General features: G+C 37.8%; 12 protein-coding genes across 20 annotated transcripts in view; 5 read left to right on the top strand and 7 right to left on the bottom strand.

The window, feature by feature from the left end:
• The window catches only part of LOC127411900 (A disintegrin and metalloproteinase with thrombospondin motifs 7-like), a 112,405-nt gene extending 40,563 nt beyond the window's left edge, over positions 1-71,842 (bottom strand). For all 3 annotated transcript variants that reach the window (XM_051647776.1, XM_051647785.1, XM_051647795.1), the window contains exons 1-16: positions 71,465-71,842; positions 68,675-69,042; positions 67,475-67,652; positions 66,115-66,308; positions 61,360-61,443; positions 60,563-60,687; positions 60,150-60,299; positions 51,942-52,085; positions 46,477-46,621; positions 38,192-38,284; positions 37,900-38,045; positions 30,006-30,175; positions 26,903-27,033; positions 26,286-26,406; positions 23,179-23,423; positions 17,899-18,046 (exon numbers count right to left, since the gene is read on the bottom strand). In XM_051647776.1, the coding sequence (XP_051503736.1) occupies positions 17,899-18,046; positions 23,179-23,423; positions 26,286-26,406; positions 26,903-27,033; positions 30,006-30,175; positions 37,900-38,045; positions 38,192-38,284; positions 46,477-46,621; positions 51,942-52,085; positions 60,150-60,299; positions 60,563-60,687; positions 61,360-61,443; positions 66,115-66,308; positions 67,475-67,652; positions 68,675-69,042; positions 71,465-71,582 (2,560 nt within the window). In that variant the 5' untranslated portion in view covers positions 71,583-71,842. The remainder of the gene's footprint in view (positions 1-17,898; positions 18,047-23,178; positions 23,424-26,285; positions 26,407-26,902; positions 27,034-30,005; positions 30,176-37,899; positions 38,046-38,191; positions 38,285-46,476; positions 46,622-51,941; positions 52,086-60,149; positions 60,300-60,562; positions 60,688-61,359; positions 61,444-66,114; positions 66,309-67,474; positions 67,653-68,674; positions 69,043-71,464) is intronic.
• Positions 71,843-76,719: 4,877 nt separating this feature from the next.
• Positions 76,720-78,264, top strand: LOC127412314 (relaxin-3 receptor 1-like). The gene has a single exon (XM_051648567.1). It carries the CDS (start codon positions 76,802-76,804, stop codon positions 78,197-78,199), a length of 1,398 nt encoding a protein of 465 aa, XP_051504527.1. The 5' UTR covers positions 76,720-76,801; the 3' UTR covers positions 78,200-78,264.
• A 1,354-nt stretch (positions 78,265-79,618) lies between these two features.
• On the bottom strand, positions 79,619-90,699 carry cdhr5a (cadherin-related family member 5a). 3 transcript variants are annotated; one of them, XM_051648549.1, is made up of 14 exons: positions 90,504-90,699; positions 88,884-89,059; positions 88,450-88,512; positions 87,135-87,224; positions 86,936-87,022; positions 85,983-86,081; positions 85,706-85,891; positions 85,511-85,601; positions 85,323-85,420; positions 84,996-85,202; positions 83,812-83,925; positions 82,492-82,558; positions 82,206-82,385; positions 79,619-82,083 (listed from the first exon to the last, which is right to left on the bottom strand). In XM_051648549.1, the coding sequence occupies exons 1-14, from the start codon at positions 90,592-90,594 to the stop codon at positions 81,503-81,505; spliced, it is 2,130 nt and encodes a 709-aa protein (XP_051504509.1). In that variant the 5' UTR covers positions 90,595-90,699; the 3' UTR covers positions 79,619-81,502. The 3 variants fall into 3 exon arrangements, with proteins under 3 accessions (XP_051504509.1, XP_051504500.1, XP_051504515.1); XM_051648540.1 differs by having other exon boundaries at positions 79,622-82,083; positions 82,206-82,388; XM_051648555.1 differs by having other exon boundaries at positions 79,623-82,090; positions 82,231-82,388.
• Positions 90,700-110,749: 20,050 nt separating this feature from the next.
• drd4b (dopamine receptor D4b) lies at positions 110,750-126,944 on the top strand. The gene is made up of 4 exons (XM_051645449.1): positions 110,750-111,322; positions 113,327-113,439; positions 115,671-116,266; positions 126,300-126,944. The coding sequence occupies exons 1-4, from the start codon at positions 111,077-111,079 to the stop codon at positions 126,500-126,502; spliced, it is 1,158 nt and encodes a 385-aa protein (XP_051501409.1). The 5' UTR covers positions 110,750-111,076; the 3' UTR covers positions 126,503-126,944.
• A 9,194-nt stretch (positions 126,945-136,138) lies between these two features.
• sirt3 (sirtuin 3) lies at positions 136,139-146,051 on the bottom strand. Its single transcript, XM_051647675.1, has 8 exons — positions 145,907-146,051; positions 145,426-145,519; positions 145,149-145,322; positions 144,831-145,063; positions 141,988-142,088; positions 141,642-141,803; positions 141,224-141,436; positions 136,139-137,051 (listed from the first exon to the last, which is right to left on the bottom strand). Exons 1-8 carry the CDS (start codon positions 145,995-145,997, stop codon positions 137,028-137,030), a joined length of 1,092 nt encoding a protein of 363 aa, XP_051503635.1. The 5' UTR covers positions 145,998-146,051; the 3' UTR covers positions 136,139-137,027.
• Positions 146,052-155,674: 9,623 nt separating this feature from the next.
• Positions 155,675-181,248, top strand: jph3a (junctophilin 3a). Of its 2 annotated transcripts, XM_051647655.1 has the most exons (5): positions 155,675-156,875; positions 168,850-169,612; positions 170,295-170,419; positions 176,645-177,957; positions 179,690-181,248. In XM_051647655.1, the coding sequence occupies exons 1-5, from the start codon at positions 156,494-156,496 to the stop codon at positions 179,768-179,770; spliced, it is 2,664 nt and encodes an 887-aa protein (XP_051503615.1). In that variant the 5' UTR covers positions 155,675-156,493; the 3' UTR covers positions 179,771-181,248. The 2 variants fall into 2 exon arrangements, with proteins under 2 accessions (XP_051503615.1, XP_051503624.1); XM_051647664.1 differs by lacking the exons at positions 170,295-170,419; positions 176,645-177,957; positions 179,690-181,248 and adding an exon at positions 161,471-161,569 and having other exon boundaries at positions 168,850-168,941.
• Positions 181,249-183,627: 2,379 nt separating this feature from the next.
• LOC127415222 (zinc finger protein 319) lies at positions 183,628-189,692 on the top strand. 2 transcript variants are annotated; one of them, XM_051653878.1, is made up of 2 exons: positions 183,628-184,049; positions 185,511-189,692. In XM_051653878.1, exon 2 carries the CDS (start codon positions 185,732-185,734, stop codon positions 187,502-187,504), a length of 1,773 nt encoding a protein of 590 aa, XP_051509838.1. In that variant the 5' UTR covers positions 183,628-184,049; positions 185,511-185,731; the 3' UTR covers positions 187,505-189,692. The 2 variants fall into 2 exon arrangements, with proteins under 2 accessions (XP_051509838.1, XP_051509847.1); XM_051653887.1 differs by having other exon boundaries at positions 183,628-184,304.
• Positions 189,693-195,896: 6,204 nt separating this feature from the next.
• On the top strand, positions 195,897-215,184 carry LOC127454799 (casein kinase II subunit alpha'-like). Of its 2 annotated transcripts, XM_051722221.1 has the most exons (12): positions 195,897-196,867; positions 200,321-200,432; positions 201,347-201,448; positions 202,318-202,368; positions 202,489-202,548; positions 202,633-202,716; positions 202,833-202,943; positions 204,325-204,426; positions 204,515-204,615; positions 205,027-205,175; positions 214,470-214,557; positions 214,649-215,184. In XM_051722221.1, the coding sequence occupies exons 1-11, from the start codon at positions 196,767-196,769 to the stop codon at positions 214,541-214,543; spliced, it is 1,047 nt and encodes a 348-aa protein (XP_051578181.1). In that variant the 5' UTR covers positions 195,897-196,766; the 3' UTR covers positions 214,544-214,557; positions 214,649-215,184. The 2 variants fall into 2 exon arrangements, with proteins under 2 accessions (XP_051578181.1, XP_051578187.1); XM_051722227.1 differs by lacking the exons at positions 214,470-214,557; positions 214,649-215,184 and adding an exon at positions 207,451-208,148.
• A 2,815-nt stretch (positions 215,185-217,999) lies between these two features.
• Positions 218,000-231,178, bottom strand: kiaa0895l. Of its 2 annotated transcripts, XM_051722201.1 has the most exons (7): positions 230,990-231,178; positions 228,075-228,843; positions 226,574-226,717; positions 225,474-225,606; positions 223,751-224,056; positions 223,579-223,676; positions 218,000-221,515 (listed from the first exon to the last, which is right to left on the bottom strand). In XM_051722201.1, the coding sequence occupies exons 2-7, from the start codon at positions 228,804-228,806 to the stop codon at positions 221,354-221,356; spliced, it is 1,575 nt and encodes a 524-aa protein (XP_051578161.1). In that variant the 5' UTR covers positions 228,807-228,843; positions 230,990-231,178; the 3' UTR covers positions 218,000-221,353. The 2 variants fall into 2 exon arrangements, with proteins under 2 accessions (XP_051578161.1, XP_051578170.1); XM_051722210.1 differs by lacking the exon at positions 230,990-231,178 and having other exon boundaries at positions 218,002-221,515; positions 226,574-226,713; positions 228,075-228,196.
• Positions 231,179-234,993: 3,815 nt separating this feature from the next.
• LOC127454808 (NAD(P)H dehydrogenase [quinone] 1-like) lies at positions 234,994-249,076 on the bottom strand. The gene is given in 8 exon segments (XM_051722241.1): positions 234,994-235,591; positions 238,092-238,193; positions 238,332-238,358; positions 238,360-238,446; positions 238,549-238,679; positions 241,008-241,175; positions 244,418-244,536; positions 247,319-249,076. Coding segments are annotated over 7 exon segments (837 nt in total). The 5' UTR covers positions 244,428-244,536; positions 247,319-249,076; the 3' UTR covers positions 234,994-235,279.
• An 8,103-nt stretch (positions 249,077-257,179) lies between these two features.
• On the bottom strand, positions 257,180-274,883 carry LOC127410301 (beta-1,3-galactosyltransferase 2). The gene is made up of 2 exons (XM_051645497.1): positions 274,843-274,883; positions 257,180-261,280 (listed from the first exon to the last, which is right to left on the bottom strand). The coding sequence occupies exons 1-2, from the start codon at positions 274,875-274,877 to the stop codon at positions 260,257-260,259; spliced, it is 1,059 nt and encodes a 352-aa protein (XP_051501457.1). The 5' UTR covers positions 274,878-274,883; the 3' UTR covers positions 257,180-260,256.
• A 7,033-nt stretch (positions 274,884-281,916) lies between these two features.
• Positions 281,917-286,159, bottom strand: kcng4b (potassium voltage-gated channel, subfamily G, member 4b). The gene is made up of 2 exons (XM_051649761.1): positions 285,413-286,159; positions 281,917-282,744 (listed from the first exon to the last, which is right to left on the bottom strand). Exons 1-2 carry the CDS (start codon positions 286,157-286,159, stop codon positions 281,917-281,919), a joined length of 1,575 nt encoding a protein of 524 aa, XP_051505721.1.
• Positions 286,160-288,358: the final 2,199 nt, after the last annotated feature.

Raw genomic sequence — 288,358 nt, 5'->3', positions numbered from 1 at the left:
GACCACTCTTCCATTCTGCTTCTGCCCGCTTACAGGCAGAAACTGAAACAGGAAGCACCCACCCTCAGAACGATCCAGTGCTGGTTGGACCAATCAGACTCTACGCTACAAGACTGTTTTGATCACACGGACTGGGAGATGTTCCGGTCTGCCTCTGATGACGACATCGAGGTTTACGCTGATAGTGTAATGTGTTTCATCAAAAGGTGCGTGGAGGACGTCGTTCCAACCAGAACAACACGGATCTATCCGAACCAGAAGCCATGGATAAATAGCGATGTTCGCATGGCACTTAATGTGCGGACCTCCACTTTTAATTCCGGGAACGCAGAGGAGCATAAATAAGCCAGTTATGCATTCCGAAAATCAGAACAGCAAAACGTCAGTATAGGAACAAGATTGAAGGACAGTTTAACATCACCAACTCTAGAAGCATGTGGCAGGGAATTAACATCATCACGGACTTTAAAAGGAATAAAAACGCCGCCATGAACACTGCTGCCTCTCTCCCGGATGCGCTAAATACTTTTTATGCTCGCTTTGAGGGAAATAACACCGCCCTCGCGGAGAGAGCTCTTGCGGCCGAAGCTACAGAGGTTAGTTCACTCTCCGTCTCTGTAGCGGATGTAACCCGATTCTTCCGACGGGTGAATATCCGCAAAGCCGCGGGCCCAGACGGCATTCCGGGTCACGTCATTAGAGCGTATGCGAACCAGCTGGCTGGTGTTTTTACAGACATTTTCAACCTTTCCCTCTCTTTGTCTGTAGTCCCCACATGCTTTAAAACATCCACCATTGTGCCTGTTCCAAAGCAATCAAAAATAACTTGCTTAAATGACCAGCGTCCTGTTGCTCTGACCCCCATCATCAGCAAATGCTTTGAGAGACTAATCAGAGATTACATCTGCTCTGTGCTGCCTCTCTCTCTTGACCCATTGCAGTTTGCTTACCGCAACAACCGCTCCACTGATGATGCCATTGCATCTACACTACACACTGCTCTCTCCCACCAGGAAAAAAAGAACACTTATGTGAGAATGCTGTTTGTAGACTACAGCTCAGCATTCAACACCATAGTGCCCTCCAAGCTAGATGAGAAACTCCAGGCTCTGGGCTTAAACAGCTTGCTGTGCAGCTGGATCCTGGACTTCCTGTCAAGCAGACGCCAGGTGGTTAGAATAGGCAGCAACATCTCCTCATCACTGACCCTCAACACTGGAGCCCCACAGGGCTGTGTTCTCAGCCCACTCCTGTATTCCCTGTACACACATGACTGTGTGGCAACACATAGCTCCAATGCCATCATTAAGTTTGCTGATGACATGACGGTGGTAGGTCTGATCACTGACAATGATGAAACAGCCTACAGAGAGGAGGTGCACACTCTGACACATTGGTGTCGGGAGCACAACCTCTCCCTCAATGTCAGTAAGACAAAGGAGCTTGTGGTGGACTTCAGAAGAAAAGACAGAGAACACAGTCCCATCACCATCAATGGAGCACCGGTGGAGAGAGTCAGCAACTTCAAGTTCCTCGGTGTCCACATCACTGAGGAACTCACATGGTCCATCCACACTGAAGTCGTTGTGAAGAAGGCTCATCAGCGCCTCTTCTTCTTGAGACGGCTGAGGAAGTTTGGAATGAACCGCCACATCCTCACACGGTTCTACACCTGCACTGTAGAGAGCATCCTGTCTGGCTGCATCTCTGCCTGGTACGGCAATAGCACAGCTCACAACCGCAAAGCACTGTAAAGGGTGGTGCGAACTGCCAGACACATCATCGGAGGTGAGCTTCCCTCCCTCCAGGAAATATATACGAGGTGGTGTGTGAAAAAAGCTCGGAGGATCATCAGAGACTCCAGCCACCCGAGCCATGGGCTGTTCTCACTGCAACCATCAGGCAGGCGATATCACAGCATCAGGACCAGCACCAGCCGACACCATGATAGCTTCCTCCCCCAAGCAATCAACTTTTGAACTCTTGATCTCCCACGATCAAAATACATCAGCACTGCACTTTATTACTCTTACTCTTATATCTCACACTGGACTGTCATAAATTATATTATTATTATATTATATTCTCTCTTAACAACTTACTATCAACCGACAGCCTGAATGTCAATACAGTACAATACAGCCTACTGTACATTCTATTTATACTACTATATATACTTTTTTATTTTTATTGAATAATGTGTATCTATATAGTGCGTATTGTATACTGTACAGTGTTATTATTTGTATATTGTTGTGTGTAATTATGTGTATATTAGACTTTAAATTGTGTTGTGTTAATTTGATGTTACTGTAAATTGGTATATGTCTCATCACTGTCACGACTGCTATATTGATCGGAACTGCACCCAAGAATTTCACACACCATTGCACTTGTGTATGTGGCTGTGTGACAATAAATGTGATTTGATTTTGATTTGATTTGACATCCCTCTAGTCTATTTTTAATTGTTGGTCTATGTACTTGTGTGGCAGAAGAATGCTTTTGGAGCTTCTCACTTTGGTGACTAGAGGCCGTTCTTTTTTAAAGGATGTTAATGGAGGAGATGCTTCAGTATGTGAACTATGTGTAGAGTTTACTACAGTAAAACTGCTGTTTTATAAGAGGACAATTTTTGCGACATGTAGATGTCAGTTCACAGCTTTCCCCATTCATTTGTAAGGTATCCGCAAACAGTGATTTACTTTTGTAACATGCTAGTTGACCATTACACTCTCCTATGGTAGAGCCACGGAGGTTGATATCTCAGTATAGAAGAATCTCGTTGGTTTGTCGAGGCATGCTGCCTGTACAGATTGAGCGCTGACGGCCCCCTGCTTCATCAAGGTGGTACATCAAACTTGAATTGCTCCAACAGTAGGAATATTCCTTATGATTAAATGTACAGATTCGGGGGCATAATTAATTGCGTTAAAATTTTTAATGCGTTATTTTTCATATAATTACATTAATCCCATGAAATTAATGTGTTTAATCAACAGCCCTCATATATATATATTTTCATACAGTGGTGTGTTTGCCCCCTTCCTGATTTCTTATTTTTTTGCATGTTTGTCACACTTAAATGTTTCAGATCATCAAACAAGTTTAAATATTAGTCAAAGATAACACAAGTAAACACAAAATGCAGTTTTTAAATGAAGGTTGTTATTATTAAGGGAAAACAAAATCCAAACCTACATGGCCCTGTGTGAAAAAGTGATTGCCCCCTAAACCTAATAACTGGTTGGGCCACCCTTAGCAGCAACAATTGCAATCAAGCGTTTGCGATAACTTGCAATGAGTCTTTTACAGCGCTGTGGAGGAATTTTGGCCCACTTGAACATGAATTGTTGTAATTCAGCCACATTGGAGGGTTTTCGAGCATGAACTGCCTTTTTAAGGTCATGCCACAGCATCTCAATAGGATTCAGGTCAGGACTTTGACTAGGCCACTCCAAAGTCTTCATTTTGTTTTTCTTCAGCCATTCAGAGGTGGACTTGCTGATGTGTTTTGGATAATTGTCCTGCTGCAGAACCCAAGTTCGCTTCAGCTTGAGGTCACGAACAGATGGCCGGACATTCTCCTTCAGGATTTTTTGGTAGACAGCAGAATTCATGGTTCCATTTATCACAGCAATTCTTCCAGGTCCTGAAGCAGCAAAACAGCCCCAGACCATCACACTACCACCACCATATTTTACTGTTGGTATGATGTTCTTTTTCTGAAATGCAGTGTTACTTTTACACCAGATGTAATGGGACACACACCTTCCAAAAAGTTCAACTTTTGTCTCGTCAGTCCACAGAGTATTTTCCCAAAAGTCTTGGGGATCATCAAGATATTTTCTGGCAAAAATGAGACGAGCCTTAATGTTCTTTTTGCTCAGCAGTGGTTTTCGTCTTGGAACTCTGCCATGCAGGCCATTTTTGCCCAGTCTCTTTCTTATGGTGGAGTCATGAACACTGACCTTAACTGAGGCAAGTGAGGCCTGCAGTTCTTTGGAAGTTGTTGTGGGGTCTTTTGTGACCTCTTGGATGAGTCGTCGCTGCGCTCTTGGGGTAATTTTGGTCGGCCGGCCACTCCTGGGAAGGTTCACCACTGTTCCATGTTTTCGCCATTTGTGGATAATGGCTATCACTGTGGTTCTCTGGAGTCCCAAAGCTTTATAAATGGCTTTATAACCTTTTCCAGACTGACAGATCTCAATTACTTTCTTTCTTATTTGTTCCTGAATTTCTCTGGATCTCGGCATGATGTCTAGCTTTTGAAGATCTTTTGGTCTACTTCACTTTGTCAGGCAGGTCCTATTTAAGTGATTTCTTGATTGAGAACAGGTGTGGCAGTAATCAGGCCTGGGTGTGGCTAGAGAAATTGAACTCAGGTGTGATAAACCACAGTTAAGTTATGTTTTAACAGATGGGGCAAACACTTTTTCACACAGGGCCATGTAGGTTTGGATTTTGTTTTCCCTTAATAATAACAACCTTCATTTAAAAACTGCACTTTGTGTTTACTTGTGTTATCTTTGACTAATATTTAAACTTGTTTGATGATCTGAAACATTTAAGTGTGACAAACATGCAAAAAAATAAGAAATCAGGAAGGGGGCAAACACTTTTTCACACCACTGTATATAGCTGTCAAAATTAACGCGTTAACACATGCAATTAATTTTAAAAGTTTAAATTGTTAATTTTTCTTAATCGCGATTAACCCATTTACCATTAATAAAGCATAAACCAGCAAAATCACTGGTGGGACTAGGGCAGAACTTTTACAATGTGTCTCTCCAGAGTTATTACATTGATGGACACACCACAAACACACACAAAAGCAAGAAGAAGGGACCTCTTTGATGGGGTTTGTAACAGAAAGTACTTTGCAGCCTCTGTAAGGCAGAATTTAATTACCACAGAAGCAGGTCAATTCTTAACCATCACGCAAAAAACAAAGAATGTGATGTTGTCTGCGCGCTTTTCATGTGAAGTTCAAAGCAACAGTTGATGCTGGCGCTGACGCCCTGGTGCGAATCATGAATGCTGCTGCACGATTGCTGTAACAAAGTGAATAGCCAGTCTTCCGGGTGATTCATATTGTGGCGGATAAGAGTTTAAGAGATTTAAAACCCATTTCATGAATATTTATTTCAATTAGTCAACCTCCCACTTAGACTTTGGGAAATGCTTAATGTTAATTGAATTGGTGCTATTTTAGTGCATTTCTATCTTTATACTGTGAAAGGCTTTGTTTGGAAAATGTAAATTAAGCATTTTATTGTCACATTTTGTTTTGCTTTCTTTCCTAAAAAGGAAATAAATATATTTTGACAGAATTATACTGTATACAGAGTCAAATTTCAGCACTTTAAAAATCAATACTCGTGTTAAAATATGAAAATGTTAAAAAATTGTAAATTGTTTTAATATCAACCAGTTACAACTGTAATAGGCTTCTGTTACATACTGCTGTGGGTCTTAAAGTGAATTAATTGTGCTAGTGTCATTTCCTCATGTCCCCAAAGCTGAATCTTTTTATTTTTATTTTTATTTTTTATCCCATTTTTTCCCCAATTTGGAATGCCCAATTCCCACTACTTAATAGGTCCTCGTGGTGACACGGTTACTCAACTCAATCCGGGTGGCGGAGGATAAGTCTCAGTTGCCTCCGCTTCTGAGACAGTCAATCCGCACATCTTATCATGTGGCTCGTTGTGCAAGACACCACGGAGACTCACAGCATGTGGAGGCTCATGCTACTCTCCGCAATCCACGCACAACTTACCACACGCCCCATTTTGAGCGAGAACCACTAATCACGACCACAAGGAGGTTACCCCATGTGACTCTACCCTCCCTAGCAACCGGGCCAATTTGGTTGCTTAGGAGGCCCAGCTGGAGTCACTCAGCACACCCTGGATTCGAACTTGTGACTCCAGGGGTGGTACCCAGAGCTGAATCTTAAAATGTTTTGACAAAAATAAGGGCTAAATAATACAATTTAATTTTTTTCCCCCATTCAGTTAAATGTTCAGTATTATATTCTCTCACGAACATGTATTCATTTGTGGCAAATGTGTAATTTTAACACTGATAGCAGAGGGTTTTTTTATGTGTGCCTTGATTTAATTTTCCACCCTGTTATGTTATGATACTGTGACCTTTAATTGAAGATCTATGCTATAAAATTATGTCACACTTTGGAGGTAGACAGCAGCTATTTAAAGTGTGAAACACTTTTGTTTTATTTATGTTTCCCTTCATTTTAGGATGTGAGCTATACTGTATGTAGTCAAGCATAACATATCCACCCTGTTATGGAAAGAAATAGGGAGAATGTATGTAATTGCAATAAAAATGTAAATCCATGTTATCCATGTCATTTACACAAATGTTGGATATTTTTCACAGACCATGTAATAATGATGAAACAAAATAATACCTATAAAAGTAACTAGATTAACTCTATGGCTCTGTTCCAAAACCTAGTGAGCTTGAGCTGTCTAGCTGTCTACTGTCTACATAGGCAGCTGCCTTCTAAAGCAGCATCCAGACTGAAATGGAATCCTTATAAGTGACGCTGAATGATTCAACAGGGTCTGCAAATACAGTACTACTAGCAACTAATGTCAGATATTTCTGATTCTCGCCTTCCACTATTTTATTTGCAGAGGGCATCTGTACACTGTAAGAGGACAACTGAGTACAGAGGAAGCTAATCTCTTTTCCCAAAGGCATGAAATTAAATGCAGGCCAAGATAACACTGCAATCTTGCATTTTTTTTCAGTTGCATACTGGATGACTGTGTCCACATACACATGTAATATTCTGAAGACCCTACACATTTGAACATACACACATAGCTGAGCTATGTTTAAAAACAAGATTTAATAGGCTCGGATCCCTGAAGTTGAACCTGAACAAATGAAAAGCTTTAATACTGCTGTCAAGATATTGAATAATTGATTTACCTGCTGTGCCAGAACAATTTGAGCTCTTCAGTCAAATGAAAGATGAGCAGCGGTTAATTACATCTAAAAATAATCATACACAGTCAAACACATCACTATTGAGAGGGGCACAACTGCAGCAGATAAGGACACATGGTCTTAGAAATTTGCTGAACGCAAGACAGATATCATGATGGGAAAAACAAAGCACTAACAATTATTTTAATGAGAAAATGTGTGTTTCACTAGTCGTTCTAAATAAATATTGTATGAGGACAAACCTCTGTAATTAATTAATTTGCTGTGCGGATTAAAGGATATTGGAAAGGGAAAAAAAGAAAAGAACAAGCGTGCATTCCAAAAAGTCTGATAAATAAACCAAACAGCTTTTAAACAGAATCACATCTTTACACAGTTTTTGGAAGTACACAGGGTTGCTTTCTACTTCATTTCCTTAAAGCTGAAGTGTAATCTTAATTAGGGCTGCCAATCGACATTTTTAAAAAATAATTATTTTATATGCCGATTAAACAATTTAAGTAATTGCAATGAATTGCATATATAAATATTTGTTGAGAAAGCCCTCAAATAACAATTTAATATACACTGAGTGCGAATCTCCCAATAATAAGACCATGTGCTCTTATCTACTGCAGTTGTGCCCCTCTCAATAGTGCTGCTGTGTTTGATTGAGGACAAGCACTTGGTCTGTCAGAAGAAAACACCTGCTGTGTAGTTTGTTTGCTGGGCTTTTACTGTGATACTGGACTAGTAACTGTTGTTAGCCATGAGATTTACTGCTCTCGCAAGGCAAGCTTGATTCCCTTGAAAAGTGTAACACTGTGGCACTAAAGCTGTCTGAACTGAAATCGAATCATGAGGGGCCTAAGGACTCAAACCCCTTGAAGCGAGTTTTGAGTGTGGACAGTTTGTTTAAATACATCAGATAGTTTTATTTCAATAGTGAATACGGCATAGCAGAAAATTCTGCTTTTCTTGATATCACCTTTTGCCCAATTTATATTTTCAAAAGCCACTTGAGTGGATGATTAAAAAAATAGTCATTTGATGTTATATGTACGACCTGTTATCAAACTTTTAAAAAAGTAATTTTTCCGGGGTCTGGGTAGCTCAGCAAGGATTGACGCTGACTACCACCCCTGGAGTCGTGAGTTCAAATCCATGGCATGCTGAGTGACTCCAGCCAGGTCTCCTAAGCAACCAAATTGGCCCGGTTGCTAGGGAGAGTAGAGTCACATGGGGTAACCTCCTCGTGGTCGCGATTAGTGGTTCTCGCTCTCAATAGGGTGTATGGTAAGTTGTGCGTGGATCGCGGAGAGTAGCATGAGCCTCCACATGCTGGGAGTCTCCGCGGTGTCATGCACAATGAGCCATGTGATAAGATGCGTGGATTGACTGTCTCAGAAGCGGAGGCAACTGAGACTTGTTCTCCACCACCCGGATTGAGGTGAGTAACCGCGCCACCACAAGGACCAACTAAGTAGTGGGAATTGGGCATTCCAAATTGGGAAGAAAATGGGATAAAAAAAATATATTAAAAAAAAGTTAGTTCTCCTATGTACATTCTTACAGTTAAGACAAGGGAAAAAAAACAATGTATATACTTAAATGACCATCTATCACATTCCGTCTATAATGGGAAAAGAGCGGAGGATCAAAAAATAATATAGTCATGTATGGGATGCGTTACGCACTCTTATCATGTGCATCATCAAGCCACTTCTTTGAATATCCCCTTAAACAAAATTGCTTGTACATTTTAACCACTTCATCTCAAAATCAGATTCTAAAGTGCAGATACACATCAGCCGAAGAAATTGTGTGTATGAGAACCCCTTCTTAAGATAAGTAGAATGCGCATTCAAAGAGTGTAAAACACTATTTCTATCCGTGGGTTTAGAATATAAAGTAGTCCGAAGGATACCAAATTCAAATAGGACTTTTATATCAAGAAACGAAACCAAATGGATGTCAGTTTCTGCATTAAATCTAACTGAGTCAACTATGTTATTCAAAAAAAGGAGAAAATCATAAAAAACATTCCTAGGACCCTTAAAAATGCAAAACACATCATCCACATATCTTTCCACATGATGATATTATGTGAGAATTGGTTATTATTCCAATATATCTCTCCTCTAAGTATCCCATGAATAAAAACACATAATCAGGTGAAAATCTGGAACCATTCGCTGCTCCTTGCTTTTGAAGGAAATATTCGTCCCCAAAAAGGAAGTCGTTTTTTCTAATAGCAGCAAAATCATGTTAATAACAAACTCAGATGGGGAGATTTTTCAACTCTTTGTTCAAGAAAATGCTTAATAGCTTTTAGTCCTTTATTGTGGGGAATGTTAGTAGATAATGAAACATCCACTGTTACCAGAAAGATATTAGATATGTCCCCACCCATATTAATCTCTGATAACTGTGCTAAAAAATTCACCCAAATATGAGGAAAGCTGTTCAAACAGAGGTCTTAATATCTGATCAAAATAATGGGACTATGGTTATGTGGGCGTGGCCAAGCGACATCTGTGGAGAGCGAGGCCAGGAGAGGAAGAGCGGTAAGGATTGACACTTGGGGAAATTATCTCTAACAGCTGTTTTGTGTTACAAGACAATGAATTAAAGATTTATGCACTTTTGGTAAAGCGTACATAACTGGGGTCACAGGAAAATCCTTTATGAGATACTTTAACTCAGATTGGTTGATAAAACCCTTCTCATACGACTCATGCTTTGAATGAAATGGTAGGATTACCCTCCAACTTCCTATAACAAGTTACATCAGATAACTGTGATTTCACTTCTGAAACATAATAAATCTTATCCATCAAAATCATCATATCAATCATAATCATATTTAGGACACTTCAGAATGTTATCAATGTCTCTATCCACCACATTGCAAATCGCTGAATTGTTAAATCACAGGACAAATCTGGCTCTTAGGCCTAAGAGATTGTTTGCTTTCAACAGGTATCTCTGTGTATTGTCCTAATGATAGAAATATTTTAATTTAATTGATCTATAAAACTTGAACATTTCGATTTTAAGTTGAGAAGGATCAATAGGTGTAGGAGGAACATAAGACAGACCTTTATTTAGAAGTTGCTCCTCTGTTGTCGATAAGTTGAATATTAAATTGCACGTCGCTTTTCTTACCGAGTGCGAGGTGCTTCCCCCTCACCTGTCTGCCTCGACGTGTCTTTTCCCTCGAGTGTTGTAGTGTCATTGTTGTGGAGGATAAGTACTCGGTTCGTAGTTTTTCCAAATAAACAAATTGGGATCAGAGTCGGTCTAGTACTCAGAGCTAGAGCCTGAAATGTAGAAAGATCTCTCTCTAAAGTGAACTTGTTTCTTAACTCTACGTGACTCCAAAGATTGCAGATGCCATGGATAGACCTTTCCATCATGATAGTCAATAGTGTCTCTTCGTAATTTGCTCAGATTCTTCTTTTGTACAGATTCTTGAAAATTCTCCGTGGTCTCCTTTAATTCCTTTCAACTGATTGAAATATAGTTGGTTCCACAGATGTATACATGCTCTCCTTAAGCTCTGTGATTTCTTTCTGAGTCTTTAATAGTTCCCGTTGGGTATATTCAATGATAAGCACCATTAGGTCCAAAGAAGCCTTGTTAAGAATTTCACACCACTTCGTGCAGAATCCTTCATCGCTCTGGCCCCAGGTAGGCATCTTCTGAATGCGTAATCCCCTGGGAATTATTTTCGATCTCACGTATTCACTCCGAGTCATACTGTATAGTTGTAGTCAAACTTCCTTTGAGTATTGATACTTCAGTTTCTTTGTAAAATCCTCATTTGTTGGGGCAGGCAATGATATTCGGACCAGAGTCCGGAAAAAGAATCTTATCTATATCCTCATCTGTAAAAGAGTGAGTGTGCTTGAATATCCGTGAGGCCTCTGATTTCAGCAAAAGAGGACATGATGCTCCAACTAAAATAAATAGTTGAGGCTGCAAAAGCTGAATATGGAAACCAGTAATGTGGCAAACAATGTTGCACCAAAACAGTCCAAGTATACCCAGATACAATCCAATTATCCAGGTGCGTAGATCCAAAAAATATGCAAATGGTGGGAATGATGAATGTATTTTTTGTAGATTGAAATTTTGTTTATAGATTGAAATGTTAAGTTATTAAATGATTTTTTTTTTCTTGATATACAGAACTGTACAAGGTTGATTGTTGTGTACATGTGTACATGTGTATGTGTATGTATATATATATATATATATATATATATATATATATATATACACACACCATAGTCTAGACCAACAATTAATGGATGAAAAATATAAACAATGGGGCTGTACAAAATATCCTTTCTATATCAATGTAAAAAAATATGTTTTTTATATCAACTGGAAGCATATTTGATCCTAAAATGCAATATGTTTTTATTTATAGATACAAGCAATGTTTCTTGGAATGTATATAACTACATGTCTTGACTGTTGCCATTTGAACCAGTTACATGCTTAATATAGAATATTTACAGTAAAGGCTTGTACTATAAATGATCACAGGTGTGTGCTCATAGGTATTTAGCACTGATGAAGGGGTAAATCCAAAAATGTTTTGCTGCTGCACTTGGCACTTTTTTCACCCATTTTTGAATGCAGATTCATCATTCCTTCCACAAATTCTAAAAGAAAACGGCCGGATTTGTGTTTCCATGAATTTCCAAAAGATGCTGAACTTTGTACGAGCTCAGTGGGTTCAGGCAATTTAACGCGAAGAAGATAACTTCGTTATTAAACGAGGAAGCACTTTTGTCAGTGGACAGTATTTTCAAGATTTGGAATTGTGAAACTTTTTAAAATCGGAGCTGTATTGTCATGGTTTCATTGGAATGATTACACATCACAACCGATACGAGAGTGTGTGTTTGACAGGGTTAGAAGTCGGATGGAACGGGACATGGTTCTCTCCACTCCTTATCCTGCGTTGTGCCCCATCAGATATTAGTTTCACAAAGTACAACTCACAGATTTGTTAACTGTGCCCTCTTTTTTGCATTTTTGCAATTTATGGTGACAGATTTGTAGACTGTTCCTTTAATACATAAATATGTGCCTGCTGATTTAACCCACAACCTCTCAATGATAAGGTATATTTATTAACTTACCTTCGTATTCGTGCAGATAACCTTCGAAAAACAACTTGTACCACTGATTTGTGGTATCAGTCTAAATGGTACAGAAATGTCTTTTTCAGTCTATAGTCTCTTAAGTCTCTTAGTTAGAATAAAACTGACTATACAGAAGGCTCTATACACAAAAGACTGGTGAAATTATTACAGTTTTCTTATTTGTTGAAAAAGCATGTTTAAATGCTGAAAAAAAAAACCCCCAGCTGTGTCTAATAACTCAAACTGAACGAGTGCTCTGAAGGTATTTGGACGAGAGTGAGTTTGTTCTCAGTACAAAAACGATTTTTTTTCATATTCATGAGTATGAGTAAATGATACATTTTTTAAAATATAATTTTGGTTGAAAAGTTCCTTTAATATTTGCTTTGTCATTGCCCTATCACACTCTCACTGGTCACTGTCCCTCGGGAGCAATGGGGGGTGGGGGGCTGTCCCTCGGGAGCAATTGCCACGGGGACGTCCCTCTGGAGCAATTGCCTTGGGGCCTGGTGCGACCACACCGGTGGCACTGCCCTAAGGACTAGAATGAGCCATTTCAAAAAGGAATGTGGTGTGGCGAGCAGGGAGTGGCCGAGCGATAAGCAGGGGTGTAAAAAGTACTCAGAAATTATACTTAAGTGAAAGTATAATTAAGGAGTAAAGATTTTACTCAATTAATAGTCCAAGTCTAGCCAAAAACATACTTGAGTGAAAATAAAAAAGTATTCACATTAAGTTGTACTTAAGTATTAAAAAAGTAAAAAGTAACTTTTTTCCTAGCTACAATGAAATCATGAGAGGAGATTGTGCGAGAGAGGATGTTGTTAAATTCGACTGGTTTGTTAAGTCATCATATTACTGTCTCTGACGACTGTCATATTTCTCCCCCAGTGGCATTCGCAGCCTGGTAAAAGAATCATGTTACAATAACTACATTTTTGCTAAATAATTTTAATGTGGCCTGTTGTACGTAACACAATAGTTTCCTGGTGGAATGAACACTAGAGGCGCTAAAACAACAATTACTTTTATTGCCTTTAACTCAAATCACGAGTAAAACGGCAGATTATCAGTTCATAAACACTTACTTTTCGCCCGGTTCCTCACACAATGCTATCTTATGACACAAAAAACACTTTTACTATAGCGAATGATTTGCAATTTTGCATAACATAACCAACCACATTTACAAGCTTCTTTAGGTGTGATCAAATTGTGCGGTAGCTCAACTGATCGACTGAGTGTTGCATATGCGATATAAAGGACCGGGGTACGAGTCCTGAAGAGAATGCGAGTTGACACGTGAGCTGAAAGTGTCAGAAGCACCAAACGTGGTTGCTTCAGAAATTGTTTTTCAATTCACATTTGCTTTTTCTGACACTATCGGTTAGCTTTAAGGTTTAAGGTTTAGGGTAGGATGGTTGGTTTTGTTGATTTAAATTTCCATAGAACATCTGTTCAGGAGAACATTTCACTCGCTTTTAGCGCCACACAGTGGACATTTCACTTCAGAACTGCCCTGAGACGTGTAGTGAACCACATAATTTTATTTTGCGAAAATGTTGCCACAGTCATGCAATATTTGTTTCATGGAAGTAGGCACTCATGAATTGTGATGTCAGAGAACGATAAAAAAAAAAATTACAAAATCTGAATAAGCTTTGAAGAAAATTAGTAATGTTGTTGGTTTTGTGAGGTTTACTTTTAAACCTTGCTGTTTAGCAGATGGTTAAATTCAACCAAATTCATAATTAATATTTACTCAGATTCCATTATTTTTATTATCATTATTATCATCATTATCATTGCTGGTTTTATAGTTATTATTATAATTAATAGTTGCCTAACAACAACAACAACAACAACAACAATAATAATTTAGCAAATAGGGAGTAGAAGTTCATAGATATGATTTAAATGTGAAGGCAAGTGTAGAAATAAACGACATGTACACATTTAATTATAAAAGCCCTTTGTTTTTATATATATATTTGCAACGTGAATGATGATTTTTGACTTAATTACTGTCCAATCAGTAAAAGTAGCAGGCGTTTAGAATAAATTTAGTATAAAAAACATCAATGTTTCTCACTTTGTGCTCATAGTTTTGAATGAATACATCACATTCAGTCGGGCGGTCACATACGGTCCAGTTGCACAAATATTTCAGCATATCTGAAGCTCAAATCAGATCCGAAATTCCACCTCTGCAGATGGTCGGTACTCCACACAAATGATCTGCAAAAATTTAGTGAGTACTTCTCAAGTTTAAATAAAATTGTAAGGAGTAAAAAGTACTATTTTTTTCATTGGAAATATAATTAATTAAAAGTACAAGTATTCTGTTTAAGTTGCACTCGAGTAAATTACAAATCCTAAAAAATAATACTTAAGTATAATACTTAAGTATTTTTACTCAGTTACTTTACTCCCCTGAAAATAGACCATTATTGCAATGAATTTTCCAAATAATCACTGAAAGTCCATTAAAAGTACAGTGGCAGATGGTATGAAGCTGCCTTAAATCCGAATGTAAGATCTTTAGCAATCAGACATGAGAATTCATGAAGCAAACCCATTCTTTCGACTCCTTTTGAGGATGAAGGCTTTGGGTCGACAATAATGACTCGAACTCATATTCTTGGCTTTATGGCAATTTCAGACTTTTGGTCACTTCAGGATACACAAGATAATGTGACAATTCATAGTACAATCCAAGTTGTTGTGTATTTGTTCATTTTCAGATTATATTTTTCTGCTAGTGAAAATCAATACATTTAAATACAAAAATAACAAAGTTAGGGTATTATGACTTGTTCAGCTTCATAACTTCTGTCTCATCTGATCTCTACTGAACCCAATCACCAACTTCATATAAATTCTGAATGATTTTAATAAGCCTAATTAATTATGAATAAGCCTTTCTGTCCTTTGAAAGCTCTAAATGAAATGAGATGCACGAGCACCATCAAGCCTTTTCCAATAAAGTCCAGTTCAATCCTAATGACCTTAATGCTTTTGAACAAGGAATGATTTAAATGCTATCTTTACCTTTTGTATGACTTAAAATGATTATAGAGCTGTTTCCCGCAGAGTAGAATTTTATGCAAATGCTTTTCGCTAAAGAATTAGATTTTACTCACCTCATCAGATAAAAAAATGTATTTTCCCAGTTCAGATATTTACTTTCCCCATGGCACGATACAAGCAACGAAGCATTTGGCTGTTTTTTTTTCTTTCAGCTGTCCTTATGTAAGCAGACCTGGCTCAGGTATAAGAAACTGATGAATCTCTACAAAGATTCAAGATGTTTACGATAATTACACTTTGATTAACAAAATGCAATTATAAGTTCATTAGAAATGTTGAAAGCACACTTTGAGAACTCCAGATGTATATTCCTAAACATTTAAGCCAGAGTTTCTTCCTAATTACATCCTTAACAGCACTGTCTGCATCAAACAGTCTTTAACTAATCACTAACTGCAATGCTGTGAGTGAATAAACAGATTAAGACAAAGGCCTCAAAATAAACACATCTGTTCATTCACAGCAACAAAGAAAGGAAGAGAAAGTGTTATAATCAGTATAAATTCATATTTATAACATCATTGTTAGTATGTGCAATAGAGACCTAAATGAGAAACCATTAATTGTGTTTAAAATAGCTGCTTGATCCATCCAGTATATTATGGGGCGTTCATACTGACTGAGATCTGCAGCTTTAAAGTGACCGGAAATTATTCATACCCCGTGAGAATTGCCAGTGACATGAGCGACCATCAGTGTTGCATCAAATTTAAGCAGAGATTAACTTTATGCAAAGTAGCAACAGAGCACAACAGTCTGGCTCCAGATGTAAAAATGTCTTTACGTTTTTCCATTGGCGAATTGATTTTTAGCGATAACTTTTAAATCTTTAAAGACGGATCTACTGTGAGCTGCAAGGTTGTTAATCGATCATGGTATATGCTTCTGTTAAAGCCATTAGTCTGCATTACTTCAACTTCATTGGGTACCAATTTTGAATAGCAGAATTCCTGGGGAAAAACTACAGTACCCATAATCCTGAGAGGGAAAATCCACCAATTAGAGAATCGCAGCAACCACACCACAGCAAAAGAGCTGTGCAGCGACCGCCCACTTCCACAACACTGGGAATGACACAACTGAATCGGTCTCCTTGCAGTCTCAAACTACTTGATTTTGCAAAAATACTGAAAAAAAAAACAAAAACAAAAAAAACTGCAATATTTGCAATAAACTTAAAATATTTTGATTTTGTACTAATAATCAACAACATTAAATTAACAGTAGGGCTGTCATTTAACGCGTTTATTTAATGCGATTAATTATATAAAAAATAGCCCGTTAAAAAAATTAACGCAATTAATCATGCCCCCTGACATGTACATAAATTCAGTAATAAAACTACGGATTTTCTTACCATATAAGCCGCAAATGGGCGGCGAGATCTTCCAATGTTCTTTGCCACTTTTTGTACTGTCTAATCAATCATTTATTAATCTGCCACAATAATGCAATTTATTTCAAACTGAATTTCAATTCGTATTATATATTTATAACAGATATTATACATATTATATTTATAAATATTTGAATGATTATGCATTATTTATGTGAAATATCTTTATTTGGGGCTTTTCTCGGCCAAAAAATTATGTATGCGATTAATTGCGATTAATTTGATTAATTAATCTGCATGTCATGTAATATTTTTTTCATCGCTTTTAATTCGATTATGTCTTTGCTTCATGGGACTGTAGTTCATTTCCTCATTAAAGATGTTAATTACACAGTCTTGTAACTTTGTCATTTTTAAACGAATTTTAAATACATACGAACATACATATGAGAGTCTCTGTTTTCGGTGAAGGAAAACGGTTTTCCAGTGTGGACGGGAGGGGTAAACGTAGCAAAATCAATGCATTTTCAACCGAAGACTTACAAGCGTGGATGTGGCCACAGTTGGATACTGCAGTTAAGAATAAATGCTGGCTAGCAAACAATCAACAAGTCAGTGACTGGGTGACCTCAAGCAATTTAATCACTATCAGTGTGAACACCCCCTTTATATTGTGTCCTAACCAGTTTCCAGTGACAAGTCATTTTTCTGTCCTCAAAAATTAAATGCTATGACAAAATAGCAGCCAATCAGAACATAATTTGAATGCTACAGAAACCAAGCGATCATTAAATACTGAGTCGCAGTTGTGGCTGATTAGGAGAAACACTCAGATCAACATGGACAAAGCATTATGCCTTGTTAACCACTGATTTGGCCATAAAACCATTTGACCATAATTTAGTCTAATATCTCGTTTCCAGTGGCAGATACACTATTATTGAAGTTTTACTTCCAACCATATTCAAACTTGCCTGGGCTGGGAATATTTTGCTGCATTAAATTTGAGTTCATCTACCATTAGCTGGTTTGAAATCTGTTTCCTATCAAGTTTATGTCCTGTTGAATCACGGCCAGTGACACTGTCTGTCTCTCATTTGTGTGAACGCATTTTGTGCCAGATACTTAATTTATAGCGAAACACAAAGAGCTTGACTGTACAAACAGATCAACTTATGGCCCAAGCAAGACATAGTAAAGTGAAACTGTAACAAGAACAGTTGCATTAGTAATGCAATTCCTACCAGCATTGGATTAAATTGGCTTGGCTAAGGCTGAAGGTGAAAGTGGAAGTGTAATATGATAAAATAAAAATAAAAAGTGTGCAAAACGGCTCTTTACCAGTTCCGCATGTAGCACTGCACTCTGTCCAGGCCCCAAAAATCCACTGGAAATAAGAGGCAGGGGTACCGTTGTTGGATTCGAAAAGAGTGTCTCTGCTTATTGTGTACTCATATCGTACCCCTGGATTCGTCTCCTGAAAGAGCAGCTGGAGAACATCGAGGAAAGATTAAAGACCAAGAATATATTTAAAAAATAAATAAATAAATAAAAATAAAATAAAAATGGCATAAACAAGGGTTGGGCAAAATTCTGAATTTAAAGAAACAGTTTCACCCTCATGTTGATCCAAACCTGTAAGTGTCAGTCCCCATTCACTTGCATTGTATGGAAACAAGAGCAGCATCAAAATTCTTCAAAATTCTCCTTTTGTGTGCCACAAAAGAGAGTCATACAGGTTTGGAAAGACATTAGGGTGAGTAAATAATGCCAGGAATTTGCCCTTTAAGAATTGGCTTTCACGGGATGTTAAATTGAAATTGGAATGGCAGGTAGAAACATTTACGGAAATGCAATTAAATACAATTTTAATAAAAAAGAATTCACAATTTCACATCCAACACAAGTTCTGAGATAAAACAATTACATAATTAATTTTGACCAAAAATGAATATTTATCTATTGATATTAAAATTATATAATGTTTTTTCTCAATTGATTAAACATATTTCTGCAAACTAAATTAACCCTTTAAGCTCTGAAGGTGTTTTTAAAGATTTCCTGTTTCAGTGGCATCCCCAAAATTAAAGGCTTATAACTTGACAAAACAAAAACAAGGAGGGTCAAGCGTTTGGTATCATTGTAACGAAAACTTTTCATTTTTTATGATATAGATTATGATATAATCTGAGATTCTCAGCCTAAGAAATTGCTGAAAAATCACACACACACACACACACACACACACACACACACACACACACACACACACACACACACAAAGATTTTCCAAAAATGTTCTTTTTTTTCCCTTATTTTTCTTATTTTACATTATATGTCTCTGAGTGTAAATAAGATGGCTCTGAAAAACTGCTTTTGTTTTGTTCCCAATCATGTCAACTGTATCTGAGAAAAAGTTTGTGTTGATACAACAAAGCAATCAAAAGTTATAGCATTACAAAATAATTTATCATAGTGTCCAAAAACGTCTCCAAGTGTCCAAAAGCCTCTCCAAACAAATAAAACATAATAATTGTACATAAGAACTAATTACACATGCACACAGAGCAATGACTAAAGGTTTGCATAGCATGCAGACATGATTTTAGTAATGAGATTTAACAGAATGAGAGCCATTTGAGTCGTCATTGAGTCTGTGTCGAGTCTGTGTCATTTAATTGGTGCCATCTCCTGATTGCCATCTGTAACATTGTGCTTTGTGTGGATTTTCTAATGATCTATGCATCCGATTACCTTGTTTATGTGGGCTCGTTTGAAAGATAATCTTCTAAGTAATGGTATATAAGCAACACCAACATAACTGTCAAAGACAGCCACACCATTAAAACCACCTTCCTAATATTGTGTATGTCCCCCTCATGCCGCCAAAACAGCGCCTATTCTCACCACAATTGTACAGAGCGGTTATCTGAGTTAACGTAAACTTTGTCAGTTCAAACCAGTCTGGCCTCTCTTATTAACAAGGTGTTTCTTTCCACAGAACTGCCGCTCACTTGATGTTTTTTGTTTTTGATGCCATTCTGAGTAAATTTTAGAGACTGTTGTGTTTGAAAATCCCAGGAGATCAGCAGTTACAGAAATTATGAATTATCTAATCAGCCATTTGTGTGGCAGCAGTGCAATGCATAAAATCATGCAGATACAGGTTAATTAATGTTCACATCAACCATCAGAATGGGGAAAAATGTGATCTCAGTGAATTGGACCGTGGCATGATTGTTTGTGCCAGACGGGCTGGTTTGAGTATTTCTGTAACTGCTGATCTCCTGGGATTTTCACACACAACAGTCTCTAGAGTTTACTCAGAATGATGCCAAAAACAAAAAACATTCAGTGAGCGGCAGTTCTGTGGATGGAAACGCCTTGTTGATGAGAGAAGTCAACAGAGAATGGCCAGACTGGTCTGAACTGATAAAGTCTACGGTAACTCAGATAACCACTCTGTACAATTGTGGTGAGAAGAATAGCGGGTTGGTGCTGTTTTGGTTGTGAGACTCCTGACAATTCCCTGGCTGGCCACTAGGAGGAGCAATGAACTTTTGAACTCTCTCCACTCTGTTTGATTTATAATCTAGTTCGCCTGTGCCTAGTTTTGTCATTTGTATTTAAACCCAGTCTTTTCAGTTGTTATTTGCTCAGTCTTCTCTTGAAGTAAGTCAGTCTCAGTTCTTTCCCCGTGATATATGCCTGTATGTTCTTATGCTTTTTGAGATTTTTTGACTTCTGGAACTTTGGAATTTTTCCCTTATTTTGATGCCTCTCCATGTGGAATATTTACCTTTGATGAAGTTTTGGAATGGCCTTTTCCCCTAAAACTGAATTGTGCCTTTGTATCTCCTGTTGGATTACCTATTGTGTTCAGCAAAGACAGCCCTCTGAACTACACACTGTCTCCAGCCTTGTGTCTGCATTTGGGTCCAAGAAGAAAAGTAGCTCAGGGGATAAAACTGCAGTCCTTTCATGCTAGAGACCCAGGTTCAATACCTGACTTGAGTACCCACTATAACATTGGTGGCATGAGGGGGAACTACACAATATTAGGCAGGTGGTTTTAATGTTGTGGCTGATTGGTGTATACTTAGCTATTACTCACTATATTTTTGTCTGAGTAAAACAAGTAGGCTCGTTGTATTCTACTCTTTGAGAGCTTTCCCACAACACATGGCTATTTGATAAGTTTGATCTTTTTACCGAAATCAATAATATGTAAAGTGCAACATAAAGTGCAACATGAACAAAGCAGTTTTGTTCAGTTTTGGTCATAATGCCAACATGCACTGGAGAAAGCTTCTAAGCTTTCAAACGATACCTATTTTGTGTTGGTCAAGACTGTAGATATTAATATTTTGACCATTTTTATCCCTCATGGGCCCGAGCTTAAAGGGTTAAATACTGTCAAAACAATTAACAGCAAATGTATATGATATCAAAGCATTCTGGAAAATAAGTGTTCTTCCAGAAAGTTAATTAAATAAAATTAAATATATAAATTAAATAAAAAGGTGACATTTCATATATCAATTATAACTATCATCTAATGTATCAGTAAATAACTCTTATGTTGTATATGGGTAATTCATACTAAAAAGTGAAATATCTCAAACTACACTTACAGCAGTTTTTGATTTTTGAATTTCCTAAAATTCAAATTTGAATTACAATTCTGCATCCTGTCAAATTCACATTAAGGAAGTAAAATAGAATTTAAAAGTTTTTTCAGTTCTAAAAGGCAACAACACACAAAAACAAAATATCATCTGCTAAAGCAATGCAAAATAGACTTTTTTGTTGATTACCAGTTGGCCCATTTCCCAAAGAGATTTCCTTTAAAAAAATGTATATGAATTCTAAATGAATTAAAGTGTTACAGTAACAGATGAACCAACATAAAACTAACAACCAATTAAGACACAATTAAGAATTCTGGTTGTGTCTTTGCAGAGACAGGTGATTAAATGGGAAAAATGAGCTACTTTGGGCCATTTGGGATCAAAGAACACAGAGAGGGATAAGAGTGGGACTTTACTATGGGAGCAGATCTCATCTGTCTGTCTCCTGCTGCTACAGACATCGTCTTCCCACCCACACATGGGCTGAGTGCCAGAGGCCTCTGGATCGCTCTGTGGGAGGAAACCCTTAATCTATATGGCCCCTCTCTGCTACCCACACTAACCTTCATCACTAATAACCATGTCTGCACCTTCATGGAGCTAAAAACATGAAAAGCATGACCACTATATTTCCTATAATTAATTAATCTTATTTCTCTAATGATTAAACTTGGAGATATCCATTTTAATGCAACAAATAAACAAAATTAAATCCATTAAATATTTGAAATAGCCTTCTTTCTGGATTTAAACGATACATTCATCTTCTATGTTACTGACAAAGATTAAAAAGCTACTTTTTATGCAAATCCTTGGAAGTTTTAATACATAAAAAGAGATGTTAGGCAGAATGTTAGGACATCACAGCCTCAGTTACCATTCACTTTCATTGCAGGGAAAAATATGCAATGAAAGTGAATGGTGACTGGGGATAACATTGTGTCTAACATCCCCTTTTGTGTTCTGCAGAATAAAGAAAGTCATTAGGATATGGAACAACATGAGAGTGATTAAATGATGACAGAACTATCCCTTTAAGCCTTTACTTTCTCCTACCTCATCAGATAAAAATGGATCAGTTTCTCAGTTTAAATAATGTATTTACTTACCCCTTGATGATAGAGATAAAAGAAACTAAGAATTCACAAAAAAAAAAAAAAGAAGAAGCAGAATTTCATAAAAATACAGGTAGATTTCTTTTCAGTTGTCTGTGTAAGATGAAATTTGTAGATTGAATTATTCATAAAGTATAGGGCTGTTATTCATCATAGTATCTGAAGCTGCAAAGGTTTCCCTGGATAATTCAACCTGCATTTTATCTATACACCACAATGCAGAAAAAAAAGGTATCACATGGCAGTCTCCGCAAACTGTTGTACAGAAATGTTCAAAGAAATTAGTTAAATGTGTGTAGACTTTGTAATCTAATTGCAGTATCTGTCCATCCACAATTATTAGGTATTGATTATTTCACCGCTGGAAAACAAAGCGGAAAATAAAGTTTGGCTTGTGAATAACTAGTTTACTGGCTACTAAGTATTTTATACAAAACTCTGAATGTCTTACAAAGATTTGATGCCACTAACCTGACAAACTTTGTCAAATGCAATAATTATTTTTTTCTTTAAAAGCACTTATAATATCAACATTTCCAGTTTTGTGTGGAATATTCATTGGTCAGTCAGTAAACAGATTGTGGCCGGTCCGTGGGTGTACCATCTGAGGTTGAGACTAGATTCCTTGCAACAATTGGGAGATTCATAATCTATAAACCACATTTCAGGTATCTATTCACTGTGGGCAAGTTAATCTGTTGGAGAAAAAAAAAATAGCATGTGCCAAATGCAGAGTTCTTTATCAGGTGTAACTCTGGACTGATGAATATCGAGGCCATAAACACAAAATGCTACTTTTTGCTTATTTGCTTGAGACTTCAGCTTACATGGTTTAAATCACCAACAACCATGGGGAATTACTCAGGAGTTTGTACCTGAATCCACACTGGTTCCATGGTTGGTCCAGGGGAAGACAGGTTTTCCAGCTGGCCATTCCTCTCGTAAGTGAATATTGTTCCTCCTGCCTTGTATTCCCCATTCCACTGGATCGTCCAGCCACCATTCAGGAAATATTTTTCAGGGTCATTACTGCGTAATGCCAAGAAGTTCCCAGCCTCTGCAACTTCCTCAATACGGATGTCCCGTGCTCCTTCTGGAATTAAGCCTATGTCTACATAGCCTGAGAGACAAAAAAGACCTCCACTTAATCAAACAAACAAACAAACAAGACAAATATATAACATCACATTTGTGAAGTGAGTGCAGCTTTACCCTTTAAGCCAGCAAGAAAAAATAATAAATTATCAAAATATTAATAATTACAATATTGACCAATACAAATAGGTATCGTTTTAAAGCTTAGAAACTCTACTTTACAATGCATACAGGCAAACTGAAAGAGTGCTTTGAAATTTGCAGACAAATCAGAAGTGTTCCTTTTTGTACTGTTTATTGTATTAATTATTGTAATCGGAAAAACATCAAACTCATCAATTAGCCATGTGTCATATGTTGTTGGAAAGCTCTCAAAGAGTAGGATACTACCAGCCAATTTGTTTTACTCATAGACAAAAAAACAACTAGTAATAGCTAAGTACATGTCTTTGACATACATGTTACATGTAAACAGGTGTTGTTCATATGCCGCTTTTTCGCTTATAACTTCACAAAAACAAACAACATACCATTAACAACCATTATGTAGACTCTAAGTCTTAGAGGATTATCTTTCAAACAAGCCCACACATAAAGTAATCGGATGCATAGATCATTACATAACCCACACAAAGCATAATGTGCACACAGCATCTGGCTATCTGGCGTCTTGCTATCTGGCTACAAACACGTTAGCTTTCCTGGTTCAGAGGACATCATCAGAAATTCTGTAGCAATCGGACTGGGTTCAGATTGCTCCAACCAGTGATGATGGTCCTCCATATTTGGGCAGAGAGTCATGTGATCAATCACTCTAATTACAAATGGCCACCAGGAGATGGGGCCAGGAGAAGTACATGACACAGTCTCAATGATGACTCAAATGGCACAGAATGAAACACATTCTGTGAAATCTCATTACTAAAATCATGTCTGCATGCTATGCAAACCTTTAGTCATTGTTATGTTTTATTTGGAGAGGCTTTTGGACACTTGGAGACATTTTTGGACACTAAGATAAATTATTTTTGTAATACCAAAACCCTTGATTGCTTTGTCGTATCGACACAAAATTTTACACAGTTACAGGTGACCTGATTGGAAACAAAATAAAAGCAGTTCTTGGCGCCACCATATTTACACCCAGAGATATATAATGTCAAATCTGAAAAATAGGGAAAAAAAGCAAATTTTTTTAGGGGGATTTTTCAGCAGTTTCTTATCTAAGAGTCTCAGAAATTAGCATTTTATCAATGTTACAAAACACTTGACCCTCCTATTTTATTTTATTTTTTTAGTTATAAGCCTTTAATTTGGGGTGTGCCACTAAAACAGGAAATCATTAAAAACACCCTCAGAGCTTAAAGTGCTAAAAGAAATAGTTCACCCAAAAATTGTAATGATTTAATCATTTACCCACCCTCTTTTGTGATTAGAGAGCTACAGATTTTACAACTTGAATTTCGGTCTATTCCTAACATAAAGCTATTGAATGGGGACAGAATACTGGAATGGAATATTGCACACAACTTGTATGGACTACTTATGATACTTTTATGGTGGTAGGTCTGATCACTGATCACTGACAATGATGAAACAGCCTACAGAGAGGAGGTGCACACTCTGACACTCTGGTGTCAGGAGCACAACCTCTCCCTCAACGTCAGTAAGACAAAGGAGCTTGTGGTGGACTTCAGAAGAAAAGACAGAGAACACAGTCCCATCACCATCAATGGAGCACCAGTGGAGAGAGTCAGCAGCTTCAAGTTCCTCGGTGTCCACATCACTGAGGAACTCACATGGTCCATCCACACTGAAGTCGTTGTGAAGAAGGCTCTTCAGCGCCTCTTCTTCCTGAGATGGCTGAGGAAGTTTGGAATGAGCCGCCACATCCTCACACGGTTCTACACCAGCACTGTAGAGAGCATCCTGACTGGCTGCATCTCCGCCTGGTACGGCATTAGCACAGCCCACAACCGCAAAGCACTGTAAAGGGTGGTGCGAACTGCCAGACACATCATCGGAGGTGAGCTTCCCTCCCTCCAGGAAATATATACGAGGCGGTGTGTGAAAAAAGCTCGGAGGATCATCAGAGACTCCAGCCACCCGAGCCATGGTCTGTTCTCACTGCAACCATCAGGCAGGCGATATCGCAGCATCAGGACCCACACCAGCCGACTCCATGACAGCTTCTTCCCCCAAGCAATCAGACTTTTGAACTCTTGATCTCCCACGATCAAAATACATCAGCACTGCACTTTATTACTCTACTCTTATATCTCACACCAGACTGTCATAAATTATATTATTATTATATATATTCCCTCTTAACAACTTACTATCAACCGACAGCCTGAATGTCAATACAGTACAATACAACCTACTGTATATTCTATATATACTACTATATATACACTTTTTTATTTTTATTGAATAATGTGTATCTATATTGTGTGTATTGTATACTGTACAGTGTATGTTATTATTTGTATATTGTTGTGTGTAATTATGTGTATATTAGACTTTAAATTGTGTTGTGTTAATTTGATGTTACTGTAAATTGGTATATGTCTCATCACTGTCACGACTGCTATATTGATCGGAACTGCACCCAAGAATTTCACACACCATTGCACTTGTGTATATGGCTGTGTGACAATAAATGTGATTTGATTTGATTTGATTTGATCATGTTGATGCTTGTTAGCACCAGTCACTATTCACTTTCATTATGTGAAAAAGAGCAGCCAGGATGTTTATCTAGAAATCTCCTATTTTATTCCATGGCAGAAAGAAAGTCATACAGGTTTGGAATGACATAAGGGGGAGTAAAAATTACAGAATTTTCATAAAAAATAACTGTAAACTGATTGCAAATGTTACATACCAAGCCCTTCACTGTCCTCAAAGGTCTTCCTCACTGTCTTGCACGTGGAACCATTTCCATGGCATACACCACATTGATCCTCAACAGCATTTGAGTCAACCTCATAATCACAGCCAAGGTTCTGCGACATCAGATACAGTAGATAGCATAAATTGAAAACATTTCAGTTTGACAGGTATATCGATTATTAAAACTACCAATGACCATGTGACCATCTTGAGAGAAAGAAAGATATGTGCACATGAAATTATAATTTAATGTTTAGTAATATATATATATATGTATGTAGTATACTAAATATTTAACTCCATTTTTAAGAAAGAGCTCTGTAGAAACAATGACAGAACACACATTACAGCATCCTCCTCTGTTTTAAACAATAACATGTGTGTGAGTTTCCAGCTGAGGTCATGCAAGTACTGGCTTAGAGTGTGGAAGACTGTTTGCGGAGGTGTTTTCAAGTTTTGACACTCTTGCTGTTGTTGTGAGACTCTTGCGTTGCTGTTTTACAGTGGAATCACACTCACGCTGACAGCCTTACAATTAAAATGACACTCAAGCAGAACTTTACAAGGACAGCCTGAGGCTTTGCAAAGAGAGGTAAAGCCATTACCAACCTTGCAGATGCCATTAATGCAAATGTCACGGCTGTGACCTTCGTAACAAGGTGTTCCATCAATGACAGTGTCCAGCATCCTCTCTGAGAAGTGCTCATTCACAGGTCTACAGTGCAGTTCACACGGATTAACTGCAAATGACACAAATATAACATGGCTGTAATACGCTTTGGATACTTATGGGTTGCGACCCATAAATTGAGTTCTGATAGGGTCAAAGACAGCAGACTTATCAACTTATATAAGGGAGGAGAAAATGCTTTGTGTCATACATAGTCAGCAAAACAATAAGGCTTATCAACTTTTAAATAAAAGGACAAAATGCGGCCCTTATCTTTTGTTATTGATGTCAAAGGCTGTATGTATAAACAAACGTTTCTGTAATGTATTTTGGCACAAATTTATTTGTCACTCGGTAATACTGCTAATATTAATACAATATTTGGCCCAGTGCTGGTTCCATGAGATACGCTCATAAATATATTTATGAGATTTTGCTGTTTCGGAAGGAAATTGGTACTTTAATTCACCAAAGTAGCATTCAACTGATCACAAAGTATAGTCAGGACATTACTGATGTAAAAAAACAGCACCATCACTATTTGAAAAATAAATTTTTGATCAAATCTAGACAGGCTCCATTTCCAGCAGCCATCACTCCAACACCTTATCCTTGAGTAATCATGCTAAATTGATCATTTGGTACTAGAAAATCACTTGCAATTATATCAAACACAGTTGAAAGATATTTGGTTCACTAAATGAAGCTTAACATTGTCTTTGTGTTTATTTTTGAATTGCCACAGTATGCAATAGACTGGCATGTCTTAAGGTCAATATTAGGTCAAAAATGGCAAAAAAGAAACAGCTTTCTCTAGAAACTCGTCAGTCAATCATTGTTTTGAGAAATGAAGGCTATACAATGCTTTAAATTGCCAAAAAACTGAAGATTTCATACAAAGGTGTACACTACAGTCTTCAAAGACAAAGGACAACTGTCTCTAACAAGGACAGAAAGAGATGTGGAAGGCCAGATGTACAACTAAACAAGAGGATAAGTACATCAGAGTCTCTAGTTTGAGAAATAGACACCTCACATGTCCTCAGCTGACAGCTTCATTGAATTCTACCCGCTCAACACCAGTTTCATGTACAACAGTAAAGAGAAGACTCAGGGGTGCAGGCTTTATGGGAAGAATTGCAAAGAAAAAGTTTCTTTTGAAACAGAAAAACAAAAAGAAAATGTTAGAGTGGGCAAAGAAACACAGACATTGGACAACAGATAATTGGAAAAGAGTGTTATGGATCTTAACCCCATTGAGCTTTTGTGGGATCAGCTAGACTGTGAGGTGCGTGAGAAGTGCCCAACAAGACAGCCACATCTATGGCAAGTGCTACAGGAAGTGTGGGGTGAAATGTCATCTGAGTATCTGGACAAACTGACAGCTAGAATGCCAAGGATCTGCAAAGCTGTCATTGCTACACGTGGAGGATTTTTTGATGAGAAGTCTTTGAAGTAGTTTAAGAAGTTCTGAAAAAAAATTCAGATTGTAATAGTAATTTTTCACGTTATTAATGTCCCGACTATACATTGTGATCAGTTGAATGCCACTTTGGTGAATAAAAGTACTAATTTCTTTCCATAAGAGCAAAATCTGTACATTATTCCAAACTTTTGGCCGCCAGTGTATATATATATATAACTAACTGCCCCCTTAAACTTAATAGCTGGTTGTGCCACCTTTAGCAGCAACAACTGCAACCAAACGCTTCTGATAACTGGAGATCAGTCTTTCACAACGCTGTGGTGGAATTTTGTCCCACTCTTCTTTGCAGAGCTGATTTAGTTCAGCCACATTGGAGGGTTTTCGAGCATGAACTGCCTGTTTAAGGTCCTGCCACAGCATCTCAATCGGCTTCAAGTGAGGATTTTGACTAGGCCACTCCAAAACTTTCATTTCGCTTCTTTTCAGCCATTCAGAGGTGGACTTACTCCTATGCTTTGGATCATTGTCTTGCTGCATAATCCAGTTATGCTTGAGCTTCAACTCACTGACTGATGGCTGGACGTTCTCCTTTAGGATTTTCTGGTAGAGATCAGAATTCATGTTTCCCTCAATTATTGCAAGTTGCCCTGAAGCAGCAAAGCATCCCCACACCATCACACTACCACCACCATGCTTGAACGTAGGTATGATGTTGTTTTTGTGGAATGCTGTGTTTGATTTACGCCAGATGTAACGGGACCCCTGTCTTCCAAACAGTTCCCCTCTTGACTCATCAGTCCACAGAACATTCTCCCAAAAGGTTTGAGGATCATCAAGGTCAAAAATTCAGACGAGCTTCAATGTTCTTCTGGGTTTGCAGTGGTTTTCGCTTTGTCACTCTTCCACAGATGCCATTTTTGGCCAGAGTCTTTCTGATAGAGGAGTCATGAACAGTGATCTTTATTGGTGCAAGAAAGGCCTGCAGTTCCTTGGATGATGTCTTTGGCTTTTTTTGTGACTTCCTGGATGAGTCGTCGCTGTGCTCTTGGAGGAATTTTGTGGAAAGGTTCACTAGTGTGCCAAGTTTTCTCCATTTGGAGATAATGGCTCTCACTGTGGTTATTTGGAGTCCTAGATCCTTTGAAATAGCTTTGTAACGCTTCCCAGACTGATGTATTTCAAATCACCTTTTTCCTCATCATTTCTGGAATTTCCTTTGACCTTGGCATAGTGTGCTACTGGGTGAGACCTTTTTGCCAACTTCATGCTGCTGAAAAGTTCTATTTAGGTGTTGATTTGATTGAACAGGGCTGGCAGTAATCAGGAGTGGGTGTGTCTAGTACAGCTGAACCCCATTATGAATGCAGTTTCATAGATTTGGGGATATAGTAACTAAGGGGGCAAATACTTTTTTCACACAGTTGGTATTGGATAACTTTTTTTTGCTTCAATAAAGAACATTATCATTTCAAAACTGTATTTTGTGTTTACTCAGACTGCTTTTGTTTTATGTCTAATTTCTGAAACAATTTAGTATAAGATATACACAAAAACAGAACAAATCAGGATATGCAAATACTTTTTCACAGCACTGTACAGTACACATGTATGCTCACCTCTGTTATTCACATGTATCCATTTGTAAAACTTGTTTTTATAAGGGACCGTGTTGAAGCGGCTGCACTGGATGAATCTGAAGCTGGGCTGGTCCAGAGGGCAGGGGTCACGGTTACAGGTTCGATATCTACGCCGATCCCCAAGACAGTATTTACCTCCATATTTAGGTCTAAAAAACAGGGAAAATGCATGAAACTCATTTGAAATCTGTTTGTTCAACTTGTGATTTTTAGACATAACCACAAAAACAAAGGAAAAATATGCAAAGTCAAATCTCTAGCCAAAAGCTTGCAATTTGTCTAAAAAACTAAACGAATGTCTTTGGAATGACAAGATTCCCTTGTCAGAGCAGCTACTAACACTTCAACACTCTGCTTAAGTTTAAGGTGTTCTTTTGGAGTCGGCTTTTTGAAAATTCATCTGAAAAAGTCTTTGAAAACGTTTTGGAGTTATAATCCTCAAATCTAATCTAGAAAATAGTCATTTGGGGATTTGACTTGATTATTTATTTTTTATTCTTTTTAAATGTGCTCCAACAGTTGCAAAATTCAAGTCTAGACTGTAAACACATCTGTTTACAGGTGCGTTTTATTTCTTATTTATTTCTTGTTCTTAAGTGATTTTAAAAATGTACTTTTATGTATCTTTATGTTCCTTCTCTGTATAATTTCTCTATAAAGCACTTTGAATTACAACTGTGTATGAAATGTGCTATAAACTTGCCTAAAAAGAAATATTTAAAATGATAAAATATTACTATGCAAATATATTTTATGCAAATAAATTGCTTTCACACTTGCCAATACATTTTGTCCTAACTAAGTTGTTGTTGTTTTTATTGCAAAGCTTATACAGGGTTTACTGGGTATTCAAATGCCAAGACCCAAGACATATTGCAAGACATTGACAATATAGACAATTGTGCAAAATAAGACACATTATAATTATTTTAATAGTACTTACATTTTCCCTTTGAATTAAAAAATAAACTCTGCATTTTCTCCTTTTAAAAGAGAACAAATTTATGCCAGTAGTACACAGGCGTCATGAACTGCAAAAAAATGTAATGCATTTTGTGTGTGTGTTATTTTCAGGTCAAAAATAGAGGGAGTTGAGACAATGAAGAAGTTTTTTCTCTCTCTTAAATGAAAGGCATTTGTTGTGTTAAGGATCACAGGAAAGTGATAGAGGTTAGTAGCAGAAACTTTTTCACTTTTTGAAATGTTCTTGTGAAATATGATGCAGATGTTGCACATGCATTGCATCAATTACAACATCTTTAGAGATTCATTAACAAATGGGCCACATCGCCATTCTATAAACAGTTCTATGTTTGAAAATGTACTTTGTCTGCAACTCATCTTCCAGAGAATCCCAGAAAATCCCAATCCAAGCCAAATACAGGAAAAAAATGTATACTTAAACTCTGAGCATTAAGATCAGACCCAGTGACTCCTTCACTGGTTTAGCAAGTATTTATGATACAGAATGGTTTAAGAATTTCTCACCATTGAACAGTTTGTGAGAACCGTAGGAACTAATGATAATTAAATGAATGAAAACATTTCCACAAAACAAACGCCCACAAACAAGGGTTGTGCACCGTTAAGATTTGAACTGAGAATGTCTCTTATGGTTTTTCTCAATCGCTTTGGCTCAATTCGCAAATGAGAATTATTTTTTTCAAAACATTAAGTTCAAATCTCTGAACAATTCGTTTCTTGTTCACACAAGATTTGAATTTTATTCATTTAAGCAAATTGCACGTGCATTGGCACATGTGTGCAATAGAGTAAATACAACTGTCTACAATTTGCACAATCACTAAATGCACATGGCTTGCTGATTCAAACTGATGAGTTGATTCTCTGTGAAATTGCCATACTCTTCACAACTTCTAAACATTCTTTCATCGTGTGAGCCATCACATGCAAAATGCTCAATGTGATACACAATATCATTCATTAAGCAGTCAGTGTCAACAAAAAAGTAGAACAAAAATGAAATTTGTATATAACAAACATTTCCAGGGTTGACTGCCATGGTGAAAAAACATCCAAACATTTTGACCAGTACGGTTCTCACGATGACAAAAAAACCCTTTTTGGTGGCATTGGCCAATTTACTGACACAATAACAATAACACAATAATTTGAAGCATGAATTACATTTTTTGGGTGACGTTACTACATTTTGCATACATGCAACAGAATGTGATGTCCCATAAAACAGTTGTGACAATTGCACAGTTTAGAGACTGTTAAGACTGTTTCAAAAAAATGAGCCAAAGCGATTGAGGAAAAACTGTAAATTGCAATTGGAAGTGAATGGGGCAAGTCCATAAACTGTTTCAAAACTATAGCCACAACATGTCCAGTAAACATTATACATGTAAACGTGATTTTAGTGTCATAAAATTGTTAACTAACCTTATCTGTTTAAAGTTATATCCAATATTACAACCTTATGCCATGACGATGTAACACCAATATAGCCTTTAACCTGGTAAATGCCCTAACACCAGTAATTCCCTTTTTGACACTAAAATCATGTTAATCTGTATAATGTTTATATCTTATGGCTATACTTTGAAACAGTGAGTATTTAAATTTTTATGGTCTGGCCCCGTTCACTTATTGTGACTTACTGTAACTGCAATTAAAACAAGTAATAATAATAAATAAAAAAAATGTATAATAATTTTAAACATGATAAATAATAGCATGTGCAATGTTTATAGACATTCCCAATATATGGATGGATGGATGGAACGATAGAACGATAGATAGATAGAATGAAAGAAAAATAAAACTACATGCCGATAGATAGATAAAATGATAGAACGATAAATAGATAGGACAATAGAACGATAGATAAATAGAATGATAGAATGATAGAATGATAGATAGAATGATAGAATGATAGATAAATAGAATGACAGAATGATAGATAGAAGAATAGAATGATAGATAGAATGATAGATAAATAGAATGATACAACAATAGATAGATAGATAGATAGATAGATAGATAGATAGAACAATAAATAGATACAATTATAGAACGATAGAAAAAACGATACAAACAGATGATAGATAGATAGATAGATAGATAGCTTAGAAATAATGACAGAACGATAGATAGATAAATAGATAGAAAGATAGATCGATAGATAGATAAAATGATAGAAAATAGATAAAATTACAGAACGACAGATGGATAAAACGATACAAACATAGATAGATAGATAGATAGATAGATAGAATGATAGAATGATAGATAGAACAATAGAATGACTGAACGATAGATAGATAGATAGATAGATAGATAGATAGAATGATAGATATAAAGACAGATAGAACGATAGAATGATAGATAGATAGATAGATAGATAGATGGATAGATAGATAGATAGATAAAATTATAGAATGATAGATAGATAAAACGATACATAGATAGATAGATAGATAGATAGATAGAATTTGTAAGTTGGGGGTGCTATTTCGCTACTGTTGTGTTTGACAACCGTGGGAACATGCTCCGTGTTGGTTTCAACAGTATTGGTTTTGGAAAGAGGGGATGTGGCTAAATCATCGGCTCAGTCTTGTGGAAGTTAGAATGGCTAATTATGTACATTAAGACAAAACACCAGGTATGTTATAAAATATGTGGTCAGCACATTATATAAATATTCTAAAAATAAAGAATTTGTTTAAAGCTTTTATATGATTTAATTACTGCATACTTGCATTGAATTCAGTGTATTTGTTCGTGAGATGAGTAAAAGAGCAAAGGAATGCACTGCAGTCAGTGTCTTTATAGCACATACAGAATAAATTCACATATTATAAGCGTACACAACAGACCAGGTTTATGATTGTAGTACAAAGGTTCATGAACTGCAACTATTTACATAATTTTCAGAATTTTACATACTGGTCTCATAGAAACATGCTACAATAACTACACTTTTGCTAAATTATTTTTATGTGGCTCTTTATACTTGTTGCAGAAGTTTCCATGTGAAATGAACACTTCAGGTGCTAATACAATGACTTTTATTCCCTTTTTCACAAATCACAAGTAAGACGGCAGAATATCAGTTCATAAACACTTTTCACCCTGTTTCTCACACAATGCTATCTTATGAATATAATATCTAAACACTTTGAATATAGTGCATGGTGATACATTTAAAAATTTGCATTACAACCTAACTACATTTATAAGCTTATTCAAGCGCAACAAATTGCATGGTAGCTCAATTGATAGAGCATTGCACTTAAAGCCCAAAGGATTACGAGTGTAAGCACGCAAGGCAACACGTGAGCCGAAAGTGCCATAGAAGCACCACAAAATTACATAGTTGCTTCAGCAATTGCGTTTCCATATGTCACTCACTCCACGTTGTGTCGGTGTAGTGACACTAGGGGTCACCCTTAGGAGTCCCAAACACCTCTGATCTTTGAGAAAAGGCCAATGGGAATTGGCGAGTGGAATTTGCATGCCACTCCCCCGGACATACGGGTATAAAAGGAGCTGGCTTGCAACCACTCATTCGGATTTTTTCTTCGGAGCCGAGCGGTGGTTTTTCAGTGAGCTGAATTCCTCTGCCAATCCATTCACCTCGAAAGCTGTTGGATTTACGGCACATTACAGCGGTTTCTCCCCTCTTGCACCGGTGGTGTGCAGAGATCACCCCTGGGCGCTTCAGCAGCTAAAAGAGTATATTCTTCCTAATAAAAGAGTATATTTTCCTACTAAAATAGTGTCACAGATGGAGTGTCTTTTTAAAGATGCCTTTCCGTCTGTGTATAATTCCTGGTTGCAGTCGCTATCTCTCCGCTTCTAACGGCCATGATCGCTGTCTCACTCGCTTGGGCATTCGTGGATGGGTCATGTCCTCATTGCGAGAGCATGACCATGGCAACATTGCGGTCGCGGCTTTCCTTCGTCAGAGGGAAAACCACCCCAGCAACTCCCCGCCTTGGTCCTTCTACCTACGGGTATGAGGCCGCAGCGGTTAGCACTGGGGGCGATTTGAGGACCTCAATGGGAGCTTCCCCAGTACGCTCGTGTGCCCCGGTCGAGTTCTGGGATGAGACCGCCAGCTTGTCTCAGGGCGAGTTCGCGATCTCATTCGGGGCTCGCGAAGAGGATGAGCTCTCGATCGCAGCATCGGAGAGCGGGCTCGACCACTCTGACGCCAAGTTGCAGGCTGACGGAAGGACGCGATAGAGCCTGTCCCTCCTGCTGAGATGAAGAAGGGATTTTACAACCCCTACTTCATCATACCAAAGAAAGGTGGTGGGTTGCGGCCAATCTTGGACCTGTGAGTACTGAACCGGGCCTTGCACATACTCCCGTTCAAGATGCTGAAGCAAAACAAAGACCTCTGGAATCTCCATGTCTGGCCCTTGGATGGGATGCGGAAGACCTAAGTGGCCTACCGCCCGTGGTGGTAGACATGATCACTCAGGCTAGGGCTCCCTCTACGATGCGCGTGTATGCCTTGAAGTGGCATCTGTTCGCTAAGTGGTGTTCTTCCTGACGTGAAGACCCCCAGAGATGCGCAGTCGGGTCGGTGCTTTCCTTCCTGCAGGAGAGGCTGGAGGGGCGGCTGTCCCCCTCCACCTTGAAGGTGTACGTGGCCACTATAGTGACACACCAAGATGCAGTCGACGGTAAGTCTCTTGGGAAGCACGACCTGGTCATCAGGTTCCTTAGAGGCGCGAGGAGGCTGAATCCTCCCAGACCACGTCTTGTCTCCTCGTGGGACCTCTCCGTGGTCCTTCAGGGCATACGGGGAGCTCCATTTGAGCCCCTGGAGTCAGTTGAGCTAAAGGCACTCTCCTTGAAGACTGCCCTCCTGACTGCGCTCACTTCTATCAAGAGGGTAGGGGACCTGCAGGCGTTTTCTGTCGGCGACACGTGCCTGGAGTTCGGTCCAGGATACCCCAGGAGGAGGCAGACCCAGCCTTGTCGTTGCTGTGTCCGGTGCGTGCTTTGCACATCTATTTGGATCGCACACAGAGCTTTAGGCGCTCTGAGCAGCTCTTTGTCTGCTTTGGAGGACAGCGGAAAAGGAAGCGCTGTCTCCAAACAGAGGATTGCCCACTGGGTCATTGACGCCATCACTTTGGCATATAACGCCCAGGACGTGCCGCCCCCCTTGGGGCTACGAGCACACTCTACTAGGAGTGTGGCGGGCTCCTGGGCTCTGACCAATGGCGCCTCTTTAGCAGACATTTGCAGAGAATGGCTGGGCAACACCCAATACCTTCATGAGGTTCTACAATCTCCAGGTTGAGCCGGTCTCATCTGTGTGTTGTCAGGTACGAGCAGGTAAGTTGCGGGACAGCTGCCGGGTTTACCTCTTGTGTATAGCGCCTTTCCCCTCCCGGAGGCGAAGACGTGCGCTTTTTACCCCAGTCGTGTTCACAAAGTTGTGGACCCTGGATGTCCTTCCACCTTAGCCCTATGGCAGGCGAGTTTGCGGAGAAACTCGTTGCTGGCCCAGTATGTGTGCTAACTTGGCCCTGTGCTGAGGTAGGTGCTCCACATGCGCTGGTTGCCCATATTTAACCCCGTGTGATGTATCTTCCGTGAGACGGTTCCCCCATTGGTGAACCCGCTCCTTCTTTGGGCAGAGGCCCCTCTGCCCCCAGTCGCCATGTTTGTAGCTCGAGACACTGCCTATAAGACTCGGTAAGACCATGTGATGTATTTCCACACAATTTCCTCCCCCTCGGGCAGGGTGAGGTCTCCGTGGTGTCTTCCCCTTGGGAGTGACACCCATTCCCCCCCCCCCCTTCTTTTGGGGAGAAGAAAGAGAAGAGGCCGGTCCCCATTTTCTGGGTAGTCATCTTGTCCCCGAGGTGCAGGGGACTGTACGACACTCATAAGAGCGTCGGGGGAGGTTACGTGACGGCTGGGTGTGCTGGATACGAGGCACACAATGGTCTGCCCGTCTCGCACCGCCAGTTCACGTAACACAGTTCAGCTAGTTGTGACAATTTGTATAGGGACCCCTAGTGTCACTACATCGACAAAACATTGAGTGAGTGACAGATAGGGAACGTCCTGGTTACTTTTGTAACCTCCGTTCCCTGATGGAGGGAATGAGACGTTGTGTCCCTCCTGCCATAACACTGAACTACCTGCTGAAATGGCCGGGACATTGTCTCGGCTCCTCAGGACAAATCCTGAATGAGTGGTTGCAAGCCAGCTCCTTTTATACCCGTATGTCCAGGGGAGTGGCGTGCAAATTCCACTCGCCAATTCCCATTGGCCTTTTCTCAAAGATCAGAGGTGTTTGGGGCTCCCAAGGGCGACCCCTAGTGTCACTACATCGACACAACGTCTCGTTCCCTCCATCAGGGAATGGAGGTTATGAAAGTAACCAGGACGTTTTCATCTCTCATCTGCTTTTATGACACTATCGGTTAGGTTTAGGTTTAAGGTTTAGGGTAGGGATGTAGGTAGGTTTTGTTTATTTAAAACTCGATAGAGCATTAACCTTAAACACCTTAACTGTTTGGGAGAAAATGTAACTCTCGTGATACGTGTACCATGTAATATAATTTAGCAAAAATTTTGCCAAAGTCACTTATTTTTATGAGATCAGGCAGAAATTTTACTGAACCCTCCCACACACACACAACATTCAAACAGTCTGCTGACAGTTAAAAATGCTGGTGAAAAATGAATGCAATTACTTAATCATCTTAATCAACCATAAACATGCTATCCTTTCCCATTCTGGGAATTATAAAAATAGCTATTCTCATGATTTAGGAGTAAAGTAATATGAGAGCAAGTTTTAAGCCCTCACTTCTGGGTTTTTGAGATTTTTTTCTGGAACTAAAAACCAAAGCCATTAAAGAAAACTCACACAGGGTTGATACAGTCCCTCTGGGCATTCTGAACTCCTACACCGCAAGTCCTAGTGCAGTCAGACCACTCGCTCCATGAAGCCCAGCCTCCATTCACACTCTTAGGCTGGGAGTCCACTGCCACACACTCCCCATCAAAACACCACTGACAACAAGACACAACCAGGACATTTAGTGAGTCAGAGTCCAAGGGATTGGGAAGGAGAACAATATGGTGAACTTCAATGCATGGTGAACTTCCTGCAGGGAAACAGAAGCCTACAATGAGTAAACACAGAAAGCCTGGCTTGCCTTGCCCTCACCACACTTGGTCCCATCCACAGCGCCATCCAGCCTCGAGTGGCAGGTTGAATCCACTGTGCACCACAGGGTGCTACAGACATTCTGAAGGAAAGAATAATAAGGAATCACATTCTCTTAGCACTGAAACACATAAAACGTGCTCAAGACTATACAGTTTAACCCTTTAAGCTTGGATGGGCCAGCCGGCTTATGGGCCACGGTTTTGCTTATAACTTCACGAAAAATAAACAGAACAAAAAATATATACCGTTACTTAGAGGAGGTGATTATCTTTCAAACGAGCCCACATAAACAAGGTAATCGGATACATAGATCATTAGAAAAGCCACACAAAGCACAATGATACATATGGCAATCAGGAGATGGCGCCAATTAAATGACACAAACTCAATGATACAGACTCAATGATACAGACTCAATGACGACTCAAATGGCTCTCGTTCGGTTAAATCTCATTACGAAAATTATGTCTGCATGCTATGCAAACCTTTAGTCATTGCTGTGTGTGCATGTGTAATTAGTTCTTATGTACAATTAATGTTTTATTTGTTTGGAGATGTTTTTGGACACTATGATAAATTATATTTGTAATGCTATAACTTTTGATTGCTTTGTCATATCAACACAGACATTTTCTCAGATACAGTTGACATGATTGGGAACAAAACAAAAGCAGTTTTTCGGAGCCATCTTATTTACACCCAGAGAAATATAATGTCAAATCAGAAAAATATGAAAAAAAAGGTTTTTTTGTTGTTTTTTTTTCCAAGTTTCTTAGGCTAAGAGTCTCAGAATGTATCATAATCTATTTCATAAAAACAACTGAAAAGCTTCTTTGCAGTGATACTAAACACTTGACCCTCCTTGTTTTTTTTGTTTTTTGTTTTTTTGAGTTATAAGCCTTTTAATTTTGGGTATGCCACTGAAACAGGAAATCTTTAAAAACACCTTCAGAGCTTAAAGGGTTAAACATCAAATCTAATTACAGAAATTATGGAATCATCTACTATAATGTTTTACTGTCTATACGTAAGACACCATGCAGCACTACATTGCCTGTTCACTTTTTTTTTTTTGCCGTTTTAGATCTGACAGTATTTTTCCCACTCTTTCTTCAATAGGAATTTCATAAAAACCTTCTTAAAATAGTTCTCAGCCATGAACCAATCCAACCAGCTCCGAGGTATATCACAACTTTACAAACTTGAATTTGAAACAAAAAAGTATTTGAAAATTGGACAAAGAGACGAAGGTACAAGACTGTGTACTTAACATCTTTAAAGAGGGAATGAACTACAATCCCATGAAGCATTGCAAATGAAGTAAACTATTGATTTAAAGTAGTTTTGAAACTATATATTTAGATTTTATTGAAAAATATTCATATATATATATATATATATATATATATATATATATATATATATATATATATATATATATATATATATAAATAAATAAGTAGTTTGAGAGTGTAGGGAGACCGATTCACAGTGCGTCATGAGAGTGGGCGGTCGCTGCAGAGCTCTTTTGGCGTGCTTTGTTCACCGTAATTCTCTGATTGGTGGATATTCTCCTTCAGGATCATGGGTAGTGTAGTTCTTCACCAGAAACTCCACTATTATATATATATATTTTTAAATGAAGATGAAATAATGCAGACTGATGGCTTCAACAGAAGTATATACCATAGATGAACAACCTCAGACCTCAGGTTTCTAAGTTATTGTTAAAAATTAATTCCCCTATGGAAAAAATTAATGGGATTTTTACTTCCGTGATTCACGTGAGGAGGATTGTTTGTGTTGCACATGAAAGAGTTTGTTAAAGGACATTCTGTCTATGTACAGTCCAAATTAGTCACTTATGAGATTCCATGACGGTTAGGATGGTGACTTAAGAGACGTTCACACTGAATGCATCCTTGCACTAAAAAAGCTATATGCAGCACACTGAATAAGCAGAAAACAGCTCTTTTGTAAGCCACTGACAGAAACAGTGAGACATGGCGCAACAGTCAAAGACGTCCAGCCAGCGCATGTTTACATTGGAAAACTATAGAAAAACAGTGCAGACCCATGCAAAAAAGCATCTATGTGAATGGCCCCTTAGAAGGTAGCAGTATTTATTAATGCAGCTCACTAGAATTGGGAACAGAATTGGGAAATCATGTAGAATTCATTCTTTCAGAAATTGGATGAAAATAGTTCTAAGAACATTTTTGATCTCCTAAAACCTTGAAACTAAAAAGTGAACCTTGCATCAAGCAGACAGACTTTCATGTCCCTGCATTTCTCACCATCTGCAATTTCCACTGGCTTCACTTCTTGAACTGTAACAGCCCTGATAAGAAAACTTGAGGCTGGCTTTATCTGTGTCCCCAAGACTGAGCGCCAACTCTTTCGCCTTGTCTGTGACATTTGGCCAGTAATTGAAAGATGCCAAGTATCTGCCAACAGCTGCTGCAGAAAGCGAAGAGCATATCATTGATGTATGTTGACATCTCTAAACAACGATTCAGCAATCTGATGCCCTTTCCCCTATTTTAATTGTACAGGATGCCAAAAATAAAACAGATAAGCTGTTATTTTCTAAGGATGTGCAAAACTACATATTTTCAAAATCGACTAGTTGGTGGGGTGCCTGTAAGATTAGTCTACTGATCAGTCAAAAGGAAGCCCTGTATAATTAGGCTGGTTTCGGGTTCATCTGACCCCAATCAAATGCCGAAACATACACTTCATTGGTAAATGAATGCAGACACTTCTAGCCACGCAAGCCTCTCTTTTGTTACCGCCACAGTAAAGCAAGAGTGCATGTTATGGATTTTCAACCGGACAGCACGTTGGCAATGCGTTGGCCAAGCATTTGATCTGCATCTGTTTCTGGCCGTAGGGGGCGAATACATAAAGTGTGTTCTAGGCCGCATGCAACAGAATACAACAGAGTGCAGGGGTTGCGAGAAGGGTTTTAAAAAATTGGGCTATATTAAGTTGATACGTCATCTCAAGAACGCAGTGTGGCGGCGCACTAAAAAGACCAAAGACTGTCTGAATATGTATGGATGAAGCGGCAGTGCTTTAAAGGGGATGAATTTAACTTTTCTGAGATGCTTTTACCATGCAAACTGTCTAACAGCTAAAGCACAATATGCTGTTGGCACACTTAAAATATAAAAAATATTTAAAAAAATATAAACTAGCCGACCTACCTAATCGACTAATAGCCCAACAAGTTGATCATCATGATCCATCCCTAGTTATAATAGCCCAACAAGTTGATCATCATGATCCATCCCTAGTTATGTTGGCTTGACAAAGCTAACATATTCTTAAGGCTTGGGTATATTTAGTTTTTCCTCGTTCTGGGTTGTCTCTCATACGTCGATCGCTCAGCCTTTCAAAGTATAATTTTTTGACTACGAGTGAATATGAACGTGCACACTATGACTGCTTTGTGATACTGTTATAGAACAGTCAATGGCATTGGTAACTGAAAACTATTGCATTTGATTAATGTTGCATTCATACCCTCTATGTGTCAGTGTAGATCCAAGATGACAAGAAAAAATTACTGAGCGCTTTTTTTAGGGTATATTATATTTACATTCAAAGGGATATTTCACCCAAAAATGAAAATTCTCTCATCATTTTCTCACCCTCATGCCATCTCAGATGTGTATAACTTTCATTTTCCTGCTGAACACAAATGAAGATTTTTAGAAGAATATTTCAGCTCTGTAGGTCCTGCAAGTGAATGGTGACCAGAACTTTAAAGCTACAAAAAGCACAGACAGTCATAGTAAAAGTAAACCATATGACTCCAGTGGTTAAATCAATGTCTACTGAAGTGATGCAATCACTTTGGGTGAGAAATAGAACAATATTTCAATAATTGTTTACTATAAATCTCCACTTTCACTTTCAGAATGTGAAAGTGAAAGTGGAGATTTATATAAAAAAATGACTTACATATTGATCTGTTTCTCACCCAAAGTGATTGCATCACTTCAGAAGACATGAAATAAACCACTGGAGTCATATGGATTACTTTTCTGCTCCCTTTATGTGATTTTTGTTTAGCTTGAAAGGTCTGGTCACCATTCACTTGCATTGTATAGACCCACAGTGCTGAAATATTCTTCTAAAAATCTTCGTTTGTGTTCAGCAGAAGAAAGAAAGTCATACACATCTGGGATAGCACGAGGGTGAATAAATTATGAGAGAATTTAGATTTTTGGGTGAACTTTTCCTTTAACTATTTAGAATAAGCATTCATCCAGAGCAGAAAGTTTATATACCACAACTGTCATAGTGTTAGTTGGAACATAATCCCAGCTTTACTAATGTTCTATATTTCTTCCATGTAAAGATGTCTCCTAAAAAACTCTGCAGGGAATCAGATGGTACAGATGTAAGCAGAAACTAAAACTTCCTCAAGCAGAAGAGATGGTGTGTGGCCTTTGCCCTATTTACTTCCTGCAGAGAGTTGCCAAACTAAAGGGCCCAGATATTTAAACCACTGGATTTTTGTGTTTTGCTGTTCTCACTATAACAGTGAGAAACAGCTTAAAGCAGCCAATGGGCAAGAGTTGCTTCCTGGAATAGTTTCCTAATGAGATCAACTTCAGGCCTCAGTCATAAGACGGGCATCTCAACAGACTTCCATGTTAAAAAGACCATCATGGCTGGTCAATAGCATATGTTCTGTTTTGCTTCCAGGTGTGCTGATGCCCCCTCCAGGCTTTTTAACTCAATTTAGCTTAACAAACAAGACTTATTTGGTAAACCAGCTGCAATAAAATGATCATGCAGATCCACTGGCCAGACCAGCACTAGACCAGTACTAACCAGCAAAACCAACTTGGACCAGTAAAGAAATTCGTGTTGATCTTTTTTAGCGGGTTATTGGGTTGCAACATTTAAATTTGGTTTTAGATGTCATTTGCTGGACTTGTTAGCCAATAGTGGCTTTCAGATTCAGTTTATTCCTACTCAGTAATCTGGTTAAATACTCTAAACATCTAAAAACCCTTGAGTGTATTGTAACTGAGGTCCAAAGTCAACACTCGCCAAGCATCAAATGAGAGTAAACAATTTTTGGTGAGTAACTGACCCTCAATGACATGAGTGCTTCAAATCAAACCGTCTACCTAAGAAAATATATTTTGCAACTTCTAAGGACTTTTACCTCAGTGGAAAATAATTTCCAAGTCAAGGATGCCTAAAGCTTTTTTGTTCTTCTCCAAAACACCATGTGGCGAAACATATGTGAAATATTCCTCAGGTTAAGTCAACATAATGAAAATATGAGGAACATAATAACAATGTTCCTTAATTTTTTATGAAGGTGCAGTTTCACAGAAGAGTGGCTCATCTTGTATGTCACTAATACACAAGCAATGTACAGGTATATTATATATAGAAAGAAAAACAGCTAAATAATTCAAATGACAGAAGGACAAAAACGTACTTTTTTTTATAAAATACACTTTCATGACCATATACCATTGGCACCTCTAATAACAGGTGTGGCAAGAAGTTTGAACTCTGAGTGTAACACTGTAAGTGTTCAAAAGGTGTTTGTCGAGTTACTTCTGCTGTGCGCATATCCATCTTTATTCTACTAGCTTTATCTTTGCAGCAGAAGCAATTGAAACAAATTGCTCCATTAGTTTCAACCACTTACTTGTGTCTCACCAATTAAACTGTCAAATTCCATTTAAGACAAATTCTCAAGGGCTGAAGAGCAATCTTGAACTATCTATCAGTAAATATTGATCAAGCTGTCTTCCTCTCAGCTTGGAATCTCGAGGGAAGCATTTTGGGGCTCCTTACCTGCCAAGAGCAACTAAGAGGAAGTTTCTAAGAGAACTGCCAGTTTAGCAGCTGAGGAACCCCAAATGGTGCCTCGGGTATCTTTTAACTTTTACAGTGTAGTCCAGCTGATCAACCATGTAGGCCAACGTGGACCAGCAATGACCATAACTGACAAGACTGGTTTAGCTGGAACCATTCAAAACTAGCTGCCAGCAGAAGCTGGCTTTAGCTGGATTTTTCAAGCACCACCTGAACTTTGGCTTCACTGTCAGAAGCACTTTTTGCAGTGGTGCTAGTGGTCGACCGATATTTCGCAGAGGCCGACAAACCGACCGATATTTGGTATTTTTAAATTATCGGCATCGGCCGATAAATTTTCCAATTTGGCCGATTCGTTTCTTAAGCCATGACAGCGGCGAGAATCGTGAAGTAGCTGTCTATGCCATGCAAACAACCAATCACAGTTTGTTTAGTTGTATTGTGCCATTGTGCTAAACAGTCCCTCATTTCAGATCCATGAAAGACACATATGAGCTCATGATGTTTAAAGTGCTTGTGAGTTTCATTCTCCCTCTCTCTCTTTAGTTTCCTGTAACTGTTAACTGTCTTGTCTAATGTTAAAATCTCTTACTTATGAATGTTGCGCGACAGTCAGTCTGTTACACTCTAAGCAGGCGATCTGGGCCGAGTAAACTGGAAGCAATCAGTAGATTGCTGCTCTTGCTAGATCCGCACGGGATCCGCATAGAGCAACTTAAACGTAAAAGTGCTTCACTGTTCACTGTATGTACAATACATTTTACTCTGTCTTTTTGAGAGAAAATGCGATTACTAATGCGCACATACTATCCCTGGTTGCTGGACTACTGTGTGCACTGTTGTTATTTCCTTCTTTCTAATGTATTACAATTTCTTTATGTGCAAACAATAAGTCTAATAAGAACCAAAAGAAAATGCTATCCACCATCTAAAATGAAAAAAATTCCCAAATATATATATATTACAGTTAGTTCCAGTCCTCGAATTTGATTGGACGAGAGACATTCCATGGGTACTGATGGTCTCACACCATCAGCACTCCGACACTTCACTGTTTGTATCACTCCGCTTGTGTTCCTGCCAAGTGTAAGAGCAGTGCATATGTGTTAAGAGCTATATGTGTCTCTTTACATTTAATTTTGTGACATTACATATTTTAGCCAGCAGGTGGTGGCAAAAGACCATTTTTGTGTGTAACATGAGACAGGCGATGTGAAGTGTGTCAGCGTCAGTCAGTGTTTTCATTCATCAGCACCCCGTGAACGCTCATATTACTACTACACTATTAAAGCTAGGAAATAGCTTTAAATGACTTTAACATCTTCAGCATTAAGGCTCATCACAGCTGAGAGACACAACAGACTGATTAATTACACAAACTCAATGCGCTTACCTCTTACCGGAGTTCCCACATTGGAGAGGACATACTGTTAAAAATGGCGGAGATGATTGCGGTTTCTATAGTGAATGACTCTTGCGCACCGGCTACCGCGAAATAGGAATACCCCCGCTTGGACGGCTATTTTTCCACTGAGAACACAGGATGAATTTGACCAAAATGGCATTATCTTCAGAAAGCTGACTAACACACTACAGCATCTCTGATTGGGTGAGACAGGTGATCGCACACGCTCCATCTCTGTCTCTCTCTCTCTCTCTCTCTCTCTCTCTCTCTCTCTCTCTCTCTCACACACACACACACACACATCCTTGTTTCTCCAATAACTTGTTAAAAACAGCCCAAGCTGCCAGCTCTGTAGGTCCATACAATGCAAGTGAATGGTGATCAGACCTTTGAAGCTCTAAAAACGAGATAAAGTCAGCTCATAAGTAATCCATCAGACTCCAGGTGTTAAATCAATGTCTTCTGAAACAAACCAGTTGGTTTTGGGTAAGAACATACCAAAATATAACTTCTTTTTCACTCTACATCTTGACAGCAGTTTCCTTGGCGATCATGATTTCAAGCTCAATTACACTTCCTATAGCGCTCTGCGTATGAGTCAAGCACTAGTAGTGTAATTGAGCTTAAAATCATGATTGTGATGTGCAGTGAAAAAGGAGTTAAATTTTGGTCTGTTCTCACCCAAAACAAACTGGATCGCTTCAGAAGACATGGATTAAACCACTGGTGTCTGATGGATTACTTTTATGCTGCCTTTATCTCCTTTTTAGAGCTTCAAAAGGACTGATCAACATTCACTTGCATTGTATGGACCTACAGAGCTGAGATAGTCTTCTAAAAATCTTCTTTGTGTTGAGCAGAAGAAAGAAAGTCATACACATCTGGGATTGCATGAGGGTGAGTAAATGATGAGGATTTTCATTTTTAGGTGAACTATCCAATCGATAATCGCATCTGCCAATTGCATGAATGTAAATGTAAAATGTAAATGCACAGAAACAGTATCTCACGTCCACATCGTCACAGAGCAGTGAACTGGATCCATACTGGAGTTTGCATTGATGAGCAGCACTGTACAACACACCGGGGGGAGCAGACTGCATCTCCAGCTCGTTCCTGACTGGAGGGTCATCCAGACACCAGCCCCAACCTCGACTGTGCAGAAGATGACAACAACACATGTTATACAGGAAATACTCAGGCAAAGGTTTCTTGTTTTTGTGCAATTTAAACTCAGTATGGCTCATTCTCCATTAGTATTTCAGTTGCAATATACTGGCACTAAACGTGCTATAAAGGAGGTCTACAGATACAGGATTAAGGCTAGTCACGTGTAGTCTGATTTTTAACTATTAGCATACAGTCTGGTCCACACTGCAGCTTTTTCTAGCCAAGAACCACCCACTTAGAAAGGCAGAGACTGTTTGATTAACATGTAAAGTGACCAACTAATATTCACCTTTTTGGGATGGTAAATCTGAAATTGGATATAAGCCCTTAGAGAATTAGATATGAACACAGACATTTCTAAAAGTGGGGGTCAGGTGCCCCCTGTTATAGTGGTTGTTACGCCCCTGATTAAATATCTTAAAAAGATTCAAACCTCCATTAACTTTTTTTCAAATCCAGCGATATGTTCTTCCTAGGAAGTGCTCATTGAATCATCCTGGGAACTTTCAAAATATAACTTCATATAGTCTTAGCCTTAGACAGCATGGACCATTCATGCGCCATCAGACTGATACAAGCATGTGAACCTGATAGGGCTATCAAATTAAAATTTCGAATATTCTGCGAATTTAAGAAAAAAATGCACATTCGATTGCTAAAACTACGTATTCGAATTTTGGGTTTGTGCCAAGCACTGACGATGACTACAGATCAGTTTAACAGAAAGCAGTTTAGCAGAAAGCAGGTGTCTCAAATGCTTTTTAAATTTCTTTTGAATTAGACACAATATCTAAAAATAGCGCTTCTGCACGAGATTCTGAGTAAACAAAAACAAAGCAAAACAAAGACGTTCGTCTAGTGTGCGTTTACAAAGAAAAACAAATGGATGGTTGCTAAAGCGTTCGGTGTGAACAGCCCCTTGCATTCGGTGGAGGTCTTTGGCTGTTGCGTCTTGCTCTCTTAATAAGCATTTCTCAGATTAAGCAATGAGTTTTTTAAACGCTTTGTCAGGAAAGATGTTCAACTTGGAAATGTGTGTCTCGAGAGACTTGCGTTTGGTTCCAGTCTGTTGTGTTTCATCAGATTGAACAGCCCCTGGCCTGTGCTCATAGTCTGAGCCGCTTCACCACCGAGTTCAGCCGAATACCACTGATATCTGTGAATATTGCTACCCTACATACAACTGTACTGGATAAAAAACAATGTGGTATTTCGCTGTTATTATGAAGTTTGAGTCTGGGGTAATATACTGTGGCATCAGTTTAAGTGTAAAACCATGTGAACTGTCTATTCAAGTGTCTCCCCCCCTGTATGGTTTATGTATTTAATGCACCCTCTTGTGGACTAAGGAAACAACATCGATTTTAGAAAATCAGCTGAATTTAAAATTCGAATATTATTTGAATTTTGAAAATATTTAAGGTAAAAATTCTAACTTAGTTTCTCTGCCCAGCTGACAGCCCTGGGTCTGACTCACTGAGATTGCATAAAGCCAGCCAATCATATTGGAGCTTGCAGATTTCACACAGCTCTTGCTATTTTTGTCGATGCATAAACAGTCCGTAGGCATGCAGTCTGAAGCTGAGACTATACAGTATAAAGGCTGTCTTGCTTCCATTTAGGCAGAATGGTTGCAGTGCACTGATTTCTAAATATACCACTCACTAAATGTCTTGCCATTTAGATAATGCTTTTCATTTTTGCTAGAGGCCATTCTTGTTCCAACAAATTATAACAAAAATCAGCTGTTACACAGCAAAAATTTCACAGAAAAACTTCTAACCAACTTAGCTGACCCTTGTGGTAGAAGGGTCAGCTAAGGGCATAATGGACTTAAAACCATAAATGACAATTTCAGCAAAGTCAAAGAATGTGGGAAACACACAGCAGCCAGGACTGATACTAAGGCTAATTGGATACATGCTGCAGCAAATATCCTTTTAAAAGGCCACAAATGTTTCGTTACTGTTGAGTTGGCTTGGCTGTTCAGACAAAAATGAGAATTTCTGTTTGGACACAAGCCTTCTGTTGTAAGTCAAACAAACCACATGGTCTTTCTCCCAATGGTCTTCTCTGTAATGCATTCCATATTTAAAAAACCCTAACAACCAGTGTCACATATTTCTAGGTTAAACCGTGAAATTGTCATATGGTGTGAGAGATCATTTATTGATTTTTTAATGGCCAAAAAAATTATATATAACAAAACAAATTCAATCAAAAGAAAAATCAAACCAAGTGGAATTTAAGAAAGATGAAAAGTATTTAAGCGAAAAAGGTTTGCTAAGCTTTAAATGATAAAACAGCAGGGTCATTCCGTGTCAACTCAACCAAAAAAGTTACTGGTGAAAGATAAACAATATGAGGATGAATACCAAAATATGAAATGCCATTTATAATTTTTTCAATATTACAAACATTACATGGATCAATAGCCTACTGAAGAGCCACGTGTGTCACTTATTCTTTATAAATAGTGTATTTTTGGACTTTTAAATCGAGATTTTAACTATTCCTTTTATCTGAACAAATAAAAGTACATGTCTAGTTTCAACTTTATTTGTACATCAGACTTTTGCTTTTTGGGAGAAGAAAAACTAGTATCATACCATGTAACCCACATTTGGTTTTCGACCACTGAAAATGGGTAAAATTAGACAATTTGCGGATGGAGCCACATTGAGAGCCAAGTATATCTGGGCCTTAAAATTTAAGATGCAAAAAGGAACCATAATGTAAAAGGATATTAAGATATTGTTCATATTTTTGGGGAAAATAACGCAAAAAATAAAATAAATAAAACAAAAACGTGTTTTTTTCCCCATTTTTGGACTCCACCATTGGCATACAATGCAACAAGGAGTGCTGCAATAACCCAACATATACTGTATATAGCCTAAGTGGATGGACTTCATACATCCCCAAAAATCAAGTTGGGACAAGTTGGTCATTGTCTCAAGATTAAGAAAGTGAAGTTATTTCTGAGAAAAGCTCTGGCATCATTTGTTTGCTGACTGTTGATAATTTGTAATCTATTGCAATGACATTTAGATTTTTTAAGTGTCCAAATTACTTTCTGGAGCCACTATATCGAATGAAACTACTGATTGATCTTGCATAAATAGCAACGGTCAAAAACCATTAAATTGGCGAAACTCATTCAAAAGGCACTTTTACAGTTGGTGCCACTGTATCTATCCAAACAATGATCTCAGAGTAATTTACAAAAAAAATATCTCATCTGCCCAAGAGTCGATAACACAAATAGACTAATGATACTGGGGTAAGCCCAAGCAATTGTTGCCTCAAAAACACTAAGATAAACCAATTACTCAGTTCCCAACAAATCTGCTTGGCCTAAATATTGTAACATCCCATCTGTTGGCACTGCCTGCTGTGTTAAACATTTCCCCCCATTTCATTCCGAGGCCAAGCTGTAGCAAGCAAACTCTAATATGCTCCATATAATAGGGCAATAAAACTTGTGTGACTGTGAAAGGAGAATCAACACTGCCTTGTTCCTTCTTGGGAAATCTCAGACATTCACACTGCTCTTGGCAACACACACATACAAAGGTCAATGAAGACAGAGGCAGCTTGTTGGGAGGGTAAAATACATGACTGATAAAGCGCCCAATTGCAGATGCAGCCAAGAAATGTTCCACACCAACTCCATTAACTTCCTTAAACTTGAGATTCGAGAAACTACAGCGTTCCAATGATTACGCCAATTTGTGCAACCACACAAAATTGGCCTTTAGTCCATTTTATCTAAATGTTATTTCTCAAATGAGGTAAAATGACTTTAAGTATGAAATTAGGCTTTCATTGAGATGAAAAAATTGGGAATACAAGAGCTTAAAAAGTAAAGCAGTGGCCTAGCAGCAGACTCCCTCTTCTTTACAGCGTTCACACATCTTTTGACCAATAAATTTAATAGATTTTTCCATGACTTTTCCAGTCCTTGATGGTAACTGCATATAGATTTTCAAAGTCTACATGATATGGCTTCACAAGCTCAGTTTTCCTTTCTTTACTGATGTATTTCCAATTGATACAGGGAGTTAGGGTGGGACATATCTAAGACTGTTTAGCTTAAGCCCACTTGTTTTTAAATGAATGGAAGAAATTGGAACGTGTAGAAAAGGAAGAGCTAATCACTTTTTAAATACAGACATCGCCTGTCAATAAACTCGAGAATGTGCATGCGCACTAGCTGGACCAGCCTGAAAAATGTAGGTGTTTGATCTGAGCTAAAGAAGTACAATTTATTGTTGTCAGATTATACCACCAATTTTAAATATGTTCTTTGATCGTAATCTTGACCAACCGTTTTGGAGATTTTGGAAGTGCTCCCAAGACAGCTGCTGAGTGGACTGACTTTCCTCAAAAGGGACTTTGGATGTGTGTATATCTGCTAAAAGTTTATTTTGCAAAATTTGGGGGGGTACATTAGCATATAGATGGCATCAAATCTAACAGACATGGACTACATGCCACAAAAGTAAAAATTATTATTATTATTTTTATTTTACTTTTTCTCCTCAATTTGGAATGCCCAATTCCCAATGCGCACTAAGTCCATGTGGTGGCGTAGTGACTCGCCTCAATCCTGGTGGCGGAGGACAATTCTCAGTTGCCTCCACGTCTGAGACATCAATCCGTGCATCATGTGGAGCGCGTTACCGCGGAGATGTATCGCATGTGGAGGCCCACGCTATTCTCCGCGGCATCCACGCACAACTCACCACGCACCCCACTGAGAGCGAGAACCACACATTATAGCGACCACGAGGAGGTTACCCTATGTGACTCTACCATCCCTAGCAACCGGGCCAATTTGGTTGCTTAGGAGACCTGGCTGGAGTCACTCAGCACACCCTGGATTCGAACTCGTGACTCCAGGCATGGTAGTCAGTGTTAATACTCGCTGAGCTACCCAGGCCCCCCACAAATGTCAAATTTTAATTTTATAGGGACTTTAAAAATAACTTTCTAGAGACTGCATTTAGAAGAGCAATTTTTAGTCAATTAAATATACTACCCTAAACATAAGAAGAAACATGTCTATTTACAGTTGAAATTTCTATTACCTTTTCATTACCTTTCAAATAATATAATTTCCATGACTTTTTCAGGCATGGAAATCCAATTTGAAAATTCCCTTAAAATCCAAGTTTTCCATGACCTTAGGAACCCTGTCATTACATCATTTCATATCATGTCTCTACTGTGCCTATAAATAAAACGTTAAAAGTACATTAAAAGAAAATATAATTGAAGAAACAGAGAGAACTGAACTCACTCGAGGAAACGTGTGATGTACTCGCGGCTGCAGCGAGACCAGTTGGGTGGAGAGGTGCCATACAGGAGCTGCGGTGACATCACGAAGGGTCTTTTCCCAATGGGCTCACAGTCATTCCCATTCCCATCATGCTGAATCCCAAAGCTGTGACAGAAGAGAAAATCTGACACTCAGAGGCTGAAAGGACACTGTTAGACTGGCCTTTGTATATATCAGTAGGTAAATAAATAGAGCATTGGTGGATGCACAGATGAGGAAAAACAGGAATACCTTCACAACAGTATAATCAATGACTATTAAGTAGATCATTACCTCATTAAAGAAATTGAAGTACCCTGTCTTGTACCTTTGTCTTTTTGTCAAAGCTGGTTGGTTTGGTTCAAGGCTAAGAACTCTTTACTGAAGAATTGTAAAATGAACAGGAAAGACACCTTTGAAATCAAGGCCATTGAAAAACTAGGAGATCACTGTTGTGCTCTATTGGAAAAAAGGTAACAATACAAACCAGTTAACGTTCAGTTAATGTACACTGGAGGAACTTCACATTCCCATACAATGAATACCATTTCATAAAGTTTTCATCATTATGTCCTTGTCCAGAGAGGTTGGGTTAAATGTAATTCAGTGTTTTTACTATATGATAACTGTATTGATAAGAATAAGTAATGTATACAAACGAGATAGTGATTATCGTGTATAGCGAAGAACAGGCTTGGAAGCAATAAGGCATTTTATAATTGCATGTAGTTGCTTGGTAACTAAAGCAAAGCTCATAAATACAAGGTTCCCAAGCGCTAGAACGTGTTCCATTGCGGTGAATTCACCGAGTACAAGACTTCAGATACTGTCTGTATTGTACCCCATTCCTTTCTTCAGGAATTCAGCAGTTCCCATAAGCAATAGACACACATAAAAGCATAAACAGCAAACAAATCAGACTTATACAACAAACACCGTACTGAACTTAAGTCAAATTATTTGATATATTTGACTCTGTTTAGTATGATTACAAGGCCAATTTGCAAGTCCACAATGGAGAATTTGTCTTTGTTCCTCACCCTCTGCTGTTATGCTCTGACATTTTAAAAGGTTAAAATAATGGTTTAAACTTTCTGACATAATGTTTAAGGGAGTGACATCGTAATTTATGTTTACTATATGGAGCTAAGTATTCTTACAGTCTTTCAGTATTTGTTGTGTAGTTCAATAGTTCAACTCAGTTATGGAAAAATTATAGAAATTTCTTAACAGAAAAACATTGTACTTGGCACAAAGCACAAGAATATTGACTGTAAATATTACAGTGTGATCCAATTATATTTTTCTTCTAAGGCCGTTATTATCCATTTTTGCACTGATTTTCAACCCTGTATTGTTCAACCCCAAAACATTTTGAATGTTTAAATACACCATTCTATGTCTAATCATTTTTTTCCCCAATTATAATGTGGGATTTATTACAGGCACGCTAAAAGTGTGAAAAAGTTTTAGTTATCTATTTAAATAAAAGTTTCATTCCAAAAATATTGTGACAGGGTTAAAATAATATTGAAGCACTTAGGCTTAGGGTTATTAATTGTGAAGTAAATAAGGTGAAAATCTCCATAACAACAATAATAATAATATTAATGATACATTTTTCACTAGTATTAATTAATTAATTTTTATTATTTAGGATTTCACCATTCTTCTTCTTCTTCTTCTTCTTCTTCTTATTATTATTAATACATTTTTCACTAGTATTTATTACGTTATTTTTATTATTCAGGTTTTCACCATTATTATTATTATTATTATTATTATTATTATTATTAATTAAGGCTGTATGTGATTAACCCTACAATCCATAGAAACACATTTTGAAGTGAAGCTCAAACATCTATCTAGTATGTCATTAATACCTCAGTTTATCTCAGTTTACACAATCCAAAATATTTTTAATTTTATTTTTTTATAAATCTAGCAAAAAATCTCACTGAGTTTTGTCAAGCTGCTTTTTCTAAACCTCTGCTGTCCTTCTCTGTTTATCATGATATCACTGTTTGTATCTCTCTGTGGTTTGATCACAAACATTTATAAAAGGCATGTGCGGCAGAGCAAATGGCACAAGATCAAACAAAGCCCAAATCCAAGCACAAGTCTCTACTACGGCTTCTAACAAACAGGTCATTGTTTAATGCTGAACTCCTGTGAAGAAGAAAATTTCCAACTTTGCGCCTACATCCATTAGTGCATAAAAGCCATTTTCAGGCCGCACTCATTTTCACAATGGACCACTGATGTCTTCCAAACCATATCGCATTATCTTGAAGGAAACTATAAACAATAAATCAAACAGATCTAAATGAAATATAACTGGAGAGATGCCAGCAAAAACATCCATTAACTGTATAGCTGTAATTGGTACCAGAGAGTCGTTCTCTCTCTCTCTCTTTCTGCTATCTTCTCTCAAGTTTTAAAAGAAAAGTTTGTTCAGCTTTCTACTGAAGAATAATGAGATAGAAATATTCAGTGTGTGTGATGGTCTTACACTCCCTCCAGTAAAATATGTGCTAGTGGACTGTTAATGCTGCAGAACTAATGCATGTTTCATCAAAGACACCTTGGATTTTAGTCACAAAAAGTGAGCAATTTACATATGTAAATGGTGACATTCTAGTTTTAGCTGATATGGGAATCTGCATTGCTTCCAAAATCTGATAAAAAAAAAAATATATTAAAAAAAATACAGCAATCAGGTTCCAATTGTTATTGTGTGCAGATCTAAACCAGAGAAATGCTAACACTTTGCTGTTTAAGAAGGTGCTGGTTAAAAGTTGGGCAAAATCTACTGCCATTTTCCAGTGGACTTTTTTTAATAATAGGATCAAATGGGCAGATTCAATTTATATCAAATTTTATTGGCAAGAGAAACTTAAGGGTACATTGCCAATGCATTATAAGACACTATACATACAGATATAAAACAAATTGAATGCTGAAGTTTAATTTGAGGAAGTTTCAAATCTGAAAGCCATTATTTTCTCTGGCTGTCGTTCAGTCTCTATTGCGCACACGCTGGGTCTCTCTTGCATGGTTTCGCTTTTGACACTGATTCAGATGACGGTGAGTGAGCGTTTTTGGGTGATGCGAAGAGATAAGGCAGTTTGTCCATCTCTCTCCCACACCTGGCTCACCACTTGCGGGCAGGTTTGGGGAGTAACATAATACATGTAATGGGATTACATATTTAAAATACAAAATATTAGTAACTGTATTCCACTACTGTTACAATTTAAATAGTCAGTAATCAGAATACAGTTACATTCAAAAAGTATTTTGATTACTGAAGAGATTACTTTGCATTTTATTGTCATTTGTTTAATTTAATATAAATTCTATTCAGGGCCTGGGTAGCTCAGCGAGTATTGATGCTGACTACCACCCCTGGAGTTCTGAGTTTGAATCCAGGGTGTGCTGAGTGACTCCAGCCAGGTCTCCTAAGCAACCAAATTGGCCCGGTTGCTAGGGAGAGTAGAGTCACATGGGGTAACCTCCTCGTGGTCCTGATTAAGTGGTAATCGCTCTCAATGGGGCGTGTGGTAAGTTGTGCATGGATCGCGGAGAGTAGCATAAGCCTCCACATGCGGAGTCTCTGCGGTGTCATGCACAACGAGCCACGTGATAAAATGCGTGGATTGACTGTCTCAGAACTGGAGGCAACTGAGACTTGCCACCATGAGGACCTAGTAAATAGTGGGAATTGGGCATTCCAAAAATTTATAAAAAACATTTTTAATTGTCTATTCAGTTGGAAACATTTATCCATATTATTGATGCAATCTAAGGAGCTTTTGAACAGCAGTGAAACACTTATGTGTTAAATTTATTTGAGCAGACAGAGGGTGCTTTTACATTGTTTAAAAGGTGGATATGATGTCTTTGAAGTAAGTTTGGAGCAGCAGAAATAGTAAACCTTTTGTAAACTGTCATGTGAACATTTAGCTTTATGCTAAGATAAAACGCTATTTCTACCCATTTTACATGCACCTGTTCCCAGCCACGATTACACTTTTTTTTTTAAATCAAGAAAATCAACAGTCGATCATACAATTATTTTATCAGAATACTAGAAAATGTTTTTTTAATGTAAGTGTATTTTGTCTTACTGTACTGGCAGATTTTTTCACTTGTTATTAACTTATTTAAAGTCAAAACAAGTGAAAAAAAATCTGCCAGTGCTGAATAAGTAATCCAAAGTATTTAGATTACGTCACTGACCTTGAATAATCTAATGGAATACATTACAAATTACATTTTAGAGTATGCATACTGTAATCTGTAGTGGAATACATTTTAAAAGTAACCCTCCCAACTCTGCTTGCGGGTGAAGTCTCCATTCTCCGTACAGTAAATCCGCTTCCGTGTTTATTATGCCTGGGACATGCGTCGCGCGTAATGAATAAGCATGCACTGTTCCACACAATCAGTTTGTGTACTAGGATGTACCTCTTGCAGATTTATATATGCCAATTTTCCACACAGGAAGTGTGGAAAAACATTAGTAAACTTTCAGGAAGTAAAAAAAAAAACCGATTACTGCATTAATTGCGTTAATTGTTTTTTAACGTGGTAAACAGTCGACCATTAATTGTGGAAATTAAGGCCCCCAGCCCTAATTTATACAGAATGATAGACCAATATATCAGCCAGGCCAGTTAATTGGCTGATATTTCACAATTTTGTGATTATCACATTGTTCAATACAGTGTCCACTTGGTTGATAAACACAATGTTTACATGCACTTTAAAAGTTTAAAAAATTGGACTGGTACAATTTCGGTCATTGATTAGTCTTTAAATGCCATCTAAATGCTGTAGTCCAACTGAAATTGCACAAGTTAAATTTTTGCGAAGTCGCACTAACAGACCTAGATAATGCAACTGTAGTTGGCTTCATCCAGCATATACAGTACATTCAGAAAGTATTCAGACCCCTTCATTTTTTTCACATTTTGTTATGTTGCAGCCTTCATGCTAAAATGCTTTAAATTATTTATTTTTTCACATCAATCTACACTCCATACCCCATAATGACAAAGCAAAAACCAGATTTTTGATAACTTTGCAAATCTGACATAAGTATTCAGACCCTTTGCTATGACACTTGAAATTTAGTTCAGGTGCATCCCATTTCTCTGGGTCATCTCTGAAATGTTTCTACACTTTGATTGGAGTCCACCGGTGGCAAATTAAATTGACTGGACATGATTTGGAAAGGGACACACCTGTCTATATAAGGTCTCACAGCTGAAAATGCATATCAGAACAAAAACCGAGCCATGAGGTCAAAGGAACTGCCTGCAGAGCTCAGAGACAGGATTGTGTTGAGGCACAGATCTGGGAAAGGCTACAAAAATGTTTGGCTGCATTGAAGGTTCCCAAGAGCACAGTGGCCTCCATAATTCTTAAGTGGAAGAAGTTTGGAACAACCAGGGGCCGGTTGCACCAGCTATACATATGTTACAACTTAGCCTAGTTGTGGTGAAAATGGGCACTAAGTCACAATTTACGCACTACAAAATATTAGAGCATTGCACCATTAAACTTAGGTAGAATGTAATCCTACGTATGAACTAAATATTTACGGAAGACTCCGACCAGGAGTAATGGTTTGAATAAAAAAGCAGACTGATATTTTATGACATCAGTGAGTTCATGTTTTGCATGACAGGCATCAATCATTTCGACATACAGTATGATGTTGACATTTACACTCATTTACATTTACGAGAGGGAGAAAAAACATGCTTTTAAGTGGCTCTTCAGCATGAAACCGTTTAATTGGTGCAGTTTTCAGGGTGCATCTTCCAGTGTCAAGTTTCAACACATTCAAAATACATATAGGATATTAAAATGAATAAACATCCTGTTTTATTAGAATTTATTAATCACCACTTATTTATTTTAAATACAGCTCCTATATATTGTTATTTACACAGGGCAAATATACTATTTATCAAATCTACTTTTATTACATATCCTATTTTAATGGGGATATAATTTATTACAGCTGACAGTTAAGTGAGCAAACAAGGTTTGAACATCAACCGTAACAAGATCAAATTGAATTTCACAGCATTTTAACACTTCTATGTACAAATTTGAAGGCTGTTTATTGGATCAATACAGGTAAATGTCGTATTATGCGACTACGCATTACTTTACGGAGAGCTTACAACCTACTAGTTAAGTCTTGCCTTAAGAACAGGTGGTGCAACCAAATTAAGCACTGACTTAGTTACAAAATAACTAGTAGTTACTAAGCCATTAGTGTGAACTTTACGTCCTAATTTACGTGAGACCTTACGCACAGCTGGTGCAACCCTACCCAAGACTCTTCCTAGAGCTGGCCACCCGGCCAAACTGAGTAATCAAGGGAGAAGAGCCTTGGTAAGAGAGGTGACCAAGAACCCAATGGTCACACTGGTCAAGCTCCAGAGATCATGTGTGAAGATGTTAGAAACTTGCAGAAGGACAACCATCACTGCAACACTCCACCGATCTGGGCTTTATGGCAGAGTGGCCAGACGGAAGCCTCTCCTCAGTGCAAGAAAGCAAAAAAGCACCTAAAGGACTCTCAGACTGTGAGAAACAAGATTCTCTGGTCTGATGAGACGAAGATTTAACTGTTTGGTCTCAATACCAAGTGTCATGTCTGGAGGAAACCAGGCACCACTCATCACCTGCACAATACCATCCCAACGGTGAAGCATGGTGGTGGTAGCATCATGCTGTGGGGGTGTTTTTCAGTGGCAGGGAGTGGGGGACTGGTCAGGGTTGAAGGAAAGCTGAACACAGCAAAATACAGAGATATCCTTAATGAAAACCTGGTCCAGAGCGCTCAGGACCTCAGACTGGGCTGAAGGTTCACCTTCCAATAGGACAATGACCCTAAGCACACAGCTAATACAATGCAAGAGCGGCTTAGGGACAACTCTGTGAATGTCCTTGAGTAGCCCAGCCAGAGCCCAGACTTGAACCCAATCTAACATCTCTGGAGAGACCTGAAAATGGCTGTGCACCGACACTCCCCATCCAACCTGACAGAGCTTGAGAGGATCTGCAGAGAAGAATGGCAGAAAATCCCCAAATCCAGGTGTGCATAGCTTGTTGCATCATATCCAAAAAGACTTGAGGCTGTAATCACTGCCAAACGTGCTTCAACTAAGTACTGAGTTAAGGGTCTGAATACTTATGCCAATGTGATATTTCAGATTTTTATTTTTAATAACTTTGCAAATGATAAAAAATCTGTTTTTTGCTTTGTCAGTATGAGGTATGGAGTGTAGATTGATGTGAAACAAAATAATAAAGCATTTTAGCATAAGGCTGCAACATAACAAAATGTGAAAAAAATGAAGGGGTCTGAATACTTTCTGAATGCACTGTATACACATCAATCTGGCCACAATTGGCCTCGAAATTGTGTGTGTGCTCCGAAAGACCGATGCGATGTGTATTACCAGCACTTCTTTCAAATGTTTAGTTACTCATCGTGTTAAGTATACTTGGATAAACATATAAAGACTGTAGTTTTTATAACTGTGCACGTAAATGCTGACAGAAGTGTTAGTTACCCCTGTCTCAGGCTCAAATGCATCGAAAGCCTTGCCAATGAACAATAAACAATTTCTGTTAAATGTGTAAAATAATTGTGCAAAATAAGTGTCATTTTGTCTACATCTGATTTGCTGTCATTATACTATATACTGTCATGTAAATATCGGCATGAACCCTGCTCTCTAGATATCGGTATTGGCATCATCCACATCCACACTAATCCGTTTTTGTTTAAAACTCTGTTTGCAGTTTCCTAAAGTCATAATTTTTCCAAAGTAAGCAGTAATGAAGAGCGTTTTTGGAACGCTCCATTTTCGTTGGAGGAAAACACCATGGAATGTCATCCATGTGTGGATGAGAGACATAAATATAGCGAAATCATCGCGTTTTCAAACAGAAATGTATTACTGTGGATGTGGCTCTAGACAAAGGGTGGCTACTTCAAAGAAGCTCAAATATAAGACAGGTTTGATTCTCTTTATTCCCTTAATTTTGCAAGCAAAAATACAATATGCAAAATGGTTGATCCAATAATCCTCATTACAGTTGCATTGAACATATTGAAATTATTACAGAAATATCCATTATCTGTGTTATAAGACTTACTTGTGGCCAAGCTCATGCGCTACTGTAAATGCCACAGGGAGACCTGTATCTTCATTGATGCTGCAGCTGCGATGCGGTTGGCACATTCCAGCCACATGAGACAGCCCTAATGTCTCACATGGCTTATTAATAGCTGCACAAATGTCTTTCCTGTGTTAACAAAAAGACATCATTACTGTTCTTTTTGCTTGATAAAGTTTATGAAGAAATTAGTAATTGGTATGATACGGTACATCTCAGTTAACACTAACTACACAGTACAGAAAGACTTGAAGCTGCAAAGCTGCTCAAATCTGAAACCTTAATCAGACACTTAATTAAAAAGGTGCAATCACAGCAATCAAAGGGCAACCACGTGTACTATAATTATATGTAAAGCAATGTAAAATGAATTACAATCAGTTTGTACATACCTAGTGAGCAGGACAGCCACATCATGATGAACAGGATGTTCATCACCCTTCAAGTTAATGCCCTTCTGCCACTTACAGAAGCTATTCAGGCTGTTGTCTGCGTGATGGGTGATTTTCAGATCCTCCTGAAACATAAACACATTAAAAGGGAATAAATGTAACACTGTGTCATGAAACACTAAAAACATTTTTGAACAGCTATTTATGTATTGCACATGATTAAAGGTGATGTAGGCATCCGTTATCTTTACATATAAAAGAAAAACGGTTAGATTATGGTATTTTTGGAGGCTATTTTTATCTTTCGTTTTTTAAATTAACAATTTAAATCAACAAATTTATGTCACAGGATGTGTCAATCAATGAACAACACCATTAAAATGTTTGTGTGCAACATGGATTCATTACATGAGTTTTTATATTTGTGGAGAGGTGGACTGGGGCTCGTTTGAGATGCAATTGAATATTGCTGTTGAAATTGCTTATTGCTTCATAAAAGCCACTTGAGGCTGTGAATTTCAGTGACTTTACCACGGTTAAGGGTATTTAAGACATCAGTCTTTGCAACAACCCTAACCATGGTGAAACCACTGTAACACAAGTCTTCTCGTTGCTTATTGCTTTATTTCATTCTTGGGCCAAAGGTACTAGAAACACATTTATCTTTATGTTACTCCGCATATGCTGCAGTTACATGTAATTTGCCCCAGGACTCTTGGCAGCAAATGTTGATTCAGAATGTCTGGTGTGTATTTTTAGAGCTTGAGTTCTTAAGACTGCACAGTCATCCCACTTACCTCGTCCTTTTCCAGCAGAATGAGACGCACAACAACAATGTTGATAGCATTTCCAATACTGGCATCATGAAACAAGCCTGCCACCTAGAAAACAGCATTCCGAGATTATATAGTACATATATTTATATATATATATATATATATATATATATATATATATATATATATATATATATATATATATATATATACACACTGCTGCACTCAGTTCACATTCTCAGCTGTAAACACACATCAGCAGGGCTTGTTGAAAGAAATACCAAAAAGCATCCCCCTTGTAAAACCACCATCCCCCCTTACCATCCCATTTAGATAAATTGTGTCATGTATTACTTAGAACTAATCATACAAGTAAAATATTTAATATTTAATTTTAATACGTTTGATAAATAACAGACTTTAAATAAGGGCGATTAGCCGGTCAGAATTAGATTTTGACATGTGTGAGGTTGCCAGATTTCTATAGGTGAAATCCCCCAATCAGATCTGGACACTTGTACAGTTTGGATATATGCTGCCAGGGTTGCGCTTTAGTCCCGCAATAATCCCACTGCGAAAAAAGACACCGGTTTTCTGAAAACACTGTAAAACAGATATGTCGGAGTTTGCGATGGGTTGACTTGTCCTTCCTAGTGTTCACATGAAACTTACGCCACAATTTTTCAAATGTTTCATGCACTTTCAAACATGGTCAAGTAGTAGATTGGAGTAGAAAAAATGTGTGTCTGCAGTGGGTGAGAGATCTAGAAAAAAACCTTTTTCATGATCATAACGTGGATACTGTTTACAAGATTCATCATAAAAAAAGATTCACCCAATCACAGAGGGCAACAGGAGCATATTATTGCCATATGTCCTAAGTGTCAATGAAGTGACGCTCATTTTTGTTTAAAAATACATAAAAAATACAATTCACACAAACCATTTACTTGAATACATTTACTTGAATACACCTCTTCTATGATGAATATTTTTCAATTGCTAAGTTTAAAGTCATATGGATATTTTTTCTGGGGCTTAAAGTAAAACAAATGTAATGTGGTGTCCAGAGACAGTAAAAAATAAAAAGAAGTCAAAGTCTCATTAAAACCTGAAATTCCAGAAAAAATCAATGTTGGCATGTGTAGTGCAGAATAATATTTTATTGTTATTTCTTAAAAAAATAAACAGTGGGGGCCTGGGTAGCTCAGCGAGTATTGACGCTGACTACCACCACTGGAGTCACGAGTTCGAATCCAGGGTGTGCTGAGTGACTCCAGCCAGGTCTCCTAAGCAACCAAATTGGCCCAGTTGCTAGGGAGGGTAGAGTCACATGGGGTAACCTCCTCGTGGTCGCGATTAGTGGTTCTCGATCTCAATGGGACGCGTGGTAAGTTATGCATAGATCGCGGAGAGTAGCATGAGCCTCCACACGCTGGGAGTCTCTGCGGTGTCATGCACAACGAGCCATGTGATAAGATGTGTGGATTAACTGTCTCAGAAGCAGAGGCAACTGAGACTTGTCCTCCTCCACCCGGACTGAGGTGAGTAACCGCGCCACCACGAGGACCTACTTAGTAGTGATAATGGGCATTCCAAATTGGGGAGAAAAGGGGATAAAATAATAATAAAATAAAAAAGAATGTCAGTAAAGCTGTTTATATGCAATGTAAAATCATGGTAGTGGTCAAAATAATATCAATTAAAGCTGTTTAACACATTTACTGTACATGACCACACACTTTGTTGGCTTATTAAGCATAATAAGCCATAAAAGAAGAATGTGCATGTAAACGTGCTCTTGGTTTCACAGCTATATTCCCCACTTGGAGAAAGCTAGCCTTCGAATGGAGTGGTGGTGGCGTAGTGGGCTAAAGCACATAACTGGCCTGTTCGATCCCTACAACCACCACCATTGCGTCCTTGAGCAAGGTACTTAACTCCAGGTTGCTCCAGGGGCATTGTCCCTGTAATAAGTACACTGTAAGTCGCTTTGGAAAAAAGTGTCTGCCAAATGCATACAAATTAAAAAAAAGAAAGAATGTTTGCCTGCTCAACAAAAAGTTGTAATAATTACATATTTAAACACTCATGCATTTCATCTAAATCCCTGTCAACGCATGTTGTAAGCGTAAGACTAGCTGCCTGAGAGGAAACTGCGGATAATGGAATGTTTCTCCTTTATAGAATGTCTTCCAATACCAACCAGCTGTCTGGAATGGAAAACTTTTTTTTTCCTACAGGCTTTTCCTTTGCATGTCCCTCAGATACAGAAGCCAGACATAGCACGGTGAGTATATTTTGGAAAATGTAACTAACAGACTGTAACAAGGTCAGCTGACTTGGATCCAGCTCAGGAGAAACTAACAGAATGAGAATTGCCTACAGGCACATTGTAGCCATTTGAGGAGAAGAGAGTCAGTGAGGTGACTGAAACAACACCAGGGTTGAGAATACAAAAGAAAGGTGTGGATTTGGAAACTTGGAATTCTTTCTTGACAAGTTCTGTGGAGAGGGAACACGCCTAGCATTGTTATAGTCTTTCAAAATAAGTTTACTCATAGAGTCTACTGCAATTATTCACAGTTGCATAATTGACAAAAACATCAGGCTGCTAAAAAGTAGGAAATGGGGGTGTAAATATTTGCTACGACAACGATTCGATTAGGATTCTTTATCTAATGATAACGATTCATTGTGAAGTCTGAAATGTTATCACGATTCGATTATTTGGCAATGAGTCATAATTACAGTATTTTCAAAATCATGCAGAAAAAGGATTCAAGGTTTTTACTGAACGATCTTTATTTAGACAGCACAGACATGCACCAGACTTAAGCACTAAAGTCACAGCTACATTTTGGACCAAGGAGGTTTGGCTTATATGTATGGCTGCGTATAAACAGAAAAATAATTCTAATGTTACATGCATTATAGATTAGGTACGAATAAAGGATAACATAATGTTTGATGGAACATAATTACTTGATGCAAACACACACAAACAGACTGCATTGTACACTGTGGAATAAGCGTAATAGATTTGCATATTATGTAACATGCACCAATTATTACAGATCCTTGTTGCGTGTCATTTGTGACTTCAATCAACCAGAATTTAGCTTTTAACTGGTTAGTTCCCTTCAGATCCATATGAAATTGCTCCCTATTCCCTATATAGTGCACTACTGTATGTGGCATTCACTATAAAGAGAATGAGTAAACAAGTAAGTGATTTTGTGCAGAGCAAATGTCTGCCCATCAATCACATTTATTTAGGCTGATTTCTATTTGTGGTTAAAATAATTTAAGGAGAAATAACAAATTTTATGGAGATATAAAGCAATACAAACTCAATATATCGTAAACAGGGAAGATAGCCACAATTTATTTACTTGTGTCAAATGGACCCAAACAGTTATAAATAACGACCCGGACATCATGCATGAACATTCTTGATTTAAAGTGCACTTTTTTTCCCATCAATCTCTAGTGCAACGCATCTGTTACTAGAAGGCTCTGGTAATCTGAAATGGTAACTATGTCACATTGGGTATTAATACAGTAAAGAGTAGGGATGTCACGATACCATTTTTTTGAGAACGAGAACCATTACTTCCTTTTAGGTACTCATTAGTAGTAGTAGTATTACAGTGAATATTACATACAGTAACTATACAGTGGTGATTGTACTTTTCTTCCATTTAAACTGAGCTTTTATTTTGGCAGAGCTTTATTTTGAAGTGTTTCTGTATTTTATGACAGAAGCGTCTCAATCCGGAAAAGCCAGTCGCTACGTGACTCAAAGTGATTATTAAATTGAAAAAGGCTGCCATTTAAAGTCTGTAAGTGCCTCGCGCTACAAACTAATTTAGCACTCTGCCTGCTGTCAACAGAGCGTGTGATGCTCATGATGGTGTTTTCTGTGTATGAGTCAAGGAGCTCTAAAAGGTATGAGCACTTTGTGTCTTTATGTCACCGGCTTCACACATTCACAAGCACACAGCACATGCAAACTATATATTTATCTCATTAAATCGCAGCCTTTGCAGTTTAATAATCACACTGTCATAATGTGATTTTAATTTGTGCGCTGAATGTTTACAGAATGACATTCATATGTCAAATGGTATTGGTTTTTGGTATCAGAGAATTTTTATGAGCACAAGTGCAAGTACATAAGCGCATTATCAGACCAGATTCCGATAACGATATCGGGACATCCCTAGTAATGATATCCACTGATGCATTTTTTTCACCCTTAGTAGGAACAACTTTATTTTTTACATTTTCTGAAGAAAACGTGAGTGGTACTGATCCATAACAAACTTGCAGCCACAGTGCTAGGGTGTTGTGGTGGGGGGTTGCCAGGGCATTCCTATGTGGTTGATAAGGTGTTCTCAGTGGTTTTTAGCACATTGTTATGCATTTGTTTGGGTGTTCTGAGAGGTTGCTAGGATGATATGGGTGATTGCCAAGTGGTTGCTTACTAGGCCAAGTCAAAAGAGCCCCTCTATGATATTTTGCTCCCTCCTACAAAATTTTGTTTGATTTTTTGCCTACTTTATCAACAAGTCTGATGGTTTACAAATGGAGTAACACACCTTTCAACAGGCCACACAAATGTTAAGTTTCATTCATGTCTGTAGCACAAACATGTGGGACGAGCTACACATCGAGGTTTACTACTGAAGGTTAGTGGTTGTCAAATCAGGTATGAACAATAATAGCAAGCACAACTTATTATTATTATTATTAGATAAGTTTGTTACTCACAATATTCATGACAGACAGCACATAGCTCACGACTCCTTTGCTACCATGGTACTCCACCATTTTAGGATCAGCAACGACCAAAGTCTCAACCCACTTCTCAGTGCTTATAGAGCGCTGTCTGATCCGTCTGCGATGTTGCCGTCTCTCCCAGCGCTCTCTATGCCTTTCCACTTGATCTACACCTCCCCAATGATCTGTAGAGCGATGTGGTGATATGGATTATTGTAATGCTTTAAACAGTGGTTCTCAACTGGTGGGTTGCAGTTGTATTCTAAAAGAGTTGTGAAGAGTAAGGGAAAAAAGCCTAATGCAAAAATCAATGCAAATAACCATATGATACTAATAATGCATAGTTAGGATAAAAACTTTTAACAAGGAGGAGAAATTACCTGCCGTATCTTTCACTGTTTATGTCAAAGGCTGTGCATCCAATCAAACTCCACATTATTTTGACACTAATTAATCTAGTCACTTGGTGTTATGGGTAATACTAATACAACATTTAGCCCTATGTCCATTTTCCTATTCAGCCTATGTCATGTTGATTATTTTGCATATTGTGCAATGTATTTTTACCATACCAAATACAACAAACACAGGAAATCTTTGTTTAATTTTGTGCAATATACAATTCTGGTACAGTGTTGGGTCGCCACTTCATGTCCAGTATAAAATCTTATATATAAAGCAAAACCAGTTAAAGGGATATACCAGGATCAATACAAGTTAAGCTTAATCGACAGCATTTGTGGCACAATACTACAAAAAATCATTCTGACTCATCCCTATTTTTCATTAAAAATAAGCAGAAATGTAGGGTACATTGAAGCACTTACAATGGAAGTGAATGGGGCCAATTTCTGGAGGGTTTAATGGCAGAAATAAGAAGTTTATATTTCTATAAAAGCTTACATTAATTCCTCGTTTAAAACTCATGTATTATTTGAGTTGTAAAGTTGTTTAAATCGTCATTTTTACAGTTGTTTTAGGGTTTGTTGACAACGAAGTTGTAAAATTGGCTATAACTTTACACAGAAAAGGTTGGAACACGATTTTATCACACTAAAAATCATGTTAACATACTGTTCACGTTTTGTGGCTATACTTTTGAAACAGTGATTACTGGCCCCATTCACTTTCTTTGTAAGTGCATCACTGTGACCCAGATTTCTGATTTTTTTAAATAAAAGAAGGGGCATGTCAAAATAAATTTCTGTGGTAATCAATATTATGCCACAATGCTGTCGATTGAGCTTAACTTGTGTTGAACCCGGAATATTCCTTTAAGAACCACTGGCTTAAAAGATAACATCTAATCAAACCATTCAGCCCCAGTGAGTCCTGAAACCCAGGGCCTTACCTTTGACCCCACAGGTCGCATTAGCTGTGCGCTTCCCTAACAAAGGCTGCAGCAGCTGCTGTTCTGATTGAACAGCATGTCGCTTGTAGATGGCATGAGCCTGTGGTGCTGACTCTTCTTGTGGCGGCTTCAGCGGACTAATGAAGAATTCCTCTTCTGACAGCTTGAACAGCCCTGTCTACAAAGAATGGAAGGCCAAAGCAAACTGACATCAAATTAAACACCCATGTAATCACTTTTCACTCCTTTCACTTAGGTTGTTTTGTTGGTCATGCAATGCACATACAGTTGAAGTCAGAAGTTTACATACACTTAGGTTGAAGTCATTAAAACAAATTTTTTAACCATTCCACAGATTTCATATTAGCAAACTATAGTTTTGGCAAGTCGTTTAGGACATCTACTTGATGCATGACACGAGTAATTTTTCCAACAATTGTTTACAGACAGACTGCTTCACTTTTAATTGACTATATCACAATTCCAGTGGGTCAGAAGTTTACATACACTAAGTTAACTGTGCCTTTAAGCAGCTTGGAAAATTCCAGAAAATGATGTCAAGCCTTTAGACAGTTAGCCAGTTAGCTTCTTATAGTAGGTGTACTGAATTGGAAGTGTACCTGTGGATGTATTTTAAGGCCTAACTTCAAACTCAGTGCATCTTTGCTTGACATCATGCAAAAATCAAAAGAAATCAGCCAAGACCTCAGAAAAAAATTTTTAGACCTCCACCAGTCTGGTTCATCCTTGGGAGCAATTTCCAAACGCCTGAAGGTACCACGTTCATCAGAACAAACAATAGTACACAAGTATAAATATCATGGCAGAAACTGGTTGTTTATATTTGGACATTCTTCAAAGGTTATTTAAGGTATTGTAATCAGAATGGTAGAACTACAGATCAACAATTTGCTTTGCATTTTGATTAAATATACATCTATCATTTGTAACAGATGTTTTTGAATCAGCCTAGTCTGAAAAGTCTGAGACCACACTGAAAATCTGGATTTTATTTATTTATTTATTTATTTCATTTAAACCTGGAAATTAAGTTTTGGAATTTGTAAAATATAAAACAATGAAAAATTATGGCATAAAACAGATATTTAAGACTCCTTAGTAGGTCGCTAACCATGTGCAAGCAAATCCATTAAACTGACTGAGAAGAAATGATCAAACTGCAAACATATAAGGACTTACCAAGCCATTGCAAGTGCTCACAGCTGCTTGACCCGTCTTCAGTGTACTACTCCACACATCTCCCAGGAAGTAGCAGAGAGAATGGCCATGGCCGTGTAACGTAGACCCTTGCAGGCCACCAAATCTCCGCTCTGTAATGAAGCCAGGTGCCAGAAGATGAGAGTTTAGGGTAAGGTTAAAGTGCAGGTCATGCCCACCATACTGCAGATGGTAGAAAACTTGGGCAAGGTTCTTTGCGTTTTTTCCTGTCTCCCTCCTCTGAATTCGACTCACACGGTGGGATACGTGATTTGACAAGAAATGTCCAGTTGAATCCACTCTGACAGGATGAACAACTTGGTAGTTGGGAAGCCCGTCAAGAGAACCATCTATAAAAACAACAGGGTAACTTATTAAGTACAAAGAAGACACACACCGAAGTACATTCATTCTATGGTTCTATTATACAATATATACAGTAGGCCTACTGTGCAAAAGTCTTCGCCACATAAAATGTTTTACAAAAATGTTTGTCTAAGATGGTTAATTATATCTTCAGCTTTAGTGTCAATAGGAAATATACATTTTAGATTCCCAAATATTTCTTTTGCAAATAAAAAAGATTAAAATAGAAGAACAGGGAGCCCTGCAACAGATGGCATGACTCCCACAGAGCGAGACTGAAGTGGAGACTGAATGAGCAGGGATGAGAATTTATAGTAAAAATGTGACTAAAATATTGATCTGTTTTTCACCCACACCTATCATATCGCCTCTGAAGACATTTATTTAACCGATGGAGTCATATGGATTACTTTAATGCTGACCTATGTGATTTTTGGAGCTTCAAATTTTTGGCACCCATTCACTTGCATTGTATAGTCCTACAGAGCTGAGAAATTCTTCTAAAAATCTTCATTTGTGTTCTGCTGAAGAAAGAAAGTCATACACATCCGAGATGGCATGAGGGTGAGTAAATGATGAGAGAATTTTCATTTTTGGGTGAATTATCCCTTTAATGATGCTCATTTTTTTTTTCCAGATCTAGAAATAAAATGTAAATATATATTAAAAATGCAATTCACTCAAAACATCTAATAGAATACATCTCTTCTAGGATGAACATGCTTTCAGTTACTGAGCTCAGAGAGATTTTTATATTTTTTTTTTAGGTCTTAAATTCAAAAATGTCATGTGGTGTAACCGTCCAAAAATAAAAGTATCATTAAAAGCTGAAATTCCTGAAAAAATTTTTTTGCCATGAGTAGCACAGAAAAATAGTTTATTATTATTTTAAAAAACAATAATAATAATTATTATTATTTGGTTATAAATTATGATTAATATTTGAAAGACTTTTGTCCATTAAATCAAACTCATGTGATGTAACCAACACGTAGCTAGCTATTTTTTTGTCACGTGACAAAAAAAATAACAAAATAAAAAACATAACAGAGAGAACCCCTTTCGACCCTCAAGAGACTGTTTGTGAAGAATAAAAAAATATATTTTGAATTTTTTTTTATAAAAAGGCACATTTTGTTAAGGTCACATGGGGTAACCCTGAGGAAACTTCTTGATATACTTGCCTTAAAATGTCATTATATTTATAAATAAATATTTTTTACCTTGTAAAATATGTTTGAAAACTCTCATGTATTCAATGTGCAAGGAAAGTATTTAATACCTTTTACTTGATGGTTACTTACACCACATGACAATTTGTTTTAAGTTATTAGATCCATTTTTGTAGAAAATGCTATACGACCAACATAGTCTGATTCTAGTCCAATTCTGTTAAAACAAAAGATCAGAATATTTTATTTAAAGCAATTATGGTGAAGTATAAACACTACAAAATAACTTAAATAACAGTCCCAGGACTGCATTCTTCATTTCTTAAGTTATCCTACAGGCACATACTGTAAACAGTCTTTGTTATGCAGCTTCTACCTGTTAATTGAACGCACTGTTGTTTTGATCTGCATAATTCGGCAATAGAGGGGAAAAGCATTGGGGCTTGTGGGATTTCCTCAAAGAAATGGGATATGGAGAGGGGGAGGCATGCTCAGTCAGGGCAAACAGAACTCATAACCACACAAAGGGCTTGAGAGAACAGTGATGTGATAAATATTCAGTAATACTTTACATTATAGCATCAGTTTGACCCATTTTACACTTATTGTTTACAACAGCACCAAAAATGATATTTATTACTACAGGCTGTTCCATAACTTTATTGCATACCAAATATTTACTGTTTATTATTATTTCCCAGACTGGTACTGCATCATAAATACTGTGATGTAAAGTCTGAGCCAAATTTCTCATTTCTAGATGAATTAAAAAAATAACTGATGCAAGCTGAAGATGAAATCATAGTTTCATTGAGTGCCAGTGGAACAATGAGACAATATGTACAAATCATTGCATAAATCGGCTGTTCATGTAAGCACAACAGGTTGGCATTTGGAATGGGCTTTACGTAATAAAAACTGGGTCAAACATATCACTAAAAGTTAAAGCAATACCTGGTGCAATATACAGTGGAATGAATTCATGTCATTAAATGTGATTGCATTAGATAACAGAATATTGAAAAGTGTGCATATGCTATCTGCCTGCAAAAATAAATACAACTTAAATACAACAATACATTTTTATCTGATGCAATGATAATCATACATTATTAATGGTGGCTTGAGTGTGCAAACACTTTTTGGGAGTCACTGCATGTACTAAACTCCATTATGCGCTCACAAAAGAGACAGGACATGCTGAAAATCACAGACACAAGCTCAAGCCACTCACCTGTTTCTTGCTTATATCCGTTCGTTGTTGTACATAAAAGTCCAGCTGTAATCATAAAGCAGAGAGAGAAAGGTGCTGGTCCCAAAACTTTAATGCCGCAGTCTAACTGAACCATCATGTTAAACTGCACAGTGGGGAATATAGATCACTTAGCCCGATCTTTTGACAGAAGAGTATGTGTTGCTTAAGCCTAATGCATTGGTAGTTTTGACCCATCACACAAAAGCACGGTATTAAATAGCATATATTATGCCAAAGCACTGTTACGTTCATCAGTCCGAATCAAATGATACATCATGATAAAACTCTGCAGATCCGGTGCATGGGAGATTTTGGGGTCCGTTACATCTACTACTTGCTGTGTTGACTGCAGTTGCCGATGACGCACAGAGAAGAGCAGCTAAAACTTTTGTTTCAGTAAAACTTTGTACAAGTACCGCCCTTTAAGTAGCCAGTTTGTGGGAGGACCCGTCCTTTGTGTTGAGTGCGTCAGATTTAGGCTATCCTATAGCTTTTTTTATGCTCAAACTGCTTTCTCTCTCATTATTTAACAAAGACCTCAATGTTTCAGTGCATTTTTCAGTGCATAAATATAGTCATAAAACGACGAGGAGTAAGGGAGTAGATATGCAATGTAGGCATGCGTCTTACGGACGTCTTTGCGTCGCGTCTTGTGTGATGAGCGTTGCGTTTACAGTTTTACTAGTGCAACTTTTTAAAAAAACACGCCTGAACGCGTTTTTACGCTGTTTTTCTATGTAAACGCGCAATACGGACGTTCACACCGGACGCGTTTTTGCGCGTTTTTCAATTGTTTTCTATGCAAACATGCGCTTTACGGATCTTTGGCCGTTGCGGAGCGTCTCGCCCAAGGAGCGCCACGTTTTTAGACCCCGTGTTAAAAAGTTCAAACCGCTTATGGAGACACCTGCTCTATTCTTGGCTCTGCGTCCAGCTTTTATAGCGCGTGAACGCGTAGCAGCCGCAGGGGACGTGGGGGACACTACCCCCGCACTCTTTAAAAAGGTGAGTTTTGTCCCCCGAGCTAAACCCATACAGAGTTCAAATGGTCCATTTGTATACAGTAGGGGAGAGCGGGGACGGTTGCAACACTTTTTGCATTTCCTTCAGTTTCTCAGAGACTGTTTGTATTGGAAAACCAAAATTTGTTTACATTAAACCCACATCTCTCAGCTACCCACCCACACTGCTGTAACATGCGTACATATAATAATATACATACAATTTATACTTGAATAGACAAAGTCAAATGTTGCAACTGACCCCATAAGAGGGAACGGTTGCAACAGTCCACAGGGACAATTGCAACATTCATTAAAATGTAATAAAAATAATTCTTTAACATCATTTTGCAATTTCTTTATTTTATTTGTGCACAGACAGGGTCTTCACTAAGTTCAATTAACTGTCTAAAGACAAAGACTAGTAAAAGGAAAAACATTTTTTCAAGTAACAACCGTGTTTTGGTTAATTATTACAATTCAGATACCTGGCTATTGAAAGATGTAATTAGTAGTTAGTAATTAATTACTTTTTTTAGAGTAACTTACACAATACTGATAATGACAAGCTTTTACATCAATGTTGTCATAGGGGACAGTTGCAACAGCACTTGCTATACTAGCTTGACACATGGTAGCTATGCCTTTTAGAAGCTAAGAAAACACTGATTAAAATTATATGACTTTATAATGCTTCACGCAAACAGTTTAGACAGTATGACAAAAACTCTGAGCATGAAAAAAAAAATTTTTTTAACTTAAAAAGTATTTTTTGCAGAAGGAATGGTCACATGTGGCTGCTTTCTTCCAGAAAGGAGGAGAGGCTAACTGAGCATGTGCAGTATGAGTATCATCACTCTAGCTCATTCCTGATTGGAGGAATAAGCCATGTTGCAACTGCCCCATGTTGCAACCATCCCCGCTCTCCCCTGTTCTTTGCATTTTGTTACTTTGGGCTGATTGAGCAACCATCCAGTCAATCACAGGTGAGTTTCATGAGCCGAAACAACCTTTACATAATAGACCGTCAGTCAGACAGTGACGGCTCCGTTCATTTCTACAAAGTTACTTTCAACAATGCTCATTTATCCTTATTTTTTATCAGCATTGACGTTGATCTAAATTAATAATCTAGAGATGAGGAACACACAATGAGAGTTATTTATTGGCGTATCGTTCTTGATTGGCAGCATTACATGTCATGCACTGCAGAAAATAAACAAAGGACAATCCTTCTTTTAAGCACACATTGTAAGTGGAGTTTATATCAGCGCATGAGTCTTCATTAAGTTATGCTTTTAACATTATGTTTGTGAGGTAATAGTTTGATCAGTTGTTTTTGCCAATAGATCTGTGTTAAATATGTAAAGCTATTTTTAATATCAGCTCCTGTTTTTACCTCTATATTGGTGTGCAGTCGACAAACTGTAGGAAAAAAGATAGATCTTCTTTGTTCTTAGAACTCTTAGGCATTTTACTGAAGTGAATTTATATGTAGACACTTTTTTTATACATGAAAATTTACGGATGTTATTGAAACTCATAATTATTATAAGACTATTATTGTTGTCTTTTGATAAAAGTCATGCTCAGCAGCTCAAACTGTAGGGAAATTATAGATTTGCTTTGTTCTTATAATGCTTAAAACCTCTACTTAAGTCTCTTTGTAGGTCTGTAAACATACACATTTTAAAGGATTAACATTTTCTTTTGATTGTTGATTCAATGACTAACTCATTTCACACAAGACACTCATTTGTCACCACCTTCTGGCATCACCAGAAATGGTCACTGAATCATTAAATGGATCTGAACGAATTTTGGTGAACGTAGTCAAAACATTTGAGCCACTTGGATACATTTAAATCCCACAATGCACAAGTACAGAGTAAAAAATAAAATTGTGCACATGCACAATTGTCATTATTGTAATTGATTAAATAATTTATTCAGGACCAGCTTGTGCTCAGTCTTTTATTAGTTCTATCATGTGTGAAACAGAAGCAAGTGCTCCACAAGATGCCCTTTATCTTTGCGGCTAATTTTGCAATTATTTTACAATACTTGAATTTTTAATATACTACAAATATTAAAAGTAAATAATACGTATATATAAAATATAAAACTACTTATATATTAATATATACTGTAATATATTAATACTGCACTGTATGTGTTGGGACTGTGCCAGCCACCTACTGCCATTATTAATTATACAATTATAATTATTAATTATTAATTATACAATTATTATAATTATTATTAATACTGATAGCTGTGTCCCCCCCACTTTTAAAATGACTGCTACACCCCTGGGTGAACGACCCTTTTGAGCGTTGCAGCGCAAGGATGCGTACGGTGTGAACGGCCCCTTGAAAATCCATTTCGTTGCGCTCCGATTAGCTGTTTTTAAACGCAAGAATGCGTTACATGTCCCTGTAGATGTCATTAATAGCCTAATATTAAATTTGTATGTCATGGCATGTTGTAATCATCCCAAAAAGCACACGCACACACACATCTCCAAGATGTCTGTTTTAGATCTTTTCATCTGGAAAGCGTCACGATCAGTCTACTAAACATGTTGAAAAGATCAGATTTACAGACATTCTGAATCATAAACGTCTCAAAGGCATCTGCTGAACGTCTTATTGACATCCGAGACATACTTATTGACATGCGTCTTATAGACATATTGCAGATGAGCAGACAATGTAAACAATTTGTTTTCCAGATGTAAACACACATCAAATAGACGTCTGTGTGATGTACGTGTGCAGTCGGGGATGCCAACGCCTAGTAATATTCTTTACAAGACTTTGAAATAGCACATAAGAATCAGCCCTAAAAAAGTAAGCCAATTTTTAAGATTTACGCATTTCAGTTTCATGATAAAAATGCCATCAAATTTAAATGTGTAATTTTTAACTAAATAAAATGTATAAAACTTCATATTTTAAAATAAACTTGTTTCACTGATTATTTTTTAATAAATAATAGAAGCACAATCAGCACACCTCATGCCAACATTTCTTTTCTTTTTGTTTTTTTTTTTTGTTTTTTTTTCGGTTACACCAAAATGCATTTTTACTTTAAGCTCCAGGAAAAATATTAAAATTACTTTGAACTCAGTAATTGAAAATATATTTAGCACAGAAGTAGGAGGTGCATTCAAGTAATTGTTTTGTGTGAATTGCATTTGTAATGTATTTTTGAATAATTTATTAGATGCAGACAAAAAATAAATGTTGGCATGAGGTGTGCATAGTGAAGATGTCTTCAAAAAATAATAAATAGTTTTCATTTATCACTTAACATCATACAAAGTCCAGTAAACATAAAAAAGCTAAATCAATATTTGGTGTGACCACCTTTGCCTTTAAAACAGCACCAATTCTCCTAGGTACACCTGGACAGATAGGATGTTTCAAGCTTCTTGGAGAATTCACAACAGTTCTTCTATCTATTTAGGCTGTCTCAATTACTTCTGTCTCTTTATGTAATCTCAGACTGACTTGATGTTCAGTGGGGGGCTTTGTGGGGGCCATGACATCTGTTGCAGGGCTCCCTGTTCTTCTATTCTAATCTTTTCTATTTGCAAAAGTAATGTTTGGGAGTCTAACATTTATATTTCCTATTGACACACTAAAGCTGAAGATATAAATAACCATCTTAAGACAAATGTTTTTGTGAAACATCTTAAGTGCCTAAAACTTTTGCATATATATATATATACACACACACACACACACACACACACACACACACACACACATTCGGAGTCAGTCATATCTAACACTAATAAAAAAATAAAGACCACTAATTAAAAAAAAAAAAAAAAAAAAAAACTCTAGTTGATTTGGTAAAACACGGAGCTGTTGATATCTAAGTATTCATCAAGTGCATCCTCTAGTGGACAATGCAGCATGCAAGCAAACATATAATTTCATGCATCTTGTGAAGTAATTCCCATCAAGCGATTGCATAGTGGATTTCGTAAGGCTGAGATGAAATGCGATAAGACTATTGATTACAGGAGGGAAATTCAGTTGTAAATCATCAAGATAACACAAGACAACAGACACAAACAGAGAACAATACGTACAAAGGAAACTGTAACTGACAGTAAAGCAATTTAATTAAAGCATAACAATCATACTGTGCATATTTGGGCTTCCCATAACTGGTACCATGATGTTTGCTCCAAGCACTTATTTTTCTTTTCAACTTGTATTTATCAATCAAACAAGAGATGGCAAATTTTGTGTTGTATGGTCACCCCTCCTTCAAAATGATAACAGTTTGTTGAAATGACATGACGTCAATTGAGTGGCGTTATCCAGTGCGCGCTCTTCTCAGGCGCTCCCCGTTCTCCTCCATAAAGCGCTGCATGTCAGGTGTGTGTTGTTCACTGCGTGATCAAACACGTCGCTTACACGTATGGAAAACACTGATATGCATAACAATTGCAGATATAATACATCAAAACCATTCTCCATCAAACAATGTCAAACTAAGTGATATGCGATCAGTGGACGGACCTGCGCTTGTCCAGGCACCTTTGGAGCGCACCAGAATGGGTGATAATCTGAACAACAGTGGAGCTTGGAACAAAAGTTTAATGGACCAACACAAGTTCAGTAGTCTGGAAGACATCGATGTGACAGCCGATGGCAGCCTGGTCCTGAGGATTATCATCTCCGTGGTTTACTCCGTGGTGTGCGCGGTGGGTCTGGTGGGAAATCTCTTGGTGTTTCTCCTCATGAAGAAAAGACAAGGGCGAAAGAAATCCACCATTAATTTCTTTGTCATCAATTTAGCTGTTACGGACTTCCAATTCGTTCTGACTTTGCCTTTCTGGGCGGTAGATACTGCGCTGGATTTCAGCTGGCCGTTTGGAAACGCCATGTGCAAAATTATTTTATCAGTCACTGTGATGAACATGTATGCCAGCGTGTTTTTCCTTACCGCAATGAGCATAACGCGCTACTGGTCCGTTGCATCTGCCCTAAAAATCCCTTCTAGAAAGAGGTCTGGGTCGGTGAAATGGATCTGTGCTGTATTGTGGGTCCTGGCGACAATAGCAACAGCTCCAACTTCCATTTTTTCCACAGTGACAGTGGTTGCAGATGAAAAACTGTGCCTCCTCAAGTTTCCAGATGGCAACGACTGGCTCGCCTTTTATCACCTTCAGAAAATAGTAATTGCATTTATCTTGCCGATGTTCATTCTCTCTGTATGCTACCTTTTACTTCTGAGGTTTATCCGCCAAAGGGGCGTTCAAAGGAGGCGATCTAAAGTCACCAAGTCTGTAACGGTGGTAGTCCTCTCCTTTTTCATTTGCTGGATGCCAAACCATGCCATCACCCTTTGGGGCGTCCTGGTGAAACTGAACGCGGTGCACTGGGACAAAACATATTACATGGTGCATGCTTACGTTTTCCCATTGACTGTTTGTCTAGCCCATACAAATAGTTGTTTAAACCCAATTTTGTATTGTCTAATGAGAAGAGAGTTTAGGAAAATGCTGCATGGTTTATTATGGCGCATTTCCTCGCCTGCGTACTCTAAAGCTGGAAAATTGCATGGATATAGTGCTGGCATCAATCAAAACCAGGATGATGCACAGACTGGAATTAATTTAAACGTGATTGACAATCAGGGTCAACAATCCATACATCCGACAATTCCAGCACAAGATAACACATGCTGAAATCCTGATATGAAACGAATCACAAGTTTCTTCTATTCTTATTAACCAAATTGCTCATACAAGTTTCCAGGCAAACACAGCACGTTCCCCTAACGTTAGCATATGGTTCCCGTTCGGTTATCTTTTGGGAACCAATTCCAAACGTTCTAGAAACGTTCTCTTAAGGTTTTATTTCTTTATAACCATAAACTAACGTTCCCAGAACTTTCCGGCAACCAAAAATGGTTTGCTTGGTTGACGTTTTGAAGACGTTTTCACTTTATGGTCTGTCGTGAATTTAAGAGTTTTAGTTTATTTCAGAGTTTTGGTCCGTATACATGAATGTCTTCTTAATTTACATGTATGGCCAAAAATAATGCACGCAATGTATGACTGCACATTTATTCTGTAAACTAAAAGGAGACATATTCATTCAAGGCTATGGTATCCTATTTGCCCTATTTTTAATTGACTAATATTTTGTTCTTCATCATTTTTTTATTTATTTATGTATTTTTGCATGGAAATATGTAAATATGTAATAAAAATGCATTGAAATGTAGATATATTCTGAGATTGAAACTGAAGGCACACTTGCAAAAGTGGACAGAAATGTATAGCCTACTGTAGGCTACACGAGTTGTGATATTTTAATAATTGTGCTGAAAGTATTACATTGTTTTGAACAATATTCTTAAATGTATTATTTTTTAAGTAACAGGACTGTGAGGGAGAAAACTGGTAAGGTAACCATGTAAAGTCCACATACGGATAAGCTAGTGTTTCAAATTTCATTCTGAGAGCAGTGTATACTGTCAAAAATGACCACGAAGCTCATAAAATTACTTACGTAAACATAAAAATAAAAATACAGAAAAAAGTCACTTTAAAAGCCAACGAAACCTATAGTTTTATTTAACCTGTTAAACATGGCAACTAAGAGAGCTGAGCCAGCCTGCAACCCTACAAGTAGGTTTTGTATGAATTCAAATGTTCGTCACTAAAATAGGGTTACACTTTATTTTAATGTGTCCTTGTTACAGTGTAATTACACAAGTAATTACTGATTATTACTAATTAACGACATGTACTTACTATAGGTTTAGGGTTTGGTTTAGGGTTAGTTGCTTGTAATTACACATAATTGACTGTTATTACTATAGTAAATACATGTAATATGTGTAACAAGGATACATTAAAATAAAGTGTTACCAAATAAACAGATAATTAAGTTACGACGTTATGCAACGTATTTACTAGCTTTTACTTACTGTTCTAATTCCTTTAAATTTTGAGTACTAGTTACAGCTGTTTCGCCACAGCGTGTCTGAGAAGAGAGACGACAAGCAGAAATTTTAGGGATTCAAGCAAAAACGTATTAATTTCGCCTCCTGCGGCAGTATTTTTAGTGCATAAAATGAGTTTAACAGTACGTCAAAATGGCAAGTACATTCAATTACAGACTTAACTTATGCAGCAGAATGCTTACATTAAAAACATAATAACGATTTCCAAAGGAGGCAAAATAGTTGAACACTTGATGCCTCAGAAAGCAGAATCTTCTATTGAGCTGCATTCAGAAAGTTTGTGGTCTTATTGGAGAAACATGTAAACTAAAACATATAATGATTCAAATATACAGCATGAATATACCAAGGATTTTACCTGAGCTACAAATCTTGCCATCTTTGCTTCCTTTGGGAGAACTGATTTTAAACGCCTAACGCTTAAAGGCTAACTAATCTCTGTCTAAAGTAGACGAACTCCTTGCAGCAAGCAGGGAAAACATCAGTAAGTCACTGGTGAAACATATCACTTTATGAGCAAAGTATGTATTGAAAATGTATTTAGTCAGAAACACGGGTACTTTTCAGTGGAGAAACATTTGGATCCATGCTATTTTGACCGCATAATGGTGTAGCTACGGGATCAGTAGGGGCTAACTGACGAAGCTAAGCAGCAAACAGTAGCATAAAAGTTTCTCAACTTGTAATTTGGGCTCATGGTCTAAGCCTAAAGTCCCTCCTTACAGTTAAAAGAGCTTTTTGATACAAATATCACATGTCTGTTTACTCGAAAAAGTGCATGCGCATTGACTGGATTAGCCTGGATGTGGTGCGTTCAAGTCCGCCTGTGAAGTTCGTATTTACGAGGTCAGAAATCGCAAATACAAAGTGATGTACTACGTTCAAGTGATTTTAGTTGGAAAGAAAAAGACCCGTTTTGCAATTTCATATTTCTTTCTTTTTCGCCTACTAGCGAAGGCAGAAAGCTTTTTTAGGACCAATGCAAGAAAATGAAGAGCAAAGCCACACATAAGGTGTGTAATTAATGCTTTAGTTTATTTTATCATTCTTGTGCGGTCACATATAATGATGGAAAATGTAGTTTTGTTGCAAATGCTTGTGGTTTCATTAACCAGCTAAATTAGTCTTATTTTCTGGCAAGTTTTGTCGTTATTCTTCATTAACAGTACAACAAAAAATGCATACAAACTAAACTACACAGTCAAATCCTCAAGAAAAACGGAATTATTATCAATAACAATTAGCTTCTGCCATGACTCTTAAACCGCCCCCAACTCGGAAAGTCTGAGTTGTAAAAGCATGTTATTTTTATTTCTTATTTTATTATTTATTTATTTATTTTTGCATGATTTGAGCTTAAGATGCACAAGTAATTATACTGTTGTTTTCAGATTGTACTGCTAATTTGAAATGTGTCATGAACATTTGAACCTGGACCAACACTGGAATTTTCGGTCTTGCCCCATTTAAATAAAGATTGTATGACTGAACTGCCCTTGGGTGTTACGAATATATGGCAGCCAAGGTTGGCATATAAACATGCAGTTATATGTTTTCTTGACTTGTTCAAATTTGCTTTATTCTGGATTTTTTCATATCAAATCATTTACATTTTCATAAAAAATATTGTATTCCACAATTTATTATTCATAAACACCACAGACATAAAATAAGAGCAGAAAACCAGCATTAAATACTAAGTACTGTTTTCTTTAATTATTGTGAATGTTGTATTATTCAGTTAAGATGTATTAACTCAAAACATGTTTGTCTGTTAGTTTAGCACACATAATATAAAACAATGGAAAACACAAATCAGAGCTCATAGCCTAAATACTGGTTACCACAACTGTCAATTGTGCCACAAATATATCTTTTAAAAGCACCAAATAGGGGCAAAATGGTGTTTTATTTTTACAACAATATACTGTATTAGTTCAGCCAAAATAACATTCAGTTTCCAAAGAGCAAAGAGCTCTAGTTCATGGCTTTTCTTGAGTGCTACGCTCTCTGGTCCTCACTGGTCTCTTTTATCCGTGTTAAGTCCGTCTCCACTATCAGAAATAGCAGTTTCCCTGCTGCTACTCAAGTCCTGTATATTCAACATAGTCAAGTCCCCCAATTCCATTTCACTGCTTTCCAGTGGAGGGGATGCAAAATCCCCTTCCACTTTCTCCATGTCCTCTTCAGGCTTAAGCCCGATATTATCAGGAATGATCTCCACCTCGATATCTGATGAATCCTCACTTTCCTTGAACCATACGGTCTTCTGTCGGTCATCTCTCTTCCTCTCTTTAGCCAGAATGGATTTGACTCTTTCCTTACTTGCCCTTCCTTTGATTTGGATGGCAGGACTGCTGTGGTGTGCGTGGTTGGCGTGTACCTGAAGACCACAGGAGCTGCAGTGCCTCTGTCTCTCACGAGGTATCACTCGCACCCTTGCTGCTTGAACTGCATCCGGTCTCCTATCTCTCAGTTCGGCACGCCTGGATCTGGATCTCCCCGGGTCCCCTTCATTCAAGAAACCATCATTGGTGAACTGCATGCTATCTCTTGGACTTGGCCTGTTAGGGGGCTGAGTAAACTTCAAGCATGGCCCTAAACACTGAATGAGGGCAGAGGGTTAATCTCACAATTTCATGAGCTGTATATTAGTTTGTATGGAACTTTCTTTTAAGCATCAGTTCTTTTACAAAGTGGACACTCAGAACTGCACTCACTGAGCTTGGATGAGAAGATGCTGACCTCAGACAACATGAGTGTGCCAGGATTCCCCTTCTTTACACGGGATATGAGATAGCCAATCACAATGAGGCAGAGCACTAGCAAAGCAGCCATTACGAAGCCCAGCAAGGCCATGTCTCCTGCGCGGTAGCTTTCATCGGGTGACTGGACACCTACTACTGAGATGGCGGGTGTGCAAAGAGAAACGTTAGAAAAGTAACCATGCAAAAACCGTTAATCCAAAAGTATTAAGATATTTATTTGTCATACAAAATTACTTACATGGTAATACAACCACAGAGAGCGCGGCTGTTCCTGACTCACCAGTGGATACATCAACTGCCCGAAGCTGTTCAGACCAGGTAGAAGACAAAACGTTCAATTCAAAACTTAAATTTACAGTTTTCAGCCTTAAGCCCCATTCACATCGCCAGCGACTTTGTGGCTTGGTGTCGCTAGACTCTCCGATCTGTGTTGCTAGTGGGCGTTCCTCCTGTTGACGCTGTAACGTTATTGGAGGACTGCATGTCTGACCATAGCTTTTGAAAATTTAATCACAGATGAGACCTAATACCGGTAAAATTAAGATATCATTAGAATTTGACAAGGAATCAGTTCTCTTGTCTCTAAAAATGTGCATTCTGCAGTGTAGTGTTTTATCAAATGTGCAGCAGTGTTCAGTGCATTAAATCATTAACAAGACAATCAATCTATCAATATAAATCATTAACAAGACGATCAATCTATCATGAATGAATCAAACTCACTCGGAATGCATACCGTTTCTAACATGCTTTTCCACACATCGTTTTATTATATCCATGCATATGGTTACAGACAAATGATATAGAACAGTAGAAATCACTCACAACGCTGAAACTTCTCCTCCGTCTTACCTGCACTCGTCTGTAGTCTGCCAGGAGACAGATGACGTGAGCTCCGCTGTCTTCACTCTCATTGGTAGTTGCTCGCGAATATCGCTTGTCATTTGCATAAAGTTGAAATTTTCTCAACTTTGTCTTGTCGCTCTCCACTGCGATCTCTGTCACCAACGGCTGTGGCAGCTCGTGTCTTCAGAAGTCACTGTGCTCTCATTGAAAATGAATGGGATCGTGTCGCTTTCTTGCGCTATGTCACTGACAGTGTGAACGGGGCTTTAGAATCATGAGACCATGTACCGATAAACATCACTTGTCTTATATTTCATCTCAACTTTATTGTGGGCAAAATTGTTTGGTGTGGTAGAAATGGCACCCCAACTGTGGGACATTCGTAATTTTGAGAAAAAAATATTGAAATCATTTGCACACAATAAATATTGAAATGGTTTGTGTTTACTTCATCTTACAAAAGATCTAGAGTTCTGAAAACTTGCAACAAACTTGCTGCAAATTTCCCACTCATTATTTTCACAAAAGTATATTTAAAAAAAAAAAAAAATGATGAAGGCCTGGTTAAAAGTTTCCCATTCAAATTGTATGTATCCTTCACAAAAAAAGAAAAAAAAAAAAAGGTTACAAATCTGTTCATTTTAATTAAATCCGACCCCTGGTTGTGTGCGAGTGCAAGTGCCTTAAGTTGAATGAACACCCATATACTTACCTGTAAAGCAAAGGAATCCGTCCGAACTGCTTTCTTCAAAAGTATAAATCCATCTGTTGTTATATTAACATAGCTGCTATATTGCACTTCGTATCGAATGTCAGGATTGATTCCCTATGAAATAAAGAGGGAAACTGATCCTATTTATTCAATATTGTGATTTTTATTGGTGACCATGATTTTGCCAAGTATGTTCCTGGATTAACACCTTATGTTGCTTTTCTGTAAAAAACAAAAACAAAAAAAAACTTCCCCCTCCTAACCATTAACTGCCTATAAAATCAGAGTTAAATAAAATAAACATGTATAGGAATTAGGGATGCACCGATGTATCAGCTGCCGATATATATCGGCCAATTATTGACCAAATTAAAACCACTGGCAAACCGATGGTTATTCATAATTAATTAGTAACACACTTTGTAAAAACTCATTGAATTCAAATGCACAATCCAGAAATAATAATAGCCACACTTTGTAGGAGGGTTGGCACTCCTAAGAACATGAAATATTTCATTTTTATTCTGTCTCGTTCTCACGTTAATCAGGGAAAAAATGCCATAAATGGATGTGACAGTTGTGAAACTCACTTACCTGTAGGCTACCTGATGAGGGAAACCATCTAAAACACTTTGAAACCAGCAGACTTTGACTTCTGAGATATCTGTATGATATCCATTAATGCTGCGTGATTGATTGAATTAAGATTGAAATTGCAATATGGCTTTGTGCAATTACTAAACCTTAAAAGGCTTTGTTTTAAACTGCAAAAACAGAAGTGCAAAAACTGTGCATTTTTGTATTTTTTGATTTTGGAAATTATTTATTGTTAGAACAGTGAAAAATCTTTGTTACCTCTTTTTTAAGCATTCCTAAGTAAAACAATAATCTGATGACAAAATACGGTAAATTGCAAAAAAATTTGTATTATATCAGGCAAACATTTTCATATCAGTGCATCTCTAATAGGAATACGATATATTCTTCAAGCCCCAATCCCAACCCCAGCAACCTAACCCTAAAATATTATTGATTGGTTGATTTTTGGATGTTGATGTTCCAGTAAGATGTTCTACTTGGCAAAGTCTCTGTGAGCAATCTCTACGACATTTGCAAAAAATAGTTTTTAAAGTAGGTAACTAACAACTGATGACATAACATGGTGTTTTTAAAATGCAACTTACACTTGCGAAATCTTCATCCCTTGCTCTCACTCTAAAGGGTCTGTTTGAGATCCTGTCCCTTAGCACCATGTTTTCCGGGCCTGAATTACTGTAAACATACCCTTCATATCGTTCCTTCTCAAACCTTGGAGGATTTCTGCTCTTTTTCATGACATCAATGGTGACTGAAGTGGTGGCAAACTGATCTCTGTTTGTTACCTGGGAAGCCTGGGAAAGACAGATAAAATTAGGGCTGCTTTATTAAAATTAAGAACTGATAAAAAGCATAACAGATTACAGAATGGGCTCTTAAAGACTTTTCACATAACATTTTCACATATAACTCACCAAAACTAAGAGTGATATTGGGCCTGCTATATCTGCTGGTTTCAGCATGGTTATGTTGCCAGAGTTCTCATCAATCTGAAATATACTGTCTTCATTTCCTAGATGCAGCAACACAAATGATAGTCTGTGCATGTTGAACTTTGTGAGTGCAGAGGGAACCATTATTTTCGAAAGAAATGTGTTAATACCTCGAACAATTTTATAGCTTATCTCTTCATTTCTGCTTTTATCCCCATCTTTGGCATACACTGGACCTGGCTGCAATTGCAATGTTCCATCCTTTAAATATAAATTAAATTGTTTATATATAGTATTAAAAAAACAACATTGCATGCAGTAAACATTCTCATACCAACTATTAAAGGTGTAGAAATGACTGGTACCTGTTTCTCCGTTAAATTGACCCTGCCTCTATAGCCCAAGCTCAGGCAGATTTTGGCATTACCAATGGTTACTCTTGTACATGGTTGGAACCAAGGAGGACGATTATCAATGTCTTTTATATTGACTGTGATGGTTGTTGAAGCTGTGAAGGACAGTTCCCCTGGTTGTGATGGAGGTTGAGTGTCCTGTTAAATTCAAGACTTGCTTGTTAAACTTGAGATGGGTGATGAATTTTTAAGCTTTAACATTCAAGTGAAACAATACCATTTCACACACCTGCACATTCAAGGTCAATTTCACCTGTTGGATGACATCATAATCCAAAACCTTGTTCACGAGGATGCTTGGCGTATACATGGTCTCAAGTCTGAAGTACTTGTTCGGTAAAGAAAAGTTTAAAGGGGTCATGACATGAGGAATCAAATTTTCCTTGATCTTTTGACAAGAGTTCAATGTACTATAAAAACATATTGTAAGTTTCAGAACTCAAAACTTTCTCCTCAACACAAAAAGAGCATTTATTTAAACCAAGCTTTTGAATTTTCCCTACTTTGCGATGTCACACAAATGAATATATCAGCAAATGACTGTCTCTACAGCAAGACATCAACGCCTGCTTTTATCTTCGCATTCTTGGACCGCCCACTGGCGCCCAGTCAGAAAGGTGAAGAGGAGAGAACAAGAAAGATAGGCCTAATATTCCTGCACACCAAGGGGGCATACACAGGACACCTTTTTGTGCCCATCTGGACTTATTTTAAATGCTTTTCTACATAAACATGCAATAGACAAACTGCTTTAACCATTATCATGCATCTCGCACCGCTTTTAAAAGATGCATTGTGAAGTTATAACTCTTAAAAGGAGACACCCATTCTGCATCTTGCTGTTTTAAATATAAACGAGTCCTGGTTTTTGATATTTTTAATTGCTGGTCTATGCAAACATGCACTAGATGTCTTTGATAGTTTGGATTAGTGGTCTACCGATATATCGGCGAGGCTTATAAATCAGCCAATATTCTGAATTTTTTAATTATCGCATCGGCCAATACATTTTCCCCTTTGGCTGATTTGTTTATTGAGGGCACCGAAAATCGCCTGCTTGCATGTGAAGTGACGGAGACATGTAAACAACCAGTCGCGGTTCGTTTTGTTGAACTATTCCTTTAATAATTTTTTTTTCTTTTCATTGGAGAAAAGCATGATGTTAATGAATTGAGTACATACCACAGTTGGTTCCATGGAGTAATACAGAACTTCTGAATCATCATCTGTTGCTTCAATCAGGGCAATGCTGGTATTAACTGGTGTGAGCTGAGCCATTTTGACAGAATGCAACATTATGACATAGAATGGACACATCTTTACTTTGACAATGTGTGTTTAGCAATTGTTTTGCAAAAAAAACAAAAAAACTAGTTTTCACCTCATTTATGTCAAAGGTATACTCGCTCTGAGCAAATGATGGAGGGTTGTCATTGATATTCTCCACACGAACAAGCATGGTCAGAATGATCTGTAGATAAAGAGTATGCTTCTAATTGAACATCCAACGCTTTGATGAAAAACCACATATACAGATTGAACAGTTGGCTATATGTATAATAAAAAATTAAGAAAGTATATTGTAGAATCTACAAACAGCAATTACTGGGCCACAGCCTCTAGGAATATACTCATTATGTATTCTAAATCATAACAATTTTTTGCCATTTTTTAAATTCTGGAATGATCTGATGAAAGCTGTAGGACAAGTATGGAAAAAGTCTATCTTTAAAAAAATTATAATGTTTTAGACCACACAGAACAGAAATAGAAACTAGCCTGATCTCATGAAAATGACGAAAATGACGTGGTTCATTACACATATTGCGGCAGTTCTAAGGTGAAATGTCCACTGTGTGGCACTAAATGCGACTTAAATATTCTTAAAAAATTATGTTTTAAAGGTTAATGCTCTATCTTGTTTTAAATCAACAAAACCGACCTCCCTACCCTAAATGTTAAACCTAAACCTAACCGATAGTGTCATAAAAATCTCTGATTAAAAACACAATTGCTGAAGTGCCTGCGTCATTTTGGAGTGCTTCTATGACACTTTCGGCTCACGAATCGACTCAAGTGCCCTGCTGTACTCGTACCGGGGTCTTTTGCATTGCAAGCTGCTGTGCAACTTGATAATTTTTTAATAAGCTTGTAAATGTAGTTGGTTACATAATGCAAAATTCAAAATGTATCACCTTTCAAGTCACACACCATAGTAAAAGTGTTTAGATGTAAGATAACATTGTGTGTGGAACAGATAGAAAAATAAGTGTTTATGAACTGATAATCGTTTTACTCGTGATTTGTGTGAAAGGGAACAAAAGTAATTGTTGTTGTAGCGCCTCTAATGTTCATTTCACCAAGAAACTACTACGTATAAAACGTGTTTGTCACTTAGTCGACGCCAAAATTGCCACCATTTTTCAGATCCTCTCCAATCAGTGAGTCAAAGTTCACTTTTTACCATACTATGGGCTGCCATAGACGATGATGCATAAAATGCAGAATAATAAGAAAACTAACAGATACAATGGTACTTATGCCATCTTTGGTTCTTGGCCACAAACAACTAGATCTACAGCAAAGCTCAAATATAACGGGTGTAGATTTCAAGCCTGATATCGACCTGTACTGATTATTTTACTTTAGATGCATCCACAATATAATTTCACTAGTAATTGGACCTTGTGACTTACACTTCTGAAGCCAGTTTTATTACATCGGACCTGGACTGTTAGTTCTTCAGGGCCTGAAAGAGTCTGGAAAACAGTAAAACATTATAAACAGAGTTACTAGCAAACTTTTGTGGTCTTTCATTGTGAATCTTCATGAGAAGTCCCCCTGCTGAAATCCTAAATCATACCAGCTTAGAATGGTCAAACTGCTGGTTTATAGCTGGTCCAATGGTGGTCTACCAGCTCTAATCAGGTGAAGACAGTTGGTAGTCCAGATGATCGACCATTAACACCAACTTGAGCTAATGACCATAAATGACTATCTTGGACCAAATACCTGTGGAAGCCATGTAAAACCAACTGAGACTGGTTTTAGCTTGATTTTCCAGCAGGGACATAACAGTTTCAATACCTAAATTTGCACAAGACAATGGGAATTCAGGAAATAAACATACTTCAAAGTCCAGTCCTTTCTTTGCTAGCAGGTCTGAACCTCTCAGATCGAAGGCATTCCCAGGATTCTCTGTGAGATTCAGCGTTACATCTTTTGTTGTTGTGTTAATACGGACAACAACTGTGTCAGCTGTGTTGTTCTCTTTTATTGTCACAGGTTCAGAGGGGACTGTACAAACTGCAGAGAGAAGACGCATATCACCATTATTTGATGACGTTGTATGATGGCAGAAACAAACGTGTATTATAGAAATGTTTATGATATATATATCACAAATGGATTTACAAAATGCCCAGATAATTTTCAAAAAATGTTCAAGACAATTAGAAAATAATAGAATATTTTCCAATATTTTGATGTTTTATTTTTCATATATCAAAGAGCTGATGCAACAAATCTAGAACAGGATTCTTTACTTCCACACTGAAATTTCATTAGACGCAACTGGCTTTCAAACACACACTGAGCTACACATAACACATAAGATACACATACTGTATGTATTTTCTCAGGCACTTTTTGAGTCGAAATATATGCACAATTTACATATTTAAAAATAGTTCACCCAAATAACAAAAGCCAAATCATACTGTTTATGTGTTACACTTGCTATAGTTTACTTCCACATTGCTTCTTAGTCAAATAGCAATGTCAAATGTAAATCAAGTCAATCACTGAAACAACAGCGCCACCTTGAGTAAGAAATAGCATGTATAATATATACATTTGTATGTGTACACGCATCTGGAATACTGATAATTGCAACGTGATATAGTTGTTATTTTTATGAATATAGTACTCATTTGTCTTGTAATAAACAAAGAAATAGTTATCCTGTGATAGTAAAAATATATAGATATGAAATAATCATAAAAATAGGATTATGAAAGTGCAAAAAAAAAAAAAACTATTACATATCTAGGGTCTTTAATGACCCTATACACTTTTGGTAGTAAAGCAGTTATACATTTTTTTTTTTTTTTTTTTTTGCAATTAAAAATAAATAAAATATTGTTACTATTCAGAAGAGAATGTTTGAGGAATACTGACAAGGTGTGGTCACAATTACAAAAAATGGATGAGGTACCCACTGTGAGGTCACTAAAGACCCAAGGTATGCATTAAAGTGTTAATACGATCCCTCTATTGTGTGTATATGAATGAAAAAATAAAACATTGTGTTTGTTAATGCTTTGACTTTTCAGCATGTCAATAAAGCTTCCTGAATCTGAATCCAATATATTAGTATTATATTAACAATTTGAACTGATGGCTTTAAGTCACACTATTTCACTCTAATTGTGTATTGACATGTCAATATTTTAACTCCAGTTAAAAGCTTTTTTTGGCATTGTAATATTAACTTTTATAGTGTATTAAAAGTTTTTGCGGGGCACTTTATTCACTTGTTATCAGTGACACAATATTTCATGGAAAACTCTTGGACATGAACACTTGATTCGTATGACATCTATTAAAATAAGGCAGTTGAAAATAAATTGTTCTTGTCATATAAAATAAACATTAAGAGATGTATACATTGTGACGCACTGACACAATGGCCTTGCTGATGCATTCAGCAAATTTTGAAATCTAAAATTATGAAATAAGAGTTACTTACTTTTCTCAGCAAAGCAGATTTTGTGAAGAAATAATGCGAGCAAGCAGCCAAGGATAGTAGTTATGGATTTATGCCTAAATATCCTGCCCATTTCCTAATTTCTGATACAAACAAATACGTAAGTATGGATGACTGTGAGACCGTGGCACCAGCTGGTACTTCTTCACATAAAGCACTGACTGTGTTGCCTGATGAGTGGGAGTTGACTCCAGTTGCAATGTTTGTGACTTCATCTAACGGTCATATATTGCCTGTAGAGCTTGCCAACAGTGGACTGCTCCCTCCCACCAAAATACTTGCATCTGCTTTTCAGGGCTCATTTTGTATTAGTGCAAGTATTCCGGTGCAAAAAAATGGCACTGGACTGTGGCAGCAGCCATGTGAAATGTACACATTTTATGAAGCTAAAAATATTTTGTCAGTCGAGATGACAAGAAAATAAAAAATGAAACAAACTTGGACTATAAATGTCCGGCACAGGCAGTAAATGAAAACTGATTCTTAAAAATTGAACTCTTCAAAAATACTTAGAATAAATATATTTTTTGACAATGCTTGGGAAATCCGTGAGCTATTTAAAGATAATATTTTATCGATGGATTTCCTATAACAACACTTTTAATCCAATGCGCCAAAAACGTATTTGGACAGGTGTAGTTCATCACATTTATTATGGACATGTTCCACTACATGTTCCACTTTTAACAGCAATGTTTAAAGCCTGTTTAAAAACCTGAAATGTTATGCTTGAAACATGTTTAAATGTGTAAAAGTCTAGCTGTAGAGTCTAAGTACTTTTTGGAGTTCTGTATATTTCAAGATCTTGATCTCAGGCTATGATACGATGATATGATATGATATGATATAAAAGTTATGGGCAGACTACATTACTTCTAATGTTACTGATCACCTTTAACCCTTGTGTTGTGTTCGTTTGTGCTAACACCTTTTGTGTTACCAGCCAAAAATGACCGGCCTAATAAGATTGTTTATAAATCTCTCATATTTCATATATTATCACAAAATATTGCATTAGATATTTTTATCAACTTCTTTTTAAGAAATTTGTACTCCTTTATTAAACATATTATAATATATAAGGATTCATTGAACTGAGCTTAAACCGGGCTAGTAGGGAGCACTCCTTGTGGAATATATATATATATACGGTATATATATATATATATATATATATATATATATATATATATATATATAATTACATAATAAATTAAGAACTACTTGCTTGATCTGAACAAAATATGTGTCATTTTAAAGCTTAGAATCTGGACTTTACAATGCATATACTGTAGCTGATCCAACCAATTCTTAAATAATGCATTTTAATTTACTGACAAATAAGAACTGTTTTGTTCTTATCATTTGCAAATTTGTTATCACAGCAATTATATTCAAAGTTGGTAAAACTATAAAAAAGATGACATAGCCATGTGTTATATACTGTTGGAAAGGTCTCAATTTGTAGATTGCAATGCAAACTACAGTGAGTTTTAGTGTATACAATTCCCACAGACACACATAAATATAATAAACAGGAGTGTCTTTTTGTCACATTTTTCCTTATTACTTCCTGAAACATACATATAACATAGACAATGACATATCGTATCTTACTGCAGACGATCCCGATTCAAACAAGCCCAAACACAACATAATATGATACGTAGATTTTGAAATTTTCCTCAAAGAGTGTACATGGAAAGACGATGCACAAAAAGGCTCTTAACATACATGTATGTGTGTGTGAGTGCATGTGTGCGTGTGTGTGTGTTTGTGCACATATCCGAGGACTTTGTGTGTGCAAACACACATCCACATATGTGCTCATCTAAAGGATTGGATTGCTCCTGAACATGTAATATTTCTGAATTTTGAAGTATGATCCATTCATTTCCAATGGCCGGTCATTTTTGACCGGGAACACAAGTGTAACGAAGTGAAATAAAACTCATGTAAAGAAAATGGTCAAATTTTGTATGTGTGTGTGTGTGTTTTCAGATACCATATATGAACAAAGTCAAGGAATATGATTCCAATTGGATTAAGTAAATGCAAGTTCGAGTCTTTCCTCCCTCCTAGCCGATCGCAGCTCTTCTCTTCCATGTGTAACCGTGACACCCACTGGTATTATACATGTTTTTAGAGACAAGCAGAACCCCCTGCACCCCCATCGCTCACTGCCTCTCTGTGTGGGAACAACGGCAACACAGTGCCACATGAAGCAAACACATTGTGCAGCCATGTAGACGTGTGCTACTGTCATGCATTCACTGAAGCAGACCAGAGGACTTCAACAGCTGCGCTGGAGGCTGCATTGTTTTGCACTGTTGTTTAAAGAATTGCAGCATATATAAAACAATTTCACCCCTTTACTTTCTAAATCTAAGAAATCTAAGATATAAAAATGGACATTCTGCCACACTTTTTTGTTTTCGATGAAAGAAAGAAAATGATACAGATTTGGAACAACATGAGGGGAAGTACATGATAACAGGATTTTCATTTTTGGATAAACTATCCATTTAAGTATTACCCTTTAACCCTTAAATGCAGGGGGTGGAAAGAGGTCCCGGGTCACTAAAGACCCGAGGTATGCATTAAAGGGTTAAGCTGTCATCATTCAAAACAGACTAATGAAATTACTTAAAATATGTAGAATTAGGCTACATCTTTAATGGCAAGCATTATTTAAAAAAATTAAATAAAATACATTTCCTATTACATTTCTACATATTTACAAGAACATGTGTGTGGTGTTTACTTGTGCAAAACTCACCACCATGATGCTGGCGTGTTGTGGGTGGTTGCCAAGGCATTGCGATGTGGTTGCTAAGGTGCTCTGGGTTGTTGCTTACTGGCCCAAAGCAAAAGATTTGTTAAAATGCAACTAGATATGAATTATAAAAGGGATGCTTGACCTAGCAGGCACCACCAATGATCTCATTTTAACTGCAAAATGTATTTTCACCAGCAGAGGACAGTGATGTGCAGCTTTAAAGTCATAAGTGGGTTGACTTGTCTGAACAACATGTTCAGTAGAAGACCATTAAGATTCTTAGAAAATTCTTTAAGATATAGATAAATAGTTTGAGGGAAAGAATGCCAGAATGAATGCCAGCAGCATGGACTGGGTTGAGTACAAAAACAACAGAGGATTTTCAAGCCTTACATGGAAGTTTGCAGTCAATGATTTATAATAGCATAATTCTAAAATAAACCAACATAAACATGTAGAGTCAACGTACAAACCGACACTAGTAAATCTGACATATTTAAGAATTGTCAAGAATCTGACAGTGTGAAAATAGCATATTTTAGACAATCCAGACCTCAGGCCAGATCTACGGGAAGGCGAAGAGTGATTAGCTAAAAATACCAACAATGTCTTAATCTTCTCAAAGCAGCATGCTCTATTTAACGTTCTTCTGTAGAAAGTGCACGGTAAATCCTATTTTCCTGCAAACCTTGGCAGCAAGGCTTGGCAACTAGGGCAGTGTTTGACCAAACTGTCTTTAACATTTATACTATAGCCTACCATTAAAAGTTTGGATACACTCATTTTCCACTGTTTGGAATTAAATATATATAACACACATGGAACTTTGAGAATTATGTAGTGACTGAAAATTATTACAAATCAAAGCTAAAACTAAAAAGACCACTAAAAACATTTTTATTTTTAGGTTTTGTAAAAAAGTTACATAGAGTAATATGGAGGCACTATACAGTATTTGTTTACAAAACTCATTTCATGCATTTAAGCATACACCACTAGATCAAGAGACTTTTAAGATGACGAGAAACATAAATTCATTCAAGTGTATCCAAATTTTGACTGGTAGGGTATGTCACCAATTTTGATATTTAAAGGGACAGTTCACCCAAAAATAAAAAATTCTCTCCTTTGTTCTGTTGAACACAAACAAAGATTTTTAGAAGAATATCTCAGCTCTGTAGGTCCAAAACAATGCATGTCAACAGGGTAGAAAACTTTGAAGCTCCAAAAAGCACATAAAGGCAGCATAAAAGTAATCCATATGACTCCAGTGGTTAAATCCATGTCTTCAGAAGAGATATGATAGGTTTGGGTGTGAAACAGATCAATATTTAAGTTCTTTTTTACTATAAATCTCCACTTTCAAACAGCCCTTCTAAGCACTCTTCTCTTCAAAGAGTTTTTCTTCTTTTGTTTTTGGCGATTCGCATTCTTTGTGCATATTGCCACCTACTGGGCAGGGAAGAGAATTTATAGTAAAAAAGGACTTAAATATTGATCTGTTTCTCACCCACACCTATCATATCACTTCTGAAGATATGGATTTAACCACTGGAGTCATATGGATTACTTTTATGCCGCCTTTATGTGCTTTTTCGAGCACACACACACACACACACACATATACTATATATATATATATATATATATATATATATATATATTATTTGTAATTTGTGAAACATGTGAAACTTATATATCATAAGTTGTTTGGCTCGTCAGCTTGAACCGAGAGTGAAACAGGAGCCGTCAAACGTTGTGTATCATATTTGATACACACAGTTTTATAGGGTTAATGAGATTAAATGTAGAGCAAATTGAGAATTTTTTCCCATCTTTTCAGATTTTTCTCCTTAGAAAAAGACCCCAGTAATTTCATGAGTTTCAGAAGAGATCTTAATAATGTCTCAAACTGTACTCAGATAAACCAAGATACCAAAGTCTGCAATTTCAAAGTCAGAGATTTCTGAGTTTTTGTCAAGCAAATGTCCTGGGTTCAATTCTACCCTTTATCCCACTTTGGGGCATTAAAACTTTGGCCATAGTTTTAATGCAATTAACCATGGTGTTACTAAAGTAATATGGTGTTAATATAGCAACCATTTTTATACCGTGGTTACTATAGTAAATTTATAATTTTTGTAAGGGAAGGTTAGATTTAGGTTTAAGGGTAGGGGTTGGTGTAGGGTGTCTGCGTGACTCTAAATAAACACAATAAACACACTGCAGTGATACTATATGCTAGTATTTAATTAGGAGTGCAAATAACATCTAACACTATTTGCACTCAGTGCAAAGAAGATGATTTTTGTTGCTATTTACACAGCCTAGCTTTATAGCTCATTACTCTTGCTGTACTGTATGTCAACAATTGTCACAGAAATTATAGTAAATGTCTGAGACAAAATCAATAGCCTATTTCAATAAAACCTAAAGAAGAATTCCATAAAGTATCTTGAGCTATGAAAGAGCATCTTCTGAGCAAAAAAAAAAAAAAAAAACATCTTCGCCTGGGAAGATTTCCCTTACATACACTATTTCAAGAAGCAAAGGGAATAAGTAGTTTAGCAACATAAATCTCCCCACATATCTCAACAATATGCATTTGTTGTTATTTCTTTGGGGGGCAATTACCCAGCATTTCCTGTACAAATACAAAGCTGTACCCGAAGCATAGGTTCTAAGGCTTGCTTTAGAAAAGAGCTTTGGAAAGCTGCAAGGAAGTATAAGTAACATATGATGTCAATCAGCCACACAACACTATTTACACTAAGCTTTATTTAAACCTGCTTAAAGTTCACTGTGGTTCCACCCAAAAGCCACCTTGCGAAAAGTATTCTTGACCCTGTAAGACAGAGGTCAGAGGTCAAGATAAAGGGCTTGTTTATATTTTAAACATGTTTGACCAACACATTCTAAACCATTACCTTCACTATGACATTTGTGGTCTGCGATGATACAAAAATATAATCCTTCCTGGTTCATAGCTTGTATTGGAGATACTTAGAAGTTACTTATGAAGTATGCAAGAAGTGTAGCCAGTGAAAATGTCCTGTTTTAGGTCTTAAATTCATGTTAAGAGAAAGTCTTGCCTCTCTGAACCAATGGCATTCTTTTTGTCTTTCCTTATTTCAAATGAAAGTGAATGATAAAAAGTGAGCTCAGTTTAAATGTCAACATTGTTTTTTACAAGGCATATACTGTATCTTTGCTAAGGGCTATAAGAAGTATGACTATTTTTAGTTTGTCACAGTGGCCCCAAAAAGTGTTTGGGACATAACAAACTTCTTTTAGTGAAATGTTTAGCTTGAAAAGCATTCTTGTACTGACTTTGGTAACACTTTACAATAAGGTTTCATTCTTTAACATTAGGTAATGCATTCTGCATCTTAAAATCTGGTTTGAACTTCATCTAAGTCCCAATAATGAACAAACACGATCTGTTTTAACTAATAACACACAAATTATTGTATTGTTCTTTTACATATTGAATACATCATTCAAACATTCACAGTGTAGATTGGAAAAAGTATGTGAACCCCTATGTCAGGGGTGTCAAACTCAGTTCCTGGAGGGCCGCAGCCCTGCAGAGTTTAGTTCCAGCCCTGCCCCAAAATGCCACCTTGTAATCTTCAAGCACTCCTGAAGACCTTGATTAGCTGCTTCAGGTGTGTTTAATTAGGGTTGGAGCAAAACTCTGCTGGACTGTGGCCCTCCAGGAACTGAGTTTGACACCCCTGCTCTAGGGTAATGACGTCAACAAAAGATAATTAGAGTCAGGAGTTGTCAAACTTGCCATCCAGTTAATGAAACGAGATTGAAGGTGTAGGTTAGAGCTGCTTTGACTTATAAAATCGATCAGTTATTAAATCCAAGGGTTCACTTACTTTTTCCACAGCTCTGTGAATGTTTAATGGGATGTGTTCATTAAAGGCATGAAAGATTATAATTGTTTGTGTGTTGTTAGCTCAAGCACATTGTGCTTGTCTATACTTGTGACCTTGATGAGATTACACTTTATGACAAATTAATGCAGAAAACCAGATAATTCCAAAGGGTTCACACTTTTTCTTGTCTCTGTCACTGTAAATACTGTAAAAGTATGCATTCATTGTTAGTTCATATTCACTAATGTTATTAAATAATGGTAACAAATGGAACCTTATTGCAAAGTGTTCCCCTGACTTTATTTGAAATAAATGCCCCTTGTTTTGATAGTTTGTTATCTAATGCAATGACATCCACACATTTTTTAGTGTGGTTTAAGTGTCCAGATACGTTTTGGGGCCACTTTAAGCAGAGAACAGTTACATATTTGAAGTAGTTTAAGGGTAAAATCTCAGTCAATATCTGGTTGAAAAGATGTTGAGACTGTTCCTTGTGCATTTACTGTGCAGTAACAACCCCATTCACAGTCTAAATGATTATTAGAGATACATGATGATGAATGAACTATGTGATTGTTCTGCCGGTTCTTTCCACATAAGCTCATCTAGTGTGTGCTCTCCAACTTTAAACCTTTTTAAAAAAAATGCAACCATTACTTTGCTTTATCAGAACAATTATAACTCTATGGACTCACCGGCCGGTCCAAAGGGGCATGCCGGGGCGCTATGTCGCGGAAAAAGATTACGTTTAAAACGTTAAAATCCCCGTATACATAAGTCAGGTATATTAGGTATCAATTGAAAGCTTAGAATCTGAACGTTTCAGAGATAACCATCACTTCTGCATTTATGTTACATAAAATAAAAAAATTAGGCCTCAAAACATTTGCGTCGCGAATTAGCGCCCCCTAGAGGTAATGAGGTAGAAATATTTATATAAATATAAAAGTCCTTCACATTGTACCTAAATATATATAAAGTCATATATCAAATGAAAGCTCTCATTCTTAGGAATTCGACTTTATTTTGTTGCCTTTATACCACAGTTTGAAAGATTTTCAAAAGAATTACAAAGTGAAATATGACTTCTGTAAGTCATCAAATACAAACGTCTCTTTTATGCTCCGATAACTGCTACTGTAAGCCCCAAGTAGCCAAAAACTTTATATCTGCTATTAACTTAGGAAGTTTTTTTTTTTTACTTGTCTGTGAGCATGCTTGGCTGAATAATCCAATGTTACTGTATATCTTAGTTGTCCAGAAAAAAAATGCTTTCCAGCAAGAAAAGCATGCTAATCAAATCATCGCAAAGGTGAGGATCTCAGCTCTCTAATGACACCTATATTGAGCTTCTAGTCCACTCAGAGGCCGAGATATTCAATGAAACAATGAGGGTGGTGCGTGAACTGAAAATTAGCCTGAATGTCTATGGACGAGCACATCTGGTAGGGCTAAAATGCATTACAGCACCACCTACATTTGAGATCTGTATATTGTGATGAAATGTTATTGAGAAAAAAATATTTTTTCTAGTGCTTCCTGCCATCTAGTGGAATGAAATTAGACTTTTCAAAGTGAGGTAGTGTGAACAGAACCAGAATTATGTGTTTATAAAGTTAGGACAACAACAACAAAAAAAGTATATATATATATAGGGTTCTCTGAAAAATTAGAAAAATTTTCTTGCAATTAATCCACCTGTATGTGTGAATGGTGAGCTTTTAAATTTGAGTGTGAAAAATTGCAGGCGGCATCCCAAAAATGCTCCAGAGTATAAGGGGTTAAATAACAAGCTAAGTTTAGTTCATTTTGTAAGGTTATAAATAGCAAAGCGAGTAATACCAGTTTATTTGATTCCTTTAAATGTTTTTGACAAGCGGAATTCTCTCATTGCACTGAACCCATTCATTAGAAGTTGGCTGAACAATGATTGAACCAGCCTTACTGTACAAACACTAATATGTGTTAATGAACAGCACAGAGGAAAATCTTCTCAAATCTCAAGGCGGTGAATCACTGACCAAAGAGTATTTCAATGAAATACCTATCGAGGGAAACAGATCCTTTTAAATGTAGGGGAGAGTTGTCACACTTTTTATTCCAGTGAATATTTTCTGAGTAGGCTTATTTTGGAAAGTCAATTTCTGTATATTTCTGTATAGCGGGGAACCTTGTTACAGTATATGAGGTTGTCACAGTGGCATTAAACAGCCTATTAGAGGCTTTTCAGCTACACTTAAACAGTAAAACAATGAAAAACACAAAACAATGAAACAGCAAAAATGTTAATGTAACAAGGAAGCAAGGAAATCTGACCTTTTGTACAGTTTGTAAATATTATATGTCATAATGTTACTTTTTTTTCTCTCCCCTTTTCTCCCCAATTTGGAATGCTCAATTCCCAATATGCTCTAATTCCATGTGGTGGTGTAGTGAATCGCCTCAGTCCGGGTAGTGGAGGACGAATCTCAGTTCGCATCTGAGACAGTCAATCTGTGCATCTTATCATGTGGCTTGTTGACCGTGTTGGGGATGCTACTTTGAAACTGTAGTTTGACAACCTACAAGCTACTCATAATTTTAAGTAGTTAAGCTACAGTCAAGCTACTCTTTTGAAAAAGTAGTTAGCTACACTACAAGTTACTGTCAAAAAGTAGCTAGCTACATTGATACTATCAAGCCAATAATATTAGCTCTCAGTAGATGGTGGTAATTCACTATTTTTGTTTGTGATCTGCCATTACAAAAGAAGACGACGACGCTGTCTGATTCTGATCAGCAGACAGAAATATGCTGCCAGATCGTCTGACATTTTGCCGGTAAACATTTGGCTTCTACACAGTAAGGAAGGCTATTAGTTATAATCTGACCAACACAATGTAGTGTTTGGTCATGCTACACCGCTACTTGCTGGAAAAAGTAGTTCGCTACTGGAAAAGCTACTCTGTTTTAAAAGCAGCTGAGCTACTGTCAAGCTACTGAAAAATGTAGTTAAGTTAGTAGTGTCGCTATATGTAGTTAGATACTCCCCAACACTGCTTGTTGAGCACGTTACCGCGGAGACCTAGCGCATGTGGAGGCTTCACACTATTCTCTACGATCCACGCACAACTGACCATGCGCCCCACTGAGAACGAGAACCACTAATCGTGACCACGAGGAGGTTACCCCATGTGACTATACCCTCCCTAGCAACCGGGCCAATTTGGTTGCTTAGGAGACCTGGCTGGAGTCACTCAGCACGCCCTGTATTCAAACTCACGACTCCATGCGTGTTAGTCAGCGTCTTTACTCGCTGAGCTACCCAGACCCTCCTATAATGTTACTTTGTTTAACATTTTTCAGAATTCTATAATTTTCTGTTTATTTCCTGGTCTGCATTAGCTTTTAAATCCCAGATTTGCAATGCGAACTTTTGAACCCTACAGCATCAGTATGATATGATTTCTCCAACTTATTCTTATTTAATGCTAGAGTCCTCCTGTATGCTTAAAGATTCAAGATGGTGCCAGTGTGTTTTTCGGCTTGCCGTCTGCCCTGTCTGTTTTTATCTGTTTGACCTGTGTTCTAACTGTTTGCATTATTTGCTTTGTTGCTTCTCCACTGTGTTGCAGAATGCAGCCAAGAAAGCCAGGGCTAAATATTTTTCAGATTTAATCAGCAACCATTGTCAAAGACCTAAAATTTGTTTACAACTATAAATATAATAATTAATCCTCGTCTTTCCCATAATCCTGAAGCATCTACTGACATTTGATAAAACTGAGAATATTCGATCTACATTCACCAGTCCTTCTTCTGATATTTTGTCTGACTGTTCTGTTGTCTCTGCTACTTTTCATAGTTTTCACCAGGTTTCTTTTTCTGAGTTGAGTGACATAGTTAAGCATATGAAATCTACTACCTCTCCACATGATGTTATTCCCTCCGATATTATAAAAGCTACTTTTGATTCAATTGGATCCAGTATTCAAACAGTTATTAATTCTTCCTTAGTTTCCAGTATTGTCCCTGCATGTTTTAAGCATGCTGTTGTTCAGCCTTTGCTTAAAAAACACAACTCGGATGAAAAATGTTTAAATAATTATCAGCTTATATCTAAATTGTCTTTTTTGTCTAAAATATTAGAGAAAGTTATTTGGTCCCAATTGCTTTCATTTTTGAATTCGGCTGGGATACTTTCAATCAGGTTTTACAGCTTATCATAGTACTGAATCAGCTCTGTTGAAATTGACAAATGAACTACTACATGCGGTCGACTCATATTTTAAACATAGGACTTTCTCAGTAGCTATAGGCCAGTTCTCCTCTTGCTCTGCTTCTGTCGTCAGTGGGGTTCCTCAGGGTTCCATTCTGGGGCCAGTTCTTTTTCCGCTTGGTGATATTATTAGGAAACACAACATTTCTTTCATTTCTATGCTGACGACTCACAGCTCTATCTTCCACTGAAATCTGGTGATTCTATACAGCCTCTGCTGGCCTGTTTCGAGGATATTAAAAGCTGGTTGGTAAATAATTTACTTCAGCTTAACAGTGACAAAACTGGGGGGGCCTAGGTAGCTCAGCAAGTAAAGACGCTGACTACCACACCTGGAGTCGCAAATTTGAATCCAGGGTGTGCTGAGTGACTCCAGCCAGGCATCCTAAGCAACCAATTGGCCCGGTTGCTAGGGTGGGTAGAGTCACATTGGGTTAATCTCCTCGTAGTCACTATAATGTGGTTCTCGCTCTCGGTGGGGCACGTGGTAAGTTGCGCGTGGACGCCGTGGAGAATAGCATGAGCCTCCACATGTGCTAAGTCTCTACAGTAACGTGCTCAACAAACCACATGATAAGATGCATGGATTGACGGTCTCAAACGCGGAGGCACCTGAGAATCGTCCTCCACCACTCGGATTGAGGCGAGTCACTACGTCACCACGAGGACGCATTGGGAATTGGGCATTCCAAATTGGGGAGAAAAAAAGGGGAGAGGTTCTCCTAAATCTAGAAGCTATCTTGCCAATACGCTTGGTAACCACTCTCCATATATACGGCATCAGGCAAAAAAATCTTGATTTTGAGCTCTGCTTAGACAAACAAATCAGTTCTGTTGTTAAAAATAGTTTCTATCAATTGTGAATTATTTCCAAACTCAAATCTTATCAGGATTTGGAAAAATTCATGCTTTTATTACACCGCGTTTAGATTATTGTAATTCTCTCTATTTCGGTCTTTCCCAATCTTCATTATTGCGACTACAGATGGTCCAGAATGCAACTGCAAGACTGTTGACATCCACCAAAAACTATGATCACATTATTCCAGTCTTGTCTGCTCTTCACTGGCGTCCTGTTCACTTTAGAATTCAGTTTAAGATTCTGTTGTTTGTCTTTAAAGCCCTCAATGATCAGGCCCCATCATATATTAAAGATCGTATTATTCCATATTCAATTAATTGATCCCTCAGATCTGTGGATAAAGCTCTTTTACATGTCCCTCGGTCACATCTAAAACTTAAAGGTGATAGAGCCTTTGCAGTCGCTGCTTCTCGTTTGTGGAATCAGTTGCCACTTGACATAAGGAACGCTTCTTCTATCTCTGTTTTCAAGTCTAGGCTTAAAACACATTTTTATTCGCTGTTTTTTTTAAATAGTGTTTTATTGAATTATAAAGTTGTCTGTGCTTTTGCTACCCGTCTGTTGTTACATTTGTTTCTTAATTGTTGATTTATTGCATTATACATTTTATAATGTGTTTGTAATTATTCTGTACAGCACTTTGATCAGTGTAAGCTGTGTATAAATGTGCTATATAAATACATTTTACTTACTAAATAAATAAAGCTGCATTGTAAGAGAAAACTCAGTAGAGAGTCAAAAGAAAAGAATGGTCAAAAATAACCTATTCTGAAGGCATCTATGCATATAAACTGGCACACTGTGTACAATAAAAGTGGCTTTGAAATATGCACAATAATTAAAAATGTAAATATGTACACTCACCGATCACCTGCACACCTACTTATTCATGCGATTACCTAATCAGCCAATTGTGTAGCAGCAGTGCAATGCATAAAATCATCCAGATATGGGTCAGGAGCTTCAGTTAATGTTCACATCAACCATCAGAATGGGGAAAAAATGTGATCTTAGTGATTTAGACCGTGGCATGATTGTTGGTGCCAGACGGGCTGGTTTGAGTATTTCTGTAACTGCTGATCTCCTGTGATTTTCATGCACAACAGTCTCTAGTGTTTACTCAGAATGGTGCCAAAAACAAAAAACATCCAGTGAGCGGCAGTTCTGCAGATGGAAACACCTTGTTAATGAGAGAAGTCAACGAAGAATGGCCAGACTGGTTTGAGCTGACAGAAAGGCTACAGTAACTCAGATAACCACTCTGTACAATTGTAGTGAGCAGAATAGTATCTCAGAATGCACAACACGTTGACCCTTGAGGCGGATGGGCTACAAACGCAGAAGACCATGTCGGGCACTTTATTAGGACCATAGTGTTCCTAATAAAGTGCTCGGTGAGTATATATAACTATGGAGGGCCAAATTAAAAATAAAGTAATAATTAAATTACTAAATAAATAAATAAAAGTCCCTTCTATTTCATATTAGCACTAATTTGCGTCCATTTTCATTTTAGCATTATCTTTGTGTAGATTTTTCATTTAAGAATGAGCTTCATATCTTCGTTGTCCATGTTTTGGTTGGCAACTTCATCAAGCTCAGTCATAGTTGTAGTGTGAAAAAAACATGCACAAACTCACTAATCAGAAAGTCTACAACGACCACTGTCATTGAGTTACGTGCCAATAATTGTAACCCTGAAAATGAAATATAAAGAATGATTTTGTAGATATCAATATGCATTTAATGATTCATTTAAATATTTAATTAATGGTTTTATTTTGAATTATTTGTCCCTCCATATATAACTGCCCTGAAGATGTTCTGTAAACTTCGGATACATGCATTTTTATTGTGAATTTTAACTGTAAGAAGCCAAAGAAGCATTTGCAAAATTTACATGTGATATTTAAAGGCCAATTAGGGTTCAAGTATCTTTTTGATTATTAGATTACCAGGAGGCACATAATAACTTGAGTCTTTAAGCCCTTTAGATACAATCCAGTCGTAACATCTGGATGAACTTATATATGTTTGCTAACTTGGAAAACCAGGTGTGTTTATAAGCCTGGGAAAATTAAGACAGCAAGGATTTAATAAACTTTAAGCCAATGGTATCATGAGAGGAACAGAAAACAATAACAAGACATTATATAATGCAACAAACCACAGTTTGCTGTATCAGCAAGATTAGAGGGTCATGAACACATAGCTTATTGAAATTCAGCACACCATTGCATTCATGTTTTTTTCCCGATGTTTACATTGGGGTCCAATATGGCAACAGACTTGCTATATCACATAAACATAACAGTCTAAACACGTAACACTGATATTTCCTATTGGGCATTGAGATGCCATTTAATTCCATTTAATATTCCATTAAATAAAAGAAGTTCAGATATAACTTCACAATAAGGTTGTATTCATTAACATTGGTAAATGCAATAGTTAACAAATAACAAAACTTTTACAACATGTATTAACCCTGGTTAATGTTAATGTCTACATACAGTATACTAATACATTTTTGCATGTTAAAACGTTAGTTAATGCAATCTGAACTAACCTAAAAAACAATTAATGGTAAATTAACATTAATCATGTATCAACATAACTGCTAATATTAACCAAGATTAATAAATGCTGCAAAAAACAACAGACCTTATTCATGACAAATTTGTTTGTAAATTGTAAGTAAAACCATTATTGCGTGATTGTGCCCATTGAATTCAATGGGACAATTTCGATAGAATAAACAATATAAATACAAATTTGTTCTGTGTGTTTCATGAATGAGGCCCATATTGTTCATTGTTAGTTCATTACACATAATGCATTAACCTCTTCAAAGCTGGGGCATTTTTAGACTGCCGCTTGCAATTTTTCACACTCAAATTTAAAAGCTCACCATTTACAAATACTGTGGACTAATTGTCAAAAATTGGTCTCAATTTTACTTGGGGCTTACAGCTGCAGTACTCACGCATAAAAGAGACGTTTGTATTTGATGTCTTACAGATATCATATTTCTCTTTGTGATTCTTTTGCAAATCTTTCAAATCGTGGTATGTCGGTAACAAAATTAGCTGTACAGTCACATTCCTGAGAATGAGAGCATTCCTTCGATATCTGATTTGTCTATTTATGTGCTATCTGAAAGACTTTTATATTCATATTAATATGTTGACCACATAACCTCTAGGTGGCGCTGATTTGCGATGCAAATATTTTAAGGTCTTATTTTGTTATTTTATCGAACATAAATGCAGAAGTGATGGTTATCTCTGAAAAGTTCAGATTCTTTTTTTATTTTATTTTTTATTTTATCCCCTTTTCTCCCAGTTTGGAATGCCCAATTCCCACTACTATGTAGGTCCTCATGGTGGCACGGTTACTCACCACAATCTGGGTGGTGGAGGACAAGTCTCAGTTGCCACTTCTGCTCTCTTATCATCTTATCTTATCATGTGGCTCACTGTGCATGACACCGCGGAGACTCACAGCATTTGGAGGCTCACGCTACTCTCCGCGATCCATGCACAACTTACCACGCGCCCCATTGAGAGCGAGAACTACTAATCGCGACCACAAGGAGGTTACCCCATGTGACTCTACCCTCCCTAGCAACCGGGCCAATTTGGTTGCTTAGTAGACCTGGCTGGAGTCACTCAGCACGCCCTGGATTCGAACTCGTGACTCCAGGGGTGGTAGTCAGCGCCAAAAAAGTTCAGATTATAAGCTCTCAAACCCTACCCCATATGCCTGATTTATGTATTCAGAGACTTTTTCCAGGACATAGCACCCCTATTGGAGCACTATGTTGAAGAGGTAACTTATGTTAACAAATAAAACCTTGTTGTAAAGTGTTACCGAAGTTCATGACAGTAGTCAGTAGAGCATAAGCCCAGTGTGGATATCATGTCCAAGGGAGTTTAATGATAAATGCTAATTTAAAATCAGTATTTATATCAAAATAGTGTAAATATTCATTCAAAAAGCTATGATATGAAATGAAACTTTTCTTTAATAACACAAAGTATTTCAACTCTAATGTTCTGTTGAGAAGGATTTTCTTCCTCTTTGGTGTCACAGAGCACCCAGTGCAGTACATGTAAAAATAATTATAGAAATTGTAAAGTTTTACTTAATAAAATGTTTGCCTGACCTTTTCAAAACCCAGAAGACAGATATAATTGAAGCTTTAACCCTTGTTGTATCACAAATGCAGTTTTCAGAACAGTGATTTTTATCCAGAAAAGTAATGCTGTGTCTATAAATTGCAAATAAAACAAATCCAAATAAATAACTGATAAGAGTGTACTTCTACCATGTGCACACCAATCAGAGAAAATTCATTGAAAAGGCACATAACGCAGTCCATCTGACACCCCAAAAAACATAAAGCAATATTTTACATGGAGGACCTTTGAAGCATTTTACCACAATTGATAGCAAAGGCTTAAATGTTACTTTTGTTTTCTTTTTTCTCTTTTTGTTTGTCTTTTTTTTTTCTTTTTTTTTTTTTAGCTTTTTAGCTTCATACAGGTATGACATAAACATATCTACTTAGTTTGACTTTAAAACAATTTCTATTGGGTATTCTGTGTCAGTCTAGATATTACAAGGTGGAAATTACTTTCTTAGTGAATGTATTGAGGAAGACCTGGTTTCATCTTCAGGTTACCTATGAGTTTTATGAGAAAGGAATGAACTCTGTGCTAAAATTGCCCTCTTCTTTATCTTCCCCCACAGTCTGTCAGATTGCTATTCTCACTTTACACCTTCACCGTCTGTCTGAGCGCATGGAGAAGAAAATATGAGAACAGGGTTTACTGTTCATACAGCCCCTTAGTATTCAGAATAAAGAATGTAAGCTCAGACTATACTTTACCGGAGGGAAATAAAGGTTCAAAAGGGCTCAAATCAATCACTTCAGCTTTATATTTTCAGCTAAAACAAACTGTTACGAGGCTTTGATTGATCCTTAGCTTGCATGTGTTCACAATCATGTTAACTCCAATTATCTTACATGTATTCTCCCCAGCCCCAGCAAACATCATGATCAAAGGAGAACCTTAAATGCTAATGACGGCACATATGTTCAGCCAAAAGGCTGTTCACACTTCGCTTAATCCTGTGTTAACACCAGTTTAAACCCTAGGTTAAGCAACAAATCACACTAGTAATTTTGAAAAGGGGTTACTAGCACCATTTTTAACCCTGGGTTCTGCAGCCTTGATCCAGAGTAGCGTTAGCATCACTTTTTAGCTGCCAAATTGTGATGCCAATGGTACTGTGTGAAACTGGGTTGCCAGCTGTCCTGTATGAGCTGGCCAAAATTTGGCCACTCCATATAAGTCCCTAACCCTCGACCGCTTCGTGGATTAAATACGGGTCTTCCCCACTAATATAGGGCAATTGGCAACCCTAATCATGTCCCGTATTGAATGCTCCAGGAGGAGCCCCAGGCAGACAGCGAAATGACCCGTATTGAAGAACTCAGCATGATGCAACAAACTAGGCTTCAGTTTTGCCTGCAGGCTTGTTACTTTATTTTTATTTTATGTATTTCAAGAAGTTACCCTGTCATAGTCAATGGCAGGCAATTCACAGTGGTGAACCTTTAGAACAAAACAAACTATACTATTCACCTGAACTATCATTGGTGAACTTTAGTTTTTATTCCAAAAACTTGCCATGATACACCAAACAAGCCATCGAGACATTATGATAACTTTTGAGTTTGGACACACATACTGTACTTATTCTTTGTTATTACAATTTCCCACATTTTAGGATAATAATAAACTATTAAATAAAACAAGTAGAAGTATGGTATATACATTACATAGTGACAAAAACATTCTTGTATCTTAGATTCCTCAAAGCAGCCAGCCACGATTACATCTTAGCGCATTCACTCAACCAACTTCACGAGGATGGTTTTTGAACAGTTTAAGGAGTGTCCTTGTATGCTGGACATTTATTGGCTGATTTTCCTTCACTCCCCAGTCCAGCTCATTCATTAAAAAACAAAAACATACATAGACATAATTTAAATTTGTCTACAAAATTATTTTAAAACATTTAAAGGGATATTTCACCCAAAAATTTGAATTCTCTCCTCATTTACTCACCCTCATGCCATCCCAGATGTGTATGACTTTCTTTCTGCTGAACACAAACAAAGATTTTTAGAAGAATATCTCAGCTCTGTAGGTCCATAAAACTCAAGTGAATGGTGGTCAGAACTTTGAAGAACTAAAAAGCACATATAGTAAAGGCAGCATAAAACTAATCCACACGACTTCAGTTGTTAAATCTATATCTTCAGAAGCAATATGATACGTGTGAGTGAGAAACAGATCAATATTTAAGTCCTTTTTACTATAAATTCTCCTCCCTGCCCAGTAGGTGGCGATATGCCTGAAGAATGCAAATTGCCAAAAACAAAAAAAGAAGAATGTAAAAAGTGGATATTTATAGTAAAAAAAAGGACTTAAATATTGATCTGTGTATCACCCACACCTATCATATCGCTTCTGAAGACATGGATTAAACCACTGGAGTCATATGGATTACTTTTATTCTGCCTTTATGTCCTTTTTGGAGCTTCAAAGTTCTGGCCACCATTCACTTGCATTGTATGGACCTACAGAGCTGAGATATTCTTCTAAAAATCTTTGTTTGTGTTCAGCGGAAGAAAGAAAGTCATACGCATCTGGAATGGCATGAGGTTGAGAAAATGATGAGAGCTAAGAAACCATCATTAGTCATGTGTGTCCAAATGTTTGACCAGTATTGAACCAGTGAAAAGTTTGGACACACCAGACTGGATATACGTGTACTGTACGTAAATAACAATTATGGTATTCCAATGCTTTCTAATAAAACCAGTAACTTAATTCAATACCTATTTTTCATAGATCTTGTTTAGATCTCAGTGATGTAAAGACAACTCTTTAACAACATTTCATTGAAAAAATAATTAAATAAAATTGGAAAACAATTGGAGTGTTGATAAATGTAAAATTATATGGGAGTTTCTTCAACTATGGGCAATTTTAGCCCTGTGGATTTCTAGAACGTAAACTGTTAAAACATGTTTCACACTTTCACCAGTTTATCTCATTTGTCTACTAACAACGTATAAAATAAACACAAGCTGAACTGTCTTTTCTTCTCTCTGAAAGTCATAAAAATGACCACCACTGTGTCATTTCCAGCCCATCCTGAATTCAGTATTAGAATTCTGTGATGGAAATCACGGTGATGGACATTACATTTGTAACATTTAAAAAAAAAATTATTAATAAAATGACCGACTTCTTAGTCTAGCTATGGCTAATTTCATATATAGCTGTATCTGTCATGTGTATTTTGTTGATCCATGTTTTTCATGTCTTTTATTTTGAAATTCTAGTTCCTGTTCTCTAGTCATGTGTTTCCCTCTATGTTCATGTGTCTTGTTTTCATTGGTTTATTGTTTAATTATCTTGTTTAGAGTTCTGTTTGTTCACTGGTTTATGTTCTCCCATGTCATATATTTAACCCTCATGTTTCCATAGTCCATTGTCAAGTATTGTTGAATGTGGATGAGTTTTGTGCTTCATAGTCAAGTCGTTTATGTTTTGTTTTATACTCACGTTTGGATACTGCACCTTGTAAATAAACTGCACTTGGGTTCTCTTTACGTCATCATCTTCGTCATTGCCAGCGTACATCGTTACAGTATCGTAAATATACACAATTTATATAATATTTTCACACTTTTTGCATCATTTGGCAAAATGACAGCTTGATTGGAAATGATGCACGATAAAAATACCCTGCTCACAAGTGATATTTACCTTGATTTTTCTTTGTTTTCTCCAAACATCACTTGTCTCATATTTCATCTCAAGCATGCTCTTCTGTTGCATTTTTGCCACTTGGTTAACAAGTACACTAACTAGGGGCAAACCAAGTTTGGTATGGTGGAAATGATGCCACAACTGGGACAGTTGCTATTTATTTATTTATTTAATTGATAGACAGGTTGTTTAGATGATTATAGTAATAAACGTGTAATAATTCATACTTTTATAATGATTGGGTCAAGGGTAAAATATCAAAGGCTATACATAAGAAGCATTTACCATAAATGATAAAGGCATCATAAAGTCAGTTTTAATGTGACCTTTATAAATAAAATATATATTTAATATAGATGATTTTTAATAAGTGGAAGATACACCTTGCCATGCATAAACTACATTTATTTATCAGTTTATGTGTTTTCTTGGACTCGAGCCATCATCTTGAGGTTGCTAGCACCAAGTTCTAGCATTTGAGCCAAAGGAACTCATTTAGTAATCTTCTGGAAAGCAGATCAGACCTCCAATGATGATAGGAGCCCTATTCATTGCTACTGAACAGTGAAAACACTGCATCTAGATTGGTTACACGGTTGGATAGACGACTGCCATCTGTTTTACGTCGAAAAGGTTGCATTTTGACAGCAGCTCCCATCAAATGAAAATGACTCCTTGACTTTCCTAGATTATCGGACTTGGTTATTTAAAGCGCGGGACGAGGGACAGCAGATATGGGACTGACCTTCTCTATAATACCTCTGTCCGGTACCGTGCTGCTGCTTCTGCTGCTGCCGATAGAGATGTCTTGCTTTCGGACATAACACAACACAAGAAGAGGAGAAATGGACCTCGGTGGACTGGACAAATTGAGACATTTATGAAAACTTTTCACTAAGAAGGTCCAGGAACAATGTCGGTGAACATCTCGAGCTTGAACAGCACACTTCTGTCTCCGCCGGTCTCTTCTCACAATGTTCCTGCCCTCATATTTGGACTATTGCTCATTATAGTGATCATATGCGGGAATGTACTCGTGTGCCTCAGTGTTTACAAGGAAAAAGCCCTGAGGACAACGACAAACTACTTCATTGTGAGTTTAGCTGTGGCAGATCTGCTTTTGGCAGTTTTGGTTTTACCCCTTTTTGTTTATGCGGAGGTAAGTAATGTGTTTGATTGCAAAACTGTATTTCTTCATATATTATTGTGTTTTTTCCTTCTTCATATATATATATATATATATATATATATATATATATATATATATATATATATATATATATATATATATATATAACTTAATATAGACCCAGTACAATGGGTTAAAAGGCAAGCTTTTGATTTTATTTTCTCCTAAAACACTACAGAGCAACAAAAACCACCACAGTACTTTTCTTAACACCTATTTGTTACTATACACTGCAAAATATTCCTGATCCATGAGCAGTGTTTGGTAAGTTACTAAAAAAAAAAAAAAAAAAAAAAAAAGTAATTTATTACTAACTACTAATTACATCTTTTACAGTGTAGAATACTCTACTAATTACTCCGTCTGAAAAGTTGTTAAATCTATATCTTCAAAAGCGATATGATAGGTGTGAGTGAGAAACAGATCAATATTTAAGTCCTTTTTTACTATATATTCTCCTCCCTGCCCATTAGGTTAAAGTGGGCTCACACTGACTGATGCAATCACAATGGAGATTAATTTGTTTATAAAATACTTGAGGTGTTATGAAATGCCAAATGTGACTGAATTTTTTTCCCTTTCCTGAAGTGGTTATTTTGAATAAGTATTATCTTAATTTGTTACTCATGCTGTCTCAAAAGTATTTGCCTAAGTTGGCACATTTTCATTATAACAATTGTCCCTATATTTACACAATTTTACTATAACCCCTCTGGGGGCCCTTTACCCCACGTTTGGGGTAAAAGGCTGCCTTACCACTTAGAAAAAATAATAATAACAATAATAATAATTTAAATCAAAACAACCTTCTGTTATAATCTTTTTAATCACACAAATTATGTTTCTCCATCAATTTTCAATAAAAATACTTTTATTTGTTCAATCTTGATAAACTTTGTGATCAGACAAACAACACATTTTCCTTAAGGTGTGCCTTTAGCCCTGTTGTACCCAAACAAAAAAGTATACCATGGTACTACTAATGCTTTTAAAACACAGTACCATGGCAATATTATGTTTTTTAGGACATGTACCATGGTACTTAGTATTCTTTACCTTGCAATACCATGTAGAAAAATGTATATGGTAATCATTCTTGTATTTATCTCACTATGGTATACATCAAAGATGCCATCATTGCACAACAGAACCTTTTTTTTTTTTTTTTTTTTTTTTTTGGGTAAGGGATGTAGGTCTAGATCAATATAGATCAATATATGAATACGATTATTGAGATTAAACATTTCAAATAGTGTTTTAATGACCTAAATTAAGACAATTAATTTATGATGTGATTATAATTATAAATTATATTAAAATACTCATTTAAATGATGCACTAGAATGAGCGTTTATTAGTATATAAGCACACATTATAGCTTTTACCTTTTAAATACACTAAAAATATATTTTAGGCTATTTTTAAGATTTACACATTTCAATTGCGTAACAACATTTCAGCAAATTGAATTGTGTATTCTTTTTTTTTCTTTTTTTTTTTTTTACAAAATTAAAAGTTACATATTTGTTTTTTTTAAAGGTTTATTTTGTTAAAATTACTCAATTCAATTTAATATAATTTTGTTATGAAATTGAAATAAATACATCTTATTTTTTTTGAGTGTATCTTTGAAAATAAATGTTGGTTGCTTCATATAACCTCTTAGTTACATAACTCGTTGAGTACCTCGCTCAATTATTCTTCCTGTTTCAGGCCACTGATCTTGTTAACCTCAAGTTGCCACCCTGACCATGTTCAGTCAGTCAAGTTGTTGCTTCATTAGGCTCATTAGGTTAGTTCGACTTCTGTTGAGAATCAAAGGCAGATGAATGTCAAAAAAGGATGGGTACTACTATACTACACTAGTGTATTGTAGTGATGTAGAATATTTCCTGCATTGTAAATCATTTCTTGATTGAATGTTAAAAACTCATCAATACACTATTTGATGTAATAGATCTGTGAACTTTCCAGTTTCAAGGTGGTGTCTGGTCCTTGGATTTGGCTCTCTGCGATGGACTAATGACTATGGATGTAATGCTCTGTACAGCATCTATATTCAACCTTTGTGCAATCAGTGTTGACAGGTTTGGATTGCTCTCATCTTTTTTTCAATGTTCTTGATGTTTTGCATGTGTAGCACCGCTTTAAAGGAATAATCTGTGTTTAATACAAGTTAAGCTCAATCGAAGGCATTTGTCGCATAATGTTGATTGCCACAAAAAATAACTTTGACTTGTCCCTCCTTTTCTTAAAAAAAGCAAAATTTTTAACAGTAGAATTTATTTAACTTTTATGAAATTCACATTTCTGCCTTTAAACCCACTAAAAATTGGCCCTGTTCACTTCCATTCTAAGTACCTCACTGTAACCTCAATTTTTGCTTTGTTTAAAAAATTATTAAAAAAAATAAGGTGGGATGAGTTGAAATAATTTTTTGTGGTAATCAACATTATGCCACAAATGCTGTCGATAGAGCTCAATTTGTATTGAACCCGGAATATTCTTTTAAGAAGAGTGAAATGTTGCATTGCCAAGTCATTTGTATTTGTAAAGCACTTTTCACAATACACACATGGTTTCAAAGCAGCTTAAGAAAATCAGTTGGAAACTCTGAGGCATTTTCTTAAGAAAGAATGCAAACTGCATAATCAGTTTTTAGCACATTATTTTGACATAAACAGGGTTGCAAAAACAGGGCATGTAGTTCATTCTTATTGTTTGTGAGACTTCTGTTCCATCACATTAGTGTTTCCAGCAGGGGAAATACTCAGTGTTGTGCTTAAAGAGAGCGAAGATCTGTTTTAAAGGACGTTTTTTCTACACCAGTGGTTCTCAACTGCTGGATCGTGACCAGAGGGTTGAGGACAGAAGGGATAAAACATGACTAAATGCTAATAATAAAATGCAACTGGGGCCTGGGTAGCTCAGCAGGTATTGACGCTGACTACCACCCCTGGAGTCACGAGTTCGAATCCAGGGTGTGCTGAGTGACTCCAGCCAGGTCTCCTAAGCAACCAAATTGGCCCAGTTGCTAGGGAGGGTAGAGTCACATGGGGTAACCTCCTCGTGGTCGCGATTAGTGGTTCTCGCTCTCAGTGGGGCGCGTGGTAAGTTGTGCACGGATCGTGGAGTGTAGCATGAGCCTCCACATGCTGTGAATCTCCGCGGTGTCATGCACAACAGACCACGTGATAAGATGCGCGGATTGACGGTCTCAGAAGCGGAGGCGACTGAGACTTGTCCTCCGCCACCCGGATTAAGGTGAGTAACCGCGCCACCAAGAGGACCTGCTAAGTAGTGAGAATTAGGCATTCCAAATGGGGAGAAAAGGGGATAAAAATAAATAAAATAAATAATAATAATAAGATGCAACTAACCATAAAATTGCAATAGTTAGGAACACAAAAATAAATAGGCTTTTCCACATTTAAAAGGGAGGAGAAAATGCTATCCACATGTTTTGTTGTTGATATCAATGGTTGTGTCCATTGAAACTCAACAGGATTTTGGCACAAATATTTCTGTCACTAGGTAGCAAAAAGCTAGCAAAAGAAAGCAGACACCAACATGGACAGGTTGTTGAGCCATGTGCCCTAATCTTTGAACACTATGAACAAAACTATGTAAGGTAAAAGAAAATATGATGCAGGCTAAATTAAATTTGAGGGCAATTGTTAGAAGAATAAACATGGTTTATGCCAACCAACAAGCACCAACACGTTGAATCATTGGCCGAGAGCATGAAACCATCAATATTCAAGAGACATTTAGACACCAAAAACTCCATTTATAGACCATTTAAAACTCAAGTTTTTCATTCATCCAATGTCAATAATTTTGCATATTGTTGGGCCTATGCAGTTCATTGTAACATTGAGCGCATTTACATGCACGTTCTTATGCTTAAGCAGACAACGCGTGTGGTCATGTAAACGCAATAAATGGCGTTCTTTTGATGGTGTAAGGTCATAAACGGCATAAGAATAATCTGGTCGACATGGGTATATTTTTTTGTTCATTCCACCGATTTTGTGTGGTATGTAAACACCTTAACCGGCATTCTTACCGTCTTATCCAATGTGCGCGCATGTCTCTTCATGGTTTGACGTCAAAAGCAGAGAATAGGAGGCCTGGGTAGCTCAACGAGTAAAGACGCTGACTACCACACCTGGAGTCGCAAGTCTGAATCCAGGATGTGCTGAGTGACTCCAGTCAGGCTTCTTAAGCAACCAAATTCGCCTTTTTACTTCCGGAAACAGACTATTGCACTTTTTCCTGCATCCAGTCATACAGTTCTTTATGCATCTGTTTACAGGTTTATTGCTGTGTCCATACCACTAAACTACAACCGAAAGCACGTTGACCATCGGCAGATTCTCTTACTCTCTGCCACTTGGCTCCTGGCGCTGGCTGTGGCATCGCCGGTTATCTTCGGAATCAACAATGTTCCCCAAAGAGACCCCAGAGAGTGCAAACTGGAAGACAATAATTATGTGGTGTATTCCTCAGTCTGTTCTTTCTTCATTCCCTGCCCCATCATGCTCTTACTGTACTTCGGGGTGATCCATGGCTTACGCAAGTGGGAAGAAGCTCGCAAAGCCAAACTGAGAAACAGTATTCAAGCCTGTCGCAGGTTGCAGCATGCTGCGGTGGCCACCGCACTCCCACCCCTGGGGGCTCTGCCTGCATCTCTACCCCGGGTCATTGAGAGGGACCTGGCCCAGTCCAGCCTTGAGGAGCTGCGTGACTTTACACAGCCCATCTGTCCCTTCCCAGCAGAATATAAACACAGCCCTATTCAAACTGTGGACTACTCAAACTTTCAATATGGTCAGCCAACTCAAAGAAAGAAGAGGGAGAAGATCAATGGAAGGGAGAGAAAAGCCATGAGGGTTTTACCTGTCGTTGTGGGTAAGTTTTGAAATAACTTTAGAACTGACTGATTGATTGATTGATCAATGCTTAATAATCACACAAAAGCTACACTGTAAATGGTGGCAATGTGTTATACCTAAAAGGAATAGTTCGCCCAAAAATGAAAATTCTCTCATCATTTACTCACCCTCATGCCATCCCAGATGTGTATGACTTTCTTCACAAATGAAGATTTTTTGGAAGAATATCTCAGCTTTGTTGGTCCATACAATGCAAGTGAATAGAGTCCAAAACTTTATTTAAAAACATTACAAATTCAGGGTTAAAGTGGATGTATGAAGTCAGATGTAATATTCCTTGCCATTCTGTTGCTTGGAGATCATGTGCTGGTGAATATTTGTGTCTTTTTGCGGTTCAAAGTACTTACTGCTGTATATAGTTCATCTGATGTGAAATTAAAAATACATAAAATACAGCTTAATAAATTAGTCTCTGTATTTAGCTTTAAGCATCAAAACCTGGGCATACAAGTGCCACAGTTTTGAATTTTGCTGTTACACCCAGAGAACCGCTAACTAGGTAAACCTCTTAATCCAATTATGATGTAAAGGTTCGCCTGGTGTCTTAACCTAATTTTTGGACAACAATTCTTTAGCACACAGACACACAAAAATGTTTAGAATACCACTGGATAACATAAGCTTATTGTGTTTTACAAATCTTTTTTTTTGTTCATAATTATAATTATAAATTGAATATTATTTTACAGCTTAAAATATTCTGAATATTAAACCTTTTTATGAGCTTATGGATATATATTTCTTTAAATTAATAATGTGAAGCATAATAAGACTTTGGATGGGATAGTGCATTATTAGTATTACTTTTTTATATAAACAACTCATAATTCATGTTAATTTTTGATTTAAATGTAAATTGTTCACATATTTTCCAATTATTCAATTTACCCCTAACATTTGTTTACATTCAGTAGACATCCTGAAATAAATAAATAAACAGGTGCATTAGTTTTATATAATTTCTCCATGCCTAGTAGCTTAAGTAGCACAGCTTGCCCCACTCTCCCCCGGGGCTGGATGTAGGCATGGGCAGGCTCCCTCTTACCAAATATCTCCCTGACTCCCTCTCCCTCCACATCAGCTCCCCCAAATCATGCTGCGGGTGTTCGTGAAATACTGGACCTGAATTATAAAGTAGAGGTCTGCAGGGCCTGGGTAGCTCAGCGTGTAAAGACGGTGACTACCACCCCTGGAGTCGCGAGATTGAATCCAGGGTGTGCTGAGTGACTCCAGCCAGGTCTCCTAAGCAACCAGATTGGCCTGGTTGCTAGGGTGGGTAGAGTCACATGGGGTAACCTCCTCGTGATCGCTATAATGTGGTTCGCTCTTGGTGGGGTGTGTGGTGAGTTGTGCGTGGATGCCGCGGAGAATAGCGGGAAGCCTCCACACGCGTTATGTCTCCGTGGTAACACGCTCAACAAGCCACGTGATAAGTTGTGCAGGTTGACGGTCTCAGACGCGGAGGCAACTGAGATTTGTCCTCCGCCACCCGGATTGAGGCGAGTCGCTACACCACCACGAGGACCTAGAGCGCATTGGGAATTGGGCATTCGAAATTGGGGAGAAAAGTGAAGAAAAAAAAAGTAGAGGTATGCGTGGGATGGAAACTGAAAAGAGAGAGAGAGAAAAAAAAACATGTTTTGTTATCACTCTAACATTGAAACCAACCAAAGGTCAATCAGATATTTGGCAAAGTTTTGTTTGTACATTTCTTTAATAAAGCGTTAATGTCCATAGCACTTTCCACCGCATGGAGCACAATGGATAATTTGTATGAATTAGCCACCAACCCTGCACCTGTAAATAGTTTATTTTTTGTTGGTCTTACGCAATAGGCGAATAACACAAATAACACTCTGTATCTTAAATACATTAAATACATTTGAGGAACATCTATTTTGTTATTTAGATATTTATATTTTGCACGAGTCCCTCATTTCTGCATCCTGCGCCGCACTCTGCTGTGCCGGGTCCCATTGATTCCGCGGCCAGTATTAGCTGATAGTACCATACGTGATCATGATTCATAGCTGGATACAGTGTTTTGCGGGATGTGTGCTTCTGTTTCCCTTGTTGTTAATTCATTGTGGATGAGAGATGCTGTCTGTCTTCTCGTGTCTTACATCTTTTTATACACAAATTTTACAGTGTTTTGATAGTTTGTTGTTTATTGTTTGTCATTGCGCTTTAAACTACTCTGTTTGCTATGAAAATAACCTTTGGTTCTTACATGGCATTAATTTCCATCCATCCATCCATCCAAATTCCCATATTCCCTAAATGACTTTATGCATATAGTTTCACTGGTAAAAATATCAATACCTTTACTACCCTACAAAGGCCATACTCATTAACTAACATTGAAACTGAGAAAAATGGCTTGCATAATTTTGATGTGGATTTTGTAGTTACTGCATTTTCACACAATGGTTACTCCGAATTTCAGCAAATGAAACAAACTCATGTCACCGGACAGATCATAAGAGACCTGTTTCATTCAAAACACTTGCGGTTTGCCTTTGTGGGGCAGGATCATTGCTTATTATATTTCTGTCAAACAGAAAAGTCAAACAGAAAGAAAAGACATTAAATTAATAGTCTGAGTAACCCCCCCATCACAAATCCCAAATGCCCACCTATAATATCCCCCAGCCCACCCTAGCATAGCTGTTTTTATTTTCTGTTATGTCATGAAACAAAATATCACCTATTCATACATGTGAAAGTATGTTTTTTGATCAGGCAGCTATGCTTCATGTAGAGACATCTAAATTAACTGGTTTCTTTACAATCACCATTATTATTTAAAGCTGAAGTGTATAATATTGCACCAAAGGGAATTGCAAAAATAATGGATGTTTTCAAACAGGTATCCTAAAAACTCCCCCATCTATCATTGGTTGGACAAACAGATAGCTCTGCCATTGGTTGCGCCAATGTTGCTGTGTCACGCTGGTCAGGATGCTCAAAATAGGGCAATGTTTTGATAGCGCAACAAAGCCATAGTGTTTACATTTTTGGGGAAAATTAACCTACAAATGGCTTATTTACTGTTTTCTCTGCATATTAAGATGGGATAGCAGAAACTATTTTAACATCGAAAAAAAACAGTTTTAATGTGACTGAATCATCCTGACGATATTAGGTTATCGCAACAAAAGTATAATTTTTAAGGGTCAAATTAGGTAGAAACTGCTCATTATGGTAATAACTGCACCTCTTTATTGTACAAAGTAGAGGAATGTGCACTGACACGGTTTTCACCTCATGGCATTTCATAGGATCTAAAACTGCTGGGGGGGAAAAGAGCTAATGGAGATGAAAACATTTCTGTAAACATCAGAAAAACATCTTATTGCAGTATCTTATATACAGATTATCTAAATCTTCCAACACCATAACTGGATATTTATAGAAATACCATTACTATACGTGAATAATTCAGCACAGCAGAGACCACTGCAAGAGCACATTAATATCTTTAATATACATGAGGTTGATTTATTTCAGTAGCCTTCTCTCAAATGATGTTTGGTCACTTTTGCATCATAATCCTGCTGTATGCCAGCGTTACATAATGTAGAATTATTGGCTGTGATTTTACAGGTTACTGAGTTGTCCAAAGATTTGTGAGCTTTCAGAGCAGTAACATATTTCTCTTTATCAGAAACAGAAGCAGGACTTTGACGACAAATTAAAGGAATGTTTCGGGTTTCAAAAACAACTTAAGTTCGATTGACAGCATCTACTGTCAATGGACACAGGCATTCTGTCCCTCCATTTGAAAAAGCTAACAAAAATGCATAAATGTGAAAATTTGGTTTAAAAGTTTTTTTGTTAAAGCGCATGCAAATGTATGCTATTTGAGCTGTAAAGTTGTCTTCATGAGTTTGCATATCCACCTAGCCCTTGAAGTAGAAATGGTAAACAGACTGTTAATGGTAAACAAATTCGGCTTGCTGTCCGTAAAGGAGGGGCTCGAGCATAAGGGCCTTGGGCATGTGGCTCAGCTTGAGCACCAAGATCCCCTCCCCCCCACCCAGGACTACTTAACTAAAGTAGGTTAAGTTTAATGGTCAAGGAGGAGTAGGGTTGGTGGAGGGATGCTGGAAGAATCGTCACAGGAGTGAGGTAAGCTTCTGCTTATATGTGCTTGCATGATGATTGATGGGACTAGCTTGATAAACTCCTCCCGAACTTTTGCTTAGAACTCCATTTTATGAGTTTGCATGTCCACCTAGCCCCTGAAGTGGAAATGGTAAACAGATTGTAAATGGTAAACAAATTTGCCTTACTGTCCGTAAAGGAGGGGCTCGAGCAGAAGGGCCTTGGGCATGCGGCTTGGCTCGAGCTCCAAGTCCAAAAAAAAAACAAAAAAAGTCAAATCACACTTTAGGACAGCAGGCCCAGTTTATGACCAATCAACCATTTCACACACATGGTTGGCTTACTGATGAGTGTGCACACAATTAGTAGTTGGTTATAGCAAGAAAAGAAGGATTTTTAGTTATGATTGACCCCCCAAAAAGCACATATAATCAGAGCGAAAGAGAAGCAGTTGAACTTATAATACAGGTGATCCTGTGGGAGCATGGTGGAAGTACTGTTGTCATGGTAGAGTAAAACGGGCCTATCGCGGGAGGCAGGGTTAAAGTGCTGCTGCGTCAGCAGAGTTTTTGAGACAGTATAGTATGAGGAGCTCCTGCAGGAGTGGAGTTAATGCACTGCTGCGGCAGTGGAGTAGAGTAAAAAGGGGGTGCCTCCTGCGGAGGCGGAGTTAGAGCACTGCTGCGGCAGTGGAGTTGTAGAGACAGTAGCAAAAAGTTAGGAAGCACGTTTGCAAAATATAAATACATAACTTGCATTTTATAATGTTTTTAAAGGGGCGGGAGGGGGCTCCTGTGGAAGGCAGAGGTATAAGTTACTTCTGTGACAGTGAAAGACAAGACTCTCCCGATGGAGAGCACATGAAATAGAGGTATATGTTACTGCTGTGGCAGTGATAGGAAAGTAAAAGCACTCCCGCAGGAGCAGGAAGTGGAACACTGCTGAAGCAATGGGGTATTTAGGGAAGTAGTAATGTAGCTTTGCAGAAGCTGGATGAAATCACTGCTGCTTAGGCAAAATAGTTTAATGAAACCATGCAAACCTCTGTAGAGAGAAAAAAAAAAGATTAGACTAGGCGGGTTTGCAAAATAAGAGTAACGGTAACGTGTAAGTTATGCATTGCAGAATGCTTAGTATTAATATGGAACTAGCAAGTAGAATAGTTGAACCAAAATGGTAGAGGATCTCCTGCAGGAGCTGTTAATGAGCTGCTGTGGCAGCAGAGTAATGAACAAAAAAAGGAGCTCTTGCGAAGGCAAAGAGAAAATACTGCTGTGGTAGTGAAGCTAAGCAAATCAAATGGGGAAGCTTTAAATGACCGCCGTACTGAGGATCTTATTTAATAACAGAGATGCTTCATGAATCAGAGGTGTTGGGACCCTGGGCCTGGGGAGCAGTGTTCCCTCTAGCCATTTAAAACACAGGTCATTAATTCATTATAAAATTGAGCTTCTGAGATAAAAACCAGCCCCATTTGTGTAGATTGTTAGGCAGTACGGTGCTATAAAGATAATTGCTGCCAGGCTTGTAGAGGGAGAAATAATTGAACAAGGTGCCAGCGGATGCCTTGGGAAGGGGCAATAGACACTTGATAATACTCCTGAAAGCGAGTGATTATGTTAGCCAGCATACAATCATGTAACGAGTATGAATCAAATTCTTGTGGATTCGTAAACCCATAAACGGTTGAGAGATGACTTCAGGAACATCTGAAGAGAGAGCTGAGGAATATTATTTTTAATTATTTATAATCTTAAATCAAAGGAGTACAACTGATAATGGCGGTACTGTAAGTTAGCAGTTTGGTACTGATGTTGGTAAATGATTTAAAATATCAGTTGAATTTAATCTTTAGTACAATCTGACAGCAATCAGGTGCAATAAAATATGAATTGATAATGATGACTGCTTAAAATAACACAAGGTATGATCAACGAATGTGTAGTATACTAGAATTTACATCTTAAATTTAGACACAATGCAGTGGAAATAAAAGAATACTAATACCGGTTGCCGTTTAGTCTAGGCATACTGTAGCGGATGCCAGAGGCCAGAGCAAAACTTAATGAAAAGAGGGAGAAGAAAGAGAGCATAGAGTGATGTTTACAAAAGTCATAGTTCAAAGGCACTATACTGACCTACGGGTCTCAGCGAATAGAAAAGTGGAGGGTTAGATCACACTGGTGGAGCGATGAGCCTCATCTGCCAGCTTATTTAGGAGGCATCAATAATAGCAGCCTCAAAGTAATCAAGGCTGACAGGAAGCACCTGTGCGGGAGAACCAGGTTAAAATGCTGGAGTGTGATGGAATAATGTTTGAATTCATTTGTTAATCTTTTGATTCCCTCGCATTGAATTAAAGCTGTAAAAGTGCTCAAGTGACATGATGCCAGAGCAGCGCCCATTCACGGAGGCATCCTCGTGCTGTATAGGGACCGCTTCAGGTGGAAAGTTAAGATGAGAGGACCTGTATGCAGCCATAGAGAGCTGTACCACAGGTATACAGTGAAGCAGTGGCTGCTTGCAGAGGCAGCTTTGACGCCAGGGTCTGCTTCGCTGAGGAAAGATTCGAATAAAACAAAGACAGTACAGAAACAACAGTTAAAGTGGCAGCCTCCGTAGCCACAAAATATGGAAATAGTGGGCTGCTGTGGCAGCTTGTTGAAAAATGTGATAATTGCGATGGAAGAGCTTATCTGATGAGGGCAAATGCTTTGTGCAGAGTAGTGTGTCATCCAAGTCTGTCACGTAGATCTGTCACGGGTAAGTGGGCCGGGCCAATGCTGGAAGAATCGTCACAGGAGTGAGGTAAGCTGATGCTTATATGTGCTTGCATGATGTTTGACGGGACTAACTTGACAAGCTCCTCCCAAACGTTTGTTTAGAACTCCATTAAATCTTCCTTTTAGCAGTGGAACTAGTGTTTTAGGTGGATGGGCTTCTGGTTTACTGACTTAATTCCTGTGGTTGGAGTTTTCTCAATGTAAACAGTCCCTTCTGGAATCCTTGCACAAACCTTGCCAAAATTACTGAGTTAATTGGGTTTACTGGCTTTACATGGTTATGACCGGAGTTGAAAGATTTACACAGACTAGGTTAGTAAGCGATTCTATCACACTAGTCTCATGTTAACACATATAATATTTTAGTCATTTGGCTGTGGAGGGAATTCACTAAGAATGAATTGCACCCGGTAAAAGTAGTGTTTATTTGCACACGATGTCTGCGCTGGTTTAGCTCCTGTTTCACTAAAGGAATTATGTTGAACAAGCAACAGCGCAAACTAGGGAAGGGCATTTTCGAGGATTTTTGTAGTCGAGTACTCTAATCCACAAAAAATGAGTAATCGATTACTAGTAAATGTAAATGTTAGTTAAACATATCAGTTATGACAAGTACATGAAATGTATATTTTGTTTTATTAACAGCGTTACCAAAAATGGTTTCAAAATAAGCTAATTTCAACAAACTATGCTTTTCTTTTGGGGAAAATTGTGATACATTTTTTAATCAAATTGTTAATGCATTTTTTATGCATTAATAATAATTAAAAAAAAAAAAAGATTTAAAAATAACAGTATAAAACATTTGTCTGATCAGCTTCTGAGTTTCTCGTACCGCTTCGCATTTCTTTTTCACCATAAAAGCAGATCCTCATCCATTGGTATGCATGACTCCAACAAGAATTTAAAACCAATACAGTTGTGTTCACTAAGAATCAAAATACTACAATTATTGCCACACTTGGCTTTGCTTGAAAGCACAACACCTAGACAACACAAATCCACAGCACCCCTCAGTGTACTTCATTGTAACTGCGAGATTTTGTGAGAGATCCAGAGAGAAAGTAAAGTATTCAGAGCTGCTCACGGCAGGCAACTGTGCAAAAGAAAATCAATTTGCAATATTTGAGTAGTGTTTTTAATAGTCAGCTAACTGGTGCAGAACGATTACTCGATTAGTTGATTACTCCTGCACATCAATAGAGCAAACACATCCACAAAGTGCGTATGGCACAATTCAAATCTTGCAAGTCTGTTCTGAGCGATATAAGGCTGAGAATGTGATCCACTGTGATCCACCATGATGGTATATTCTGCCGGGACTGTACAGCATCACTCCACTATTGTGATCCTGATACCTGAATCATCCCTTTAACATTATGAAAGTATACTTAAATACACCACGCATTTGGATGGACATGATGTGGATAAAGAATACAAATTTCAATTTAAACTCAACTAGTGGTTCAAAAGATATACAGTATAACTTTATATGAAAATTCAAAGTGGTGGAGAGGCAATATGCTTGATATTGGAAAATGTGGTATCGTTGGAATCCGTATGACCTAAGGAATCCAAAAACACAAAGCTCATGATTTTAGGACAAAAGGTTTAAACGTTATGGGCAAAAATATCCAATTTTGAATTTTGTTTTACCCATTGGTGGCGCTGTCACCAAACTTTGCATGTACCCTCAGATCATGGTCATAATGAAGCATATCAAGTTTCGCTTCGATAGAGCATAGCGTTGTTGAGATACAGCCTCACTTCCTGTGTCACGTCAACCTCGTTAACTTCACGTTGGTGAAATTTCCGAATGGTAGCACAAATAAAAATGCTGTTTTGTCAGTTGATTGTTATTTGATGAATTATTGCTGACATGATCAATAGAAAATGTACACAAGCTTCTCTTTTAAATAAAATTCACTTTACCACCTGTGGTGATAGTGTGATGCTTATTGTGGTGGGCAAATAGTAAAGAGTTTTCTGAATCAAGCATAATTGATAATTAGCCTAATTTACCTAGAAAGGAGGTATGTTTGTGCAGAAAGCAATGACAGTGTCTTAATTTAAATACTCAATACGCAGTGCAATTTTAGCACTGATTGTTCCTACTTAAAGAGTTCACCCAAAAATGAAAATTCTTAAATTCTTTTTAAATTTTGCCATCATGATTTTTAGAATATCTCAGCTCTGTAGGTCCATGCAATGCAAGTGAATAGTGACCAGACCTTTGAAGTTCCAAAAAGCACATAAAGGCAGCATAAAAGTAATCCATTTGACTCCAGTGGTTTAATCCATGTCTTCAGAAGTGTCATGTCTTTGTGCATATCGCCACCTACTGGGCAGGGAGGAGAATTTATAGTAAAAAAGGACTTAAATATTGATCTGTTTCTCACCCACACCTATCATATTGCTTCTGAAGACATGGATTTATCCACTGGAGTCGTATTAATTACTTTTATGCTGCCTTTATATGCTTTTGGAGCTTTAAAGTTTTGGTCACCATTCACTTGCATATTATGGACCTACAAAGCTGAGATATTATTTTAAAAATCTTTGTTTGTGTTCAGCAGAAGAAAGAAAGTCATACATATCTGGGATGGCATGAGGGTGAGTAAAGGATGAAAGAAGTTATCTATCCCTTTAAGATTGTGTGTGTTTAGTGAATAAGACGCAGTTTTTTGCATAGAATGCAAAAAATACCATGTGCAAAAGTGGTGCTACTGTTTAGTGAATTCGCCCCTGTGTATTTAAGGTTTATTCCGACGCAATACCTTGCCCCATAGACCTCCATTGTAACTGCATTACTGTAAACAACTTTTTTATGTGTTTTGTTTGCCTTTACAAACTGAAATTATTTTCTTTGGCAATCAACAACATCTGAGCTTAACTCTGTATATAAACAACCTATGTAGCAAAGCAAAATTCATTGCATTGTGTGAGAAAAGATACAGCATGTAATTCAAATTTTACTCATTATATTACATTTTAATGTAAGGTTATATAAGGGTTCATCAGAAAATGCCCTCAAATGCACTAATTCTCCTCAACTTAATTAGACTCATGACAAATATGTGACATTTTATCTTACTGCAGGTGCCTTCCTCTTCTGCTGGACTCCATTCTTTGTAGTTCACACCACACGAGCCATGTGTGAATCATGTGACGTCTCCCCATACCTGATGAGCACAGTGACATGGCTGGGTTATGTGAACAGCGCTCTGAACCCCATTATCTACACCATTTTTAACACTGAATACAGGAAGTTCTTCAGAGGATTTTTTCAACGCTGCTGTTGACATCCACAAAATATGAGATATGATAATGCCATAATTTATGCTACAGACATTTATACGTGTATACTGGAAGTATATATTAAACATATATATCTGTAACCATATGGAACTGTTTTATTTAGTTTTTATTATTATGTTATCTTACCAATGTTTTGTTTGATTGTGCCTATGATGTACTATGTCCAAATGTTTTATAAAGCAGTCTTTATTTTAAAGAGATAGTTCACCCAAAAAGGAAAATTCTGTCATTTAGTAACCCTCATGTTGTTCCAAACCCATATTAATTTCTTTCTTCAATGGAACACAAAAGAGGAAAGAAAGGCTCAGTCACCAAATTAATTTCATTGCATCTTTTTAATCCATACAATGAAAGTAACCATGGCTAACAGTCTCCCTATGAACAACTTTTGTGTTGAAGAAAGAATTACGGGTTTGGAACAACATGAGGGTGAGTAAATAAAGATTATTTTCTGTCTTTGGGGGGGGGGGGGGCTATCCCTTTAAATATACAGTGGCAAGAAAAAGTATGTGAACCCTTTGGAATTAGCTGATTTTCTGCATGAACTGGAACGTCATTCTCATAAAATGTGATCTCAATCTTCATCAAAGTCACAAGTATAGACCAAAACAACAACAACAACAACAACATAACTATGTGCTTAAGCTAACAATACACAGACAATTACAGTCTTTCATGTCTTTATTGAACTCATCCCATTAAATATTCACAGTGCTATTTGAGAGTTTTTTGTTTTGTTTTTTTAATATATATATATATATATATATATATATATATATATATATATATATATATATATATATATATATCCTTGATGCACTCTAATGCGTCTTGGATACTACTATTCTGATGCTAGTGAAACTTTGTAATGCAGCATTTTTCATACTGCTGTCTCCTTAAAACGAATCGCTTATGATGCATTATTCCTCTTTTGTGAGTCGCTTTGGATAAAAGTGTCTGCCAAATGAATACATGTAAATGTAAAAGGTTAAATATTTAAAATAAAAAGACCCTAGAGTACACATTGTGTGATCTAGTAGGACAGGCCTTGAAGTGGCACCATATATTTAGTTAAATCTGATTAATTGTTGAAGGCCTTTTAAATATTCTATAGATACTGCATAGCTGTGAGGGTACCTTTCATTCTGCTGAAAATTGAATTGCTTGTGACAAAAAACAGATATCAGAGTGATAAAACCGCAAGATGTTCCCACTGATCTTAATGAGGTTTGAAACAGGTTCATGTAGTGTTTCACTGCTAAAGCTTCTTCTTGAAGGCTCCAAAATGTCATGAAAAAAGGTCTAATGAACTTCCAGAAAAGCCCCAAGGATTTCCCTATACATGGTTGCAGCCTGCTTTATTCTTTGAGCTCATCATCTGCACACAGTGAACAAATATCAGACACCTGGGCAGAATTCCCACGTCTTTTTTTTTTCTTTCTTATTGAATAATATATAAAACGTCTGCATGATCAAGTGCAGCTACTCCAGTATGCCTGACTTTTACATTTCTTTTAGAGAATGAAGAAAAAAACAGTCTTGCAGAAGGTTAATAATGGCACTTTAACTGAGCAAATGCACATGTATTATAGTTATTAGGACTGTATAAAGTATAATATGAGGTACACATAAAACGTGACATCAAGGTGGATGACTAATCGTCTAATTTTAAGCTTAATCACAACAAGCCAAAGTCTCACCCTTCTAAAAATAAAGGTCGGAGCCGTATTTGAGGGCACGTAGTCTTGCAAAATATGGTGCAGAAGCAGTAAGTGTGACCCAAGTTCGAGTCCTGGCTCGAGGTCCTTTCCAGTTCCCGTTCCCGCTCTTCACCACTGTCGTTTCCTTTCTGGGTCATTCTACAGAAATGTCCACTTTTGAGTTAGCAAAATGTTTACAAATCTGTTTTATTTTTAAACATTGAACCTAGGTTACATTTATTGGTAAGCCACATAAATGTCATGTAAAAAGGGATAATTTTCTATCCGTTCCGGAGTGGAACTTCAATAAATTGCCCTTGAAGGTCTCTGCGTTGTTCTGTCTTTTCTGAGTGCTGAAGTAAAGCAATTATTGTTAATTCGCACTTTTGATTCCGTTATTCATTTTATCTGACTCCAATTTTATATTAATCTGACTCCAATTTTAAGGTGACCTCTAATTAATTTTTAAGCTCTAATTAATTTCTGATCATTCTTTTACTTTAACATTTTTAGGTTATTGATTACTCTAAATCCTCTTCTATTCATAGTCCTTTCGATCTTTAGAGACTTACGCCGGCCGTTATTAAATTACGTAAACCTCCCGAAAATGGATAGCCAGTTCTGTTCTTAGTCAGCGGTTGTAGGGTTAACTAATATTGTCTGGTTTGGCTTGTCTCCTAACCAGACGATATTGCCGCTTAGTCACGTACATACAACTTGCTAAGACGGGCGATGAGCAGTGACTGAGAGTCTTTAAATGGCTTTCTCCTACCCGATTGTCCTAGGTGGTTGTCCTACCTGGTTGTCCTGAGTGAAATTCAAACTGAGAGTCTTTAAATGGCTTCCTCCTATATTAAAGCTCCAGTAATGATATAAATGATTTCGGCGGAATTTAGAATAAATCAAATAATAACAATTTATTTGTCAGGTAGGATATAAAACATTGTTGCAGAAATTCAAATCAAAGCCAATTTCACATGATCAGAATAAACAAGCATTACTAAAAATAAAAGACAAGTCAAAGAAACATACCTGACAAAACTACATGCAGCGGTACAGCATGGGAGATCTGCTTATAGATTCCCAGAGCTTCTTGCCAATTTTCCTTAAATACCCAGACAGAATAAACATTGTGTACCAAATGGTATTATCCTTTGAACAATGAGAATTTGGGGGTGAATGTGTTCTTGACTTCCTGGGGTTTAACCTTGTTAACATACAGGAGATAATTTAAATTGTAGGTCAAGGAGGGGGATAGACCTCCAGAATTATGCAGTATTTGGCAAAGACCTTATAACTTTGTCAGCATTAGTTTTATCAACATGGGAAAGAGACCACTATACCAGTCGCACAGAGACCTCTTAAATGATACCAAACACACAGAGTTGCATTCTTTGTTTTCATGGTATTTGTTATAGTTTTACATATAAATCTTGTGTCTTTGTATTGATCCTGAGCTGTTGAAGGGGAGAAGGGAAGAGAGAAGAGGGGGAAGCAAGGTGATTTGCAATTTATCACACGTGGTGATATTCAGGTGTAGATTTCAGCTTTTGTGAGAGAGTTCTATGACGTTGATTCTCGCAGAGTTCTTTGACTTTTACCAGAAATGGCGCCTTTTGGGTGTAGACATCCTGGTGCCAGCCTTACAGTCAGCTTAACAGATTTACATTTTTAAAACATATTGATGAAAATGTAAGAAAGACTGTGTCATCTTTTTGTCACTTGTGTTACTTTATAGTTTTTGGAACATTAAATATATTTTACAAATGTCATTTCTCTGTGCACATGTAGTTACAGGCACAGACGGGTTATTATAAGGTTAAAAAATAACAAATTAAGCTTTTGTTAATTTCAATTAGTGATGCAGTTAGATCCAGCAGATGGGAATGACTTCAATATATCAGATAATTTGTAGAAGGAATAACAATTTTTAATTTACAGAAATTAATAAATGAATAAACTATGAAATAATGAGAATAAATGTAATAATACAGAAAATAAATGTTTGATTATAAAATGTTAAGTAGATATATCTTAAGGATATATCCAAGGACTAAGTCCTGGAATAAACCTAATAATACAAAGTCTTGTCTTTGTCTAATTCCATTAATGAAGTAAATGGAAAAAAGTTAAAGTACAGAGTGTCAAGATGAGGCCTCAAAGTTGGAGATCAGATGCGAAGAGCTAGAGAGTTGAGATGTTAGTCTGACACCCAGATATTCGTTAAGGTCTTCATACCCTCTTGGGATTGTGCCAGCAGGCATTTCCTTTCTAAGTGCAGAAAGTTCTGCACAATGATGTAATGACCCTAAGTTTCAGGTCAGGCAGTTAGGGCTTCAAAAAGTGTGAAACTTGAGGTTTGAGTGGAAAGATAGACTATAGCTCCACTCATACATTTGTTTATGCAAACAACTTGTAAATTTACTTATCTCAGTGTAATGCGAGGATAGGTGTCGTGAAACATATCCTGTTATGTACTAGGTCTATGTCTGCTCTATGTCTGCATGTTTCTTAGAACAATAGCAGACATAAACTATGCTCTCTCACTCCAGCTCTGAAACATCATCAAGTCAAAAGGGTATTCAACAGGTCAAAAGGGTAACAAACTGATATACTAGAAGACCAAATGTATACATTTGGTCTCACGCATGCATTTAGTTCTCACGGGAACATTGGCATGAAACATGGATATAATAATAGTAATACAGATGATATAAATGAATATAAAACTGAGTACATAAGGGTGAATATATGAATATGATTGCATAGCTTCTGATTATAGTTGATTTCAAGCATAATATCAATAAGCAAGATGTATAAAATATGGGAAAGACTCTAGCCACTTGCATCAATTAGGTTTGTGAAAAGTGTGATTGTGTGGCATTTGCTCATTTACACCATCATATCTTTGCTATAATTATAAAAATATTTGAAGGACAGTAATAAAAATATAATGATACAATTCTTAAATACTTACTTAAATAAAGCAACAGTCAATTCATATAAAATCTTTCATATGTTAAATATGACAAAAAACACTGGTAACACCAGTGACACAGTGAAGCTCAAAAGATTCCAATCCTCCAATATTGATTACTTGGATGAATTTAGAAACAGAGTTATTTAATATAAAGCCAAATAGTATCATTGACACTTAGAAAAAGATCTTTAATAACTGTCTTTGAGTATTAAAAAAAAAACTGCTTTAGGAAAACACTAACATAAAAAATATGGCATATATGTAGTCTGCTTATACTATGTTGCTGGACTAAGAGGGGGAAGATTGGAACTGTCCTCTGCTATTAATAAAGTACAAAAGACATGGTGCCTTTGCACCTTTCTGTCCACCACCTTAATTGCAATGTCCAGGTGCCCCATGGTGAACTCCCAGAACCTCTGCTCAATCTGAAATGATCACTTAATCAGTGCTAGGGGCTCTGGAATTAAGCAAATAATCTGTTTGTCACCAATATCAATTAATGTCATCTCTAAAGCTTGGCCAGATGGTCAGATGAACTTCTATCTATACCATGTTTAGCCATTCCTGACTAAAGAAACAATGACAAAGACAATCGACAATCGACAATCAAGAAATGTGTATTAAGTAGAGCTATTGTATGGATAACAACTTCATAAACAGACTTAACTAAATCTTTTTCACCCAAGGTTGTCACTGGTGTTACTGGTCATCACTGAGAAATTGTAACACCAGTGACACTTTTTATGAAATATGCATTTGATAAAATGTCAGCTGCAGAACCTAAAGCCACGTGTTGCTAATCATACTGTACTCTCTAAAAGATGTCATTTAATCCATTTGTATTATATATTTTTTACAGTTCCCTTATAATAATATAGATTATACCAGTGATGTCACCTAAAAGCTACAAACGAAATTATGGAGCAAATTTGGAAACTTCTGATAATTGAAATGGGACAGAAAACATTTAATGTGCCTTTCTTGACAGAACTTCAGCAAGAAGAATGCAGGATGAAGTGACATCAAAATCTGGATATGTTTTCCAAACAATGGTTTTTTGATCCGTGGTAACACCAGTGACATGACTCCAGGGGACAGCTGTTTCCATCATATTATATATAATATTTATTTGGAATTTCATTCATGTCATACGTGTAATACATGTGATATTGAGGTATACATTATTACATTTAGGCCCCTAAATCTTCATAAATGGGGACAAGCACTTTTATATGATTGATTAAAAATAAATATTGCCTAATTCATGGCTCAAAAAGGTATAATTGGTATTAAAAAAAATTGCTTTGAAACTTTTGAAAAATGAAACATACTGAGTATCCTTATGTTTCATCATTAAAGGGACATGTTAAAGATTTTATAAGTCATACTGGTCAAGCTAAATGCCTTCAATAATTTAGACGTACTGTACTGTGCAAAAGCTTTAGGCACTTGTGAAAAATGTTGCATAGTGAGGATGTCTTCAAAAATATTGACATAAATAGTTTTCATTTATCACTTAATGTCATACAAAGTCCAGTAAACATAAAAAAAGGTGTGACCACCTTTACTGTACCTTTAAAACAGCACCAATTCTCCTAGGTACACCTGGACACAGTTTTTCTTGGTTGTTGGCAGATAGGATGTTCCAAGCTTCTTGGAGAATTCGCCACAGTTCTTCTATCTATTTAGGCTGTCTCAATTGCTTCTGTCTCTTTATGTAATCTCAGACTGACACGATGTTCAGTGGGGGGCTCTGTGGGGGCCATGACTTCTGTTGCAGGGCTCCCTGTTCTTCTATTATATTCTATGTGCAAAAGTAATGTTTGGGAGTCTAACACTTATATTTCCTATTGACACACTAAAGCTGAAGATATAAATAACCATCTTAAGACAAATGCTTTTGTGAAACATGACTTTTGCACAGTACTGTACATCTGGTTAAATGGGCAGGGTCAGGATAGAAAATAACATGGTGGACCTTGAGTGGGTAAAATTAGCAACTACAGGGTCTGTAAATGATATCTAACAAACATATTTGTAAATGTATATTGTTGAGTTTATTTCTGTTGACATAAATATATTGAAATTTAAAAATTGCATACATTTTCCCTATATCTTCCCAAAACATAAATAAAACAAAACAGTTACGCACTTCAAATAACTCAAAATAGTTTTGCTGGATTGTTGATGTCACCTCCAGTGTGTGTGATGTCATTTCAAAACATACAGTAGATGTTCAATTAAAGGTCACAGTATCATGACACACATCTGCTTTCAGTGATAAAATGATGCATTTACCACATGTTAGTGAAATAATGTAATACTAAACACTTAAAGGAATATTCCGAGTTTAATACATGTTGAGCTCAATCAACAGCATTTGTGGCATAATGTTGATTATCCATGTAGAAGCAATGCAATCGCTTTGGGTGAGAAAATGATCAATATTTAAATCCTTTTTGATTATAAATCTCCACTTTCACTTTCAGAATGGGATTTTTAGTAAAAAGGACTTAAATATTGATGTGTTTCTTACACACACCTATCATATCTCTTCTGAAGACATGGATTAAACCACTGGAGTCGTATTAATTACTTTTATGCTGACTTTATGTGCTTTTTGGAGCTTCAAAGTTCTGTCCACCATTCACTTTCATTGAATGGACCTACAGAGCTTAAATATTCTTATAAAAATCTTAATTTGTGTTCTGCAGAAGAAAGAAAGTCGTACACATCCGGGATGGCATGAGGGTGAGTAAATGATGACAGCATTTTCATTTGTGGGTGAACTTTCCCTTTAACAGATGAAGAATAAGCAATTGTTTTGTTTTTTTAAGTTTCCAATGAACCATATAGCCAACTCAAGAACTGTTTATACAGTAAGTGGGTTCTTTGCTGAAACTAATGCTAGAACCACAAAAGACTTTATATTATCGCTCTCAGAACACTGTTGGATAAGAAGAACATAGATCATACAGCTTTCTCTCAAACCTTCTTAATGGTTTTTTAACTATACAATAAAAAAAACTAGTTTTTTATGTTTATTAAAAAATGTTCATTAAACATTTAAAAAGAGAGCAGATCATATATCCGTCACTATAAAATTCTTACAGAAACATTTCAAAACATTTTTTTAATTCATTTGCGAACCACTTCAAATCCAATTGCCACAGTACACAGTAGTTTAATTACATTCAACAAAATACCTCATCAAATAACACCAAAAGACGATTATTTGTCAAATGCTTTTTGATACCATATATCTAGCATTAGATTAGATTAGTTTGGAAATGTTTTATTGTCTAGGTGTTGTATTCAGTACTGACTTGCCAACAGTCTGAACTGAACCAGACAGAGGTAGTGTCTGTCACTTTAACTGCGAGACATTGACGCAATGAACTCTGAACGGAATGCTGAGCAGTTCACCTTCTCATTGTCCTCAACAGACTGAACAAGGATTTCTGAAAGTCATTATGAGCCTGCGACTATTTCCCTCATTCGGAGTATGATCACAGAACATGCCCATTTATGAATTCAAGCTTTCATCAATTTGTGTTTTAACCTTCAGTGCAACCATGACAAAACAAAGAGTTGTACTTCACATCAAACCGGGCAGTGCATGTTGACAGTCTATTTCTACTGAACAAATGACATCTTGTTGCAGGTGTGGTAATAACATGGTGTTGGGGGCCTGGGTAGCTCAGCGAGTATTGGCGCTGACTACAACCCCTAGAGTCGTGAGTTCGAATCCAGGGCATGCTGAGTGACACCAGCCAGGTCTCCTACGTTTACGTTACGTTTACGTTTATGCATTTGGCAGACGCTTTTATCCAAAGCGACTTACAGTGCACTTATTACAGGGACAATCCCCCCAGAGCAACCTGGAGTTAAGTGCCTTGCTCAAGGACACAATGGTGGTGGCTGTGGGGATCAAACCAGCGATCTTCTGATTACCAGTTATGTGCTTTAGCACACTACGCCACCACCACTCTAAGCAACCAAATTGGCCCGATTGCTAAGGTGGGTAGAGTCACATGGGGTAATCTCCTTGTGATCGCTATAATGTGGTTCTCGCTCTCGGTGGTGTGTGTGGTGAGTTGTGCGTGGATGCCGCGGAGAATAGCGTGAAGCCTCCACATGCGCTACATCTCCGCGGTAACGCGCTCAACAAGCCACGTGGTAAGATGTGTGGATTGACGGTCTCAGATGTGGAGGCAACTGAGATTCGTCCTCCGCCACCCGGATTGAGGCGAGTCACTACGCAACCACGAGGACTTAGAGCGCAATGGGAATTGGGCATTCCAAATTGGGGAGATAAATAAATGTGCATATATATTTATGCATTTGGCAGAGTTTCCTGGGAATCAAACTCATGATCTTGGCATTGCTAGTCCCATGCTTTACAAGTTGAGTTACAGGAATGCCATACAGGAAACATCAAATGTCTCAAATAAAAAATAAAATAAAAAAAAGATTAAAAACAATTATTAAATTTATGGGAAACATACGGCAAGTTTATCGACTAAGAACCAACATTTGGTCCTGAACTAGCTGACTTAATTTAGGCTACACCTGTTTGTTACTTGCAAACCTGTCTTAGTTTTTTATCTTATACATTTTATGTTTATTTAATGTTTTTTTTTTTTTTTTACAAAATGACAAAAATCAAGGCTTTAAACTCTATTGTGGTAACAGACTAGTAAAATTTGCAAACCTCATCTTAATGAAGAATAAAATGGCTCTCTTGAGGTTGACAATCATCATATTATTAATAGTTAGGAACCTCCTTTCACTGGCCATTTGTTGAAAAATAATTTAAAATAAAAACACTAATTCTAAAGTAAATCCTTATAATTTATGATAACATCCTTATAACATTATAATATCCTTATATAACCTTATATGCAGGATAATGAAGTGAAACTGGGGAAATTGGGATAAATAAATGACAAATCAATGCCTCCCAAAAGCCTTTAATGCAAACTTGATGTACAGTAAAACATCTTAGATCATATGCAATATACTTACATCTGAATGGCACAATGTGTGTTTGTTTTTTTGTTCTCTTAAAAAGGGCTTTAAAAGTGATAGCAAATCAATAATGGTGAGACAGAGAGTTATTCAGAGAACAGTTGAAAACAACAACTGAATAGTGAACTAAACCCGCCTTATGCCACTGTGCCTGAAAATTACACAGGATAAAAAGATTTCTTATCAGTTTTCAAAATATCCTTCATGTTTTATTTAAAGCTGTCTTCAGTTTTTGTTTTTTTTTCACTTGAAAGGATTTTACACCCAGTACTTTTGATAAATGTGCTTTAAATGATTTACACACTTAAATAATAAAAAAATAAAACTGTTTTATTCTACATTAGGGTGGTCCCTGCTCATGGTGGATGCCATGTTGAGATCACAAGACCAGCCTAATACTACTCACTTAATCTAGGTATATCTCCCTTAATCGATAAATCAAATGTTTGCTTTTAGATGATACTGTATCTTCGCTGATAGGTGTCAGTATAAAGCACTCTTGTATCGGTTGTTTAGGAAGACGAAAAGACACCAAAAATTACTGTGCCTTTAATCCAGTCAGCTACATTATTGTCAAAGTTATTTTTTTAAAAGTGCTCATGAATTTACCATAGTGTTTGGGTGTTGTATTGATTTAGATTGTTCTAGATCTCTTTTCAACCAAGAATCCAAGGTTGTGAACTACAACTTGTCAACAAATGAAACTCCTCACTCCTCATATAGTGCCATAACTGGGCTTCCCAGAGCACCACCCAACAGCAGATTTAAAGATCCCATGTTGCAGTTAAATCAGGATGCTCATTCCTCCTTTTTCATTGAAGCCTATGGAGAAGGAACAAATTAAACATACTATATATTCAAATCAAACAGTATAGTATTTTCAAATCAAATAGATTTTAAGTGTTTAAAGGTGAGAATTCAAAACTATTTACAGGATTCTGACCCTTTTTGACCAAAGTCCAAATTTTGACCAATTTCCATGACCTTTTCCATGAACTTTCCAGGCATTTGTGATTACTGGATATAGAATTTTGATTCAGACTGATTTGCAAATAAATAATTTAGTCAGATTTTTGAACCGCTTCGACTCATTGCGCAGAATTAAAAAATAAAAAAATAATGTAAAAATGTGATGTAAATCACAATTGTAAGATATAAGTCGCAATTGCGTGTTTTAAACTTGCAACTGTGCGAAATAAAATAGCGATAATATAGAAAATAGTAATGAATTTAAATCTCACAATTGCAATTTATGAGATATAAACTCACAATTTCGTTTATATCGCACAATTGTGACTTTATATCTCGTAACTGCAAGAAATAGAGTTGAAATTGCGATATACAAAAATGAAATTGGGAGAAATAAAGTCTTAGTTGCGAGATTTAACCCTTTAAGCTCTGAAGGTGTTTTTAAAGATTTCCTGTTTCAGTGGCATCCCCAAAATTAAAGGCTTATAATAATAATAATAAAAAAAACAAAAAAAAAAAAAAAAAACAAGGAGGGTCAAGTGTTTGGTATCACTGTAAAGAAAACGTTTTCATTTTTTTAATGAAATAGATTATGATACATTCTGAGACTCTAAGCCTAAGAAACCAAAAAAAAAGAAAAAAAAAAAAAGAAATTAAGCCCAAAATCTACTTTTTTTCCCCTTATTTTTCTCATTTGACATTATATATCTCTATGTATAAATAAGGTGGCTCCAAAAAACTGCTTTTGTTTTATTCCCAATCTTGTCCCCTGTACCTGAGTATAATTTTGTGTTGATACGACAAAGAAATCAAAAGTTATAGCATTACAAGGATAATGTATAATAGTGTCCACAAATGTCTACTTGTGTCCAAAATCCTCTCCGAACAAATAAAACATAATAATTGTATATAAGAACTAATTACACATGCAAACACAACAATGATTAAAAGTTTTCATAGCATGCAGACATGATTTTAGTAATGAGATTTAACAGAATGAGTACATCACATGAGTCTGCATGGCGCCATCTCCTGGTGGCCATATGTAACATTGTGATTCGTGTGGATTATCTAATGATCTGTGCATCTGATTACCTTGTGTGTGCGGGCTCGTTTGAAAGATAATCACTTCCTCTAAGTAATGGTATGTGATATTTTATGCTCCATTTATTTTTCGTGAAGTAATAAGCGAAAACGTGGCATATAAGCAACGCCAACACAATTGTCAAAGACATATACTTAACTATTACTCCCTATATTTTTTACTGTGAGTAAAACAAATAGACCGGTTGTTTTCTACTCTTTGAGAGCTTTCCAACCACATATGATACATGGCTATTTGATGAGTTTGATGTTTTTACTGATTGCAATAATACATACAGTGCAATTAAAAAAAATTTTTTTTTAATAAATTATCAAAACAGAACACTTCTGATTTGTTTGCCAATTTCAAAACGCTTGTTCAGTTTTGGTCATAATGCCAACATGCATTGCAAAGTAGAGCTTCTAAACTTTCAAATGATACCTATTTTGTGTTGGTCAAGACTGTAGTTATTCATATTTTGACAGTAATCATTTTGTTCTCATCCGAGCTTAAAGGATTAAAGTTTTATAGACTTCATATGCTGCACGATTTATACAAAAAGTCATACTGCGATTATTTTGAAAACTATTGCGATTGTTATTTGAACTGCAATATGAGAAACAAAAAACTACACTAAAATATTTTAGCCTATCTTTAAAATTTACACATTTCAGTTTCATAACAAAATTCCATCAAACTGAATTGTATAATATTTAACAAACTTTCATTTAAATAAATAAATAAATGTATTTATTTTAATTTGATTACACAATTCAAATGTACGTTTTTTCTTATGAAATTGAAATGCATAAATCCTAAAATAATTTTTTGAGTGTAGTAGATAAGTGATACCTTTTGACCAAAATTTTATAATGTTTTGCCCATACTGCCAATAAAAAGACTTAAGAGTCCTCTTAAAATGAACCAAACTCAGACCTTTTTCACTACAGCCAAAACTGTTTTCTTCATATTCACATTGTGTACCAGTTTTTGTCCACTTTGTGATAGGGTCTCAGCCCACTATTCATCATCATTATTTTTTGGAACCCAGTCAACTTCAATATTATATTATTGTAATATAACATTTATTATTATTATTATTATTATTATAATTATACTTTACAATAGTAATATATCAAGCTTTTATTTTGGCAGGAAACGCAGGAACACCTTAGTTTCATGTTGTAGCAGAGTTCACAACATCTGTATTATGTGCTTCTAATTTTTTCTCCTCCTCTGTCCACAAATACCCGATGCCATGGGTATGCCAAACATATTTTTAATTACACAGTGAAAAGTGAAATTAAAGTGAATCTGGAGTGCTTTAAATATAACATGCTCAGCACATCTGTTACTCTGAGCATGAGATGAAGTTGTGGATCACGGAACAGCTCTAAAAACACTATTATGTAAACTAACACACTACAGACAGGACAGAGCAGCGCACATTAACTTTAAAGTGAGCAGCGTGTGCAGACTATTTATTTATGACATAAAATTTCAGCCTTTTGCGGTTAAATAATCGCACAAGGTTTTATCGTGATTTCGATTTTATTTTGATTAACTGTGCAGCCCTTATTGTGAGACATAAAATCAGAATCATCTCTTATTTTTTTATTCCATAGTGCATCCGGCTTCCATACAAATCACACATCACTATGGCCCTGTTTCCACCTGGTATTAAGATGCGCTTTGGGTGATCCGATCACATGTGGTCAGCCCTAAATACAGGTCTAAACGGGGTCTAAACCGTTTTGTGATCGGATCACAAAATACACATACTAATGTGGTCAAAAACGCATGTGTCCAAATCGCATTTAAGGTGTAAACGCTAATCTGTCCTGTATGCGTCTTGGCAGCAGTGAAGCACCGCCCCTCACCTGTCAATCAACCGCTGCGGTTGAACATCTGTAGATAACAGTGCATTTACCTGAGAAGCAAAACTGCATATTATATCAAGACTTATATTCAGAGGATATCTTCTTGTTCTACTTTTTTTTTTTTTTTTTTTTTTTAAAGCATAAACCTCACCAAATTTGTCATTTTTAGTAGTGTAAAATGTAATTAGGGTGGTTGGTCTGTAATGCTATTATTTCTTTTTGACCCAGTGATTGCTCTAAAACAAGAGTTTAAACTTTGCCGTTTACGAGCAGCTTTATAAGGAAATAACCATCCGATCAGAAAATTTAAAAAAGCAGATACATCCACAATCACGAGAGCTTCACAGATCTTCTTTAGTGTGTCTGATATTAAACACAGATGAAAAGCACAAAAACATGAAGCTCCTTTAATACAGGTAATACACTAAAATAATGGATAATTCTGCTCGACATGTTGCATTTGTGATTAGATTATATTTCAACCACATCTGGGAGAAACAGTGTGTCATTTTTTTCATGCTTTCTTTGTCTTTTCTGACATTGAAAGTAACAGTAAACCACTGGCATAGTGACTGATGTATGTCATCATGAAACAGAGACTCTCCCCTCCAAATCCGAACACAAGTGGTCACAGGAGACACATTTAAACGACCAGGTGTAACCAGCAATGTGTCTCACCTGACCACATGTGATCGGATCACCCGAGACGCATCGTAATACCAGGTGGAAACGGGGCCTAAGGATCTATCTCCCACCCCTAACAAAAACTAACATACCAGAAAAAGTTAAATGCACCAGAAAGAGTAAAAAGGGCCTCAAGTACACTTATTAAATCAATTTCTTCCCATATTAAAACAGTTTGTACAATTAGGCTCATTATACAGTATGTTGTAATCATGATGGTCTATTGGTGAACATATTCTGGTGGTGCAAGAGATCCATAAAAAAAAAAATACATTTCTCAATAATTCTTGTAGAGAGTTTAATTAATATTCTGTTGAGTATAACAGACCAAAAACTTCTAATATGATTTATAAAAGCAGGGATTGATTGTAACTCACACTGTCTCCGCCAGCATTCATTAATGCTTCTAATTCCTGCCTCCAGCCAAGGAGCTCCACCAGCTTTTTTACTCCGCCAACAACGTCACCCAGCTCAACCACATCATTGTGACGTGGGGACCCCCAGGAGAACGGACCCACAAGATCTCGATTTATCAGAAGGCGCGGCACAGAACCACGGACAGCACCAGCCAGGCTTGCAAAGGGCTCCACCTAATAATTCATAAAATGTGTGGAGAACATTCAGTAATCAGGTAACTCAAAAGTGACATCTGCTGGTGATGCAGACACATAAAATAAAGGGCATGGTCTGCAAATACTCCAACTCGTTTAAAGGAATGTTCAATTGCGTTCATTTGGTTGCTTAAATCCAGTTTTGCACAATAGTTACTGGCCGATTGTGGCGTATTTTCCTCACCTCTAGAGATGTTCCCATGATGATGAGTAAGTCTGCCATTGGGAAGTCTGTAAGATACATGAAGAAGTGCTGAGGGAGCTCCTCACCAAAAAACACAATGTCAGGCTTGATGATTCCTTTACAGGTAGGGCATTTGGGTACTGTTCCTTCCATTATGTCATTCTATTAGGAGAGAAACATATATGAGGTGCTCAGCTCATTGTTAGGCTATACAACTACAACTAAGATCTATTATCAAAAATCCACTATCAAATCACTGGGCAGAACACTCTTAGGTGGCTAGGACATGCTTGCTTACAAATAAGCTGCTAAATGATTGGTTTATTTGGAAAGTGCACATACTAACCCGAAGCTCCTCTCCTTTATAATTTCTGCAGCAGACTGTGCAGGTGGCCGTGGCAAATGTTCCATGTGCCTCCACCAACATCTTAGGTGGAATGCCAGCCACTGAAATTAATTAATTGAAGAAAAAAAAAAAGAAAACACACACACAAAATAAATGGAAAGCAGTAGGGTCGATGGGAAATGTCCTAGATGATGAAAAGAAAAAGAAAATCTCTTTAAATTGTTGTAATTAAATTCTAGTCATTTCTAGAATTTGAAACGTCTTATTTTTATAATCTAATAAATAAAAATGCTTAATAATGCAATCTTTGTAATCATATTCGTTTCATACATCTTTGCAACATTTTTATTTAATGACTCTAAAAATGTCAAGAGATGGAATGTTAAAGTAATAGCACATCTTACATTCTGAATGCATGTAAATCCATTTTAATAAGACTTTTATCTTTATTACGATCTCAAAAAGGTTATACAGTACTACCTTAACATTTTTTACTTTATGCTCCAAAAATATTTTTGCAAATTAATTTGAATTTAGAAACATGTTCATCATAGAAGATGCATATTCAAGTCATTGAACTGCAATTTTATGATTTTATTATTATTATTTATTTAAATAAATAGATTCAGAGTCAGACACAAAGAATTAGCACCACCAGACTTTGTAAATAATGATCATGAAAACTATAGAATAATTATAACGATTATACAGTGGTTATATCACTAGCGATTAATAAAAATAATAATAATTAATATATAAAATATAAAATAATAAATTAGGCACACAGTAAGTGATTTTAAAATCGTTTAATGATAGGATGAGAGCTTTTATCATATAATCCTTCATGTAGTCATTATTTGAATTATTATATATTATATAATGATAATATAATGGTTGTAACACTAGTGGTTATTATTATGGTTAATCATAATAAACACCAAAAACAAAAATATGAATAATGATAATTGGTATATGAAATACGTATATAATAATAAATTAAGCACACAGTAAGTGATAAAAAGTTAGGATGAGAGCTTGTATCATGTAATCATTAATTTAGTTATTAATTAGAATTATTATATATGATATCATAATATAATGGTTGTATCACTAGTGATTATTATAACTGTTATTATTAATAATAAAAATAATAATAATAATAACAATAATAATTGGTACATAAAATATATAATATTAAATAAAGCAGAAAGTAAGTGGTTTTAAAAACTTTTAATGCTACAATGAGAGCTTGTAACATGTAATGATTAATGTAGTCATTAATTTCATCAATTATATTTTATTTAATAAAATAATGGTTGTATCACTAGTGATTATTGTTATGGTTAATCATAATAAACACCAAAAATAAAAATATGAATAATAATAATTGGTATATTAAATATATATAATAATAAATTAAACACAGTAAGTGATAAAAAATTCTTTAAATGATAGGATGAGAGCTTGTATCATGTAATTAGGGGCCAAGCACTGAAGGTGCGTAGCCTCATCCGTTAGTATTATTATTATCATTATTATTCTGCTTCTTCCTCCCAATAGGAGTCTACGGTAGCCTATAGAACCGTTTGTAGGAAAATTATGAAATCTGGCACATTAATAGAGGTGGTCATGAATAGTCCCCATAGCAAATTTGGGACCTCTAGGACAAACACCATAGCATCACCACCAGTCCAAATATTCAATTTTCCTTTTGTATCGTTTGACCAAGAAACAAAATTATTTTGTAAATGAACCCCCATACATTATAACGCCGCCCATTACAGTAGCTGCCATTTTGGATAATGATGTTTACAGTTTAAAAGATTCATGTCCTTCAAACTTTGTCTGTTTTGTCCAAACAATGGCTCTCCAGACCAAGCTGCACAGAAATGATAGAAAAGAATTTTGATTTTCATCTTTGTTTAAGAGTTACGGCAGCGCAAAGTTAACGAGGCCGATGTAAAACTGGTTGAGAGGCTGTATCTCGGCAACGGTTTGTCCTATCAAAACGAAACTTGGTATGCTTCATCAGGACCATGATCTGAGGCTACATGTAAAGTTTAGAGACAGCAAAAAAAAGAAAAAGCTATTTTTGGCCGTATCTTTTGATCCATATGACTCTAACCTTGCAATGTGTTTTTGCCATCAGCCTGACATGTCAACTGAGTGGATCATTGTGTTAAAGCACTAGTTTATGATTTCAAAGGTCATGGGTTCAAATCCTCACCACAACAAATCATGCAGTTAAAATTTCTGTTGTTATGGAGATCTTTGCATTTGGCTTACTAAATGGTTGCTGGGCTTTTTCTCCAATCAAATTTAGATTTTCATTTTGCTGTAAAGTTACATGAATATGAAGTTGATTATGGTGACCATGATGATTGGCTGTGATTGCTCTATGCTGGGTATGTCCCTTTGGAGACAGTCAATGTTGTGGCTCTGTGGTGCCTGTTGAATGATAGTCGTAGGTTCAAATCCATCCCGAGGCGATGTGTAATGTTGCATGTGTTTGCGCTTTATGTCATATGTGATCTTTGGGTTGTGGTTAATGCTGTGCAATTCCTGCCATTTTGGTGCTTGGCCCCGTAATTGCTGCTTGCAGCTATATTCATTAATGTAGTCATTATTTAGAATTATTATACAGTATGTTATATAAAGATAATATAATGGTTGTATCCCTAGTGATTATAATTACTGTTAATAATAAGAATAACAATTGGTATATAAAACATATAATAATAAATAAAGTACATAGTAAGTGAATTCAAACTCTTTAAATGCTAGAATGAGAGCTTCAACATAGTGCATGTACATGTGGATGGTGTCATCTTAAATACACTCACTTCGCTCCAGTCCATCGATGTTTTGGGTGTACATCCTGAGCAGCTGGCCCTTATCATGAAGCATGCGAATGAAGTAGTGTGTAATGTTGGGTTGGTAATTACCAGGATACAGCTCTTTGGCAAGGGCAAAAAAAGGGTTGGGATTGTGATGGAAGTAATTTATTTCAAATATGGCCTCAGCGTAGGGCAGATTGTACTGTTGAAGGTTGTCATAAAGACCACTGCCAGGCGATCTGTGGGAGGAATACAAAAAGGAGGAAGTTACAAAACATCTCAAAGGTGGATTATGGGACAATTATTTAGTATGTCCTACTTTACCTAAAGTCTGGGATCCCACTGGGTGTGCTGATGCCTGCACCTGCCATTACAACAATTCGTCTGAACTTGCGTTCTCTGATATTTTCTGCAACGTCTTCCAGGGTCTGCTGCTGAACATTGCCACGACCTCCCCCAAACAGCCCGCGTGCTCCACCACATCTTATAAAGCCAGCTCTATCAGGTGAAAATGTTTGATAAAAATGCAATTTTGCTGAGGAATTAGATTCAGCCAAATCTATTCAAAGGGATTATTACAGCAGAAATAAGCAATACTTACGAACAAATGAATTTCGATAGAAATAGTGCACTGCTGTGTGCATGAGGGAACTGTGACAAGATCTTTCGGTGGGCAAAGTTTGTCCTTGACAGATCTGAGGAAAAGCATCATTGTAAGACTCTCTCCTATCACTGGGTCAAAAAGAAATAATAGCATTACAGACCAACCACCCTAATTACATTTTACACTACTAAAAATGACAAATTTGGTGAGGTTTATGCTTTAAAAAAAAAAAAAAAAAGAAAGTAGAACAAGAAGATATCCTCTGAATATAAGTCTTGATATAATATGCAGTTTTGCTTCTCAGGTAAATGCACTGTTATCTACAGATGTTTTGATATTTTATTTAAACTAGACACAGATGCTCATTAAGAATGTCATTTTTAGTAGTGTAGCAGTAACAGCTCATGACAACCTTCTCTGTAAGTTGGTAGAATACACTAAAGAGACATAAATGACTCTTTCAATGACAAGCAGATACTTTGTCTCGTGCACAGTCCTCTTCTCCAAACGATTTTCTCTGTAAAACAGCGCCTGTAAACATTCAGTAATGGGGTTTTCAAGTACAGCATACTGAAATCTTTCTAAGCTCGTACTGTCAAAATACGTCGTGTATTGTATGGGTGTATGTCTTTAAGAGAACGTCATTACGTTCTCTTAAACGTAATCACGTTCTCTTAAAGGCATACACCCATTCTGTTGCTCTGTTCAGACAAGTGGTGTTCATTAAAGACAGTTACATACGTTATTAAATTTCAAATAAGATTGACTCAATTAATCGTACAATTTAGAGATTATTATGAAGTAGAAAATAAAAACATGCAGGTCTGAGATTATAATGAATAAATAAATTATAGAGAGAGAGAGAGAGAGAGAGAGAGAGAGAGAGAGAAAACGTTTGACAACATATGTTAGGTATTTACTAATTTAAAAAAATATATATATATATATATATATATATATATATATATATATATATATATATATATATATATATATATATAATTTATTTATTTATTTATTGCTATTTAACGTTTAATATATGCATATATTTTTTAAAAAAAAGTGGGCTATAAATATTTTTTTGGCCTGGTCAAAAAGACATGCAACCACCGCTTGACTCCCAAGCCTCCTATCAACCGTATTTACTGTGGTAATTGCGCATCTTAAATCCTGCCCCAAAATCAGTGGCATCTAAAGGGTATATAAATCACTGCAATAAACACAAAAATCATGGTATGCCGATGGTATATATTTTAATGCATGAAAAAATGGAAATGAATTAAAATATTACGCATTAGACCTCCTTTGACCGTCACGTATTTTTTTAATGGAAAAAGCGTTGTGTATGTTACGGTTATAAGTGCGTCATCAGTCTCAGACCTGCATGTTTTTATTTTCTACTTCATAATAATCTCTAAATTGTACGATTAATTGAGTCAATCTTATTTTAAATTTAATAACGTATGCAACAGTCTTTAATGAACACCACTTGTCACCTAAATATTCCCCCCAGTTTATATTTTTTTAGTTGTATAATTTAGTTTAGATTGCTATGATGCGTATCATAGTAAAAAGTTTTTTTTTTTTTTTAATTCTTAGTGATGTAAAACGGCTGATAAGAGCCATTCGGTTATCAAAGCAATGCATCGACATTCTATGGGATGCGAGGAGACCAGAGCCAGGTTTTTTTTTTTTTTTTTAATGGATGTCTATGGAGGAGAACCCTCAGTACGCTGGATAAGCTTCTGTTGTGAGAAAACAGCTCATCACTTAAAGAATTGACCGCCTGTCCACTAATCTTCAATATGTTTTACACTACACAATCCTTTTGGAGTGAACTATGTGTGGAGTTTACTACGATAAATTTGCTGCTTTATAAGAAAAGACACGGCCAAATTTGCGACGGGTAGGTGTCAGTTTACGGCTCTCCCCATTCGTTTGTATGGTATCCGCAAACGGGGATTTACTGTCGTAACACGCTAGTTGACCGTTACGCTCGCTACAATAGTAAAAGCGCGGTGGTTGTTAAATAATTGTAGAACATCTCTACTTTTATGTTTCTTGTCATTCGACTGAGGAAAGCGTATAAACATAGTATAAAACGATACAAAGTGTTTAAATGTTTCCAAGTGATGTGAAATGAATGTCAATGGCACCAACATTTATTTTTCTTTCTGTGAGCAAAGCACATCCATACACGAGGGACTACGAGATTTACTCTGAATTGCTTTTTCAAGCTATTCATGTATGTATGTTTATTTAAAACTTGCTCGAGTTCATTCAAGGTGTTTTTGAAGAATGTACACTTTCCACACAGTTTATAGTGACTGTGGCTGTCAAACTCCAAAAAGGATTTCTAAAATAAGTAGACTATACAACTCAATTGTTATATTACAAATTATCCTCCCTGCCCAGTAGTTGACGATATGGAAAAAGAATGCAAATCGCCAAAAACGAAAGAAGAACTTGAAGTGAAAGTGAAAATGGAGATTTATAGTTAAAAAAATAACTTAAATATTGATCTGTTTCTCACCCACACCTATCATATCTCTTCTGAAGACATGGATTAAACAACTGGAGTTGTATTAATTACTTTTATGCTGCCTTTATGTACTTTTTGGAGCTTTAAAGTTTCATTAAAGTTTAATTTGAATTAAATCCAATCCCAAAGCAATTCACCAATAAATTCTGGGAGTATTGTCATCATCCTACAAGACTACTTTGATTCAAGCAATCAGGAAACACTCCTGGAATGACAACACAATCTGAGTGAAATACTGTTCTGTTTGTTAAAGAAGAGACTGAAGACGAGTGATACAGAACCATGCCGGATGAAAGATGATGATACAGAGGAACAAAGAGGCTGGTGTTCCTTCATTAAGGTAAAAAGCTTCAGACAGCTTATCAGGTTTGGTGGATGTAGTTATAAAGTCATTGTGTGTGCAATTACTTAAATGATCATTAACCCGAATAACAGTCATCTATTATTGGGATTTTCAAACTATTTGATGCCAAGAACCCCCAAATATGAAGATCACCTTGTGACCCCCTTCCAAAAATATGTATAAATATATGCATAAATATGTATAAATATATGGTGTGAGAAAAATAGCGAGTGTAATATAAAGCATTATAAAACTATAATGACAAGTGATTTTCTAGTACCAAATTATCAATTTAGCATGATTACTCAAGGATAAGGTGTTGGAGTGATGGCTGCTGGAAATGGGGCCTGTCTAGATTTGATAAAAAATGACTTTTTTCAAATAGTGATGGTGCTGTTTTTTACATCAGTAATGTCCTGACTATACTTTGTGATCAGTTGAATGCCACTTTGGTGAATTATAGTACCAACTTCCTTCCAAAACAGCAAAATCTGTACATTATTCCAAACTTTTGGCCACCAGTGTAAATCCACCAGTGGTACATTTTTTTTTACCACTGAAAATGATAAAGTTTGATTTTTTTTATATTCAAAGATGATTTATTTAATCTAAACCATGTGGCATAAGCAGTTAAACCAACATTCGCATTCTTAATCATTGAGTTAAAATTAGAATGATAGCGAACTAGGGTTGTGTCATCTGCAAACATTATTGGAGTAAGGATATTTGAGACATTGGACAAATCATTTATATAGATAAGAAATAATAATGGTCCAAGAACGGACCCCTGTGGAACCCCACAGAGTAGCCTGGCCTTGTTGGAATAACAACCCTTGACACAAACAAACTGTCTGCTGTTGGAGACATAATTTTTTAACCATTTGTATGTAGTATCATGAAAACCATATTTATACAGCTTTTCCAGTAAAATATGATGATTAACTGTATCAAAAGCTTTTGACAAGTCTATAAAAATACTACAAGTAAATGCATTATTATCAAGTGCAGAGGTAACTTTATTAATGAGGTGAAGCAGAGCCATATAGGTGGAATGATTTTTCCAAAAGCCATACTGGTGTTTGTAAAGAACTGAATTAGAATCTAGGTGAAAAAGAATACATTTTTTTAAAAATACATATTTTTGAGAAACATGGCAAAACAGATATGGGTCTATAGTTAACAACATGGATCATCTGCCTTAAATAGAGGAATAACTTTGGCTATTTTTAAATCCTCTGGCACAACGCCTGTTTTCAAAGACAGAGAAAAAATGTGAGCAAGTGGGTGCAATATCACCTGTTTGACAAGGAATACTGAAATAGTGTCATGACCAGCGGAAGATGTTTTTAGTTCATCAATTATATCACTTATTTCTTGGATATCAGAGGGCTCAGAAGTAGAGATAATAGGAACATTTCTTGGTATATAATCCAATCTATTACCATGACAAGCAGAAATTTTGTGCACTAATTCGTAACCAATATTAACAAAAAATGCATTACATTTTTTAGCTATATCAAATGGATTGTTTAGAGAATTTTCCCCATCCAAAAAGACTGAGGGTTGCTCTGGTGTAGTCTTTTCTCTTTACAACAACTGATTCATTACTTTCCATATGGTTTTAATATCATTTGAACACCTTGAATTTGAACTTCAGTAAATCAACTGTAAACCAAGGCTTATTGAAGTTTTGACTGTATTTCTTAACAGAACTGCCAATTGGAAAACATTCATTAAAACTAGAGCTAATAATTGTGATATGCAATAGCAGCATTATTTTCCTCATATAGATCATCCCATGAATTACTGGCAAGCATATCTTTAAATTTAGAAATATTTGACTTGCTCATAATTCTCCTGTGCATTATCTTTTTGGTATGTCTGACTCTACTAACCTTCAGGGAAGTCCTCATTGATAAAGATGCCTGAGCCCTTCAAGTTTTTAGCTTTATCCAGAACAGCAAGTTTGGCCTTCAACCGCTGAACTCTGACCACATTGGGTCGGAACTTTTCTGATGATACCATTGGCTTCCCAGTCCTATGAGCCCAATCCAACTCTATTTTCAAATGATACAGTTGTAGTTTTTCACTGAATAGTTTCCTTACTTTTTCTTCAGATTCAGACACCTTTTCTCTCCCAGACTCCTTAATACCATCTACAACAATATTATGGCATCTTGACTGGCCCTCCAGATATTCTGTCTTGTCTGAGGCTGAGATCAAGCTTTTGCAAACTGTGTCCAATTCTGTCCTAGTTTCACTACAATTCATGGACCAAGTTTTACATGAGATTTTAAAATCGTCAAATTCTTTTTGAGTCATTTATAGAGTCACCTTGAAATCATAGACTTGCTTTGACAGATCATCAGTCCTCCTGTTTGAAGAATCAACTATGATCTGTACACAAGCTTTGAAGCTTTTTTCCTGTTGTTCAAGCAAAGTTCTGTAGAAGACTTTTTGCTGGTCCAACAATTCACGCACTTGAGCCACGGTGACATATTCCTCAGTGGTGTTGTTTGAAGCTTTGGGTGGCATGGTTTGGTCATCAAGGCCTACTAGGCCCAAAGTTCAACTAAATAGAGCCAAAAACCTCCACAGGACACAAATAATGTCCACAATTTTGCTTTAAACTCTTCTTAATTAAATCCGCAACAGAAATTAAAATTTCTAGGTAGGATTCTTTAGATTATTTTTGGATAGAAAACCAGTCATAAGTTCAGAGAAACACAACGTCAGCCAATTTCAGCCAAAACTCTTGAGGAACTTATTCGTTAACATAAACACATAAAAGCCACATGTGATAAAGCGCTTTCTCTTAACAGGCTTTAATCCCTGAAACGGCTGCAGTTGGATTTACATGACATTTCAGAACACCTCTTTCTGTAAAATCCCAGAATAAATCGGTTTCTTAAATACATGTAAATGTGGTCAAAGTCTTGACGGAATGAAAGAATTATATGGAATAAAAGATATGAAAGCCTCAGCGATGTCAAATGATGTCCACACAGCAAACTAACAAGGCACTATGCTTCTAACCACAGGAAAGAGCTGTAGTTCCAACCACACAAATTTACAATGCTGTGTACGAATTCGAAATTCGAACTACGGTTTCGGGAAACACCAAATCGCTGAACTATGTTAGTAATGATGGAACTTGCGACTATAGATGGTTAAAGGGTTAGTTCACCCAAAAATGAAAATTCTGTCATGATTGACTCACATTTTTAAGCCATCCCAGATTTGTATGACTTTCCTTCTTCAGCAGAACTGAAGTGAAGATTTTTATGAGCACATTTCAGATTTGTTTGTCAATACATTTAAAGTGAATGGGTGCCATCAGTCTGCTGGCTGTTTGTTGGTCCAAAGGCATATTTAGGCAGCATAAAAGTAATCCACACACCTCCAGTCAATCAATGAATGTCTTCTGAAGCAAATCGATAATTATTTTTTTTTACTATAAATAGTTACTTCCTGCCAGCACTGGGATGCTGTTTGAAATGACCTAACTCTTACATGACGTTCGTTCCTCTGTTGTAAACAAAGCGCTCGCTTCCGTCTTCTCGCGTGAACGCGCCATCACGTTTACGTCCTGGTAGCAGGAAACGTTTTTTAAAAGTTAATACAATTTTAATTATCGATTTATTTTTTTAACACAAACCTAGAGATTTGCTTCAGAAGACATCAATTGATCGACTGGATTCATGTAGATTAATTTTATGCTGTCTAAATATGCCTTTTGGACCGTCAAACAGCCAGCAGACTGATGGCACCCATTCACTTGCATTGAATGGACAGACTGATCTGAAATCTGCTTATAAAAAATCTTCACTTTGGTTCTGCTGAAGAAGGAAAGTCATACACATCTGGGATGGCTTAAAGGTAATTAAATCATGAGAGGATTTTCATTTTGGGTGAACAAACCCTTTAACAATGCTTTTGGCCAGACCGATTCAGACCAAGACATTTTAGATTCAGTTCGTACCAGTGACTCCTGTGTTTGATTCAGTCTGATTTACCAGTAGGTTTTACTGATTCATACTGTCCATTCGTATTTGCATTCAGTCAGTGACGATGCAACAGAAAGCTGTGTCAAACTTTGTTTTCAGTGGCGGAACAGAAAATATTAATGCCGTTGATTCATTTTCTAAAGTTGCACGACTATGCAGTAATGCAGTAAAAGAGATTCGACATGGCAATGTCAACAGCTGGGTGAGCTGAATGGGGCGAATGTCTGCTTAAGGATACTGTACTGAAATGTTACAATGTTACAATGAGAAGTAATTTAGTATGTCTGAGCGCAAGCGCTGGGCAATACACAGATAAACTCTCTCTCTCTCTCTCTCTCAGCAAAATTTAAATATTTAATAAAATGTTGAAAACTTTTTTCATTTAATGCATCATGAAAAAGAAAGGATTAAAATTGAGGCTATGAGGGTTGCAGAAGCTATAAAGGTGCACTCAGTAACTTTTGTCTTTGTGTCATCGTGGACTTACACTGACACTTAGTGACTTGGATGCAGCATCATTTAAAATCAATAGTTTTCAGTTTCAGATGCCGATGTAGAAATTGAGTATTCACAGTCAGTCATAATTACTTTAATCAGTGAGTGAAAGTGTCAAATAACAGGACTGTTACTGAGATTAATCGAGTAGTATTCGGCTGGTCATGTGATTCTAATATGGCAGCCCCCATGTGCGGACCCTCTCCATGTAGAATAAAACAGCTTTTATAAGGTTACTGATATGACTGGAGTCTTCATTTTAATCTGAGTGCTCATGATTTCTGACATATATTGCAAAATTACAATTCATGTCTTTAGGAGTTAAACTTTTTTAATGAGGAAAAAATTACTGGGTGCACCTTTAAGTTTTTGTGTAAAGTTCAAACTAAGGGCTTAGTAACTACTAGTTAGTTTGTAACTAAGTCAGTGCTTAATTCGGTTTCACCTGTTCTTAACACAAGACTTATCTAGTAAGCTTGTAAAGCAATGTATAGTCGCAAAATATGACATTTACCTTTATTGATCCAATAAGCAACCTTCAAATTTGTAAACAGAACTGTTGAAAAGCAGAGCATTTCAGTTTTATATTTTCACGGTTGATGTTCAAACCTTTTTGTCTAATGTAACTATCATTGTTAATATATAACATTTCAATTGGCATATGACACCTACAAATTATGTAAATATAACAAATAGTAGTCCTATAATTAAATATGAAAATATTAATAACAGACTTGAAAAATCGAAAATGTATTTATTTTAATATCCTACAGTATATTCACTCTCTGAGCACTTTATTAGGAACACCTGTACACCTTCTTAATTATGCAATTATCTAATCAGCCAATCATGTGGCAGCAGTGTTATGTATAAAGTCATGCAGATACGGGTCAGGAGCTTCAGTTAATGTTCACATCAACCATCAGAATGGGGAAAAATGTGATCTCAGTGATTTGAAGCGTGGCATGATTATTGGTGCCAGACGGGCTGGTTTGAGTATTTCTGTAACTGCTGATCTCCTGGGATTTTCACACACAACAGTCTCTTGAGTTAACTCAAAATGGTGACAAAAACAAAAAACATTCAGTGAGCGGCAGTTCTATGGACGAAAACGCCTTGTTGATGAGAGATGTCAACGGAGAATGGCCAGACTGGTTCGAGCTGGCAGAAAGGCTACAGTAACTCAGATAACCTCTCTGTACAATTGTAGTGAGCAGAATAGCATCTCAGAATGCACAACATGTCGATCCTTGAGGCAGATGGGCTACAACAGCAGAAGACCATGTCAGGCACTTTATTAGGACCATAGAGTTCCTAATAAAGTGCTCAGTGAGTGTACTTGGATGTGTTGTATATTTTGTAACTGAGCATATCATTGACACCGGGCAATGAGCACAGAAAAGTTAACCGTGTAGATCGGTTTCATGCTGAAGAGCACATAATTTACTCTCTCATAAATGTAAACAAGTGTAAATGTCAACATCATCATGGATTTTTAAAGGATTGATGTCTCATTGATGTCATTTAATAAGTTTGCATTTATATACAGTATATAGTTTACACATAGAGTTACGTTTCACCTAAGTTTAATGGCGCAACTCTGAAATATTTAGTAGTGCGTAAATTTTAGCACAGTGCCCATTCTTCTTTTGTACGTTAATTGGAAAATCAATGAGCTAATTACAATTGGTTTTTGAGGTTTAAGATCCATTCTAGAGCACACAGAGATGCCGTGTGAATTTCTGCGGCAGGCGTGTATGTAGCTCACCACAACCACAGTTTGGTGAATCCTTGATTTTCCACTTATGGAAGAGGTATGCACATCTTCCATGGTGTGTTCAGACCCGGTTTATTGCGGTTTATGATCGTTGAGGTAGGGAACATCCAAGCACTTCTTTAGTTGGATCCAGGATCAGGTTCTTAATATGGACTTTTGCACGGGACCATGAGTCAAGCCACCTGGCATTCACATCTCTCTCTTTGGCTATCAAGGTCAGGGCTTGGATCCAGAATGGTTTTCTGGATTTAATTCGGGGGTGTGATGCTGTTGCAAGGTCCTGGTGGATCAGCATATCAGGGATTGCCAGAATCTTGTTGTATTCAAGGATGGTGGCAGAGTCACGGTGGATGTTGGCTTGCGCAATGTTAGCAAGGACTGGCAACCATAGGAGTGCCCATTTACAACACAGCTAGGTGGTGCAACCAGCCCCAGGTGCCCATGGACACCATGTTGGAGACTGCTGCTTTGGAGTGATCCATTATTTACTTTCTACCTACCAAGATATTAAAGAGTGCTTAAAGTAATATTCCAGGTTCCAATGTACACATTATACATGTTAACATGATTTTAGTGTGATAAAATCACATACAGAGATTACCAGCGTTATGTTGTCATCGCAACAAAGTTGTCATTCTGGATATAACTTGACAGTGAAAATGTTAGTAAGAGATGTTATTACACTGTAACTGGGAATTTAGCTGAGATGGTCCTTTCATTTTTTTCAACTCAGGTTTAGCGTTTTACAAAGCAATTATTCATGAAATTATCATTTCACTGGCTATTGATTTAAAATACCATGAGATTTGAGAAAATGCATGCATTTTTCAATCTAATCTTTGAAGATGTAATAAAAACAATCAAATACTGAGTAATAATAGCATAACAGTTATCATTAGAGAGCTTCATGGGGACAGAATTATAAGGGAAAGATGAATAATTAGGGAAGCCTTCTTCGCCTCTATCCCTTTAAGAACAAAAAGGAGAGCATGAGTGGGGGAGGGGAATGGGTTGGGGTGGAACAATCCTGTAATGAGCATATTCTAGAGACACTGAGCATCATATGGGTTGAGACCATCAAGGATACGCACCTTTAAATATGCCTATAAACGTGTAAGAGGAGAAGACCAAAGAGCAGGATTGCACTGATTTTTCATGCTTTAAACAGTCTTCCAGGAAAAAAAGCTTCTCCTCTACACCACAGCAGGAGCACAGAAGGGAAAGGCAAGCAAAAGGGGAGAGAGAGAGAGAGCAGCAATAGGAAAACTGCTGTGCCAAATTGATCCTATTGAAGGCATAGCCGAGGAAATTCTGTCATTTTCTTTTTCAAACATGATCTAGAGGGAGGTCTGAACATCCTCCAGGCTTCTAGGGTACGGATGCTCTGCTGTATTTCCCCATTTTTGAGAGCCGGTGTGGTACGTTTGGGGACCGATGTAATGTCTGATTGAGTGTATCAATGCTGCTGCTGAGTGGATCTCTTTGGTCGTGGAAAAAAACTAGGCCTTGTTTGCCTGCTGATCTCCACGCAGGGAACGCGGAGCACGGCTGAGTGCCTCAGCCTTTTGGGACCGTGCAGAGTGAGAAAGAGAGGGAGAAGCTCAGCATCTGTATGCCTGTCGGAAGCAGCATGCTTAAAGACATCCATTACCAAAGGTTGTGCACAAGCAGGCAGGGGCTATAACGGCAGGATGGTAGCATTGTAAATTCATTTCCACCCCTTTAAATTGTCTGGACTTAAAAGCACTGTTTTTTTTCTATCCAGTTAAAATCTACTTGAATGACAGGAGGAATGTTGCTGTAACACTTCCTGCCTTGTTTATCACAGTCTTCCTTTTTTTGCTTGCCAATTGCTTCCTTCCACTTGACATTCTGAAAAATTGCCAAAACCTGTTTCATGCATGTCCACTGGAGGCAGGTTTGACTTTGATGATGGGGGGTCATACTGTGGAGGGTGGGAGCAGGGCAAGGCGCATGGCCGAGGGGTTTGCACGGGGCCCCAGGGCCAGGGCGAGTATGCGGGGGCCTGGAGCCATGGCTTTGAAGTTCTTGGAGTTTACACTTGGCCCAGTGGGAACAGTTACAAGGGAACCTGGGCACAGGGCAAAAGGCATGGCATTGGTGTGGAGATCAAAGGGAGGTGGGAGTACAAGGGTGAATGGACACAAGGGTTTAAGGGCAGGTATGGCAAGTTGGAAAGCACTAGTAGCGGCTCCTGTTATGAGGGCACCTGGAGTAATGGCTTACAGGATGGATATGGCTCGGAGACCTATTCTGATGGAGGTGAGAAACTATAAATCTGTAATCTATATCGCTACACTTTTCCACCAAACAAGTTTTCTTTGCAAGAGGCAACACTTTCAGAAAAAAAAGGGTACTGTTGAAGGTACAAGGCCAACCCTTGTTTTGAGTACCCATTTGTACCCTTAAGGGACAGTTCACCCCAAAATGACAATTCTCTCATCATTTACTCACCCACATGACATCCCAGATGTGTATGACTTTCTTTCTTCTGCTAAACGCAAACGAAGATTTTTAGAAGAATATCTCAGCTCTGTAGGTCTATCCAATGCAAGTGTATGGTGGACAGAACTTTGAAGCTCCAAAAGGCACATAAAGGCAGCATAAAAGTAATCTTTAAGACTCCATTGGTTAAATCCATGTCTTCAGAAGCAATTTGATAGGTGTGGGTGAGAAACAGCTCAACAAGTCCTTTTTTACTGTAAATCTCCAACTTTGACCAGTAGGTGGCGATATGCACAAAGAATGCGAATAGCCAAAAACAAAAGAAAGTTAAAGTGGACAGTAGAAAATTGACTTAAATATTGAACTGTTTCTCATTCACACCTATCATATAACTTCTGAAGATATGGATTTAACCACTGGAGTCATATTGATTACTTTTATGCTGCTTTTATGTGCAGTTTGAACCTTCAAAGTTCTGGCCACCATTCAGTTGCTTGGGGGGGGGGGTTCTTGTGCCCCCCCAGAAACTTTGGACACCCCTCCAGGTCCAATGAAGAAGCAACCACTTGCCCACTTTAAAGTCGCATTTTGGTACCGACCCCAATTATGTACCCAGAACAAGTTATACTTTTCAACTAGAGGTACCAAAAAGCTCACCCCAGTGATGGCATTTGTACCTTTAACAGTACTTTTTTTTTTTCTCACATTCAGCAACAGTCCAATAAACTATAGTGTATGGTGTCTATTAAATACACATTTTTAATGTTTGCACATTAGTCAAATTATACACTCGAGTATAAGAGTAAGTTATTTTACAAATGCTTTGCTTCTCTGATATTCTAAATTGGGAAACAAATGTTGTATGTTGACGGGGGATGTAATTTATGGCTAAATAATGAAGGCCCTAAAGCAGGGCCTTAACCACCATAGATATTGAGAGTTAACCTACATGTCCTCTCCAATATAGATTAGTGTGTGTGTGAAACTACTTTCACTGTGATCGCAGATTGGCTGTTTCACATGTTTGTGTAATCCGCTTCCTGGTGTGCTCAATCGTTATTAATGCAGTGGCAATGATGAAACTGATTGATTGGGGCATGCATCAATAGTCTAACATAATAAACCTCCTCGTTATACACACGGGTAATTTTGGCAACGTTAATGTTCGCAAATTCTCTAATTGCATGACACACCTCTTCATTTGAAAGATTGTTAGACTTCTGTACAAATCTGGAAAATTATCAGTATGATATTGTGTGCTAAACCAATTGACTTGTTAACTAAACAGGACTGTAATATTCTTGGTAAATCACCTAACAATAGTGAGGTTACACTCATCATCCCTACATTTCAGCACCTTGGACAGTTGCTTTATTTTCGACTGTAATGAAAATGAGGCTGTGAGAGATACTTACTGTCTCTTCAATGTGTTATACTGTTGTTTAAATTGGTGTTGACCCAGATAGCAAACTGACATTGAATCGATGTATAATTGATGTCTCTCTCGGTGAGCTCCGACATTGATTCCGCATCTTTATCCTCATAGAAATCACATTGAATCCACGTTGTTTACACCACTGAAAACAAACATAAAATCGATCTAATTGGTTTGGTTAGTTGAGTGAAAAGACGTTATACAAACAATGTATTTTCTAGTTTTCTTTTTAAAATACCAAACACTTAAAATGAATAGATCAGCCTATTTATGTATTCTTTAGTAAACACAGCACATTCAGATACTCATTGTTTTATTTATACAAAATATACATTTACAAATACATTAGCTTTTTCTACAGATAAATCTTAATACTTAACAGCCAGTTACAGAAAAATGCCTTCACACTGTTGCATTCACAAATGGAGTTAGCTCATCCATAAAATGTAAATGATGTCATCATATACGCACCCTTGTGTTGTTCTGAAACCTTTGGAACACAAAAGTAGATGTAAGGCAGAACATTATGGACTGACATTCTCAGTCACCATTTTCATTCATTCATTCTTTCTTTTCTATAAAAGTGAGTGGTTGACTGAAATTCAATATTGCAATATCTTCTTTTGTGTTTCATAAAAGAATAACATACAGATTTGGAACATAAGGCACCCCTTAAGAGGGCAGAGAGGGAGGATTTTTTTTCCCCCACTGAAATATTTTGTATTCCCTTGCAAAAAAACAAAAACGTGGTTTTAGTACAGTAACCACAGTTGAACAATGGTGTTTGTAGTAAAACCATAACCACAAAACTTACAATGGTTTTAGTAGTAACCGTATTTTAACCGTGATACTTGTATTATTTTAACAGTGATTCAGGACAATGAAAAGTATGGTAATACAATTGGTAATACAAAAGAATCTTGTGGTTCCTCTGGTTTTACTACCATAATTAAACTATTGTTACTGCTGAAAAACAAAATAAAAAAACATTTAACCATTATGAAAAATAAACTTAATAACCATGGTATTTAAAAACCATTACTACAAGATTTACCATGGTTACTAAAGTCATGTTTGTTACAATTTTACTAAAGTAAAACCATGGATAATTTATTGCGAGGGAGCAATAATAAAGGGTTAGTTCACGCAAAAATGAAAATTCTCTCACCATTTACTCACCCTCATGCCATCCCAGTTGTGAATGACTTTCTTTATTCTGCTGAACACATTTGAAGAAAAATAGTATAACACAGGAGTATAACAACTCTTATGATGCCTTTAAAACTCTATAAAGGTTTTTGTATCCTGGGCAATACAGCATTTGAGAGGCTGAAGCGAGGAGCAGTGAGTAAATTGGCCAAATTTCTGTGAAAATTATTGAAAATAGAGTCCCTGCAAATACTGAGGTCATGTGACTTTGTATTAAAACTCTGGCATCGATTCACAACCTTAATTCAAAGTAACATGGCAGCATTGTGATAAATCCACTGACCACACGGCAAACGTTCCTACCTTTAAAAAAATTTCAATAAAAGAAGGATGTTGAAGAAAAAAAAATGTAAAAGTTTAAAAAATTTAATATGTTAGAAAATAGCAATAAATTAATTTGTTTTCATAAATTAATTTATGAAGTATTTTTATGTTCTTGCCCTTTTAAGGGTTAATGATCAGCAGGCTTACAACATATTTTATAAGTACTTTGTTCTGGAGTAATTAATGTGCATCAGTAAGTGTACAGGCAACATTTATTTCAAATGACATCTGTTTTTTGGTCTGCACCATGTAAGCTTGCAAAGGTGGAAAATTGTGATCAATGATAAGAAAACCTTTACCATTTAGTGATGTGCTGTGGCTCTGTTGAGAAGTTCCTCCCTAAAGGTAAAAGAAAAGGCATCAATCACAGTGAAACTGCATTTCAACAGTGAGTCATTCCATAATAAACTCAAGTCTTAATATGTAAATTCTAGAATTATTGAGAAATAACAGGTTATTCTATTTTAACTCCACCCTACAGTATACCAAACATTATCTTGAGATATTTGGCACTACAATACAATACTCAAAAAGAATACCACTTTATTCTGTATTTGAGCCTCTTTGGGGTGGATTTACTGCAAAACCTCAAAAAAAAAAAAAAAAAAAAAAAAAAACCAATGCAGCAGAAACGTTTCAACAATGCAAAAAATATTATTGTCTAAAAACTATTACATTCCGAAGCATGAAACAAATGAAACAGGGGTAAGGCACTGGACATCTCTCTGAAAAAGACAAATATGTACAAGTGACATTATTAAGCAGTATTATTAACAGTCCTACTACTAATCATCATCATAAAATCATCATATTTAATCCTGTTTCCCAGCACAATTTATAGGTACAGCAGATGACAATGCATTTAAATCTGTTATATTGTTGTTGTGAGACATACAATTGTAATATTATAAAGATAACTTGAGACATCTACCTTTGCCATGCTCATTTGGACCTCTATAAACAATAGTGCAGAAAGTGCCACAAGGTTTGTCCCTAAAATTAAAACACAGTGTTTGAGAAAGTAATGACAGTTTTAACATTTATTCATCTTGTGTATTACTGACTAAGCGTGAAGCGTGCGGCACAACTGCAGGCTTGTGCACGCATCATAGGACATTCGCGAGCGGAAGACAGAGAAATTAATAAACTAAAGTTTAAGTTTAGAAAATATGAGTGAATTTGATCATGTTGACGTTGACCTTCTACAAAAACTGAAATGAGTCCAACATGGTGAATTATCTAAATTTACCTCACTTACCGGCTGCCTCACGGAAAACTGGGTAGTACGCAAATAGGGCATTTAATTACAAAATGACCAAACGGAAATGTTTTTAGAACACTGAGGGATAAAACAATTCAAATCTTAAGTGATATTTAATGATAGACTGACAAAACATTGTGTAAAATGATGAATAAAAGTATATTTATGCTTACCTTTTTCTAGCGACGTGTCCACTGATGGTTGGCCCGGTGTTCTGTCGAAGTCTGTTCCCCCTATGTTTCCCCTTTGTCGAAGTCTGTTCCCCCTATGTATCCCCTTAAGGTTAGTGTCGAAGTCTGTTCCCCTATGTTTCCCCTTAAGGTTAGTGTTGAAGTCTGTTCCCTCTATGTTTCACTTTAATGTTAGTGTCAAAGTCTGTTCCACCTATGTTTCCCCTTAAGGTTAGTGTCGAAGTCTGTTCCCCCATGTTTCCCCTTAAGGTTAGTGTCGAAGTCTCTACCCTTATGTTTCCCCTTAAGGTTAGTGTCGAAGTCTGTTCCCTTATGTTTCCCCTTAAGGTTAGTGTTGAAGTCTGTTCCCTCTATGTTTCACTTTAATGTTAGTGTAAAAGTCTTTTTCCCCCTATATTTCCCTTTAAGGTTAGTGTCGAAGTCTGTTCCCCCTGTTTCCCCTTAGGTTAGTGTCGAAGTCTGTTCCCCCATGTTTCCCCTTAAGGTTAGTGTCAAAGTCTTTTTCCCCCTATATTTCCCTTTAAGGTTAGTGTCGAAGTCTCTACCCTTACGTTTCCCCTTAAGGTTAATGTCGAAGTCTGTTCCCCTATGTTTCCCCTTATGGTTAGTGTTGAAGTCTGTTCCCTCTATGTTTCCTCTTAAGGTTAGTGTCAAAGTCTGTTCCCCCCTGTTTCCCCTTAATGTAAATGTCGAAGTCTTTTCCCCCTATGTTTCCCCTTAAGTTTAGTGTTGAACTCTGTTCCCCCTATGTTTCCCCTTTAGGTTAGTGTGAAAGTCTGTTCCCCCTTTGTATCCCCTTTAGATTAGTGTCGAAGTCCGTTCCCCCATGTTTCCCCATAAGGTTAGTGTCGAAGTCTGTTCCCCCTATGTTTCCCCTTAAGGTTAGTGTCGAAGTCTGTTCCCCCTATGTTTCCCCTTAAGGTTAGTGTCGAAGTCTGTTCCCCCTATATTTCCCCTTAAGGTTAGTGTCGAAGTCTGTTCCCCCTGTTTCCCCTTAATGTAAATGTCGAAGTCTTTTCCCCCTATGTTTCCCCTTAAGGTTAGTGTCAAAATCAGTTCCCCCTATGTTTCCCCTTTAGGTTAGTGTCAAAGTATGTTCCCCCTTTGTATCCCCTTTAGATTAGTGTCGAAGTCTGTTCCCCCTTTGTATCCCCTTTAGGTTAGTGTCGAAGTCTGTTCCCCCTTTGTATCCCCTTTAGATTAGTGTCGAAGTCTGTTCCCCCTATGTTTCCCCTTAAGGTTAGTGTCAAAGTATGTTCCCCTTTGTATCCCCTTTAGGTTAGTGTCGAAGTCTGTTCCCCCTTTGTATCCCCTTTAGATTAGTGTCGAAGTCTGTTCCCCCTATGTTTCCCCTTAAGGTTAGTGTCAAAATCAGTTCCCCCTATGTTTCCCCTTTAGGTTAGTGTCAAAGTCTGTTCCCCCTATGTTTCCCCTTAAGGTTAGTGTCAAAATCAGTTCCCCCTATGTTTCCCCTTTAGGTTAGTGTCAAAGTATGTTCCCCCTTTGTATCCCCTTTAGGTTAGTGTCGAAGTCTGTTCCCCCTTTGTATCCCCTTTAGATTAGTGTCGAAGTCTGTTCCCCCTATGTTTCCCCTTAAGGTTAGTGTCAAAATCAGTTCCCCCTATGTTTCCCCTTTAGGTTAGTGTTGATGTCTGTTCCCCCTATGTTTCCCCTTAAGGTTAGTGTCAAAGTCTGTTCCCCTTTGTATCCCCTTTAGATTAGTGTCGAAGTCTGTTCCCCCATGTTTCCCATTAAGGTTAGTGTCGAAGTCTGTTCCCCCTATGTTTCCCCTTATGGTTAGTGTTGAAGTCTGTTCCCCCTATGTTTCCCCTTAAGGTTAGTGTCGAAGTCTGTTCCCCCTATGTTTCCCCTTAAGGTTAGTGTCAAAATCAGTTCTCCCTATGTTTCCCCTTAAGTTAGTGTCAAAGTCTGTTCCCCCTATGTTTCCCATTAAGTTCGTGTTGAAGTCTGTTCCCACTATGTTTCCCCTTAGGTTAGTTTGGAAATCTGTTCTCCCTATGTTTTCCCTTAAGGTTAGTGTCGAAGTCTGTTCCCCCTGTTTCCCCTTAATGTAAATGTCGAAGTCTTTTCCCCCTATGTTTCCCCTTAAGGTTAGTGTCGAAGTCTGTTCCCCCTATGTTTCCCCTTAAGGTTAGTGTCGAAGTCTGTTCCCCCTATGTTTCCCCTTAAGGTTAGTGTCGAAGTCTGTTCCCCCTATGTTTCCCCTTAAGGTTAGTGTCAAAATCAGTTCTCCCTATGTTTCCCCTTAAGTTAGTGTCAAAGTCTGTTCCCCCTATGTTTCCCCTTAAGTTTGTGTTGAAGTCTGTTCCCCCTATATTTCCCCTTAGGTTAGTTTGGAAATCTGTTCTCCCTATGTTTTCCCTTAAGGTTAGTGTCGAAGTCTGTTCCCCCTATATTTCCCCTTAGGTTTGTGTCAAAGTCTGTTCCCCTTTGTATCCCCTTTAGATTAGTGTCGAAGTCTGTTCCCCCATGTTTCCCATTAAGGTTAGTGTCGAAGTCTGTTCCCCCTATGTTTCCCCTTATGGTTAGTGTTGAAGTCTGTTCCCCCTATGTTTCCCCTTAAGGTTAGTGTCGAAGTCTGTTCCCCCTATGTTTCCCCTTAAGGTTAGTGTCAAAATCAGTTCTCCCTATGTTTCCCCTTAAGTTAGTGTCAAAGTCTGTTCCCCCTATGTTTCCCCTTAAGTTCGTGTTGAAGTCTGTTCCCCCTATATTTCCCCTTAGGTTAGTTTGGAAATCTGTTCTCCCTATGTTTTCCCTTAAGGTTAGTGTCGAAGTCTGTTCCCCCTATATTTCCCCTTAGGTTTGTGTCGAAGTCTGTTCCCCTTATGTTTCCCCTTAAGGTTAGTGTCGAAGTCTGTTCCCCCTATATTTCCCCTTAGGTTTGTGTCGAAGTCTGTTCCCCTTATGTTTCCCCTTAAGGTTAGTGTCGAAGTCTGTTCCCCCTTTGTTTCCCCATAAGTTAGTGTCGAAGTCTGTTCCCCCTATATTTCCCCTTAGGTTTGTGTCAAAGTGTGTTCTCCCTTTGTTTCCCCTTAAGTTAGTTTCGAAGTCTGTTCCACCTATGTTTCCCCTTAGGTTAGTGTCAAAGTCTGTTCCCCCTATGTTTCCCCTTAAGGTTAGTGTCAAAGTCTGTCCCCCCTATGTTTCCCCTTAAGGTTAGTGTAGAAGTCTGTTCCCCCTATGTTTCCCCTTAGGTTAGTGTCAAAGTCTGTTCCCCCTATGTTTCCCCTTAAGGTTAGTGTTGAAGTCTGTTCCCCCTATATTTCCCCTTAGGTTAGTGTCGAAGTCTCTTCCCCCTATGTTTCCCCTTAATGTTAGTGTCCAAGTATGTTCCCCCTATGTTTCCTCTTAAGGTTAGTGTCGAAGTCTGTTCCCCTTATATTTCCCCTTAATGTTAGTGTCGAAATCTGTTCCTCCTATTTTTCCCCTTAAGGTTAGTTTTGAAGTCTGTTCCCCCTTTCTTTCCCCTTAGGTTAGTGTCAAAGTGTGTTCCCCCTTTTGTTTCCCCTTAAGGATAGTGTCAAATTCTGTTCCCCCTATGATTCCCCTTAATGTTTGTGTCGAAGTCTGTTCCCCCTATGTTTCCCCTTAGGTTAGTGTCAAAGTCTGTTCCCCCTTTGTTTCCCCTTAAGGTTAGTGTCAAAGTCTGTTCCCCCTATTTTTCCACTTAAGGTTAGTGTCGAAGTCTGTTCCCCCAAATGTTCCCCTTAAAGTTAGTGTTGAACTCTGTTCCCCCTATGTTTCCCCTTAGGTTAGTGTCAAAGTCTGTTCCACCTATGTTTCCCCTTAGGTTAGTGTCAAAGTCTGTTCCCCCTATATTTCCCCTTAAGGTTAGTGTCGAAGTCTGTTCCCCCTATATTTCCCCTTAAGGTTAGTGTCGAAGTCTGTTCCCCCTATGTTTTCCCTTAGGTTATTGTCAAGGTCTTTTCCCCCTATGTTTCCCCTTAATGTTAGTGTCAAAGTCTGTCCCCCAAATGTTTCCCCTTAAGGTTAGTGTTGAACTCTGTTCCCCCTTTGTTTCCCCTTTAGGTTAGTGTCGAAGTCTTTTCCCACTATGTTTAATGTTTAACTGCGCTACGGGAAACACTAACCTAAGGGGAAACAGGGGGAACAAACAAATGTCAGTGTAGTTTCAAAAAATACACATGTCCAGAATTCCGACTTCTCTAACTAAGTTTCAACTTAGAACAAACGTTATGATTTCAACCAAATCGGTCAGCGTTGATGAATCGACCTCATTCCGACGTTGAAGATATGTTCTATTTTCAATCTGACAACATTCTGATGTACCGACTAAATAGTGAATGTTGATTCAACATTGAATATTGATCGACGACTTATCCCGACCCTTACAACTAAAAATAGATGTTGAATCAACGACTCCTTGCTCTCTGGGGATTGTTCAGATGAAGAAACTTTGAAAAATACATTTTTCTAAACAAAACAAAATTCAATAGCCTAGACAAAAAATCCAATTGTGATTTAGGACCATCATACAGCTTTGTACAAGTGGATCTCTCACATGTTCGTTTTTATTCCCGTCAAAAAATAAATATGGTACTACTTTGAATAAAGCTATTTGTTTGAAAATGAATGGAAGAAATTGGAACGCCCAACAGTCAATGTTTGTAGAAAGGAAGTACCGCCTTTCATATAAAAGAGCCAATCAAATTTTATATACAGACATCGCCTGTCAATCAACTCGAGAACACCCATGCGCATTACCTATGCAAGCTGGAAAAATGTGTTTTTTTAGCATTATCTGAGGTAACAAGACACCATTTATGGTTCCAGTGTTGTGAGATTTTATTGCTGATTTTAAATATGTTCTTTGATCGTAATCTTGACCAACCGTTTATGAGATTTCGTCATTCCCCCATTCAAGTAGATAGGAGGTGCTCTGTCATGAATGGAAATAGCTTCCAGTGAGCTTTCCAAAGTTGATCGTCAGTGCACTGATTTTGATTATAGCTAGGTTGCTTTTTAGAACATGCTAAAATAGATAACTGTAAGGTACAATAGTTAAAAAGGCACCCCTTAAGGAAAAACATGTTTTTTCTTCTGGTTGTTGAGTGTATCAGGATTGAAAAAATAAATTTCCTTTTATTGAATCTTGCCAAAGCAACATAATTTGTGTGAAAATAAATAATAATGGAACGGAAGGTTGTTTTGATTAAAATTAATTTAATAAAAAGATCGCAAGGGAGCTTTTTACCCAACGATTGGCACCTGGGGGGTTATAGTGATGCAGTATATTGTAGATATAGGGGCAATAGTTACAGGGCAAAATTTGCCAACTTATGCAAATACATTTGAGACAGCAAGGTGCTTTTTTGAGTAACAAATTAAAGGTGACCTCAGTAACTTTTGTATTTGTGTCATCTTGGACATACACTGACACCTAGCGTCTTGGATGCAGCATCATTTAAAATCAATAGTTTTCAGATGACATTGCAGAAATGTAGTGTTCACAGTCAGCCATGATTACTTTAAACAACGAGTGAAAGTGTCAAATAACAGGATGGTTACTGAGATTAAACAAGTAGTATTCAGCTGGTCATGTGATTCTAACATGGCAGCCCCCATGTGCAGACCCTCTCCATGTAGAATAAAACAGCTTTTATAAGGTTACTGATATGACTGGATTCTTCATTTGAATGTGTGTACTCATGATTACCTACATATATTGCAAAATTACAATTCATGTCTTTAAGAGTTAAACCTTTTAATGAGGAAAAAATTACTGAGTGCACCTTTAGGATAACCACTTCAGAAAAGGGTACACAATTTCCTGTTAATTTCAATTATATTTGGCATTTCAAGTATTCTACAAATTAATCTCCATTGTAATTGAATCAGTCAGTGTGAGCCTACTTTGAAAATTTTTCCTAACAAATCTATTCGCCCCACTTAAGAAAAACAATGTTTTATGACGAACTTTAGCACCTGCAACAGGGGGGCTTTTTACCCCAAATTCTATCCTTTCACTTATTGGACAGTTATTAAAAAACTTTTGATTTAATCATCTTGAACATCTTGGTATAAATGACACTTAAAACTATTGCTGTCAGTCAATTAAACATTTTAATCACTATTAATCACATAATTTTTCATTGTTAATTGCGATTAATCACAAATTTTGAAAGTGCTGAAATTTTACTCTTTATATATACCTTTTTATACAATTATTTCCTTTTAAAGAAAGCAAGCAAAACAATATGTAACAATTTTACATATTTCCAAACAAACCCTTCCGCAGTATAAAGATAGAAATGCACTAAAATAGCACCAAGTCAAGGAACATTAAACGTTTTCCAAAGTCTAACTGGGAGTTTGACTAATTGAAAGAACTAGTCTCTCCATAGGTTGCATATTTATTGCAATGGGCATTAAATCTCTTAAGCCCTTATCCTCCGTAATATTAATCAGCCGGCAGACTGTGGCTTTTGTTACAGCAATTGTGAAGCCGTGTTCATGATTCACGTTAGAGCATCAATGCCAGAGTCAAGTGCCGCTTTGAACTCCACATGAAATGCGCTTGCAGACAAAAACGTCTCATTCTGCGTTTGCGTGATTGTTAAAACTTGACCTGCCTCTGTGGTAAATAAATTGTGCCTTACAGAGGCTGCAAAGTACTTGCTTTCTGTCACAAGTCCAATCTGGGCTTGTTTTATACATCAAATACTTTAAGAGGTCCTTTCCCATCGCCGTTGTATGTGTGTTTGTGTAGTGTGCATCAGTGTAAAGACTCCAGGTGGACACATCACAAAGATTCCACCCTAGCCCCACAAGTTTTTTTGCTGGTTTATGCTTTATTAATGGTAAATGGGTTAATCGTAATTAAGAAGAATTAACATTTAAAACTTTTTTAATCGCATGTGTTAAACGCGTTTATTTTGACAGCTCTACTTAGAACGTATGTGACAACCTGCATAGATACAAATTTTACAACCCTAGTATTAATGTACTGTATGCCACTATGGTTTGATTATGCTCGCTTGTATGCCCAGGAGCTATAACAAAAATATGATAATAATGAAAATTAATTTTGAAGGGTAGAATTCACAAAAACTCTTCAAATTTAAGAGGTTTTTGTGTTTGAAATCAATATACCTCTGGCAGAGAGAACACACATTTGTGTCATTGGATTTTCAACTCCAAATCTTATTGTTACTGAGACACAGCCTTTGTGACAACTTCGAGGTGTCAAAACTAGCCCGGTCTCATCTATATATTTTTTTAAGAATTTATAAATGGCACACAAAAACACAGCCTGATACTCGATTATGTAATTTGTAGGCATACAAATAATATAAATAACACTCTGCTCTATCCCTGTTCCTCTTGCAGGTACATACCGGGGCCAATGGTTGAATGGTATGCGTCATGGCTATGGTATGCGACAGAGTGTGCCTTATGGCATGGCAGCCATCATCTTCTCCCCCATGTGCACATCCATAAACTCGCTTCGCTCCGATCACAGCGAAGGGGCCCCCACTCCAGAAGATGGCTCTGGTATCAGTGGGGTCTCTGGGAGTCCGTTGGGGCGCAGTGGCTTTGTACTTTGTGCCCAGAGTGAATCAGACAGGCACAGGAAGAGGAAAGGGCGCTTCCGACAGTCCATACTGAGTGGTTTGAAGTTGCGTAGGTCTGAATCCAAGAGCTCTTTGGCCAGCCAGTTAAGCAAGCAGAGTTCCTTCTGCAGCGAGGCAGGTATGAGCACCGTCAGCTCTGCCGCGTCAGACATCAACTCCAATGTCAGCTTAGGTGAAGCTGAGGCAGGGGGCAGCATTGATGCCACTGTCACAGAAACATATGCTGGCGAATGGAGGAATGATATGCGATCGGGGTGGGGTGTAAGTCACCGCTCAGATGGGCTTCGCTATGAAGGCGAGTGGTTCGGAAACAAACGGCATGGATATGGCTGTACCACCTTTCCCAATGGAACCAAGGAGGAGGGAAAATACAAGCAGAACGTTCTGGTGAGTGGCAAGCGGAAAAACCTTATACCACTCCGCACCAGCAAAATCCGTGAAAAGGTTGATCGTGCTGTGGAAGCCGCGGAGAAAGCTGCAGACATTGCCAAGCAGAAGGCTGAGATTGCATTGTCCAGGTAAGACAGTTAGATCTTGCTTCAAAGGAAATGTTGTTATAAAAAGGGATAGTTTTATTCCTCTATATAGGGGTCATGGCATGCCTTTTTTATTATTTTAATGTTACTTAGTGTTTACTTATAAGTAACGTTTTTTGCACACAAAACAGTCATATATTTGTAAAACATGATAATTTTCCATCCTCATTCAGACCCTCTGTCAGAAACTCTCGGTTTTGATGCTGCTTCTCTTTTAAGACTTGACAGTAAACGCCCACTGTTATGACTGGCTCTCTGGTCTTGACTGATCTGCTCTCTCTACTTGCCATCTCATTGCTCACCTTTGCTGGGCGGGCTACGAAAGTGATTAAAGGTTAAGTAGGCATTGATATGTTGTTGTGGAGGCGGTCAGATGCAACTGTCTACCACAGTGTGACATCACAATGTGTAGAAAATAGAGAACGAGTCGTTTTGGCAACAAATGTTCTTTTTACAGTGAGGAGGTAGTTTTGAATTCTGAAACTTACAGTATGTAAGGACAATGACCTCTTATATGTCAAAAGATCAAGGAAAATTGTATTCCTCATGTCATGACCCCTTTAAGTGTATTTAAAAAGCTATGGACAAACACAAAAAAACACGTAGGGACATTTTGTTTTGTTTTTCTTTAGTCATGCCATTTGAACCAAATCTTCTTTTGCAGGATGAGCCATGCTAGAGGAAAGGCAGAGGCTGCAGAGGGAGTTGCACAGAGAGCTCTGGAGGAGTGTTGTCTAGCCAGGGCTATTGCCAAAGAACTCTCCCCCTCTTTCCATCACTATGGGAATGGTCAGTCTAACATATTTCAAGAAAACCAGCAATCCAGATCAGTAAATTTCTGAAGCATAAAGGCACAAAATCAGTTTTGGTATTTTACTGCAAGCATGCGCTAAGTCTAGGCGCAAGTGGGTTTGGTGAAATTGCGCGTGCAAAGCGCTAATGTGGTGGGTCAAGTGCAATTTAATTTCTTCTCCAGCACCATCTGCATTCTATTATATAGTTCATTTCCTGTCAAGCACCAGCGATATAAACAAAGACAGCACATTCATAAGAAGTTGGTAGTGTAAATCGACTGTATGCAATAAATTAGAAGAATAGAAATATGGACTTATGTTCTTTTGTGCATTAACTGCATCCCTGTTGTATGTCAGGCATAGTTCTATGACAGTGACACGCTCCTTTTATACGCATGGAAAATGTGTTTTTCGTCAGGATTTGGATTTCTGTTCCGTTAAATTGTAGAAAATGTTTGTATTATTAATCATTTTCATGTACTGACACACAAATCATGGCTAGTGTTAACAGTCATTGTATCGATATTGATTTTGAAAAATGTAATTGATTTATTGAAACATGAACAAATTAAACCAAAAATATTTCTATATTCAAATGACACATTAAAAGAAATGAAAATACGATCAAAATAAAGAAGTGGTCCAAAAAATCATACCAAAATCAAAAATTGTACTCTCTCCAACTTCATCCACCGGCCCCTTGTGCAGTGACTTAAAAATCACTCTTCGACAACAGGTGTAAAAATACCTATACAAAATGGATCTTAAATACAAATTAAATCATAAATACATAAATGCATGGTTTATTACAAAATAAACCATGACCTAAAGATAGTTTAACACAAATATCATAAATATTTGTTTCATAAAACGGCCACAACAGTGATCGTCAGGGACATAATTTGATGTTCCACTATATTTGAGTTTGGACACGAACTTTATTACCACCTGCTGGTGAAATCTCCCAACTGCAAGCACAGGAACTGTGTTTAGACTTTGTGCTGCAAACAGACCTGCTTTTGAAATTTTGATGTCTTAGCGCAATGACCTGTTTCTCAGGAAAATAGCGAATTGCATTTTACGGCACTTCATTACCATACAATAAACCCCCAGTTCCCTGTCTGTCACTCACTCGATGTTGTGTTGATGTAGTGACACTAGGGGTTTGATCTTGAGAGCCCTAATTACCTTTGCTTAAAATAGAAAAGGCCAATGAAAATTGGCAAGTGGAGTTTGCATGCCACTCTCCACCCCGGAAATACAGGTATAAAAGGAGATGGTGTGAATCACTCATTCAGATTTTTTCTTCAGAGCCGAATGCTTGTGTGTTCATCCTCTCACCCTTTGCTACGCTGCTGGATTCTTATGGCGCATATCAGCGGTCACCCTCACACGGTTGAGTGCTGTGTTTCCCCTGGGTGCTTCGGCAGCCTGAGTCTGCAGGTGCTAAAAGAGTATATTACAAAGAGTATATTTCCTTCTAAAAGAGCTCACGCAAACGCTTGGTGTCTTTTTAAAGATGTCCTTCCGCGTTTGCGCTACTGGATGTGGCCGTTATCTCTCCCCTCCGGATACCCATGAAATCTGCCTCGAGTGTCTGAGGCGCCAGCACGCCGAGGCGGCTTTCGTGGAAGGGTTATGTTCTCATTGCGAGAACATGCCCATAAGAACGTTTGTGGTCGCGGCTCACTTCCTTCTTCATGAAGCAAGGAGCCACCGCAGCAGCTCCCCAACCCGGTCTGTCCTGGGCTGACACTTAGCTGGCCAGGTCGGCAATCACCGCTGGTGATCTAGATGTGGACATGGGAGCATTTCCACCGGCTCAGCCCCCGCGGACCTCCCATCCCCCAGCATGCTCGTTCTGTCCGGACGAGCTGTCGAGTGATGCAGGCAGTCTGCCTCAGGGTGGGTTTAATGTGTCATTCGTGGCTCGCGTCGAGGATGAGCTTTCGGTTGTGGCATCGGAGGGTGGGCTTCTGCTATCGGAAGCGGACGAATCTTCTGAGCTCCTGCCCACAGGTGGTAGAGCACAGGATGAGGCGGATGCTGAGATGGCAGCCATGCTTGCCTGGGCGGCTGCGAACATCAGGCTGAAGTGGAACACTTCACCCTGCCCTGAGTGTTCACGGCTGGATGATTGGTTTCTGGGCTCGGAGCACGACTCACGGCCACGCCCCATCCCGGTGCCTTTCTTCCCAGAAGTGCACAAGGAGCTAACGAAGTCATGGAAGGCACCTTTTACTGCCCATACATGCTTTGCGGGCTTGTCCACTCTGACTACCTCCGACAGCATCAGCAGACCTTGAAGTCTCTGCGAGCCACTCACCTTCCGGGTTCCCTCAACCGTGCAGCGGACACGCTCTCATGGCAGGTAACGCTCCGCGGGGAGTGGAGATTCCACTCCCACGTAGTCCAGCTGATTTGGGAGAGATTCGGGGAGGCACAGGTAGACTTGTTTGCCTCCCAAGACTCCTCTCACTGCCCCCTGTGGTACTCCCTGTCCAAGGCCCCCCTCGGCATGGATGCCTTGGTGCACAGCTGGCCTCAGGGGCTACGCAAGTATGCGTTTCCTCCTGTGAGCCTCATTGCACAGACTCTGTGCAAAGTCAGGGAGGACGAGCAGCAAGTCCTGTTCGTTGCGGCATACTAGCCCAACCAGACTTGGTTCTCGGATCTGATGCTCCTGACAGTAGCACCTCCCTGGCACATTCCCCTGAGGCAGGACCTTCTCACTCTGGGGCAAGGTACGCTCCAGCACCCGCAACCAGACCTCTGGAATCTCCACGTCTGACTCCTGGATGGAAGACATGATCACTCAGTCCAGGGCCCCCTCTACAAGGCGGCTGCATGGTTTGAAGTGGCGTCTTTTCACTAACTGGTGTTCTTCCCCTGGGGAAGACCCACAGAGATGTGCTGTCGGGTCTGTGCTGTCTTTTCTTCAGGAAGGGCTGGAAAGACAGCTGTCTCCCTCTACCCTGAAAGTGTACGTGGCTGCCATAGCAGCTCACCACGATACACTGGACGGCAATCCCTCACAACAGAGCGACCTGATCAACAGGTTCCTCAAAGGTGCGAGGAGATTGAATCCTCCTAGACCATGCCTGATCCCCTCTTGGGATCTCTCTGTGGTCCTACCTGCCCTACAGAGAGGCCCGTTTGAGCCCCTGGAGCAGGCTGAGCTCAGCACTCTGGCGCTCACTTCCATCAAGAGGGTGGGGGACCTGCAGGCACTCTCTGTTACCAGCGAATGCCTGGATTTTGGGCCGGCACACTCTCACGTGATCTTGAGACCCCAGCCCGGTTACGTGCCCAAAGTTCCCACCACTCCTTTTCAGGACCTACAAGCGCTCCCTTCAGAGGAGGAAGACCTGACCTTGTCGTTGCTGTGTCCTGTTCACGCCCTGCGCATCTATCTGGACTGCACGCAGAACTTTAAATGCTCAGAGCAGCTCTTTGTCTTTTTTGGAGGACAGCAGAATGGGAAAACTGTCTCCAAGCAGAGGATGGCCCATTGGATTGTGTATGCCATTTCTCTTGCATACCAGTCTCAGGACTTGCCATGCCCCTTGGGAGTCCGGGCACACTCCACTAGAGGTGTTGCGTCCTCCTGGGCACTGACAAGGGGGGCCTTTCTAGCAGACATATGCAGAGCTGCAGGTTGGGCTACGCCCAATACCTTTGCAAGGTTTTATAACCTACGCATAGATCCGGTTTCGACCCGAGTGTTACGCGGTAACAGCAGGTAGACCAGGCGGTCGGTTGGGTGTACCGCTTGCATTGCACCTTTCCCCTTTTTTCAAAGGTGATAATGTGCGCTTTTTGTCCACAACAGTTCCCCGTACCGGTGAAATCCAGATGCCTCTTTAATTCTTTAGCACTGTCTTGGTCTCAGTACTCCATGCTTGGTGATTCCCCTTTGGTAATCCCATATGATGAGTTTCCACTGTTCGGTTCACCCTTAGGTGAAACCTGTGTTTCCCCTAGTCATAGCTTTCTCTGTCTCGGCCACTGTGCTGCGTACCCTCTCTGTAGATAGGGTCCTCCTGTGGTATCATTCCATATGTGTACTTCCCCATTGGTAAGTCCATGTGAGGTATGCTCCACATGTTAACCTCCCTCTGGCAGGATGTGGTTTCCGTAGTGCTCTCCTTCCTGGAGAGGGAAGAGCACTTCCCAGCGCTATTCTAGAAAATGCTCGGCAGGAGATTGCTTAACAGCAAATTAAGAAAGGCACTGCTGGTAGCCTACTTGAGTAAGTTCCCTCTCCCCCCTTAACAGGATTAGGGAGATGCCTTACCTAACTCGCTGGAAGGTCAAGACATTGGTCAAACATGGTTGAGTGCTCGCTGCGAGGTACGCAGCAGCTTGCCTGTGTCCACTCTTCCGTGCCTTGTGACATGGTTCAGTGCCTGCGGCGTTTCCTATAGGAACCCCTAGTGTCACTACATCGACACAACGTCGAGTGAGTGACAGACAGGGAATGTCTTGGTTACTGATGTAAACTCTGTTCCCTGATGGAGGGAACGAGACATTGTGTCCCTCCTGCCGCGGCGCTGAACCGGCCGCTGACATGGCCGGGACTCTCTATTGGCTCCTCAGCATAAATCTGAATGAGTGATTCACGCCATCTCCTTTTATACCCGTATGTCCGGGGCGGAGAGTGGCATGCAAATTCCACTCGCCAATTTTCATTGGCCTTTTCTATTTTAAGCAAAGGTGATTGGGGCTCTCAAGATTGAACCCCTAGTGTCACTACATCAACACAAAATCTCGTTTCCTCCATCAGGGAACAGAGGTTACATCAGTAACCAAGACGTTTGCATGCATACACCCACAGATAACGCAAACACTCCCACCCATGGTCACCTGCGCTTTGCCCTGGCACAAAATATGCACTTAGAATTAGCGCTTGCACGTAAATTGGAAAAGACGTAGCGCATGGTCGTAGCGCGTTGCGCTCCGCTTTGCACACTCATGAAAATAGAGCCCTATATCTGAAATGCATGTAAGAATGCAACAAGTCTTGATTATAGGATGAGATGGCGAAATCGTAAGATATCATTCTAGTTTGCTCATACAAAACATACCACTTTAAATCCCATACAGAAAAATAAACGAAACAACGAACAATGTTATTACGATTTTTGTTCTGTTTAACCCACAACCCAAACCAATATGTAACTAAAAAGTTCCTGTAGCTCAACTGGTAGTGCATAGCCCTAGCAATGCCAAGATCATGGGTTCAATACCCAGAGAACACAAACTGATTAAATGTATACATTGGTTGCACTGTAAGTTGCTTTGGATAAAAGCATCTGCCAAATGCTTAAATTTAAATGTAACCATTAAAGTCCAAACCCTAAATTTAACCATGATTTTAATAAGAAAATAACTTTGTGTACCATGAAGGAAATAATTCATCGGAACCGTATTACAGGTTATTGAAATACATCAGTCACATGAATATAGAACTTGTTCAGAGACGTTTCCTTTTTTTAAAATAAAGTGTTGGATAGGAGGCTAACTAAAATTTCACATACAACATTTCTTAAAATATGTTTGTTGATTGGTTGGTGTAAAGTGGGAATAAAAGTCGTACCTTTTCGTATGAGCCATGTCATGATATCTTACAATTTCGCCATCTCGTACGAATTATGAAGTTGTCTGTTTCAGCCTGAATATAGTATATTTAGTTATCAACAAAGTCTTTATGCTCAGTGTGCACAGTGTGAGAGTTTTAACACAAATATTTTAGAATATAAAAAAAGATCTGAAGACCTTTTGACAACAGGGACTAAAACAACACCAGAAACAGTTTCTTCCACTAAGCTATGTCCCTATAAGAACTCTGCATACTGCCACTGGCTCTGAACTGTTTTACACTGTAGTCTTCAGCTATACATATACACATACCAATAATGCTACTTTCATAAGCTGTGACCTGTGGTTACTCTGCTAGGACACCTGTATGAACTTTGGGGGAATTGATTTCATACATCCACCAAAAATCACCTTGGGACCATTTGGTTAAACGTTATAGCAAAAACAGTGAAGTTAAAATTGAGAAAAGTTCTGGCGGCATTTTTCTGCAGATGCAGCTTGGTTTGATATTGAGCTATCTAATGCAAGGACATTCATACTAGTGTGGTTTAAGTGTCCAAATATGTATTTCTTATGTAATGTGTGTCCAAAGTCACATATAAACCTTTCCATTTACTAGGACTGGAGTGCCAGAGACCAAAGCATCAGGACAGGAAAGAAAAAGACGTGGAGGTGACCTCCACTGGCACAGACAGTCCTGAGCTCTGTACACCAGACACAACACCCCCAGCCCAGACGCCAAACCTGAGTCCAGTTCTGAGCAACCCCTCCTCGCCCTCTTGCAGCCCGCCAACTCATCGCTCCAGAAATGCTTGCTTCATGCGCCAGAGCGCTGTGGACGAACAAGGAGGCACTGAGATCCAGGTTCTCGTAGAAGGTAGAGGCACGGACACCCTGAGAGGTGGAGCCAACAGCTGGACCACTGACATGTATCCTCACAGAAGGGGAAGTGAAGGTGAGAGCAGTCGCTCCACAACTCCATCCCTACTGGAAGAGGAGATCAACCACATTAACGGACATGAGCAGACCTCCTCAACGCATCACCCATGGGAGAATGGTTCCTCGAATCACAAGCCAGTTGAGCATATGGTCCATGAGAAAGTGTGGGATCAAATCTCCTCCAACCAAAAGCCCTGGAAGCATGTGTCCTTGAATCAGAAATCCAGGGAACATACAATTTCCAGGGAAAGAGACTGGGATCATACACCATCCAATCAGAACTCAACTGTTGAGTGCGACACTTCCCAGTACAAACCACAGGTGCACATATATTCCAACCACAAGGGTCATAATTTATCCAATCACAAGACCAATGAGCATGCTTCCACCAATCACAAACCAAAGGACTTTATTTCTAAAAACGAAAAACCACATGTTTCCTACCATTATAACCCCCAAGAGCATGTTTCCTGTTATCACAAACAACACGAGCATGTCCACTCCAACCACAAGCCAAGAAAGTATTTTACCAATCACACAATCGGCGAGTCTAGCTTGAACGCCTACCAGCCGTCAGACCATGGAACCAACAACTCCACCCTGGGATGGACTGTTGAAAACAATTCCCAGTGGATCTCATCCCATTCACATGTGCAGGAGAAAGAAGGTGAAAGCGATTATCGGGTTGAAATGAGGTTCCAGCCCCTAGACTCCATTTCCAAACAGAACTTTTGCTCTGGCATGAAATGCTCAAGTCTCCAAGGGCACAATTTGCAGAGACTACGTCAGCGAAACCATGAAGGCAAAGAATGGGGTCTTGCAGCCAGGGAGGGGTCCATGGACTCTGTGCAGATGCTCGACACCTTGAATGTCGGGGTGGATGTGGAGGAGTGGCCTTTGCACAGGGAAATCACTCTTTCACCCCCTTTAAGTTCCTCTCCAGAAACCCTGGACCAATATGTAGAGCATCTGGACCTGATGAAGACAAACTCAGTAAGCAAAACAGTTTTTGCAGTAAGCTGTCATGAAATTTGCTGAGAGTAAAAGAGCTGCTACATCATGTATATGTTGCACTTGCTACATTAGGCATCTAATATGGATCTATGATTCCAAATATTTAAAGGTGAAGTGTGTTATTTCTGTGCCACAAGTATCACCAAATGGCATTGCAAACAGAACATTTATTTCCCAAACACTCCGTTTCCATTGTTAAAATAAATACTGTTAACCATTCTCGAACATGTATTCTTTCACCGATGTGGACACAACACTGTTAAAATACTCTGATTCAGTGGCACTACAACACCGCTTTTGAATCAGCAGCACAAAACCTACCAGTGTAGTCCAATTCCCGAACAAATTACTCTTTTGAATCGGTTCTTTTCAATGTACTCCACGAAACATTTGCAGAGCAACCAATCTAGTCCAATTCCCAAACAAATTACTCTGATGAATCGTTTCTTTTTTATTTACAGCATGAAACATACAGTTTGACCAGTGAAATCTGATTCCTGAACAAATGACTCTCACAAGTGATTTTTTTATTTATAGCACGAAACATACAGCGTGACCAGTGAAGTCTGATTCCAAAACAAATTATTCTTAAGAATAGTTTTGTTTTTTGTTTTTACAGCACAAAACATACAGTTTAACCAGTGTAGTCCAATTCCCAAACAAATGACTCTTTTGAGTTGTTTCTTTTGAATTTATAGCACAAAACGTACAGCTCATCCAGTGTTGTCCAATTATTGAAAAAATGACTCTTAGGAGTCAGTTCTTTGAAATTACTCTGTGAAACATACAGAGCAAGCAGTGTTGTCCGATTTTCGAACAAATTACTCTCATGATTAAATTGTTTTTAAAATTTACAACGCAAAACATACTGCGTGACCAGTGTAATACAATTCCTGAACAAATGACTCTTATGAGTCAGTTCTTTTGAATTTACAGTGTGAAAAATTCAGCGTGACCAGTGTAGTCTGATTCCCAAACAAATGACTCTTATGACTTGGTTCTTTTACATTTGCATTGTGAAAATTTCAGTGCGACCATTTAGTCTGATTCCCAAACAAATGACTCTTATGAGTTGGTTCTTTTGAATTTACAGTGTGAAAATTTCAGCGCGACCATTTAGTCTGATTCCCAAACAAATTACTCTTATGAATCTTTTTTTATTTATTTACAGCACGAAATATACAGTGTGACCAGTGTAGTTTGATTCTTGAACAAATAACTCTTATGAGTCCTACTTTTGAATTTACAGCTCACAACATACAGTGTGACTAGTGTAGTCTGATTCCTGTACAAATGACTCTTGTTTTAGTGAGAGAAAAAACGTACTAAATCAGAACTGGAATCATTAAATTCCTTGCTATTTAAATTTCTAACTGATAGTCCCGACCCAATATAATGCCATTGGTTGAACCAGTGTTGCTTTGTCAGGCTGGTCGGGACGCTCAAACAAACTGAGCAATGGCAAAAGCTCCTCAGATTCACAGCTTTTCATGGAAATCAACCTATGCATCCTTACTTACAGTATGCTGTGGTTGTTTCTGCATATTAAGCTGGAATAGAAGAAAGTATTTTATCTTAAAAAATTTAAACTTCACTTCTGATTTTACTCAATGCAACATTTAGTGGTGCATGTAAAACAGACATATTGATATGATACTTTTGATACTTTTTTATAAAATTCTAATAACTACATTTTGCTCTCTTTTCACAGGGCTCAAGCTCTGTCCTGGTGGTCATGGTGATTTTACTCAACATCAGTGTAGCCATTTTGTTCATTCATTTCTTTATTTAAACATATGGCCTGTAGAATGTCAATAACAGAATTGTCATCAAGAGTAAAATATGCACACAATGCACACTTAGCACCACTTCTTAATATAAGGAAACCGAAAAATACAGTAGTTAATATCTGTGTAAGTTGGGGCAAGCCCATGTAAATTGCAAATGTCTTTTATGGTTCAATTTATTATATAATTCCATTAAAATCCATTAGTTAACTTTGCTTAATTTTTTTCCTTGATTCACAATAAAGATCCATTTACAATATTCTGTAGAACTGTAGTATTACACACATTTACTGTAGGTTGTTTATATACAGCTCATCTGATATGTTTTACCACATATTATTTCACATTTATTTATTTTCTTTTAAATGGCACATTATCAATTAATGATGACTATGAAGATTAATGTACAATGATATAGTTGATGTAAGATGCAATTCACTCTACATGTGTAACCTAAAAGTCCAAGACAACACGCCCCCCTCTACAGTATATTCCAGGGTACAGCCCTATATGATCGCTGCAGACACTCATTTTTTCATCCATAAATAAACAACTCTCTCATCTACATACACAGATTTGACATAACTGTAAGTCTGTGGTAAGAGCTATCTTAAAGGGCTTCATCATAGCACATTTTTATCATAACGAACTTACATGAATAATTCTATCTTCACTCATGAATCCCGCCTCCTTTTGGCATAATCACTCAATTTCAGCACAATGCAGTTGTGTAGTTTGTTTTGACTATCGTAAACACATTCACCATTGAAACACTGCTATGCCAGACTCACTATTAAAGAATCATCTTTCCATGTACACCACATGACGTAAAAGTACAACAGAGGTGTGGCGGTGGATGTTTTCCGGCTCATACTCGATAAAGTTTGAGACTGTTACCACTGTTTTCAATATGTATTCTATATTACTGAGCAGTTAAAGGCATAGTTCACCCAAAATTCATCCACAAATTTTTGGCAGAACTATCCCTTTAACATCTTTTAACAAGTTTGCAAGATATTATTGATATGCTGAGTGCCTTTTTTAATTGAGAAACCATCGCAGCGGGCAGGTTATGTGCAGGTGACCGCACATACAGAGGTCACGTGAACAGTTTGTCTCTATGCCACCCCACCTTTGAACATGTTGGCTGAAGATCTGAGCCTGTGGAGATTTTTACAGCATGTTTGCTCGCCTGTTCTCTTCTGCTGTTACTCTTCTGTGTGATTTTCTGCCTGTCTCTCTGTCCAGCAACTTAGATAACGATCGGGACTGAAAGCAGTGTAAAAAATACCAGCTTATGTTTCTCAGTGGGACCTGACTGACATCACCTAAATTAATTGAATGATAAACTGCTATTGTATATTTTATACAACTCATCCAGTGAAATCATCATGTTGTGAGATCATTGCATGCCTAAGCATGCCCTTTCTTACGCAACGATTTATGAGATTGTTTCCAAGTTATGTGGAAATTAATAAAATGTTTGAGGTTATGTCGTGGTCCATAATTTCATAAGAAACATGTACACATATTATACACAAAGTAGGATTTAAACTTTTCAGCCATGCAATGTAGAGCTGGTTATTGACAGACATTTGAGGACGTTGCATGGAGGTTTTTGTGTGACAACCTAAAAATAACTTTAAATAACTTGCAGAACAAATTTAAATGTATTGCAGAACACTAAACTGCAAATGCTAGTCTTCAGCAGACACAGAACGTTCCCGTAACGTTAGTGTATGGTTTTCAATTGGCTATTTTTTGGGAACTTACTCCTAATGTTCTAGGAACTTTCTTTTTAGTCTTTATAACCCTTAAACTAACCTTCCCAGAACATTAAAGGGAGTTTTTTTGTGACAACCTAAAAATAACCTATAAAGAATGTTATTATTGAAGAACAAAGAATATCTAAATTACAAATGCTAGTTAATCTTCATCAAACACAGAACGTTCCACTAACGTTAGTGTATGGTTGTGTAATTTTTTAGTTTTTATACCCTTAAACTAACCTTCCCAGAATGTTGCATGGAGGTTTTTGCCACAACCTAAAAAGAACCTATAAAGAATGCTATTATTGAAGAATAAAGAATATCTAAATTGCAAATGCTAGTCTTCAGCAGACACAGAATGTTCCACTAACGTTAGTGTATTGTTTTCAATTGGCTATTTTCTGGGAACTAACTCCTTATGTTCTAAGAACATTCTTTTTAGTCTTTAAAACCCTTAAACTAAACTTCCCAGAATATTGCATGGAGGTTTTTGTGTCACAACCTAAAAAGAACCTATAAAGAATGTTATTATTGAAGAACAAAGAATATATAAATTGCAAATGCTAGTCTTCATCAAACACAGAATGTTCCACTAACGTTAGTGTAAGGTTGTGTAATTTTTTAGTTTTTATACCCTTAAACTAACCTTCCCAGAATGTTGCATGGACATTTTTGTGTGACAACCTGAAAAGAACCTATAAAGAATGTTATTATTGAAGAACAAAGAATTTCTAAATTGCAAATGCTAGTTTGTCTTCACCAGACACAGAACGTTCCACTAACGTTAGTGTATGGTTGTGTAATTTTTTTATTTTTATACCCTTAAACTAACCTTCCCAGAACGATGCATGGAGGTTTTTATGTGACAACCTGAAAAGAACCTATAAAGAATGTTATTATTGAAGAACAAAAATATCTAAATTGCAAATCCTAGTCTTCAGCAGACACAGAATGTTCCCATAATGTTAGTGTATTGTTTTCAGTTGGCTATTTTCTGGGAACTAACTCCTAACGTTCTAAGAACATTCTTTTTAGTCTTTAAAACCCTTAAACGAACCATCCCATAAAGTTGCATGGAGGTTTTTGTGTGACAACCTAAAAAGAACCTATAAAGAATGTTATTATTGAAGAACAAAGAATTTCTAAATTACAAATGCTAGTTAATCTTCATCAAACACAGAACATTTCACTAACGTTAGTGTATGGTTGTGTAATTTTTTAGTTTTATACCCTTAAACTAACCTTCCCAGAATGTTGCAGGGAGTTTTTTTGTTACAATCTATTAAGAATGTTATTATTGAAGAACAAAGAATATCTAAGTTGCAAATGTCTTCACCAGACACAGAACGTTCCACTAACGTTAGTGTATGGTTGTGTAATGTTTTAGTTTTTATACCCTTAAACTCAAATCAAATCAAATCACTTTATTGTCACACAGCCATATACACAAGTGCAATGGTGTGTGAAATTCTTGGGTGCAGTTCCGATCAACATAGCAGTCGTGACAGTGATGAGACATATACCAATTTACAATAACATCAAATTAACAACACAATTTAAACATCTGTTATACATAATTACACTCAACTTAAAACATCACATTAACACAACACAATTTAAACATCTGTTATACCCATAATTACACTCAACTTAAAACATCAAATTAACACAACACAATTTAAACATCTGTTATACACATAATTACACTCAACAATATACAAATAATAACATACACTGTACAGTATACAATATGCTGTTTTTGTTTTTTTGTTTTTTACTATATAGATACTATATAGATACACATTATTCAATAAAAATTAAAAATTAAAATATATATAAAAAAGTATATATATATATATATATATATATATATATATATATATATATATATATATAGAATGTACAGTATTGTACTGTGTACAAAAAAAAAAAAAACTAACCTTCCCAGAATGTTGCATTGAGGTTTTTGTGTCACAACCTATTGAGAACGTTATCTAATGGTTATTTTTAGGTTTTATTGTGCAGAATCACATACTTTTTTTTTTTTTTTTTTTTTTTTTTTTTGCAGAGAGGTGTTTTGATAAACAACAATAAACATTAGTGTAATACATTTCATAGCTTTCATACGATGTTATCTATATATTTATTTGATGGCCTCTGTTGAACGCTATTGTGAGGACACGGCCTTGTATCTTCTTCACATGCTTATTTGTAAACATAATTTTCGTTCGAAACAACGTGGAACTTAAAATATTCGCTCGTATATAATAACCAAATCGGTGATTTTCCACCGATTGCACTGCGCCCATCTCATCGGGGTGTCCGCCTTGTTCGAGGGGCTGGTCGTAGAGGTCCGATGCGTCACATTTATTTGGGCCCTCTGCATCCCGTTGGCAGGGAAGCGCCCGAATTGTAACGCCCGGCCGTAAAACGTCTTAAATACTTTTTTTTTTTTTTTAAACCAGTCTGGATCTTCGGGATAGCAAGGCATCGAAGGGGGCAAACGCGACGCAAAGTAGGTTGACGCCAATGCTGCGTTCAGTTAATGCAATCGCTACAATGTCGCGTGCTAGTAAACACTTGCACCGGGTTTAAGGTTGCGCTGCGTATCATATGCGTGCCTTTCAGCAGACGCTATGTGATTTGGCTTAATGTCTTTTATTGGATGCGCGAGTCGCGAGACCGATGAAAAATAGCGAATGCACGCGAGCACATTGATAAGAGAAGGGCATTAGCAGCGCCGGCTAACACTGGCTGCAAGTGTACATCGGTAAATGCCAGCTGAAGTTTCTTTTTTTTTTTTTTTGCACACAAACTGAAAAAAACGAATGCACTGCTTTTGTGGCAGGTCTTTCAAAATGGTTATGCATATGATTGTCATATCCAAAGCATGGCTTGTTTTCTGCACCAGTTCTAGAATTAAGAGGATCAAATACAATTCCAGATTTCTCCCGTTTTGTTTTGTTTTTTTCCTGAGTCTAGCATGCAATCGACTCTCATTGTGTGTATTGCAATGGCATGATTGTTTGTATTGTGTTAGTATTGGTATCGTATTAGTATTTTAGTAATCCTATATAAAGTGTTGTGGCAAACTGTGTGTGTGAGGAAGCATGTTATAATGGGAATGCTGGATTTAGATTTGCATTTAGATTACTGATTGGAAAATATCAGTGTTATAGCCTTTGCATGTGATTGTTGTAGTATGTATCAGTAAGGTTTTAGGTTTCCAGTGTTGACTCCAGATCATCAACAGTATTCAAGTACAAAAGTACTGAAAACATTTGCACAAGTTATTTTAAATGTAGCCTATTGCAGAAAACAGAATTTCTAAATGGCAAATAGTAGTTAGTCTATAACCTAGTTTTGCAAATCATACATAATTTGTTAATGTATATCCTAAACTGTGTCTGGATGTTTTATTGGGAATAATGGTGTTGGATTTGCGTTTACACTAGTGATCGAACCACATAATTAGAAACCCCTATGTATGTGATTTTTCTAGTACAGGCTAGTTAAATCCATAAGGTTGTTTTTTACCCCAGTGTTGATTCCAGATCTTTATCAACAGTATTCAAGGTTCCCTTGGTCATGAAGACCCTGAAAATATCAGGGTCTCATTTTGTAAATTGTGATTTCCAGGCCAGGAAAAGTCATGGAAATGAATAAAATACCAATTATTAGTCATGGTGTTTTCTATAGTGCTCTGTGTCATTTAATTTGCCATATTTTGCTCTTTCTTTCCTTATCAAAGTGCAATCTCTACAGTAAGATCAGTAAAATGGTAATAATATTATTATTCTGAGACAATAGCCATAATATGCTGGTGTTATAAAGATGAAATCCTTATCCAGTAATTGCAAGCAATTGGAAAAGTCATGGAAATTCATTGGTTAAAATCGATTGGAACCGTTTTGTATTGCTTGCGAGAATTACATTAACTGCTTTTGGTACTAATCCGCTGTTATTCTTATTGCAGGTATGCATTTGGAGATTATACAGTGTAATTTCCTGAAGACACATTCAGACGTTACCTTTGGATTGGTATCTAATTTAAAACTTCACTTTGTTGAACACTCACACCATGAACAAGTTCACCCAAAAGTCTTGAACCTTCCTGCCAAACTTCATAAGTATAGTCCATTGCCTTTCCAATGAACTGACCATCACACATTGGGACGTTTTTGTGTGAAACCATACATGTACAGTGGAAGAATGACTGAAGCATGGCAGCAGCAGCATGCAGTCGCCCCTCCTCCTGTTGGGCACCCCCTTCTACAAACGGCTGAGAATGCCCTAGGCAGTGCTGCATATGGTATTGTCCTACAAGCAGACCCTGCGTTACAACAGTCCCAGCACGGCCAACATGCCCAGCAGCACCCGCTGCCAGCCCAGCAGCCTTCGCTACAGGTCGGGAGCGAAGGCGGCCACAAATGTGGCGCATGCGGCCATGATATATCGCACTTGGCCAATCCCCACGAGCATCAGTGCATGGTTAACCAGGATCGCTCTTTCCAGTGCACTCAGTGCATGAAGATTTTCAGCCAGGCAACTGATCTTCTAGAGCACCAGTGCGTCCAGGTTGAGCAGAAACCGTTTGTATGCGGCGTTTGCAAAATGGGATTCTCTCTTCTTACGTCTCTGGCACAACATCATAATGAGCATACCACATCAAACAATCCCATGAAGTGCTCTATTTGTGAGAAAACGTACCGGCCTGATTCGGCATCTTCTACCCCTCAGCAGCCCTCAACTGGAGAGACATCCAGCGATGGGGCAGCTATGGGCTCTTCTTCGTCTACAGCTTATCAGGGCTCTGACCGTCCATATAAGTGCTCCGTGTGCAACAAGGCGTTCCGCCACCTTTCCGAACTCTCACGTCATGAAAGAGTGCACACAGGTGAGAAGCCCTACAAGTGCGACACCTGCGACAAGAGCTTTAGTCAGGCTTCTCACCTGGCACATCACCAGCGTACTCACAGTACAGATCGCCCTTATAAATGCGCTGTTTGCGAGAAGACCTTCAAGCACAGGCAGCACCTGGTACGGCACATGTACGCTCACTCTGGCGAGCACCTTTTCAAGTGCAACCTGTGCGAGCTTCATTTTAAAGAGTCCTCCGAACTTCTGCACCACCAGTGCCAGCCTGCAGGAGAGCGTCCGTTCCGTTGCACCGCATGCGGAAAAAGCTTCAAACGACCCTCGGATTTGAGGCAGCACGAGCGCACCCACTCGGAAGAGCGCCCCTTCCAGTGTGAGGAGTGTCAGATGAGTTTTAAACAGCAGTATGCACTTGTTCGCCACCGTCGTACGCACAAAAACCCGGCGGACCGCCCTTTCAAGTGCAATCAGTGCGACAAGGGCTTCCTGCAACCGTCTCACCTGCTGTACCACCAGCATGTCCACGGTATCGAGAGTCTGTTTAAATGTGCTGCATGTCAGAAAGGCTTCAGACAATCTGGGGAACTGCTAAGGCACAAGTGCGCAGAATCCAACTCTGGATCGAATGCTCCAGAAAAGCCTTACAAGTGCGACGTGTGCGGAAAGGGCTACAAAAAGTCGTCGACGTTACAGCGGCACCAAAACTCCCATTGCACAGAAAAGCCGCTCAAATGCTCGCTCTGTGGCCGCCGCTTCCAATCCTCATCCGATTTTGTGCAGCACCGCTGCGACCCAGCCCGTGAGAAGCCAATGAAATGCGCAGACTGCGAACGACGCTTTAAGTATTCCTCAGAGCTCCAGAGACATCGTAGAGTCCATACCGGAGAGAAACCCTTTAAGTGTCCCACCTGTGACAAAGGGTTCAAACAGCGTGAACACCTGGCCAAACATGGCATCGTCCATTCCCGTGAAGCTCAGTTCAAGTGCGTTTGGTGTGGAGAGTGTTTTGGCGAGCTTGGGGCCCTTCAGGAACATACGGTTCAACACACGGCAGAAGGAGGGGGTTATTCTGGATCTTCTTGCATAGAGTAGTTGCTTCTTGCCTAATGACAATATACTATGCACACATTGGCATCGTTGCAATTTTTCTTACATTTAGTGAAACCGTTAATGCAAGGTTTACATATCCCACAACAGTTGCGGTTCATGTTGCACTGGTAAGGAACTACAAAAAAGTGATAGCTTGTAAGAGTCTTGACGTTTATGAGCAGATATTGGTGATGTTTTGACCATTCCATGGACAGAAACTTGACTTTGTTCTGAACCAACTATATTGACAAACAGAATCGTACACTATATAAAAAATAAGCTTGTCATAATGAACAGTTTTGTTTCTTGTGCTACTCATTATGATACAGTTCTCCACATGCTATGCTTTAACATTGGTTTTCTTACAGAGAAGACCAATTGGATCATAAAAGAACTACGTTCACACTAATACGTTTTCGTTTAAAAAAGGCATTGATTATGCTACGTTTACGCCTCTCATCCACACTTAAATGCAGTTTTCCTCCACCGAAAACACTCTCCATAATCGCATACTTTGATGTTAGGAAACCGAAAACAGAGGTTTCAAACCTAAACAGATTAGTTTGGACGTGGCCTAAAATAAAACAAGAATGAAATGCAGTAGCGCAGCTATCAGTGCAAGGTTTTCAGATTGATTTCAATTGGTTTGCAAGATATTAAGCGTTAAAACTTGATAGCCACCACCCTGAATCTGCGCATTAGTCTTTATACGACTGACCAGAACTTGACATCTCATTGCATTTGTTTTCTTTTATTAGTTATTTGGCCTTTCAAATTAACTGCCTTCTAGTGCTCTCCATCTACAATCTCATGCTTCCATGTGTATGTATGGCACACTGTATCTAGACAATATAGTGATTGTAGGTATTCGTAATGTATAACTTCACCACATAACCCAATGATGTAACGGTATATGTATGCATGAATAGCCTAAATAATTTTTACGGTTTGTTGTAATCATTGGTGCGTACTGCGTTGTTAACTTGTAGGATAAAGACTACACAAAATTTATTTTTTATCCAGTGAATTTAGACTCATCTCTAACAATAACGCAATAGTTTGCAAGCAGTTGTAAGAGTAAATTTACAGTGACTTAAGAACTGCCAGGCAACAGACAAATAACAATGAAGTATTTTTGTTTGCAGTTTGCAAACAGATGGTGTTGTGTTAATGAAACAATGCTGTAGAATTTGTAAAATTATCTGTATATGGATGTTTTGTATTGCTTTGACTTGAGTACAGTGGTAGGAATTAGTATCTGTTGTGGATCTGCATCATAAGCTGTAGACTGTGCATCTGTGATTACATTTCTTCTCTTGCAAAGATGCATTATTTCTGTTTTGGTGAATTGTTCTTTTGCCACAGAGAACTTGTTCATTTTATCTTCCACTAATTCTTTGTTTGCTCTTTGCTTCAGTAGCAAAATGTTACGGATGCCATACATAGTTGGTATTTCATTTTTTTGCACACATTGGTTCCATTGATAATAGAACTTTTAATTTGGCTAAAATACTAAAACCATGGATATATGTGCAGATTTTGAGATAAAATTGCAACGTAGGCAATCAGAAGCTGTTATAAATATAAAAATCATTTGAATAATATTCAAGAGAACTAGTACTGGCAATATGTTAAAAACAAAATCTATAAACAAGTATTAAATAGTGGTAGAGTGTTTTATTCCATCTTTAAGATCTTCAAAAACTTGTATGATACAGTATCTAAATAACTAAAGCATTTTAATTGAATCCATATTAATGATAGATTATGATCCTAACAGCTTGAATGTAAACATTGGAAACATTTCTCCCTTTTGATGCCTCTGAAAGCCTTATTAATTATTATCATTTATTCTGTTGCAGTTTCATGTATGTTCATGTGCATTAAATGCAGTTAGAGACTGAATTGTGTTATTGCTTGTGAAGCAATATTCTTGATGTCAAGTCAATTAACAGGTTTAACAGAATCATTTGTTCTTTTGCATTTGAGCAAGAACAAATGTTATCCCTGCCATTTAACTCCTGTATGTTACTCAACCCTTCCCTTTAAACCTCTTTATGTGTGTCCCAGAGAAGGCAGTGAAGAGACTGACGTTGTAAATATGCCATAATGTATTTTTTTTTTCATTATCAAAGATGTGTGGCATGTCATAACCTCACAAGGCATTTTAAAAAAAAAATAAATGTTTGTAAACATATAACTGTTGTATTTCTTTGTGAACTACACAGTGAAATAATCACTACTTGCAATGTTGAAATTGTGCTCAACTTTGAATTGACAGACTGTAAAATATACTGTAGACTAATATTGTGAAGTAGTACTACAGAATAACATTTAGGCTGAGTTTGAAATGGCATACCACCACTACACTAATACTGCCATCTATATTCAACAGAAATAGTACTATTAGTAGTATGTTAGTACTGTATGCTATTCTGAACTCAGCCTTAGTTTTTTTTTTAAAAAAAAGAAAAAAAGTTGATTTATTTCTTATGTTGTCTTTTAAAGTTTTTTCATTTTAGATCAAGTACATTAATGAAACACCATTATTTTTATATAATGTTTTATATGCGGTCATAATTATAATAACTGCATTATTGATATTTAATTATCCTGAGCTCTTGGATAAACATGAATATTTATGTTATGCTAATTGTTTCCGCATTATAGATTAACATGCACTCAAAAAATGAAGTCATTACTTTGAATTTGAAAAAGTTAAAAATTAGGTCAAATCAGTAGGGGGCTAAAGGCTCCTTTAATTTAGATTTTTTCCCAAAACACTAAATAGCAACAAAAACTACCACAACACTTTCCTAAATAGGTTGGTTTGTCACTATGCACTGCAAAATGTTCCTGATCCAGGAGATGTGTGTGATGTGTGTGATTTTGAGGAAAGTTTATCTCATTTTTAATATTTTATATATATATATATATATATATATATATATATATATATATATTTTTTTTTTTTTTTTTTTTTTTAATGTTGCAAATTTATGTAGCTAGTGAAAATCTCTGAAATTTTCACATTTATTTTAAGACAAGATATTTATTTATCATTTTCAATATTGTGCAAGGTCATTAAATCAAAAGGTTTTTAATAACTCCAATAAGTGGAAGGTTAGTATTTGGGGTAAAAAAAAACCGTTACAGGGGATAAAGTCCCCTATAAAACACATTGTTTTTTTGTTTTTTAAGTGGGGCGAATAGATTTATGAAAAATGTTCAAAGTGGGCTCACACTGACTGATCCAATCACAATGGAGATTCATTTGTTTATAGAACACTTGGGATGTTATAAAATGCCAAATGTGTTTGAAATGAACAGGAAATTGTTAACTCTTTTCTGAAGTGGCTATTTTAAATAAATATTATCTTAATTTGTTACTTGAAAAAAGCATCTTGCAGTCTCAAATGTATTTGCATTAGTTGACACTATTGCTCCTATAGCTACACAATGCCACTATAACCCCCCCTTGCCACCTTTTTTTAAAAACTGAATTTTAATCAAAAGAACTTTCATTTATTATTTCTTTTCAATGAATCTGATAAATCCCCCACACAGGGAAAAAAGTAATAGGTTATTTTTGCTTATTTTGGTGAGGCATGTGGCTTATTTTGAGCTTGTTTTTTCAGACCATGTTGCTTGTTTCTCTTGTGAGATCTGGCAACACTACAATTGGTGTTTCACTCACCCCTTAGCGCAGAGTACTGTCATTTTAAAAAGAACGTTATAAACTGTTCCTTTATTTTGTTCTAACCGATAACCTTTTGGAAAGGAGGCGGCAGAACTTCTGAATGAAAAAAATACAGTTTTTGCTCAGAATGAACCGAAATTAAAAACATTTTGTTTTTAGTCCCTGCTTGATACATTTTGTGACCAGATTACCTTAAGGTGTGCCTTTTGTTCATTTAATTTTCTAATGTTGGCCCATCTTTATTTATTATAGTAATTATTCGTATATGCCGGGTGAGCAAGTGTAAGGACAGTGAAACTGTTGTACTGTTCATTTGTTAACAACTGCTTATAGAGCTAAGCAGCACTCCAAATATAATTTGAAACTGAAAGTCTGTCCTCAACATAAGCATCCGTCTATCTATCTGTCTATCTACAGGTGCATCTCAATAAATTAGAATGTCGTGGAAAAGTTCATTTATTTCAGTAATTCAACTCAAATTGTGAAACTCGTGTATTAAATAAATTCAATGCACACAGACTGAAGTAGTTTAAGTCTTTGGTTCTTTTAATTGTGATGATTTTGGCTCACATTTAACAAAAACCCACCAATTCACTATCTCAAAAAATTAGAATACATCATAAGACCAATAAAAAAAAAAACATTTTTAGTGAATTGTTGGCCTTCTGGAAAGTATGTTCATTTACTGTATATGTATTCAGTACTTGGTAGGGGCTCCTTTTGCTTTAATTACTGCCTCAATTCGGCGTGGCATGGAGGTGATCAGTTTGTGGCACTGCCGAGGTGGTATGGAAGCCCAGGTTGCTTTGACAGTGGCCTTCAGCTCATCTGCATTTTTTGGTCTCTTGTTTCTCATTTTCCTCTTGACAATACCCCATAGATTCTCTATGGGGTTCAGGTCTGGTGAGTTTACTGGCCAGTCAAGCACACCAACACCATGGTCATTTAACCAACTTTCGGTGCTTTTGGCAGTGTGGACAGGTGCCAAATCCTGCTGGAAAATGAAATCAGCATCTTTAAAAAGCTGGTCAGCAGAAGGAAGCCTGAAGTGCTCCAAAATTTCTTGGTAAACGGGTGCAGTGACTTTGGTTTTCAAAAAACACAATGGACCAACACCAGCAGATGACATTGCACCCCAAATCATCACAGACTGTGGAAACTTAACACTGGACTTCAAGCAACTTGGGCTATGAGCTTCTCCACCCTTCCTCCAGACTCTAGGACCTTGGTTTCCAAATGAAATACAAAACTTGCTCTCATCTGAAAAGAGGACTTTGGACCACTGGGCAACAGTCCAGTTCTTCTCCTTAGCCCAGGTAAGACGCCTCTGACGTTGTTTGTGGTTCAGGAGTGGCTTAACAAGAGGAATACAACAACTGTAGCCAAATTCCTTGACATGTCTGTGTGTGGTGGCTCTTGATGCCTTGACCCCAGCCTCAGTCCATTCCTTGTGAAGTTCACCCAAATTCTTGAATCGATTTTGCTTGACAATCCTCATAAGGCTGCGGTTCTCTCGGTTGGTTGTGCATCTTTTTCTTCCACGCTTTTTCCTTCCACTCAACTTTCTGTTAACATGTTTGGATACAGCACTCTGTGAACAGCCAGCTTCTTTGGCAATGAATGTTTGTGGCTTACCCTCCTTGTGAAGGGTGTCAATGATTGTCTTCTGGACAACTGTCAGATCAGCAGTCTTCCCCATGATTGTGTAGCCTAGTGAACCAAACTGAGAGACCATTTTGAAGGCTCAGGAAACATTTGCAGGTGTTTTGAGTTGATTAGCTGATTGGCATGTCACCATATTCTAATTTTTTGAGATAATGAATTGGTGGGTTTTTGTTAAATGTGAGCCAAAATCATCACAATTAAAAGAACCAAAGACTTAAACTACTTCAGTCTGTGTGCATTGAATTTATTTAATACACAAGTTTCACAATTTGAGTTGAATTACTGAAATAAATGAACTTTTCCATGACATTCTAATTTATTGAGATGCACCTGTATCTATCTATCTATCTATCTATCTGTCTATCTGTCTGTCTGTCTCTCTATCTATCTATCTGTCTACCTGTCTGTCTGTCTCTCTATCTTCTATCTATCTGTCTGTCTCTCTATCTATCTATCTATCTATCTGTCTGTCTGTCTGTCTGTCTGTCTGTCTGTCTATCTATCTATCTATCTATCTATCTATCTATCTATCTATCTGTCTGTCTGTCTGTCTGTCTGTCTGTGCTGTATGTCTGCTGTCTCTATCTTCTGTCTGTCTGTCTGTCTATCTGCTGTATGTCTGCTGTCGCTATGTATCTATCTATCTATCTGTCTGTCTGTCTGTCTCTCTATCTATCTATCTATTGATCTGTCTGTCTGTCTGTCTCTATCCATCTTCTGTCTGTCTGTCTATCTATCTGTCTATCTTCTGTCTGTCTATCTATCTATCTATCTATCTATCTATCTATCTATCTATCTATCTATATATCTATCTGTCTGTCTGCTGCATGTCTGCTGTATCTATCTATCTATCTATCTGTCTGTCTGCTGCATGTCTGCTGTCTCTATCTATCTATCTATCTATCTGTCTGTCTGTCTGTCTCTCTATCTATCTATCTGTCTGTCTGTCTCTCTATCTATCTGTCTGTCTATCTATCTATCTGTCTGTCTGCTGCATGTCTGCTGTATCTATCTATCTATCTGTCTGTCTATCTGTCTGTCTGCTGTCTGTCTGTCTATCTATCTATCTATCTGTCTGTCTATCTTTCTGTCTGTCTGTCTGTCTGTCTATCTATCTATCTATCTATCTATCTATCTATCTATCTATCTGTCTGTCTATCTGTCTGTCTGCTGCATGTCTGCTGTATCTATCTATCTATCTATCTATCTATCTATCTATCTATCTATCTATCTATCTATTTATCTATCTGTCTGTCTGCTGCATGTCTGCTGTCTCTATCTATCTGTCTGTCTATCTGTCTGTCTGCTGTCTCTATCTGTCTGTCTGTCTGTCTGTCTGTCTCTCTATCTATCTATCTATCAATCTATCTATCTATCTATCTATCTATCTATCTATCTATCTGTCTGTCTATCTATCTGTCTGCTGCATGTCTGCTGTCTCTATCTATCTATCTATCTATCTATCTATCTATCTGTCTGTCTATCTGTCTGCTGCATGTCTGCTGTCTCTATCTGTCTGTCTATCTATCTATCTATCTATCTATCTGTCTGTCTATCTGTCTGTCTGCTGCATGTCTGCTGTATCTATCTATCTATCTATCTATCTATCTATCTATCTATCTATTTATCTATCTGTCTGTCTGCTGCATGTCTGCTGTCTCTATCTATCTGTCTGTCTATCTGTCTGTCTGCTGTCTCTATCTGTCTGTCTGTCTGTCTGTCTGTCTCTCTATCTATCTATCTATCAATCTATCTATCTATCTATCTATCTATCTGTCTGTCTATCTATCTGTCTGCTGCATGTCTGCTGTCTCTATCTATCTATCTATCTATCTATCTATCTATCTATCTATCTATCTATCTATCTGTCTGTCTATCTGTCTGCTGCATGTCTGCTGTCTCTATCTGTCTGTCTATCTATCTATCTATCTATCTATCTATCTATCTATCTGTCTGTCTGTCCCGTATATATCATAAAGGTTTGGAACAAAAATAGAGTGCATAAATGATGACATCATTTTCATTTTGTGGTTTTAAGTCCATACTAAAACATTAAACATTATCTATAAGCAGTTGCTAACAAATTAACAGTACAACAATTTCAAAAATTAAAGAAAATAAAATAAAAAGTAAGAGTAATGTGTGCATATGTGTTGTTTCAATGTTTGATGTATTTTGCTGCATATAAACATTCAATAAAAAATAAAAAATAAAATAAAATAAAAAGTATGAGTAATATGTACATATGTGTTGTTTCAATGTTTGATGTATGTTGCTGCATATAAACATTCAATAAAAAATAAAAAATAAAATAAAATAAAAAGTATGAGTAATATGTACATATGTGTTGTTTCAATGTTTGATGTATGTTGCTGCATATAATCATTCAATAAAAAATAAAGAAATAAAAAGTAAGAGTAATATGTACATTTGTGTTGTTTCAGTGTTTGATGTATGTTGCTGCATATAATCATTCAATAAAAAATAAAGAAATAAAAAGTAAGAGTAATATGTACATTTGTGCTGTTTCAATGTTTGATGTATGTTGCTGCATATAAACATTCAATTAAAAATAAAAATAAAATAAAAAGTACGAGTAATATGTACATATGTGTTGTTTCAATGTTTGATGTATGTTGCTGCATATAAACATTCAATAAAAAATAAAATAAAAAGTAAGAGTAATATGTACATATGTGTTGTTTCAATGTTTGATGTATGTTGCTGCATATAAACATTCAATTAAAAATAAAAATAAAAATAAAATAAAAAGTACGAGTAATATGTACATATGTGTTGTTTCAATGTTTGATGTATGTTGCTGCATATAAACATTCAATAAAAAATACAATAAAAAGTAAGAGTAATATGTACATATGTGTTGTTTCAATGTTTGATGTATGTTGCTGCATATAAACATTCAATTAAAAATTAAAAATACAATTAAATAAAATTAAGAGTATTATTGTAGAATGCGAGTCCGAATGTAGCCTTTTATTTTGAAAATTGATTACAGGAAGTGTACTCGGTACTTCCGGGAGCTCCATCTAAGCGATTGAAAAATCGACGAGAGCGCAATAAGGGCTTGATTTCCGCCTCCCGGTCAACAGACCCCTCGATCTCGCACTCGATTTGATTCCCGAGATCGCTGCTTGGAATCCGCACGCACCGATCGCAAATCAGCCTGAAATCTGGAGTCGTTTGTGTGGAAGTCGTAGAGGCCAATTAAAGCCCTCCGTCGCCATCGCTAGCCTAGCTAGCGCTCCTGTCCGGTGGGAATGATGTGAAAGTCAGAAATGATCGTTAGAATAAACCGCGATGATCAGAATCTGTTCCGTTACAGACACCGAGTCAATCGATCAACCTGACAGCTCGGCTGGTGTACGGGGGTTTTCTCGTTAATTTCCGTTTTCACCGCGTAGCAACATCATATTCGGGGGGCTTGACAGCTCTGAGCTTCAGTTGAAAATATTTAATTTAGGTTTTTTATTTTCTGGCATTATTGTTCGAATAAATGCGCATATTTCTATTCGTAAATAAAAAGCTATCTATTTTAAGCTTATTGTATTTATTTGACAATTCGAACACGTTTAATTAGACTGCCTCAAACGGAATCATGAAATCGTGACTTTTATTTGTAATAAACTGGCGGTCCGTCGAGAAATAAACACATTTTTGCGCAGTTTTGGACGTCCGCTGGTTTTTGCTTTGGCTTTGAGTGTCGCGAGCATCAGCGCGAGGTCATGCGAGCCGCTGCCAAGCAGCTGTCAATCAAGATTGCGCACACGAGATCGCATTGAACCGTCATTCTACTACAGTATTTCACAACAGAAGCGTTCGACTTCTAATTTCTGTCGCGTAGAGAGACTCGTAGTAGCAGGTGGATTGGCCGAGCCCGCCATGCCCGGTCCAGTGACCAGCAAAGCACGGGTGTATGCTGATGCCAACACTTTGAAGAGCAAGGAATACTGGGATTATGAAGCACATGTGCCTAGCTGGAGGTAAAGAGATTTTTGTGCATGAATATTCTTTCAAATAATTACTGTGATGGAAATACCATGGTACTTTGACATATACTGCACCGTGGAACTGGTTTAGATTGACATTCATGTACCATGGTATTTACATGAATACCATGGTACTACCATAGTACATGTCCAAAACTCCATGTTAACATGTCCAAAAGCATGGTATTACTAATGGAACCTTGCCATAAAACATGGGACAAAAAAAAACAAAACAAACGTAGCACGTCCAAAAATGGCATTACCATGAAACCATACCCAAAAAACGTGGTATTACCATGCTGTCATGTCCAAAAATTGTATTAACATGGAACCATGCTAAAAAACAAAAAAAAAAAAAAAAAAAAAAAAACATAGTATTGCCATCATACATGCCCAAAGAAAAATAATATTACCATAGTATTTGTCCAAAAAATGATATTACCAAGGAACCATGCCCAAAAACATGGTATTACCATAGTACATATGTCAAAAAAATAAATCATAGTACCACAGAACATATGGGGGGAATAAAATCTTGGCATTACCATGGTTGTGTAGGGAAGAGGCGAGAGAGTCAGGATCCAAACGCAGAAATTTTAATTAGAAACAGAATACAACTCTGAGGGAATCTTATGAAGGTAACACAAACATAACAGCAGTATGCTGGTTAAAGCACTACATAGAAACATCCCAACAAGGACCGACAAAGGAACCAGAAACAAGAGGTTCATATATACACAAGGGCTAACAAGATGACGAGGAACACCTGTGATACAGTTAGGGCTGGAACTGAAGACAATGGAGGGAAACAAATGAACTTTCAAACTAAGAGAACTTGTAAAAGGGGGGAGGGGGGGTGAACATAAATGACGTGACATGATAGAACCCCCCTCCTTATAGGGTGGCTCCTGAAGCCCAAAAAAGATAAAATGACAAGTCCAGGGCGGAGCCAGTGGCCAGGGAAGTGGCTCCAGGAAGGGAGCGGGGTCCAGAGGTCTGGGAGGAGGCCTGAGCTGCGGAACAGGGCCCGACAAGGCAGAGTAGTATGTTGGAATCTCGGGGCAGGGCCGCTGGAGTTGCAGAAGGTGGAGACTCAGGGACGGAGCCGCAGAGGGCAGAGCTGCTAGGATGGAGCCTCAGGAGGCGGAGCAGGCAGAGCCGCAGTAGGCTCAAGGAATTGAGTCTTAGGAGGCAGAGCCACAGGAGGAGGAGTGGGTCTAAGAAGGAACGGGCAAAGCCGCTGGAGAAGGAGCAAGCGGAGCCACAGTAGGCTCAGGGAATTGAGTAACAGGAGCCAGAGCCACAGGAGGAGCGGGCAGAGCCGCTGGAGGAGGAGCAAGCGGAGCCGCAGTAGGCTCAGGGAATTGAGTAACAGGAGCCAGAGCCACAGGAGGAGCGGGCAGAGCCGCTGGAGGAGGAGTCTCAGAAGAAGGCGTGGGCGGAGCCGTGGAAGGCTTGGGGGGTTCGGGTGTCAAGGCGGCCTTGAACTCTTGCGCTAGCTCTGGGCCAGACAAGGCTTCAAATGCTAGCTCCGGGATGGCAGAGGCTTCAGGGACTGGCTCGTTGACCATGGCAGGCGTGGGCGCTGGTTCGTTGACCATGGCAGGCATGGGCGCTGGTTCGTTGACTGTTGGCGCTGGCAGCAGCAGGGGAACCGTCTCTGTCGACGGGATCTCCCAGACCACCGGAGTGGAGAGCAGAGGGACCGCCGGAAACACCAGAGCTGAGAGCAGAAGGTCTGCCCTTATGATTTCGGAAAGAAAGTCTTGGAGACAGACGATCGCAGTCCAAAGGGACCAGTTTCCTCACTTGGCTATTGAGTCCCAACCAAAACATAGTTCTGAGGGATCTCTCATAACAGTTCAATTGGGCTGCCAGATTCCAGAATTTGAGGCAGTACTCCACTGCAGAAGTGGACCCTTGGGAAAGCTGCTCAATCTGTTCTGCTGGATCCATATTAGGTTGGTCGTTTTGTCAGGGTTGTGTAGGGAAGAGGCGAGAGTCAGGATCCAAACGCAGAACTTTTAATTATAAACAAACAGGAGAATACCATTCTGAAGGAATCTTATGAAGAAGGTAACACGAACATAACAGCAGTATGCTAGTTAAGAAAGCACTACATAAAAAAACATATCAACAAGGACCGACAAAGGATCCAGGAACAAGAGGGCATATATACACAAGGGCTAACAAGATGATGAGGAACACCTGTGATACAATTAAGGCAAGGAACTGAAGACAATGGAAATTTCAAACTAAGAGTCATTGTAAATTTCAAATTAAGAGTCCTTGGGGGGAAAACATAGTGACGTGACAGAGGTATTGTCCAAAAATGGTAATGGAACCATACTCAAAAAATATAGTATCGTCATCATACATGTCCAAAGAAACATGGTAGTACCATTGTATCATGTCCAAAAATGATATTACCATGGAAAAACATGGTATTACCACATTACATATGGAAAAAATCATGGTATTACTATGGTACTGTCCAAAAATGGCATTACCAAGGAACCATGTCCAAAAACATGGTATTACCATTGTATATGTCCAAAAAACATGGTAATCCCATGGTATCATGTTCAAAAATGATATTACCCTGGAACTATGCCTAAAAAACATGATATTATCACATTACAAATGAAAAACATGGTATTACCATGCTATCATGTCCAAAAATATCATCACCATGGAACTAAGCCTAAAAATATGGTATTACCATAGTACATGTCCAAAAAAACATAATATTGCCCAAAAATGTTATTACCATGGAACCATGCTAAAAACAAAAAAACAAAAAACATAGTATTGCCATCATACATGCCCAAAGGAACATGATTGTACCATGGTATCATGTTCAAAAATGGTATTACCATGGAACCGTGCTCAAAAAACCTAGTATTGCCATCATACATGTCCAAAGAAACATGGTAGTACCACATTACATATGGAAAAAATCATGGTATTACTATGGTACTGTCCAAAAATGGCATTACCAAGGAACCATGTCCAAAAACATGGTATTACCATTGTATATGTCCAAAAAACATGGTAATCCCATGGTATCATGTTCAAAAATGATATTACCCTGGAACTATGCCTAAAAAACATGGTATTACCACATTACATATGAAAAAAATCATGGTATTTTCCAAAAATTGTATTACCAAGGAACCATGCCCAAAAAACATGGTATTACCATATTACATGTCCAAAAAAACATGGTACTACCATGGTATCATGTCCAAAAATGATATTACTGTGGAACCATGCCCAAAAAACATGGTATTGCTATCATACATGTCCAAAGAAACATGGTAGTACCATGGTACTTTTTGTTATTTATTTTGTTAGTGTCTGGATAAACCATTTGCTCTCTCTCTCTCTCTTTCTTTCTCTCTCTCTCTCGCTCTTTCTCTCTTTCTCCCTTTCTCTCTAACTCAGCAACCAGGATGACTACCAACTTGTACGAAAGCTTGGAAGAGGCAAATATAGTGAAGTGTTCGAGGCCATCAACATTAACAGCAATGACAGAGTAGTTGTTAAAATACTGAAGGTAACAATGTTTGCTCTCTCATTTGACTGAACTGTGAACATCAGGTAGAAGCTTGCTCTTACAGTTTTTCTGAATTGCTAAAACACATTTCTTGAAAGCTTCACCCATTTTCTCACAACTTTAAACACAAAACCAAATCTTCAAGCTACATTCACAAAACCCCTGACTCTTCTGGCAAAATAAAACAGTCGCCTCAAAACCATTTCATCTGTGCTCAGAATCAAACAATGCTTTCAGATCATACACATAGCAAGTCAATATATAAACACTACAGAGCATTCATTAGACACTACATCAGAAAATGGAGAACACAGCGTCCAGGGCATGTATTTATAGAAACAAATGTTTATTGTATATAGTAAGCGCATTTTACAATTACTGTCAAAAAAGTATAGTAATCACAACTTACAGTAGTACACTGAATATATTGTATACTGTAAGTACTGCATGTTATACAGTATTGAATGTCTGTATATTCAGCACTTGCATTCTGTAAAAATACAGTAGTCCAACTGCAAAACCCCAGAGAACAAAGAACACTTAATAACACATTACAGTACACTAACTCAAAAATGTTGTGCAACTGCTTAATCAAAGTCAATGAGAGATTAATTCTGCCTCAGCATCACATTTTCACATCATTAGAAACGAGTGTGAACAATTTTGAGTCGTTGTGTGTAAACAATGACAACTGTGTTATAGTTGTGTTAACTTTTGCTGCCTGTGTTTACTGTTTTGCAACACAAGTGCATCACAGTGCAAAATGTGTTTTAGTGAGTGAGAATGTGTTTAGAGTTTTGCACAAAGAGTGATTGATTCGACAAATGGGTTTAGGCCACTGAGCATTTGGTTCAGAGAATGGGTTTAGTGTTTTAGCAATTCAGAAAAACTGTAATATTTCTCCTCTTTTGTAGCCTGTTAAGAAGAAGAAGATTAAGCGTGAAATCAAAATTCTGGAGAACTTGAAGGGGGGGACCAACATCATTCGTCTTGTAGACACAGTGAAGGACCCTGTGGTAAGTTTTGCTCTTAAGTAAGTTTTACAAATTGACTATATAACAAGGATGATTAATGGTCATGTCTAGATGACACATCTCAAATGCATGTCTTAGGGGTCATTCACATAAAACGCATTCTTGTGTCCAAAAACAGCTAGACTGTGTGCAACGGAATGGAACAGAACACAGAGGTCTCAAGACTCATTTTTTCTCCCTCCCCTTTTCTCCCCAATTTGGAATGCCCAATTCCCAATGCGCTTTAAGTCCTCATGGTGGCGGAGGACAAATCTCAATTGCCCCCACGTCTGAGACTGTCAATCCACGCATCTTATCACGTGGCTTGTTGAGCGCGTTACCGTGGAGACGTAGCGCGTGTGGAGGCTCATGCTATTCTCTGCGGCATCCACGCACAACTCGCCACGCCCCAACGAGAGCGAGAACCACACATTATAGCGACCACAAAGAGGTTACCCCATGTACCCTCCCCCAGGCCAATTTGGTTGCTTAGGAGACCTGGCTGGAGTCACTCAGCACACCCTGGATTCGAACTCGCGACTCCAGGGGTGGTAATCAGCGTCAGTACTCGCTGAGCTACCCAGGCCCAAATATATAATTATTGAGATATATATTGAATATCGCCAATAGGCTGAAAAATATCAAGATATAATTTTTGCAGTAAATGCAAGTCCTGCACGTTTTGGAACAACTTGTGCGTGAGTAAATAATGACAGAATTTTCATTTTTGGATGAACTATACTTTTGATAATATACATTCCATCGTAAATTTTATTGGATGTTTTTTGTATTTTTATTTAAAAGAATTCATACAGATCTTACTAATATTTAATTTATAGAATTAAAATAGTGTTTTCTTTTTCATTCCACAGTCTAGAACACCTGCTCTTGTGTTCGACTACATCAACAACACTGATTTCAAGGTACCAGTTTTATCAAGCTTGATAAACATGTCTTCATGTTGCTTTAGGACTGTGGCTTTAAACATGCAGTATTTTTGAAGGAACAATTAATATCTTTCATTCTGTTGTTCTGATTTTTAGGACCTCTATCAGAGACTAACAGATTTTGATATCCGATTTTATTTGTATGAACTTCTAAAGGTAAGCACACTGTGTTGTAACTGAAATAAGATTACAGATTTATTTTCATTAGGATGGTGTTTTAAGTGTCTTCTTTCTTTGCAGGCTCTGGACTACTCTCACAGCATGGGCGTCATGCATCGTGATGTCAAACCTCATAATGTCATGATAGACCACCAAATGAGAAAGGTAAAGTCAATGAACAGTATTGTGGATTAGTTTTTGTCATTAGATGTGGGCCTTGCCATTGGCTCCAAATCAATATGGAAGTGACCTGAAAATATGTTTGTTTGTTTGTTGTATAGTTGCGGCTTATAGATTGGGGTCTTGCTGAGTTTTACCACCCTGCACAGGAATACAACGTAAGGGTCGCCTCAAGGTCATATAAGGGACCAGAGTTGCTGGTTGACTATCAGGTATGCATTTGTACTATATATATATTATTAGATTGGATCGGGAAAGGGCTGAACGATTTGGACAAAAACTCTAATTACGATTATTTAAAAAAAATTGTGATTGCGATTTGAACTACGATCTGATAAACATAAAAAAAGTAATTCTGTTTAACCAAAATCAAACCATGTTTTGCCCATGCTCTACTGCCGACCAGAAATACTGTTATAGAAAGTGTAATTCACACTTGAGTACTCTTAAAAAGAACCAAACTAAATAAATAAATAAATAAAACTGTGGAACACAGAGGGGGAAAAAAAACCCCATCACAATCACATTGCATCTGTCCGCTGGATTCATTTTTTTTGTCCATTTTGTGAAAGGGTCAGCCCACTTTTCATCATTATTTTTTTTTTAATCCAGTCAATGTGATTATAATATTATTGTAATATAATAAATATATATAAATAAAAAATATGTTAAGAAATTATTATAGAAATATATTATTATTGTATTATAATAATACTAATAAGTATTATTATAACTATTATTATTAAATAGTAATTTATTTCTTAACATTTTTAACTTGCTCCTGGTATTGCTGTGTTAAACCCTCAAGCCTTTATTTTGGCGGAAGCTTTTATTTTGGCTGAGTTTAGTTTTTTTGTAGTTCAGTTGACAACAGCCTTTTAATGCAGTGAAATGCTCTCATCTCCCTTTCTGTCCACAAAATAAAGTTATTTTATATTTGTATAGTAAATGGTGGTGGCAAAACATGCAAAATGCAAATGTGCAATAAAAGTAAATCTAGGGCGATTTAAATATAATGCGCTCTGCACAAGTCAGCACACCAAACCGAACTCAGAGCACACCTGTCACTCAGGGCACCAGATAGATAGATGTTTGACTTTCTTTCTTCTGTTGAACACAAACAAAGATTTTTCAAAGAATATTTCAGCTTTGTAGGTCCATACAATACAAGTGAATGGGGTCCAAAACTTTGAAGCTCCAGAAAGCACATAAAGGCAGCATAAAAGTAATCAAGACTCCAGTGGTGAAATCCATGTCTTCAGAAGTGATATGATAGGTGTGGGTGAGAAACAGATCAATATTTACGTCCTATTTCGCTGTAAATTTTCCTCCCTTTCCAGTAGATGGCGATATGCACAAAGAATGCAAATCGGCAAAAACAAAAGAAAAAGAATGTGAAAGTGAAAGTGGAGATTGATAGTAAAAAGGACTTAAATATTGATCTGTTTCTCACCCACACCTATCATAAGTTGTGTAATAAGCTATAATAATAAAGGTAATCTTATTTAACAATCTTATTATAGTTAAAATCAATTACAGGATAAGGCCATATCCTATTGAATATTGCAGTTAAATCTCCAAATTGTTTTGCAGATGTATGATTACAGTCTGGACATGTGGAGCTTAGGCTGCATGTTGGCCAGTATGATCTTCCAGAAAGAGCCATTTTTCCATGGTCAAGACAACTATGACCAGGTATGACAAGTCATGCATGCTTATATTAAAATAATTACAATACGTTAAAACGTTCAGAACATGCTTACAAAAAAATTGTTTCCCAAAGCTGGTCCGAATTGCAAAAGTCCTTGGAACAGATGAGCTCTTCAGCTACCTGAACAAGTATCACATTGAGTTGGACACACGCTTCAAAGATCTGCTTGGCCAGTGAGTCTTTTTATTATTATTATTATTATTATTATTATTATTACTATTATTATTATGGCTGTTATGTTAACAGGTTGTATGTTGAATTGTACAAAAACTTCAAAACAATTACTAGTGGTAGATACATGGACGTTTTGGTCAATAAGATATCTGATAATATGATGGTTGATATTATAAAGCTATACTGTTTTGCTTGCTTTAAAAAACAATGTTTACTTTAGTGCCCCAATCTAAAATGTAACTTTTCAAATAAAGGCATCAAAACGTTTTATGTAACAGTAGAACAATCTGATTTTCGTTATTAGAAAATGCTAATATCGGCTGATACAGATATGATCACTGTATATTGTATGTATATTGTGACTTCAAAATGCTGGACTGTTTTAATTTAGAAATGTAAAACCTCTTTAGGCAGACACGAAAGCGCTGGGAGAACTTTGTTCAGCCAGAGAATCAGCACTTGGTGAGTCCAGAGGCTTTGGACTTGCTGGATAAACTCCTGCGCTACGATCATCAACAGAGACTGACCGCCCAAGAGGCCATGGAGCACCCCTACTTCTGTGAGTCAACGTTCATTATTTACTCTGATTCTTCAAGTCTCATTCTTAAATCTGCATGTCATTTGTTTACAATTATTCCTTTTGTAGACTGTAGTTGGATTGAGAAGGATAGACCAATATCGAAATTTTGACTGATACTGATTAGGGCTGTACAATTAATCGAAATAAAACCGAAATCGCGAAATGACCTTCATAGGGCTGCGATTTAATAAAATAAATAATTGGTCTGCTCGCTTCAAAGTTTATTTGCACTACTCTGTCCAGTCAATATTAAGTTAGAGCATTATTACAGTGTTTTCAGAGCGGTTTTGTGCTCCAAAACTCCATCTCATGCTTAGAGTAACAGAAGTGCTCAGAGTTCGCTTACGTTTGCTTACGTGTGCTAAGCGCTTTATATACAATCAGTTGGCACGTCCTGCGTGAAGCGGTTTTTATTATCATCTGCGGTAACAGCATCTCAGTCTCCACCAATGGAATATTTTGTATTTTTTTTTAATTATTCAACCAACCAACAGTATTTTTGACAGCAAAAACTAGGCAACAACTAATGTATTACCAACAGGGAAATTCAGTTAACAGTGACATTGAGCTGAAAGCTTACACATAACCAGTTTTGACAGAGCTGCGGATAAAAAGTTACATGATTTAAATTGCTTTGTTTCTCTATTTATATATTTATTTGTTTGTGAGTGAATTGAATTGAAAAAAGGTCTCAGTTTGGTTCTTTTTAAGAGGACTCAAGTGTGAAAACCCCAGTAGCCTTTTGGCAGTTGAACATGTGAAAAACATTACCATTTTTTTGTAATTGCAGTTCAAATTGCAGACGCAATATTTTTCAAAATAATCACAATCCTTTCCTTTACTTGTAAAACTTAACAAAAAGTACTGTTCAATAAAGAGTAAAATGATCCATCGGGGATGGAGTGTGACTAAAAATCCAGCAGAGGGCAATGGTGACACCAGAATAGAAATAATAATTATTCTGCCCAACCACAATTATGTTAGATACATATACTTGTACACAGTCTCTGTTTACATACATTTTAAGTATTTTGAATTAATATTGTAGGTTTTAAAATAGGATGGCCACTGATTACATGTCCCTAAACTATTTTCCAAAATATGTGTATGTTTATCCAGTAAAACAATGTTTGCCATAGAATAAATTTACTTCAGACACGAAATCAGACATTGCATTTGGCATCATCAGGAGGACTTTCAAATATCAGGACCGTTAGCATTATTAAACATTATATTCTGCATTAATTATACAGTTTTATACAGTGCATTCATCATGCTGGGCAAATTTACTCTCGCACTTAAAAGTCTCATGCTGATGCTCACTGTACATGAGGAGGAGAAACCAAAACACTTTTAAAAACATGAAAAGCTGCACAACTGATCACATTGATGCGATCGGTTTGATTGATGCGGATGTACGAGCTCGCTTACTCATTAAAGTTTAACGGAGACTCGCTTGTGGTAAAAACAAATTGTTTCGCTAAATACGCAGAAATACGTGCTTGATTTTGAATTCACAACATGTATACATTATAAAACATCGAAATTAGCAGTAAAACGTAAGTGATGCGCTGGAGAGAAACAACTCTCGCGTATCAGACAGCACAATCAATCTGTCAACGTGGGCTACCTGATGCAACAACCGGCCCTCATTAAACATGCATATTATGATCTTCTTTGAAGTGTTTATAAAGTGCTCTCGTGCGCTGGACAACTTGGATCATGTTTTTTCCGCTTCAACTTGTTTCCGTTGTTTTTCAAACGAGATTCAAAATGCAAACCATTTTCACTGGACTGTCAAGTGACGTCACTGACGGAGCTTCTCCATGCTTACCGCAAACGTCCAACTAATCGATTAGTTGTTGCAGCCCTACACTCAATAGTTTGATAATGTCTAAATATATATCCAATTGCATAACTTGTGTTAAACTTTAGAATTACTACAGCATAGAACACTGCAGCCATCTACTGGCTATTATTGTCATAACATGATTTTCAAGTCATGTTATTTTTCTTCACCAAATGGCAGCAATCTGCCCCCAATACATGAGACATTTTCATATTTTCTTTGTTTCCAGTAGGGATAGGGCGATATGTCGCAAACCACAAAAATGACGTACCATATCGTAGCATAACTCAATATTTCAAAATTTGCAACATTGTTTTCTGTCCATGTGATCATAAATGTCAGATATCATAATCTCTCTATCATTTGTTTTTACCCCAACTGCCCTCTTTTCTACACTGTTAACAGGGTTCACACAAGGTCCTTCAAGTGCTTGAATTTAGCTTTTAGAAATGTAAGAACTGGAATACCTGGAAAATTGCCTTGTTTTGATAAAGTGCTTGAGATTAAAGTGGAACGTTTCCTCCGTGTAATGTGTGTCCATCAAAGATGAGATCCTGCACTCCACTTTCACTGAATAATGTGTTTTCATATCCTTTCTGTTCTTTACAGTCAGATAAAAATGTAAACAGAAATATTCATTTAATCTCACACAGCATGGATGTGTTAAAGAAACAGAGAGATTCTCGTTGATGTTCGCTGAACCGGAAATTTGAGCCGCTGTGAATCCTTAAAGTGACAGTAACCTTTTTAGCATTTCTTATACAAATGAATATAAACTCAGTGTTATTACTTGTAAATTGTGCACATTATTTAAAACAGTGATAGCTCATATCATTATTATATATACAATTTCATGATATAATATTAATTAATGTAGAAGTAAAATTTTGATTATAATAATGATGAAAAACAAATTATTAAAATATAAATATACACTTTCATATACTTTTTTCAGGACAGGTTTTGTTCAGTTCTATTTCTTGTTCTGCACCTGATCAGCCTGAATGCAGCCCACTATTTTTGAAAGTGTATTTGTTTGTGATTGTTTCTTATAGAGAAAGGTATATGAGCAAATCTTATTATTTAAACTATATATTGTGTATTAAAGTGCTTTATTTTGATGAGAAATTATAATGTGCATTTTACTCAGAAAATAAAAAATGTTCTGTAATATTTGGTCTTTTAAGTGTTATTATATCAAATCGAGATTATATCGAACCGTGAACCTCATATCTTATAACAAACCGAATCATGAGAACCATATCGTCCCATCCCTAGTTTCAAGTAGGTTTTTACTGTAGTGAAGTTACATAAATTTGCTTATTTGTATATGCAAATGAATAGTGAAATTGAGTAATTTATATAGAAATAACATCTAAAATAAATAAATAAATAAATGTTTTATTGTTTTAACTTTAGGGAGATTTTTTTTATTTTTTATTTTTTATCATTTCTTTAAAAAAACAAAACAAACAAAACAAAAAAAACAGTTACACCTGTACTGTTTATGGTAAAAAATGACCACAAACAGTATAGTGGTCCATCAGAATAAAAACTTCCCAATATGTGCCTCATGCCAGAAACCATTTTCTGTTAATCATATTAGATTGAACTCTGGTTTTTCTAATCCTCTGAGAAATGTGTTTTTTTATGCTGATGTCCTTAAAATGATTTTGAACAAAGTAAGACCAGAATCAGTTTTAGAGCTTTTATTGATCGATCTTAAACATTTTATATAGGGCTTTAGTGCGATTAATTATTTGAAAAATAACATGTTAAAAATAGTGCAATTTATCATGCCCCCGGACTGTAATAAGGAATTTTCCTACCGTGGGAACATGTTTTTACGATCATAAGTCATCAGGGGGCAGTTAGCACAACTCCAGCTGTACAGGGAATGTGCAGCTGTACAGGCAACAAACCACATTTATTACTGACAGTACAAGATGAGGATGCATTGGATGAAGCACAACTCTGAATGCAGAGGTCTCCAGACATGTTTTCTAACTTTCAAACTACGTTTAGCATGACACAGTGTCCTGAAAACGCGTTATGGCATGACACAACCAAAGTGAGACGCTCCAAAAGCATCCATCTGATGCATGTATACATAGACGCATCCTTAGGAAAGCCCTAATGATATGTCTACGTCAGACAGATTAACATTTTTAAAAGAAAAATGTTTTGTGGATTGTTTGCCAATGACAGGCTTAATATGTTCAGTAATATGGATATAAACATTATATTGCCTTCTAAAGCCACTTTTTATTCAGCCACTTATTATTGCCTGATCAATGCTTTACTCGTCTGCCACAATAATGTAATGTATTTTAATTATCTGAATTATATATATGAATAATTGTTTAATCATATATTGAATAATTTTTATTTGGGGGGCCTTTCTCTGCAAATGTTGACATATCAGAATCAGAATGAGCTTTATTGCCAAGTATGCTTACACATACAAGGAATTTGTCTTGGTGACTGGAGCTTCCAGAGTACAACAATACAAAAACAATACAAAAACAGCAGCAAGACATAGATAATAATAAAAAATAAAAAATAATTATACACATACGTACAGACACACACATACACACATACACATGGGTAGTGCAAATCTAATACAATCTGTTATGTACAGTACAAATACAAATCTGTTATGTACAGTGCAAATTATTATTATTTTTTATTTATTGTATTTTTTTCAGAGGAATGAAATGGCAGAAGAGGTTGGATGTGTTGGATAAATATAAGAAAGACTAAACAGTGTATTGCACATAGTTATTGCTCAATGGGGCAATTTAACCGTTCATGAGATGGATAGCCTGAGGGAAAAACTGTTCCTGTGCCTGACGGTTCTGGTGCTCAGAGCTTTGAAGCGTCGGCCAGAAGGCAACAGTTCAAAAAGGTAATGGGCTGGGTGAATGGCATCCAGAGTGATTTTTCCAGCCTTTTTCCTCACTCTGGAAGTGTATAGTTCTTGAAGGGGGGCAGGGGGCAACCAATAATCCTCTCAGCAGTCCGAACTGTCCTTTGTAGTCTTCTGATGTCTGATTTCGTAGCTGAACCAAACCAGACAGTTATTGAAGTGCAGAGGATAGACTCAGTAACTGCTGAGTAGAACTGTATCAGCAGCGCCTGTGGCAGGTTGAACTTCCTCAGCTGGCAAAGGAAGTACAACCTCTGCTGGGCCTTTTTCACAAGGGAGTCAATGTGTGTCTCCCACTTCGGGTCCTGAGAGATGGTAGTGCCCAGGAACCTGAATGATTCCACTGCTGCCACATCGCTGTTTAGAATGGAGAGGGGGGTCAGTGTTGGGGTGTTCCTCCTAAAGTCCACAATGATCTCCACCGTTTTGAGCGTGTTCAGCTCAAGATTGTTTTGACTGCACCAGACAGCCAGCTGTTCAACCTCCCTTCTGTATGCAGACTCATCGTCATCTCGGATGAGGCCGATGACAGTGGTGTCATCTGAAAACTTCAGGAGCTTGACAGAGGGGTCCTTGGCAATGCAGTCATTGGTGTAGAGGGAGAAGAGTAGTGGGGAGAGCACACATCCCTGGGGGGCACCAGTGCTGATTGTACAGGTGCTGGAAGTGAGTTTCCCCTGTCTCACAAGCTGCTGCCTGTCTGTCAGAAAGCTGGTAATCCACTGACAGATAGACACGGGAACAGAGAGTTGGTGTAATTTATTCTGGAGTATAGTTGGGTTGATGGTGTTGAAAGCCGAACTGAAGTCCACAAAAAGGATCCTTGCATATGTCCCTGGTCTGTTCAGATGTTGCAGGAAATGATGCAATCCAATGTTGACTGCATCCACAGACCTGTTTGCTCGATAAGCAAATTGAAGGGGATCTAGAAAGGGTCCAGTGATGTTCTTCAGGTTGGCCAACTCCAGTCTCTCAAATGATTTCATGACCACAGACATCAGGGCGACAGGTCTGTAGTCATTAAGTCCTGTGATTTTTGGTTTCTTTGGGACAGGGATAATGATTGAGCATTTGAAGCAGCATGGGACTTTACACTGCTCCATTGATCTATTGAAGATCTGTGTGAAGATGGGGGCCAGCTGGTTAGCACAGGATCTAAGACATGCAGGTGAGACACCATCTGGGCCTGAAGCCTTCCTCGTCTTTTGTTCCTGGCCTGATTGTACAAGACTTTATCCCCACCCCTGTAAGCATCCTCTTTGGCCTGACGAAGCTGCTGAGCTCTACTGTAAACCACGGTTTGTCATTGTTGAACTTTAAATAAGTCCTAGTAGGGATGCGCATATCCTCACAGAAACTGATATATGATGTAACAGTATCTGTGAGCTCGTCCAGGTCTGTGGCTGCAGCCTCAAAAACACTCCAATCCGTGCAATCGAAGCAGGCTTGTAGTTCCCGCTCTGCTTCATTGGTCCATCTCTTTACAGTCCTTACTACTGGCTTGGTTGATTTTAATTTCTGTCTGTAGGTTGAAGAAGATGAACCAGACAGGGATCAGAGAGTCCCAAAGCGTCTCTAGGGACAGAGCGATATGCATCCTTTATTGTTGTGTAGCAATGATCCAGTATATTTCTGTCTCTGGTGGGGCATGTGATGTGCTGTTTGTATTTGGGCAGTTCACGTGTGAGGTTTGCTTTGTTAAAATCCCCAAGAATAATAATATCTGAGTCCAGGTATTGTTTTTCCATGTCTGTGATTTGATCAGCCAGCTGTTGCGATATACACACTCACCAAAATAAACGAGGAAAACTCCCGCGGCGAGTAGAAAGTCTTACAGTTAATAAAGAGCGCTTCCAAATTAGGACAGCACATCCTCTTTAACATTGTTACATCTGTACACCAACTTTCATTGATATAAAAGCATGTTCCACCATCTCTTGTTTTCCCCGTTAACTCCGCAATGCGATCCGCTCTGAACAGCTGGAAGCCCGGCAGATGTAACGTGCTGTCCGGTATGGCTTCACTCAGCCAGGTTTCTGTGACGCACAAGGCAGCAGAGGTTGAAAAGTCCTTGTTTGTGCGGGTGAGGAGATGTAGTTCGTCCATTTTGTTAGGATGAGAGCGGAGATTCGCTAAGTGAATACTCGGCAGCGCTGTTCGAAATCCGTGCTGACGAGGTTTGACCAGCGCACCGGCTCGTCTCCCTCGCCTGCATCTCTTAAACAGCAGAGCTAAAATGTCTAGCAAAACGTCTGAATATTCAAAAACCGGGAAAAGATTGTCTGGTATATGCTGTCGAATGTTCAGCAGTTCGTCTCTGTTAAAACTGACTGGAAAAAGATTACTAAACACAGGACAAACAAACAAAAACAACAAAAGAACTGAGGAGCTCCACACCGAGGCTGCCATCCGCGGCGCCATCATGATGACATATGCGATTTAATCGTGATTAATCAGTATGTCATGTCATGGATTTGATTAAAAATATTAATTGATTCACAGCCCTAGTTTAGTTGTTTTACCAGTTTTTATATATTTTTACTTTGATTTCGCCATGAAAATAGCTATGAGTGTTCTAGTTTAGCTTTAAATAATCACACTTGTGTGAATAACTTCCTGCTTATGGCAAAAAATGATGCTTCAGAAAGATGAAAAAACGAAATGTAGCATCTCTGACATGTAAGAGACAGATGATAACTAAGTTTCCATCCAAGGATTTTTTGTGAAAAACGTTTTTAGCGCATCAAATTAAAGCTGATGGAATCGCTAAAATGTCGACATAATATATTTCCGTTTAACTCTAGCACATAAACTCTATGTCGATACTTCAAATGTCGCGAAAAACTGGTTTGGAAACACTTTTTGTCGAGAAAATTGGCATTAACGCAAAAATGTAGTGTCACATGACAGAATTTACCCCAATCGTTAGCCTGTGTTAATCATGATTAACCAATGAAAGCCAATTTATTGTACATGATTATGGATTGATCTGAATGGCATAAAGGTCTGATCACTGCAAACATGAAACTTCCAGGAGTGCCAACACCAATATCTCTCATGCACATGTCATCAACAAGTGCACGGAGAACAAATGAATGGCCACTCTTTGCGATAAATTTAACTGCGGTAGACATCCGTTTATTTATTAAAGTTGCTTTTCCACACCATTCAAAATAATAGACGGCAGTCATGGCAGTCCACAATACAAAAAACATATCATTTCTATGCACAAAGATGTTTTACATTTAAAATAAATACACAATACTAGGAGAAAAACATCAGTGTGCTTTTTTGAGACACTAACATATAGCTCAATTCTACAAAATTATTGTTGTTTACTTTTGAAAAAATGCCGGCAAAATTCCTTATATTAAATTAAATTAATTACCAAATGAAAAACGCATTAAGTTAAAAAAATAAATTACCAAACGAAAAAAACTATATTTTTAGACCTATATATGCCTTTTCTTTACACAAACTTAAATTAGCCGTACCCTGTTCGGCTGAATGACGTTTTCTACACTTCAAGACTATAAACTATCAGAACTATTTGTCCAATGCGGAGTTCACTTTCAGAAAACAAGCTTTTGAACCTTTTAAAACTTTTAAATATTTTAAATCTAACCCTCTTTACCTCTGAGTGCATTTGCTGAGCTTCTTCAGAAAATGTCAGTTGCATTATGACGCTAAAATTAATTTTAGATGATAACCAAGTTCAGTTGGTCATTAAACGTTGTGGGACAAATATACGGGACATAATGCAGTTGAGATGGCAATGCTTTAGATTAGATGATTGTTCAAAATAGCCTATTGAATATCAGGATTGTATCATATATGTAAACCCTGATATTACACAGCATCAGTTTTTCTTTAATAGCTGTGCACACAGCATATACACATGGATGGATGGTCCTTATACTGAGACTGAAAGTTTCCCCCACTTCTTGGTGCGGGTTGCCAGCTTGAACAGGGCAGTGACGATTCGCTTTCGGGTCGGAACCGGTGGCAACCTGCGATAGGAGCAACATCAGGACCAATATTACTGTCCTATCAGAAGGGAAACTGCTCCCTTTTGATTGCAATTCCTCGTCTTCTGATTGCTTTTATTTGTGAAATTAAAATGATAGTAAGCTATCTAATTTCAATGAATTGTCTCAATACTCTCCCCATTTTACCAAAACTTCGGAGGAAAAAAAATTTGGGACATCTGGTAGGCGAATTAGCGATAAACACACATTTCTGTATGGAAACGGCTTAAGGGCAGATTTCTTTTGCGATAAACCAAAACTTATGCGACAAAGTGTTTTTTTAGGCACGACTTCACCACGCACACCATTTTTATCGATAAAAGGCCATTTGAATGGAAATAGGCAGAAGACGGCAAATTTCGCAAAAGCTTTTTTACGCATTTTAACATTGTCAATAACAAAATAGCGCGAAAAGTGGATGGAAACTAGGCTAATTTGATGTGTCTGCATCGTTTTTTCTATAGATCCTGTGCTGAAGGGGCAGCCTCTGTCAAACTCGGAAGGCGCTCTGGCAATAAGCAGCTCAACCACAACATGATGAGCTAAAAACAGGTAAGAACAATGTTGCTTACAGTCTGTATATCAAATGTTTTCCGGCTGTCTAAAATGGTCATTTTAATATCATTTGTAATCTTTCTTCTAGGAAAACCTTTTTACCTCAACATGTCGTGCAGAGACATTCTGCCTTTCAGGTGTGAAGCTTCAGTTTGCTGGAGCACAAAGTTATTAAGCAACACAAGACATGTACAGAATGAACAGAACGGGCATCAGTCCCTCCCCTACATTCACTTTGTATTAGTGCTGCTTGCCACTGTTACCTAAGTACCAAACTGGTGTTCTGTTTTCTTCCCCTCCCATCCACCCTCTTTTAAGTTGAACATCTCAACATTTCTTTTTTGGATCAACACTGAATTAAGCTATGATATAATGACAGAGAAAGAATGCCTGCTCTTTCCTCATGACTCTCAGGCTATAGATGACTGACGGGGGCTCAGCGTCCTGGTTGCATTATGTACTGGAAGATTGTGTTGTTCAGTGACTTGCCCTGCTGATATGAGCTCAGATTATAAACTATAGTATTGTCAGGTGTGGAGGCTTTACTGCAATTTATTAAGAATTAAGATATATTAAATGAAACCGTTTTTAATCAGTTTGAATTTTTTTTTTTTTTTTTTTTTTAAGCACCATATTCAGCATAAGTTATCGGCTCATATGGAATCTGTGGACTTTTTTGCATTTTCTGTGATGATTTTTAGGGAAAATCTGCGGAATTCTGTAGAAGGGATTTAAAACATAGCAAAATGTATTACACGGACCTGAGAGTACTACACTCCTATTGGTAGCTAAAAGCATCATGAAATTAGCCAAAATATTTCCTAAACAAACATGCAAGGAATGGGGAATGCGTAGAACTTTTATGAATGGCAGATATCGCAATTCTGCATGCGCATATTCTGTCTGGGCCTGCTTATTAGTGATAATCAGCTGTGAATGAAAGGGAATAAACTATATTTATAAATTTATAATTACAGTGGTGTGAAAAAGTGTTTGCCCCCTTCCTGATTTCTTATTTTTTTGCATGTTTGTCACACTTAAATGTTTCAGATCATCAAACAAGTTTAAATATTAGTCAAAGATAACACAAGTAAACACAAAATGCAGTTTTTAAATGAAGGTTGTTATTATTAAGGGAAAACAAAATCCAAACCTACATGGCCCTGTGTGAAAAAGTGATTGCCCCCTAAACCTAATAACTGGTTGGGCCACCCTTAGCAGCAACAACTGCAATCAAGCGTTTGCGATAACTTGCAATGAGTCTTTTACAGCGCTGTGGAGGAATTTTGGCCCACTCATCTTAGCAGAATTGTTATAATTCAGCCACATTGGAGGGTTTTCGAGCATGAACTGCCTTTTTAAGGTCATGCCACAGCATCTCAATAGGATTCAGGTCAGGACTTTGACTAGGCCACTCCAAAGTCTTCATTTTGTTTTTCTTCAGCCATTCAGAGGTGGACTTGCTGGTGTGTTTTGGATCATTTTCCTGCTGCAGAACCCAAGTTCGCTTCAGCTTGAGGTCACGAACAGATGGCCGGACATTCTCCTTCAGGATTTTTTGGTAGACAGCAGAATTCATGGTTCCATTTATCACAGCAAGTCTTCCAGGTCCTGAAGCAGCAAAACAGCCCAAGACCATCACACTACCACCACCATATTTTACTGTTGGTATGATGTTCTTTTTCTGAAATGCGGTGTTACTTTTAAACCAGATGTAATGGGACACACACCTTCCAAAAAGTTCAACTTTTGTCTCGTCAATCCACAGAGTATTTTCCCAAAAGTCTTGGGGATCATCAAGATGTTTTCTGGCAAAAATGAGACGAGCCTTAATGTTCTTTTTGCTCAGCAGTGGTTTTCGTCTTGGAACTCTGCCATGCAGGCCATTTTTGCCCAGTCTCTTTCTTATGGTGGAGTCATGAACACTGACCTTAACTGAGGCAAGTGAGGCCTGCAGTTCTTTGGATGTTGTTGTGGGGTCTTTTGTGACCTCTTGGATGAGTCGTCGCTGCGCTCTTGGGGTAATTTTGGTTGGCCGGCCACTCCTGGGAAGGTTCACCACTGTTCCATGTTTTCGCCATTTGTGGATAATGGCTCTCACTGTGGTTCTCTGGAGTCCCAAAGCTTTAGAAATGGCTTTATAACCTTTTCCAGACTGATAGATCTCAATTACTTTCTTTCTCATTTGTTCCTGAATTTCTTTGGATCTCAGCATGATGTCTAGCTTTTGAAGATCTTTTGGTCTACTTCACTTTGTCAGGCAGGTCCTATTTAAGTGATTTCTTGATTGAGAACAGGTGTGGCAGTAATCAGGCCTGGGTGTGGCTAGAGAAATTGAACTCGGGTGTGATAAACCACAGTTAAGTTATGTTTTAACAGGTGGGGCAAACACTTTTTCACACAGGGCCATGTATGTTTGGATTTTGTTTTCCCTTAATAATAACAACCTTCATTTAAAAACTGCATTTTGTGTTTACTTGTGTTATCTTTGACTAATATTTAAACTTGTTTGATGATCTGAAACATTTAAGTGTGACAAACATGCAAAAAAATAAGAAATCAGGAAGGGGGCAAACACTTTTTCACACCACTGTATATAATTGTTTTTATTGCATTAATGGTATTGGTAATAGTAATAAATATTTTATGTTCATAATAATGAAGAATTATATTCCTGTTTATATTATGAAATATTTAATTTTTTTATAATATTTAAATGTCTATACATTTTATTAAAAGTAATTATAATATTTAAGAGAGAATGTTTTAAGATTTATAGTAATCTAATAATAATAATAATAATAATAAATGATTATTATAATGCTGTAATATTGATAACAGTGATAAAGAATTAATGTTAACATTATAAAATAATAAAAGGCTCAGAATTATGTATTTTTTTTACAAATTTTTGCCCTACCCCAGAATTCCTCTCTGAAATGTCAAAAATTATTTTTTAATATCCAAAATTATCGTGAAATGCCACCATTGATTCCCTGTACAATTTTAATAATAGGCCTATATATTAAATGAAACCCTTTTCAATCAGTCTGAAAATTATTTCCACCATATTGAATTGACGTTCAGTATGTAAGTAATAACTGAGTTATAAGTGATGACCTGTGAATAATAGTGAAAGAAAAATACATTCATATAAATAGATTATTAATAAATAAAAAACTATTATAATAATATTTAAATAATATTAGTAATTAATAATATATGAACTGTACTACACTATTGTTTTTCAGATTTTTATGATTTACGCATTTCAGTTTCAAAACAAATCTCCATCGATTTGAGCAATCTTTAATAAAATGAATTTAAAAAATGTTAGATATTTTATGTAGTGTTGACTTCATTTTTTTGAAAGATTACACAATTTCATAGAAATTTGCTGTGAAATTGAAATGCATATATCTTAAAAATAGGCTTTTTTTTTTTAATAAGTGTAGGATACAGTCAACTTTTTATTTTCATATAACAGTGTTTAGCTACACTCCTGAGTAAGTTTTTGAAATTCTACCACTGATATAAAGACACTAATTCTATAGACTTCAGTGTACAATTTTAATTAGTTAACAGCAACTTATCATGAAATGTGCAATATTCGTGCAGTACAGACACTGATAATAAATACTGGGTGTTAATTCAAGAATATAACATGTAGCCATGATATGACACATGAGCTCTAAAACCCATATAAGGCACATCCACATGCTCGTCTTCCTGAGTCCGTCACAATCTTGAAATGCAGTGAGGAAGCTGGCCAGCTGGACTGCTTTAAACAGGTATGTCATGTCACATTAACACTGATAATAAAGACCACCAAGGGTGCTCTTTGTAGAATACTGATGATCTCTTCATAGAAAATTCTGTCATCATTTACTCACCCTCATGTTATTCCAAACAAGTGTGACTTTCTTCTGTGGAAAACATAAGGGGATGTTGTGCAGTATGTAGGTCTCAGTCACTATTTATTTTCATATGATTTTTATATACAATGAAAGTGAATGGTGACATCATTTTGTGCTCCACAAAAGAAATTCATACAGGTTTGGAGCAACATGAGGGTGAGTAAATGATGACAGAATTTTCATTTTTGGGTGAACTATTTTAAGCCCTGATGGAAATTAAATGGTGCCAAAGGATGATCAAATTTTGTCATTTCATCAAAAAGGTGTTTTTCTTGTTTTTGTAACAATCTGAGCAAATTTTGCCTGTCTGAACTCTTCTGTGGAGCTTTGTGTTGAACCGAGTCATCCTTGGTGTCCTTTTGCATTGCTTGCCTAGACTAGATTGGAAAAAAAATGCACTTTGCTACTGGAGTATAAAGCTAATACCACAGACACAGTTCTTAAGGTGAATACAAGATAAATACATAACAGACTGAGACTTTAAAAGAGGTTTAAAATTCAAAAAGTAGAGGAGCGTAACAGGAGATACATGAAATGAAGTGCTCGTCTATGTTCAAGTGTAGAAGAGAAGAATTCTTAAAGAAATACTGTGTGTGGGTGATTTAAATAATTTAGTGCTCGCATAACTCGTGTTGATGGCTTGTATACCTTGTGTGAGATATCACTTACATGCATGATAGTATGTGCCCATCACATTTTGAGTGCAGAAAAAAGGGCTGGGTATCGATACAGGTTTCCGGATTGAATTACATTTCTATATGATTTGGGTATATTTCAGTTATAATGTCCATTTTACTTACATATGAATTAAGGTCTCTCAGTTAATGCTACACAGGCGACATTACGAAAATAATTTTGAAAATTAACAACAGGGCCTAAACTGTGTATTAGTAATTTATATTAGAGTAAAAGATCAATCTTGGGATTTAAAGAATCAATATCGGGATCTTTCAAATATAGATTGAGATTAATTGGAAAATCAGTATTTTTTACCCAGCCCTATCTTTCAGCTTCTCATGAGTATGATTGTTCAGAATGGAATACTAGCATACTGCATACTGCATACTTTTTTTTTCTAAGTATGTGAAACAATGTGCAACTACAAATGTTTCAATTATTAGCTAAATTGTCACATGACCTCATTACTTGACAGTGACATGACAGTCATGAAAGATAGTGGTTGAGATAACACTTTCAGTTCAAGTAAACAATTCGAGCATTGCAATGTGAGATACAGGGCCCTATTTTAAGAGTGCAAGCGTTAGGCGCAGGGCAATGCCTTATTCATAAGCGCAAAGTCAATGGGCACGGACATGAAGTTTTGGTATTTTCGTGCAAGCAGGCGCTAAGTCTAAGCGCAAGTGGGTTTGGCGAGATCGCCCGCGCCACGCGTATGGGAATGGTCAAGTGCAATTTAATTGTGAGGTTCTTCTCCGGTTATTCCAGCGTCTGAGTCCTATTATAGTCCATTCCCTTAAGCAACAGCGATACAAACAAAGACAGCACATTCATAAGAAGTTGTCAGTGTAAATGGACTGTATGCAATGAAATACAAGAATTGAAAACTGTTCTTCTGTCCATTAAATGTGTTCTTGAAGATGCCGGGCATATTTCTATGACCGCGACGCGCTCCTTTTTTTACGCATGGAAAATGTGATTCTCGTCAGAATTTGGATGTATGCTCCATTAATTTAAGTAATTATTATTAATCATTTTCATCTACTGACACACATTATCATGGCTAGTTTTAACAGTGATTGTATTGGCACGCACTTCACATCCACCGGTCGATTTTGATTTTGAAAAATTACATTCATTTATTGAAACATGAAAAAATTCAACCAAAAACCATTTCTAAATTCAAATTACACTCCAAATGAAACGAAAATATAATAAAAATAATGAAATGGTTAAAAAAAATCATACTAAGTCAAAATTTTGCAGTGACGTAAAAATCACTCTGTGACAACTGGTGGAAAATTACTAGTCAAAATGAAATCATAAATACAATTGTAAATATACAATAATAATAATTGAAATAATAAACCATTTCCTCTAGAAAGTTTAACACAAATCTCATTATTTTTTGTTTCAACAGCGATGGTCAGGGACATAATTTGATGTTCTGTACTTTCAGAATTTGGACATGAACTTTATTACCACCTGCTGGTGAAATCTCCAAACAGCAAATGCAGGAACTGAATTTGCGCTGATTTAAAAGGTGGTATTGAAACGTCTTAGCGCAATGATCTATTTCTCAGGAAAATAGCAAATTGCGCTTTGCGCCACTTCATTTACGTACAATACACCCACAGTAGCGCAGACACTCCCATTCATGCCCACTTGCGCTTTGCGCTGTCACGGAAATTGCACTTAGAATTAGCGCTCTCACGAAAATTGTATAAGAAGTTGCGCACTGTCATCGCGCTGTGCTTTGCACACTCATGAAAATAAAGCCCACAGTATTCCACACAGTGCTTTGGTTGTATACTGCACATTTTGGCAAATGCAGTCATTTAAGTATTTCATACATACATACTATACAGAAAAAAACTGCAAAAAATAGTATGATTAGTATGCTAATATGCAAATCCGAAAATGTTTTTTTATGCTCGAAAGTCATATGATTTTACAAAACTGACAATCGTTGCGTTTGTAAACAAACTTGCTGGATATTATGGCACTTAATGCAGCAAAATACACCATTGAACACAACCATGCTATATGTTAGATCTTTGTTATTCCAATTTTTCAGACACTGATTTTTGGTCTTGGAAAATCAAAAAAAAACAAAACAATTTTTATTTCAAAAATTGATATTTTGTGATGGGTTGTGTACTGTATGATGGTTTGTGAATGATAGCAGATCCAGATCTTCATGGAATGAGCTCTTGAAGCTCTGCATCATTCAGTTCATTGACTGTGACAATGTTGTCGAGATGCTGAAGATAACGTTCTTCATCCTGCATGAAGTGAGGAATTCTTGTTCCATTGAGAACAGCCAAATGCCGAAGTCTGTCCACATCTTCATAGGACACCTACAGTAAATAACAGGAACTGTATGTACTGTAGCTGGATGCACACACATTGTTGAGCCCATTTTCACCTGGTATTAAAGGAATAGTTCACCCAAAAAATGAAAATTCTTATAATTTTCTCACCCTCATGCCATCCCAGATGTGTATGACTTTCTTCTGCTGAACAAAAACAAAGATTTTTAGAAGAATATTTCAGCTCTGTAGGTCCATTCAATGCAAGTGAATGGTGGCCAAATCTTTGAAGTTCCAAAAAGCACAAAAAGGCAGCATAAAAGTAATCCATATGACTCTAGTGGTTTAATCTGTGTCTTCTGAAGTGAACCAATCGGTTCTGGGTGAGTACAGGCCAAAATCGAACTAATTTTTCACTATAAACCTTGATATCATAATTTCAAGCCCGATTACACTTCCTAGCGCCATCTAGAGTTCTGCACAGGAAGTTAAATCATGCTTGAAATCATGATCGTGCCTAGAGACAGCAATATCTTCAGAAGACATGGATTAAACCACTGGAGTCATATGGATTACTTTTATTCTGCCTTTATGTGCTTTTTGGAGCTTCAAAACGTTGGTCACCATTCACTTGCATTATATGGACCTACAGAGCTGAAATATTCTTCTAAAAATCTTCGTTTGTGTTCTGCAGAAGAAAGAAAGTCATACACAACTGGGATGGCATGAGGGTGAGGAAATGATGAGAATTTTAATTTAGGGTGAAAATGTTTCGGGTGATCCGATCACATGTGAACAATGCTAAATACAAGTGTAAACGCAGTCGAAGACTTTTTGGGATCGGATCACTGAAACCACATTTCCACATTTCGTAAATTCACCCTGATGCATCTCAGGCAACATGAAAGCACCGCCCACTCACCTGTCAATCGGCTAGTGTTAATTTCGCCAACTAAATTACTGATGGAAAGTTCATTGACAAAGGGTTTTTTGATTTTGTCAACGAAGACAAGACGAATAAGACACATCATGGCGATTATCGAGCTGTTTTAATTGAAACATGCGGTTGACGAAAATATGATGTGAAAAAAATATAATGAGATTATTAACAATTCACTAACAACTATTTAATTATTCATTTTTTAAATAAAGAAACATCTGGAAAGAATTGATTTAAACAATGCATTCAGAGTTTTTTTTGGATTTCCCGGCTTGAGCTGCCAAGAGCTGAATACCTATACAGTGGAATTTACTAATGGGTTAATTAATTACCCCACTCAAACACATCCTATATGTGAGATTAATCAGCTATATCTACAACATAAACATATTACAACATACATCTGCCCAAACAATGAAATGAATGAACAGGTGAACGTAAACTAAATTAAGCACTATATGCTATTATTTCAGGATAGTTTTCTCACGTTTAATCTTACATTTGAAACATCAGTATTAACTGTACTATATTTAATATGTTGATACATGTTTAAATAATTGTATTTTATGCATTTTTCAAAATACTTGAATATTTGGTTAAAGTTTGGTCTGTTACAGTTTGATACACGTTTTTGTCATTTTGCACATTATCAATAATTAAAATGTTATTTTTGTTGGATAAAATATGCTATTTTAGTCAGAGAATATGACATGATGAAATAGTGATGAAATTTAAAGGACATTTTCAACCAACGACAAAAATTAAAACGGACAAAAAAAACAAACGCTGCAATCAACCATTGCACAAGGAAAAAAAATGCCAGCTACACCAAAAAAAAACAACTTTCGAATAAAAAAATTGGAAAAACACATACTGTAATATGCAGTGACAATGATAATTTGCTTTGCACAAAGTGTCTGCTAAATGAAAACTATTTAATAAATAATGCAGACCATGTGAAGCGCACATCTGAAGTTTATTTAATACAAATACTCCAAAAAATAAATAAAACTAAAATAACAAAGAGCAATCCGCTCAAAATGTCACATTTGTTGTGAGAATAAAATGCAAGTAAATAATGCATGTCTATGCAAGTCGCATGAAAATACCAGGTGGAAACAGTTATGTGTCAACTTGTGATTGGATCACTTGAGATGTAAACAGGACTTACCTTTCCAAGAGAGGTTAATATCTTGAAATCAATGTTTCTCCTGTGGCGTAATATCTTGAGAATTCCATCAAGGTAGACCTGATCTTTACTAAAGCAGCCTGTTGAATGCAAATCACATATATAAACAAAAATATCGGTTTCTGAGTTTGTTGTATTCTTGGCGTTTGTTTACCTGGTTTAGAGGTATCCGTTTGTCCTCGTTTGGCACGGAGGCAGTACTCCCAGCGTACAGCAGGATCTTGGACAAAGCGAGCGATATGGCTGAACAGTTGGCTAAAGCTCATGTTAGTGGCATGGTATACAGTATAGTATAGCAGAGCGGCTCGCCACAGGAAGGGCTGTTTCCGTAGCAACACACTGTGAAGACTGGCGAGCCCCTCTTCAGTAGGATTAGCTGGTTTCAGTCCAAACTGCATTCTCCCGACAGAAGTGGCCCACGGTTGCAAGCTGTTATTCACACCCCGTAAGTAATGCGTGCCTAAGAGTGGAAGTCATAGGAAAAATTGCAAGAAGGGCAGATTTTATTGACAAAAGGAACATTAGCATTATTAAATTAACAATTGGGTGACTTTTACAAAGAAAGTGCAAAGATTTTACTAAACTAACAAAAATAAAGAAAATGAACCATGTTTTTGGGTATATTAAGATTTTTTTGCATTGTGCCATAATTGAACAATTAAGCACATGCCAACTAAGCACAATTCCCCCAAAATTCTTATTAATGTAATGTGGGAAAAAAAGTCCTTGTTTATTACTGTAATGAAAATCATCCTGTCTGGATGCAATTATATTATTTTATTTTTGTAAAGAAAAAAATATATATAAAAAATATTACCATGATATAGTACATTTGTAATTTACAAATGTACTTGAAAATAAATAAAAATAAATTACATCAAACAAGTTGGAAATTAAGTCTCAAAAACAAAGCTGCACCAATATGATCACATGGGAAATCGACATGCCGCTTCCGAATGCTCATATACCCTGAAATCGACCCCATACTGCCGAATTATAAGCCCCATCTCCTGAATTACTGGCAAGCGCCATGCCACTACCAGACATTTTTGCATCAATTTGAACATTGTCACCTTTCCCTGTGGAACTACTGAATCTCCGTGACATGGTTTCTGGTCCCGTTGAAACCAGGAAGTAATCACTCTCACATAAACAATAGTGAGCACAAATCAGGGGTTTCATTTTTTTCCTCTAAAATTAACATTTTACTCCACTGATAGTTAGGTTTAGTATTGGGGTTTGGGGGTACAGTTAATAAAATATGCATTCCTGTTGACTGTTTACGACATTTACAACTACAAAAAAATCCTCGCTTTTGGCGCCACCCTGTGGACATTTTAGCTACGCAACATTTCCAGCTAAGGCCACTGGGGGCAGTGGTTTAAAATTTCGGTAAGCAGAGACCATTTTCAGCAGAACTTTCGACCTCCTGTCGCCGAATTCATAGTGTGATCAGTCTGGCTGCACGCAGAAACATGTTGGTGTTATGAGTGTTACCAATGAAACCAAAAGAGTTTGTTTTAAAGGGTTGTCATTAGGGATGCACCGATATGAAATTTTTTTCCGATACCTATTTGAACAAAAACTATAGGCCGATAACGAAACTGATATTTTGCCACTTACTTTTTTTGCCATCAGATCACTGTTTTATTCAGGAAAGATTAAAAAAAATTATAAAGAGGTATAAAAGCTTTTTTACTGTTCTAACAACAAATAATTTCCAATATATCTCATTTCCAATATCTGAGATGTCAAAGTCTTCTTTCTGCTGGTTTTAAAGCGTTTTGGATGGTTTCAGTCATCATGTAGCCTATAGTTAAGTGCCGCTTTCACAACTGTCACTTTTTTTGTTGTTTAAAGTATGTTTAAGTTTATACCAATCTCATGTCTCAGCATTCCCTCGAGCCAATGTTGACGTGCTCCTGACAGGTTGATAGTTAGTGTTGGCCGACATCTCTCCACCTGCATTACTGCCTGAGATAGAAGCTCATCGGAAAGAGATACAACCACCTGGTGATAGAAACAAAAATGACTATTCCTTTGTCAAACCACAAAAACACAAGCAAACTTAAAGGAATAGTTCACCCCCCAAAAAAATTTCCAATGACTTTCTTTCTTCTGTGGAACAAAAAGGCAGAATGTAGTCTTAGGTTGCGTCCGAAGCCAGGAAAATGCTGCCTCACGAGGCTATATACGGAGGTAGGAAGGGATCAAGGCATGTCCAAATCCAGTGTTTGCGTCGCATCCTGTCTACTGAGATACCTTCATCTGTTCGATTTTTGAAGGCAGCACAGATGTATCATTCGCTGCCTATGAAATCCCACAATCCTGTGCTCCCGAATCCACAGCGGTTGAGATGAAGAAAAAAAATGGCGGCCAATTTGTGTATAAATGTACGTTCTTATTCACCTTTTCCAACTTTTGATTCCATTTCTAGGGAGAAAGTGGTATTGTAGTTAAATAAATATACAATTTAATATATAATTAAATATACACTTGGTTTTCGCCAAAACTCTCTTGATTTTGTTCTAGATTATTAGTCCATTGTGGTTCGGATGGACTGAATGAAGCAGACGCGTTACCTTTACTGGGCACCAAATGGCGTTAATCATTTGCTGATTTCCTAGCAACAATGTGATGTTACGCTGCCTCAGTAGCCTGTCCGAAACCAGTTCCTGGAGGTACCATCATACGCAAACGCTGTCTGTTGAGTCATTGACTGATAGGGCATCGAAACAGCTACCTTTGGTTTTGGACGCAGCCATTGTCTCCATTCACTTTCATTGCATCTTTTTTCCATATGTTGAAAGTGAATGGTGACTAAGGCAGTTAGTCTTAAACATTCTGCTTAACATCTCCTTTTGAAATCCACAGATTAAAGAAAGTCATAAGAGTTTGAAACAATATGAGTGTAAGTAAATTATCAACTTTAATTTAGGGGTGAATTATCCCTTTAAATACACTGACATCCACACACCTCACCAACACAGCCCTCCTTCTGCAAGTATTTACGTGTGGCAGCCCACACTTGACTCTTCGGTAGCAAGTTGCCTCCTGTGACCTCTTCGAAGTTCTCATAGGTACCATACTTCCTCAAGACACACTCCATAATTCTGACTGCCTAGAGAAAAACATGAGGTAAGACAAATGCACCAACTGGGCAAAAGGTTTAAAACCTAACCAATATTATGACTCTTTTCCAAAATATAATGAGCTGCCTACATAGTGCATTTTTAATAGGATCACCTATGATGTCTTAAAATATTGCGTATTTCCCCCAATATTTTAGTGTGTTTGTATTTTTATGCTTATTCGAGTATCGAGTTGTTATCTTAGCAACATGCTAATGACAAACTCTATTGACATCAATTGTAAGTTCAATCTCTCATGCACTTTACTTAAAGAGCACTATTTGTATGCAGACAGCAGTTGCTTCCTATGTAAAATGCTCCAAATCGGTCACTTATGAGATTCTGCTTCAGTTTGGATGCTGTCTTAAAGAGATATTTCACCCAAAAACGAAAATTTCTCATCATTTGTTCACCCTCATGCCATCCCAGATGTGTATGATTTTTTCTCTTCTGAACACAAACGAAGATTTTTAGAAGAGTATCTCAGCTCTGTAGGTCCATACAATGCAAGTCAACAGTGAAGCTCAAAAAAGCACATACAGGCAGCATAAAATTTATCCATTTGACTCAAGTGGTTAAATCCATGTCTTCAGAAGTGATATGATAGGTGTGGGTGAGAAACAGATCAAGTGTTAAGTCCTTTTTTACTATAAATCTCCACTTTTTAGGCAGGGAGGAGACTTTCTAGTAAAAAAAGACTTAAATATTGACCTGTTTCTCACCCACACCTATCATATCTCTTTCGAAGACATGGATTTAACCACTGGAGTCATGTGGATTACTTTTATGCTTTCTGAAGCTTTGAAGTTTTGGACCCTGATGACTTGCATTCTGAGGACCAACAGACCCAAGATATTCTTAATTTGTGTTCTTGAAGAATAAACATCTGGGATGGCATGAGGGTGAGTAAATGATGTGAGAATTTTCATTTTTGGGTGAACTATTCCTTTAAGGATAATTTATATTTACTGGATGAACTTTTAGTTCGCCTAAAAATTGTGACGAAATGCACTGACATTTTTGTTCAGCTACAGTGTTCGTGTGATGATATTTCTCCGGATGGCAAACATACCTGAAATTCTTGACCTACTACAACTGGGCTTGTTGAAGTGCATTGATGATTGGTTAATTGTGGGTGGACGTAACGTTTTATTATTTATTCTCCTCAATGTTCTAATTTTAAAACGATGCCACGTGTAGTATACACACAGGCTTCATTTTCCTAGGGTGCTTTAGTTCGTTCAGGAAAAATAAATTAGGCTTTAGAGGGCAGCTACTTATGTAAGGCAGTACACACTGTTAATTTTTGAAAACAGCCAATAGGTGTCTTCTCTCCATAAACTATACCTGGGACAGGAAGAGACCAGACCCTTCTCTGTACTTCTCCAAAACAGTGCTGGGCTCTGGGGAGGAATACTCAAACTGGGGCTCGTATTCATAGTTGGAGCGAAAAAAGGTCTCACGCTCTTGTTCCATGTTTATTGGGCGAAGAGCGACAAGCAGGCAAGGCCCGCGAGGTGTTGACGGTGAGGGAAGTGATCCGAGACCCCTGGCAATATGTGGCAAGGAGGTGGCAGGCCTCATTCGAACCCTGCCGGCACGCGAGGGTGTTGTGGAATTCATCGTGCAAGTGCTCTCGCTCCGGCGAAGCCAGTTTCCCGGCCCCAAACTCGGGCTTGTCAGGCTTCGCATGGGCGGGGAAGGACCACCACTGCGCCATGGCGGCTGTATCACCTTCGGCACCAGCTGCTGCATTGCTCGAACTCGCTGCGGTTTGATCTCCAGACTGAGGGGTCTTCGACATGGTGCCTGTTTGGCAAATTCACCGGGCTGTGCAGTTTCGCCTTTTCTCCTACCTTCCGACTCTCTGAGCCTTCGATGTACCCGGGAGCTGCTATCCGAAGTGGTACAAGGCCCATTGTGGGTGGGTCTGTCTCTTTGGGTGATACTGGTGGTTCTGGACCTCACTGCTTTGGGTTTCTCTGTGCTGGGCTCTGGTTCCAACATTTCTGAGACATTCTTTGAGAGTCTTCCTCCATTAGCCTGCTCCATGCAGTTCTCACCCAGGTCCAGCACCATTGCTACATTCACGCCTCTGTCCACCAATGCTGCACACCTGTAAAGAAAAACATGCCTACTGTACTCATTTTAAATATCAGTAGATATTACAGTAGCAGGGCTCAGCAACAAAGACACTTGTCCTATCGAGCCAGGGTTGTGTTGTCTCTACATTCAACTCGGGGTGCACGAGAGAACATTGCTGCCCACTATTACTTAATATCACTGATAACAATCAAACCAGCACTCATTATGATAAACTTCAGTGCTAGATTGCCACTTATTATAACACACACAAACACAATGGAACTACTTCTCAAGAACTGTAGATGTTTCTTCTGCATTAGACACTTAACTGACGAAACCTATTTCAAAAAGTGGTGGGGACATTTTACATTTGATGATACTATACATGTGTTTTTATGCCTTGTAAATGTAAACATTAGGTTTTCTATGTTGTAGTGATTGTTATTGCGAATTCTGATGATTTAAACACACACCAAAGTAACTTTATCTAGCTAGCATAAGCAAGTTTTGGTTGAAATTGCGAGAATGGCTGTTGTGATAGAAGCAGCAGTTAGAATGGGTGGGAAAATGTAAACTAATCAGTAATGTTTTACATTTAATTATTTTCCAGCAAAAGTGTGTTTATGAAATCATTACATTACACTAAAAAAAATAAAATAAAAAAAAAGATATAATAATAATTGTAAGACTTACGCATTTCAATTTGATAACAAAATTCCATCAAAATAATTTAAGTAATCTTTAACAAAATAAAATAAAAACTAAATAAATATTTTAAGTTTTATAAACTTAATTTGGTTAAAAATTACTCAATGAAATTTAGCTGAAATTTATCAATTTTAAAAATAGGCTAAAATATTTTTGAGCTGTATAATTTTCAGCTATTATCACATGAAAAAAAGATTTTTAATAAATATTCATTTTTTTACTTGCACATACAAATATATATAATTGATTGCTAAAAATAAAATGTATATATATATATTAACATTATTATTATTATTATTATTATTATTATTATTGTTTTGTTTTTTGTGGGCCAGTGAAAAGTATCTGAACTACTGACTAGGCCAGCATATTAATCCTTACTGTTGAGCCCTGAGTAATGTAAAAAATAAAAATAAAAATCATTAAAATTAATAGTATCGCTTTACAAGAAGGTTGTATTTGTAAACATTGTTCAACTACATTATAATAAACATCTAACAATACATTTACAGCACTTATTAATCTTGTTTAATGTTAAGTTCAACATATACATTATAACATATAAATGTTGTATACATTGGCATTAGTTAATGCATTATGAACTAACATGATGGACTAACAATGAACAATATAATTTTGTATACATTATAACCAAGATTAATAAATGCTGTTTAAAAATATTGTTAATTGTTATTTCATGACACCTACTGGATTTACTAATGTTAACAAATGTCATTTTATTGTGAAGTGTTAGCAAAATAACATTTAAAGCTCTTTATGCGAACAAGTTGTGTAACTCATGTCAGGTGATTTCACAATTTATCCATTCTGCTACTTTGCATCGTGATAATAAATGTGATAAAACACAGTAAAGATTTTAGTTTTTTTACATGGTTGACAAAAGGCATAATAGCTCATTAATAACCACATTTTTGCATGGAGCCTTGAACATGCAAAGAAAGAGATTAAACTTCACTTACATTATATTTATAGTCAAAACTGTGATGTGGAAAGATAATGGGATAATTCCAAATTCCATCTGGAATTTACATCATAATTAAGAATCCAGATCCTATTGAATACAGTGAAATTCCAGCAAGATTATTGGATTGTTAGAGTATTGAGCATCTGGAATAATATCAGTACAGTTAAAGGGAATTCAACTGATAGCTTTAAAGTCCTGAAAGATTTCCTTTAAATTATTTTGATGTTCAACTGGGGGATTTTCTCTTATTGTAATCATAACATTATCACCATAACAACCCCATTGTTTAGTGTTGTGTTATGATTGTTTCTAAACCACGACAGAAATTCTAAATGGAATGAAATAAATCGTTCATCTCAAAGACAATGATGTCAGTGCATAATAGATGCATGACAGAACAGCTCTAGCAATGCATTGTCGGTACACCGCGAATGAGATTATTTCTAACACATACAGTATTATTTATAAAAGACGCATTACATACCAGCAGCGCTTTTGCACAGAACGAATGAATGGACTTTAGATCATGCTGAAATTGCATCCAGACAATCAGCACCAGCTGCTACTTCAACTTCAGCTCAGTAGGACAAACGGCTGGTATGGAGGAATAACGGGACAGGACGCCGGGCTGGGCATACTGGAGTTCGGGATGGCTGAGATTGCGTTGCAGTAAATGACGCGCTGGCGCATCTGAATGACCCGTTTACGTCGCCACGCTCACTGCCGGTGTACGTGAGCACGTAACGGGAGACCAGAGCGCGAACGTTGTCACACGTGTCACTTTAATGACTGAATATTTCAGTGTGGTGCAGAGGCGTCGTGCCCATTCAAAGTAAGGGGGCACGTGCCCCCTCAGATATTTGAGCCAAGAGGATTTTAAATGGATCATTTGAATTTATAAACATATTTTCACCTTTGATAATTGAAATGAATGATTATTGCATGTAAAAAAAAATAAATAAAAAAAAAGACGAAAAAAAAAGATTTCATGTGTATGTGGCAGAAATCTTTATTCACATTCTAAATTTAGTTTTTTAGTTTTTTTGTCAGTCCAACTGAGTCACGTGTTCCGCTAAAGGCGATGTCCCGTGGCTGCCTCGGATCGCGCTCACGAGGAAGGTCGACGTATGTGCAGTTAACCTTTCCTAACTGTGTCTGTCTCAATGGAACAGTCAATCAATCTTTCTTTTTTCATAGTCTAATATAGATTGTCAATATTTTTCTTTGATCGGTCGCTGTTCATTTCCTTTGGTGCTGAAATGCGTTTGACTGGTTTTGCAGCGTAGCAATCTCTTTCCTTCATGTTGAAAGAAAGCAGCGGTTCCTCTCCTTTCCAGTCATTATAAAAACTTTTCGTTAAGTATCGAAAGACAGTTTTACATGGTTCCTCTGTAGCAGCAGATTTTGTATCTGTTGCGAAAGGCGGCTGAACGGATCGAGACAACCCGCGCTGTTACGTTCCCGTCTAGGGGAAACCAGTAATGTGTCAAACAGTGATGGCAACTGCGATAACTGGCGTGATGAAGAGACAGTATTCCGTGTTTTCTTGGCATGTTTCAGGAGACGAAAGACAAACAGATATGGTTTGCTTGGCGACATTTCCACAGTATTCGTCCAATCACTGTTATTGTAAACGGTGCAGCGACTCTCTCGTCTATGGGTTCTTCTCTTTTATAAAATTGTACATCCTCGTTCCCTTTCCTTGCGTCATTTCTTCTGTGAAATATCAAGAACATTTTTATTATTTACTGTGAGCATTTTTGGGTGGAACCTTGTCATTTTCTATTTGATTCTCTCATGAATAATAATAAAAAATTTCTCTCTGCAAAAAAAAAAAAAAAAAAAAAAAAGCTGGCATTTAAAACACATTTCATTGTGTTTTATACCATTTCCTGTGATTTATACTGCTTGTTGCAGCAATAAGCACTTTGCATAAATGGCGGTGGTGGGTTGGGTTTGGTTGACCCTGGTGCCCCCTCAAAAAAATTAGGTGCATGACGCCCCTGGTGTGGTAGTTTTATTTTTGAAAGTGAGATGCCTTAAAGTTTTGGCTACAAAAATAAGTTATTGAACATTTCCACTGTTACAGTGGGAAACTGCTGTTTATTCACACTAATTTGAGAAAAATAGCATTGTTTGAAATTTGGAATTCTATGTTAATGATAAAAAAGCAGTTTTCCACAACACATCTGTACAGTAGCTATTTAAAGGAATATTCCGGGTTCAATACAAGTGAAGCTCAATCGACAGCATTTGTGGCATAATGTCGATTACCACAAAAATTTATTTTGAATCGTTTCTCCTTTTCTTCAAAAAAAGAGCAAAAATAGAGGTTACAGTTTACTGGAAGGTTACTTCCAACTTAGAATGGAAGTGAATGGGGCCAATTTTTGGAGAGTTTAAACAGAAATATGAAGCTTTAAATTTTATAAAAACACAATTCTTCTGTTAAAACTTGAGATGTAAAGTTGTTTAAATCATCATTTTACGGCCTTTTTAGGGTTTTAGTGTTTACGGCGTTACATCGTCATGGCAACGAAGTTGTAAAATTGAGTATTTAAAAAAAAGTGAGTATTTTAACGTTTACAGACTGTCCCCATTCACTTCCATTGTAAGTGCCTCATTATAACCCAGATTTCTGCTTTTTTTTTTTTTTTAAGAAAAGGAGGGACGAGTCAATTATTTTTGTGGTAATCGACATTATGCCAGAAATGCTGTTGATTGAGCTCAACTTGTATTGAACCTGGAATATTCCTTTAAAAAATATTACCCTAAAGGCTGTTTAATGGCATTTCAGCTAAATTTAAAAAGAGCCATTTTTTAAACACAAAACAATTCATGAAACATATAAATGGAAAAGGTAACATACAAAAATTTCAAACCAGTATTTTTCATTTGTAATTACTGAATTAAATAAGATTTTGGCATATTAAATACATGACAACTTGGCTCAACATGACATATACAATGTGAAAAATACACTTGTCCTGTATGCACAGTTCAACCTTTTGGTAAAATCTACTTTCATTGTCTAGCTGACCCTTACCAATTATGTGTGGACAACACAGAGTAGTTTAATTGTGTTCACTTATTTACCCGACAACTATTAGACATATATGACAATAATGGCATTTTAGTTTTGAGGATAGAATTCACAAAAATACTTATAATTTAAAGGGATAGTTCACCCAAAAATGAAAATTCAGTCATTGTTTACTCACCCATGTTGTTATAACACTATATGACTTCCTTTTTTTTTTCTTAACACAAAGGGAGAAACTGTGAAAAAATGCTGTGCTCAGTGATATCATACAAGGGCAGTTTATGATGACCACCTCTTCAAGCTTCAAAAGAATGCAAACGTATAATTCAGAAGTCTAATAAATTATTCCAAGAGACTCATAATTGTTATGAAAGCATATGATAAGGTTTGATGAGAAACAAACCTAAATTTAATGTATTATTTCGTGAAAATGATCACTGAACGTTGATCTCCTATACGCGTTCATGATAGAGCACGAGAGTAACAGTTCACAAGGTCCCCTCGTGACACTGGGGCGTTCATGCAAAAACCTGTTTTGTTTATCTAAAAACAGGTCTTCCACAGTGATAGTGACAACAGAATACAACACAGCTGCACACAAAACAGAGAACAGAACTTACTAAACATGTCTGAAGAGTTTTTAGTTGAAGAATTAATGTATTTCTATGCCCAGCCTTATTTTGTTTATTAAACTGAGTACTCTGAAATCAATTAGAAACACAGAGGAGGCTACAGGCAGCCACAGTCACACCTTGTCCTAAACTGAGGGCAAACGACATGTGATAAAGGGAATCTTTTCTATGGTAATCAGTGTTTTTATCCTAACTAGCAGTGACGTGCGAAGGTACATTCTATCAATTGCTTGTTTTCTATTTTTGGCATTGCACAGTATATTAAAGCCAGCATCTCATGAGCTGGTTTAAAACTGTTTGATTTTGGCAGAGAATGTTACAGTCTTCCGAATGTTTTTGCATCGGTCTCACTCTCTTCAGGTCTGTCACAAATACTTAATGGTTCAGAACGGAGAAGAGATGACAGGCATTCCCACCTACTCCATCTCTTTCTTTGATTGAGGACTCCGGTTAAAAAAATAAGGCTGGGCATAGAAATGCATCTATTCTTCAACTACAATCTCTTCAGACATGTTTAGTAAGTTCTGTTCTCTGTTTTGTGTGCTGCTGTGTTGTGTTCTTTTGTCACTATTGCTGTGGTGGACCATTTTCTAACTGTGAAACATTTTTTCACAATTTCTCCCTTTGTGTTAAGAAAAAGAAAGAAAGTCATACAGGGTTATAATAACACAAGGGTGAGTAAACAATGACTGAATTTTCATTTTTGGGTAAACTAATCCTTTAAGGTGTTTAAAAACCAATACTGTTAGAGAAAGCAAGTATCTATTTTAGGAATTAAAAACAAAACAAAAAACCTTTAAAATCACACTTCTTTATTTTTAAATATTAGTTTATCGTTAACATCTGAAAATATGCCTTAGATAACATTGAAGCATTAGTAAAAGTAAAGCAAAACGTATCATTTTAATAAAACACCTAGATGGTTATATCTATACAGAGAAATAACAGATACAAATATATCAGAAAAGTGTGTGTTTGAAGTGTGATTGATTGATCATATGGTTAATGCTCTTGGATGATTGTAATTTATATATCATCAACAACTCCTTCATTCTTCTATAACAACCACATAGAATGAGGCATGTGTATCTGGTGTGGATTAATCCATTTGTTTAGCTTTTGTCTGGTTGTTTGGAGGTATCATTTTGCCTAAATGGTGTCCTGTGGTAATGCCATAGGACTGAGAAGCAAATTGCTCTTTAACCTCCGGTCGAAGACGAAAGCCGCCTTGGAAACTAAGGTCAAAGTATTCAGATGGAGCAAAGGACAGAGGCTTTTCTACCATCAGACCGTTCAACCTTTCCTGCCATGCATCTAACATGGCTGTTCTTACAGGTGGAGAAGAGTATGTAGGAGACCAGACAATCTGGGGGGCGAGGACCTGAAACCCACAGAAATGCAGCACTCCATTCTGTAGATAAAAACACACATAATCTGTAATCTACCTGATATAAGTTGCATCAGATAATTGCAAAATTAATTTTCTTAAAGGAATAGTTCACCTAAAAATGAAAATTCTATTATTATTGATTCGTCTTAATGTCGTTCCAAACCCATATGCTGTCATTTTTTCTGTGGAACACTAAAGGGGAATTTTGGAGAATCTTTATGCAACTCTTTTCCAAACAACAGCAGTTCATAGATATCATTTCTGTCAAGCTCCAAAAAGGACAAATATACCATAAAAGTTGTCCTATGAACTGGCACCTTATTTGAATGCATCCGGACGCATAATGTACTGTATGAGATTTGAGAGCTACAGTGGATGGGAAGATTTTCAGTAAAATACATACAGTAAGTTTCTTCAAATTTTAGCACTGTGGATTTCTAGACAGTAAAGACTTGTTAAAACACAACTTTTGTTATTTTCACTGCATCTCAACTTCTGTATTGTATTCAACAGAATTCTGTAGTGGAAATGATGATGATGGGAAATACATTCTTTTTATTTCTTCTTTTTTTTATTATCCCCTTTTCTCCCCAATTTGGAATGTCCAATTCCTACTACTTAGTAGGTCCACGTGGTAGCGCGGTTACTCAATTCATTCCGGGTAGTGGAGGACCAGTCTCAGTTGCCTCCGCTTCTGAGACCGTCAATCCGCGCATCTTATCACGTGGCCCGTCGTGCATGACATCACAGAGACTCACAGCATGTGGAGGCTCATGCTACTCTTCGTGATCCACACACAACTTAACACGCACCCCACTGAGAGTGAGAACCACTAATCGCGACCACGAGGAGGTTACCCAATGTGACTTTACCCTCCCTAGCAACAGGGCCAATTTGGTTGCTTAGGAGACCTGGCTGGAGTCACTCAGCACACCCTGGATTTGAACTCGTGACTCCAGGGGTGATAGTCAGCGTCAATACTCGCTGAGCTACCCAGGCCCCCGGAAATTACATTCTTAATGTTTTTGTCTTGCTTAGACTACTTTCATTGCTGACATTTTATGCATCCTGAATACACAAAATTAAATAATATTTGCATATTTTTTGCATAGTTTGACAAAATTGCAGCTTAATAAAAACTTATACCCAACAAAAATACTCTGCTATCAAATAATATTTACCTTGAATTTTCTTTTTCTGCTAACATAACTTGTCTAAAATTTCATCTCAAGCATGCTCTTTAATGAAACTTTTGTCAAAGAAGTAAACAAGTATACTATCTTTTAAAAAATAATAATTATGGGCAACGATCTTTGGTGTGGTGGAAATGGTCATAAATAGTCGTGGACAGTCGTAATTTAAAAAAATAAATAATTGGAAAATAATTTTCACACTAAATATTGAAATGGTTTATGTTTATTTCACTCTGTGTTTAGATTATCATAGTTTTAAACATGTAATAGTTTGTATTTTTATATTTTTGTAGTTTTTTATTGAATGTCTGGGTCTGGGACAAGGCTAAAACAATAAAATCTACACAAAAAAGCCATTTGAAAAAAAAAAGAACAAATGATGAAGGGCTAGTAAAAAGTTTCCCATTCAGTTTTAATGTGACCTTCATATAACAAAAAGTTGAAATCTGTTTGAATAAAAATCAACCCCTGAGACATGAAACTGCTCAAAGTTGAAGAAACACCCAGATATCGTATTACTTTAGAAAAGTAAGAATAAAGAACATTGCATTGAGTCTTATCAACATGATCATACTGGAAGTCGGCATGTTATTTACGAGAGTTCCGGTGCCCTATGATCGGACACATTATGCGCATTCACTGACAAGCGCCATTTCCCATCAAACAATTTTGCAACGGCTCCAGCTTGTTTAATTTCCCCTGTGTCGCGACATCAAGAGCATTGCTTCAGCAGAGTGGGAGACCCCAGAGATCTTCTATACCAAGATAACAACCTCACACTGAAGCATCTCCTCCATAGGCATCCATTAAAAAAAAAAACCACCTTTGTCTCCTCACCAATGTACCGCCTATAGAATGTCTATGGGACCGCCGTGATATGCATTGCTTGGCTAACCTTGTAGGCTCCCCTTGATAGAAGGGCTCTCACAAATTCAGTGATGAGCAATTGGGAGGTTGCATTTTTCCCTCTAACATTACATTTTTACTCCACCGATGGTTAGGTTTAGCGTTTGGGTTGGGGTTGGGGGGTACAGTTATATATATGCAACAACTCGCTTTTGGCACCCCTCTGTGGACATTTCACCCATGTCTCCATACACTCAACAACGCTTACCACTTTGGCCACTTTTTGTCCCTTCGTGCGATTGACAGTTTTGGTCACTAAGAACTGTTGTTGTATGGTAAACAGCTGCATGAAGATCCCTCAAAACTTCTTCTGTGCTCCACAAAACTGATAGCATCCAGGCTTTGAAACGACACATGGGTGAATAAATAATGATTATTATTGGGTGAACTATTCCTTTGAAATTTTTCAGAAGAAAGCTCACCTGCAAGGGCCAGAGTATAACATTGATGTCTCCATGGATGCCATCAGGCTTAAACATGGACTCCATTGAACCAGTGGTGAATGAAAGCATGGCCTTCTTTTCCTATGGTGTGAATCGTAAATTATCGTTAAAAATACATCTATAAATCACCAAAAAATAATTAAGATCTAATCAAGACACAACACACAATATTTTGATCTTTAAGGCTATTTGATTTCCTGCTCATTTTAAGATTCACACCTTAAACATGCCATTGTCATACATCCTCTGCATAGAGAAGGACGAATCCCTGAATTAAGACTCGGTCTATCCAGCCCTTCATTATGGCAGGCACATTAAACCAGTAGAGAGGGAACTGCAAATACATTACACATCATACTTTCTTTCAGACAGGAAGGAAGCAGCGAAATGTACAATCTGATATGTGTCTATTGGTGGCACTTGGGAGATATCTTACCTGAAAGATGATCAGGTCTGCCTGTTTCACCTTCTCTTGTTCTTCTGTGACATCATCACTTAGGCGACCATCTTGCCATGCAACAATCATCTCCTCATTGTACACAAAGTGCTCGGAGTTCTTTAGATCACCTGGTTAGTTACAGTAATACGTATCCTCATGATGTCAGAATTTGAGTTTTGTGGCTTTTTGGTCATGTCTGTCAGCTCTAAGGTCATCTAATGCTAGCTAGTGAAGTCCTATGCATTGACAAAATAAATATTTAGCAGAGTTACACATTTAAAATGTACAGTCTTTCTCTTCTGGGAAAACTATTGATGACTCACCTTGCACTCATGGGTATATACACATATATGTCCAATCAAATGCTCTCTAGAATGAGGATGTCCTGCCACCAACTTGCAATAGAGGGCAACAGTCTAGTTCCGTAAGTAAAAATATCACAAATGTTAGGGGATTTGATTATTAACGATAACTTATAAACTTTTACAGACAGACCTACTGTGAGCTCTGATGTTGTCAACTGATGATCTACAGTATGCGTCCGTTGAAGCGATCAGTCTGCATTAATTCAACTTAATTTGAAAGATCCACCAATCAGAGAGTCTCGGCAATCCAACTGGGACCGCCCACTTCCATGACACACTGTTAATGACGAAATCAAGTCGGTCACCCTACACTCTCAACTACTTATGTTTTTGTATATAGCTGGATATTTAGCAATAAACTTTAAATATATTGTTTGTATACTTATAATTAACAACTTTAAGTCAATAGTTTTATATATTGTTTAGGGCTGGCAATCGATTACAATTTTTAATGGAATTAAAGGTGCTGTAAGCGATTTTAGCGTTCTGAAACTTTCACGTGACTGAGCCGTTAAATTAACCACACCCCCTCATTCCAAAACCCCGCCCTCCAAAGTTAATTTTGAGACCAAAACCAAGCAAAAGAGCAGTGTTGTTTGTTCCTGTGGCTGTCAAATTCAACAGTGGCACAATAGAGCCCTCGGCTGACAAACATTATGAATCATAGCCTCAATGATCCGCTTCAAATACTATACTATGAGAATAAGAAAATGATTGACAGGTGAAAAGCGGCAATGTTCATGGTCCACGGACACATTTTTGTTTGCTGTTTAAGAACTCTACAGCTGTCACAGAGACCAGTGAGATATCTCAGGACACTTATTTCATTAATATATTTAAGGGAGTAGGACATTTTTTTGCATACTTTTCCATTAAAAAAATCACTTACAGCACTTTTAATTACATGGCATGCCGATAAATTAATCGCAATTAATCGCATATAATAAATATTTGCTGAGAAAGTCCCAAAAATAATAATAATTAAATATATAATGATTAAAGAATTATAAATATTTATATTTAAATAATGACAAATAATTTTTTAATAAACAGTATATATAATATTCAGATAATTAAAATGCATTATATTATTGTGGCAGAGGAGTTAAGCATTGATAAACAATACAAAAAGTGGCTTTAGAGCCCAATGTATTGTTTATTTGCATATTATTGAACATAAGCCAATCATTGGCCTACAGTTCACAGCAATCCATTTTGCAATTGAATTTGTCAGTCAGTCCGAAATTTATTATGAGGACTTGCTTAAGGACCCGTCAATGTACACCTGCATCAGACGGATGCTTTTGGAGCGTCTCAGTTTGGTTGCGTCGTGTCATAAACATACCATTTTAGCAAGTTAAATGTAGTTTAACACTTAGAAAAACACATCTTGAGATCCCTAAGTTCTGATTTGCGCTCCATCAATCTATGTTCTGACACAATAACATGTCCTCGCGTTGTGCTGTCTGCTGAAGGGTTGGTTTGTTCTCTGTATAAGCTGCGCGTTGCCTATACAGCTGGAGTTTCGCTTACTGGCCCCTGAAGAAAACAGGTGGTCTTCAAGCTTGAATTGCTCAGGAATCTTCCTTGTTATGCTCCGGAGATTGATTAAATGCGTTATTTTTTTTACATATAATTTTTTTATATAATGCGCACTGAATTAACATGTTAAATCGACAGAGCTAACATTGTTTTTCATTCGATTATGCCATTTGCAATGCTTCACTCACAATGTTAAGTTCACAGTCTTGTATATTTTACTTTTTTTATCTGATTTCCAAATCACCTTTTGCTTCAAATCAATGTATGTAATGTTGTGATTGACCTCGGAGCAGGTTGGTTTGGTTTATGGCTTAAAAAGCTTTTATGAAGACTTTTATGAAATCCCTATGGAAAAGATGAATGGAAAAAATACATCCAAAACCAAGGGTGGGCTCTGTTGCGCTATATAGCAAGTAGCAAATCATATTCATGGATCTGACTTTAAAGCTTTTGTATTTGCCCTACTTTTGTACTTCCAATACAAGTTGTAGAGCGATTTGAAGAGTGAAATCTTCACTATTTTACTATTAGAAGACAGTCAATTATTACCCTTAATGTCCTCTGCAGTAGCTGATGCTTTGAAGTTCATAGCATAGAGGTCCGACACTAGGACTTTATAGCCTTGTTCTGTCAGAGCCTCAATGGCTGCATCCCGCACAGCAGCGTTGAATGATACAGGACTCTGGTGGGCATAAACAATCAGCGCTGTCTTCTGTGCTGTGTACATTTAAAGATACAAACAAAAGAGATCATCAGTATGTATTTGATGAATAATTTAGGTTGGCCTGTGGCACTTTAGACAATAGTTAACAAGAGTGATAAACATTAGGGCTGCACAATAAGCTTAATTGTCTATGATTTCCCTTGCTATTGTAATTGTGATTAATTTGGATCAATAGAATTTACATTAAAATCTTGCAATCTTTTTTATATTAATTTACATTCAATCGTGTATCATTGAGTCACGTTACTATATGTACATTTTTGCAAAATGATTTTTAATTGGTTCATTGGACATATTCGACCAACAATTTTGGCCGCTATTCCCTAGCATGATGTTAAGGACCAGCGTTAAAAACACAACATATGTTGGTGACCAGTTATGCTGGATAATGCTGCATAATATTCATATTGCAGAAATATTAAAATTAAGAATAAGCATTATATTCCAAACATAGCTTGTGTTGTAGGTCAGTTAGATTTGTAAAATGCATTACTATTATACTATTACTATTACATTACTGTAAAATGCATAACTAGCCTCAGTAGAGTGCATATACGAAATAAACAGTGATTTTATAATGATTTGGACAAATGTTTGACTTGCAGTATCATATGAAAATTGCATGCTTTTTACAGTCAGCTAAACAGTTGTATGTGGTTCATCCAAAAGGGTATAATTAATTCTTGGTAACACTTTACATAAGGTTCCCTTTGTAAAGGGTTTAAAGGGGTTCATTAATGACTAATAAGTCATCTACAAATGCATTATAAATCATTTATATGCAGTTATTACAACATGAATAAAAAGGGTGACTTTCATGCGATACTTGCCAAACAGTGAGCCAGTTTAAACTCACGTTAAAAATGCTTAATAAAGGCACTTATTAATACTTATTTGAATAAAAATCATGAAATGTCTTAATTTATGATTTATGTCATGATGCAGCAAAAAAAAAAAAAAAAAAAACTACTATTTTTAGATTAAAAAGTGTTATGTTTTTTTTTTTGTTTTTGGAATGCCCAATTCCCAATGTGCTCTAAGTCCTTGCGGTGGTGTAGTGACTCGCCTCAATATGAGTGGCGGAGGATGAATCTCAGTTGCCTCCACGTCTGAGACCGTCAATCTGCGCATCTTATCCCGTGGCTTGTGGAGTGCTGACTACCACCCCTGGAGTCGTGAGTTCGAATCCAGGGCGTGCTGAGTGTCTCCAGCCAGGTCTCCTAAGCAACCAAATTAGACCGGTTGCTAAGGAGGGTAGAGTCACATGGGGTAACCTTCTCGTGGTGAGTTGTGCGTGGATGCCGCAGAGAATAGCATGAAGCCTCCACAGGCGCTATGTCTCCGCGGCATTCACGCACAACTCACCACGCACCCCACCGAGAGCGAGAACCACATTATAGCGACCATGAGAAGGTTACCCCATGTGACTCTACCCTCCCTAGCAACCGGGCCAATTTGGTTGCTTAGGAGACCTGGCTGGAGTCACTCAGCACGCCCTGGATTTGAACTCACGACTCCAGGGGTGGTAGTCAGCGTCTTTACTCGCTGAGCTAACCCCCAAAAAGTGTTACGTATGTTTTTTGTGGCTTTCCTTATCACTTTGATGTCAAAATGAATGGTGCTTCTCCAAGTGGTGTCTTACCAACAGTTTTCTGCAAAAACACTTTTCTGGTTTTTATGCTCTTCTACAGCAATGTATAATTATTCTGATTCTCTCAGTTGTCCACTTTACATTAAGGTACACTTTCATAGCTTATTAATGTTGGTATGTCATTAATAAATTGTTCACGATTGTCCACTTTACATTAAAGTACACTTTCATAGCTTATTAATGTTGGTATGTCATTAATAAATTGTTCACGGTTGTCCACTTTACATTAAAGTACACTTTCATAGCTTATTAATGTTAGTATGTCATTAATAAATTGTTCACAGGTGTCCACTTTACATTAAGGTACACTTTCATAGTTTACAAATGTTGGTAAGTCATTAATACAGTAAATGGTTCATGGGTAACTCATGGTAACTCAGCCATGGTTGTCCATCTTGCATTATGGTTCCTTTTTTAAGGTTGCTAAATAAGTTTGTAAATCCACCTTACATTAAGACTTATGTTACAAGGTACAGATATTGTTACTCATTCATAAATGAGCAATATAATAAAGGGAAATAAAGAATATACAGTACTGTGCAAAAGTTTTAGGCACTTGCGAAAAATGTTGCATAGTGAGTATGTCTTCTATAATAATGACATAAATAGTTTTCATTTATCACTTAATGTCACACAAAGTCCAGTAAACATAAAAAAAGCTAAATCAATATTCGGTGTGACCACCTTTGCTTTAAACATCCCCAATTCTCCTAGGTACACCTGGACACAGTTTTTCTTTGTTGTTGGCAGATAGGATGTTCCAAGCTTCTTGGAGAATTCACCACAGTTCTTCTATCTATTCAGACTGTCTCAATTGCTTCTGTCTCTTTATGTAATCTCAGACTGACTCGATGTTCAGTGGGGGGCTCTGTGGGGGCCATGACATCTGTTGCAGGGCTCCCTGTTCTTCTATTCTAATCTTTTCTACTTGTAAAAGTAATGTTTGGGAGTCTAGCATTATTTTTCCTATTGACACACTAAAGCTGAAGATATAAATAACCATCTTAAAATGCTTTTGTGAAACATCTTATGTGCCAAAAACTTTCGCACAGTACTGTATATTTTTGATAAGCAAAAGAAATCAAAGTTATAGGGGTGTACATTATTGCTGTGGATGAGCATGAAGACCTGAAAGGTGTTTGGCTGGGACATTCCAACTTTAATACATAGGTTACAAATCTGAGTAACAGCATACTTTGGTGACAAACTTGACAAGCAAAGTGACATGAGTCAAGATATTAGAGTAATGAATACAAACACAGCACTTTTTATTTTCTCAAATAAAATCATGAATTATGAATGTATAAAATAAGTATTAATAAGTACTTTATTAAGCATTTATAACATGTGAGTTAAAATAGGCTCACTGTTTGGCAACGCATGAAAGTCACCCTTTGTATTTGTTGTTATAAAGGCATATAAATGATTTATAATGCATTTGTAGATGCGTTATTAGTTATTAATGAACCCTTTTATAAACCCTTTACTAAAGGAACCTTAATGTGAAGTGTTACCAAATATTTTCCAGTCCAAATCTAACAGATTAATCATGATTGAATAAAAATAAAGGTATAGATTTCTTACCCTTTTCCATCTGGATGTATCACTTGTGCACCAGGTTGTAAGTTATGTCTAGTAAGTGTGTTCTTCCCCTTTTCTAAATGAGCTGCTCTTGAAATCAAGTCATTCAGGTATTGTATAACCTGCATGGGTGGTAGGGGCATTGGTAAGATGAAATTAGTATAACAATCAAATAGAACAGCCTTGGAAGTTCAGAAAAGTATGTGAATTACTAACCATACATATGCAGTTTTATTTTTAGTTACTTTTAATAGTTTTTTATATGCATTAAAAATACTCTTTATAGATATATTGGTTATCTTATCAGTTACCTTGCGTGCATGAAAGGCATGCCATATAATCATTTGAATCACAGCTGGAATATGTTTGGTATGCAGAAAGATTTTTAGTGCTCTGTGGTTTTAATATTTAATTGAATTGTGTTTTATCTTTATTAACAGATATAAGCAGTAAAGGATCATCATGCATTTTTACTTTATTTCAATCAGCTCAAAGTCAAAAAGCATGATGATCCTTTACTTGAAATAAGCATAAAACCAATAAACAGCTGTCAGTTCCATTGGGACCACTGGTGTGGCTGAAAAATAAAACTGTGAATGTTTGAATATCCTATGTTTGCAAATTGTTTTGCGAATGCAATGTTGCAAATTCATCCAACCACCATCTAACACATACAAATAATACAAATCAGAAGTTTGCTAATACCACATAACAATTATTTACTGAACATACAGGTGCATCTCAATAAATTAGAATGTCGTGGAAATGTTCATTTATTTCAGTAATTCAACTCAAATTGTGAAACTCGTGTATTAAATAAATTCAGTGCACACAGACTGAAGTAGTTTAAGTCTTTGGTTCTTTTAATTGTGATGATTTTGGCTCACATTTAACAAAAATCCACCAATTCACTATCTCAACAAATTAGAATACATCATAAGACCAATAAAAAAAACATTTTTAGTGAATTGTTGGCCTTCTGGAAAGTATGTTCATTTACTGTATATGTATTCAATACTTGGTAGGGGCTCCTTTTGCTTTAATTACTGCCTCAATTCGGCGTGGCATGGAGGTGATCAGTTTGTGGCACTGCTGAGGTGGTATGGAAGCCCAGGTTTCTTTGACAGTGGCCTTCAGCTCATCTGCATTTTTTGGTCTCTTGTTTCTCATTTTCCTCTTGACGATACCCCATAGATTCTCTATGGGGTTCAGGTCTGGTGAGTTTGCTGGCCAGTCAAGCACACCAACACCATGGTCATTTAACCAACTTTTGGTGCTTTTGGCAGTGTGGGCAGGTGCCAAATCCTGCTGGAAAATGAAATCAGCATCTTTAAAAAGCTGGTCAGCAGAAGGAAGCATGAAGTGCTCCAAAATTTCTTGGTAAACGGGTGCAGTGACACTGCACCCCAAATCATCACAGACTGTGGAAACTTAACACTGGACTTCAAGCAACTTGGGCCATGAGCTTCTCCACCCTTCCTCCAGACTCTAGGACCTTGGTTTCCAAATGAAATACAAAACTTGCTCTCATTTGAAAAGAGGACTTTGGACCACTAGGCAACAGTCCAGTTCTTCTTCTCCTTAGCCCAGGTAAGACGCCTCTGATGTTGTTTGTGGTTCAGGAGTGGCTTAACAAGAGGAATACGACAACTGTAGCCAAATTCCTTGACACGTCTGTGTGTGGTGGCTCTTGATGCATTGACCCCAGCCTCAGTCCATTCCTTGTGAAGTTCACCCAAATTCTTGAATCGATTTTGCTTGACAATCATAAGGCTGCGGTTCTCTCGGTTGGTTGTGCATCTTTTTCTTCCACACTTTTTCCTTCCACTCAACTTTCTGTTAATATGCTTGGATACAGCACACTGTGAACAGCCAGCTTCTTTGGCAATGAATGTTTGTGGCTTACCCTCCTTGTGAAGGGTGTCAATGATTGTCTTCTGGATAACTGTCAGATCAGCAGTCTTCCCCATGAATGTGTAGCCTAGTGAACCAAACTGAGAGACCATTTTGAAGGCTCAGGAAACATTTGCAGGTGTTTTGAGTTGATAAGCTGATTGGCATGTCACCATATTCTAATTTGTTGAGATAGTGAATTGGTGGGTTTTTGTTAAATGTGAGCCAAAATCATCACAATTAAAAGAACCAAAGACTTAAACTACTTCAGTCTGTGTGCATTGAATTTATTTAATACACGAGTTTTACAATTTGAGTTGAATTACTGAAATAAATGAACTTTTCCACGACATTCTAATTTATTGAGATGCACCTGTATAACATTCATGCAACAAGGTGGGGTAGAATGTTCATGTAAAATTAACAAATTAGAAAATAAATATGTTACACGATTTTGAAGGAAACACAAAAATGTAAGAAATGAGAACGTAACACTTTACAATAAGGTTGTTTTTGTTTACATTAACTACATTAGTTAACATGAACTAACAATGAACAGTATTTACAGTACTTATTAATCTTGGTTAATGTTAATTTCAACATATGGTAATATATTTTTAAAATTAGAAGTTGCATATGTTAACAATAGGTAATGCATTATGAACTAACAATGAAAAATTATATTTTTATAAGTTTACATTAACAAAGATTAATAAATGCAGTAATAATATGTTGTTTATATAATAATACCAAATGCATTCACTAATGTTAACGAATAGAACCTTATTGTAAAGTGTTATCAATGAGAAAAAATTCAAGCAAAATTTGTGGGGTAAACTTAGTTGGTTGGTGTGTCTGTATGTGTGTGTGTGTGTGTGTGTGTGTGTGTGTGTGTGTGTTTATATAATTTTTTGGCATTTATTTTAGAATATATATTTATAGAGATTGTGAGAGGAGATGGCGAAATTCATTTATGGGAAATATTTGGGTAATATTTGGGGGTTTCTTTACCATTTTATTATAGAGTGTCCAGCCTGTTAGAATGAGTCAAATGAAAGTCCAAAGAAAAGGTGGGTTTGGTGTCCTGTTCTTACAAGGTATCCATTTTATCCAGATAGATCCAGAGATGATATAAGAGTTGTTGATGGCTTTGCTTGTCATTGTCTCAGTAACACATTCAGTAATTGAACCTCAAACGCAAATGCAACTGAAACCAAGAAAATGAGCATTCGAACCATTATCATGTGCTGCCACTAATATTCTTTGGCTAACTTTTTATGCATGTGTGAGGGTACTAATGAATGTACAAGGGCATCTTAATAAACTAGTGAGTGGTGCTTGCCTGTGCAAAACTCACCACCACCATGCTAAGATGTTTATGTGTTAGTATATGTTTTTTTTAAGGTGTTCTGAGAGGTTGTTAATGTGTTGCTATTAGGTTGCTAGGGTGTTCAGAGTGGTTGCTTACTGACCAAAGTCTCTATGATTTTCTGGTTCCCTTGATATGGCTCAGGTCCCTCCTTCAATGTACTGTGAAAGTATATGGGATTTTTTCTATGGCTTAGCAACAAATTACAGTCAATCCATAATCAAACAGTACACCTCATTTCTACTACTTGCCCCAGACACCTCTTGTAGGTGATAAAAATGGTTGACTACCCCACAATGTGTTTTCACTAAGAGACTTAAAGGTGCACTCAGTGATTTCTGAGAAACACTGTTGATAATTGTGCTCAACTGCCAAAACAAACACACCCCTCCCTTCAGTGCTCCTTTGGAAGCTCTGCCCCCCGAATTCAGTAAGTTGCTACTGATAAGATAACTTGCAGAGAAGACGAGACAGTTTTACACACACCAGCTCAGACACTCACAACTCTCCTGCTACTAAATCTAACATCACAACAACAGCATATTTGGGTTCTGTGAAACATAGCAACATTTATGTTACCTACCTATCGAGAAGAAAAAGAGCAACTTCTGCATCCGTCTTAAAGCCTTTTACCTATCGGAGGTCTTTCCACTGCTGAAAAGCCTCGCCGATGTTGACGCGGTTCCTAGCCCTCGACTTATCGTAATTCTTCTTTTTTAGTTAATATTCGTCTGACCTTTTTCTCTTGGTCTGTTTTTCAGCCATTTGGCCTCTTTGGAGTTTAGAAAGTTTGCGTCAGCCAGATTTGCCGTCGCTCTTCTAATGAATTTCCCTCTTGGAAATTATCCAAGAACAAATAAATCAATCTGATTGGCTGATGAATCTGACAATCTGACTTTAGTTGCCCATTCATTTGCACTGTTGAGGGATTCTGTGGAAATTCTGAAGGCCTGACAGGGTGGAGCTCAGAATCACGCGCTGCTTCGGAGTTGGGCATGCGATTTGTGAAACAGTTGTCATACTTTGCTTGTAAGCATCAAGGAATAAATTCTGACTGGATCAACTTTTCGTTTTTCTCTATTTGTTTGTAGATTAATTGAGAATTGAGAACCGCCTGAGAATTCACCACTGGGATTAGAATTACTGAGTGCACCTTTAACAGAAGACTGTGTTTGATTCTGAGAATAACTTGTTTATTATCAACACAACACTCGGTTTACTGTCATGAGTGTACAGTATAATAAATATGATTTATAGAAAGTTGTAATAATCACAGCAAAGAGGTTAAACCTGCAAAACTATTTAAAAAAAAAATGTTTTAGGTGTAAAAGCATTTTTTTCTTCTTTAAAGTAGCTCATTAAGTAAAGATGCTGACTACCACACCCGGAGTCACGAGTTGGAATCCAGGATATGCTAATCCAGGATATGCTGAGTGACTCCAGCCAGGTCTCCTAAGCAACCAAATTGGCCCGGTTGCTAGGGAGGGTAGAATCACATGGGGTAAACTCCTCGTGGTCGCTATAATGTGGTTCTCGCTCTCTGTGGGGCGCGTGGGGAGTTGTGTGTGGATGCCGCAGAGAATAGCGTGAAGCCTCCACATGCGCTATGTCTCCGTGGTAACGCACTCAACAAGCCACGTGATAAGATGAGTGCATTGACGGTCTCAGACGCGGAGGCAACTGTGATTTGTCCTCCGCCACCCATATTGAGGCGAGTCACTATGCCACCACGAGGACTTAGAGCACATTGGGAATTGGACATTCCAAATTGGGGAGAAAAAAACATTATTGAATTAATATAACTGGCTGAAAGCTGTTTATGATTCATCATTTAATTAAAATATAGGCCAGCGGGTCCAAAGGGGAACGCTATATTGCGGAAAAAATTACGCTTAAAATGTTAAAGTCTCCGTATACATAAGTCAGGCATATGAGGTATCATTTGAAAGCTTAGAATCTGAACTTTTGAGAGATAACTTCACTTCTGCATTTATGTATGTCTCAAAATATTTGCGTCGCAAATTAGCGCCCCTAGAAGTAATGGGGTAGAAATATTTATATGAAAATAAAAGTCTTTAACATAGCACCTAAATGGACAAGTCATATGTCAAATGAAAGCTCTCATTCTCAGGAATGTGACAGTAGAGATTTTGTTGCCCTAATACCACAGTACGAAAGATTTTCAAAAGAATCACAAAGTAAAATATTATTTCTGTAAGTCAAATACAAACATCTCTTTTATGCTCCGATAACTGCTGCTGTAAGTCCCAAGAATCCAAAAACATTATATCTGCTTTTACCTTTGGCAGTTTTCTAAGAAATGAGCCATTTTTTACTTGTCTCTGAGCTTGTTTGGCTGAATTATCCAAAGTTATATCTTAGATGTCCGGAACAAAATATGCCATCCAGAGGGAAAAGCATGCTAAACAAATCCTAAAAAAAAAAAAAAATGTTTTCGGCTATTTATGATCAAATGTTTTATATCATCTCAAAGGGGTTCTCAGCTTTCTAATGACACCTATATTGAGCTTCTAGTCCACTCAGAGGCCGAGATATTCAATGAAACAATGAGGGTGGTGCTTGAACTGAAAATTAGACTGAATGTCTATGGACGAGCACATCTGGTAGGGCTAAAATGCGCTAGAGCGCCACCTACATTTCAGATCTGTATATTATAATGGAATGTGATAGAGAGAAAAAAAATTCCTAGTGCTTGCTACCATCTAGTGGAATAAAATGAGACTTTTCAAAGTGAGAACAAGAATTACGTTTACAAATTTAGAACAACAAAAAAAGTTTTTTTTACTTACAGTTTATCATAAGATTATAAACACATACAATGATATTTATAAATAACTGGAGTCTTTTTTTATTTTATTTGGGGGGGGGTTCTCTGAAAAATGAGACACATTTTTTGCAATTAGTCCACAGAGTGTGATAAATTGCAGGCAGAAGCCCAAAAATGCACCAGAGTTTAAGGGGTTAAAAGAATTGAACTAATTTAAAATAATTACAATTATTTAAAAAAGAATTTGCTTGAAATGCAAATAATTGGACAGATAACAGAATTAGCACCACAAGTGTTATTCTGTCATTTTAGCCTACTACTGAGTTTTAAAGCAGTAATATTAGTCCTTTGGTGTGTTCGCTTTGAGATGTGTATTTTATTTTATTTTATTTAGATATTATTACTATAGCTACAGATGCTATTGCAACAATCTAAATTTGTGTAATTAAATCCAATAATATAATTTAGTTTTTCCTCAATATTAAGTCTAATTAAGGTAATGATACTTTAAACAGATAAAATGTTTCTTACAGAAAATGATTTGTAGTAGAAATATTACAACACAACTACGTAGCTCCTGTCTGCACGGTGAGTGCGCATGCGCACACTAAGTTGTTTACAACTTTGAATCAATTTATGTATAAACTCTCAACATGTAACCATCACAAAGACCAAGGATTGCACACTTACTTTGAATTTACGCAGAGCACTAAAATATATGCCTATGTTATGCCGCAGCAGAGTTTTGCATCATCCGTCTCTGCCCGATCTGCAGTGCAGCTCAGAGTGGGCGGGGCGGGGCAGATATCTTCGTGCTGATTGGTCCAAATACTCAGCTCTGTGTAGGCAGAGGAGATCTACGGATGCTGATTGGTCTCAGGAGGACGCGTGTTTGGAGATAGATTTTGCATCCACTCTATTTGTAATTTATTTTTTATTTTTTTAAATTGCATTTATGCATCATGATATTCTTTGTCCTGCCCTTTATGCTTTATTACAGTAATGCTGTGTGTAAGGGGATGTGCTTCATTCATGACAACAATGTCACAATACAGAAAAAAAAATTCTAAATAGCCTATAGGCTTAAAATGCATATATATATATATATATATATATATATATATATATATATATATATATATATATATATATATATCATTTGGGTAAATTGGTCATCTGGACATGTTTCATTTGATTTACCAGTAAAGTATTTGGGTGAACAATTGTCTAGTTATATAGTAAAATACTGCTTATACCTATTTGTAACAAATTTTCTTTTGATGTACATGGAAACCACAAAAAGTTTGTTGTCAAATCAAAAACATTGAAAAAGCACAAAATGGCAAAGCAGTAAAAGTCTTTATTGTGTATATAAATATGTGTCCATAAATATAAAGCTGAATTTGAAGTAGGTTAAGAATCAAAAGGCTACTGTCATGATGATATATATATATAAATCTGCCAAAAAGGAAACCCAAACATTCCTCTCAAATGCTTCGCAAGCATATATGAAACATAGCTTTGACTCAATCAAATATAAACAGGTGGGGTTCAATACCTGAATTAACCTAAAGTTAAACTTCTGAGTTAGTATACAGTGCATATAATCATATCATTTAATCTCCATTTGATGCTCTTTGAAGATCACGAGCAAGTGGCAAACACACTTTATATTTTCATACAGTCCTATTCCAGAGATAATCGCCTACTACGCATTAGTGTACTGTTTTAGTATTGTGCCATGTGATTGCCATTTATCACCTCACAACACCCAAATTCAATGCCATTTCAACACTGTAAAAAAAAATGGTTGAGCAAACTTAAAAAATCAAGGCAACATGATGCAGAATGATTTTTGAGTTCTCTCAATGACTAAATAATTGTCCTCAGTAACATTGCTTTATTTAGTCAGTTTATATTTTTTTTTGTTCACTAAATGTAAAAATTCTTGTTGAGAGAACTACTACTTTCTTGTTCAGCCAACTATCAATTTGCAAACCGAGAATTTTTATTTTCTCACCATTTCAATTTTTCTTTTCGTGAAGTTAACTGCAGTCTTTGTCTCTGAAATGAGGTATGTCTTGCAAGGCAAGGCAGTACGTACAATTGTTTGAAATAGACACAGAATAGACCTCAACCCTTAACACACAAACTTTAATAACAGTGACAATCAACAAACCTCAACAGTGGAAACAAAAAACAACAAATGCATAAATAAGATCAATAAACAGCAAAAAAATAAAATAAGAAAATAATAAGCATATAATGTCAATGTCACTTTATTTATAGTGCACAACTAAACAACAGCTGTTGACCAGTGTGCTGTACATAATAAAATAAAAGTTATAACTTAAATAAAATGTACATAAATAAAATAAACAGAATAAACAATCCACAGCAATACACCTCTAGGGCATAGAAAAAATGGCAAATAAAGAACCAACACCTCACTGATTAAAATCTTTAGTAAACAAATATGTTTTAAGTTGTGATTTAAAACTGGATACGGTTGATGCGGTTCTGATACTCACAGGAAGACCGTTCCAGAGTTTTGGGGCTGCTACTGAAAACGCTCGGTCCCTTCTGAATTTTAATCTGGTCCTTGGCACTACTAAATGTCTTTGATTTGAAGATCTCAAAGATCTCAAAGATCTCCCTGAGCAATGTTCTGACAAGAGGTCTGTGAGATAGGATGGCGCCAGACCATTGAGAGATTTAAAGACCATTAATAGAACTTTAAATTAAATTCTTTAGCATACCGGCAGCCAGTGTAGTGATATCAACATTGGTGTGATATGTTCATACTTCTTAACTCCAGTTAGGAGACTTGCTGCTGCGTTTTGCACCATTTGGAGCCTAGAAAGGGAAACTTGACTAATACTTGTGTAAAGTGAATTACAATAATCGAGCCGAGATGTGATAAAAGCATGGATAATCCTCTCAAAGTTCTTAAAAGACAGGAAGGTCTTCATCTTTGCCAGCAATCTTAGTTGGAAAAAGCTGGATTTGACCACAGAACTGACTTGTTTGTCAAATTTCAGTTCACTAGCCATATAAACTCCCACATTTTTTACACACAGTTTTACATACAGAGATAGAGGCCCAAAATCAATGTTAGGTGTTTTTTGTGTCTCAGAGGGGCTAAATACTATCACCTCAGTCTTACTTTCATTTAAATTTAGAAAGTTTAAGGACAGCCAGGCCTTTAGATCAGATAGACAGTTTAGAAAAGTGTCTAAGCAATTTGTGTTTTGTTTTAGCAGAAGATAGATTTGAGTATCGTCCACATAACAATGAAACAAAATATCATATTTCTTAAAAAACGTGCTTAATGGGAGCATATAGATTGAAAATAAAATCGGTGCCTGAATGGAGCCCTGTGGAATTCCACAAGTGCTACACTAGATGAGAATGCACCTATATTCACTGAGAATCTTCTGTAGTTAAGATAAGATTGGAACCACTTCAAATCATTCCCTTGGATGCCTACACAATGTTCTAAATGAAAGAGCAGAACTGTGTGATCAATTGTGTCAAAAGCAGCACTTAGATCGAGGAGCAGAAGCATTGAAAAAGTCCACAGTCAACAGTACATCATTTAACACCTTAACCAGTGCAGTCTCAGTAAAGTGGTGTTCTGAAGCCTGATTGAAACATTTCACAAATATCATTGTCTTCCAAGAAATTGTAAAGTTAGTAACACTAAACGCATAATTTATTCATGTTGTAATGCATACTGGGAACTCACAAATCAGCAAACATTTTTAACATGAAATTGTTTGTTCAGGCCCAAACTCTGTTAGGCTAGTTGGGACAACATTTGGGGGAATACTGTTGGTCTAACATGTGTTTTTATGTTTTCATGAAAGTAATTCCCATTTTGTAGTATCTGTGACACAGAAAACCCCATAAGCTGGATAAAATGCAATTAATATTTTTAACATTTTAAAAATTGTCTTAGTTTTAATCAGTAGCAATAAAGCAGTTGTTAGTGCTGCTGTTGTCATCTTTATTACGGATATTTCACATGTTGGGATGATGTTTTCATATTGGTATGCGGTGCCCTTTTTACGCCATATGTGTGTTCTTCCCAAACAATTCAACCTTAGTTTCATCAGTCCGCAAAACATTTTCCCAGTAGCATTGTGGAGTGTCAAGGAGGTCTTTGGCAAACTTCAGGCATGCAGCAATGTTTTTGTTGGAAAGCAGTGACTTTCTTCGTCTCCTGCCGTGGACACCATGCCTGTTTAATGTTTTCCATATTGTAGTCTCATGAACAGAGATGTTAACTAGTTCCAATTATTTCTTCAAGTCTTTAGCTGTCACTCTAGGGTTTCTTTTTTTTTGAGCATTCTGCGGTGTGCCCTTTGAGTCATCTTGGCTGGATGGCCACTTCTAGGGAGAGTATCCACAGTACTAAATCCTCTCCATTTATAGACAATTTGTCTAACTGTGGACAGATGAATATCAAAGCTCATCGAGATAACTTTGTAACCCTTTCCAGCTTCATGTAAAGCAATAATTCTTGATTGTAGGTCTTTGGAGATCTCTTTTTTTTTTTTTCTGAGGCTTGGTCCACGTCAGCAGATGCTTCTTGTGAATAGCAAACTCAAAATGTTTGAGTGCTTTTTATAAGTCAAAGTAGCTTTAACCCACACCTCCAATCTTTTTGTATTAACTGGATGCCAGGTTTGACAACTTCTGAATCTAATTAACTTTTGTTGACATTATTAGCCTAGGGGTTCACATACATTTTCCAACCCACTGTGAATGTTTAATGGGATGTGTTTAATAAAGTCATGAAATATTATAAATGTTTGTGTGTTGTTAGCTTAAGAACATTCTTGTTTGTCTATACTTGTGACTTCTACGAATACAATACTATTTATACAAGCTCATACTATGATATCTCAAGTATAAAAAAATTAATCAAACATTACTTTTAAAATTTGTACTTAAATTAGGGGCCAAGCACTGAAGGTGCTATGGCACCTATTGGATCTGTTAGTATTATTATTATCCTTCCCCAATGAGAGTCTAGGGCAACCCATAGGACCATACATAGGAAATGATGAAATTTGGCACACTGATAGAGGTGGGCATCAATAGCCACCAGACACATTTTGGGGTCTCTAAGCCAAACTCTATTGCATCACCACCAGTTCAAAAATTAACTTTTTGTTTGCGCATATCTTTTGAACTGTTTGTCCTAAAACATAATTCTGCATCTGATTAATCTCCTCCTGATTATTCCAGTGGACCCCATACATTAAATCTCTGACCATTACTGTGGCCGCCATCTTGTATTATGACATTTACAGTTTAAACCTTTCACATCCATTAAACTTGGTCTGATTTTTCCAAACTATGGCTCAATAATCTCCAGACCGAGCCACACAGAAATGACTTGCAATTCTTGAAAAGTTCCGCAAACACATAGTTAACGAGGTGGCCGTGAAAACGAATTTGAGGCTGTATCTCGGCAACAGTTGTCCTATCGAAACGAAACTTGGTATGCTTCATCAGGACCATGACCACATAGGGGTCAATACAAATGGATATTTTTGCCCATAACTTTTGAACCCTATGTCCTAAAATCATGAAGTGTTTATGGATTCCTTGGGTCATGAGGATTTCAAGGATAACAATTTTTCCCATATCGGCCACACTGCCTCTTTGTTGGAGTTGAAAGAAAATTGGTATGCTTCATCAACATCATGTTGTGAGGATACCTGGGCAGTTTGGAGACAGCGCCACATAGTGCTCAAATTGCTTATTCAATTTTATCTTAAATTTTGATGTATCATTTCTTTCTTATTCTAAGTTTTCAGAAAATGCAGAGAGAAATTTAAAAATATATTAATTTTTTATTTTATTTATTTAATAAAATATAAATGTATCTGTGTAACATACCTGTGTGCTGTGGAGACCAAAAGGGTGCCAGTTCAAGCCCAGCTCCAGGCAAGATGAAAACAAATTAAGAAGATGCAATGAAGCTCATATTCAGACTGTTCTTTCTTTCAGTTGATAACCCACACGTGTGTGTTCACTCTAAACTCAGATTGTCTCTTTGCCACTCATTGAGCATGTCAACTGAGTGGCACAGTGTATTAAGCACTGGATTATATTTCCAAAGGTCATGGGTTCAAAACCCTGACTATGCATGTCATCTGGATTGATTTGTCTTGTACTGGAGTTCTTTGTACTGTGCTTACTGAATGGTTGCACAGCTAATTACATTCTGGTTCAAACCCTGCTTGGGGTGACTCATAAACCAGTGAGCATTTGCATTATACCTCATAGCAACTCTTTGGATCCTATGGGACCTGTAGGCCAAACAGACAATTTAGAGGGCTTGGCCCCGCAATGGCTGCTTGCAGCTATATTTTTCATTGAATTTGTCCATTCTTTTTGATACATTTTCAACATGGGGGTTTAAAGCCTAACTGCGATAGCCTATTGGTAATATTGCAAGTTTTATTTAGGCCATCGCTCTCTTTTCAAATACAATGCAATAAATTTTGTTTAACAAACGCAGATGCCACACCCCAGCCATGGCCACTTGTTTGCATAGATTGTTTTCCTGTGTAGAGGTGACCAGCTGTCCTGGCCCTCTGCGTGCAAATCTTACATTCACATTTGATTCTAAAAAATGAGGTACTCGAAATTATGAGAAATTAAAAGGTGTTTGTGCAAAATGCCTTTTATTACCACTAGATAACAACACCACAAATAATTATGAAAAAATAAAAATAAAATACAATGCAAAATCACAAATAATAAAAAGAAAAATGCTGAAAAGTAACTGGTTTTGCTATAGGAGACATATTTTACATTGGACATCAAGTGGTGAACCAACACAGACCCAGAATTGGTTATTGAGTAATTGAGTAATTGAGTAAAGTAAACCAAAATGTCCTTAAAATCAAATGTTGAAATTATTATTTATTTTATTTATTAAGCCAATAATTCACTGTTCAAAACACATTATGGTCAGAAAAAATCATGTTTATCCCTGTTGAAAGTGAACTTTTAATATAGTAATGCATTCACAGTAATGTAGCCTGGTTTGTTTTACATTGCCTTCAGTAGTTTTGTTCGTGATTTTCGAGGATGAAGGCATGCAATCTGTAAATGCTGACACTTGCATAATTTGGTTTGCTTTTACCAAGAGACAGATGAATTGCCAAAATACCACAGAGTTTAATTATACAGTCTTTAACATTAACAACAAAACATTTCAGGAGTGCTATGGGAAGAGTTCCTTTTAAAAGTTGATATGGGATGATTAAATATGATGTTTATTTGGCTAGTCTAACTATGCATGAATATTATGCATTAAGCATAATTTTCAGAACAGACTTGCGAGCCATTTTTGAGACAGGAGTCGCGACCCACCAGTTTAGAAACACTGACTTAAAAACAGGTGTTTTAACCAAGACTTCCCAATGTTAATTATATATATTTTTTAATTGTTTGCAGTGAATCTGTTTACAACTTGGTCTTTAATATTGTAATGTATTATTCCTTTTTGTAAAAGACACATAATTAAAGGAATAGTCCACACAAAAATGACAATTCTCTCATCATTTACTCGCCCTCATGACGTTCTTTCTTCTGCGGAACAGAAATAAAGATATTTTAAAGAATGTAAAGTGTGAGTTAAAAAATATTTTTAAAATTATACAATATAAGTCAATAGGGATCAAAACAAACTCCAAACTGGAAATAAAGGCAACATAAAGTTAATCCTTAAAACTAGAGTGGTGTATTCCTTACAAGTCCTTATTCCCTATAAATCTTGACATCCGCAGTCTCGTTGGCACATTCATAAGAGAAGCTCGTTCACACTTCACTTTCACACTTGTTCACGTGCTTGACGCATGTGCAGAGTGCTGTATGTACATAAACCAGACAAAGTGTTGCCAGGTTTGCGTTTTTCATGCCCAATTGAACTGTTTTGAAACTGCAGACTTGATTTAAAATGATACTGTCACTTTTATTTTTTTGGGATACTTTTATCCCAAAAGTTGAACAATAAATACTAGAAAATAAAAATGCAACATCTTATTGATTGACCTGCAACCATGTGCAGCGTCAAAGCATAATTGACCCTTCGCTAAGCTCCGTGTCCTTGTTTACCATTGCTCGCTCTGACAAGCTCTGCATAACTCCCCATAGGAACGAATGGTAGATTGCCGTGAACGGCGCAGTTTTTGGCAAAATTATCTCATAAACGGAATGGGTAATATTATTATGTGGGCTGGAATGAAGAGTGACATTGTAAAGCATATCTATATGACCCTTTTATATATATATATATATATATATATATTTTTTTTTATATACATTTTTAAATTTTACAGTAATTTGATTGAAAACTGTGCAGACTGTGAATCAGAATTGAGGCAAACGATCATCACAGTCACTTGAAAAGGTAAAAGCATCATTTGATAGTAATTACCAACCTCATAACATTAATGTAATGTAACAGATCTGCTTATAATGTCTCATAACACACTAATTTTGATGCTGTGAACTCTTTATTTACTATCACCTTTACTAAGACCTGAATCAATACCTAAATGAATTAATGTTAAGTTATTAGCTTTAATTTTCCTTGTAGGAAATGTAGGGTGTCCTCGCTGATGTTATACATGTTCATTTGGAAATAAGGAATGACACACTTTAATCCATAGCATGCTCTTCTCAATATTTATTGAAAGATTTTTTTTTTAAATAAAGAAAAAACACTGTGTATCCTTTCTAGGTTCCTCGTGTCACTATTACAAGTGACCCAGCAACAAGGTTTTCTTTTTTTTTTTTTTTTTGGGATCATTTCGATAAAATCATGCTTAAAACTACTCAAACACACAATACTCCCATAGGCTCTCATCTCTCTCGGAGGGGCAACAGTTGCTAAGACAGGACTGGTCAGAAACGCTTTTAAGGCGGGGCTTAGCGAAGGGTCAATTGTCTTGAAGCCTTCACTGTGTGTTCCATTAGATGTCAAGATTTATAATAAATAAAGACTTATATTTTGGTCTGTTTCTAACCCAAATTTGTTATATCGCTTCAGAAGACATGGATTGAAGCACTCGAGTCATATGGATTACTTTTTTTCTCCCATTTTCTCCCCAATTTGGAATGCCCAATTCCCAATGCCCTCTAAGTCCTCGTGGTGGTGTAGTGACTCACCTCAATCCGGGTGGCAGAGGATGAATCTCAGTTGCCTCCGCATCTGAGACATCAATCCACGCATCTTATCACATGGCTTCTTGAGCGCATTACAGCGGAGACCTAGCGCGTGTGGAGGTCCATGCTATTCTCCGCGGCATCCACGCACAACTCACCACGCGCCCCACCAAGAGCGAGAACCAAGTTATAGCGACCATGAGGAGGTTACCCCAAGTGACTCTACCCTCCCTAGCAACCGGGCCAATTTGGTTGCTTAGGAATCCTGTCTGCCTAGTTAATCAGCACACCCTGGATTTGATCTCACGACTCCAGGTGTGGTAGTCAGCATCAATACTCGCTGAGCTACCCAGGCCCCCATATGGATAACTTTTTTATCATACATCCTTCAAAATTTCTTTGTTTGTGTTCCACAGAATAAAGAAAGTCAAACAAGACAGCATAAGGGTGAGTAAATGATGAGAGAATTACAACTTTTGGATGAACTATCCCTTTAACCCAAGTCTTTTTTTTGTGTGTGTGTTTTTGTGGAAGTCCGTTTTATAGAATGACTGGCAAGTTTCATACATTTAAAGAATTCCTATTCGCAATCTGCTGTTAACAAGGTGAACCTGGTGTCTGTAAATCCTTCCAAAACTCTATTTGATCTCTCAAGCTTCTTGTAGTTGTGGCAATGAGTTTTGAATAACGACAGCGGTTATATCTTACAGGGTAGAGATTAAAGAGGCCTTCATCTGATGGATTAGTTACTGAAATCCTTAAATGCTTCATGCATAATCCTAAATAAACATCCTCTATGTAGACTGCCTTGACATGCTGGGCTGCTTCAACAAGCTTCTTCGGAAGGTCTAAAGAGAACACATATGTCAAGCCCAGAGCGTAGGGAGGATATATAGCAGGAGCGAAAACCTTTTTTGGAAGGTACCATTTAGAGCGTGGGTTTCTCAGTACCACTCCATTCCTAGTCACGAGTCCAGTCATATAGTTCTCTTTTGGTGCAGACAAAAGCATTTTTACTAAGACTTTCACATTGAGAAATACATCAGAGTCAACTTTCATTGCATATGATGCATTCTGGCAGTAAGCAGTCAGCCATTCTAGCATCACCATAGTCTTAATCGTGAGATTGTGGTAGCTGTCCAAGAAATTGCTTTGTAAGAGGTCATGATAGTTTTCACTTTCCTGAAGCAAACTTTCTTGTAGCTTCTCTCTCTCTTTAGGGCTGGGCAGGCCTAATAGAAATAGCAGGCTCACAACTTTGTCCTCCACTAACTTCTCTGTACCCCACGTTGAACGAATGGCATCCCGACTCACCGCATTGCCTGGAGATACTGGTACTATCAATACCACAAAAGTTTTTTCCTGCTCGCACTTCTTTGGCTCATTTATAACAAAATGATATTTGTGTGGGTAAGCCACGTAATATGGTCCAGGGGCCTTCCACGATCCACCTGTGGCCAGTGACATGTTGGTTGTCTGAGAGGTTAATGTCTCTGGAAGCAATAATCGAATTGTTGTTGCCCATTTTTCAGAGAATTGAGAGTAGTCGATGTAGTAAAACAGCAACAGGACCAGCAAAATGTAGCAGACAAACAAACGAGGAGATCTCCATTCAAATCCACTATTTGACAGCCCCGGAATAAAAGAGAAAATATGTTAAGTTCTGAAAAAATATCCACAAGTACAGAATGCTAAAAACATGGGGTGTAGACTCTATATATTGACAGGGGTTCAAAATAGTGCAAAATACCAATGACACTCTTGATACATGAAAAGGGAGGGTTTCACTGAAAAAGGCCCATTCCATAAAGGTAAGGAAGCTTTCTTAAAAACTTTTTTGTTGAAGCCATGTGATAATAAAGGCTTTTTAATGTAACAAGAGTGGCATTGGAATTTAGCTTTTTTGCACATGCAGTTTCTAGTCAACTTTAATTGAACCTACAGTAATGTGCTTACATTTTTAAAGGCAGTCGGTTTGCATGCTTTTTTAAAGGTAAAATTATTCAATTTTACAGTGCATATGTAACGGAAGCCAGCTGGTAGGTAGCTGTGCGGTATGTGTAAACCTCACTCCCCTGGCCACAAGAAACGCACTATGGACTGCCACTAGAGGCTGTAGTGTTTAGCTTCCTCATTAGTGTGCCCGTCTCTCATGCTGGAGAAGCCGGTTCAAATCCCTTTTGGAGCGGGTTGAGCAGGACCGGTTACACATGGTTATTACACACAACGATACTATACAATAAGCAAGGTATTACAATGACAATAAAAGTATACAGTATGTTAAAATTCCACAGTAAGGTTGTATACATTAACCTTATATTTCGCAATGAGGAAATCCACAGAAAATGGCATACTGTAGATCAGTAGTGGCTCTTGACCACAGATATAGGTAGGGCAGACCCCAACCCCCTCTTCATTTTTTTTACATTATTCAACTCGTTCAACTCTTTATTCAAACACAAACACGCTGACACAATATGTGGTGTCCTTGCATTATTCCAGTCTAAATAAGAACAATTTATCTTAACGCTCATGTTGTCTTCCGGTCATTTTGACCCAAAAATGATTTTCTTTAACCTGAAAATGCTAGTTAATGTTATCCTACTGGACTAAAACCTTCTTACTTTGTTCACACAAGTTATCAAAATGTTCCCCCCCAAAATTGCTATTTTTGTATTACATTTTTTTAGGGCTGCAACTAATGATTATTTTGATAATCGATTAATCTAATGATTATTAGAATGATTATTTGACTATTCGGCAATTATTGCAACGATTAATCATTAGCTCTTAACCGATTATTCAGTTAGTGCCTGACTTAAAAGTTTGTATTAAATGTTTTTACTAACAATAAATAGAGGACAAAATCATCTTTTAAAAATATCTCTAAATGACATTCACTGAATTAAAGGAAAAAAAACCTTTTTATTAAGTTTTATTCTGTAAAGAAATTTACTGCAAATAATTATATTATCATCAAGTGTTTTTGTCTTAATTTCCATTTAAAATGGTCTAAAAAACCTTAAAACAAAATACATTTACTTGAGAAGCAACAAATAAGATATTTAGACTTGCTTTAAGAGAATGTATCTTAAATATAAGTGTATTTTGTATATAAGTGTATTTTTTCACTTGGTTATACTTCTGCGAGTGCAGTAAAGACAAAATATACTTATATTCAAGATCTATTCTCTAAAAGCAAGCTAAATATCTTATATGCTGCTTCTCAGGTGAATGCATCTTTTTTTAAAGGATTATTATATATCTTAAAATATTTTAATATTATATATTTTTAATATTACATTCAACATTCTCGGATAACAATTTTTTCTTCTGCAGTATAGCTGTTAAAGTAAATATACGTTGTTTTAAAGGAGTTTTAGATATTTATATTGGAAAACAAGCCAAAACAAAAACAAATCGAAAACTGTTTTTTAGTGTATAATGGGGTGAAGACTTCCCTCTCTCACCTTTCTGTTCACTTCAATCCATCTTTAACTCACAAAAACAAACTCTCTCATTTTAATAAAGCTGTGTATTGCCAATTTTCTTCATGATAAGAAATGCACAGTGGCATATATTATGATTCAATAAGTCGCGAGCCATCACGTTATAATCTAGCTGCAGCAAGTGTGTGCTAGAGGGACGAGCGTCCCCGCGACAGTGTGTGCATAAGCCGGGTGCAGTCTCAATCTCTCTCCCTTACATCGGGACATTCACACAACTAATAGAAGAGGTGCTGACCGCACAGAGGAATACCAGTTTTGGAGTTTGAAGTTATTTCTAATAATAATAAATAATAATGTATGGGTGATAACGCTCTACTTTGTGTTTTATCAATCATTCCCTATCTGTCACTCACTCGACATTGTATCGATGTAGAGACACTAGGGATCACTCTTGGGAGCCCCAAACACCTCTGCTTTTTTGAAAAAAGGCCATTGAGAACTGGCGAGTGGAATTTGCATGCCACTCCCCTGGACATACGGGTATAAAAGGAGCTGGTATGCAACCACTCATTCAGATTTTCTCTTCGGAGCCGAGCAGTTCTATTCACTGAAGCTGAATTCATCCGCGAAGTTCATTCATCTCATCTGCTGGATTCTACAGCGAATTTCAGCGGCTTCTCCCCCTCTACACTCGTGGATTGCAGAGAACGCCCCTGGGCGTTTCGACAGAAACAACTAAAAGAGTATATTCTAAAAAGAGTATATTTTCTTTCTAAAAGAGCGGCACACACGGAACGTCTTTTTAAAGATGACTTTCCGTTTGTGTGTTATTCCTGGTTGCGGTCATTATCTCTCTGCTTCTGACGGCCACAATTGCTGTCTTACGTGTCTGGGCACTGCCCACACGGAGACATAGTTCGTGGATGGGTCTTGTCCTCATTGCGAGAACATGACCATGGCAACATTGCGGTCGTGGCTTGCATTTGTAAGAAAGCATGCCACCCCAGTGGCTCCCTGCCTCGGTCCTTCTACCTACGGGTATGAGGCCGTGCCGTTTAGCACTGGGGGCAATTTGGGGACCTCAATGGGACCACCTCCACCGAGTATCCCCCCACGGACCTCACATTCCCCAGCATGCTCGCTTGCCCCGGTCGGGCGCGGACCAGATCGCCGGTTCGTCTCAGGGTGAGTTCGACCTCTCGTTCGGAGCCCGGGAAGAAGACGAGTTATCGAGCGCAACATCGGAGAGCGGGCTCGTCCAGTCAGATGCATAGGCTTCAACTGGGATTCCTCCTTCGGGAATGGTCGCCCAGTCTCAGGCCGACGTGGAAATGACGGACATGCTTTCCCGGGCGGCTGCGAGCATCGGGCTAGAGTGGAACCCTCCACTCTCCCCTGAACCCTCGCGGCTCGACGATTGGTTCCTGGGTTCGGGGCGCCGCCCACGGCCACTCCCCTCCCCCATTCCTTTCTTCCCGGAAGTGCATGAGGAGCTGACAAGATCGTGGGAGGCACCTTTTACTGCCCGGTCCCTGTCTTTCAGCTCCCCTGCTCTCGCTACCCTCGATGGCAGAGCGGCCAGGGGGTATTCGGTGATCCCCCAGGTGGATAAGGAGCTCGTGGTGCACTTGTGTCCGCAGAGTGCTGCCACCTGGCGTGGGCGCCCGAAACTCCCATCCAGGGCCTGTAGGTTTACGTCGTCCCTGACGGCTAAGGCTTACGGTGCCACTGGACAAGCTGCCTCCGCCCTGCACGCCATGGCTCTCCTGCAAGTACACCAAGCCAAGGCGCTAAAAGAACTGCACGAGGGTAGTTCTGACCTGGGATTGATGCAGGAACTGTGCTCTGCGACCGACCTCACTCTCTGGGTGACGAAGATCATGGCGCGGTCTCTCGGGCAGGCGATGTCCACCCTGGTGGTCCAGGAGTGCCACCTTTGGCTCAACTTGGTTGAGATGCGAGAGGCTGACAAGGTACGGTTCCTTGATGTCCCCATCTCCCAGGTTGGCCTATTCGGCAACACTGTCGAGGACTTTGCCCAGCAGTTCTCGGTGGTGAAGCAGCAGACGGAGGCCATACAACACATCCTGCCCCGGTATGGCTCAAGACCCCGCACCCCGTCTGCTCGTCGCCAAGGGTGTCCTCCTGCAACTACAACACCGGCTCCGCCACAGCCCGCCCCCATGGCCCGGCCCCGGCGTGGAGCCCAGCGCAGGAAGCAGATGCCACCCGTCTCATGGCCGGCCACCAAGAACCCGAGGAAGGCTTCGAAGCGCCCCTGAGACGGGCGACCCAGGGGCAAGGAGACCCACTTCTCTGGAGTTGGTGAGCAGACCACTCCATCGCCCAGTGGAGGGCCGGGAGGAGAATCTTTTGTTTCGGTATCCAGAGGCTGCGGTACCCAAAAATTCAACAAAAGAGCGGTTTTCTTGTTCCCTGGGTCACATGTCCGGTGCACACAGCCGTCATCATGACCACCATCCCCCGTCCCATCTTTGCAGGTATGGCGCTCCAGCGGCAGTCCCCCCGCCCCTGTGCACCCAGCTGTGGCACAAACACGCCCACACGGGATTGGGTCCAGTGGACTACGGGGACGAGACTCCGGCATCAAGATTGGCTCACGGCAGTAGACCTGAAGGACGCGTACTTCCACATCTCGGTCTTACCTTGACACAGACCCTTCCTGTGGTTTGCCTTCGAAGGCCAGGTGTACCAGTACAAGGTCCTCCCGTTCGGCCTGTCCTTGTCCCCTCGTGTCTTCATGAAGGTTGCAGAGGCTGCCCTTGCCCCACTAAGGGAAGTGGGCATCCGCATCCTCAACTATTTTGATGACTGGCTAGTCCTAGCTCACTCTCGAGAGTTGCTGTGCGCACACTGGGACCTCATGCTCCGGCACCTCAGCCGACTGAGGCTTCGGGTCAACTGGGAAAAGAGCAAGCTCTCCCCGGTTCAGAGCATCTCTTTTCTCAGTTTGGAATTGGACTCAGTTTCTATGACAGCGTGACTCATGAACGAACGTGTACAGTCGGTACTGAACTGTCTGAGAGGCGTTCAGACGGAGAACAGCGGTCCCACTGAAACTTTTTCAGAGGCTCCTGGGGCATATGGCATCCTCAGCGGTGGCCACACCGCTCGGGTTGATGCATATGAGACCGCTTCAGCACTGGCTTCAGACTCGAGTCCCGAGATGGGCATGGTGCCGTGGGAAACATCGCGTGACCATCACGCCGATCTGTCACCGCCTCTTCAGCCCTTGGACCGACCTTGCATTTCTACAGGCAGGGGTTCCCCTACAGCAGGTCTCCAGGCACGGCGTGGTTACAACAGATGCCTCCAAGACGGGCTGGGGCACCGTATGCAATGGGCACACAGCCGCCAGCTCCTGGACTGGCCTGCGGCTGCGTTGGCACATCAACTGCCTAGAGATGTTGGCAGTACTGCTCGCCCTGCGGAGGTTTTGGCCGTTGATCCAGGCCAAGCACGTGTTGGTCCAGACGGACAACACAGCGACAGTAGCGTACATCAACTGCCAAGGCGGTCTACGCTCCCAATGCATGTCACAACTCGCCCGCCGTCTCCTCCTCTGGAGTCAGCAGCACCTCAAGTTGCTACGAGCCACTCACATCCCGGGTGACCTCAACACCGCAGCGGACGCGCTGTCATGTCAGGTTACCCTCAGGGTAGAGTGGAGACTCCACCCTCAGGTGGTCCAGCTGATTTGGTGTCGATTCGGTCGAGCACAGGTAGACCTGTTTGCTTTCTGGGAATCCTCCCACTGCCCGCTTTGGTATGTCCTGACCGAGGCACCCCTCAGTATAGATGCGCTGGCACACAGCTGGCCCCTGGACTATGCAAATACGTGTTTCCCCCAGTGAGCCTACTTGCACAGACCCTGTGCAAAGGCAGTAGGCTCATCACGATGCAGTAGATGGTAAGTATTTGGGGAAGCACAACTTAATCATCAGGTTCCTGAGAGGCACTAGGAGGTTGAATCCCTCCAGACCATGCCTCGTCCCCCCGTGGGACCTCTCTGTAGTCCTTCAGGGTCTACAGGTAGCTCCCTTTGAGCCCTTGGAGTCAGCTGAGCTTAAGGCACTCTCTTTGAAGTGTCCCTTTTAGAGATCAGGTGGTGAATCTGCAAGCGCTGCCCCAGGAGGAGGCAGACCCAGCCTTGGCATTGCTGTGTCTGGTGCAAGCTTTATGCATCTATTTGGATCACACACAGAGCCTTAGAAGCTCCAAGCAGCTCTTTGTTTGCTTTGGTGGACAGCGGAAAGGAAGCGCTGTCTCCAAACAGAGGATCGCCCACTGGGTCATTGACGCCATCGCGATGGCATATCAGGCTCAGGACGTGCCACCCCCTGCAGGGTTATGAGCCCACTCCACCAGGAGTGTGGTGGCCTCCTGGGCCCTGGCCAGTGGCTCCTCTTTGGCAGACATCTGCAGAGCAGAAGGCTGGGCAACACCCAACACTTTTGCGAGGTTCTACAATCTCCGGGTTGAGCCGGTCTCGTCCTGTGTATTGGCAGGCACGAGCAGGTAAGTTCTGGGACAAACTGGCTGGGTGTACCGCTTGCGCATAGCACCTTTCCCCTCCCTTGTGGTGAAGACATGCGCTCTTGACTCCCAGTCGTGTTCACAGACTGTGATCCCTGAATGACTTCCTCCTCAGCCCTCTGGCAGTTGAGTTTGCAGAGAAACTCGCTGACCTGCCCAGTACGAGTGCTAATGAGCCCCTGTACTGAGGTAGGTGCTCCACATGTGCTGGTTCCCTGAAGGCGACCCCATGTGATATCTTCCGCAAAATTGTTTCCCTGGCGGCAAACTGCATCTTCCTTGGGCAGAGGCCCCTCTGCCCCTGGTTGCCATGCTCTGTAGAAACTCCTCCCCCTTCGGGTAGGACCTACCATGGGACCTCTCCACATGACAGACTTCCGACAAGACTCGGTAAGACCATGTGACATATTCCACTCAAAATACCCCCCCCCCCCCCCTTTTTGGGCAGGGTGTGGTTTCTGTGGTGTCTTCCCCTTGGGAGGGACAACCCCCGATGCAGACACTTATGGCTCCCAGTCAGTTAACAAATTCCACTCTTTTTTGGGAGAAAAGAGAGGGAAAAGAGGCCTCGGCTGGGTTAAGCCTGTCTCTATCTTTTGGGTAGTCAACTTGTCCTCAAAAAGGGCCGTTCGACACTCATAACTATGTTGGGGGAGGTTACGTGTCGACCTGGTGTGCTGGCTATGAGGCACACAGTAGTCTGCCCACCACACACCGCCAGTTCACGTAACACATTTCAGCCAGTTGTGGCGTTTTGTATAGGGACCCCTTGTGTCACTACATCAATACAATGTCGAGTGAGTGACAGATAGGGAATGTCCTGGTTACTTTCGTAACCTCCATTCCCTGATGGAGGGAATGAGACGTTGTGTCCCTCCTGGCACAACGCTGAACTACCCACTGAAATGGCTGGGACCTGGTCTCAGCTCCTCAGCACAAAACCTGAATGAGTGGTTGCATACCTGATCCTTTTATACCCGTATGCCCTGGGGAGTGGTATGCAAATTCCACTCGCCAATTCTCATTGGCCTTTTTAAAAAAAAGCAGAGGTGTTTGGGGCTCCCAAGAGTGACCCCTAGTGTCACTACATCGACACAACCTCTCATTCCCTCCATCAGAGAACGAAGGTTACGAAAGTAACAAGGACGTTTTCTTAGACAATGACTGTGTCTCGTTTGGAAGGTTGCGTCCTCCGGTGGTCGCATTTCTCGGCCGCATTCGTCATCGAGGCTATCTCGTTTCAGAAAAGCAAGTAGGACACTTCGAATGCAGCCTTCAAATGCGACCTTCTTTCACAGGAATTCGGAGGATGCATGAGGTGTATCCTTCGTGGGCACTCATAACCCACAATTCTTTGCTTCAACGAAAATGTCTAAAAAAATGATGCCAATTTGCCCGTAAATATGATGTTAAAACGCAAGTAATGTTAATTTTCAAGTTGAAGTGCCTCAGTAGATGGGTGCAGAGTATATGTATAATTATATTAATATATAATTAAAATAAAGTATTATAGACTAAAAGTACACCTGTAAAATCTATTTTCTTTTCTCTTTACATCTTTATAACTCTCCTAAAATTTACCTCATACATTCCCTTCTAAATGGATTTTGTTCCCTTCTCACTCAAAGCCCTTGCGCTTGTTAAAGAGTGGCGTGCTGTCATAGCAACCATGTTACATTCCGTTTCCGTTTGTCCTATGAAGGCCATCTCGTTCAAACGAGGCTTGTTTAAAGGAGGACACTCGGTATACTGCAGCCTTCAAAGGACGTGTCCTACCCTGCATGCAGCCTTCGAAACGAGACACAGCCAATGTCAAGGGAATTTTCTAAAAAGTTAATTCTAAAGCTTGCCAGACAACCATATTCATTGAATTATTTTACAATAAACACACATTCACGCTTTATCTTAAGCCTGATATGCTGAAAACTGCTCCATTAATGTTTTCACATTCATAATTATTAATGACATCCGAATCACGTACTGTACATGACATATTTTATATTTAAAACGGCGAATTTCGCAAAATGGAAAATAGTTTGCACCCTTTGAAATTACTTTACATTTTAATCATAAAACAATGGTCAAATTGTGCATATTTAGTTAGATATAGTACTAATAATTTAATAATTAATAATTTTATTTATCACACATTTGCACATATACAGTGAAATTCTTTTTTTTTCTCCACATATCCCAGCTAGGCTGGGGTCAGAGTGCAGGGTCAGCCATGATACAGCGCCCCTGGAGCAGATAGGGTCAAGGGCCTTGCTCAAGGGCCCAACGGTGGCATCGTGGCAGTGTTGGGGCTTGAACCCCTGACCATCTAGTCAGTAATCCAGAGCCTTAACCGCCAAGCCACCACTGCCCCTAACATCTAACATGATATTAACAATCAAAATGCTTGCTGATGCACAGTGCTGGAATAATCCACGAGGTTCCCACTCAGCGCCTTAAACTTGAGTCCTGCCTTCATCGATTTGATTGGCTATCTCATTGAGGAGCAGTGTTAGACTACTGAGCATGCATTCCAGCATTCACCCAACATTATCACACACACGCACATACACACACACAGACACAAGCACACACACACACACACACACACACACACACAGCAGCTATCATTATGAGGACTCTCCATAGACATAATGATTTTTATACTGTACGAACTATAGATTCTATCCCCTAACCCTAACCCTACCCCTAAACCTCACCCTCACAAAAAACTTTCTGCATTTTTACATTTTCAATAAAACATCGTTTAGTATGTTTTTTTGAGTGATTTGAATTATGGGGACACTAAAAATGTCCTCATAAACCACATTTATAGCATAATACCCTTGTAATTACCAGTTTGTAACCTAAAAAAAAGTCCTCATAAACCATTTAAACCTGCCCAAACACACACACACACACACACACACACACACACACAGACAGACAGACACACACAGACACACACACAGACACAGACAAACACACACACACAGACACACACAGACACACACACAGACACACACACACACACACACAGACAGACACACACACACACACACACACACACACACACAGAAAGACACACACAGACACACATACACAGACACACACACACAGACAGACACACACATACACACACACACACACACACACACACAAATGTTGGTGCAGCTATCATTATGAGGACTCTCCATAGACATAATGATTTTTATACTGTACGAACTATAGATTCTATCCCCTAACCCTAACTCTACCCCTAAACCTAACCCTCACAAAAAACTTTCTGCATTTTTACATTTTCAATAAAACATCGTTTAGTATGTTTTTTTAAGCGATTTGAATTATTGGGACGCCAGAAATGTCCTCCTAAACCACAATTATAGCAGAATACCCTTGTAATTACCAGTTTGTAACCTAAAAAAATGTCCTCGTAAACCACTTAAACCTGCCCAAAGACACACAGACGCACAGACACACACACACACACACACACACACACACACACACACACACACACACAGACACAGACACACACACACACTTGAGTAGTACATGCTTTCTTTTTAACAGGGAAGACAAAATTAGGTAAAACATTTAAAGACAGCACAAGGGTTAAAGTGTTGACTTGTTGCAGATCAAAATCTAAATCAAAATGTTATTTCATAATGTTAAGTGTTGTTGAAGAACGTTGTGGAGGAGAGGGAGAGAAACTGAACTATCTACATGCCATTTACACATTTCCACAGTACTAAAAAAGTAAATGCTTTATAATGATAATAATGTTTTAATGCACAGTAAAGTATTTAAAACAGAAAGTTTCAAGAGCCAAGGCTTTTTGACATACAATTCGTCATCATACAAAACATACAATGTCTTATCACCTACCCTTATCTTTTGATTGCCAAACTATTTTTTACATCTGGCTCTTCAGGACCAAGTTGTGTGATGGTCAATTTGTCTTGAATTTGCAATAGAAACGACACACACGTTTATCGATAGTGCTCGCCATGTTCGCGAACTGTCACACTGCTGGCACGCGTTAATATTAAAGTTACCTTTGATTTAGAGCCACATGGACAGATACATTTCTGCCCCAATAGGTGTCAATAAGGGCTCGTTGCAGTACCATATTTGACCACAGATTTCCAATGGGAAAACTGAGGGGCGCTGTGGAGTTCGGGAGGGCAGCAGACTCTCTTCCCCACATGCTTGAATATCTATATCAAACACTGTGTAACGGAGCTTTCAGCTACTTTGCGACTTAAAAGTAGGATAAAAACTTATACTAGAACTGCTTTTAAATACATATAACAGCATTCTGAACACATTTACGGGCAAACAAATTACATTATTGGTAGTTTATATACGCTTTATATACGTTATATATGCTTTCAAGTGGATGAATAATTAGGCAGGGCTCTGCCCTACCTGCCCATATAGACAAACCGTGCCTTCAGTAGGTACAGAAATCTGATGGCAATATATGCAAAATACATATGAAATATATGTTCATATGCAGTGTTGGGAGTAATTCAATTACAAAGTAATAAATTACTGTAATCTAATACATTTTTAAGTTAAAAAAGTAGTGTAATGCATTACATTTTAAATTCTTGTAATCAGATTCCAGTTACTGACTTTCAATTAATTTAATTACTTTCAAGTACATTATAGGGTAATGCTTGTTTCTAATATATTATTTATGTAGGATACATGAATTATGGCCCTGTAATGAGTCATGTGAGGTGCTGAGTGTATGACTTGTGTGTAACAATGAACATGAAAGAAGTATAGACATTATTTTGAATTTGTTGAGCGGAAAAGAGTTTTAGAATTTAACTTAAAAGTAAAGTAATTAGTAATGTGATTACTTTTACAATGAAGTAATTAGTAAAGTAATCTGGTTAAAAGTTTAGAGAAATAATTAGTAATTTGCAGTGTATTACTATTTTAAGTAACTTACCCAACAATGTTCATATGTAGTTTTCACTGATATAAAAAAGTCAGGTATTTGTATATATATGCAACACATATTTCAAAATACTACAAAAATGTCTGCTTTGATATATGTAACATATATTTTCACAAATATTAGTGGATCTTAAATGTGTACATATGCTCAAAAATATTAACTATAATTGTATATATACAGGGTTGGGGAGTATCGGAATACATGTAACGGAATTACGTGTTTAAAATACAAAATATAAGTAATTGTATTCCCTACAGTTACAATTCTAATCATTGGTAATTAAAATACAGTTACATTCAAAAAGTATTTTGATTACTGAAGAGATTACTTTGCATTTTATTGTCATTTGTTTCATTTAATATTTAGTCTGTTCAAATGGAAAACATTTATACATATAAATGATGTGATCCAAAGTGCATTTGAACAGCGGTGAAACACTTTCTTATGATGTGTTACATTCATACGAGCAGACAGAGAAGTAAGTTTGAAGTAAGTTTGAAGCAGAAGAAATAGAAATAATCCTTGTGTAAATTATCAGCTTTACGCTAAGCTAAAATGCTATTTCTAGCAATTTTACATGCACATGTTATCAGGCACGATCATATTTTTTTTTTTATCAAGAAAATTCACATTGGATCATAATTTCTTTTTTTCTAGTAAGATCTTTGATATTAGGGCAAAAATTTTATTCTTGATAAAAGAACGTTTTATTGTTTTCCTGTAAAAATATCTAAAAATCCTTAAAACAAGATCAGTTTGATTTATCTTGTTTTTAGAAACAACACTGCATAAGATATTTAAGTTTTTCAGAGAATGTATTTTTAACGTGTATTTTGTCTTACTGTACTGGCAGAGTTTTTATAGTCAAAACAAGTGAAAAAATCTACCAGTGCTGAAGAAGTAATCCAAAGTATTTAGATTACATTACTGACCTTGAGTAATCTAACGGAATATGTTACAAATTACATTTTACAGCATGTATTCTGTAATCTGTAGTGAAATACATTTCAAAAGTAACCCTCCCAACCCTGTATATATATATATATATACCCATATCGGATTTCTGCATGGGCACATTAACAAGCAAACAAACAAATGTTATCTTTAGCTAACACAAGATATTTAGGGTTTAACAACTTAATCGACAGCATTTGTGGTATAATGTTGATTACCACAAAAAAAACAAAAAAACAAAAACAAAACAATAATAATAATAATTTCCCTCATTTTCTTAAAAAAAAAAAAAAAAAGCGAAAATCATGACGCAAATACAATGGAAGCCAATGGGTCCAATCTATAAATGTCAAAATACACATCACAAGACCTAAACATTATGCATGTCAACATGATAAAATCGCCTTTTCTGTGTAAAGTTATAATTAAATAAACAACTCCGTTGCCATTACAACATAATGCTGTAAACCTAAAACGACCGTAAAATTTATTATTTAAACTACTTTAAAGCTCAAATAATACACAAGTTTTAACAGAAGAAATAATGTAAGTGCTTTTATAAAATTATAAGCTTCACATTTCTGCCTATAAACCCTCTAAAAATTAGCCCCACTCACTACTACTGTAAGTGCCTCACTGTAACCTCATTTTTTTTTTTTTTTTTTTTTTTTTGTAAAACGAGTTGAAATTATAATTTTTTTGGTAATTAAAATTATGCTACAAATGCTGTCAACTGAGCTTAACTTGTGATAAACCCAGAATATTCCTTTAACATGAATCAACAATGAACAATGCTTTAATAGCATGTATACATTTTGGTTAATATTAATTTATTTTATGTTAAGATTAATGCATTATAAATTAACATCAACAATGATCAAAATAGCATATTTATAAATTAACATGAACCAAGATTAATAAATGCTGTAAACAAAATGATTGTTCATTGTTACAGTAGTTCATGATGCCAAATGCATTAACTCATTTTTGCGTATACAACTTTATTGTAAAGTGTTACCAGTAATGTATAATGTTTTAAACATATGTGCAAGGTGCACATTACCAAACTGCTCAAAAGATACGTCAATCTATATTGCATTCTGCAACTACTTCTTAATTTACAATTTGACACAAAATGCATTGTGACTTACAGTAGATAAACAGATAATTCCTTTAAAATATCAATATCAATGGTTAAAACAGAGAAAACCACTTTAAAAATCAAGGTATTGCATTGGTGCATTGGTTATTTACCTTCTTTCTTCACTGTCTCCACTGTCCTGCACCATCTTTGTGCTCTGACGAGAATTTCAGAAAATTACACATTGTCAAGCGCTCCCATGCATTAGAACAAATTAACAGCATTTGTTTAACATAGTGAGTCAACCCCCCCCCCCACCAGCTCTGCCACTCAGCCACACCAAAGGCTAGTGAAAGCAAGTTTCGACCATTGAAATATAAACAAAATAATGCAAATATCTTGCCATGTGCATTTAACCATGCCCCAGAAATGAATAAAACACTGCAGTCCTGAGCAACACACCAATAGCAGGCTGTTTTATGGTCTTACATTTGGTAACCATAGTTCAATACCCAGAGATGAAGATGTTTGAGATGATAATGTTCTCTCCATGGTGTTTGACCTCAGAGTCACAGGCGGGGGGAAAAAAATCATAATCAACCCCTGGAGAGAGTTTTACATATCCATACACATAACACTATTAGACAACCTGCTTTCCCAATCTCTTAGATTGACTTCAGCATCTTTAATTTGAATAATACTGAGCTATTATCAAATCAGCCTGTGACTGACATCTTATGTTTCAAATGTTTATGTAATGCTGTCACTGGCAATGACAAAGACGATGAAGACGATGATGTGTGATGAACCCAAGTGCAGTTTATTATCAATCGTGAAATCAAAAACCCGTAACTCCAAACATGAACAAAATACAAAAACATGATCTTGACATAACCTGACTTGAGTTGTCTAAACTTGACATGACATGAATAATCCTACAATGTTACATCCACAATACCTGACAATGGACAATGGCAAACATGAGGCTTAAATACATGGACAAGGGAGAAACATGACAATGATAACCAATGACAAGACAGAACTGATGACAAGGTAACAAGACAATAAACCAATGAAAGCAAGACACATGAACATGGAGGGAAATATGAAATCACATGACCAGGGAACCACATGACATGAAACAAAACAAGAACTAAACTTTCAAAATAAAATGAAAACATGAAAAACATAAACAAACACACACAACCCTGACATATCCCCCCCTCTAGGGGTGGCTCCTGATGCCCCAAAACAAAAACACAATGTTCAAGAGGGAGCTTGGCGACTTGACGTGGTTACATGGCATGACATGGTAACATGGTAAAACAAGGTGTGGGGCATGGTCTGGTGAAAACATGGCGTGGAACAAGAGACCAGGGTGGAGCCAGTGGGGGGTGAAGCCATGGGAGACTTGAGGGGCGGAGCCATGGAAGGCGGAGCCGTGAGAGGCTCGAGGGGCAAAACCATGGAGAACTGGATACCCAGAGAGTAGCCGAAGACTCGAAGGGCCAGGGTGGAGCCAGAGGCAGGGAGGACCAAGGCGGCGCCGGAGGCTCGGAGGAGCAAGGCAGAGCTAGGGGATCAGAAGACTGAGGCAGAGCCGGTGGGGCTGAGGACCAAGGCGGAGACCTAGGGATGGAGGTCCCCGGTGGAGCTGAAGGATCGGAGAGATGAGGCATAGCCAGAGGATTGGAGAGCCAAGGCAGAGGCAGGTGACCGACAGACCAAGGAGGAGCTGGAGGGATGAGGGACCCCGGTAAAGTCGACAAGCTGAAGGACTGCAGTGGAGCTGAGGGAACGTAGTGCCAAGGTGATGTTGAGGGATCGACAGGCCAAGGCGGAGTCCAGGGCTCAGAGGGTCTAGGCGAAGTTGGAGGTTCGAAATTTCTCCGTGTCTGAGATTTCTCAGAGGGCGTTGATCGAACCGGTGGCTTGGGAGGAACCGGCTGATCAGGAGAACTCAGGGTGGGCACAAGGGCGGGAACCAATTCCAACTCAAATAGCCCAGTGAGAGATGGCTCTGGAATGGACGAGGTTTGCAAAGCTGGCTCTGGGACAGACGAGGCTTGCAACGTTAGTTCGTTGGACGTGGCAGACATGGGCGTTGGCTCGTTGACCATGGCAGGCTTGGGCGTTGGCTCGTTGACCAGAGGTGAGCCTGAGACATTGTATGTACAGACTGAAGCTTGGCTGTGACATAGCATGTAGCAGTCTCAGGCGTGGCTGTGACATGGCATGGAGCAGGCACAGGCCCGGCTGTGACATGGCATGGAGCAGGCTCAGGCACGGCTGTGACATGGCATGGAGCAGGCTCAGGCGCGGCTGTGACATGGCATGGAGCAGGCTCATGCGAGGCTGTGACATGGCATGGAGCAGGCTCAGGTGCGGCTGTGACATGGCATGGAGCAGGCTCAGGCGCGGCTGTGACATGGCATGGAGCAGGCTCAGGCGTGGCTGTGACATGGCATGGAGCAGGCTCAGGTGTGGCTGTGACATGACATGAAGCAGGCTGAAGCGTTGCTGTGACATGGCATGAAGCAGGCTGAGGCGTTGCTGTGACATGGCATGGTGCAGGCTGAGGTGGTGCTGTGACATGGCATGGAGCAGACTCAGGATCCAGGGCAAAAAATGGCGCTTACTCAGCAACCATGATGAGGAACTCTGGCTTGGCGGCCATGACGTGGGACTCTGGCTTGGCAGCCATGACGTGGGACTCTGGCTTGTGGCCATGACGTGGAACTCTGGCTTGGCGTCCACCTCCCCCACAGTGAACAATGAACCACATATTAGTAGGGCAAGGTCGATATACTGAGCCAGGCTGTGGGTACTCTGACCACCTGGCATCAGGGAAGAGATTGACTCATTCAGTCCAAAGCGAAAACAGTCCTTGAGGGCAATCTCATTAAAATCGACGAGGTAGCAAAAACCACAAAACTTCGTGACATAATCCTCCAGGGGACGATTCCCCTGGCGTAAACGAAGAAGCTGGATTGCTGGGTTCATTTTGGTCGGTCAGGTATTCTGTAACGCTGTCACTGGCAATGACAAAGACGATGAAGATGATGGTGTGTGATGAACCCAAGTGCAGTTTATTATCAGTCGTGAAATCCAAAACCCATAACTCCAAACGTGAACAAAATACAAATACATGAACTTGACGTAACCTGACTTGACTTGTCTAAACTTGACATGACATGACATGAACAATCCTACAATGTTACATTCACAATACCTGACAATGGACAATGGCAAACATGAGGCTTACATACATGGACAAGGGAGAAACATGACAATGATAAACAATGACAAGACAGAACTGATAACAAGGTAACAAGACAATAAACCAATGAAAGCCAGACACATGAACATGGAGGGAAACATGACATCACATGACCAGGGAACCACATGACATGAAATAGGAACAGGAACTAAACTTTCAAAATTAAAGACATGAAAAATGTAAACAAACACACACAACCCTGACAGTTTATCTTAGCTCATATTGCTGCAGCTGCTCATGTAAACATAAAATGTGTGCTCACAGCTAATTAAGCTGTACATCATTTAGAATATACTGACACACAATTATTGGACACAAACAAAAACCATAATAAAAATCAATCTAAATGTTCTAATACAGGAGAAAGTGGGAAATGGGAGACGGCAGGCTAAATAAACATTTAAATGTTTAGAAAATAATAAAGCATGCTTAGTTTAACTGCAGTATATTTAAAATCCATTTACTGTTTGTATATGTTCTACTTCATATTACCACAACATAATCTTTGTGATTTATCACTGGCTAGTACAGAAAAAATAATAAAATAAATGACATTCATAAAACAACATTCTAGTTCATTGTTTATTGCATCAGAGACATAAAAACAGATGTATGTATAAAACATGTTAATTTACTGACTGAAATGTCTGCTAAAAGGTTAGTCATTTTAAGTAGATATTAACTCTAGGTGGGTATGTAATTTACAAAGGTAATAATCAAATTGACTAATGGGCTGCAGACAAAATCCCAGATTACAACACTGTTCTTTACTGATCTACATTGAAGGAATATTCTGGGTTCAGCACAAGTTAAGCTCAATCGACAGCATTTGTGACATAATGTTGATCACCACAAAAATTACTTTTGACTCGTCCCTCCTTTTCTTTAAAAAAATCAATAATCGAGGTAACAGTGAGGCACTTACATTGGAAGTGAATGGGGGCCAATTTTTGGAGGGTTTAAAGGCAGAAATGTTAAGCTTATAATTTAATCACTTGCATTTATTCTTCTGTTAAAACATGTGTATTATTTGAGCTGTAAAGTTGTTTAAATCAACATTTTTACAGTCGTTTTAGGGTTTGTTGGTATTACATCATCATGGAAACAGTTGTAAAATTGGCTATAACTTTACACAGAGAAGGTTAGTAAGTGATTTTATCAAACAAAAATTATGTTAAAACGCATTTTGTTTATGTCTTGTGGCTATACTTTTGAAAGTGAGTATTTTAACATTTACGGATTGGCCCCCATTCACTTCCATTGTAAGTGCCTCACTGGAACCTCGATTTGTGCTTTTTTTTAAAGAAAAGGAGGGGCAAGTCAAAATGTATTTTTGTGGTAATCAACATTATGCCACAAATGCTGTCGATTGAGCTTAACTTGATTTGAACCCGGAATATTCCTTTAAATTCAAACCTTACTTGTGAAGTAAGTAACTACAAATCAAAGGTCATGACTTATTATAACTCATGATAATGTGTTGACTGATTGAATAATTTAATTCACATCGCAAATTTATGATACAGAAAAACACACAAGTAGTCATGCACACAAACAACACAGTAATGATAAACTTTATCATCTTCAGTTTTGTGTTTAAGGGGAAAGAAATACATCATTATGCAAAACCTCAGTATACTAAGGGGGAAAACAAACAAATGAGTTTTAACCAATGGTCTCATATTTTTAATGATACTTTGTTATGAAAATGTAATGCATATCAACAGATTCTGTGGAAACACATGAAGGAAACAAGGAAACCAAGACTGTGTGCATTATGGTCCAGACTTTTACATTTTTGCAAGAAAATAAGATCCATATTTCTGCTGTTCGACCTACTAGAAGTTAACTAGAATTTGCAAACAACGAGCAAACTTTCAGGTCAATGATTCTTACAAGGCAACTTCATAACATTTCAAAATTTAAATATTAAACATCATACTGTATAATGGCCCCAAGTGGTATGTGGACACTTTCTGTAAGCCACATAAAACAACTGCATCAATATAATTAGGTGACAACATTTTAAATTAAGTGGCATCTGTAAACTAATGATGCTAGACATTTTTCTCAGAACTAACTTCACTTTACTGAGGCATTTTTGCATAGACTTTTAACCAACTGGTGTCAAGGTAATTTTGTATTGATGTATGAAGTCCGCTGTCCTCATTTTCACACGTGTCCGAGCAGAGTAACCACAGGTGTAGTTCCACTAACGTCTGAAACCAGGAAGTCTCCAAATACTTCATTTGGAATAGTATATGATATACATTTTTATCACTGAAAACCTTGAAAAGTGTTTTGTGCATTCTTTCTTTGACATAAACTGAGCCGTTGAATTAGCCACGCCCCTCTTTCCAAAACCCAGACTCAAAGACCCAAAGATACCAAATGACAGAGCCCGTCTGAAGGGGGAGCCTACAAGCTTAGCATAGAATAGCATAACGCAGCGGTCCCATAGACATTCTATGGGTGGTACACTGGCGAGGAGACAAGAGGCCGTTCTTTTTGAATGGAAGTCGATGGAAGACATGGCTTATTACGCTGAATAAACTGCTTTTGTGAGAAAACAGCTCATCACTTAATGAGTTGACCGCCTGTCCACTTATCTTCAACATGTTTTACACTTAATCATTTTGGAGTGAACTATGTGTGGAGTTTACTACGATAAAATTGCTGTTTTATAAGAGAAGTCACGGATGATTTTGCGACGGGTAGGTGTCAGTTTACGGCTCTCTCCATTCGTTTGTATGGTATCTGCAAACGGTGACTTACTGTTGTAACACGCTAGTTGACCGTTACGCTCTCTCCTATGGTAAAAACGTGGTGGCTGTTATCTCAGTATAGAAGATCTCTGCCAAATTAGCTTTATTGAGACCGACATCGTGCAGAAACGGTTGTTAAAAACAACAGCAGCAAAATATCGCCCTCAACTGACAACTGTTATGAACAACAAGGCATAAAAATGGAATTAAGCCTCAATAATTCACTACAACTATACTGTGAGAATGTTCAAAATGATTGACAGGTCGAAAGCATCAGAGACCGTGGCCCACGGACACATTTTTGTTTGCTGTTTACAGAGTTTAGAGCTGTCACAGAGAGATATCGCATGATACTTATTTCATTAATATCTTTCAGGGAGTAGGAAAATTCTTTGCATGCCTTTCCATGAAAAAAATCGCTTACAGCAACTTTAAGTGTCCAAATACTTTTTTGGGGCCACTGTATGCTTTGCTCTTGCTAACTTGTGTTGATTCAAGAGGGCTCTCTCTGACTGCAGATGTGTTTTACCATATAAAATAGTGTTGAAATGGCATTCATGGAGCCAATATTTCCAGAGTAGCAATGTGATACAGTGCTATGTAACTAATGGGTCAGATATCATTGCTGCGTGCAGGGGCAGTGGTCAGACTGATCTCACTGTGAATTTGACCCCAATAGGTCAAAAATTCGTCAGCTGAAATCGATCTGTACTTAACTAAATTCAAATAATTGCCCCCAGTGGCTGAAATCTGGAAGTGTTGTTTAACGTATGGGGATGTGAACAGTTTCTGGGTTAAATGTCCACAGAGAGGTGTCAAAAGAGAGTTGTAAAGCGAGTTGTTTTTAGTTGTAAATGATGTAATACAGTCAACAGGAATGCATATTTTATTAACCAAACCCCAACCCTAAATCTAACCATCAGTGGAGTTAAAATGTAATCTTAGAGGGAAAATGCAACATCCGAATCATGCTCATTATTGATTATGTGTGTGCGATTACTTCCTGAATTCTATGGGATCAGACCCTGTATCTCTAAGGCTGCTGATGCAATGCGCTATCAGTCACGCCACAGGAAAAGGTAAACATATTTAGATTGATGCAAAAATGTCTGAAGAGAGATGATGCCTGACAGTAACTTGGCAGAATGGGGTCGATATCAGGGTACTGGTACATTTGTTAGAAACATATCAAGTTCCCGTGATCACGTTGCAGAGTTGCCATTCTCTTTCTTGCGTAGACTATTACTGTTGGAGTTGGCCCAAGAAAAAGAGTGTCTCTCCATCGCTCTTTGGGCGTCCTCTTTAGCATTGGCATCCAGGATGGCCACCCGCTCTTCTTTCCAAATCATCTCCTGTTCGTGTTTTAGCTCGTGATATGAACGAGAAAAAACATGGAATATGGATGTAGCAGGAAAAGCCATTATTAGTATGCCACTTAGTATGCTGCTGAATGCCACCACCTGGCCAGGTATGCTGTGCGGAACCATGTCGCCATAGCCAACTGTCGTCATGGATATAATCGCCCACCAATAGGAGGCAGGAATACTGCTAAAGCAATGGCTGCTGGTGGCTTTGTTCTTCGTAAATTCTTTCTCCGCCAAATGTACGAGAGGTGAGAATAGCGCAACAGCAACACAAAGGAAGAGAAGTAGAAGGCCAAACTCACGCATGCTCCGCTGCATCGTCAATCCGAGCGTTTGAAGTCCCAGTGAGTGTCGGGCCAGTCGCATCACATAAAGGATCCGCAGAGCGCGCATGACACGCAGAATTAAACCCAGCTTATCTAAATATGCGCGACCACTCCCAGTGTTACTGTGAAGCTCAGCTTTCTCCGATTTGTCCTCGGTATCAACCACTAATGACATGTAGTATGGAAGAATGGCTATGACGTCTATGATATTAAGTGGATTGCGAACAAACTGCAGTTTACTCTCAGCCTGAAGAAAGCGCAACAGAAACTCCAAGGAGAACCAGGCCACGCACACGGTTTCCACAATGAATATGTTGCGACACTTTTCTGAACATGCACCCTATAAAAAGAATAAGCAGAAATCAGAGGTTTTATTTGAACATCTTACTGAAACAGATGCATGGCCTAACAATAGCTGGGGTTCCATCCAACTATTTTGATGTGCATTTTGAAATCGCACATAAGAAATCCTGAATGGAAATGACTGATATGCGAATAAACTCTTAAAATTTGCTTAAAATTGAATGCGCTAAGAAGAGGTGGATTTTCTAGATTTTCACATTAGCTAAAATGTGCATTAAGGCGATAGAAACGGTTTCCTTGCAAAACGATGATATGTTTTGACCATTGGTGCACATGTTATAAGTGTGCGATAGCTTGATGTGACTGGCCTAATGAAAAGTCAGACCGTGGTACACAATTCTTCAAACTTAGCTCTTGACATAAGGAAGTTGTGGCAGGGCGGTGGGTGGGGCCGGGTCATGATTCTACACACCCGGCCCCTAATCAGGCTGATTAGCCAGAGAGGGATAAAGGCAGACTGGAGACGGCAGTGCGACAGAGAGATAGTTACGGACAGCTGTCCGACACCTGTGTGTGTGTTTGTGCTTTTGTTTTAGTTAATCATTAAATATTATTTATATTGTCAAGCCGGTTCTCGCCTCCTCCTTTCAACTGATGTGATACAGAAGTGTTTAACCCACAGCTGGTCTTTAAAGTGGGTCCACACAATCCGCCAGAACAGTTTTGATCGCGGGTGCTCCCAGGTATGCGGAGGCTGGCGACGTAAAGGGATTGCATCCATTTCAGACCTCATTATATCAGATATTACACTTCTTCTGTGGTGTCTCCTGGCAACAATTCATAGAACGAGGTACAATTGGTCCAATCCTGCAAATAAAGCTCTCCCCGAAGAAAGGAGTTTCATTCAGCTGCTCCATCAAGACAAGGCGACTCCCTCAAGATAATGCGCATGAGGTAGTGAATGGAAACACGCAACGATTCATATTTTCTTTAGTCGAATTTTAAGAAATGCTCTTAAAAAATGCTAAACATTTAGATGGAAACCCAGCTAGAGTATAACAAACTGGCATTTGCATTTTAACAATTAGAATACGTATACTATGCAGTATATTACAGGGTAAAATAAATAATTTCTGTGTCACCAAAGAAAATTAACAAAAATAATGTCCGTCTGCCATTGGTCAGACAAACAGGTAGTCTTGTCCAAAACATACGGCATTGGTTGAGCCATGTTACTATGCCAGACCACTCAAACAATTAATAATATTTTAATTACCTGGTCTCATAGGAACACATTACTATACCTAAATTTTTACAAAATAGTTTTCACGTGGCTCGCACGTTTTGAGGGAATTGCCTGGCCAAATAAACAGTAGAGGCGCTACAACAACATTGACTTTTATTCAATTTCACACAAATCATGAGTAAAACAGCAGATTATCAGTTCATAAACACTTTTTGCCCTTTTCCTCACACAATGCTAACTTACGGCATCAAAATACCTTTACTATAGCGCACGACTTGTAAGGTGATACATTTGAACATTTGCATTATATAACCAAATACATTTGAAGGCTTGTTTGAGTGCAATCACATTGCAATCACAAGCATTGACTCAACTGATAGATAGAGTTGCCAGCCATCTCATATAATATGGAATCGTCTGCCTCTTTAACCATTGCGCAGTGTCTCACAGAGAGAGCCCCGCTGAAAAAAAAGTCCCATATTAAATCTGGAATGTCCTGCATTTGGCTGGTAGAAAGTTGGCAACCCTACTTATAGAGCATTGCACTGGCGATGCAAAGGACCGGTGTACGAGTCCTGAAGTGCACACGTGTCGACACGGGAGCCAAAGGTGTCATAAAAGCAACATAAAAATGACTATATGTTTTTCATCTCACATTTGCTTTTTATGACACCATCAGTTAGGTTTAGGGTAGGGAGGAAGGTCCTGTTTATTTAAAACATGATAGAGCATTAACCTTAAAAACTTCATCTGTTTGGGAGAACATTTAACTCACTTTTATGGTGGACATTAAGTGATGTCCACAGAGTGGCACCAGAAGTGAGTTGTCAAGCGATTGGTTCTTAGTTGTAAATGATGTGATACAGAAAAGAGGAATGCATATTTTACTAACCATACCCCTTAACCCAACCCTCAACCCTAAAAATGCAACCTCCGAATTGCGTGCATCATTGATTATGCGAAGGCAATTACTTGCTGGTTTCCACACAAGCCCAAAACTCATGTCTTTGAGGCTGCTGATTTAAAATGCTAGAAGTCACGGCACAAGAAAGGGTAAACACATTTGAACTGAAGCAAAGATGTTTGATGGCAGATGGTGTTTGTCAGTAACTCTGCAGAATGGGGTCAATGTATGAAGTAGCAGACTGTTCGCAACAACATGTCGAGTTCCCATGTGATCATGTTGGAGGGACAAGTTTAAATTGTTTTCTATGGAAATCAACAGCATGTAATAGAGCTTAACTTCTAATTAACCTGGAACAATCCTTTAATAACACTGTATTTAAATGTATATAAATTTATCAAAATATTGGACAGTGTTTTGGAAGAAATGTTTCTGTATTTACACTTGGTGACACTAGTGGTGCAGAAATTACACACTTTATTAATATAGTATCATGGAATTAAGTGCACTCATAACAAAATAGGTATAAAAAAAATAGTGATTTTGAGCACAAACCCTGTTCTCGTGATCAGGCATGGTGCTGATGCACAGGCTGATGACTGTCACAGCAATCATGACAACCGAGAAACAAGCAAAGGCCTTCCCAAGCCAGCCAGAGTGAGGGTTATCCACTATTTCTTGTAGTCGGCCCATGAACCGGAGGTAGCACTTATCCTGCACTATAGGCCTCTGCAGTGCCAACCGCTTCTGCCTCCTCTCTTCCTCCTTCCTTTTCTTCTCTGCCACCTCCTCCACATGAGTCAACATCCTACGTCTGCAGCAGCGCTCCATGTGAGCGGGGTCGATGCCCCAGTAACTGAGCTCGTCTGACAGCGACACAGCACACACCTGCCGTAGCAACCTCAGTTTACCGGCAGCCAGGAAGTTTAAGATGACCCGGAAGGCCAGCGAGCTGCGGTCAAAGAAGAACTCTCGCCGGGCATCATCATAGTCATCGCAAAGCTGGGCGATGTCGTCAGGGCTGCTGCAGTTGCGTAGCTGTCCCAAACGAGAGAGGGGGAACTGTTCCAGGGTGCTCCAGGGAAACGTGTAGCAATCCCCTCCGACATTAATGAGGGCTAGTTCACTGTGATCTATGTCTCTAGGGGTCGAGGTGTCCCGTAGTCGCTGGGCCCGTTGAAAGTATACACCTTTGATGGTTTCAGTCTCTGGGATCTCTGTGAAAAACAGGTCGAGACTGCTGTCGTCTGTACTGACTGAGAGATTGCTGAAGTCATGGTTGGCATTGCTGATGATGGGCATGGTGTCATTTGGGCATGTAAGTGAGAGGAATGACAGTAGTAAAACGCTGGTTTCTATGACTGTGGACAAAAGGGAAAAAAACATCAAGGTATCAATTTATTTTTCGGAACAGTTTCATACCAGCTAATGTTGTATGTGTGAGCCTATGTGTGTACAAATAGGGGAGACTGGGGCGAGTTGTCACACTTTTACTCCAGTGAATATTTCTCTGTGTAGTTTATTTTTGAAAGTCAGTTTCTGCCTAGCCACATACATTAAACACACATTGACCTTTTTGACAACTTGCCCCAATAGCCTGTTGTCAAAGTATTTGGGGTAAGTTGTCACAGTGAAACCTGCCATTAAACCAGTGGCATACTGTAGGTTACTTCCCCTCACCATGAAAACAAAATCTACGCCTCTATTTACAGTGGCAAGAAAAATTATGTGAACCCTTTGGAAGCTTTGCTGCTTCGGGGCCTGGACCACTTGCCATCATCGAGGGAAAAATTAATTCTCAAGTTCCCGAGTTTTTCTCATTTATTCTGGTGAATGTTTATATTCCTCCACTAGCGTGTGTGAGCGCAGCGCTGCAACAGCTGGCTGATCAGATCACAACAAATAAAGGTAATCCCACAGGCGATCCCTCTCAGCTTCTGAGCTTCTCTCTTTCGATCCCTCAAACACAAACTCACACTCAAACTCACACACACATGCACAAATGCACTAACTTGTTACTCCAGTAAGTGCTCCAGTAAAGCAGCGCGAGCCTCACTATCCTCCGTTGCTTGTTCTTGACTCTTTGGACTCAAGATGGCGCCGAGTATGGCTGCTGCATTGTGAGCTCCGACACAACATTGTAGTGTTTTGTTTGTTTTGTTTACAATTCTTATGTTTTTTGTCTTGGATGTTGTCTGCCTTATTGTCTACGACAGACAAACACTTTTGGACATTGGTTCTGCAATTACACACCGTAAACCGGACTTCAAATTCCTCAATGCCGACCCGCTGTTTACAAACACACCAGCAGAGCCCTTTGTGTGGGCTGCCCGCGGAAACGCAAAAGGAAAAGGAGAAACAGAGCCGGCGTTCTCATCAGAGTAAGACGTCGTGCAAATCGACCCCCGCTACCTGGCAAGCGGGGGCCGATTTCTACTGGCAAATGTTCAGTCTCTGGACAACAAACTCTGCGAGCACAGAGCGTGGATCTCTTTCCAATAAGAGATGAGGGACTGTTGCATTATCTGCCTTACAGAAACTTGGATGTCTGCGGAGATTCCAGACTCAGCCATTGAACCCGCGGGGTTCTCTGTGCACCGAGCGGACAGAGCGAAAGACCTCTCAGGTAAAAGCAGAGGTGGTGGTGTATGTTTTATGATCAACAAATCCTGGAGTGATCAGAGCAACGTACATTCTATCAAGTCTTTCTGCTCTCCTAATCTGGAATTTCTCATGCTTCTCTGTCGACCATTCTGGCTACCAAGGGAATTCACAGCGGTCCTTATCACTGCATTATCACTAACACAGCATCAGGACCTGCACCAGCCGACTACATGACAGCTTCTTCCCCCAAGCAATCAGACTTTTGAAATCTACATCCCCCCACAAGCCGACACAGACCGGGCACTCAAGGAACTGTATGGGATTATAAGCAAGCAGGAAACCGCGCACCCTGAGGCCACGTTCATTGTGACCGGGGACTTCAATAAAGCCAGTTTCAAATCAGTCACACCAAAATACCACCAACACATTAGTTTTAACACACGAGGGGACCGGGTTTTGGACCATTGCTACTCTCCCTTCCGGGATGGCTACAAATCCCTCCCCCACCAACCATTTGGAAAATCGGACCACTCTTCCATTCTGCTTCTGCCCACTTACAGGCAGAAACTGAAACAGGAAGCACCCACCCTCAGAACGATCCAGTGCTGGTCAGACCAATCAGACTCTACGCTACAAGACTGTTTTGATCACGCGGACTGGGAGATGTTCCGGTCCGCCTCTGATGAAGACATCGAGCTTTACACTGATAGCGTAACATGTTTCATCAGAAAGTGCGAAGAGGACATCGTTCCGACCAAAACAATACGGACCTATCCGAACCAGAAACCTTGGATTAATAGTGATGTTCGCGCGGCACTTAATGTGCGGACCTCCGCTTTTAATTCCGGGAATGCAGAGGAGCATAAACAAGCCAGTTATGCCCTCCAAAAAATCAGA

Source organism: Myxocyprinus asiaticus, chromosome 2, assembly GCF_019703515.2.
Source record: "Myxocyprinus asiaticus isolate MX2 ecotype Aquarium Trade chromosome 2, UBuf_Myxa_2, whole genome shotgun sequence".
NCBI classification, from domain to species: domain Eukaryota; kingdom Metazoa; phylum Chordata; class Actinopteri; order Cypriniformes; family Catostomidae; genus Myxocyprinus; species Myxocyprinus asiaticus.
Note: the sequence above shows the minus strand (reverse complement) of the source record. Positions and strands in the feature narration are given on the sequence as shown.

Excerpts from the sequence above, each read along its gene's own strand:
- LOC127410301 (XM_051645497.1), bottom strand. The coding sequence starts at position 274,877 with ATGGTGCAGGACAGTGGAGACAGTGAAGAAAGAAG. Across the intron at positions 261,281-274,842 it reads GGAGACAGTGAAGAAAGAAG|TGGATTTGAATGGAGATCTC; the intron begins GTAAATAACCAA and ends GCTGTCAAATAG.
- sirt3 (XM_051647675.1), bottom strand. The coding sequence starts at position 145,997 with ATGCTGTACTTGAAAACCCCATTACTGAATGTTTACAGGCGCTGTTTT. Across the intron at positions 145,520-145,906 it reads AGGACTGTGCACGAGACAAA|ATCTGTCAAGGACAAACTTT; the intron begins GTATCTGCTTGT and ends GCTTTTCCTCAG. Across the intron at positions 145,323-145,425 it reads CTATCGAAATTCATTTGTTC|AGCTGGCTTTATAAGATGTG; the intron begins GTAAGTATTGCT and ends TTCACCTGATAG.
- LOC127454799 (XM_051722221.1), top strand. The coding sequence starts at position 196,767 with ATGCCCGGTCCAGTGACCAGCAAAGCACGGGTGTATGCTGATGCCAAC. Across the intron at positions 196,868-200,320 it reads GCACATGTGCCTAGCTGGAG|CAACCAGGATGACTACCAAC; the intron begins GTAAAGAGATTT and ends TCTCTAACTCAG. Across the intron at positions 200,433-201,346 it reads TAGTTGTTAAAATACTGAAG|CCTGTTAAGAAGAAGAAGAT; the intron begins GTAACAATGTTT and ends CCTCTTTTGTAG.
- LOC127412314 (XM_051648567.1), top strand. The coding sequence starts at position 76,802 with ATGACGTCAATTGAGTGGCGTTATCCAGTGCGCGCTCTTCTCAGGCGC.
- jph3a (XM_051647655.1), top strand. The coding sequence starts at position 156,494 with ATGTCCACTGGAGGCAGGTTTGACTTTGATGATGGGGGGTCATACTGT. Across the intron at positions 169,613-170,294 it reads GCTGAGATTGCATTGTCCAG|GATGAGCCATGCTAGAGGAA; the intron begins GTAAGACAGTTA and ends CTTCTTTTGCAG. Across the intron at positions 177,958-179,689 it reads ACCTGATGAAGACAAACTCA|GGCTCAAGCTCTGTCCTGGT; the intron begins GTAAGCAAAACA and ends CTCTTTTCACAG.
- kiaa0895l (XM_051722201.1), bottom strand. The coding sequence starts at position 228,806 with ATGGTGCTGGACCTGGGTGAGAACTGCATGGAGCAGGCTAATGGAGGA. Across the intron at positions 226,718-228,074 it reads CTGGTCTCTTCCTGTCCCAG|GCAGTCAGAATTATGGAGTG; the intron begins GTATAGTTTATG and ends GTTTTTCTCTAG. Across the intron at positions 221,516-223,578 it reads TATTAACCTCTCTTGGAAAG|GTGTCCTATGAAGATGTGGA; the intron begins GTAAGTCCTGTT and ends TATTTACTGTAG.
- kcng4b (XM_051649761.1), bottom strand. The coding sequence starts at position 286,159 with ATGCCCATCATCAGCAATGCCAACCATGACTTCAGCAATCTCTCAGTC. Across the intron at positions 282,745-285,412 it reads TGCCTGATCACGAGAACAGG|GGTGCATGTTCAGAAAAGTG; the intron begins GTTTGTGCTCAA and ends TTCTTTTTATAG.
- LOC127415222 (XM_051653878.1), top strand. The coding sequence starts at position 185,732 with ATGTACAGTGGAAGAATGACTGAAGCATGGCAGCAGCAGCATGCAGTC.
- cdhr5a (XM_051648540.1), bottom strand. The coding sequence starts at position 90,594 with ATGGGCAGGATATTTAGGCATAAATCCATAACTACTATCCTTGGCTGC. Across the intron at positions 85,892-85,982 it reads AATTGACCTTGAATGTGCAG|GACACTCAACCTCCATCACA; the intron begins GTGTGTGAAATG and ends TGAATTTAACAG. Across the intron at positions 85,421-85,510 it reads AAGCTATAAAATTGTTCGAG|GAAATGAAGACAGTATATTT; the intron begins GTATTAACACAT and ends TGCTGCATCTAG.
- drd4b (XM_051645449.1), top strand. The coding sequence starts at position 111,077 with ATGTCGGTGAACATCTCGAGCTTGAACAGCACACTTCTGTCTCCGCCG. Across the intron at positions 111,323-113,326 it reads CCCTTTTTGTTTATGCGGAG|TTTCAAGGTGGTGTCTGGTC; the intron begins GTAAGTAATGTG and ends TGAACTTTCCAG. Across the intron at positions 116,267-126,299 it reads GGTTTTACCTGTCGTTGTGG|GTGCCTTCCTCTTCTGCTGG; the intron begins GTAAGTTTTGAA and ends ATCTTACTGCAG.